The sequence below is a fragment of the Equus asinus genome, chromosome 2 (genome assembly GCF_041296235.1).
Source record: "Equus asinus isolate D_3611 breed Donkey chromosome 2, EquAss-T2T_v2, whole genome shotgun sequence".
NCBI classification, from domain to species: Eukaryota; Metazoa; Chordata; class Mammalia; order Perissodactyla; family Equidae; genus Equus; species Equus asinus.
The window spans coordinates 96,830,553-97,071,278 of record NC_091791.1 but is presented as its reverse complement, the minus strand read 5'-3'; the positions used below and the strand labels follow the sequence as shown (position 1 = coordinate 97,071,278).

Below are 240,726 nucleotides of genomic sequence, written 5' to 3'. Positions count from 1 at the left end.
CAGCGAACCCAGGTTCACAGAGACCTGACTTCTGATCCTGTTTGCTGCTTGCAGATTCCGTAACCATCTCTCCCTTTTTTTCCTCCCCAAATCCCTTTTGTCAGCCAGATTTCATAAGTGTTAATGGGAAACCATAATAAGATTGACAATAACAAAAGCTGAGGTGGCAAAGCCCTTTTCAGTTCCTTGTTTTAAAAGGGGGGTGGTTTATATCCATTTGAAGCAGCTCGTGTTTCTGACTCCTTTTCCAGAATCGGGGGGTGGGGGGCGGCTTTGGTCGACTCTGCCAGAGTTTGACCCAGGGACAGCCCTCCTCTGAGGATGGTGTGTGGTCACAGTGGGAACCCCAAGAGAGACCCCAATTCACAACAGTAGTGGATGCAAAACACACTTAGTAATGAACCTGAAAGGTCTAGGTCACTTCCGTTTTCTGCTCTAAGATGGACTTGGGATGTGGACCAACTCTCTCAGTGAAAAAAAAAGCAACACTACTGAATAAAATGGAAAAAATCTTCAACATGCATGAACTGGTAAGAAAATAAAGACCTTGGAGGTCAAATGCCAGGTCAAGGCGAGAGCCAAGAGGGAAGAGGAGCAGTGAAACCCGTTTCTCCTGGAAGGAACTGGCTGAGCTGGGTTGGTTTTGAAGACCTGAACGCTGGTCTTCCAGTCTGATGGGGCTCAGGGGACTGGGAACAAATCTGAGAACGCCCTCCGCGGTGGGGAGACTCACCGGAAGCTGCTCTCTTTGAGGGGAAAATCATATGATCATCTCAGTAGACACAGACAAAATGTGGTGAATTCAGTGTCCCATTCATGACCTGAAAACCAGGCAAAACTTGGTCAAACTAGGAATAGAGAGAAACATAACACAGAGAGATTATTCAAAACAGCAACCAAAAAGCATTGTACTGAGTGGTAAAACACTGGAAGAATTATTCCACTTTACCTTGGGAGTTAGCTGTAGTCCCCACTACCCTCACTTCTGCCCAGAATTACACGGAAGACCCCAGCAAGTGCAGCAGGGTCAAAAAAATGAAAAGGGTAGAAGACATGGGGGGAAAAAAGGGAATGGATATGTTCTAAAACCAGATTATTGTGGTTACACAACTCACTAAACTTACTGAAAATCCTTCAAATGTGCACTTGAGGGGGTAGATTTTATGATATGTACATTATACCTCAATGAAAATTTTAAAAAGAAATGGAAAAGAAATAGAACTGTAATTCTCAGATTACGATGGTGTGGACCACCACCTGAAAGTATCGACAAGTTATTAGATGTAACAAGAATTTAGGTTGCTGGACACACAATCAACGTTCAGAAATCCATCTTATGTCTATAAATCAGTAAAAATGTTTAAAATTCACTTAAAAAGATATCATTTACAATAGCATTGAAAAATATTAAGTACCTGGGAATAATGCAACACATCACGTACAAGGCACATTCTGGAACAAGTGATAAAGATGTTAAAGAAGACCTAAATTAATGAGATCTATACCATGTTTATGGATAAGAAGGCTCATTATTTTTTAAATATATCCTTCCAAAACAGATTATAGTCAGTATGATTCCAATAAAAATCCCAAAAGTGTTTTTTTGTGTGTGGAACGTGACAAGGTGATGCTGAAATCTGTGTGGGAGAACGGAGGGCCAAGAATGGCCAGGGCACCTGCAGGTGGAGAGGCGCTCGGCCGGCTATGAAGAAGTGCAGGTGAGGAGGGTCAAGAGTGAAAAGTCCCGGTCCTCCCAGATTCTGGAGTCGAGAAAGCCTTTCTTGACCCTGGACTCTGGGTTAAATGACCCTCCCAGAGGCTGCTCAGGATTCTGTCTTGCCTGGACAGCGCCGTTGTCGTTACTGCTTGCAACTAGAAAGGAATGTGTTACTAGATTTGATCTATGAAAAATATAAAACTCATAGTAAAAAAAAACAGCATAAGGCTGGTCTGGTGGCGCAGTGGTTAAGTTCACATGTTCTGCTTCGGCGGCCCGGGGTTTGCTGGTTCAGATCCCGGGTGCAGACATGGCACCGCTTGGCTGTGGTAGGCGTCCCACATATAAAGTAGAGGAAGATGGGCACGGATGTTAGCTCAGGATCAGTCTTCCTCAGCAAAAAGAGGATTGGCAGCAGATGTTAGCTCAGTGCTAATCTTTCTAAAAAAAAAAAAAAGCATAATCTAGTGACAAGCAGGGGAACATTATAAAGCATATGACAGATAATGTATAAAGATACTTAATAATCAACGGATGCAGTGTCAAAGAGCACAGGACGTGAAGAAACTATTCGTAAGAGATTATTGTCTGTAATAATCACATCTAGATTCAATCAGATAATCCAATGAATATATCAAATAAATATAGATTTAAATAATAAAATGCCATTTTAAATTATAAAGTTAGTATAAATATTTAAAGAGATTGTTCAATATTTATTTGGAGAGGTTCTTTGGAACGTTTATTTGAAGAGATTATTGCCCACAGTAATCACTTATAGATTTAAATAATCTAATGAATATAACAAATAAATAGATTTAAATAATAAAATGACATTTTAAATTATAAACTGGCATAAATATTTAAAGCATAATACCCGTTGGTGGTAAAGTTGGGGATAAATGTGCCCTTTAGAATTGTACTGCTAATTTTGCACACCAAATTGGTTCAAACGTTCTAAAGTATACTTTGAATCAAAAGCCTAATCTAGCAATTTGGCTTCTGGGAATTTATTCTTAGGAAATAATCAAGAAGATGAGATGGGCTTATGTCAGTGTTAGTAAGAATGAAAACTTGCAAACAAGCTAAGTTTCCAGCAACAGGGATTTAGTTATTATGTCCACACAATGTGTTACTCTGCAGTCGTCATAAATGATGCTATAGGATAACATTTAGCGACATGACAAGGTGTTTATGATACATTGTTTCTTGTTATGTGGTAAAACTGGTTACTAAATAGCTGCTCTGATATGATTCCCCTCTCCCACTGCCCCTCCCCACATTCCAACCTGGAACGAAGAGCCGAATGTGCACCCAGATGTTAACAGCTGTACGTCTCTGCAGTTAAGGTTTACTTGTTTTGTCAATAAGTCTTTATGTGGATGGAGGAGAGTCCAGACCCATCCTTCAGGATTCACGTGAGGTGGGTACCAAATGGCATCAGTAAGACTTTTTGTTACTGAAATTTGTTTTGGAACCCCATTAGATGGCACTCTCTTGCTCTCCCGTGAAAATGCTGCTTTTACTGGAGAAAACTCGTGATCCTGGGTGGATCTCACCCCCTTGTGTGTGAGGGTGTGTGAGGGTTACTAAGCCCCAGATGGAGCTCATGTAAACATCACATCCCACGTTATCAGCTCTGCCGCGCCACCTCCTCCCTGAGGCCTTGCCCACCAGGATTTCCGCAGAGAAGGCACAGCCCTTCCTGCCGGAGCTTGCCCAGCTGGGTGGGTTCCATGGCAGAGGGCCTGGAACACAGCCCTGGGACAAGGAGGCCTGGCCTGGTCCTGTCCTATTGCTTCCCAGCCAGGGGAAAATGCCCGTAACATGAAGTTTACCTTTTTAGCCAATTCTCGGTGTACATTTCAGTCGTATTAAGTACACGTACATTATTGTGCAACTGTCACCACCATCCATCTCCAGAATTTTTCACCATCCCAAACCTAGACTCTATCCATAGACACTAACTCCTCATTCCCCTCCCCCAGCCCCTGGTACCCACCATTCTTCTTTCTGTCTCTATGAATCTGACCACTGTGGGACCTCATATAAGTGGAGTCATACAGTGTTTGTCCTTTTGTGACTGCTTATTTCATTGAGCATAATGTCTTCAAGGTTCATCCATGTTGTAACATTTCACTCCCTTTTAAGGCTGAATAATTTCCTATTGTATGGATATGCTATATTTTGTTATCCATTCATCCATTGATGGACATTTGGGTCGTTTCCACCTCTTGACTCTTGTGAATAATGCAGCTGTGAATATGGGTGTGCCAATATCTGTTAGAGACCCTGCTTTCAGTTCTTTTGAGTACACACCCAGAAGTGGAATTGCTGGATCAAATGGAAATTCTATTTTTAATTTTTGGAGGAAGCACCCTACTTGCTCTGCAGTTCTGAACAGGAGTCTTGGGGTCTGTGACCCCTTTGAAATTGGACGCCACGCCAAGGTCCACGGTTTCAGCAGATTCTCAAAGGTGTCAGTGATTCTGAAAGATCAAAGACACTGAACTAGATGCTATCTACAGGTTCTTTTAAAACCGCTATTTTCGGATTCTGAGAACTGTGAGCGCAGCTTTTGAGAGGGCAAGGAGCTTGAATTTACCCAGCAAGCAAGCCCAGGCAGGGGCGTGGGTTTGTCAGAGCTCTCTGCATAGCGAGGGGACCTCTGGATGTGCAGGAGTCGAGGGCAGAAGCGTTTACAGGCCCAGAGGCGGGTGAGACGGTGCAAAGAATCCTGGGCATGGAGACAGCAGGCCTGGTGTGAGTGTTTGTGCCATGGTGGCTGTGTGACCTTGGGCGATTCTCTTGACTGCTCTGAGCCTGTTCTGTTCTACAGTGTTGCTGATACCAACCACGTGGTCACCGGAGGATCAGATGAAATTCTGCAGGCAGAAATGCTTTGCAAGAGGTGACCAGGCTCGGAACCACTCCTTAAATGGATGGGCGAGGTCTGGGTTTAGAACAAAACAAAACACTTTGAAAACGCTAGGTTAAGACAGTCTACCCGGTTGCTGCCCTGGCTACATTGTTACTTAATCATTACTCTGCCTCTAAATGATTTACCATTTGGCTGGTCCCAGCTGGTTCACACTGGCCCTGTCTGGCTCTGTGGGTATGGGCTGAGATGGGCCCAGGGGCCTCCAGACATACACAGAGCCTGTCTCCTGCCTGAATTCTCCCCAATCTCCCTTCTCTGGGCTTCCAGGTGCCCCTTAGATGGACCTGTGAGGCACGCGTAGCTCCTGAGCCCATCTAGAACTTTCTCTGGGATAAAAGAGACCCAGATGCGTAGAAAGGTGGGGCCTCTCCACTCTGATGTCTCAGGAACCCGGGAGAGAAACCAGCTCAGAAGAGAGAAGCAAAGGATGTCTGGGAGAGGTTAATGTGCACTTAAGAAGGGGGATCAGAAGAACACATACAAAAAATGCCCTTTTAAAATGTCTTTTAAATGTTAAAATGTTATCCAAAACAGTGGAGAAAACATATTTTCACAGTTTAAGGGGAAAACAATGAACACTCATATTGCCAGTATTGAGCCTAAGAACTAGAATATTACCAGGACTGTAGGAACTCACCTTCGCCCCATTCTCTTCCCATCACGGGCCCTTCCCTCCCCCACCCCGCAGGGTACCCACTGTCCTGAAGTTCCTGTTAGTCATCCCCGTGCCCCTTCTGTGTAGTCAGTAAGATCGTGTGTGTGTGATTCACTGTTGGCAGACATTTAGATTGTCTTCCAGATTTTTGCCATTAAAGCTATTTTTGTCCTTCTCATGAGACGAGACTCTTCTGGTTGCTGCTCCTTAAGCTTGGTTACATGTTGGAATTACCTGTGAAGCTTTTTAACATGCTGATGCCCGGGCCCTACCTTCAGAGATCACAACTTAACTGGTCTGGAGTGCACCTGGGCTTCTTAAGTCTCCCCAGGGGTTTCCAAAGGGCATCTAAAAGCAGATTTCGACTCAGCAGGTCCGTGGCGGGGGTGGGAGGGGGCAGGGGAGAGGGCGGCCTGGATTCTGCATTTCCAAGAAGCTCCCAGGTGATGCTGACCCGCAGCCCCAATTTGAGTATCACTGGGTGATAGGGGATCTGCCTGCTCAGCTTCACTAGGTGATGCCAAGTCATTTCCAAAGTAAGAGCACCCGTTTACCCTCCCGCCAGCAATGGACGGAAGTTGACATCCTGCACTTGACCTCCTGTGACCTTGTGAACTTTTGCCTCAACAGTGGATGGGAAAGGTTCCATCCCTGGTTACTCATGAGAATGAGCAACTTTTCAAAAACATGGGCCATTCCTAAGTTCTCCATGGTGAAATGTCTCTCCACGACTCTTGCCCACTTTTCTGATAGATTTCCAACTGTTTCCTTTTCACGGGGATTGTTTATACATTCTGGATACTAATCCTTTATTTCTCCCAGTTTGCCCCTTGACTTGGTGTTTTCTCCGTGGCATCTTACTCAGGTCAACATTAGTGGGTTTCTTGCTCCATGACTACTTGAACAAGTAGGCTCAAAATACATTAAAATCTTTTTCAAAGCCACAAGAAGAAATCGCTAAGTACCTCCATTTCAATAGCACCAAATATCTATTGGTCTAAGTATCATGCACTTTGTAAATAAATCATGCTTACTACATCCTTCGTCTGGTGAAGTTTACGTTCTAGTGGCAGTGGGACAAGAGGCGATAATTAAATAAATGTATAACACGCCAAGCGTTACCCGGTGCTGTGAAGGGAATCAGGTCTGTCATCCTCCCAGAAACACAGCTGCACCCCACCGCCATCTCTTCTAAGGCTTGTCAGACATACAGGCAGACATTTGTGTTCCTAGAAATGCTAAGAGCTTGTTTTGTTTTGTTTCGTTTAGCTGAGCAATTATCTTATACTCTTGGTATATGCTCAGAACAAGTCACGTGGCTGTGGAATAAAATAACAAGATACAGCCAGTGATGACCTTCCCAGTAGACAAACAGAATCCACTTCTATTTCCCTGTTTCACTGGGCCTTGTTTTTTTTTTTTTTTTAGGAAGATTAGCCCTGAGCTAACATCTGCTGCCAGTCCTCTTTTTGCTGAGGAAGACTGGCCCTGAGCTAACATCCATGCCCATCTTCCTCTGCTTTATACGTGGGACGCCTACCACAGCATGGCTTGCCTATCGGTGCCATGTCCACACCTGGGATCCAAACCGGCGAACCCTGGGCTGCCCAAGCGGAACGTGCACACTTAACTGCTGCCCCACTGGGCCGGCCCCAAGGGCCTTGTTTTTGTGGGAGGAAAATCCTGTAAGGAATTTATAATAAATGATTTTTAGACCAAGGGTCAGAAAATGTTTTCTATAAAGGGTCAGTTAATAAACAGCTGTGGTTTGTAGGCCGTGCGGTCTCCGTGCTCAGCTCTGCCGCTGGTGCAGTGTGTAAGGATGGATGGCCCGTGACGGAGGAACGTGGCAGTGTTGCCACGAGACCTGACTTCCAGAAACAGGCGGTGGGCCAGGCGGGGCCCACAGGCCAGAGGTTGCCATTCCTCATCTTATAAATTCTTCTTTTAATGTTGTTTTTTGCTTGTGTTTCATTCCAAAAATAACACATGCTCATGGAGGGAAAAACTAAAACAGTACAGGAGGATGGAAAGTGAAAATGTGAGGGTCACTCCCCTCCTCTCCCACTTCACTAACCGCGCTCCTCGATGACCTGCTTGACGGACCGTCCCTAACTAGCAAGGCACCTGGGGACTCCCACAGGGAGCCGGGCCAGTGCCCCCACGTTCTCAGAGTCACCTGAAGAAGGATGTCCCCAAGGCCAGGTTGTGGTAAGTGGGCCGCACTTCACTCCCTGTACTGCATGCTGGCTCCTTAAAGACGACCTCTGTTCCTGCCAGTGCAATGGTCCTTAAAAAACAGGACCATTCGGTGCATAATTAGTGGCCAATAGAAAAAGTAAAATATAATAGACATTCTTTTAATCACATCTCATTTATCATCTGATATATACAGAGTTCCTTCCTTCTATCCTTCCATCCTTCCTTCCACAAATGTTTATGACCCCGAACGCTCTGCTGTGTGCTGGGGAAGCAGCAGGGGATGGAGAAAGCCCCTGTCCTCTTGGAGCTTATATTCTAGGAGGGGAAGCAGACGATAAACAGGCAAACAAATAAAAAAAATTAGGTCACAATGAGTGTTATAAAGGAAACAGGAAACACGCTGAGAAAGTGCTGAAGGGAATCCGATGCAGGCCTTTGAGGGGACTGGGGTGCGATGGTTCAACAGGTGTCTGTGAGTCCACGTGCCTGAGCCTGAATTTCAGCTCCTCTGGCTACTACCTGTGTGTCCCAGGGACACTATTCAACCTCTCTGTGCCTCAGTTTCTTCACCTGTAAAATAAGGATGATTTAGTACTTACCTCAAAGTACTAATGTGAGGATTGTGTGAGCCCAGAATGTACTGAGCTCTCAGTAAACACCAGCTATTATTTCCTGTAGAAATAGAGTATTTCGTTCTTGACTGAGAGAATTTGCACACTAACGCATCAGGAAAAGCCTCTTGGGGATGTACAGGTTCACGGCACCCTTCATTCAGTGTGAGTCTTTATTCGTTCCAGGCTCAGTATCATGCATAACAATGGCTTTTGTGTATAATAATATTCCTTGGATTTTTTTTTTTAGTAATAGTTTTCTTTGTAAAACTTTTTTATCTTCAGAAACACAGTAAGTGTTTTCATTTCTCTTCCATGCCTTTACAGTGAGCGCCTCCACCCCAGGATGTAGCAGGACAAACTGACGAGTGTGTCCTGTCAGCAGAATGGTTTATCTTAGAAACAGAGTGATCTGACATCACCCAGTGCTTAAACTATGTATTTATTGATGTGGCTCATTCCTGGGGCAGAAGAGTTCATTTGCCAACTTGTCATCTGCTACAAACACAGTATCATAAATCTGGGAGCCTCCCTGGTTGATATCCAGTCTAGGATTCCCCAAGATGGGATGGGCCACACATTCTGAGGGGGAAGGTGGGGAAAGGGAGGGGACAGAATTACTGCAGCGGGTCCTGGAATTCTCTTCAACCCTCTGCTTTCGACTCCTTTGGGTAGGCACCCAGATGTGGGATTGCTGGATCATCTGGTAGTTCTATTTTAAATTTTTTGAAGAATGCCATATTGTTCTCCACAGTGCCGGCATCATTTCACCCTCTCACCAACAGTGTGCAACCTCTCCACATCCTCATCAACACTTGTTATTTTCTGTTTTTGTTTTTTTTTTTAATAGTGGCTATCCTAATGGGTGTGAAGTGATATTTTATCGTGGTTTTGATCTGCATTTCCCTAGTGATTAGTGATGTTGAGCATCTTGTCATTTGTTTCTTGGCCACTTGAATATCTTCTTCGGAGAAATGCATGATGCTTCTTTGACATGTCAGGACACTGTCTAACATCGAGGCAGTTTAGAGCGGCCCTGGCAGCATTTCTTTGGGAGCATCTACTAAGGTCACAAATACTTGATGTGCTCAGCCCGTGATCCATCCTCTTCCATGAGCAGACAATTTCCAAAGGAAGGACCACGAATGTTCACATCAAAGTGTTTAACTGGGCTGGTAACAAAAGCAATAAAAACTAAAACTACAGAAAAATGGGCACGAGACATGAACAGACATTTCTCCAAAGAAGATATATGGATGGCCAATAGGCACATGGAAAGATGTTCATCATCACTGATCATCAGGGAAATGCAAATCAAAACTACACTAAGATATCACCTTACACCCATTAGAATGGCAAAAATAACCAAAACAAAAAGTAACAAATGCTGGAGAGGGTGTGGAGAAAAAGGAACCCTCATACACTGCTGGTGGGAATGCAAACTGGTGCAGCCACTATGGAGAACAGTATGGAGATTTCTCGGAAAATTAAAAATAGAAATACCATATGACCCAGCCACCCCACTACTGGGTATCTATCCAAAGAACTTGAAGTCAGCAATCCCAAAAGTCCCATGCACCCCTATGTTCACTGCAGCATTATTCACAATAGCCAAGACGTGGAAGCAACCCAAGTGCCCAACAACTGATGAATGGATAAAGAAGATACGGTATGTTTATACAATGGAATACTACTCAGCCATAAAAAAGGATAAAATCGTCCCATTCACAACAACATGGATGGACCTTGAGGGAATTATGTTAAGTGAAAAAAGCCAGATAGAGAAAGACAATCTCTGTATGACTCCACTCATATGTGGAAGTTAAACATGTAGACAAAGAGAACAGAATAGTGGTTACCAGGGGAAAAGGGGGGTGGGGTGGGAGGTGGGCACAAAGGGTGAAGGGGTGCACCTACAACATGACTAACAAACAATAATGTACAGCTGAAATTTTACAAGCTTGTAAACTATCATAAACTCAATAAAATATAATAAAACCCTAAAACTACAATGAAACACAATATTTTTCCACCGAATTGGCAATGGGTTAAAAAAAGAAAACAGCAGGTGTTAGAGAAGATTCAGGTAAACAGGCCCTCTCCTGTGTGGAACGCTGGAGTGGAGCGTGGGCCAAATTTCCTAGAGGGTAACTTAGCTTTAAGTTGTTGCAAACTTGAATGTATCCCAAAGAAATAATGAGAGAGAAGTGCAAAGATGTTCAAAATCACAGCGTTATTTAGAATACTGAATGACCGTGATAGGGAATGGATCACATAAATTATGTCCATATTAGGAAATGGTATACATTAAAAATAATGTTGAAGGAGATTTGTTGAAGGAAAGGTTTATAGTATATTATTACATGAAAAAAGGCTTATACATTTTTGCCATTTAAAAATTTTCACTTTTTTCCTAGGTAGTACATTTATCTGGTTCAAAAATGAAAAGGTACCAAAAGGTATACAAGGAGAAGTCTCTTTCCTAGTCCTACCTTCCGTCTTCCTACTTCCCCACTGAAACCATCACCAGCAAAGGAAACCACATTATGAGTTTCTTGTGTATCATTCTGGGTTATTTCCTATGCATCTGTAAGTAGACCCAAATATACATCTTTTTCCTTTCCATTTTTGACAAATGGTACCTTGCTATATACATGGCTTTACACTTTAAGTTTTCATTTTAGTACAGAAAATTTATCCTTATTCTTTTTTTTTTTTTAAAAAATAGCTGCATAGTATGCCATTGTGTGGATGTAACATAATTTAATTAGCCCTATTACTAGGCATTTAGGCTGTTTCCAATTTTACACCATTACAAATAGGGCTGGAGCATATAACGTCATTGCACACATTGTTCAAATATATTTATAGGATAAGTTCCTGGAAGAGGAATTGCTGAGTCGAATGTTATGTACATTTTCATAAGTCTTGGCAAACTGCCCTCCGAGGTTGTACCAGTTTAAGCTTCCATCAGCAGCGTATGAGGCACGAATCTCTTCTCCACCCTCACCCCATCCCCCGACAGCCACCAGGTGGTACCCTCAAGCTTTCAGATTTCTGCCCATCTGACAGGTATTTCAGTGTAAGTTTAATTTGCATTTCTCTGTTGATGTGCAAAGTTGAGCCTCTTTTCAAATGTTTATGAACCATTTGCGTTTCTTTTTCCATGGACTGTGTGTAGAAGTATATTATTTTAATTAAAAATGCTCATCCATGTATCCATTCATCCATAACGTGAATGCCCACTACACGCTGACTCTCTCTGGACAGTGAGGGAGTCACTGCCGGTGAGCGAGGGAATTGAGAGGCTCCGCCCTGCTCTCCGAAATGTACAGTCCAGAGGAGGAGAAGGGTTCTGAGCTAAACTTTGAGGTCCTGATGGAATACTCACATACATGGACATATCTGTGCATCTATCTGTGTAACTTATACGTGGAAAATAACTGGCCATATACTGCAAGTTAACAGAGATGATCTTTGAGTGGAAGTGATATTTTTCCTTTGTGCTTTTCTCTATTTTTCAAGCTTTTTGCAGTTAGGCGATTTCTCCTTTGTTAATTTTCTGAATTTTCAAAGGGTGTTTTTTCCCCCCAAGGAACACATATGACTTTTGCATTTAGGAAAAAGAAATATGTGATATGAAAACATCACGTACACACGCACAAGGTTACATGTATTTTAGAAAACACAGGAAAGGATGTTCTTTCTCTGTGGTCAAGATGAGCTTGGAGGGGAAGGTGTAGAAATCCGTTTTCAGAACTCCTAAGCGGTTGGCCAGCGTTCTAGGACTTCTCGTCCTAAATTCCAAGGCAGACCTCCACTCACCAGAAAAACCGAGGGCTCGTCTCTTCTCGGTGGGGAGCCTCATCTGCACGGAGCAAAACAGGAAGAGCAGCTGTTAGTCCTGGAGATCTGCCCCCGGCCCGGGCTGGGAATGTCCCCCTTTTCTGAGGCCAGCTTCAGGCTCCGCGTCCAAGGGCGACCCCTGTTGGTGGAATTTAAATATGCCCGTTATTCCCGAGCCTCGCCTCCTAGGAGTGGGATGCGTGAAGTTTTATTTTTTTGTGGGATCTGCTGGAAGCCTTGAAGTCCGGCTTACCCCAGCTGCATCCCGCTCCCCCTCTCCCCAGGTTTGCCTGCTGTTTTCCCGGGAAGAGCAGGTCTGCGGGCTCGGAGGATGGAGCCCTGGGAGTGGCCTGCTACTGCACGAGGACGAGGTTGAGGGGTGCCTCTCACCTCAGGAAGGCCAGCTGGAGGCAGGTGCCCATCAGGCTCTCTGGGTGGGGTCATGCCAGTTAAAAGCATTGCCTCTCTGCTGAGGGATTCTGACAAGGACCAGAAAACCAACACAGCCTTTCTTGACCAACCCCTGTGTCTTCGTTTATACGGGCAAGACCCAGGATTGAGGGATGTGTGGGTAGTAATTCCAGCAGAGGAATGTTGCCAGCATTTGTCCAAAACAGAATCACCTGGCATGCCCCGTCCATGACCGAGTGTTGGGTGGAAGAGCTGAACCACCCTCCGGCTGAAGAATCTGGTTTCAGGCTTGGAGCCTGTCTGTAAGTCATCAGCCTTGCTCTCTCCCCAGGGCATCGGTCTGTGATAAGGCAAACTGGACACCAGAGGAATGTGCAGGGCATTTCTGCGCTTCGAGAGAACGTGACTAAGTGCTTCTCAGAGCCCATCATCAGACGAGTCTCCCTTCACTTTTCATCTCTCCGACCGACACCTGTGGAGCCGGCCTCTCCCGGGAGAGCTGCGCCCGCAGGCCTCGGATCTGCTCTCTCGTGATGGGAGAGGGGAAATCCCACGTGTGGTTCTTGTTGCTCTAAGCAAGGCTGATTCAAGGCCGACCTTTCTCCCTTTGGGCCAGATGTTCAGCATCCTCCAAGTGTTTGTGGGTCCTGGGGTCAGGGCTCCAACTTGGGGAGGAAAGGAAGCAGGAATTGTGGTATGAGGAGGGGGCACTTGGGTGGGTTCCATCTAAATTTGCTGGAGAGGAAACTTAAGGATGAAGGCCTGCCCCAGGACCCAGCTCGTTACCTCCTGAGAAGTCAAGGGCGGGCTGAGGACCCCGATGACTGCAGCCAGGGTGAAGCCCAGCTTTCCGGGAGAGGCCCGGAGAGGACATTCGGGGCTTCCCTAATTTATGCAGGTGATGAAGGCTTCTGTCCCAGCTCGGAAGACAGGACACAGACTCCATCGGCTTCTGTCTGACCATAGCTTGGCCCCAAAGCCCAGCGTAGATTCGTGGAGCTGGTGTGTGCTGCCTAGAATGGGGCCCCTCCCCGCAGGGCTAGTTCTCCTCTTCCAGGGTGCTGGCCGGAAGGAAGGAAGAACCCTAAATTCCAGGAGGGCTCCAGTTAACCGGATGGCCAGGCTGAGTTGTAAGTTCCAAAAAAGTGAAAAGGGTGGACTGGTTTCAAAGCCTTCATTTTACAAACAACAGAGACTCAGAGTGGGGAGGAGGTGGCCCTAGTCACACAGCCAGGTAGTGGCAGAGTTGAGAGGACACTGCAGGTGCCTTAGGGCCCTGTCACGGGCTCTTTCTAACACTAGTCCTATGTCCTCTGGCAGGGGGGTATCTAGAGCGGTCACACCTTCTTGCTTTGACCCTGGAGGACGACGGTCTGTCCAGTTAAAGAGGAACAGACTCTCCCCGATCCTGGAAGGAGTCCAACCTACTGAACACCTACTATGCGCTAGGTACCCATGCTACTGGGACCTCATTTAAGTCCTCCTGCCAGTCTGGCCAGGAAGCGTCATAGAACCCATTTTCCTGGTGAGGAAGCTGATGCCCAGAGAGGTGAAAATCCTGGTCCACAGCCACATAACTGGTGCGTCTGACTCTGGTTTCAAAGGACGGTCTCCTTGATGGAAGGCCCACGCATTTTCACCTTGGAGGGACTGCTAGGTTCCTATACCAGAATCTCTTTCTTTCTCTCTCCTTTTTTTTTTTTTTTAAAGATTGGCACCTGAGCTACCATCTATTGCCAATCTTCTCTCTCTTTTTTCTTCTTCTTCTCCCCAAAGCCCCCCAGTACATAGTCGTATATTTTAGTTGTGGGTCCTTCTAGTTGTGGCATGTGGGATGCCACCTCAGCGTGGCTTGATGAACGGTGCCCTGTCCGCGTCCAGGATCCGAATTGGCAAAACCCTGGACCTCCGAAGCGGAGAGCGCGAACTTAACCACTTGGCCACCGGGCCGGCCCCCAGAATATCTTTCTAAGGCCACCCTTTTCGTATAAGTAAAAAAAAAAAAAGATTCTGAGACTTCATAGCCCTGAATCCCGGCCGGCGGCGATGCTGCGGCAGCCGCGGGACCTTCCCTCTCCTCTATGGCCTCCCCTCCTTCCGGGCAGCCACCAGGCGCGAGTGGGGCTGTACGCGCGCGCACGGCGACCCTGTCCTCTCCGCGCCCCAGAACGCGCCCCGGGCGCCGCGCCGCAGTCCTGGGCTCCAGCGCCCTCCCCTGGCAGCTGCGGCCCGGGTTCTGCGCGCCTGGCTCCACGGGCTCGGGTCTGCGTCTCCCAGAGCGGCCGCCAGAGCCCGCCCGGGTCCGGCCGGGGCGCGGGGGGAGCATCGGCGGGGGGCGGGCCGGTGGCGCGGGCGTCAGGGGCCCCGGGGAGGAGCCAGCCCGGCGCTGCCCGCTGCGGCCGCCGCTGCTATAAAAGCCACCACTCGGGCAGGCCGGGAGGCGCGCGGGGAGAGCACAGCGCAGCGCGGGGCGAGCGGGCGCAAGCGGCGGGCGGCGTCGGCGGCTGTGCCTGGACCGGCGGGGCTGCGCTGAACCCCGCTTTCCCCAGCGAACTACCACTGCGCTTGCCCGCGTCCCGGGAGCTCCCGGGCCCGTCCGTGTGCTCCCAGACAGCTCCGGCCGCTGCGCTCCTGGCCCGCGAAGCGCGGCACTGTCTCGGCTGCCCACCGGGAGGTAAGAGGGCCGGCCCGGCGCGCCAGGGCTGCGCTGGCAGCCCGAGCCTCAGAGAGAAGAGGAAAACCGGGGTCCGACGCCTCCACGCGTCACAGGGAAAACGGTACCGTCATTGGCTTCTGTTTGTCTGTCCACTCTGTGCTGTGCAGTTCGTCTGTCTGTCTGTCCACAAGTCTGTTGATGGGCACACGCCCCTGTCACTGTCCCCTGTGAGATTTCTCTGAGAACGTGTGTCCCTTTGCAAGCGGCAGGTGCCGGGGGGCGCCGGTGTGCCCGGAGCGCATGCGGCGGGGGGCAGATCGCTGCTTTCCGTAGAGTCCTCCCGTCTGAATGGCTCAGGGGTCTTGCACCCAGGACGGTGTCTCTCCGAGGAGGGACTGCTCCGAGGGTCGGGTCCCGGAGTCCAGCCGACAGGGAGCCGGCTCACGCTGTGCACTAGTGGGCGTGCGCCTAGCAACAGGTCTGCGCCCAGCTGCTCGGTCCTCAGCGCGGTCCGCCTTCTGGTTTTCCCCTCCGCCTCCCGCTGTCACCTCGCTCGCGCGCTCCCGGACAGCGCTAGGCACCCAGCGTGGCGCTGGCACGGGACAGGGTGGAGGCAACAGAGTGTTAGATGACATGGGGGCCCCTGCTGATGTTCAGACTGAGATTCCAGACGTGGCATCGCTGGAAGAGGGTTTGGTGATCCCTGGCAAGGGCCGTCTGCTCCAAGAAGGGTCAAATTAGGTTGGGAGGAAAGGCAGGGACCTGGCGGAGCGCAGGCCAGGGCCCAGGCCAGGTCTCCAGCTCGCCAGAGACTTTCTGGAACGGCCCCGGCGGGACGCATGTGCTGCTGAGGAAGGAGATCAGGGAGTCCGAGGTCCTGGCCACAGACTCACCCTCGGCGCCCACCGCCGTTCCGCGAGGGTCCAACACGCCGGCCGTCCCGGGCGCGCCTCCAGCAACCTGGTTTGAGGTCCCGAGTCCTGCTCCGTGCAGCCAACGCTGCCCACAGGTGAGAACTCCCTTTTCAAAGTAACCTTTTGATGTGTGAGCCAGTGCCTGGCTGCAGCCCCGTCCCGGAGACGGTGAGCCCTGGAGCCAGTCTCTCCATTCCGGCGGTCTGGAGCGAGATGCCGGGCGCGCCCGGGGGCGGGGAGCCGCGGCTCTGGGTGCCCAGGCGCGGCGCCACCATGGACAGCTCCCAGCCGCTTCCTCCACGCCGGCTGTGTGGCCCCGGGTCTGGGGAAGTCGCCGCTTGGCTCCCAGACTCGGCGTCGGGGCGCAGGGGAGCAGGAGAGGGAAGCTGGGCTGCGGGAGCTCTCGGTGTCCTGCCCCGAGGGGCATGAGCCGCTCGGGAGGTTGAAGGGAGCCGGTGGTTTGTGGCCGGTCCTAGGTCAGCCTGCCGCTGGGCTCTGGACGGGACCTCCAGTCTGGTGCCGCGGGGGACTCCCCTGGCTTTTCAGTGGCACCGCGGGACCCCTCAAAGGTTTTATAAACGTGCCACGCTGAGCATCCGACTGAGGCGGTGAGAGAGCGCCGGACTTAATTAGGGACCCCTCGGGCTGCTCTCTGTGCCCAGCGCGTGGTCATGTTCTGTTTTCTTGAATTATCTAGTAAATACGATATGGGGAGCATCTATCTGTTCCACAGTTACAGTGACAGAGTGGAGAAGAATCTAACAGAACAGGTTCATGGAGAATGTGTTGGGAGGCAATTGCGAAAGCAAGAATGCTGTTTTCTGATCCTCATCTTTTTCTCCGAGGTGCATAACACTCGTAAGGAGGCTTCCAGTTCCTCCTCGTTAGCCCAGGAGATGAATTTTCAAGTTAGTTGCTTGGAAACCGTGTGGAGAGAACCCGCAGGGGTTCCTCCGTGAAAACAAACATCTGCCTCTTCTGCTCAGAAACGGCATTGGCTGGAGCTCTCCTTGTTTTCACCTCCACGTACACAGGAGTGTGTATCTTTCTTCACTTTAAAATTGCGAGAGATTCGGAGGGTCTTTTGTCTGTGATCGATGAAGTTCCATGGAGAGTAAAAACAATCATCTTTTTTTGGGGGGGGGGGAGACAGTGTGTGTGACTTGTCAAAAGTTGCCTGTAAAGTGGGGACCAAAAAAATCTACGTTGCAGACGCAGATGAGAATTAGGTAGCGCCAGGTAGAACGCTCAGCCCAGAGCTGAGCCCAGAGAAAGCTCTTAAAAGGGGAACGATTACAGGTGTATTTTCAAGACCGTTGTGTGTTTCTTTTGAGTTGTGCTCCCAGCCCTCTGCTCTCTCCCCTAACCCAGTATTTGTTTCGTAGGGACTCCATCTCCACTTTATTTTCATGTTCGAGAACTCATTGGTGGAACTGAGGAAGGTGCTGAAGCTGACCGCAATGCCAAAAAAAAAAAACAACAAAAAAAAAGAAAACCTTATCCAAAGATAAATGGAAGAATCTTTGTGTGAGATGAATCAGTCGTGTGTTTTTTCCCACCCCTGCCACTTGGAGGAAAGATGAAGTAAGTCATTTTCAAAATACTATCACAGCCCTCTGGTTCAGATCACCGATTCTTCCTGATCTTTCTCTAAAGAGAACGCAGGCGCTCAGAAGGGGCCCCCTTGTCTTGCTGGGGGTGAAGTCCTCTTGGGTGTTGATGGCGAGTGGCCTTGTGGCCCTGTTTCTGGATCACTGCAGGGGGCAGTGAGGGTTTACTGCACCGGGGAGCACCTTGTCACAGAGCCCCCTGAGTGGTCCCTACCACGCGGGGGGCACATTCCTTCATGTCTGAGCCTCGCTTAGCTGCGAGATCCTGACCAAGACACTCGCTCTTTCTGGAGCACCAGCCACTTGCTTGGTCTCGGCTGGATCTGAAGATTCCTTCCAGCTCCTCATTCGGGCTTCTGTCTGGTAGAAATCGCTAATGTGTGACAGAAAACAGAAGTCTGGATAATGGAGTTATAATGGGCCCAATCTTACAGTCAGATTTTCTTTTCCTAAAAAGTGTGTGTGTGTGTGTTTCCGCCAGTTTCACATTCTGGTGCTCTAAGATTTCCCATCTTTTATCCCCCCCCCTTAATAGATCAGAAGTAATCTTGGCCCCCTCCGTCTGAAAGGAGAGGAGCTCAAGGATGCCGTCTGCAGATGCTGGGAGTCTGTCTGCGACTTTCGTCTACCCGGTGATGTGAACGGAGCAGGGGGACCTGGCTGACCTTGACGTCTTGGCGTTCTGCTCGGGACTCCCGTGCAGGTTCTGGTTCCAGCACACACGGCTTTCTGGTAGGATATCTGTTGAACTACAGAACACTCTTGGGGTGCAGGGAGCGAGAGGAGGGGCTGGTGTGAGAGGTGGAGAGGGGCCCTCCACTGGGCCTGTGGCGGTCTGTCTGTCGCAGCCTTGTCTGTGTCACTGGGATGGACAGATACCGTGGCAAGTGTGGCATTCAGTGGGCAAGGCCGGCAGACGAGAGAGGAGAATTCAGTTCCCCTCATCCTCCTTTGAAGCCCCTGATTAAGTGGCCCCTTTCCGTCCTTCTGTGGTGTCAGCAGAGCAGCGTAATTTATAGGATGACTGCCTTTCGCCTTTGTAGTTGTAGCTCAAATGAGAAATGCAAGCATGGGGGTCAGGTTCTTAAAAAGAACAGTGATGCTTATGGGTGGCGTCCACAAGATCCCGTATGCGTGAGCCATCTAGGCTACACCCCTCTTCCCACGTGATGGCAATCACCCAGATGTTAGATCTCCTCAGAATAATGTGTCGGTTTCTCCTTCGGTTTGATTTTTACCATTATAAGGAGGTGACTCGGTTTCATTTCCACAGTGAACGGGGACAGATCACTTCCTTACTCTTCTGTGTCTGGTCGGGTTACTAGGAGGTCAGGGGTGGTGCTGGTATGGACCAAGACTGCTCACGGCTGAGTTCCTCTTGACTGTGTTGCCAGCTGTTCGGCTGGGCCCTGGGTCTCCTTTCTCAAGAGCCTGGCATGTGGAAACCGTGCTCCATTGGGTGGGACTTTGGGGACTCTCATGGTGACTCTCACTAATATCTGCAGCTCTTTGCCCCAGCCCACCCCTCCAGGGGCCATCCCAGCCTCTCTGCGGGGTTCCCCAATCCTGTCTTCTTCCTCTGTTCGCTCCGGTGCCAGGCTTTGTTCAAACTTGGCTTTTCAGAAGGGAGGCTGCCCGCAGAGAAATGTCATCAAATATACATTTGCTCTCTGCTTAGTCCCCTCGGTGCCAGGAAACACACTTCCCCACCCAGAGGGAGAGGAGCTGCCAATCTTCCCTGCCCCTGTTGTTTTCCAGGGCCCCTCTCTGAGCTCAGCTTGGCTCCAGGACCGCAACGCTGTCCTTCCCTTCCCACCCCTGCAGGTGCGCGAGCCCCGGGGCACAGGCTGGCCTTCCTCCCCCTGGCGCTGGCTCAGAGCTGGTTTCTTTCTCTGGCTCTGGACACTTCGGCTCCTTGCACTGGGAAATTGCTGCTGCCTTATCTTTGAATCTTCTGCAAGTGCAGCCACAGGATAGATTTAGATACAACTTGGGTTTAAAGTGCTCTGAGAAGGCAACTGCTGTTGAGAACCCCGTGGATTCTTTCTCTCAGCTGTCCGTGGAGGAGCTCAACCATAGGCATTTCCTCTTACGGGGAGGCACGTCTAGAAGCCGGTCCCCTTGGCATGTCAAGTATCCATGCCAGACAACTGCCACTCCTGTTTCTAGACATCACGGGGGGGGGAGGGCCTCAGCCTTCCCCAGGAGGCTGCCACACCGCTTGGCCTTCTCTGGGGTCAGGAGTTCATGCTGTTGTCCTGGTCTTTGGGGCCGTAAGGCACGTACTCAGCCTGTGGGACTGAGCTTCTTAGACTTGAATATGCAAATGAATCATGGGGGAGCTTGTTAAAATGCATGTTCTGATTGGGCAGAACTGGGGTGGGGCCTGAGCATCTGCATTTCCCATGAGCTCCCAGGTGATGCTGCCGGTCCGTGGGTCTCCCTTTGAGTCGCCAGGGCCTCCGTCGTTGCCCGCTTTCTGCAATTCAAGCTCAACTCTTTTTGGTGTAATTTAAGTCACTTTCTGATGTCCGAGTAGATGGGGCCCAGCTGGCCTGCATCCTCCTAATGACCTTATAACGACCCTTTAAATTCTTGGAGATAATTATTATCGCTCCTAAGCTGTCTTATCAGTAGACTAAATGTCTTGAACTCCTTTGAGTTTCCCCTTTTTCCTGTCATAATAAATTTTTCAAAGTTTCCTGGACCAAGTTACTTTTAAGTGCAAAGACCATCGTGCAAATGGCACTTTATCTCTGCCTGGCAGAGGCATTTGAGCGTAATTTCGGTGGTATTAAGAGATCACTCGGGGAATTTGATCTCACTCTGGTTCCAGACACCGAGAAGGCGTGTTTACATTTAAACAACTCTACTTGGCTCTAAAGATCACAACCTTTTTTTTTCCTTTTCTTTTTGAACCTGAAAATGAAATTTAAATCTCAATTGTCTTCCTTGACTGCCTCCCTGTGGTCTCCCTCTGGGCCTGAGCTGGTCATCACAGATGCGTTCTGGTCAGCCCAGTCACATTCTGTCACCCGTGGCCACACCCAGAAACAGAAGGAAGCGAGCACGGGGCTTTGGTTGTCTACATGCGGGGTCTGTGCTGGCCATGAGGGAGGCCGAGTCGTGTCCGTGGTCCCTGCCCTGCAGAGCTAAGAGTCTGGTGTGGGGCCCAAATATCTGAGTGAGAGATTGCTGTGCGGTGTCACGGGGCCAGGATGGACGGGTCAGGAGCAACGGCGGCAGGGGTCTGCTAGGGGAAGGAGAAGAGGAGGACATCCCAGGAAGCTTCCCTGAGAAGAGGGCAGAAAGTCCGCAAGGATTAGAGGAATTTACGGGAATTTTCTGGTGGGGCAAAGGCGGGATGTGGGGAGTGGAGTTCAGAAGGCGTTCCACTCACGGAGAAGCCCACGGGGAAAGATCCAGAAGCACAGACAGGCCTAAGCCTCTTGCTCCTGCAACCTCTTGGCTGCGTGAAGCTCCTCACCTGCCTCGGGTGCACAAGCTCCTTACCCTCCCAGAGCCTGCACTGCTCCTGGCAGAAGAGAGCGTCCTTTGGAGCAGCTATGGGTCTCTGACCTTTCGTCTCCTAGAGCAGGAGTTTAAAATTACTTTAACTATAAAAAAGTTTTTTTCCTCCAATGAATTCCATTTACAAACCAGATGAAAACTGGCTGTGCCTGGGAGTGGGGGCTTGGTTTTTGTCTTCAGGACCCCAGGGGGACTTCACACAGGACTCTAAGGGTCCCAAGGAGCACAGTCTGGAAACGTCTGTCCTGAGTAATTTCATTTTGCTTGTGGCAGCCATATGATGACATTATCTTGGTTTTATTGTGGTTCATCTCAGTAGGTCTTCTTAATATTCTGCATGTCTTGCTGGTTTTCATGTCAATGATTCTCAATGACATGAAACCAGAATATCCTGTGTGTGACAGTCTGACACATGTGGGTGCATGGGTACCAGTGGGGACGCATATGTGACAGGTGCTGGTTCAGAAACCTGAAGCTGTGGCTGACCCCTAGAGGAAGCAAATAGAGCCGTGGGCTTCTTGCAAAATGGGCTTTTTGTTTTCAGCCTGTCAATCAATCTTGTCTAATCTCCCAAGACTTTTCAAATTCTATAAAGAAGTGGCAAGAGAAAAAAAAAATAGCTTATTTCCAGGGTATAAGACTTGACAAATCCCATCCAGGATCTTGCACCCCTTTTCATTGGTGTAAAGGAGCCAAATCTGAATGCAGGATGTTTTTGAACATGGCATTTGAGAAGGGGTTGTGAGCCAGAAGTGTTTAAGAGTGGAAAAGTTCTGCTGGTCCAGGGTGAGGCAGAAGGTTTCAGTTCAAGTTGTGACCCCTCTGTGCTTCTTACAAAGCTGCTCCGAAAGGAGGAAATTGATGCTCTGAATTGGACAACGCCCAAAGAGAGCCCCCCCTCCCTGATGGGTGGTCCCAGTCCTTAGAAAGGAATCTGAAGAAATCCTCTGGGCACAGAGCCAGCTCTCCAAGCATGATCATATGACTGATATAAGGTGACGAAAGTAGGATGTGTTCAGTGTTGAGAATTTAGAGAGGATTTCATTTCTGGAAGGACTCCTCTGCATATGTGAGGAACCCCAACGAGGGGCCGGGGCACATGAGGTTCCCCCGGGACGGGCATCTGCAATTGCCTGGGGCTCGTTCTGCCTGCCAGAACAACAACCTGTTGACCTGGGCGGTGTCAGGGAAGGCTGGAGTGCTGGTGGGCCACCAGCAGCCTTGCTATCTGGGGACATCTGGCCTTACGTCCAGAAGTCTTGGCATCAGCCCCCATCGCCATGGAGACTGGAACACCCTTACCTGCGGACTTGACTCCCAGATGATGGGGATTCAGCTAGTCCCTGCTTCCTAGGGCTGGACAGAGGCTGGCTCCCAGGTTGCCCTGACCAGACACTGATTCCCTGGATCCCATGGGACTCTCTGGGGGGTGGTCAGTGGACTTAACTGTCCACTTGGATGCAGTGGCTGCTGCTGGCTCTCACCATGCTGTGTGCCCTCTTTGCCTCCACTCCCCTGAGAGGGCAGTGGTGTCTGCAGGTGGGCAGTGTGGACACGGATGCCCGAGGGTACAGAGCCAGTACAGGATGGCATCTCGGTCATCTGTCCAGCTCCTAGTCCAGTGCATCATGCACCTGCCTTCTTCCCAGGGCTCTCGTCCTTGCTGTGTGGTGGGGGCAGCTATTCCCAGCTTGGTCTCCTCAGGCGCCCACTGATTCCTGGGTCTCCAGAGCCCCTCAGGTGACAGGGAGTGCACAGAACTGTTCTCCTTCCTGTAAGGAGCAACGGGAATGGACCTCAAGAGGAGTGAGGAGGACGGCAGATTTGGGCAAACGGTAAAAAGGAAATTTTTTAAAAAACAAACCGGTGGTTTATGACAAGCCCTATTTCAAAGCTGACCGCGTTACAGGCACTGAGTAATTCGCTCGTGTGCTAGTTTTCCAAAGGTTTGGGTTCACGAAAACCTCAAACATTGTGGCTAAGTACTTTTCCTTTCCTTTAAAAATTGTGTTTATTTTCGGAGAAATTTAATCCATATGTTTCAGATCCATTTCCACGTTACTCAGCAAAAGGCTGTTTTTCACCAGCATTGCTGGGCTGTGAGTGTGCTGCGCTCCCCTGCCCTCGCCTTGCGCCGCCGTCCCCAGGCTGTGACCAACTGCTCTCCCGGCTGAGCGACTCTGCAGCCTTTTTTGGGACACAAGTAAATGTATGTGCTGGGGGCAAGAGGAAAAACCAGTAATACTGATCCTGTCTTTATTTAAAAATTTGACCTGTGGTTTGCTGTGGATTTTTTGCATGAATTTCGATTTTTAAGATGTCGCATTACAACATTGTTTATGTTGATGACTGAGTTTTTTGGTGCTCTCTTCAATTTTGTGCCCTCACCTCCCCCTCCTCCACACCCTGGGAAACACCCCTTCGAGGGCTCCCTGTGGTCGGAGTGAGCCGGTTCCCTTACTGTCAGTGCTGGTTCTGCTCTTGTCTCTTCCCAGGCAGAGATCCTGCCAGAGACAGGCAGCAAGCTTTCGGTGACGCCAAAGGTGCCTCCAGCTCTTAGTGTAGCTGTTGGTTTGAACTGGGGGCTCAGGACTGTTGGGGAAAGTGTGGAAGAGAAGAGCAAGTCCTCTTCACACTCCATGTGATCCGAAGCCCGTCTCTTCCCTTCTCCCTTGCTTCTCTGCCTTTTTAGAGAGGGAAGCAGTTGTGGTGTTCCATAGAAGGATGCTTTGCAACTTCTGCTGAGTTGATGGGTCACTGTGTGACTTCTTCTTCTCTTTTTTTTTGAGGAAGATTGGCCCTGAGCTAACATCTGCTACCAATCCTCTTCTTTCTTGCTGAGGAAGACTGGCCTTGAGCCAACATCCATGCCCATCTTCCTCTACTTTATATGTGAGACGCCTGCCACAGCATGGCTTGATGAGCGGTGCAATGTCTGTGCCCAGGATCTGAACCATTGAACCCTGGGCCACCGAAGCGGAATGTGCGAACTTAACCGCTGTGCCACCCAGCTGGCCCCCCACTTTTTATTTTTAAAGATTTAATTTTTTTCCTTTTTCTCCCCAAAGCCCCCCAGTACATACTTGTATATTCTTTGTTGTGGATCCTTCTAGTTGTGGCATGTGGGACGCTGCCTCAGCGTGGTTTGATGAGCAGTGCCGTGTCCACGCCCAGGATTCGAACCAATGAAACACTGGGCCGCCTGCAGCGGAGCGCGTGAACTTAACCACTCGGCCACGGGGCCAGCCCCCCCCCAGCCCGTTTTTTTTTAATTGAAGAGTTGTTGACATACGATGTCTGTGACTTCTGAAGAGGGCTCTGAGTTCATCAGATTTCTCAATTCAGTTCCTGGTAGTGAAAGAGAAAGCAATTGTAGAATTTTGGCTTTAGAACTTTCATATTCAAGGATTTCTTCTCATTTAAATTATTTTGCAAAAATCAGGGGACACAGTAATCTCCGTGGTGTCTGTTCGTTTCACAGCTTTGCAGAGGCTCAAAGATTCCTCCGACCACATAATTGTGGGTTGTGGATACACATGAGCTTTCCTGGTGGCTGAGAAAGAGCTTAAATCTGTTATAAGTTTTAAAATGGTTGGGTAATGTTGTTAACAAATGGTAACATATAAACATATCCTGGGATTTTCTGAGAATGACCACGTAGTGAATTTCATTTTTACTTGAAACGTCCCCATTTACAGTTACTTTAATGAGAAGCTGTTTTAACACATGAAAAAGATGCTTCCAAGGAATTTGCTTAATAAGCATGAACTTGAGCTTCTGTTCTTCTGAGGTCGTCTGAGGACGTCACCTCTCCGAGGTCAGGGGAACAGAGAGGGTATAGTCGCACTCTGAAGGGCGTGTGCCTGGTCCCCGTGGGGCCCTTCGGTGGCCGTCCTGGGAACCGTGGGGCAGGAGCCGAGCTTTCCCTAGGTGTGGAGCGCACGGCCGGCTCGTGTCTTAGCTGCCTCCCCGTAAGAGCCGGAGTCATTTCTTCGTTTAGGACAGGACCCCACCGGGCTCAGAGCCAGAGAGTCACGTTCTCTTTTATTCCCAGGGACTGGCGCGTGGTACGTACTCAAATATTTATTAGATATACAAATGCGTGAGTCCTGGGTCTGAGCCCCGGCCCCCCAAACAGATACATTTCGCGATGGATAAATTTGGTGCTGGCTCCTGCATATTCTGCTCTGGGAACTGAGTGAAATCAGAGCCTGCCAGGCACCTCCTCACGGGTCTGTACTCCAGTGGCCCTATGGTTATTCCCATTATTATTATTAATATCCAGGCTCACTGAGCAGTTACCGAGTTCAGGCACCACTCGAAGAACTTCATGTGCCTCGCCTCGTTTAGTCCTCCTGACAACTCAGAGCGAGGCGTCCGGTGGAGAAGACCAGTGAGGTCCACCCGAGGTCTTTGGGCTGGAGGTGATGGAGGTGGAACGGGACTCGGGTCTGTGTGAGTCCAAAAGTGTACGCTCTGAATGATGACTGATGTTGCTTGATCTTGAATTTTGAGAAAGCGTGTTTATAGGAATATTATAATTTATTATATTATATGATATTATGATGTGTGGGAATATTATAATTCACAGTGAAGCAGTTTGAGAGTAATGGCAACCCCAGTGTGCTCGTGGTTGACACTCCAATTCCTTCTGGCCACCTGGGATTCAGAAATGACTCGGTTTCACCCCCTTCCATGGAGAAGCTCATAGTCCAGTGGAGGAGACAGACAGACACTCAGCTTCCTACAGTCTGTGCTGTGAGAAAGGTGTGAACAATGTGAAAGCATTGCAGATCACTATCTGATTGGTGCTGAAGGAGAGTCCACTTTGCTGGCCAGAGAAGGGAGGGTCAGGAAGGCAGGAAGTTCAGAGTATCCAGAAAATGGATATTTGGGGCAGGGCCTAGGAGTTCCCTGTGGCTGGAAATGAGATCATCAAGGCGGGGGCAGGAGGTGAGGGTCCTTCAGAGCTGAGTCAGGGAGTTTGGCCTTTGACCGACATGTCTTTGACGAGGGAGCGGTGTCGTCAGTGGGTGGATGTTACGCCATTGTTCCTGGTGGCAGGCGGCTTGGGTTGGGCTTGTGTTCCTCAATCCTAAGGGTGGTGTTCTTGGCAGGAAGTTCATTCCAGAATGCCCGTTCTCACCTGAGAATGTGGCTGCCTGACCCAGCAAATGCAATAAGGAAAACTGCACCACCCAAAGTGCATTATGGTTGCCGGGGCAATAGGGCATGGGGGGCTGGAGGGGGACGTTATAGTGGAAGTGTTGGGGGACCCTGTAGCCCGAGTCCCTGCCAACACGGGGTCCGGTCCCTCTGCATGTAGAGCTCCAAGCCCTTTGAGGAAAATTTCCTGGGACTCATGATCTCGAACCCTTGGGATTCTGCCTCCAGACTGACCCGTCCCGGTTTTCCTATCCAGTCTCAGTGTGGGGTCCTGAATATCCGAGACTTCATCACAAACACTGATTTCTGAGCACCTTCAGAATTCTTCATCAGTTCTCTGGCAGATTCCTAACTGCCTGGTTGGGCTGACCTGCAGCCGAGATGGTGGGAGGAATGTGGGGTAAAGTGACAGAACTGTCATGGGAAACTCCCCCTTGGGAAGGCGATTTGGTCCCTTTGAAGGTTGCTGGTCCTGGTCAAGTTTTGGGAAAGCTTAGCTGGACAAAACAGGCACTCTGCATGCTGTCTGGTCTGCCGTGGTCCCGGGGCGGCCCTCCGCTGCCCCCGTCTCTTCCCCGCGCTGTGTTCCCGATTGGACGTTCAGGCAGCTTTGGTGAGCTAAATCCGTCCACTGACATTCTCTTGGTGCCTCCCGGGACCCACAAGTGTAGTCGGTCCTGACGTAAATCCAAGAGTTCCCTTGGGGAGAGCGGTCGCTGAGCCCTGGGGCTCTGCCTTTCAACAGAAATGCATGAGTTTAGGTTCAGACCTCCAACACTTCGAAGATGGTTCTACAGACGAGCAGAGAGAATCACGAAGGAAGGGTTTTGGGAAAGACACCGTAGATCTTGCTGACTCCAAGATAAAGTTTTCCCGTATTCCTTCCTCATCACTTTTCCAGGCTCTTTAGCTTATATTTTCCTTGGTTTATAGAATATAGCCTGGTGTAATGACCTGGCAAGGGGCATGACCTTGCAGCCCCACAGACTGAGCTGCAAATCTGCCTCCTCCATGAGCTTGCTGTGTGACTTTGGGCAAGTTGCTTCCACCTCTCCGTGCCTTCGTTTTTTATCCGTTCCCTAAAATGGGATGATTGTATGTTTTTCTGAGACTAAGTAAGATATGGCAAAATTCTTAGAGTTGTGGCCTAGTACATACTAGGTATACAAAGTGGCACGTCTCTTCCATTTGTCAACATCCTCCATTGAATTAGGAGGCATTTTAAATGGAGAAGGCAATCCTGTGATTTCTCGGACAGTTTTCAGACTTGTGAATTTTGGCAAACTTGGGCAGTGGCCCATCCTGCAGCCCCATCTGAACGACCCAGGCGTGTGCTCCCGAGGTCCCTCTCAGAGGAAGAGATTGTGTGCCCCTGTGGTGGAGTGTGTCAGCGTCAGCACTCCATGGGTGCTGGAACTGGGTCCCCTGGCTCACCATCGCCTCCAGAACTGACTCGATGCTTAACACACGTTGATGAATGAAGGCTATTTGGAGAGAAGAGCTACTCACTAAGGCTGCCGGCTCTCAAGTGTGGACCACTTGTCTTTGTAAGTGATCTGCTCACCACCCTCAGACAGGCCCACCGAGCCAGGGCTGCTTTTCTCTCGTCTCCCTTTTATGGACGAGGAAACTGAGGGATCGTGTGACTTCCTGAGATCACGCAGCTGGCGAGTGGCATAGCTGGGCTTCCAGAACACGCTGTCTCCGTCCGGAGCCTTGGACCACAGTGCCGCCCCTCTGGGCCGCTGGCAGGAAGTGGAATAGAGAAAGGAATTAGATGTTTTCTGACTTCTGATGAAAACGCAGTTTGAAAAGTTTAAAAAGCAGATTTCCTAGAGTCTCGTGCCCTGGCTCAGAGCATCACCCCGAGAGAGCGAGTGTATGGAGACACAGGTTTTGAGGGCCGCGTGGGTTGTGATGAATCCGTGTAACAACGATATTGAAGGGCACGAGCTTCCGGCCCAGTGTGGCTTTGTGAGCTCGTAAATCATTTTGCTTTCGTGGAGGGCTGCCTTTCCACTTTGGAGCCAGAGGGCGGCATATGAGTGGTCCGGGTGTGTAAGGCGACATCCTAAAGGCTCCTTGTTTGCTTGTCCTTGGGATGGCTGCACCCGTTGTCAACGGCCCGTGGGAGGCCTCAGCATGGGAGTTCGTCTCTTACTGGAGGAAAAGGGCAGCTGATGTGGCTAACGGGTGAAGTCTGGTCACCATAGCTGGGTTCCCTCAGGCAGGATGACCCACAAGATTAGAACAATTTGTTGCTGATTATGGTTTTGGGAACGAAGCTTAGGCGAGCATTTCCTGAAATGCATTTCTCAGGAGTGTTGCTTCCTTGGGCTATTAACAGGTGTTCTAAGGTCAAACATGTCGGGGACAAGCTGAGTTAAATGAAGTCCACCAGTGTTCATTCCTGACAGTCTTCTCAGTGCCCTCATAAACCAGCATGCCTCGTGCGTCTCCGGGGGCATTTGAACTTCCCCAGCATTTTGTCGCCAGCGTCCCCTCTCTGCTCTCACAGAGGACCAGCGAGGCTCACGTGCTGTGGAGCAGGTGCTGGGGAAATTCTGGGCTAAATATCGATTAGCGGACTCGAAAGAAAAACACACACTGAGGATGACTGAGGTCCTCTGACCAAAGTCCTGGGTGGGGGCTAATGACAGTTTTATTAGCACCTGTGTGACTTTGAGGTGGAGTAGCATGCTTTTTTGCCAAGTTATCTTTATTGTCTTTATCCTTTTATTTTTGGACCAAAATGTTGCTGAGTGTGTTCCTGGTCTGGAGGCTTGGAACAATAGTGTAACCTGGGATCAAAGACCCTGTGGCATTTTATCTTCGCTTTCCTGCGGTCCGTGACTTTTCTCTGGTTTAACCTCAGATGCCCTGTGAGTCCTGCTTCGCTTTGAGAGAAGGCCGTAGCTTTTTGTTCCAAACTGTCTCTAATCAGAAATTTCCCCTTCTTCCTACCTCACACAAAATAAGAGCGAGTTTATAAACTTCTAGGACCTCCGTCCATATGACTGGCTTTTCAACCAGAAGTCTTTGCTTTGCTTACTTGACCCATTCACTCGTTTATTCATTCATTTAGCAATTCACTGAAATCAGCTCGTAATGTTCCAGAGCTGTGCTCATCTCTGGGGGATGCTGCCGTGCACGAAACGGCTCTGCCTTCGTGGGGGTTCCCCTCTCGAGCAGCGCTGTGCGATAAATGCAGATGGAATGTGAGCCACACGTGGAATTCTAACTTTTCTAGCAGCCCCATCAAGACAAAGTGAAGAGAAACAAGTGTAATTACTTTTAATAACATACTTTATTTATCCCAATACTTCCTAAATATTGTCAGTTTCAATGGTAATAAATATGAAAAGTATTGGGATAGTTTACATTCTTTTTCTCTTTCCAAGTCTTTGAAATCCGTGGGTATTTTACACACACATCTCATCTCAGTTTGGACTGGCCATTTTCCAGGCGCGTCACAGCCGTCAGTGGCTGCTGTGTTGGACAGCACGGCCTTAGGAGACACGTGTAAAGAAATGCACATGCATATGTGATTTCAGACTGCGGTCAGTGATATGAGCCAAAGTGAAAAGGTACCAGGAGGGGCTGGCCCAGTGGCGTGGTGGTTCAGTTCATGTGCTCTGCTTCCGCTGCCCAGGGTTTGCGGGATCCGATCCCGGGCGTGGATCTAGCACTGCTTGTCAAGCCATGCTGTGGTGGCATCCCACATACAAAATAAAGGAAGATGGGCATAGATGTTAGCTCAGGGACAGTCTTCCTACCAAGAGAAAAAAAAGGTACCAGGAGAGGAAATAGGGCATCTGGTGGAGGTGGGTGCTGGAGGTGGAAATGGAAGGCATGGGGAGGGTGGCCTCTCTGGGGAAGCAACATTTAGACAGAGCCTAGGAGGTGCCAATAGGAGTCAGACAGACCAAGAGGGGCGCAGGCGCATCTCAGGCAGTGGGGACACCAGAGGCCCTGGGATGGCAGTGGGAGAAGGCCTGTCTGGCTGGGGCAGGGGAAGTGAGGAGAGGGGCGAGGCAGGACTGGAGTGGAAGGCAGGGTGTGGGGCAGGGGGAGATCGTGCAGCATCTTTCAAACCACGCTCAGGATAGAACTCATCCTAAAAGCAGTAGGCGTTGCCACACGGTTTTAAGTGGGGAGTTGCGACGGTTGTCTGATTTTTGTTTTTACAAAGGATGTCTCTGTCTCCTCCCAGGTGCCTTCATGTGGGTGGGGGTGATGGGTGATGGTTGGCAAAAGCAGAGGGGGCTCTGGTGCTTGGCTGGGGGGCTGGTGATGGTGAGTTGGAGTGGGGCCAATGGAGAAGGAGAGGCATGGATGATCCAATGGGTATGTAGGAGACGCAGCGGGCAGAACTGGGAGGTGGAGTGAGGGAGAGGAGGGTGTCCAGGGAAACGCCTGGGTTTGGGGACTGAGCATGTGGGTGGATGTTGGGAAGACTGGAGAAGGTTTGGCTAGAGACACACATTCAGGACACTGAGAGGCTTGACCAAGCCAGAAACCTTGCCTCTTTCAACCCGGGTTATTCATTGCTCTTTAAAAATCAATCACTTTTAAAGGCTGTGGAGTATTTAGCGCTTCTCTCTCTAAGTGAGGCTAAGGTACAAAATTGCTCTTGTTCCATTTTGCCATTTATTACTGCAATTATACACAGTTTACCCAGAAAATATTTCCATAAAGAGAGGCCTTTTTCTGCAACACTTTTTAAATAACATTTAAACAGAGCTTAGCAAAGATTTTAAACAGAGATTTGGACTTGCATCTCTCTGCTGATCACGCTCTGAACTGCAGAGTGCTTTGTAGATCGATGGGACCGTGGTGAAATCCAGTACCACTGATGCGCATCCTCCGTGCCTCCATTCTTCATCCTTGGGAGCTCTGATTGACATCTTGAAACCCAAGCTGTGCTCAAAAGGAGGCTGCCAGGAAATGAGTGAGCAGAGTAAAGGTGTTCTGGATGAAATACTCTCACGACAGGACTTTTGATGCACGCTCTGTGTCCCACTTATGTGAGTGATAAGCCACCAATGCATTTATCAGTCTGGTCTGTTTCCTGAAAAAGATAGAGGGGCTTGAAGCTTTGAGTCACTGCCAGGAGGATCAATAAAACCACAAGAACTGCATTTGCTTAGCCAGTTTATTCAGCAAATGCTTATTAGTCAACCACTCTACTTCAGACATGGGGCATATAAAACCCAATAATTCGTACTCCTACTTTAAAATCCAAGGTGGGGGGCGTTATACATAGGGTACAAGGTCTGCTTGAATATGCAGTCTGCCCTCTGTATCCACGGGTACCACATCTGCAGGTTCAACCAAGCTCGGATGGAAAGGCCCACAATGGTTGCGTCTGTACTGAGCACGTGCAGACTTTCTCTTGTCATTATTGCCTAAACGATACAATGTAACAACTATTTGCGTGCATTAGGTATTATAGGTAACCTAGAGATGATTTAAAGTAGACAGGAGGATGAATATCCACCTCTTTTGGCGCCCGAGGGGGTTCTGGCACCCCTCTGGATGACCGTAGTCTGAGATCATTATAATCCGTGTGGTCCAGACCAGCCTCCATCCCTATTCCAAGTGATGGGCACCTGCAATGTCCTGGGCACTTTGCCGGGCTGTGTGTGCATATGGCAGAGAGAGCATGGAGTGGACAAAGGTGTGCAAGGCCCAGCCTGCCCCTGATGGGGGCTCACTGTCTAATTGGATAGAGACACCTATGTGTACGAAAAACTAAGGAACAATCCGAGGTGGGCATCACTCCTGTTTGCCAACACCCAGGCCCTTTTCTTCTGGCAGAGGGAGGACTACACTTGCCACCCTCCTGAAGTTAGCTGTGGTCAAGCGTCTTGCTCTGGTCAGTGAAATATGCACAGAGGTGCCGTGCGTCACTTCCCGAAGGAGCATCTAAGAGCCAATGCGTGATTCTCCATCTCCTTTTTCCTCTGCTGTGGCAACTGGCGTCAGTCTGGATGGAGGGGTCAGCCGGACTCCTCACATGCAGGTGAAGCCCCGGGTCCTCTCCACACCCACGGTGGACGTGTGGACTGAGCGAGGAAGAACCCGCAGTTTGGGCTTGATTGTTACTGCAGCAGAACATAACTCTACGTTACTACTAGTAAGGCAGTAACCAGGAAGGGAACGCTGTTTGTTCATTCACCCCACAAATGTTTGGGGTTGCCCTATAGGGACTGTGCTAAACCAGCCCAGTTGTAGGGCTTTTAGAGGAAGGAGCAAGGACTAGGAGTACATGTGGCCATGGAGGCATTCTATTACCTTTTAAAAAAGATATGCATTTATGTGTATGCATATCATATATACTTCCATCATATAAGTTATGTAATTATGTAACTATAGTCCTTTATCACTTGGAAAGTAGAGAAAAGAAAAAAGTGCCACAATTCCACCACTGAAGACAGAACTTTGGTACATATTTTTCCAGTTTTTTTATTTATTACTGTGTGTTTTTTATATAGTGTTGATATAATTTTATCTTGCCCATAAGTAAGTAAAAAGTTTTTGCCTCAGTTTTCAAAATCGTCATTTTAATTCCTGTAGAAGGACATCAAGTTCATTTCTAAATTTTTACTATTAAAACAATTACTAGGGGGCTGGCCTGTTGGTGCAGTGGTTAAGTCTGAGTGTTCTGCTTCAGCAGCCCAGGATTCACAGGTTCGGATCCTGGGCATGGACCTACGCATTGCTCATCAAGCCATGCTGTGGCAGCATCCCACATACAAAATAGAGAAAGATGGGCACAGATGTTAGCTCAGGACGAATCTTCCTCATCAAAAAAAAAAATACCATTTTTGTGTATATGTTTTTTCCAATTTTTGAGTGATTGCCATAGGAAAGATTCCTGAAGCTGAAATTAAGTGGCTCAAGGTGTGTAACACTTGAGCGATTTTTATCCATGTGGCCTCTAAAGAGCTATTGAAATTAGCACTGCTGTGAACTGTGACAGCACTTTCACCAGCATTAGACAACTGTTAAAATTTTAAAAATCATTTTAATAGGTGAAAAATCACATCTGATGGTTGAAGTTTGTGTTTCTTTGGTTACTAGTGAATTCGAAGACTATCCCACGTGTTTGTTTAACTGGTTGTGTTTTTCTTTTAAGAATTGTCTGTTCATGTCATGTGCCCATTTGGCAGGTAGTTGTATCTTTCTTATCAATACACCTGCTCTCTTTACAGAGTTGTACAGTTTGCTCTCCATCTTCCTGTCTGGTTATTTTGTAACATGGAATGTTTTCATGTGGTCCAATCTGTCAATCGTTTACTACTTTTTTTTTTTTTAAGATTTTATTTTTTCCTTTTTCTCCCCAAAGCCCCCCGGTACATAGTTGTATATTCTTCATTGTGGGTCCTTCTAGTTGCGGCATGTGGGACGCTGCCTCAGCGTGGTCTGATGAGCAGTGCCGTGTCTGCACCCAGGATTCGAACCAACGAAACACTGGACCGCCTGCAGCGGAGCGCGCGAACTTAACCACTCGGCCACGGGGCCAGCCCCCAATCGTTTACTTCTTGATTTCTTCTGTCGCTATAACAATTCTAGGGTCTTCTGATGGTCCTGTGGACTGATTCTTAAGCTTCTTGACCTGTCTGGAATTTATTTCAGTTCACGGTGCAAAGAGAGACTCTAGCTCACTTTCCCCTTCAATTTACTAATGAGCACGACTTTCCTGAACAAGCTGTCCTTTATCCCTTGACTGGTGCTGTCCGTTAAGGCTTTGTTGATCCAGTTACCAGTGTGGAAGATGAGAGGAATGCGATAAGGCCAACAAAGCGGGAGTTCAGGCAGACACTTGATCTGACCATCTGGGCAGCCTTCGGAGATTCTGTCCTAGAAGCCAAGCCTGGCTGTGTCTGCAAGGCCCTGCAGAGACACCCTCAGCTCTGCCAGCCATTCTGCCCTAAGAATTTAGCTGAATGACGACCAGTCTGCAGGACACTGGGCCGCTGGCCACTGTGTGAGCTCTGGATCCCGGCATCCCCCACGCAGCCCTGGATGCAGAGAGAGCCGGAGAGTTCTTCCGGTGGTGGTGGGGTGGGAGACGGTGGTGTCGTTGACAGTCTCTCAGTGAGTCAAGGCCTGAGAGAGACCACCCACTGGGGTCCCACACATGGCCCAGATTGGGGAAGGTCTGGTCCAGAGGGATGTTGCAATTTTGAAATGGGAGTTTATGCAACGTTTTTTCACAAATGGCGTAAGGAACTTTGCTCACAGCCCCCGTCGAGGAGGTAGCTGAGATCACTGCCATCTTCGGGTTCTCAGAGCCCCTCTGTTACTGCAGACCCTGTAGGCTGTGTGGTGTGGCGGGGCTGTATGTCCATTCTCTCCCTCTGCCTGGGGCTGTCGAGAGAGCAGCTCATGTCCTATTTACTTCTAGAGCCTCAGGGCTTATTACAGGATCTGAGCCAAGGCCTGCCACCTTTATGGAAAGAAGGAACGAATGAATGGTCGATGATTGACTGTGGCTGGCTTTTCCATGTCTTCCCACAGCTGGGATATGTAACCCTGTTTGTGGCAACTCCTTTTAAATGGCTGGTATTTCTCTTTAACAAAATCCTGGGAAAACGTTGACTTTAATATCATCTTACTTTAGGAATTCTTCCTAATTCCAAGCTTTACTTTTCATCAAATACGTGTCATAGTCACGCTCTAGAGGAGTCTTTGCAAGCCATATTTTCAAAAACCTTACTTTATATCAAAGTTAGAGAAGAAATTCACATTCTAAAAAGATTTGCAAGGTAATTGATGTTTCCACGGCTTCTGGTCATTTCAGTCCTTGGTGTGGGGGCAAAGATATTGAGTTTATCCCTTCTTTTAACTTTCTCACTAATCTCTTATAAAGTGAAGCTGTTGGGCTAGAGGCTTGGGGACCAATGGAGAAACAACCCAGCCTGGCACACTGGGGCCACCATGGCTGGGCTGCACCTGCCTCTCCAGCTTCTCATCCAGTTGCTCAGCTTCTCCCTTTCATTTTAGACTCGAGCAACATTCCAGAGCTTGCTATGGTCCTGCTGACACAATGCTGCTTTTCACCATCTTGCTGTTGCAAATGCTGTTTTCTCTGCCTAAACATCCAGCAACTACTGTTCATCCTCCCAGACCTTGCCCGGGCGCCCTCTTCTCTGTGAAGAGTTCCGCACCCTCCTTCCCCAATGTCTCAGTAAGTAAAGGCTGTGTAACGAAACATCCTCCAAGCCAGTGGCTTAAAATAACAGTTCTGTGAGTCAACCAGCTGGTTCAGCTGGTCTGGATATACTTGGCTGATCTTGGCTCCCTCCCGTGTCTACATTCACTTGGCAGAACAGCTGGCGGCTGGCTGGTCTAGGATATGCTGACCCACGTGCTTGGCATTGGTGGTCTTTCTACCGGGGGGATGAGGATGACTGGACCACGTATCTCTCATCATCTGGCAGACTAGCCTGGGTGTGTTCTCAAGACGACAGATAATGGTTCTGTGAGAGAGAGAAAGAGCATGCTTGGATCTCAAAACTCAATGGCACACTGTTACTTATGCTTCATCCTTTTGGCCAAAGCAAGGCCAGGTCATGTTTCAAGGGGAGGAGTCTTTGATTCTACCTTTTAGTGGGAGAAGCTGCAAAGCAAAGGACCTGGATCTGGGGAGAGGAGGGAAGGGTGAGGGGAATGGGGCCATATTTGTGATCAATCCACCATGCCCACCTTTGATAGGATGCTTAGTCCGTGGTATTATTGCACTTGGGTGCACTTAGACGGGGGCACATTGCCTTGTTTATTGATCTGAGTCCTTGTTCTGCAGACATGTCTGGTACTAGCATTAATCTCAGCCGGCATCCATGTCATTAGTTAATTTCCTTGGGATGTGTTGGCTGTCCAGCATCCAGTGCAGTTACAGGGACAGGCTGGCACCTGGGAGTGGGAGTCCCCAGGAGGGGGGGGACCCTGATGTTGGAAGGGGACATGCCACACAGAGTCTTGGCTGCATGTCCTAAAGCCTGGCTTAAGCTGTCAACTACCACAGGGCAGGTCCTAGAGCCCAAAGGAAGCCCTGTGGCCCCTTTCACCCTTCCTAATGCCCCTGCCTTCAGGCGGGCGTGGGTGGGCAAGTCCCACCAGCCAGGGCTCCAACCCTTGCCCACAATGTCCGCAATGCAGCCCCAGGGGATCCACTCCAGGCCCTGCCTACACTCCCGGATGTTGACAGGGGCATGGCTCCAGCGCCAGCTCTAATGGATGGTCTCATCGCTTTTAAAATAATGACCATGGGGTGTGGGCTGGCGAGAGCAGTGACATCACTTTCCTGCAATTCTGGGTCAGTTCCTGTTGCTTTTCTCTGCATCTTTGGACAACTGAAATAAATCCACTGGTTGGGTACATGTCTTGGAAGGTCTCTAACATGTTCACATGACCATCTTGTGATATGGTCAGAAGAGCGATGACTTTGTAGTCAGTGCTCCTGGTTTCAAGACTCTGCCACTGGCTTTCTGTGTGAACTTGGACTGCCACCTTAACTTCTCCAGGCCTGAATTTCCTTGTTTGTGCAACAGTGGAACAACCCCTGATTTTGTAAAGGAATGATGAGGATGAACTCGAATCTTCCATCTGAGCCTCTGGAGTTTGTGAACTGCACAAAGCTGCCGGAACAAGGGGGAAATGAGAGCTGAAACTCCCGCTGACTTTGCTCGCCACGCTGTGCCCTGGCCAGGGGTCATGTCTGCTTTGAGGATGGGGCACCCTTCTCTTGGCGCAAAGGCACCACCAGCTTGCCAGGCTGTGCGCTCATGGGGCCGCATCAGCCCAGGGCAGGTGCCTTTCCTAGATACTCGCAAAGGCCGATGAGGCCACCCGGTCCTGCTTCTCTTTTCCCTCTGGATGTTTTCTCACAGTGGACCCAGGCTCACTGCTATCGGGTAAAGGTTTCTCCCCTGAGAATAATTTTGGCTTTGAGTTTGTCACTGTTTTAGCAGAGCTTCATATCCTAAATATATAAACAGGGAGAAAGAGTCGTCTCTGGATCATGAATTAGGATTATAGAGACTTGAGTGTTTCCTTCCTTCCTATCTTGGTTTTACCTTGAAGAGCTCCTTGTGGGTAAGGAGTTGCGTTTTCTCAGTTATGAAACTTTGTTAAGTTTCTCCATCCTTCCATGGAGAGCCAACATTCCAGTCGACTCTGAGTCCCACGTGGTCCTCGCAGGAAGGAGAAAACCACTTTGCAATGGCACTGGGTACAGACCTTCTCATGCAGAATGGCTTCTGAATACCGTTGTTCTCCACTGACGTTTCCTGGAGCCCTGAGTAGGGGGGTCATTCCTGAGCTCAGTCGTGGACGGCCCCTGGCCCGGGCGCCTGTTCTGCATTTCCTACCATAAGGAGGCCAGTAGTCACCACTTCATCTTCCTTGCTCAGTGCAGGGGTGGCTGAGTTGCAAAAGATGGTGGGTGTAAGCCAGGCTTCACACCTCTATGGGTGACCCCAGTGTGGACAGAACCTCCTTTGGGGCCATGAAGTGGCTGGATTCTGTCCACCCACATACCCGGAGGTCACTGGGCAGCATTTCTCCCTGGAATGCCTGTGCATTCTTCAGAAGGCCATGGAACACTTCACACAGCTGTCAAATGACCAGGCTGGAGCACTGTCCCCCAGTAGACGTGTGGAGAGTATTCAGGTCACTTTTGACTCAAGTTTTTAGGCATTGGATTAGGAAATGCCAAACCAAGAATGTTTAATTTTAGCATTAATGTGACAAAAAAAAAGCGAAAACAGAAAGAATCTTACAAGGTGCAAAATATTATACTAGAAAATTCCCTGGACTAGGAGGGGAGGCAATGAAGGTGAAGCCGGCTCTCTCAGCAGCTCTGAGGGGGTGATTCTGTCCTAGCCAGATTATCTAGATGAGATAAAAGAGGCCTAGAGAAGTTAAGCAACTGGCCCAAAGACACACAGCCAATCCAGGGGGTAGGGAGGTCTCTGTGTGAGCTCAGGGCTCTGCTTTGCCTCTGGCTCATTTTCTGCCATGGGTAAGTGACTATCTTTGGACCTCAAAGATCCCCTCTGGAAAATGAATCGGTTGGACCTCAAGGTCTCATTTTAGCTCTAAAGTACCCTGTTCTCTCTGATGTGTGTCTTGCTGAAGAAAACGATGCCTTTTTGGTGCCCTATTTATAACTGATGCTGCTGTTCAGCCAGAGAGTGAGGAAGAGAGCTGGAAAACTGCTTTTCTTGAAAACATAATTGTCGTTCGGTGGAAGCAGTTCTGGGGTTGGGACGGGAGCCTCACATTTTATTTTCAGCTTTAACCGCAAGTGGCTGTGTGACCTGAGACACGTGGACTCTTCTGAGCCTCAGTTTCCCCACTTGTGAAATGTGAAGTTGGCCTGGATTGTCTCTAGGCTCCTTCTGGCTCTGACACCCAGATAAGGGTGCTGCCCCCCCACCCCTTACGTGTTGCTCCAGACGTCCACAGGCAAATTCTCATGCAGGATTAGACTGGCTCGAAGCACGTGTGTCTTTCCTGATGGGCAACTGGGATTCCTTCACATCAGGTGAACATTCCAAAACTTCTGGGAAAGGCTCAGGACTCAGAGCAGATGTATCTTCCTTTTGTGATGAAACCAGAATCTTCCTTCCTGTTGATAGCAGCTGAGACAGAGTTCTGATCGTGGTACCTAAACCAGGTGACAAGCAAAAGGGCCAACTAGGAAAGGTTTTTGGTGCTGCTTTTGTGGTTGTTAGAAAGGTTTTAGCTCATCTCTGATGTGGGAGGTAGCCCAGGCCTGATTTCCCAGAAGAGCCACTACCAAGAATTGCACATTTTTCCCATCATGCGTTTAAGCTAGCACGAGGACCCCAATTTCTGTGTCAACACCCATCCTTCCCCCAGCTCCCACAACCACATGAAAGCAGGGGAACAACCACATGAAAGCAGGAGGGGCAGACCAGTTGCTAAACAGCCCAAAGAACAAGCTTGTCCACTGATAACATTAGGGCCGGCTCAGAGATCTTATCAGTTCAGGAGAAACTGGTCTGCTTCCTACGGACAAGGCTGCTGAGGCTGTTTGCCTTGTGTGAGTTAGGCCAGAGCAAAAGGAATATGCAGAAGAAGATGATTGTGGGTGTTTTTAAAACCTGCTCCTTCCTGCCCAGGCCGGGACAATATTTACAAAGCAGACATGCAAACAAGCAGACCTTCTCTTTGGGTTTAAAATCGTGAGCTGGGCTCTCCCCACGCTGGAATCCTCGCCCAGCACCCGCCGAGTTAGGTGTTTGAAGAATGCATGCCAGCCAGCCGAGCCTGCCTGGCCCGTGCTGGTCACGGTGCGGTTAGCAGGGCCAGAGCAGTGTGCTCTCACTGGAGTAAGATACAGACCCCTTTTAAGAGAAAACTTCTCAAGGATGTCCAGTGTTGACTTAAATCACCTTTATTATTATGTTATTTAAATATGTGCAAACTCAAAACCAGACATAAATTCCTCCAGCTTAGATTCTCATACACTGTAAATCTAAGACAAATCTACAAATGATATGCAAACACAGCCCTAACATGAATGAAATCCAAATTGTCAACATCAACTCAACACGCCACATCTAAATCTCTGATGTGGGGCTGAATAGGAAAAAGCTTTATCTCTGTGCTTCATATTTCACTTGTTAGGGTCTTGAGCTAGTTGGTTTTGTGTATAAAGGACCATTGTTCAAGTTATCATGTATCATTTTTTCCCCACTTTTTAACACTGAACTCATTTTGAGTCATGAAGCCATTATTTTCTTCTCAGTTGCTGTAAAAGGAATCTAACACTGAAAAAAATTTTGAATGCTAGTTAATGTAATATTCTTTCTTACGTGTTTACTTCCTGCTAATGAATAATTGAGTGTTGGTGTGGGCGAGGATGAGGTCTGTCTAATGCATTCTGCAACCAGAATATCCTACAAGACATTTTTTGGGGAGATTGGCACGCCCGTTCCGACTTGTGCCAGGTGACGACTCGGTTTTTCTACTGCTTGTTCTCCTGGCTGTGGGCACTTTTCAGAGGGCACCTAGACTTCCTCTCGTCTTGACTTGGTCCAAGGTATTCACTGATGTGAATGTGGACGCTGGAACTGTGCGTTGTAAGGTGCTCATCCAGGTGATCCAAAATATGCTTTTTTTACAGAGTCCTTGAGACTATGTCCATAGGGGTCTCTGGACCCCAATTTTGAAAAATATCCTTCTAGAGGGAAGCCCATGGTGGGTGCTCACAGAGAGGAAAGAGGTCTCCCCACTATGTGTGATGGCCAGGAGAACAATTTCCTCCAGGAACCAGGAAAGAGCAGTGGGACTGAATTGATCTATTTGATAATTTGTTCACTGCGTATTTATGGAATTCCATCCTTTTTGTGTATCTAGCATAGGGGATAGGAGAAAGGGCAGTGGTAAAATTCAGTATAACCGCTCCCTTAGATAGTAGTTTGGAAGAGTTTGAAAAGCTCTTTGGAACTGCTTTGTAAACTACATTATAAGCCCCAGAAGAGAATTCACATCTAAGCTTTAGAGTTACAGCACTAATTTTGCACAGTGTTGGACCATCTTTACTTTCCCCTTTTCTTTTCAAGTGACCTCTGGCCATTTCCAGGAATCAAATCCTAAGAAGGATAAAAATTTGCCACCTTTAAGAATAGTCTCTAGAATGGGCTGCAGGCTTGGAAGGCCACACCCCCTAGGGTGACATTAAAATAAGTCCCCACTTCCTTCAGAGGGTGTGTGGGATGAGATAATAACCATCTGGATGACTCAGTTCTTTTTTTTTTTTTTAATGCATATATATATTTTTGCTGAGGAAGATTTGCTATGAGCTAACATCCGTTGCCAGACTTCCTCTTTTTTTTTTTGCTTGAGGAAGATTAGCCCTTAGCCAACATCTTTGCCAATCTTCCTCTATTTTTTTGCCTGTGGGATACCACCACAGTGTGGCTGGTGAGTGGAGTAGGTCTGTGCCTGGGATCTGAACCCATGAACCCGGGCCATCACAGCAGAGTGCGTGGACCTTTAACCGCTCGGCCATGGGGCCGGGCCCTGGATGTCTAAGTTCTGATGTGTTTGTTTAAAATAGAAGAACCTCAGTTTATTGCACAAGAAATAGCACGTGGAAGTGAATTGTCAATCAATGCCAAGCGAGCATCACAAAGACAAAATACTATGAGCTTTGATCAGAGATTGTGGGCTGGACTTGCTCAGGACGGGTCTAAAGAAGCGATGGGACTTGATGTGGGAAGAGAGAAACATAGATTTCAGGGACTGAGAAGCCAGGCTTCAAGGTCATAGGAAGAGCAGGGACAAAAGTATGACGGGAGGATGTTTATAAGGAAAGAGAGGGACTGTACGTCTGAAAAGGTAGATTGGATTCAAATTTGGGGGACCTTGGATGGCAGGACAAGAGTGTGCCTTGTATTGTAATGAGTGGGGGCCATTGATCAACGGTTTGGGGACACTAAAACATTATTGCTAAAGACTGTCTAAAAGACATTGAACCTGTCCAAAGGCTACCAAGTTCTTACCCCCGACATGGTGGCCTTCCCTCAACACATTCTCTCTCCACGTTTCTGTCGGCGTTTTGCTGTTGCATGGACATTGTGGAGATCCATCTGTAGCAGAAACGGCTCACCTCTAGGATGATTGGCATGTTGCTGAGATCGTCTTTGTGTGGCAGGCCAGAGCCCTCTGGAGAGTGCTGGTGTAGGGGCAGGCCCTGGGCACGGAGCACCTGGCCTCCGGCGCCTGCTGTAATTATGTGGTCAGACGGCTGAGGATGAATTGGAGCAGCGTCCGCCTGGCCTTCCCTCTCTCTGCATGTCTCCTCTCCCTGCTCGTTGCAGCCCATTGGCAAGCTCTCCATCCTCCTGTAATCCTACCAGATGACACTTTACAGGACTTGTGGGCACTTTATAAAACTCTTTAACTCCCATCTCAAAGCACGCATTAACCCTTTGGAGTCGTTAGACCAGACTGGGCATTTTTATCTTTATTTTATAGATGAGGACACTGAGGCTCAGTGAGGAGAACTAAGTCATCTGAGATCACACTGTGGCCTGTGCTGTATGTGGCTTCTTAGGGGTGGCAGGTGGTGCTTAGAGGCAGACTGACCCCGGAGGCAAGCCCGGGAGTGGGGAACCCTTATCCACATCCTTCTACCACTGAGACCCTAACAGCAAGACCCTTCTCCCCAAGCTCCAAACTAGAAAAGATAATCCAGAGGAAGCCTCTGGTTTTGATCATCTGCTCATTCCAGATCAATCACTGTGACCAGAAAAATGGGGATTTTATCTCTCTATACCTGTGATTCCATCGTCAAAGGCCCCACTAGAATCACAGGGTGGGGCAGGGGCATTCCCCAGGCAACAGGTAAAAATATCAGATGCTTATTATACTAGGGGGGTGCCATCCTCATGCCATAAATGTCAAGACATTTCTACTCAAAATAGTATGTGTGGACTCGAACACAAAGACGTCACTTGAGGACATGGTTCATGATTCTCTTTCCTGCGGAAGGGACGTGGGCTTGCAGGAAGTCAGAATAGGAGACCCCATCAAAACCCGTAAATCCTCCCTAATATTAAAGGGGGAAACGTCTGGAAAAGGTGAACTGGGCTCAAGGTGCACGCAGCTGGAGTCCCCTGATCTCCAAGGAGAAATGGTGTTTGAAAGCATTAACAGTTCTTGGGTGGGAAAGTAGCCAGTCACAAAGACCCTTGGAGCCTGGAGTAGAGGTCAGGCCAACAGAAAACCAGATATGAAGAAGTCTCTAGGTTAGACATTTCAGGAGACAGAAGATACCAGTCAGAGTCCAGATGCCTCCCATTGCCCTCCCTTGGGCGGTTGCCTCAGGGAACTGCGAACATCCACCAGCCTCTCTCCCAACTTCAGGTCTGCAGGCTGGGGTCTCATATCACCTGTGGACCCAGTGTTGGGATTCAGAGCATCTACTTATACCACAGTTGTGAAAATGAACAAGCCAGGAGAGAGGGGTCTCATCAAAGAGGAGTAAATTGGAAAAAAACAAAGCAAAACAAATCCATGCCCAGGAAAATGTTATGCACCAGAAAAGAAGGAAATAGCCATAGCATTGAAGAGGCAGAGAGAGCAATGCAAAAAACCTGCTACAGGAAATAGAGTAAATTTTAGGTAGCATCTGCTTTGAACGCTGCAGTAAAAGAAACCCAATTCTATGAAATAAGAGGTAACAGGCTGACATGAAACAACATATGGGAAAGCTAAAAAAATACATGCAAAGACATCAACAATGGACTGAGATGATTTAAAGCAGAATTAGAAAAAAAATGAGAGAATAGAACTGACTCTGATGAAATTGTCAGCGATTTGATAGATCAGCAACATATGCTGTTGTCCCAAAATGCAGGAAAAAATAAAGAAATGCCAGGGATCATGGGCTAGATAATAGACAGGAATGCCAGAGAATGAAGATGCAAGAGTAAATTATTGATGTTTCTTAAATTACCCAGCCGCGGCCAGATACAGGGAGTGGAGCCATCTTAAGTAACGCGGGTGGAAGTATCAATTGTAGCAAAAGGTTTAAAAATGGGCACCGCCACACGAAAGCCAGCAATTTCACTTCTGTGACCTTCTCTTAAAGAATTTATCAGGGAAGAGCACAAGAATGCATTAACAAGGATTTTTATAACTGATATCTACAATAATGAAAAATTGGAAAGCTCCCAAATGCCCAGCAGTGGGGGAGAGGTTAGGTCAATTATTGTGTCTGCACATAATGCAATAGTATGTGGCTATTTAAAATCTCGTGAAAGAATATCTGTTTACATGGGGAAATGTTCATATTGTGAAGTCAGCATTTGGAGCAATCTGCAAAAGAATGTGGCTGTTAAATATTTCCTCGATCATTAAGAAGATAATTCAATTTATATCGAGAATGAATTTCCGTTGGGGACTTGTTCTGGGGAAAATTGATGTATTAGTTTAATATTACTGCACAACAAATTACCACAAATGTAGCAGCTTAAAACAACATGTATTTACTCCCTGGCAGTTCTGTGGGTCAGGGCCTGACATAGAGTGACTGGGTTCTACTCTACTGAGGGTCTCACAAGGCTGGAATCAAGGTGTTGGCCAGGCTGAGTTCTTGCGGACTCTGGGGAAAAATCCACTTCCATTTCTTGTGGTTGGCTGAATTCACTTCTTTAAGGTTGTAGGACTGAAGTCTCCATTTCCCTGTTCATTGTCAGCTGGGGGCCGCTCTCAACTCCTAGAGGCCACCCACAGTTCTTGCCATGTGGTCCTTCCATCTTCAAGCCAACAATGGCACCTCACATCTTGCCTGTGCCTTGAAAAATTTCCCTGTCTTGAGGTCAACTAATCTGGGACCTTAACTAATCTGCAAAATCCCTTCATGGCAGCATCTACATTAGTGTTTGGTTGAATAACTGGGAGCAGATGTGTGTATGCCAGGTGATGGGAATCTTGGTGGAATCCTGTCATGACTGATAAGTTGATTTTTATTTTAACAGTAATATGGATGTAGACAATTGTGACATTATTGAGACCTGTCTTAATATATAGCTTTAAACTATTTTTCCCTTTTGATTTGGGTAAGATTAGTTTTGGACTGTCCTGAAAAACAACTTTCCATTTTCTTTTTTGAATCTTCTGTGCTCTTTGAGCTTGTCTTTAAAATGGTTCAGTGACTTGGCTTCTTGAGAACTTGTCTGTTCCTTGTCCCTCCATTTATCTTCCTTGTCCATTTATCTACCTATCCATTAGTCTCTCCATCTACCAAATCACCTACCTGTCGGTCCACTCATCCATCCATCCATACATCCATCCACTCATCCTTCGACCCCTCAATCCATCCACTCATCCATCTATGCTTCCATCCATCCATCCAGCCAGCCAGCCATTCACCTTCACATCCACCCATCCGTCTAGGCTTCTATCCGTCTGGCCATCTGTTTAACAATATATTCAATTACACTTCCCCCATCCATCTGCCTACTCAAGCTTCCATCTGCTCATTCACCTATCTATCCATCAACCTACCTATCATCTGGACATCATCTTTCTTACTGCTTTAATAAACATGTTTGAACACTAACTACATGCGGGGTCCTGCAGTGGGATAAAATCTCCTAGGATAAAACCTTCTCCCCTAACCTGCTTATACTCCAGTGGGGAAAGGAGACAGAAAAGTAAACAATTATAATTCAACATGAAACATCCTGTAATGGGAGAGTGTCAGGTGGTTTAGAAGTCCAAAGCGGGGTAGGAGCTAATCCTGTCTGGAGACATCAGGAAAGGAGAAGACATCGGAAGTGGCCTTTGGAGGAGGACCTGTTGTCTGACGCTGAGGGAGAGCCTGCTGCATGCGTCCCTGCATCCCGGGGACAGCAAGTGCTCCAGTTCCCTCTGGATGTGATGCTTTGCACAGCGAATCCCAGAGGATTTGCAGGAATCCCAGAGCCCAGCCCTGTAGGACGAGATCAACGGCGTTGGTCGTACTCGCTCCTGGACGCTGTCAGTGCCATGATGACCTAGAAAATTGAGGCATGCCAGAGGCAACCTTGCCAAACTGACAGTGGTGAGCATCTCATCTTTTATCACACTCTCTGTGAGCCTGACTTAAACACGGCCCGCAAACATCTTCATTTCTCTGGCATAACCAACCAGCTGCTTGGAGTGCCAGAGAATTTCTGTCAGGGTGCCTGGGACCTCATAGTCAGCGTGCCTTTCGCTCTCATTCCATATCCTATGTTTGAGCACGGGTTGTTTGAGGCCACCTCTGGAAAACTCCTCCTGAGGCTGGTGTTGTTCAGCAGCGTTGTTGGGTGGCCAGTATCTGGGGACCACTTAGATGATTTTCTCCTCGTGTCCATCTGAGGCTAATTTCGATTCGAGGCATCCAGGTCATTTCTGTAGACTCCTTTTCCCCTCCTATCAGTATTCTGAGCTGGTGCAAGACAGCATGAATTTTGGAGACAGTTAGAGACTTGTATTCAAATCCTTACTCTGCCATTAGTAGTTGCAGGGCCTTTTGTGTGTGCCTATCCTCACCGAGCCTCAGTTTCCTTTTCTGTATCATGGACCTAAGAGTGCCTGGTGGTGGGCCTGCCACGAGGGTTATTTGGGACGAGGAAAGTGAAGCGCAGAGCAGAGAGCACAGTAAAACACTCCGAAAGTGGAAATTGCTTTTGTCCTCACTCTTTGCTTTTTATGATATTTTTTTAAACCATCACCAGACAAGCGTGCCCTTTTACCCCCTCTTGCCCTCTGTCCTCACTCTTATTGCAGTTATTTTCAGGGACATTTGATATTTCAAGTTGCATTGGGAGAATTCTCACATTTTCCCACGGGCGGACTTGGCTTGCCGATCAGAATAACCAGACTTAGGGTTAAACAGGCTCATGAAAAACATCTAGTTGGGTCTTGTTTAATGCAGCAGGATAGCAAAGCAGGAGGTCTAATTTATCTGGCTGGGACAACACTGGAATGACTTGTGCGGCAAACAGACACCTAGCTCAGGCCGGGGAGTCGTCCCTGCACTCTGTCTGGAGGGGTGAACCTGCCCCGTGGTGGAAGGCAATGGGGAGGATGCCAGTAAGCGCTTCATGCGCAATGGCATTGAGCCCAGAGAACCCGCCCTGAAGTCGGGCTGCAACCGAGGAGGGTGGGCTTCAGAAGACACCTGCCATTCCACGTCACTGCCGTGTGCTTCCCTTGACACTGCGCCACCAAGGGTGACTTTCCTAATGTGTTTGTCTCTTGGGAATAAAGGTAGAATATGAAGAATAAGAGTAAGAACTGATCATGACTCTGCCCACTTGACCTTGAGCAAGTTACTTAACCCCTCCGTGACCAGGAGCAGGTCGCCTCTGCGTTCCAGGGGGGTTAAGACACTGAGAGCCACCTGGCACCTCCTTTAGAAGGTCGTGCTGGCGGTTAAACGGGTTTGTGCAGGTGTTTCTGAGACAGTGGTTGGCCCAGGGGAAGTAAGGGTTCAGTAAGCGTTACCCGCCATCGCCAGCATCCTCATCATCCTGTGATGGGAGCAGTGGACTCTTTCAAGGGTAGGAACTTGAAGGACCAGAAAGGGGAAGTGACTCGTTCAAGGTCAGACAGCAAGCGGCACCGTCGCAAGATGAATTCAGGCAGGTGATTGCAGAGCCAGCTCTCTGAATTATGCTTTTCAGAATTACTTTGATGTTGTACAAGTATAAATTAAGATTTATATCAGTTACAAATATCTTTCTGCAAGGCAAATTTAATCATTTTTCTCTCACTTAAAACCCACCAGCCTCTCGGCTCCTCGGGGGTGGGCCGGCACGCCTTATTTGCAGGGGCGTCTCCAGCACCTGGCTTCATGTCTGGCAGCTGCAAAGATTTGTCCATCAAGGCTGAGACAGCACCTCCCACCCAGAGTGGCGTCAGGTCCACACCCTGCGGGGTGGCGCTCAGCAGCTCACGGCATGGCTGCTGTCTCAGTCCTGCCTGGTTTCCCACAGCTCTCTGTGCTCCAGGGCGGCACATGGGTCCTCAACTCTGTTCCTCGGGTCACAGATTCCTTTGCCTTGAAAGATCCTCCTCGAGCTCCGCATTCCCTGACAATGTCTTACTCGTCCTTCGAGACCTAGCTCCATGTCACTACCCCTTACTGTCCTTCCCGGACTCTTCTCTCCTCCCAAACCCCAAAGCAGAGCATGCGCCCTACTGAGGGCGTTTGATTGGACCTTGAAGGATGAGTTGGCTCTGGCCTTGTGAAGCTGGGAAGAGCACCTGAGCCAGAGGGAGCATCACGGCAGAGGCACGGACCTGGAAAAATGCATGGTTCTGAGAGAGCCACCCAGTAGGTCCTCCAAATCATTATGTGCTCCAGCGTTAATTCCATTATTTTCTCCTCCCGATGCAGATTTAAGGTCTGCAGTTGCATTTGTAGTTTCCTCACGACCTTGCTGCGTTCTTGTCACCCCTGTTTCTCAGCATCCCCCTCGTTTTTGCCGCTGCCTTATCACCACGTCTTCGGTATGTTTGTTTCACAGAGCCCACATGTTCTTAAAGTCGTGATTGCACCTTAGATATTTTGTCAGACTTATCCTTGTTTCTGGCCTCTGGTAGGACATCAGTCTTCTCGGAGGTTGGCAGAGTTTTTTCATCAGCTTTTTGATTCATTTTTAAACAGTGAGAGGTTTCTGGAGCCGTACTCACCTCGCACCTCTTGTTAGGGGGGATGTCCAATGAAAGGCAGGCTGCTGGGAGTGGGAGAGACCCGGGCAGCCTCCCCCAGTGAGCTTCTCCCTGCAGGGGGTCCAGGCTTCTGTGCCCTGCACTGCTCTGGCCTGCTCCTTAGGAGGTCCAGTCTCTGATGCCATCGCCTTCCCTTCGGTGCTCAGAGCCACGTGTCTGTTTTCTGTTTATTGCACGTTTTCAGCATCTTGGGCCCGTCGGTCCTGAGGATTCTCAGGGGCAGATGGAGTCCATGGCTCTGTCCCTTGGTGCATCTCAGCCCCGTTACCTCGACCCCTTTGTGCAAGTTGGCGACGTTTGCTGGAGTCGCCTCATCTTCCTCCCCGGTGATCTTCTTTCTCAGGAGCGAGAGTCCTAGTTGCCTTTTTGAGTCTTCATTCACTCTGGCCCCGGCTGTACCAGGCTGCGCAGAAGCTCCTCACATATCCGGCACGCTCCTGGTGTCCTACGCTCACCTGTCTTCACAGCCAGTGTTCAAGTTCCAGAGAATCTTACCGGGTAGGAGTTAGGTGGATGTTAGGGGCCTTTGCCAACAGCATGATCTTGCTCAGACATCATGTCTTTAAGAGAAGGACAGAATCATTTGCACGGGAACAGGAGGCAACCCCAGTGGCAGTTCTGGAATACGGGGCAGTGGAGGGGAGGGTGGGATAGGCAAAGTCAGCGGTGTCCACTTTCTGCTTCCTTCCCCGAGTGTGCTCGCTCATGGTCTGAACCGAGGGCCGCAGCCCCCACCTGCTAGCAAGCACTGGCTGTGTTTTCTCCCCACGCTTCCTCTGACAACTGGCAGGTAGTCCGTGTGAGTGGACAGCATCCAAGCTCCTCTCCCTGAGCCCTGAGAGGGTCTTTCCGATGAGATTACAGTAGCCATTCACTTGTTTGGGAAACTGGCCCGTCTGCCGCCCCACGTGAGGGAAAGGCCGCCGTCCACAGTCTACGGGTAGCACCGTCAAAAATATGCTGGGCGAATGTTGGGAGGACTGTGTTCTCCTCCGACCTCTACTGCTCACTCGCTTTGTGACCACAGGGGGACCCCTTCGTGTCTCTGCAGTTCAGCTTCTTCGTCTGTAGAATGGGTGTTACGTGGCTGCCTGGCCCTGCTCCCAGGGCTGCGGTGGAGCCCGGAGGAGCCAGGGGATGCCACAGAGCTGGGCACTTAGCTCTGCTGCAGGCCGTCAGCTCCTGGACTCCTCCGGTTGCTCACAGCCCTGAGCCGGGGGTGGGCGCGAAGGGAAAATGCAGAAGCCAACCAAGAACGCTGCTTACGGAGCCCAGCCTTAAACAATCGTGAATGTGCCGCACGTTAGCATTTAGACTACATGTTAAGGAGGTTCCTTAGAGTTCTTGCTCTGCTCGTATCTAGTTAGGTAACACTGGGGAAGCCATTTAATTACGGTACCTCAAGTTTTTTGATCATGAAAATAAGGCCACGTATCTTAAATGAGTAACATGTTTCCATACGCACAGCCCGGTGCCTGGAATGGAACAGGGACTCAAGAGCCTCCTCTCCTTCCTCCCTTCCTTCTCCTTTGTTTCTTAGTTGTAGAAATGAGGAGTTCGAATAGATATCCTCTAATTTAAGAGACTGAGTCTGCACCTTTTTAAAAAATAAAAGACCGTGTTTTATTAGTGGGTTATTACTTGGAGACCTCAAGAAGTCTGATTTTTTCCAAGTAGGAGGGAGAAGATCCAGATCTTTTCTGCTCTGGGAGTGAAAGGCAAAATGATAAACATGTCAGAATGACTTCTTTATTTCTATTTATAATCTTTGCCATACAGCTCCGTGGATGGTGAGGTGCTTTTTCCAGCTGAGAAACTTTCCTTGGCCCAGGAAAGGCAAGAATAAATACTTCTCCTGGGATGAGTCCATTACCGGTGCCCACTTTCCAATATTCTTCCAGATTGAAATTCATGCTTAAAAAGAGAGAGAAGAAGTGAGAGAGATGGAGTCTTTCTAAAGCAAACCCGTTGCAATGCTATTTTGCAGTGAAAAGGCACTGCTATTCTTTGTAGGAAGCCGTGACGGCTGCTGCATGTGGGTTTCAGTACAGACTGTGTATATGGTAATCCTGAAGAATGTATCTGATCTAGATAACGGGAGCGAGGGAATAAAGAATCCTCGCGTAGATGCACTCACACAATGAACTCAGCTGGAAAAACGTGCCCCGGGGGACAGACCCACTGTCCAAGAGTCGGGACCCGGTGGGTGGTGGCCTTGGCCCGCCTGCATATGGGAAGGTCAGACAGCGCAGAATAGGATCCTAGCCACCATGCTCTGGTTCACACACAGGACCCCGTTCCTTGGGTGTCTCGGGGATAGGTGTGTTCATTAACTTGGTGGTGGGAATCCTTTCACAATGTACGTGTGTATCTCAAATCATCATCTGTACACTTTAAATATATTACAATTTTGTTTGTCAAATATACCTCCGTAAAGCTGAGAAAAAGAAGATCTTTTCATCCTTTCCCATCTCACCGTTGACCCTAAACGCTTCCCTTCGCCACATCACCATTCATGGGGGGCTGGGGAGAACCGGCTAGAGCAGACACCACTGACCGTTCCCCAGGGAGCGGGAGCTCTGCAGCCACAGGAAGGGGTCTTGGGGGAGGCAGGATGGTTGTTTGGATATTTCCCCTGATCCCTCTCCGCCCCCGACTCCAGGGCCTCCTGCAGGCTGATGTCCATGCCCACCGTCAGGGTCTCACCGCCTCCCGGCTCCTGACTGTGTTTCTGTTTCCCCTGGGCCAGCCCTCCCATCGCCCCGCAGATAAGCCATGCCTCCCAGTCCAGTTCAAGCTGCCGCTGCTCTGGGAAGCCTTCCCCCTCACTCCAGATCTGAGCATCTCTTCTCCTGGAGCCTTCACGGCTTCCACCGGAACCTGCTCTGTACCAGAGTCCGGGACCTGCCGGTACACTGACCCCGCCCCGCCAGCTGGATCTGAAGTCTTCTTACTTCTCTTTGTGTGAGGAGGGGTGGGGGCGGGTCTCAGGCCAGTGCTTCACCAGACAGGCAGTATTTACACGCCCGCAGAGAGTAAGGGAAATCTACTATTATATTTTTATGTTTGTGATATGTACTCTGCCTACTTCCAGAGGAGAATGGAGCTGGCTGACAGTAAAGGGTTTACAATAAGCCTATTTATGTAGAAATGTAAATTGAAAGCCGTGTGGAAGGAGCTAAGATTACCATGCATTAGCTGATATAATCATGATGATTATATATAGCTTGCAACTGGGGATGTGGAAGGCCGTGTGGCAGGCTGCCCTGGAACAGGTAGTTTCTGTCACTTGAAGAGGTGGAGAGAAAGCGGTTTTACTAATTGGATGTGGCTTACAGGAGAACAGGATTGCCATGAATAATGTGTGAGCAGAGAGCATTATGGGAACATTCAGGGGTGGGGTGTGGCTGAAGATGAGGATTTGGCTGATTATTGCAAAGATGAGTGAGGTCCTTAATTTAGGAGGTGGTGGTGGTAAATTCTGGGTTTATTTTTAAATGGTTGTGTTCGGTCATCCTGGAAATAATTTTGGTGTTTCTGGGTCAATTTTCAGATAATATTTAATTTTTTGGTGCGATCTATGACTGGCCTACATGCCCCACCTCTTGTGAAAACGTTCTGATCAGAGCATAGAAACTTCAGCACGGAGTCACTGCCGTCAGTCCCGCAGGGCCCAGGCTGGAGGGAGCGCCATCTCAGCAGATGCTTCCACCATCCCCAGGGTGGAGAGGAGGGGACATGGGGAGCCACACTGGCTCTTAAGACTTCACCTGGGTGACATATGTCACTTCTACTCACATTTCATTGGCCCGGTCAAGTCACATGACCGTGCCTGACTTCAAAGGGGGCAAGAAAGAGCAAAGTCACCACCGGCCCCCAGAGCAGGCGAGGCAGGTGTTTGTGGTCGTTGTAATTTTTGCAAAGTGCTGTATACTTGAAAGTGCTATTTGCCCCCAAATAAGTGTGAATGTTTCCACTCCTCAGCCAGCTGTGTTTGTATCACAACAGAAGCTCTGAACTCTAAGCTGCCCGATGCCAGGATATCTCGTCCGGTCAGCCCCAGGATAGAGCAGATGTCCAAACTGAAGCCAGCGTGCCCCTCACCAGCTACTGCAGGGAGGGTGAGGAAGCATTACCTTCCACCGGTTCCTGGTGACTGTTGGTGGCTTTTGGAAGAGCTGTGCAGAAGGGTTGGGTGTGGGGCCCACAGAGAGGGAGAGCTGAGACTGATCAGTAATGTCTAACGCGGGAGCAGGGAGTGGGGAGTGGAAGCGGCTGCCAGGCCTTTGTCGTCCCTTGTCAGTGGTGTCCCTCAGAGGGCTCCACCACAGCTGAGGAAAGGCTGTGCCAGCAGAGATCCCAGAGGAGGGATCTACACTCCTCTCCTCCCGCGGCACCTTCCAGAGCTGGTCCAGCTCCTAAAGGGTCTGCATAGTCCCAGTGGGAAGTGCTTTGTCTGGTGGCTCAGCCCAGCCTGGGCACCTGCAATTCCCCTTTGCCTATCCCAGGTAACACATCTTTCCAGAGCCTCAGAGAGAAACCCCATTTTCTGAGTTTTTACAGGCTATCCAGAGAGACTATGAGACAACTCATCCAGCCAGTTCTTTCCAAAAATACCCACTCCTATTTTTAAAAATGGAGGATTATATAATTCTTACACTGGCCTCGCCCATTTCCCTTCTTGCATAGATGCCACGGCTGTCACTGTGTGGTTAGGATCTCGGGAAGCCGTGGAGAAGCACAGGATTTGAAATCTGCAGCCTCCTGAGCCAGGAAGTTGATTCCACTCATCGCAGGGTTGGGTCCTGCTGAGAGTGATGGTCGATTTTGGGATGGCCCCAGATGTCTTGCTGGACGCGGCTTGCTTATGTTTGCTTTCTTCTGGAGGCCAGTGGCTGCGGTTCAGAAATGGCTTTTCATCTGGGACCTTTGCCATACCCGTTTATGTCTTGATCATGACAGGATGTGACCTGGAGTGGGAGCCCTGGTGTAACTCCCCAAATTTATAGTCACTGAAGCCATCGAAAACACAGCCTGTACATTCCGTCCTCTCTCTCTCTGGCGTTCATGACGGGACGTCGTTTAGAATGATGGGCTAGATTTTTTTCAGCCTATTTTATTATTTTAAGGGGAGAGGAAAGCACCTTCTCTTCCACAGAGGGAGGGCAAGGCTGTGGAGGACCATTCACTGAGTGCTTACTATGCAGGAGGCTTGTGCGAGGCGCTTCTCGTGCATTGTTTCATCGATCCTCCCAACTGTCCTTGAGATAAAGGTCTCAGTAAGCCTGTTTTGTCGATAGGGAAACTGAGGCACAGTCAAGGTGAATGACTCGGTCACTCAGCCACATTCGGGCAGGGCCAGGATTACAGGCAAGTCTGACATCCAGGACTTCTGCAGGCAGCCTGAGAGTTACGTCCCGTACTGCCCGGCACAGCGAGCATGGGAGAGCAAAGCTTCATCTGGCCTTTCTCTTGCCCAACAAATCCTTCCATCTCATCTCAAGTCACAGCTTCTGCTCTGGACCTTTCCAGAATTCGGTGTTGCTGTGCAAAAACACGCCACCTTTTCTCTGTGTGTGTGTGTGTGTGTGTTTCTTTTCCCTGATTGATTTTCCTTTATTTAATCTGGAACCCTCTTGGGCAGTGACATTCCATGGCCGTGCTGCTACCCGGACTGGCCGGAGGAAAGTGGGCAGCCTGCTCTTTATAAATACTGTGAGTCACATGTCTTCCCAGCTGCCAAACATATTTCTGGAGAACCCCAGGCCTTCGTCCTCCGGCCTGCATGAATTTCCCGAGAGCTGGTGGAACAGTGCATCCTTTGTATGCACAGATTCTCGTGCCCTCCTGGGGTCTTCTTGTCTTAGGAACCCAGTGTTCGACAGGTCAAGGTTCTCTCCTCGGGCTGCTTGAACTACGGTTCTGGTCACCAGACGCGGGGAGCGGAGCTGGATCTCAGCAAGGGACGTGGAGTCGGGAGGGCTGGCAAGGCCGCTTACTAGCTGTGTGACCCTGAACAAGCCCATAAACTTTCTGAGCCTCAGTTTCCTCATCTGTGAAATGGATATATACAACCTTCAAGAAGGCAGCAGTTGGAAAGAAACTGTTGTCACCAGAGTTCCATTCCGCTGACGTTTACGGAACGCCCGCAGGCTCCACGCTGGATGCTCAGAGCTTAGAGATGGACTTTGCCCATCCCCTGGCCTCTTGGAGAACGTATGTCAGAGGGAAACTGCCTCTGACGGCAAATGTGAGGATGGAGACGGCTTAGAGTACTCAGGGAGCATGCAGCAGAGACGGCCACATTCTGCCCTGGCTTACTGTACTCAGGAAGTTAGATTTCCGCTTTATTCCCAGTGGTTTCATCTGCTAGTGCTGTGAGTGACCGCAAAGGTGAGCAGAGGCCGGGTTCTAAAGGGAGATGCTAAGAAGTTACGGTCCGCGAGCCACTGAGAGCTGTGGAAAGAGCGCAAGCAGGATGAGGGCAGGGGGACCTTTGCGCTTTAGAAATATGACTCTGGCAGACGCAGGGGTGGGGCGGAAGAGGGCAGGGAGACCTGCTCAGAGGCTTTTTCCATCAACCGGGTGAAAATGACGGGGACCCAAAATAGGGGGACAGATTCAAGAGGTCTAGAAGAGATGAAGTAGGCAGGTTTTATCCAAGAGGACAGGCTGCCTTCATCAAGGTGTGAGATGGGGAGGGGTGGGGGAGGGAGAATGAGGTCTTTGGGGGAGGAGCGGGGCGCTGACGTCCTTTGGGTCTCCTCCCTCTCTGGGGAGTTTCCTCTCATGGCTCCCTTGGACGTGCCCGTGGGTCATGGGACAGAGTTGGGCTGAGAGGAGATGGAGGGCTAACTCAGGGTCCAGCTCTGGGTGGCAGATTCCTCAAGGGGACTCTGAGGCCAGTCCCGAGGTGGCCTTTCTGCCTTCCCTTGGGGATGCGAGTCAGGAGCTCTTGAGGGCTCTCGAACTTTCTAGAGACCACCATGTTGGAAGACTACCATTTGCCATTGGGCACAAGAAGAGTGACACAGCCAGTGCCGTTTTCCTCCTGGTTGCTGCAGCTTGAGACTCTGGTCCAATGACTGGATTGTGTTTCATCCTCGAGTTGAGAATAAGTGAAAGTGTGCCACCTTGTCTGAACCACAGCTGTCTCTGATATTCAGTGGATCTGATGGTCCCTGAAGACACGTCCAGTTGGCTTTGGCCTGTGCTCTAAGACAGGGCTGAAACCTTGACTCTCCTTGGACACAGCCGCCTGGCTCCAAGGAGGTCCTCCATCAATGCGTTTTCCATCAGTCCCAAGGCTGGGCCCAGGGCTGGCTCCCCGCAGGCCCTCCAAACATGGCTACTGGCTGCCTGAATGCACCTTCCTGCTGCCTGCCCCTTGGGGCCAGCACCTCCGAGAGCTTGCAGGAAGTGAGGGTGACTGATGTTTGTAATGACCTCACGGTGTTTTGATGGTCTTCTCATGTGTGCAGTCACAGCTCTGTCCCCGTCCAAAGTAAGCCCAGCCTGTGCCAGGCATCAGGTCTTGAAACGGAGGCCAGCTTCCCCTTGGCCTGGGTATCACCAACCTGCCTTTGAGCTCCCACCGCCTGGTTCTCGCGGGGACTCTTGTTTGCACAAGGGCCCTGTCTCCCTCCTCGATTTTCCACAGGAAGGACAGAAGAGATTATGGACCGGCCCAGAGCAAAAAGCTCTGATCTGACATCAGCAGTGTCAACACCACGTTTACACAGCCGTTTGCCCAGGGATGATGGACATTATAAGGGGCTCAGTTTTTGTAGAAGCAGGCACAGCTGCTTGGCTGAGTCTGGTTTTATTTCCTCTTCTCTGGTTGTTTGTGGCATAAAATGAGGACATTTCCAGTTTGAGAATATCCTCCCCCCCACCCCGCCCCAACCACCGCCCCAGCTTGGTGCCATTTGGTATCTACGCCTTGATCCTCTTCCATCTGCCACCACACAGGGCACCTCGCTCTAAAGCTTTTCAAGCAGATGGTCAGGAATGAGAGCCAAGTTTGGGAAATCATCCAACCCCGGGAGAACATGGTGCTGGGAGTCAGGGAGCCATAATCCAGTCTTGGCTGAGCTATCGCCTGTGTGATACCAAGAAAATTGCTACCCCTCTCTGGGCCTCAGCTGCTTTGCCCATTAAAACAACAAGAGTAGCAACAGCAACAAACCGTGGGACTCTCTTGCATCCATTAGATGAGAGAGAACGGAATTCTGGGAAGCAAGTTGGGAAAGCAGTGGGTTTGAGCTTCTCATTGTATGCCTGCCTGTGTTTACTCCCCTGGGGAGCGTCGGGCTGTGTGGTTTTCCAGACGTTTGTATGTGTTAATTCCCGCTGAATTAAGCACAAGTCATTCCGTTGACGGCAGCCAGCTTCAGACACACTTGGACTCCCCAGAGGGTTGGCCAGTAGCAAAGCACCTACCTGTGTGGGGGCCTCTGGAAATGACAGCATCAGCCAGGAGAATCCAGGCTGGCCTTCCAGGGCCAGGATGGCTCAGGAGAGAGAAGGGGACTCAGGATCCCGCTGGCAACCACAGAGGCCTCCACATGTGGCCCCTGCAGGACTTCAGTCCCAGACTGACTCTCCAAGGGGCCCCTTGCTCCCCTGGGCCCTGGAGATCTCGTGCCCTCCCCTCTTCTGTAGCCCTCGCACACCTGCCCCGTCACCTGGGGTCTCCTGTGCTGCGACTGGACGTGGAGAGGCGCTCTTTTTCCCATCTCAGCTCTTACGACGTGCCCCTGCCAAGCCCGTCTGAGTAAATCTTAGCAGTCATCCTTTTTAAGAGAGAAAGGGAGACAAGAAGAATGTTCAGTGAGCTGTGTATTTGGACTGAGGTCAAGATGAGGGGCGTCCAGAGGGGGAAATGATGGATCCAAGACAAGACAACTGACCCTTCTTGGACGTTGACCACGTGTACAAGCAGCAGGCCAGGTGCGGGATTCCCACATCCGCCCCTGGGACACCCTGCTCTCGCAGATGGGGACCTTCACGGCCGATGAGTGGCAGTGTTGAAATTCAGTCCCATGTGCAGACTCCAAGTCTGGCGTGGTCCAACGCAAATGAGGGGCTGGCTCATGTGACCATGGACGTAGCGTGTCCAGTGCGCCAAACACCCCCTCCTGGTGGGTCTTTCCTCTAGACCTGGGATAGCAGCTGTGGTTTGTCTTGCTATCAGCTGGAGGGTGGAGGACTGTGAAGGCCCATTTGGGTTCCTGGGAAAGGGTGTGGTCTGATTAGTGGGATCTGCCAGGCGCTTGGGAAGGGAAGTGGGGGATGTTTGCTTTACCTTTGGCTGACTCTGCTCTCGGGTCCGGGCAGCCCGTTCATGACTCTGGCTCACCCCGCCCCTCCTGCTGGTGCTGCATCTGCTCCCGTCCACCTGCTCTTGGCCTCTGGAGACACACGGTCTTTTCTTGTCTGGACCTCAGAGTCTCATCTTTTAGGCTTCTGGCTGAAACTGCCGCCAGGCGAGTCAGCTCTGTCAGCGTCTCCACGGGCGTCCCCGTGGTCTGCCCTCAAGAATTCCACGTGGTGCTCTCTTCCTGAAACCCAAGTGCCAGCATCCTCTGCCCCAGACCAGCAGCCTCCCTCCCCACGGGCGCCTGGAGCCGTCTGTGTCCCCAGCTACTACACCGTGACCCGACGCATCTGGAATTTCTGGCTTCTATTTTCGGTGGGGGCGGAAGAGGTGTCTGCACCAGCCTCCCCTCCACCCTATCTGACATCAGCAGGCTGGCCCAGCTTTCCTGGACCGGGTGGAGGGTCCTCTTCTCCTGTCTCATTTCACTGATTTATACCCCATTAAGAGTTTGAAAGACCATTACCACATAGGAAGGACTCACTGTCCTTCATCTTAGATTCTCCCCACCTCTTTGAGCTCAGGGGCAGGGGGTGGGTGCTCATGTTTTCAGTTCCTGTGTGGTAAGGACCCCATTTGGGGTGGTTTCAATCAGCCTGGCTCAAAAAGTGATCTCCTTGGACCTGTGGAAGAAGCAGGTTGGTCCTCCTGGCAGGCCCAGCTTTCATCAAGTTGGGCTGGGTCAAGTGACGTTCTGGAACATTCTCCAGCTAGCTGTTCCCAGAAAGCCTGGGTAAGGTGGACACTCTGATGTCCCTTTGGGTTTGTGTGTGTTCTCCACTGGCCAGAAGGAAGGATGGAGGGGATTCCACACCCCAAACCACTCACACGGCTTATCTCACAGGCTGTCTTAACGAAGCTGTAATGCACGTTTGAGTGGTCCTGCCATCCCCATTTGTAGATGAAGACAGTTATTGAGTGTCTACTGTGTACCAGGCAGGCACCGGGTCGCTGTGCTGCGTGTGCGTGCGTGTCACCTCATCTAAGAACTCTCACAACAAACCTACGGTGGCATTGCCTTCCATTCACAATGGGGAAACTGAGGCTTGGGGAGGTTAAACCGTGTGTCTAAGGACACCCCCTGGGAAACACCTAAATGGGGGTTAAGAGGTAAAATTCCAGCTCTGAGGCTCAAGCCCTTTCCCCACCCTTGGTGAGGCGGGCATTATTCTCTCCTCTTGTTCTTGGAAATCTTCATAAGGATTTCCAGGATAGGGCTGGGCTGGGCAGGCCTGCGTCTGACCTGCTCTTTAAAAAGCTCCACATGCTGAGAGGCGGCCAAGCCACAGCCGGAGTGGCCCAGGATCAAACAAGAAGCAAGGCCATTATGCTTTCTCATTAGCCTCTGGGAAGAGAACGACAGTCAGAACCCCAGTCCCATCAGCCGTTTCACCATGGAACCACGCCCCCGGGCTCACGGCTGCCAGACCTCCCAGGTGTCACTCAGGTCAGAGGTCAGAGGTGGGGTGGCAGGACACATGGGTGACCCCTTAGGTTTTAAGAATGCTGCCCTCTCCCCGCCGTTCAGAGCCTGCAGACAGTCCTCCCGTGAAGCCGTGCGACTCCCCTTTTAGACTCTCCCGCCCTCAACTGCAAAGTCGTCCCCTGGGAGCTTCGCTGTCTGCACTCTTTCCAACCACTTTCATCCACCTGCAGTTAACTGAGCACCTTCTCTGAGCTCAGGCTGCCTGGTGCGTGGTGGGGAGTTAAAAAGATATGGGATCCTGCCTTCAAAGGCCTTGCATTTTACATAGTAGTGCATTTTCTCCAGGTGCTACCGATTTTGCTCTTGCTGTCGAGTTACCGGCTGGGCATGCTGTCGTCTCCTCGGGGCCGACTCTGCATGTGGCTCTCTGCTCCCGTTCCCCCTGTGCATCCTTCTCGGTCGTCGTTAGTGGCCTTGGATTCTGTGGTGCTTCCAGGCCTTGCCTTGGGATGACAGAGGGCTGCCTTAGTGTCGCTTAACACTTTATGGTGACAGTGAGGGTGGTCCCAGGTTGGCAGTGTGCAAACTGGGTTGTTGCTTCATGTCACAAATCCTTAGGGGCTCAGGTGAGACTGATGGAGAACTAAGGCCTGACCTTGGGCTGTGGTCTCCTGGCTTCTAAATCACACAGGCCTCAAATCACAGAGCGTCTACCTTTGGCTAATATTGTTAAGGGCATACCACGTGCCAGACTGGGAGGCAGAGGTCACAGTCACAGGCAAAATTTGGCTGACAGAAGCGATGCATTTGGCCTTTGTTATTATCATCTGAATATATTGTGTGGCATGCAGTCTCTGTGTGCTCTCCAGTTGGCCGCAGTCTCCACCACTCCTTTTTGTTGCTCACCCAGTTTTTCTTCTCATTTCCTACCTGCCTGTTGACAGATGGATTTGAGTTTCCACCTCCTGATTAACATAACATTTTCATCCAATCCTTTTAATGACTTGATGAAGAATATTTTGTAGATGAGGAAGCTGAGGCCCCCCCCAACCTGGAGCATGTGCAACTTGTCCAAAATCCCACAGTAAGAAGCAGGACTGAGGATGGGCTTAATCTTTCTAATGTCACAGTCCCTGCCCTTCCGCTCCACCGTGCTGCTTCCAATCTGTCCATTCACCCATGAGAAAATTTGTTACTATGCACTGTGGTGGGCCAGGTCTGACCTGGAGATGGGGGAATGGAAAGACAAGGCCCCAGAGAGGGGTTTGTTCCAGGACCTGACGCATGTGATTAACTCCATCCTCTGTAGCTGAGATGAGAGAGAGCAAAAAAGTCACAGAGACAGAGACAGATAGAGGGTGAGTATGGCCCTGGCCCTAAGGCCATCACCGTGGGAGTAGGGAACGTCACTTTGCTACTGAGAATGAGGGAGGACAAATCCACGTACCTGAGACTCAGAGAAATTTTGGCCAGATTTCATGGAGGGGAGACTAGAACGAGATCTTCCTCCATCCTCTCAAAGCTGGTGAGTCACGTTACTGTCGGCTTGCTGTTTGACATTTCTACAGCAAATCCAAATTGCCTCCAGCTCTTCTTCCCTGTCTGAAAGGTTTGAACAGACATCCACACTATCTCTGTCAGGGTCTTAGATGGAGAGGTCCAGTTGAGATGTTTTAATGTGGGGCATAAAGGAAAAAGGCATTTCCAAAAGCATTTAAAAAACAAAACAAAACAGAGGATTTCCTACAAAGAAAAGCATGTTGGTTTTCCCCAAGACTCCTTCAGAACACTGAGTACCAGAATCTGGAAGTAAAAGCTCTGGTCCAAATATCAAATTGTCGAAAATACGTAAGACTGTGAACGATTTGAATAATTCGATCCCTGAGCTTGATTTGAGCACACGTTGAAGCCTGGAACTTCCTCTTTCAAGGAACCCTGTGGATCATCATTCCTGACGTGACTTCCCTTTCTGCACAGGCAAACGTGCTTCTGGAGATGGAGGCATATTCTCCCTAGCATGCTCGTGGGGTTTTCTAAAAACAGGGCACGGCAGAATCGGGTCTGCTGAGAAAAAGGCCAGTAGCTTTGAGACGACAGTTACCACTCAGTCCTTGGAGAAGGTCATACCAACGGGCAGGACTCCGTCGGAGCAGTCTTTCGTAGACTTACAAACGCTCCCTGTTTCAGTGCCGGTCGAATCTATGAGAACCAGGCATTGGGTGGAAATCTGGAGCCTGGAATTTTAGTCTTGTTCTGCATTGCGCATTTTAATGGGGGGCTGTGACCCCTGCACCTCTCCCTCCACAGAGGGTGATTATGAAATTAAAGTGGAGAACAGCCCCCCAGGAGCCCATGCCGGGACCCCACAGGGGAGCCCCCCTTTTGTGACCGCAGACAGCTTCTCAAGCACGCCCCATGGCGGCCCCTGCTCTTCTCGCTGACCCAGGGCCCTCCCAGTGGACACCTGAGCCACCTGCCCGAGTGCCGACTACTCCACACCTTGAAACACCTGCCATTGGCCACATCCTAGTCCTGGTCTCAGAGGCCAAGGGGCTTGTCGGTCCCCCCGGGCCCTCCCACACCTCCTCTCGTTGCCTGGGGTCCTGACCTCTGAATGTCCTCATGTGACTCCTGAGCCTTCTGCAGCTGCTGCTGTTTCTCTGCTGATGCATTTGGGAGTGAGAGGCTGGCGTCTGCCACCCCCAATTGCCTGTCCTCCAGTCCCTCGTTAGCTCCTGCTGTCAGACATCTATGACCACTGCCCCCCTGAGGGTCTTCTTTCAAAGGTCACCGATGTTTTCCATCCTTCTGGACCACCCTGCACCCTTTAGATCCATTGTTCTCAAACCGTGCTCTGTGGAACCCTAGGAGTTACACACGTTTCCCAGGTGTGTTGGGGGAGGAGGCAGCAAGCTGGCCCTCCCCTCCTCCCCCCAGAGTGTCTCTGCTCTAACCTGTAAGCGCGGGACTTTGTAAGGAGGTCATTAAAGAAGGGCCTTGCTGCTCATGCTCGTAAATGACGTCTGAGAACCAGTGTGTCCACGTGAAGAGCTCCTCTCTCTAGTCCCCAGGTGGACGCACTGACAAGGCCCGCACTGGGAGAGAGACGGCACGGGCAGGGGTTTCTACAGATTACCCGAGTGCCCCCAAGGAGTCCTGGGATTTGGTGGGGAGAATGGGAAGCTGGCAGACCAGCACTGCCTCTGTGGGGTCTCCCCGAATCCTTTTGTGCAGGAATCCCCTCATACAGATCTCCAGGCCGCTCTCTCTTAGTAAGAGCCTCTTGTGAGTCAAGGCCTCCTGACGAGCGCAGCACAGGGGTGTATGTGCGTGTATGCGTTTCTGTGTCTGTGTGCACGCACCCCCTGCCCCCCTTGATGGGTCCCCAGGCTCAGAGCTTCTGGCCACTTTCGACCTGCTTTCAGCGTCTGGGGGGGTCTGGGGCTCTCTGCACAGAAGTCTCTTTGTGGTGAGTCCCACAGGGGCCGGGTTTCCCGGTCGGGCTGACAGCAGCTGGTCACTTTTACGTCTGCCCATGAACTTTCGTTGTTCAACCTTCCCACTTGTCACTTGCTCAACATTTTGCAATTTCGTTTCTGTCATCCTCATCTACTGCCGGCAAATCACAATGCGACTTTCCTCAGTAATTACTGTAATCAGTGTAAAGCCCCAGCCGACAACAGCGATGGTGACTGTCGTAACAGCCTGGACTCGTGGTTTTTGTCTCTTGTAGGGTTGGACTGGGCCCAGGAGGGAGCCAGGGCCAGGACTGGCGGGGCCCTGAGGTGTCCTTCTGCTTCTGGACTGTGTCTTCTCTGACCTCTCTGTTCTAACCATGCCTGGGGCCGGTCTTGGGGCCCTGGAACCTGCTAGAACCAACCACTGTCCCTTTCCTCCTGCCTAAAGGGCCGTGTGGGCATGGACGGGGCCCGGCAGAGTTGCCTTATGGATGGGTGTATTTCGTTTCCCTCAGGAGATCCCCTACACTTCATTTTTCCCATCTTAACGGGCTCTTTAGAAGTCTGTGTAAACTGGAAACAAAATTGTCTTTAGTTTTTAGCTTCGTTACCTAATCAGGACCTCGCGCCCAGAGTCATGTTACTACATAACAAGACGCGGTGGATTTAGATAACCGGCTCGAGTGGTGGTTCTGCCACCTACCAGCTGTGTGACCAGGCACGTCCGCTATCTTCTCTGAGCCCCAGTCTTCTCGTTTGTAGGATGCGAGCAATAAGATCTGCCTTATGTTTGTTAAGTCAGTCCACATTTATGAATGTTTTCTGCGTTGTTTTGTGTATACTGACCACGTGCTAGGCCCAGACCCAGGCTCTCATGGGGTTTGTCTCTCGGGGGGAGTCAATCAAGAAGCAGTTACCACGCAGGCGTGTTATGTGCTGTTAGGTTGGAGAATCCCTGGTCTGGAGGACAATGACCCCGCCTTCCAACCCTGAGGAATGGGACGTGTGGGGAATGGGTGGCCTGCGGAGGCTGATGGGGACTCTGTGCTTGGGGAAGAACTCCGTGGGCTTGGTCTAAGTAGGAGAGGGAGGAACCTTCTGTGAAGGTGGTGAGGTTTAGGCAAGGTTGTGAATTACAGAATGCAGCCCCAGAAGGCCCCATGGGGAGAGGCCCAGGAAAAACCCAGGGGCAGCCGGAGAGCGGGCGAGGACAGAAAGCCTGCGAGGATGCCTTTCCGGGAATGTCCAAGGTCGCCAACAAAGGAAGCATGGGGGGTTCGGCAGCCCACAGCATTTCCAAGACGATCGATCCCACTGGTCTCCTGGGGGGCACAGGAGTGTGGGTTAGGGCTAAGTTGGGGGGACAGGGTGTGTGGGGGTGTTGGCTCAGGGTTAAGAGGAGGCAGCTGTGGCCTGGGCTAGTCATGCCATTTCCAGAATCAAGGAGCTGACGGTGGGGAGGGCAAGACTGACCTCTGTGAACTGGGGTCCCATGTGGAGCTAATGCATGGGGGGCATCTGTAGGCACCCCATCCATTGGCAATTCCAAAGCCCACGCAGGTGTAGCTGGGCTCCCTGAGCTCCTAGTCCACCAACTCTTTAGAAACCTGCAGTTCTGGACCTCAAGAGGGTTTCATGCTGGGAAAGCATGGTGGGAGGGTCAGGCGTCCCCAGGCCGAGCACAAGTTACGGCTCGTTGTCCCGCTTCTCAGGGGGCCTCCAGATGCAGCTGCTGGACACAGGGATCTTTCGGGGGTGCAGTGCGATTCCTTCTTCTGGCCCTCCCCACACTGCTCTGTAGACAGACGGAGCTCCCGGGGAAAGGTGGATTTAGAAACTAGGGACAGTGTGGTCAAGACGGAGGTGGAAAGAACCAGCAGCACACAGTTCCTATCTATTGTCATGCAAATGGATCCTGTTTTAAGCGTCACCTGATCTGGCCCAAAGGGACAAGAATGTGTTTGCAGGGGGCCCTAGATGCCTGGCATACACTGTGAGGGAAGTTCTTCTCCAAGTCAGCCTGCTTTTGTGTTGCAAAATCAGGTTCAGAAACGGTGCCCTTTCCACATTTAGCAACATTTCAACTGGTTTGAACTTATATTATTACAGTCAAGGTCATGAGTCATTCACTCTGTGATCTGCGCTGCCCGCGAGTTACCATATCAGACGCCACTTCAGCTTTTTAGGTTTAAAATGAACCTTGCGTGTGTGTGGCTTCTCACAGTAAGGAAGCGTTGTTATTTTTCAAAATAGGGATCTATTTGCATTTAAGAAGATTCTAGTTCTTGGGCTAAAAAATATTCTGAATCCTCACCGTGGAGAGAGAGAGAGTGACCTGCAGTGGACTGTGCGGTGGGACCGTGTTGACAAACATTCACTCATTCATTCATTCTTGACTCATTCCTTCATTCATTCACCAATTGTATCCTGAGGTCCTTTCCTGTGCCCCTCGTGGTTTTGCCTCTCCCACTCTTTCTTCCTCTTTACTTCCCCATTGGCCACAGCTGGTCCAGGTAGACCAGAGCCTTGCTCCAACTGGAACCAGGGAGTTTTTTAAAAAAAACATGATAAAATTTAGGTGAAAATGGGAATATCTACATGTTTATTTCAAAGTGTCCTTTAAAACTGTGAAGTCCCTTTGTTGGTTGGGAACCATCAAAATGGGTCACCCGTACCTTGGTCTGCTCATCAAAAGAGGCTTATGCTCAATATATTTAGAGAGGAGAGAGAAGTGATTTTTCGGGTGAAGTTTTTCTCTATTTTTCTCTTCAAACCAAAAAGAGCTCGGAAAATGACTCTTCCCTGGCCGCTGCTGGTGTGTTTTCCTGGCCCCACGATGCTGGTCCAGCCTTCTGTTTCCCAAACTGAATACGCTGAGCTTTGTTCAAACTTGAGTTCTGTTTCACTCTTTAAGAGAGAAAAAGCATCTTTTCAGGGCTGGTGTTAGGAATGTCCTGAAGAGCAGAAAAAAGGCCTTTCTCTGGGAAATTAAGGCAATGACGAAAAATAAATTGTTTTTGCCGACATGTAGCCGTCCACAAGGTGGTCTCTGTTTTCTGTCTGCTTCACCAAAGGCAGCAGTGAGCACGGCAGAAACTGTACTGAAGTTTTCATGCAGAAGGAGGGCAGGTGATGCACACTTCACATGAAACAGCTTGAGAGCCGTTCTCGACCACGACTGCGTCCTCTAGTCCTGCTTCCCCAGGTCTACCTGCCACCCCCTCGCTCTTTCCTTTCCCCCCAGGATGTTCTGCCAGCCATCCCCCTGCTACCTCCCCCATCCGATACAAAGGCCCCTCTCCTACATTATGCACAGAAATGTTGTCTGGTGGCAACTTCCACACGCAGATTTCATTTTCCAGCCAACAGGGTTTTCAGCAAACAGCTGTTACCAGGACTGTGGCAGTAGGAAGCTCTGGGTAATATTTTTATAATAAGCCAGAATAGGGTAGTATTGTAAGAACGAAGCAGAGAAGTCCTGGAAGAATTTCTGAGCCCCCTGGCTGCATTGAGCCCAACTGTACAACGGTTCTTTCCGATTTCTCTCAGCCCCCAGCTCCCGCCCTCCAGAGCTGGCCCAGGAATCACCATCGTCTGGGGGACAGACCCAGCAGTCCCTTTGTATCTGCAACCCTCAGCCGATTGTGGTCTAAGGGACGTGTCTGGCCCTAGCTGGGCCCTGGAACCCAAGGAGCAGGTGGAGTTGCTCAAAGGTCAGAGTGGAGCCGGGCCCTCTGATGGCCTGGGTCCTTGGGGAACCTGTGCTGCCCAGCAGGACTTGCTTCATGGGAACAACGGGGCTTGGCCAGGCGCTGCGAGATGCTGCGGATTGTGGAAGAGTGTTGCTGTACCAGCTTCCACGCTGGACAGACCGACAGCCGGCTGAGCAAATGGAATAGACCGAGAGATGGGAGGGGTGTAGACAGCGAGTGGTGTGGTCTAGAATCAGATAAGCAGAGGGTTTCCTAGGCTCCTCTGGAAGAATGTTCAAAATGGCAAGACCTAAGAGAATACCAGCATTTCTCCATGCCAGCCTGGTTCAGAATGCTCCACAGGCACCACTTGGTTGGTCCACCAACATCCCTGAGAGGCTGCTGAAGTGGAGGAGACCAGGGGCTGCCCAGGGTCCTGCAGGCAGAACTGGGACAAAATGCCAGGCTCACAGCTGGAGCCCCTGCACCATGTTGCCTCCAAGGACTTGCTGCTGGAACTCTTGGGCCAAACACTACCTGCTCATGCTTTCCTTCCTCCCCATCTGCCTCCCGCCAGGAGGAAGAGCGTCTAAACCAAGCCTTCTTGCATTTATTTTGGGACGTTCTTAGTGCTCCTTTCATTCAAGATGCCAGCTGGCCAGAGCCAAGTTGCTCTAGCTCAGCTCATGGTGTCGACTCCACGTTGTTGCTAATGTAACCCCACCCACCTGGAGTTTCCCCTGGCCCCGGGCCACTGTCCCCGTGCAGATTGTGGTCTCTCGTTGCCCTTCTCTGTGCTCTCCATCTGGGCGTGCTGACCTCTCTTCACCCATCTTAGATGAGAAAACTCTTTCTCCCACTGAACTGACGGCCGTGTTTTCCATCCTGCTCCCCTCCTGCTGGTCCCAGCGTGTGCTCAGTGCTAGGGGCCCCCCCAAGGTTTCTACTCTGCTGTTTGCTGACCCGGACTCTGCTTGTCCAAACCCCGCCCTCGGTTCAAGGTCAGGAGAAATGCCGCTCCCTCACGCCCAGGTGCGTTCAGCTGGGTGGAACTCGCTGGGCGCGCCATCGGGACACCAAGACGCCCTCCTTCCTCTGTGTTTCTCTGTGGTTCTCACGCACCACTCTAGTCGGGAGGTCTTTTAGGACAGATTTCTCGGGTGACCTGTCCTTTTATTCCTAAGAGAGAAACCAAAGCTGTCTGTTCATTGGTGTCCAATACGGATACAGCTCTTCGAAATTCAGAGTGCTCCTGCATCCTCTCTTTGGACGGGAGGCAGGAATTCCCACTTTACAGAGGAAGACACTGAGGCTCAGAGAGGTTGGGCCACTTGCTTTAAATGACTCAGCCAGGAAGGGGCCAAGCGGATGTTTGACACAGGGCCCCCCTGACTCAACACAAGCTCCTGGCCCCCCACCCTGCGCTCTCTGGGCGCCCAGTGTGTTCCGGGTGTGTTTGGTGCCAAGTACTAGGGGCTCCAGTCGAGGTGCCTAGTGCTTGGGAGCTGCGATGCCCTGTGGTGTCTTGGTTTGTAGCTGAGCCCTCTGAGGGGAGGAAACGGAGGTGAGGCCGAGGCTTGGGCGGGGTTGTGAGACGGGAAGAGAGCAGCTCACCGGCACTGAGACCCCCGCACCCACCCAGGAGCCCAGAGCCCTGTCTCGAGGCCCGACCGCTGTTTCTGCTCTGGCAGCGGGAACCACGTTCTGGAGCACGGGAGCCCTCTGTTCAAAGGAGGCGCAGCCCGGAGCCGAGGCCACGTGTGTGTGTGCATGTGCGAGTGTGCATGTGTGTCTGGCAGAGCCCTGTGTGTGTGTGCGGCAGTTCACTCTCTGGGCGGCTGTCCCCTCAGGCCCTTATTTGCCCGACACTTGTGCAGCCCCAGTTCTGGCCCAGGCCGGTGCCTTTTCCTCCTTAACCCTCACGACGGCCCTGCCAGGGAAACGCCGTTCACCCCGGTTACAGCTGAGGAAACAGAACCGTACGAGGGGGTGATAGGCCCAGGGTCACGCAGCTGGTCAGGGCTGGGTCGGGACAACAAGCTGAGTCATTTGAATTCCCTCGAGGGTCTGCCAGGCCGGCAGGAAGAGGAGATGTAGACAGTCGATTCTGGGAGCAGGTGGAAGCTGCAAGGAGGAATTCGAGTCCCCAGGGGCTGCCGAGGGCTCAGAGGAGGCCGGCGTCCCCAGGGGCCTGGAGCTGTGATGGAGGAGGCAGTGCCCAGCAGAACAGGAGCTCATGACCCGCCCGCTCGGGTGCCCTCGGTGAGCAGGTCGGGGAGGCTGGTTCAAGGGGCTCCAGAGCCAGTTGGCAGGAAGCAAGCGGGGTCTCCTGATCCTCCAGGACCAGACCCGCGGGGGCCTGTGGTCCGTGCACTGCCCCGGTGCTGCCTCTCGGACTGCGGAACGCCGTCCTTGTCGAACATTTGTTTGGGTTTTCTGGAAGGTCTTGAGGTTGGGATGGCTCTGGTGGGGCTCCCCTGGAGCAGCCCCTCCTGCCTCGCTCCCTGAGGGACTGAACAGCCAGAGCCTGGGAGAGCGCAGGGCACCCGCCTGTGGCCCCACAGGTGCCCCGGACAGACTGGCCTGGGTGGGGGCCACGGCTCTGAGACTGTGCCCGACACGAAGGGGTGGCTGCAACTCCAATTGTCTCCATGTGGGAATTTGGGCCTGCACTCTCAGATCTTCAGATTTTCCACCAAAGCTGGAAATCCAGACATTTGTGTGAAATTTCTCAATTTTTGAAATTCTTAAAAATGCTATGCAGGCTGAATTACACATCTGCAGGCCAGACTTGGTCCCTAGGCTGCCAATTAGTGACCTCTGCCCTTGGCCTTCAGAATCCAAGGGCCACCTAAGCAAAGGGTCCCCATCCAGAGAGGGAAGAGAGTCGGAGGGGGAGAGAAGGTGCAAGGAGGGCCCGAGAGTCTACGGTGAGGAGGGCACCTTCCCCGCTCCCCAAGAGGGGAGGATCTGCTCCAGTTCTTGGTTCATTGACCATCCTGGCACAGATACAGGGCGGGAGGAGAGGGGTATGGTTTCCAGACCTTGGACCTTGTTTCTCTCTCGGGCACATCCAAGTGCACCTGGGCTGACGGCATCCTGCTGGTTTAGCTCGTAAATCCTTGTGGTTTAGCCCAGAAGGAGGCTGCTTCTCCCTCCCTCCTTCCTTTCTCTGTCCACAGCTTCCCTCCTCACAGGTCCTTGTGGCCGACAGAGCCCTCCCCTTAGAGGGTTTTGGCCAATGACGAGCCTGGGAGGCTGGTAGCCAACCGATGAGAGCAGTTGGCCATGTTGGTGGGAATGAATGACAATATAGCGCAGAGGGAGAAAGCACAAGCCTTAGGATGGGGCAGACCTGGGTTCCACTCACCGCTCTTTCCCCGAGTTATACGACCTTGAGACCGTTATGCAAGTTCCCTACAACCCTTTTCCTTCATCTGTAAAACGGGGATAGCAACTCCTTCCTGGAGGGGATTAACTACGAAGATGCGTGCCAAGTGCCTGGCACAGTCCCTGAGATGTGTTAAGAGTTAATCAATGGTTGTAATTGATCTCCCACTGTTCTTGATGTGAGTTTCTAACAGAAGATGCAATACGAGGTCTAAACAATCAACTTATAAACACACTCTTAGAACAGAAACCAGCTGGAGCCCATCCATCCGTGTTTTATGGACGTATTTCCGGTTCCTCGTTTACCTTAGTCTTGTTCAGACAGAACCATGGCGACTTAACAGGTAATGAATGATGCACGAGGCGACCTTTCAGTCTTCCTCTCCTCCTGCTTGGCCGCCCTCCGCCCACCAGGACCTTCACTCTGCTCTCCTGTGTTCGCTGATTCATCAGTCCAAAAACATTTATTGAACACAAAGGCTTGCTCCTTGCTCTCGAGGGGCCGACAGCCGGTGAGGGCGGCCGATTGGCAGGCAGGTGCTTGCAGGAAGGGTGGGCATACAGGGCAGCCCTGATGCTGGAGGGGCCTGAGGCAGGAGGATGTCTGGTGACGGCTGGAGAGAGGACAAGGGCCGTGGAGGCAGGAATGGAGGAGAAACGGAGCCACGAGACCTGTCAAGGGAGGGCTGGACGGACATAGGGGTAAGGAGAGGGTAGCAATGAGGCATTGGGAAGAGCCCAGAGGAACCCCCAGTTTCTGTTTCAGCGATGGGGTGGATGCCACCAACGAGAGTGAGGGCAGCAGAGACAAAGTTGTGCTAGTGAGAGGGGTCAAGTTAGACTGTGCGAGACGGCCTTTAAGATGGTGGTAGGACAGGCAGAGCCACCTTATGAGTGTCATGGTGGAGCTACTGTGTGCCAGACGCACAGTATGTCTGCAGCATGGTATCTGCTCGAATCCTCACAGTGGCCCTATGTGAGCAGGCGCGCAACCATCCTCACTTTTCAGGTGAATGTATCGAGGGTCAGAAATGTTAGGGAACGGACTGGTCCAAGGCTGCACAGCCGGCGAGTGGAGCTGGTCTGCATGGAAAGCCCGTCTTCCCACCCATTTGTTCCTACCACCATTTATCCAGCCTCCTGGAGGCTGCGCTGCTTGGGTGCATTGGATCAGTCAGGAGCCCCGCCGAGTGCACCCTGTTCCACCGCTCGGGCTGCCTCTGCTGGAAGATGCCCAGGGTGCCGGCAGCAGTTCTGGGCTGGAGGGGCCCATCGTGCTTCCAGCACACGGGTGTGGGGTGGGTGACATCGTGCTGGAGCTCTTGGTGGGCGCTCCCACCCGTCTGCCAGCAGCCTACCCTGGGGTCGGGAGAGAGGCTGGCCACTCACAGGGAGAAAAGCTAGGTGGTGTGGCACCTGGGAAAGTAGGAGAATTCGTCTTATTTTACAGATGGGGAAACTGAGGCAGGGAGGAATCAGATATTGCCCAGGGCCCCCAGTGGACTAGTGACAGAGCCGGGTGAGAATGTGGCCGGTGTCGGCCCAGCTTCCCCAGGCCTGGACCGCCGGCTCTCATGCGTCCTGCACTCGGGGGCCTCACACGCTCGCCTCCCAAGGAGCACAGGGCACCTGGGCTTCCACCAGCAGCCGCTTGGTAGGTCCACACAGCCTCCCTGGCACCCACACCCACACCCGGCCTCGGGAGCAGCTGGTCAGTGGGTGCGGACTTCCTGCTCGTGTGACCCCAACACTCCTGTCACCCTCTCCTTCCTGGGCATGAGCGGCAGCTGCCTGAGCTGCCTCAGTGGGCCCCGGGGGAGAGCTGGCAGGACTCTGGCCAGGAGCAGGATGCCGGGACTGACTGAGGGGCGGGAGGGGGTGGAGCAGCTGCAGGCCCCTCTTCCAGATTTAGCCAGGTGACTGCTTCACCCGCTCCTTCCTCCCCAGGCTGGTTGGGTGGCTGTCGCCTCCGTGCTGTGACTCTGATCCTGAAAACCGCCCCCAGGATGACTCAGGGGCTGTGGCAGCCCACAGAGGAATTTCTACTCCTTTCATTTGAAGCTCTTTTAAGCCAGTAGGACCTGCCCAGCTGCTCCACAGTGGGCTGGAGCCTGGGCCAAATGGGGCTGCCCCCGCTTCCTGTGTCCACCTTCCCTTCAGGGCCTCCATCCCCAGGGATGGGACCAGGGACAATGTGGCACAACCGAGGGGGCGCTGGAAGGGCAGTGAGGCAGGGCGAGGGCCAGCTGTGGGTGGGAGAGCAGGGCTTGCTGCTCCAGTGGACGAGGCCCGGGGCTCAGCACACGCCACGTCCAGTTCTCGTTCCTTCTTCAAGTGCCAAAAGGAGCTGCCAATTGTCTAGTCCCTAAATATGAATGATCCGTGAAATGATTTTAAACTGACATATGCATAAACTTAAAAAAAACTTTGTATTAATCAGTGATTTGACAGTTATTTATTGGGGGATAAAGCTAATATTTGAAGAGGAGTACGTTTGAGAAATGTTTTAGGGAAATATACGTGCAACAGCTAGTGTACAATCATGGCATTAAAACAGACCCGTCAGGGGTGCGTAGATGAGTGAACGTGGGCGAGGCTGGACTTCACCTCCCTCCTCCTTCTGGTTCTCTGGTCTCCTCCTCTCCCTCCTCCCCTGGTCTCCGTCCCTGGAAGACAGGTGTTGGAGGGTGGCATGTCTGTGAACTGACTGTCGTTTGGTGGGTCTAGCAGAGCGCACCTTCTAGCCTGTCACAGTTCCACGGTGACTTTGGCGGCAGTCCGGGATGGGGCGGGCAGGCCATAGCAAGGTAGACAGTCCTGCTGGTGAGCCAGGTGGAGTCCCCGGGCGGGGCTGGATTAGACCCAGGAGGGTGGGAGAAGGCTGAGATGCTCGAGTCTTGTGCAGGTGCGTTGGACAACCTGGGAACCCAGCAGGCGTTCTGGGGCCACCCCTCCTGCCTCCACAATCCTGACCTGGGTGAGCCCTCCCACCACACCCCATCCTCTCCCGCCCGGCTACACCTCAGTCTAAGCCCGTCCTCGGCGGGCGTGCCCTCTGCCACCCCCACCCCACCCCGAAACCACTCCTGAAGGGTGAGGGCCAGGAGCTGCCTTTCCCCATTCATCATCAGTCTAAACCCCCAAATGAACCACGTGCTTTGTGCCAGCCCAGGGGGAAGAGGGACGGACAGACAGTCACGGGACAGGTCTGCCTAACCCTTCTGCAGGATCGTCCCAGAGAGTTCCTGGTGTGGAGCCTCCCTCCAGCCTGTACACTCGTGCACCCTGGTTGGTGGGGACCTGCGCTCCCCTGCTCACTGAGTCCCTCGACCAGCCGGGAGCCCCCCTCCCCTTCTCCCCGGGGTGGGTCAGCTGCCTCTCACAGGGCTCTGACCGTCCTGAGGGGTCTCTGCCCACTCTCTTCCCAACTTGCGCTGCTTCTCCTGTTCCTCCCTCCCACAGCGCCCTGTATTCTCACTTCATGTGACTTAGGATAGCGTTTGTCACCATGCATTTGGTTTTGTGACTATTTGAGAACTGTTGGTCACCCCACTGGATTGTAGACCTCAAGAAGGTGGGGAGCAGGGCTATTCTGTTGAACATCGATTCCTCAGTGCCTTGCTCATGCTGGACTGTTGAATGAATGAATGAATGATAGACTGTGGATCGGAATCTTGACTCGGCTCCTTCCTGGGCGTGGGACCACGAGCAGCCTTCTGAGCATCGCCCCCTCCACCGCTGTAAACAGAAGCAGAATTATTCAGGCGAGCTGTGCTGTCGAGAGGAGTATGATAATGCCTGTCAACCACATAGAGCCGGTTCCATATTATTATTCTTGTGATAATAATAACTGATAACAATAATGATGGTCACTAGTGTTTACTGAGCGCTCATTTGTGTTACATGATTTCCAGGCGTCTCTAATTTAGGACATCCTCATTTCCATGTTACAGATGAGAATATTGAGGATCAGAGAGACTAAGTGACTTGTCCAAGGGCACATGGGCGCACGGGACAGGGACTGGGGTTTTTTCCTAACAGCTTTATTGAGAGGTAATTTACATACCATAAAATGCATTCTTTTAAAATGTACTGTGTGGTTGTATTTAATGTTGACAGAGTTGTGCCACCATTGTCACCACCACCTGTTTTAGAACACTTCCTTCAGTAGATGCCCTGTCCATGAGCAGTTGCTGTCCATTCTCCCTGCCCCCAGCCCCTGACAACCATGGATCTCCTTTCTGTCTCTGTGGACTTGCCTATTCTGGACATTTCCTGTGTTCATATACTTCACATATTGTCTGACATCACATAATAAGTGGCCTCTTGTGTCTGGCTCCTTTTCACTGAGCATAATGTCGTCAAGGTTTGTCCATACTGTAGCAGGTGTCAGAGCTGCATTCTTTTTCAGGGCTGAGTAATATTCCATTGTGTAGCTGTGAGTCATTTCGTTTATCCATTCCTCAGTGGATGGACGTTTGGATTGTTTCCGTTTGGGGGCTGTTGTGGATAACGTTGCCGTGAACATTCATGGGTGTGTTTTTGTATGTTTCTATTTCCCTCGGGTACATACCTAGGAGTAGAATTGCTGGATCATGTAGTAACTCTATATTGAACCACGAGAGGGACCATCAGCCTATCTATCAAAGCTGCTTCGTCATTTACATGCCCGCCGTCTGTGAATGAGGGCGCGCCAGATGGAAACCCAGCCTGTGCATCCACTGCAGGCGGGGGTCTCTGAGTGCGCCCTCCCTACACTGATGCTGGTTGTGGGTCTGAGGCCTCTGGAGCAGCTGTCCGTGTGCTTGGCCGACGGCGCCAATAGAACCGATGTTCTAACAGGACGTGCCCAAACTCATCTTCTCCTTGGAGTGGTGGCATTCACGGATCCCGAGACCAGCAGATTTGGCAAATGTGTAACAGCAACAACCAACACGCAGCTGGCATTTATCAGGCTGCTGCAGGCAGCGTGCTGGGTCCTGCGTGATGCGGTCCCGGCTGGACTGCAGCAGGCCACTGACGAGCGGCAGCTTCGACACCAGCTCATCTGTTTTCTCAGAGACTCAGATGGAAGTGAAAAAGCTTTGCCTGCCTGAGGTTCTGAGGGCCTGGCTGGGGCAGGATTTGGGTGGCAAGCTTAGAATCTGATCAAAGGCAGCTGAAATGAAAAGGAAACTTCCTAAGCCTTAGTGTGGAGCCCTATTTCCTGGTTCAGCCACAAACATTACAGCCTAAAGACCATTCTTTTTTTTTTCTTTTTTCTTGAGGAAGATTAGCCCTGAGCTAACATCTGCTGCCAATCCTCCTCTTTTCGCTAAGGAAGACTGGCCCTGAGCTAACATCCATGCCCATCTTCCTCTACTTTATATGTGGGACGCCTACCACAGCATGGCTTGGCAAGAAGTGTGTAAGTCTGCACCTGGGACCTGAACTGGCGAAACCTGGGCCGCCGAAGTGGAACGTGCACACTTAACTGCTGCGCCACCAGGCTGGCCCCAAGACCATTCTTGTTCTGGTGAAGAGACTTGTGGGCTGCAGGCAGTTTCCATCTGCTGGCTGCATATCAGAGGCCCCAAGGGCATTTTTAAAAAGATCGATTCCTGGGTCCCATCCTAGACGTACAGAATCAAGATCTCCAGGAAAGGGCTCAAAAACTTATATATTTAAAAAATGCCCCAGATGGTCCTTATGTAGCTTTTGGGAACTCGTGACTAGTAATGAGGTTCCATGGGAATAAAAATACTATCAATCGAGCAAACACGAGCCAACAGGAGGCTCCCAGGGGTGGCGTGGAGCCTGGGCTCCCCAGCACCTCCATCAGGAGCTCAGGACCACTTTGTGAGGAGGGAGAGCTGAGGAGCCACTGCAGGGCGGCAGTCAGGTCCTTCACACGGTGCTGCCTGGGAGCAGGACCCTCAGCATCAGGGATTTCCTCCCCATCCTCCCCTCCAGCAAGATGCCTTTGATCGTCAGCTGCAGTTTGTGGCTATGTGACGATCCTGGTCACCAAAGCCAGAGGCCAGTGATGCTACCAAGAAGACAGGTCCTCACCCCGTGTGCTCAGAAGACCCATTCCGAAGCCGTCTCCTCCCTCTGTGGCAAAGCCGTGGGCTCGTTCAGAATGTTCCAGAGAAACCGGATGTTGAGGCAGGATGATTACCGGCCAGGCAGCGGATACTAATTTGCCCACCTGCCCAGCCCAGAGGGACCAGGACGGCAGGTGTGAAGACGAGCTGGGGGGATGCGACTCTTCCCAGAATGCCCTCCGTGATTTTTGGTGAGATGGTGATGCCGCCATGCACAGCCATCCAGCCTGTGTGCCCGCTCCTCGAACACCCCCTGCACGGACGAAGGGGACTTTATCCCCACAAGGGTGCCACAGGGTCTGCACTCAAACGTGGTCCATTGGACGGGGATGAGCTTCAGACGTTTAGGAAGGAGGTGGCCCAGAGAACACAGAAGGTGGGTTATTGACTGGCAAGACTGGAGGAAAAGCGAGAGGGAGACATGCAGGACATGGTGCGGTCTGAGAGGGCCAGGGAGGCGATCTCTCATTCTGGTTTCCACGAGCCATGTGGGTTCCTCGTCACCCGGCCTCCGCCAGCCGTTTCCCATAGAGAAGCCGCTCGTGCTCCGTGGTTCTGGGAAAGGGGCCGATGAGGGACTCGGTGCCTGGGCAGCCGCCCCTCAGCTGTTCCTGCCCCGTGCTCGGACAGCTTGGCTGGGCTCGCGCAACCTGCTCAACACCTTGTAGCACATTTACAGGCCTGCTGGCTCAGGGACAGCTGGGTGGGAGGGCAGAGCCTCCACATGCCAGGGCCTCAGCCCACGGGCCCTTTCTCCTTGGCCCGGACTCATGCGGGGGCTGGTGTTTCTAGGGACAGAGCTGAAGTTCAGTTCACGTCACCCTATTTGTGGAGTCTCTCTTGGGGTTAATCTTCCCCAAGAAGCATCAGCAGGAAGGGGAGGAAACGGCCTCCTGATTTTCCTGGAGAGGGAGAAGCCTCCAAGAGTCCAACAGCCTGTGGGAGCGGAGGCCGTGCCGGCGGCAGCTGCTGGTGGCAGGGAGAGGTGGCGCACCTGGCGGAGCAGGTGGTGGGCCTGGCTGGCGGCCAGGGGCTGGCGGCTGGTCTGCCGTCCCCACATGCACCAGGTGGGAACTTCAAACGCTCTGACAGCTCTGCTGGCTCCAAGGGTGCACCTGCCCGCAGATGGGGAGGGGTGGCCGGCAGGGGAAGGAAGGGCTGCAGGAAGCTTTGCCCCAGAAGCAGGTTTCCACAGCCTCTGACTGCCGGGCCGGCCCTGGAGCATCCAGTGGATGCTGTCCTGTGCCCCCAGGGCCTGGCTTCAACTCTTACAGTTGGTGTGTCCCCTGGCGAGTTCCCTGCCCTCCCCCATGGCCTCAGGGACCTCTCTAAACTGCATTTGTAGCCCACACTTCTCTCCTGGTCCCTGGACCCACCCGCACAACTGCCTACTGCCCGAGGACACTTGGCCGCCAACAGCATCTCAGATTCAGCGGGCATGTCCCGTCAGCCGGGAGACCTGCTCTCCATTCTCTTGGCTGGGGCCCCACCCTCCACCCCAGCCTCCAAGCCCTGAGTCACCCCGGTCCCCTCCCTCTTGCTCACCCTTCACACAGCAGGAGGAGTTACTGGCTCTGCCAGTGGCCCAGGAGACCCCGGGCCAGTCCGGGCTCCTCTGTGCCCACACACTGGCTGAGTGTGGCGGAGGATCAGGAAGGACTTGTGGGATTTCTGTTAACTCGGAAGTCACGTTTGGTGAAGTGGAGCGAGCAGCAGAGAGAGGGAGAGAGAGGAGCAAGAGAGTTCATCAGGAAGTGAGGTGTCATTTAGGGTTATCAGGGAAGTTCTTAAAGTGAGGCCGGATGGAAATAAGTGGAACTAAGCAGACGTGTGAACAGGTGGGGGAGCTCCCGGGCAGGGGGCGCTGAGCCAGCAAAGACACTGAGGCAGAAACAGTCAAGGACCACCCGGCTGGGAGGCAGCGTGCGGCCCTGGATACTGCAGGTTAACTGGCACAAGTGTGATGAATCATTAAGGGCCACACTGTCCTGAGCCGTCAGAGGTTTGTAGGCCGTGCTGGTGGGGAAGGGGCCGCACCCAAGGCTTTTGAGCAGGACCACATGTGAGAAATGTGTGTTTGGGGAAGATTCCGCTGGCAGGAGGGGCAGGAGAGAGAAGGGCTGTTGCGGATGTCCGGGAGAGGCATGGGTGAGTGTGGATCGCGTGAAGGTCAGGGTCGGAGGGGGTGGACGGCACAGGGAGAGCTCAGATGGGAGGGGGCTGCGGCAGTGATCGACGGGGAGAGTGGGCGTCAGCTTCTGTATCGGCGTCTCCTATTTGCTCCTCCAAGGAGATGGGTCCGAAGGGTGGGGTGAGAGGAGCCGTCTTGTGGGGACTTTGCTGAGCACTGATGGGGCGGGAGCCTCGTCTCACAGCAGCTGCCCACGGTAGCTTGGCCAGGCCGCAGCGCCGTCACGGCCAGGCCCAATTTCCTTCCCGATCTGCTGCTCCCCTCCTGGCTCCTCAGGGACAGAAACCCAACTCAAGGTAACTTAAGCCCAAAGGAGACGGTGTGGGCTCGAGGAAGCCTGGGTAGGATGGAAAGGCCAGCTTGTAGAAGGGGCAGCAGGGGGCCAGACCTCAGGGAGTGCTGAAGACAGGGCCCCATGCTGACAAGTCTTCCTCTCTCTCTGACCTCCGCCCCCTCCCTCCTCTCTCCCCCTTGCCTTTAGGTCTCTCGGGGTGGACTGATAGGGAAAAGGGGGTCTGACAGGGCTGCTGCCTTGTCCGGGGCAGCTTCTCCCGTAGCAGCAAGACTGTCCCCAGACTCACTCTCTGCCCCGAGCCCAAAATCCCAAGGAACTGGCTCATTGGCCTGGCTGGAGTCAGGTGTTGGCCGTGGACCAGCCATCTGGGGGCAGCACCAGGGAGGTGCTGACTCACGCGGGAGTCCCTGCAGAGACTCTGTGGAGAGGGAGGGCTGGGTTCTAGAAGAGAGGAGCTGGGCAGACAACTGTAGGGTCCTCCACCCTCCTCAGCAGGACCAGGGAGAAACATGGAGGATAAAGGGAACCATGACACGGGCGTGATTGGCCGACTGACTGAATCTCTCTCTGGGTGAGGTTCTTTTTAGAGCTAAGACAGACCATTTGTTCATTGACCTGTTGGTGCGTTGATGCTGTTGTTCATCCCACAAGCATTTGCTGAGTCTCTGTTCTGTGCCAGGCCCTGGACCAGGGCCACAGAGGAGAAAAAAATCAGGTTTCTCCAGTAGCTTCCCTTCTAGCATGGGAGGCGCATGTAATAAAATTCTATGATAGTGGTAATAATAATGAGCGATGACAAGTGCTCAGTAGAGATGGGAAATAAGGAGGAAAGCAGTGACCAGCTCCGCTCTGGAATCCAACAAAGCCTCCAGGAAGAGGTGACTTGTAAGTCTCCCCTGATGGGAAGGTAAGGGACCACTTCATGAGGGGCCTCCTACGACCTCAAGGGGTTTGGAAGGATGCAAAGCACAAGATCTGGCTTTAAGAAAGACCACCCTGGTGGCAGAGCCAAGGATGGATCAGAAGAGGAAGAGAGTGGAGAGGGCAGGCTGGTCAGGAGCCCGCGGAGAATGTTGGGGAAGACGACACAGAGCCCATGACTGGAGAGGTGTTGGGAGGGGAGGTCGCTGTGGAACTCAAGGTGGGTGGACGAGCCCACGAGCAGGACAGGAGGAGGTGAAGCTTGCTGGGCAGGAAGGGGCGCTTGTCTGAGTTCATGGCTGTCCCCCAGAGTCGCTCTTAGTTTCTCAGAGGAGCCAAGCAGCCAGAGCAGGGAAGCGGCTGGAAAGTCCGGCCGCTTGGACCCTAGAAGAGACATGTCACTTGTAGATGATGTGAATTTGGACGAATCACTGAACCTCTGGGATGTGGTGAGGGGTGAACCAGATTGCCTGGCACGGAGGAGACGCTCAACGTGGGTCGTTTGGATCAGGATCTGAACCTTCTGGGGATCAACGGCTACTTTCCCTGTATTTTTTTGGAAATTGGAGAGGTGCGAATAGTAACTAATCGCGGCGATGGACCTGGTTGGGGACTGAGGACAGCAATTTGTTTTCGGGGTGCGAGAAACGTTCTGACCCAGCTTGCAGATGTTTCCTCTGGCCCTGTCTTCCTTTATCCCGAAGCTTGTTTTTAAAAAGTGTTTTGTCCCCATTCAAGGAAAGGTTTTACTCCTCTGCGTTCATGTCTCAACACACTCGGAGGGTTGTTCTCTCCCCTCCTCTTACCCTTTTACACCAGGGCCCTGGGGCACAGCCAGACGAGGTGGTGCTTATCTTGTTTCCAGCCCTAAAGAGGAGGCAGGCGAGGTGTGTGCAGCACTGGTGTCTGGAAGCTGCTTGTTTGGTTTCGGCTCGTCTTTGTTGCAACATGAATTGAATTGTAAGCACACAAGAGGGATCCTAGTATGCGCCTAAATAGCGGGGTGGCAGAATGCCCCGAATGGCCCACACCCATGAGTGCCATCTTCACACGTCCTGCTCTGCTCGCCCTGTCCCACCCTGGGACCCAGAGAGAGTCAAAGGCTTCATATCCTCGGTCCTTACAAAGTCCTGGCCACCAGAGATGGGATGATAGCCACATAGGACAATAGGGTAGAAATCCACGTGGAAAAACGTGTCGTGTCTGGAAGTCCCCACACCAATCTAAGACCTTGGCAGAGAAAGGCCAGTGGCTCCTTGATGGGGATGAAAAACTAAGACTCTTTGGGTTGCGAGTAACAGAAACCAAGTTGAGCTAAATTTAGCAAAATGAAAAAAAAAATCAGGGAGGTTGGATTTGCTGTAAGGACACAGGGCGTGTCTCCTAGAATCACAGGCAGGTATGAAGCCAAACCACAAGAAGGGACTGGAACCAGGAGGAAAAATGTCAGCCTAGTTTCCATCAGTCGTCCCCCTGGTTCCGTCGGTTTGGCCAAGGAGCCAGGAGTCCTGTTGAACAAACAAGGCTCAGGGAGCGACCTCTGAGGGCAGCATCGTCTCCGCATCGCTCAGCCCCCTACTCCCACCTCCCGGACTGAAGGACAGCAGTGTACACACAACAGGGGCTGCAAAAATATATAGGCTGAATTGTACGAAATGACCGTTTCTGTAGATCAAACTATTGAAGATCGACAATTTCATATGTTCGACCTAATACATGACACACATGTGTGCAACTGGATTGGGACCCTGAGTCTTCACCGTGAGACCCTGGGAAAGTCATGGACTCAATGGTGTTGAAGGCCCCTCTTTGCTCCAAGATTTAACAGGATTTGGATTTAATTGAATTTAAATCTTCCAGATTTAATCCTAGGAGCAAACTGGCGTCAGAGGCAGGAAACACCTGCATCAGAAAGCTCTGGGTTCAGATCCCACCCAGGCCCTCAGTGAGCCAGCCAGGCCTGCCCTGAGCAGACGGTGCCACCAGCTCTCTTAGCCAGCCCCCTTTCATTTTATGGTGAAAAGCAAGGAATAACTTTTTCCAGCTGTAGCCTCTGTGAGATCTTAGGCAGCCCAGCCAACTTGGGCTGAACCCGGGCCAGCGCCCTGGGCTGCAGCTCGGCTCAGCAAAGGAAGCCAGAGCCTGAGGCAGGGGCTGTGTGCGCTGCCTGGCGGCTCTTCCTGGCTGGGAGCCGAGCGTGGGCTGCAGCCCTGGGGAGATCGGGCGGAGGGCCCAGGGGATGCTTGGGCGCTCTGTAGTCATTCCGCTCGAGTTCTGTTTTCACTGAGCATCTGTCAGGCAGGAAGCCCAAGGCTGACCTGCATGCGCGGGGCCCTGACTTCTAGGGCGAGACTCAAGAGCGTTCCTTGAGCACCCACTGTTTTCAGCAAATATGAATTAGTTGCTGCTCTGCCCTTTCGGAGAGCATGGCTGTGATGGAAGGGAGCTTTTATAGAGCACTTACTGCATACCAACGGCATTCGTAAGGGCCTTCTCTCAAAATCTCCATTAGGTAGAGGATGCTATGACCCTACATGCTGGAGAGGAATCTCAGCCTACGACTAAGGGAGGGAGTTTAAAAGGTTGAATAGAAAGGGGGGAATATCAGGAAGAATAAATCTACACAATTGTATCATAAAACATTGTGAAGCCAGTTCTATTTTTAAAGGAACCTATGGAAATTTCCCAGAATCGCAGAGCCACTTAGCGGCACAATTGGGGCTCCAACTCTCGTCTTTTAAGCTCCAAGCTCCTTCTCTGCAACCTGTGGTTGCATTTGGAACACTTACTGTTTGTGCCAGGCTCCCTGCCAGTTGCTTAGCGCACCTCTCTCGCTTCCTCCTCACCACAGCCGTTTGAGGAGTGTCCCGTTATCTCCAGCATCTCGCAGATGAGGAAACTGGAGAGCAGAGAGCTCCCGGGACGTGTCCTATTCCACAGCTGCCAAGTGGCGGGGCTGGGATTCGACCCAGGGACGCCTCCCTCCAGAGTGTCTTGCTGGGTTTGAGGACTGTGGCCAACGCGACTTTGTCTGGCTGTTATGGTCGCCAAGTTCTCCCTCTGTTTTTTTCTCCCAAACCCCTTTTCACTTGGGGTTCCCTAGAGCAGTAACATTACAGCCATTATGTGGTACGGAGGGTGTGTTCGGGCAATTGGACACCGCTCGGCAGCTGCAAGAAATGGACTGTTCCAACACGGCGGGAATTTCTAGGGTGACCATCATCTTCTCTACCTGGAGGGGCCTTGAGTCACCCAGGTATGTGCACTTCTTGCGACTCAGAAGATGTATGCTGAGAGTTTGTGTTTCATTGCCTATTAATTTTACCTCAAAAGATTTAAAAAATTAGATAAGTATTGCACTCTAGTAAATAATAGGCGTGCTGAAGTGTTTAGGGGCAAGTGTTTAGATGCTTGCAATTTGCTCTGAAACGCACCCAGAAAATATGGCGACTTCTGGATGGAGAGAGGGACGGGGGACCGGCGCATTACATGATAAAGCAAATACTGCAAGACGTGACTGGTGGCATCGAGGTCGTGGGTGTGTTGCTGTTCACTGTGGGGTGCTTCCCACCTGGCTGTATGTCTGAACATTTTTGCAGTGAAATGTTGAGGGGAAGCCATTGTGTGGAGCCTGGGGGTCCCCTGGCAGTGAAGCAGGGGTTCCCGGAACTCAGGGCTGGAGCTCTGAGTGGGCACATCAGCTCCACTCTCTGCCACGGCCCCGTGGGACCCGGCTCCGAGAACGTGCTGAATGCCCGGTTCCCTGGGTCTCCCTTTAGAGAGAGAAAACAGGGGCTCAGGGGTACCCTGCCCAGGATCCCCCATGAGCAGAACCCGAGACTCCTGATTTCTAGTCCCTCCTCCCCGCTGGGTTCATCAGAGCACATTTTCTTGCAAAGATCGCGGGTTCTTGTCCCGTCGCCCGGGGCTGCGAGTGGCACCTGCGTCCAGGGTACCTGGTCCCAGGCGCAGCGTGCTGGTGCCACACAGGGCTGTAAAACCGGCCTCGGGTGGGACCCCGCCTGGCGTCACTTCCTGTAGGTGCATTTGAAGTAGTAGGAAACCAGACTGGTTTCTACAAATAAATAACCCGGGAGCAGACAGGCCCTCAGATCAAAGGAGGACTCTGGCCCGAACTTGAACTGAAATCAAGCGCGCACCTCACCTCCAATCTGGCCGGGCAGAGGCTGGGGGGCAGCGAGGGCTCCTGCTCCACAGACACTCCCTGTCTCTGCCCTTCCTGGGTTTGTGTGAGCCTGGGAACGGCGGCCAGAGTGAGGCTGCGCTCTCTGAACTGCTGCCAGGCCCTGCCTCGCGACGTTCCAGCCCAGCCTCCAGAAGCAGCAGGTGTCAGCAGAGCAGCCTCTTGCCGTGTCTGGCCCCAGGGGGCTCCCTCGTGGGCCACACAGCTGTCTCAGGGCTCTCATGTGAGCCCATGGGGCCCCCGACTCTTTGCGGACCTTGTCAGGGCCTTCCTCCTTTGTCCTGACTTTGGCAGCACTCCTGGTTCATATTAATGATGCTGGTGGAAGGGGGAGATGGAGATGCGCAGAAACCCGCGGGTCAGACCCCTCCCCCCGGAGAGATGAGGTCAGAAGCTATCATAGAGCAGAGGGAGGTCCCTCTGGAGGGGAGTTCTCAGACTTCAAAGCACTCGAGATTCACTGAGGATAGACAGTTAATGGCCTCAGTGGAGACCCCTCATTTCTAACAAGCTCTCGGGTGATGTTGCTTGTCCCTGGACCACACTCTGAGTAGCACGACCAGTGACCATAATCCCTCCCTTCACAAAGCTGTGGACAATAAACCAACTCACAAGAAAATATCTGATTTTAAACTGTGGCAAGAGAAGAAAGCAACCAGGACACTACGAAAGATGTTGACAGAGAGGACCCTCTTCAGATGGGGAGGGGGTGTCGGGAAAAGCTTCTCCGAGAACACGGCTTTAAACTGAGACCCGAGGACGGGTGGAGCGGGGGAAGCATTTCAGGCAGTAAGGACAGCATGTGAAAAGGTCCTGGAGCAGAAATGAGCTTGGTGTCTTCAAAGGAAATGATGAGAGGAAGCTAGAGAGGAGGCTGGTGTGAGAGGAAGCTGGAGAGGAGGCCAGGCCGCGCAGGGCCGGGTAAGACCTTCTGACTTCATTCTCTGTGCGATGGGAGCCACTGGAGGTTTAAACAAAAATGTGCCATGGTCCACACTCGCTGGTCTGTGGAAGATGTGTGGGGAGTAGGCCGCTGGATGGTTCTTACAGAATCCTGCAGGAAAGAATCTTGGGCGGTGGTGACAGCAATGACTCTCATTCTCTCTAACATGGGTCACTTTCCTCGGGACGTGCTTATTTTGGGGACACACTACGATTGGAGGCAGGAAGTCTCTTTTCCCCATAAAGTGAGATGAGGCCTCATTGATTAAGACGGACATCCCGTGGGAGCAGAAACTCTCCTAAGGAACTAACCTCCATCTTGCCGTCCCCTATGGCTCCTTATTAGTCATGATTGTTCCCCTTGTAAATGTCAAAACACAACTCAAATCAGCTTAAACCCGAAAGGGGCTTTATTTGGCTTGTGAGTTGTAGAGTGCAGGGGTAGTGCTAGCTTCAGGCAGAGTTTGATCTGGGCGCTCAGGTGTCATCTCCTCCCTCTCCAGGCTCTGCATGCCTCTGTGCAAGCTTCCTCCTCAGGCAGGCTTGCTCCATACAGAGGCAAGATGGCCCCAGAACTCCAGCTCCCAGCCTCGGTGGGATGAGAACCAGCTCTCCTGGTGGCTCCACATCCCCTTTCTTTGTCTTGGGTCATGTGACCATCTCTGAACCAGTCACTGCAGCAGGGGATGGAATATAGTCATTGGCTGGGCTGGGTCACCGTCTACCTCGGGAGCCACAGTCGGGGGTCAGCCCCACCAAACCCACCAGACTGAGTGAGGGACAGACGTTGTCTCGAGAGACGGAGGCGCCCAGGGCAGGGGCTTTTTCTGAGTCATTTCCTGCCAGCCCAGGCCCAGAGCCATCATGCAGTAGGCGCTTAATACATGTGTGTTGAATTAATTCATTGTGGGCAGAGGCCTCCGGGCTGTGCTCCCATTCCCGGCCCACCCCTCGCCCTGTGCCCGCCAGCAGCATCTTTAGAAAATACACATCGGCTTGTTCCCCCGGCTCCTCGTCTGCCAGCGGACCCCCGAGCTTTCAGGGTAAAGTCCAGACTCTGTAACTTTGAACCAAAGCTGCTTTGTGACAGTTCTCCTGCTCTGCTGGTCTCTGCTGTTCCTCGGCCCCCGCTCCCCACTGCAACCTCCCTCTTATTCGGCGCTGACTGTATGCTCTTCAAAATAAAGGTATTTGTGGGAAGAGCCACCCCCCCATCAGACAGGAACCCCTTGGTGTGGCAGAGGATGGACTGGCCATCGGGATATCCCAGGCAGGAGCAAGCAGGCCGCCCCCTGGGAGGAGGTGGGGAGCAGGGGCCGGGGGTCATTTTGCAGAAATCCTTCTGCGGCCTCAGAAACAAGTGGACACACGTGGGGCAACTTCAGGCCAGGAGAAATGCTGACGCTCGTATTTTCAGTCAGAAAACACAATGGGCGAAGTGTTCATCACCACGGTCACTTGCCCAGCCGGCAGAGCGCACACAAGCGCCGGGAAGGTGTGGGGTGGGGGTTTGAGCTGGGCAGCTCCAGGTCCCACTCGGAGTTCGGGGAGAGGCTTCCCTTCGAGGTCCCTGAACTCTGTGACCCGGCTGCTCTGGGCATCCTCGGATCTTTCAGCTGCCAGCCCTGGAGGCTCAGGGCTCTGACCCAGGCCTCCCCCTGTTTTCCCAGGGCCGGGTGCTGGGGCTAGAAGCCCCACAGCCAGGCAGCCCCCCAGGCTTTCCCTGCCCACCGAGCTGCTGTGTCTTCTGCAGATGGTGCCCGGCAAAGCTAGGGTGGGGGCCCTGGACAACTTGTCCTTGAAGTCAGGTGACAGCTCCTGTCCCAAAGCACCTGCTTGCATCCCTGATGGACAAGGAGGCTGTGGAGCTGGGGTGGGCTGGCGGGACGTCCATGCTCTTTCCAGATGAGGCTTATGTGTAGACCCCACTCATGGACTGGGAAGACCAGACAGGGCCCCCATGCAGGGAAGGGCCATGAGGCTCCTGGATGGAAGAAGCCATCGTGTGCCCTGCAAACTCAATGCCGGGGTCCAAGGGACAGGATGGAGGGGACCAGCTGCTCCCGCAGGGTGTGTTGCCGGCCCTGTGTGCACCAACAGAACCTTTCTATTAACCTCTCTGGCACCCTGGGAGCCGGGTCAGCGGGCTGTGGGACAAGTGGTGAGCAGGCCCTCCCTCTCTGTGCGGATAAGGTGGGCAGCTCCCTCAGTGAGGACCCCCCCGTGCGCCGGGCAGCTGGCTGGCAGTGCAGGCTCTCCTCGCATCAGACGAGGGGCTGCAGCTCAGCCGCAGGGGCGGAGATGGAGCCCGGCTGAGCCCCGAGCAGCAGACTTGGGACCCCGGGGGCTGTGGCTGTGGCATCGGGGGCGTCGGCAGCTTAAGCAGCCACAGGGCCGGCTCGTGGCTGTGTGCGGGCGCCATGAGGAGTCTGGGATATACGTGGAGGGAGAGGAACTGTGCAAGGGGCCGATTTCCACGTGAATTAGCGAACTCAGAGTGTCCGAGATCTAATCCCTGGGGACTAAGGGCAGGGGACCCGGGGACACTTGGGGACCTTGCAGAGCATGCACTGCCCTCTCAGAGTGTGGTGTTGGCGGGACCCTTCCTGGCTGCAGCCTCTGGTCACCTCATCCCGCAGCTGAGGCCTTGGACTGGGTGAGTCTGGGGAGAGGGCACCTGTATCTGTAATACAACGTCCCCGCTTCCTTTGTGATGGAGGCGAGAAAACCAACGTAAATAGGGAAGACACGCTTTTTTCCTCATTGAGGGTAAGCCTTAAAAGAATTTTTTAAGAAAGAGTTATTTCAAAAATCAACAGCGTGTTTAAACATCTCTAATTTCTGCTTCAACGCTCCACCCGTTCTTTTGGGGGTGCACCGGACAGAAAGCCCCATGTTGCAGAGCAGGTGGTACCTGGGGCGTCTTTTCATCCAGCGGTCACTTGGCAAACACGCTCACTCATGGTCCAGGGTGACCGGGCAGCCGTTGTGCGCCAGGCTGCTGCGGAAAAAGAAAAACCGGTCTACGGAGGCCCTGCCCTCGGGGAGCCTGCGGCCTGAGTTTCCAGGGGAAATCACTCAGTAAGTTCCAGGGAATGAGACACTTTAGAGAAAGTTTCGATTGACAGGCTGTGGGGGTAGAGGAGGAAGAAGTTGGTGCAGACTTTAGGGCCAGGGAGATCTCCTCGGGGAGGGAGAAATGGAATCTCAGAACAAGCTACAGATTTCCGAAGGGGGAGTGTGGGCACGGGGAGGACACGAAACAACACGAAGTCAGGGAAGCCAGGGACCGCTGGGAAGTTAGTCTCACGGTCTGGGGCTGAGAACGGACCTGCCCCCTGGGCTGTGTCTCTGTCCGTCCCCTTGACTATCTTCCTAACAGACCCCCTCGCCAGCAGGTGTGGTGTCTCCATCCACGGAACCTTCCAGAAGGGTGGGATGTGTGAATGGTCATCTCCCTCCTCTCCTCTCCTGGAGGAGGGGCAGGCAAAGCCCCTCCAAGAGCAAAACGCTGAACCAAACTGCGGGACGGACGGGCCTCCTCCCGCAGCCCCCAGGCCTCTGAGGCCGCAGGAACTCCCCACTGGCCCGTGTCCTCTTTCCAAGAAGGAGGCTTCCTGTGTCGGGGTCCTGGGGCCCATTATCCAGGAAGAACCAGCCCAGAGCCCAGCATGGGGCTCCCATGTGGTCGCATTTGTGTCCCCCCTACCCCGTTCCAGAAATGCACTGCCCTGTGGGGGTGGGTTTCCCCCGTAAAGCCTCTACGTCCAGCTTTGAGGACCCACACCTTGTTTAGAGATGCCTCTTCAGTACCGACTGATGAGTGAAAGAGGCTCCTAAAAATCTGCTTTGGGAAGTCAGGCTGACGGTCACCTGATCAGACAGCAAACGGGAGCCAGACACGGATGACAGTGACGAGTGCACATTTATGGGGTGTAACTCTGGGCCACTTCCCGTGCCACACAGGTCACGTGCATCGTCTCGTCCCACCCTGTAGCCCCATAGGCAGCTCAATTACTCCCCACTTCACAGCTGGGGAAACTGAGGCTTGGGTTGTTAAATGAATGACAGAGTTCGTACGTGGTTCTTAAGGGCAGGTCTGAGGCTCAAATTTGGGTCTAGCTTGTGGAACAGCCTGAATGCCTGGCGCTTGGCCGACGCCCCGTCAGATACTCACGAGGCTGACGCTTTTACAGACAGTCCACAAGAGTCTCTTTGAGCTGAGTCAACACTGAGTCAGTGTTTTTCAAACTGGAGCAGGCGTCCAAGTCGCCTGGGGGGCTTGCTGAGACGCGGACCCTGCGTGCTGGGAGCCCGACGCTCAGTGGCAGGCCACTTCATCTTTAGGAGCTGGAAGCACAGTTCCTGGAGAAAGGACTGGGCTTTGGGTCGTCCCTGGGCTTTTTGGAGTGTTTTGGTCTTCGCAGCGATGAGAGACTCTGGGCGGGTGGTAGCTTGAGCCCGAGGAGGCTGTTTCCAGGAGCTCCCTGGGGATGCTCTGATTTGCAGAGCGAAGGGTCTTCTAAGTGCTTCTCTCTGGGAGGCAGGTGGGTCCCCAACCGCAGCCCTGCACATCCCACCCAAGGAGACGGCTGACGGTGGCTCCCCTGAGGGAGGGCGCAGGACTGTGCAGATTTCCAAGTCGGGGCTCCCCCTATGGGCCCCTGTGGTCCAGAGGCGGGGGCTGCCCTGTCTGCCGCCTCCTTCTCCCTGGGGATGCTCCATCAGGACCAGGTGACCAGAGCGGTGCCTTCCTCTGCCTGGGGAGGGCAGGTCTGGCTGGGACGAGAGGCGGCCCACTGCCTGATTCAGGGGAGGAGGGCGGGGCCCTGCTGCGGAATTTCGGGAAAGGGTTTCTGTGCGTGGACTTGTCAGAGGAGCCTCTGTCCTGAGGGACCCAGATCTCTGGCCTCTGCCTTCCTGGTTCCACGGTTTCTGGTGGCTCCCTCGACGTGGGTACTGACCACGGGTCTCGCACGGAGCTGTATGCTCCTCATATGGAGCATCTCATTTGTCCTTCACGACGACCTTGGACTTAGGGTGCATCATTCCAGTTTTACAGACAAAGAAGCGAGGCCTCGGGGGTGAGACGGTTTCCCCCATGGAAGCTGTGTGGCTGGGATGGAAGGTTCTGGAGCCAGGCTCCTGGTCCCCACGCTGGGCTGCTCGTCGCTGAGCTGAGCCCTGTCTAGGTTGCCCTGAAATGACAGTTGTCTCAGCGCGGGTTTGATGGGGAGCGCGATGGCCGTCCTGGGCCGTCTTAGTCCCTGAAATAAGCTTCTAGATGGCCCCGCAGGCCTCGGCTCACCCCCGCCTCAGTGCGTGGACTGACTTTCTCCCTACCTCCCTGTCCCCTTGCTCCCGATGGCCCCCGAGGAGATCCTGGGTTCCATGGCCTCTGCGGCTGTGGGAATTCTCCTCCGGGGCCCCAGGCTGGGCCGTGTCTGTGTGGCTGCTCGGGGCAGGTCTGGCCGGATCCTTTGGAGACCCCAGTAACCCTCTGCCCTCTCGCCCTGCAGGTGACAAGCCCAGGACCCCAGTCGGCTGTGGCCGGGACGGCCTGAGGGAGGATCCAAGACCATGGGCTGGTGTGCGATGGTGGGCAGCCTCGCTCCTTCCTGCTTCTGCTCCAGCCTCCCCTTGTCCCCGCGAGGCCTGGCAGACTCAAGGACGAGCAGCCGCTGGCCCCGGGGATGCTGAGCTTCTGGACCACTTGCTTGTTATCGCAAAGACGCGTGGAACATCCCAAAGTGCAGGCCTTAGAAAAAGCATGCCACGCTCTCCTCCCACACGGGTCTGCTGAGGGCTCCCCGCACCCTTGAAGGAGCAGCCCACTCGGGCCGTCAGCACCCAGCATGGCCAGTGGTCAGCATCCCTGCCAACAGCCTCCCCGGAGACTTGCAGCACCGCCAGCCAGTGCACCCTCCCAGGCCCTCGACAGCAGGGAGCCAACTCGAGTCAGGATCTTGTCAGCAGGCAGGCCGAGTCCCATCTCCCATCTCCACAAGGCTCTTCATGGCCGACTGGGGAAGCTGCCCTCCCTTGGCGAGAAGTCCCCAGTGAAGTTTGAGACCCTTTTGGGATTCCCCTCAACAGAAGGTTTCCAGGGTTTCTGTGCTTGGGCACTGGAAGCTGCCCACGGGCGAGACCGCACGGGGGAACAGCCCCAGTGATGCGGCACTCGCTTCTACGGCCGGAGGGCTCTCTGCTGCCCATGGCTCGGACATGGCATGCTCTGAGACAGCACGAGACCTCTTTAACGTTAGGAACGAGAGGTTTCGAGCGCTGTTCCTTCCAGTGGAATTGTTTTTACGTCTGTCCAGAAGGTACTTTTTTTCTGTCTTTGGAATGACCAGTGATGTACTCAGAAGCATTCAGAGCTGCAGTGTCCCCACGTGCCAGCCTCCCACGGCACACACTGGGAGTCGAGGCCCACGAAGGAGATGCCTTGACGGGGGTCACCGGACCCAGACTGTCCTCCGCACCCTGTCACCTCCAGCCTCAGCATCTGTCACATGACTTTACCAGGCAAAGATGCTGGCTTGTGGCCCAAAAGTCCAGCTTCCCTTACGAGGAGCCCCACGGCCGTTCGGGGCTTCTCGGCAGCAGGCAGCAAACTGTGTTTGGCTTTTCTAAACAGATTGAGACTTGAGAGCAGGGCCCTGGCCTTCCCCTGAGGACCACGGGACACTCCTGTCCCTGGCGTGCCCTCGTTTCCACTGCAAAGAGCGTGAAAGCTGACACTTCTCTCTCTGGGCCGTGGGAAAGGCGCCGTTCCAGGCGCTGTGATGCTCGACTGCAGCAATCGGCCAAAGCCGCTAGAATGGGCCCCGTTGTTCTCTGCGGTCAGGCCGGGCCAGGCTGGGTGCCCCATGAGAGGACCCCGCTGGCCTCGATTCTAAGAGTATCGTTTCCTCCCCTGGCCGGCCCGGCACACCTGGGCGTGGGGACCAGGTGGAAGCCCGGTTGCTCCCGTGCAGCCCCCTCGCCTGCCCGGCTCCTTGGGCTCCTACAAAGCCCTTCACCCGAGCTGGAAGGTCAGGGATGGTCAGATCTGTTCTGAGCTGGTTCACAGGGTGGTTCTGCATTGTGAGACGGATTCGGGCCCCTTTCTCAGTGTGGGAGCGTGTCTGCTTGTCTCTGGGGACATGGGTGTGGAAGCTGTGTGTGCCTCCTAGGACCTGAGGACAAAAATGTTTCCCCAAGTGGCGTTCTATCTTGAAAGGGGAATCTGGCATCTTTCTCTCACAGTTCCTGTCTTGAGGTTTATCTAGACAGATTCCCATATTCACCTTCTGTATGAGTTGAAGGAAAAAAATAAGTGACTTTAATGAAAATAGGGGTTTAGTTCCCTCTCACATAAAAATAAACCCATAGCCTGGGGCCGTTTCAGTTCTCCAAGGGGCTGGAGCCCAGGTTCTTTCTCTCTGTCTGCTTTGCTGTCCTTGGTGCCTGGCTCCCACTACATGGCCAAAGAGAGCTGCTGAAGATCCAGCCATCATATCCACATTCTAGCCAGCAGGAAGGAGGAAGAGGGGAGAGAGTCTTCCTGCCCTCCCTTAGGGGCATTTCCTGCAATTCACAGACTGTCCTTCTGCTGTAACAGCCAGAACTTAATCCTTCCCCTTAGTTAGGTGGTGTGAAGAGGGTTCATGATACATAGGCATCTGTATTGGTGTTTCAACGTTGTTACCAAGGCTTGTTTCAGAAGCTAGACTGATAAAGGTGGGGTCAGGGTTAGAAGTCAGCCAGTCTACATTCATGTTCCAGATTAGGGCACTGAGGCCCAGAGAGGTTAATCTCATCAGCTGAGATCACACAGCAAGCTGGTGGCCTCTAATTTCCAGCTCGTATTCCGTAGGAGTAGTTTCCATTTTTCTGTGTCTTAAAAGAAAGCTTCATTCTGGAAGAGAGGGCATGTGAGTGCCAAGGATGAAATTCCATCCCTCGCTGGGGTTCGGAGCTGCAGGACACAGGATGTGACGGGGCTTGCACGCCCTGATCTGCCCAGCCCTGCGTCGTGTTGGCTGAGGACTCCGAGCCGGCCGGCTGGAGGGTGCCGTGCAGGCACTGCCCCGTGTGCGCGTGTGGCCCTGGCTGCGTCGGTGTCTGCCCCGCATGCTGACTCTAGCCTGCAGAGGCCGCAGGTCTGACTTATGCTTCCCTTGCAGGGAGCGCTGCCAGGATGGGAGCTGCCCGCGGCTGGCAGGACTTCTGCTTCAAGGCGATGCTGACCCTCAGCGGGCTCCTCCTGGCCCACTTCCCTGGGGCCGTCTCCACAGGTGAGCCGCCGCAAAGCGGTTGGACCCGCATCTCAAGGGGGAAGGCACAGCCCCTGGTCAAAGCGAGGCTGCTTGCAGGCCGGGAGAAGGAGCCACGGGGCTGGGTCGGGCGGGGTCTGACCTACCCCTGCTAATTCCTGGATCCTAGGCAAGTCTCGTCCTGGGCTTCGGTTTTGTAATCCACACAAGGAAGGGTTTGGATTAGACTCAGGGGTTACAAACTCCGTGTCTACAGGAGCCGGGCATGTGACACAAACCAGTGAAGCTGGCCAGGTAGGGCCACGGTCACCTGCGAGTTCAGGCATCTCTAAATGGACACCTGCCTCACAGTTCTGGCTGATGGCTGCCAAGTGTGACGGTGGGGCCCCTGTTGCAGGATCTTGCATTTTTTTTTTTTTTTGGAGAAGATTAGCCCTGCTAACTACTGCCAATCCTCCTCTTTTTGCTGAGGAAGGCTGGCCCTGAGCTAACATGCGTGCCCATCTTCCTCTACTTTATATGTGGGACGCCTACCACAGCATGGCTTGCCAAGCGGTGCCATGTCCGCACCCGGGATCCGAACCCGCGAACCCCAGGCCGCCGAAGCACAACGTGCGCACTGAACCGCTGCGCCACCAGGCCAGCCCAGGATCTTGCAAATTTTTAAGAGAAGGCAGAAATCCAGATTTTTATGTGAAAGCTCCCTGCCTGTTAAATGTTGGCAACCAATTCAAATTTTACAAACCACTTTGCCATCCTAAGATCCGGCCGCACGAAAGCCCCTTGTCAGCCGTGATGTTCGAGACGAGATTTCGATCTATTTTTCTCTACATCGTCTGCTTTTTCTCAGAGTGATTGCAAGTTAACATCCACAGCCACAAGGGGCGTTTGTGTGGGCTGCAGAAAACAGCAAATAACCAAAACCTGAGGAAGAAGAAGGTGAGAGACGGTGGCAGTTTCTACATGTTGTTAGAGGGTTAGTAATGTGGCCATCCCCATCCATTGCTCCTTCTTTTAGTGCTATTATTATGAATTGAGCTGGATGCTTTTCTACCCTAAGAAGAAAGGACCTCACATCGTGTGATGTTCTGTTTTCCTCCCTCATGGGAGGAAGTCATCTCTAATCGTAATTGGTGAAATTCCTTCAAAGTGATTCCTTGTAGAATCTTTCCTTTCCTGAGGGGACGTAGCAAGAAGTCCATATTTTGACTCTCGATGCAACAATTGGCAGTGTCCCTGAATTCGCTCCTTTATCCTTCCGTCGTTTCTTCAATTAATAAACACCGAGAAGGCACAGACTCTGCTAGGAGCTGGGTTTGCCTTTCCCTTTTAGCGTGATCCACCTCGGGGTGTCGGGCGGGTGTGATTGGCAGCTTCCGTGGATATTTCCCCCATGTCCTCGACCTCTCTCTTCTGTGTGGGTGGCGCCGTCTGGATAGGGGGCCGTGCCTCTGGCTGCCGCTGGTCTATGCATCCCTCTGACGTCAGAGGAAGCTGGCCCCTGGCATTCATGCCCCGAGTAGGTGGGGCTTGTCTTCCCTCTCCGTCTGGCCTCCTGTGTCCCCTCCCGGGAAGGGTGGCTGAGGCACTGACGGTTTCCAGCTACTCACTGATGCACCAAGTGCAAATCCCCTGAAACTGACCTTTACCAAGAGCAAAATGTCCGGCCCCAAGGAAGGAGCCCCTCTCGTCACTGCTGTGCTTGTGCTGGGGGCCAGAGCAGCCGGGTCTCTGGGAACTGTGCTCCTAATGGCAGGAGAGCCTCAAGGCTGGGCCAACCGCCTCCAGACGCAGGTGCAAAGGCTGGTGCAGGCGCGAGTGTGGCACTCAGAGAGGAGAGGGGCAGTCGGCCCGGCCTTGAGTCCTGGGGGTGTGGGCAGTGACTCCCCAGCGCTTTGTCCCTGGGGGTCTGGAACTACTCCTTCTCAGACGCTCGTGGCTCCGTGCCACACGTCTGGGGAGTCACTTCCTTGGACGAGGTGGAGGGCAGCCCAGGGTCTCGGGCTGGCCTCTGCGGGAAGCCAGCCAAGCGCATGCCCCATCTGAAGACCAACCGGGGATGGGCTGTGGCCCTCAGAAACCCCTCAGTGGCTGGAGCCCTCATGACCGTCCTCGGCTGCCGAGTGCTGAGGCAGAGAGCCTGCCCCAGCCCCTCCTGGCAGCTCGCTGGCAACCCTGCGCTCCCACCAAGATGGAAAGTCCGCTGACGTGCGAGCCCCACATTTTCTCTTGGCTCCTTCCGTCCCCGAGTCCCCTGGGGTTTACAGCTGGCAGAGCTGCTCCAGTCAAACTCCCAAGAATGGGAAATCCTCTTCTCGATGAAAGCGATGCAGAGACTGAGTTAGGACTGACAGAGGGGCAGACGGAGCCTGAAGGAGGGGTGTTATGGGGCCGGGGAGGGTGGGATGGGGAGCGAGACTCGGCAAATGCACGCCGAGCCCCCACACTGTGCTCCACAGAGCAGGGGAGGGCCCAGCCCTCGGGGAGCCCGCAGCATGCCATCGCCACTGGGGACAAAGATAAACCATGTGTGGTTCCTCCCAGTTTAGACGCCGGCTGCCAGTCAGGGGTCACTTCTGTCCTGAGCATGTTGCTTGGTGACGTAGTTTACATAACACCATCTTTCTAAGGTTTCCAGGGGAACAGAGCTAGAAAATGAACTAAAAGTCAGATTCTCATGCAGAAGGGGAAAAGGCCTTGTTAACTCCTCAAATGCTGCCCCCCAAAGGAAAGGGTCTTGGAGTGCAAGTAACCTGGGTGAACACTTGCCTCACGTTAGGTCTTGGAATGTCTTGAGGAGTCATCTGGTCTACCCTTCATTTTGTAAATGGAAAATCTGAGCCCAGAAAAGGGAAGTGGCTTATTCACAGATGCATAATGAACTAAGGAAAGACACGGACTGCACCCCGGACTCCTGGCTCCTCTCCCAGGGGGTCTCCTTGCTCTCTGAGGCCCTGCTTTCAGCTCCAGGAGAGAGCAGGCAGGAGCGACAAGATGCACGAGAGCTGCCCTTGCGGTCAGTGGGGATCCTTGCTTGGTGGGGTTGGTGGATGGGAGTGATGACATCTCTCTGTCCTTGGCAGCGGCATCTGAGTGTCCTGACCGGGACCCCAAGCTGCAGCCCTGGAGCCCCGGCCACAACCAGGACCACCGTGTGCACATTGGCCGGGGCAGAACACTGCTGCTCACCTCTTCTGCCACGGTCCACTCCATCCACATCACAGACGGAGGTAAGCTGGTCTCTCCCCCACTCTCTGCCCCTCCGCGGCCTCACATCCTAGAGAAGGAGATGCAGGCTGGCGTAGCTTCAGGTGGACAGAAACAATGTCATGTGCTCCAGGTTCGTGTCAGAGCTTCAGGTGGTTTGCAATGACCGTCAGCAATGACAAGCACTTAGGAAGGGCTTGTCAGAGGTCCAATGTCAGCGACAGCAGCATTTATGGAGGAACCTCCTTACTGCTGCTCGCTCATTGAATGCAGAGCCTGCAGTGATGGCGGTGACCAGGCAGGCATTATTGATCTACACATTGCAAGGCAGAGCGAAAAGCAAAGTGACCGCTTACAAGTGCAGCCAGCACAGAAGTGTTTGAAAGATGGTCTCCTTGCCTGCATGAGAAGGGGGGCCCGGGAGGTCTGCCCTCGGCTCTGCTAGCACCTCACCACCAACCCTCACGTTCTGAAACCCTGCCCCATCCCTGCCTTCTCAGGAAAGCTGGTCATTAAAGACCACGACGAGACAATTGTTTTGCGCACCCGGCACATCTTGATTGACAACGGAGGAGAGCTGCATGCTGGGAGTGCCCTCTGCCCTTTCCAGGGCAATTTTAGCATCGTTTTGTACGGAAGGTGGGTAGACAGCTTCTCCAGGATCAAATGTTACTCTTGGATCTGACGGGAAGGAGGGTTTTCAAGGGAGAGAGGGAGGCAAGACGGCGAGGTTTTAGGGCAAGACAGGCATTATTACTATGTGCTGCCAGCTTGGAATCACCAGCGAGACAGATGTTGGAGGTCTGAGTGAGCTGGAGCAGTACAGGAGGCATTTATATGGTGGCCGGGGTCTGGACTTCAGTTACAGAGGTCCCTGCCAGGCTTTCAGCCGCCTTCCTGTCATGTCACGGCTCAGGGAGCCTCTGCGAATGTTGACCTAACATTACGACGGACAAGATAAAGAAACGGCCCACGTGGGGTTGGCCTCTGGCTGTGCCCTCTCTTCCAGCAGTTGAGAGTCCTAAGAAGTGGCCGCCAAGAATACGCAGGGGTCTGCAGGCCATGTCCAGGGGGTTCCACACCTGATAGGGACCAAAATATAAAATACTTAGAAAGGAAAAGAAGCGCCAGCACGGGGATCAAGGAGAAGCGTTTCTACTTGGCTGCGTGGCCTCGTTTTGGTCTGGCTCAGGGGGATCTGGTTGCTAATGCGGTTTCTCCCAACCTTGTGTGATCCCCAAGGTGACCGGCTCTGTGGTGGCCACGGGGAGGGTGGGATCCCCCTGGGCTCAGCATCCACAAGGAGAGGCATCGGCCAGCTTTGAAGAGCTGTTTTCTCTCGCAGGGCTGACGAAGGTCTCCCACCGGACCCTTACTACAGCCTGAAGTACATCGGGGTCGGCAGAGGAGGCACCCTCGAGCTGCACGGACAGAAGAAGCTCTCCTGGACATTTCTGAACAAGACGCTGCACCCGGGCGGAATGGAGGAGGGCGGCTACTTTTTTGAAAGGAGCTGGGGTCACCGTGGCGTCATCGTTCATGTCATTGACCCCAAATCAGGGGCCGTCATACATTCTGACCGGTAAGTTCTGCTTTCACTTACACACACACTCATTCGTTCATTCAACATCCACTTCCCGAGCATGTGCCCTGGCCAGATGCTGCTCCCATGAAACAGACGGGCCCCCCTGACTTCAAGGACTTCCGTCCTTCCTTCCCCAGGCACCTGCCTCGTGAAGCCCAATTCAACAGGAGCAAGCACGTGCGCTCGCACACACACACACAGCACAGTCCCCGATTGTGATAATCGGTAGTTAGGGGAAAAAAGACCTCGTGAAATGGTGGAGAGTGACTAGGGAGACCACTTTGCATCAAGGGAAGGGCGAGGAAGCATGTCTGAGCTGAGAACTGCAGGGCGAGGGTGAGGTAGAGAAAGTGTTCAGGACACAGAGCAGCAGGTGCAAAGGGCCCGGGGCCAGAACTGCATGATGTCCTGCCAGCCAGGAGGGCCAGCAGGGAGGTGCAGCGCAGACAGCAAGGGGAACATGACACGATGATGTCGGAATTTCAGGCAGGGGCAGGAGCTTGAAGGCCACGGGCAGGAGGCGGGTTTTGTTCTAAGTGGGACTGGAAGCCACCGAAGGTTGTTAGGATGGGTATGATCTGACTTGAAAGGAGCTTCTGGCTGCTGTGTAGAGAAAGGGTGGATGGTGCAGGCCACAGTAAAGACGGCGGGGGTGGCACGGAGGCTTCTGCGTGGTCTAGGTGAGAGATGTCGCTGGCGAGGACTCAGGTAGGAGCAGCGGCCCCAGAGGTGGATGACCTTGGATGACCTTGAGACATTCAGGAGGCAGCGAGGGCAAGTCTCCCGCTCCCTCATCTCTCCCCTCCCTGGTCTGGTATAAGCTGGCAGATTCTGCAGAGGCTGGGCCTGCCCTGCACGCTCCCGGCGGCTCTTGTCCTGGCCCTGCAGAGGTTCCAAGGGAAGGACCCCAGGAAGGACGTGGCGGGGGGAGGCAAGCAGGGTCGAGCTGTCCTGGGGCTGCTGGAGGAGGAAGTCCTGGAACCCTCAGGAGCAGGGCAGGAGGCGTGAGGGTCCGCAGGAAGGCGGCAGGAACACTGTGACACAGGCGCAGGCTGCACAGCCACCTCGAGCTCCGGTCAATATTAGAAATGATAACGCAATCACTCGGCTTTGTGCAACACGCTGCGTTAACCACTTTATCCGCCATGTACAACCGAGTCTTCATAACCCCCTGGGAGGCAGGTGCTGTGACTCTCCACATGACACGGGTGAGAGCACTGAGGCTCAGCAGGGCTGAATTTGCTGAGCGTCATAACGCTGGTAAACGCTGGAGCCAGGATGCAAACCCAGATCTGCCCAGACCCTTGGCCACTATTTCGCCTCCACGGTGCTCTGGTGGCAGCCATCTGCCGTGGCCCAGGGCTGAGCAATCCTCAGCCCACAGGTGACAGTGAAGCCAGGATGAGCATGACTGACACTAAGAATGTCAGAGAGCCCCCTGCTTCTCACGAGAGAACAGAGTCCTCTGTCGTGTGCTGCTTCTGAAGTCCGCGCAGCCTGGCTGTGGCAGCAAGCCCACCTTACGGTGACTTCATCGTTGAACTGGATGGTGAGAAGTTGTCCCGACGGCGGATGTGGAGGTTCCAGAGGCAGAATGCCGTCTCCTCCCCAGTCTCCTTTGCTCAAAGTGTGTGTCAGTGGCCTCGGGAATCTGACAGCTGAATGTGTGTGAGTGGAGATGTTCATAAACACTGAACACACACACATGCACATAAATAAGAACTTGGGTCGGCTCTTGAAAGGTATCAAGCGTTAGATCAGGTGGGAAAAAGCTGAGATGAGTAAGTAAAGACAGGAGTGGGCACGCAGTGTGGCTGCAGGGCACTGAGGGGTGTTCAGCTTGCAGCGACGATTCCTGGGGAGGGGCGGGGGAGAACAAGGGGCCCAGGTGGGGTCGTACCAGGTTATGCAAACAGTCGAAACAAGTTTGAGGACTCGGGGACGCCTATCCAGCCACCGCCCTACCTCCATTGCCTTCCTTTTCCAAAATCCTTGCTATTCGTGCTGGTTTATTTTTCTAGATTCGTTTGAGAACTATTTTTGCTTGTTAAGCCCCAAGACAAATTCTTTTGGAATTTCCATTGTAATTGCACAAAATCTTTATACTTAATGTGCGGGAGAGTGGGGATCATGACAAAATTCTATCTTTCCTTTGTAAATTCTTGTATAGATTTGTCAAGATCTGTATTTCATGGATATTTTGTCTGTATGAGGATGGGTTATGTGTGTCAAGTCTGAGATCACCCGTTTTTGCTGTAACAAAAGCTTCTTTCTTTAAAAATCACGGCCCTCGGGTTCTCTGGGTGGCATGGCGCTATAGACATGTGCTTTGATCTCTCTTTTTGGGCTGCTTTCCTGACTATTGAAATCCCCTCTCTCGGCCCTTTGCAGGTTCGACACCTACAGCTCCAAGAAGGAGAGCGAGCGCCTGGTCCAGTCCTTGAATGCCGTGCCTGACGGCAGGATCCTGTCCATTGCCGTGAACGATGAGGGATCTCGAAACCTGGATGACGTGGCCCGGAAGGCGATGACCAGACTGGGCAGCAAGCACTTCCTACACCTTGGGTTCAGGTATTGCCCATCCCTTCCGCCGCCCAGGCTCCAGGACACGGAAGCACAACACCATCCCAGGCAGAATGGCCTCCTCCCTCCTCGTGTCCCGGGGCCACTCCACCCTCGGTGGTGACTTGGGCAGATGCAGGCGTGTTATCCATGTGCATGGGACACATGCGGGCTTGTTCTTAGAGGGAGTCTGGTTTTCCTTACGAGCACATTCTGCTCTTAAAACACAAAAAATCTCGTTAATATGAACACCTTCGGTCAACCACTTACAAAGTATTCGCTCAGCATCTGCTGTGTGTGAGAGCCACGCCTCAGAGGTGCAGCAAATGCTGGTGGCCCAGGGGTCGGGATGTGCCCTGGGGGGTGGCAGACATTTGTTTGGAGATCAGACAAAGTGTCTCTGCCCAGCCGAGCGCCCGGGGAGACGGGCCCTTTGATGTGCTCTGCTGTGTGTTTGCCTGGGATCGCAGCGTCCGCCTGACTTTGGCATGCACACGCATTGGCACCGAGAAAATGCCATGCACCCCGTTTACCCCACGGTCACCACACCTTTTTATCATGTTGAATCAGATCTCGCCTCAGTGGAAAGTTGAGGTCATCGGTCCCGTGTATGTTTGGAGATAATGGTGGGCAAGATCGGGGCCAGGATGGAGCCTTTTCGGGGCAATTTTACTGGCTGGGCAGAGGTTCCCCGGGGGCAGGGAGAGGCGCTCCGGTCAATTCTCTGAGAGCCCCGGGGCTGCTCCTTCTGGAAGGATCTGGGCAGGAAACTTCAGCAGCCAAGGACGGACGACAGCCACGCCTTGGCATCACAAAGCTGCTTGGTTAGCAAAGACTGAGGGCACTTCCATTTCATGGTTGCATAAACCAAAAGGCCCGTTTATTAACTTACAATGAGAGGGAGAACCATGCAGGGGCTGGTTACTTAGAAGCTCAGCAGAAGAAGGTCAGAGGTCTGGTGTCTGATTTGGCCTGCATTTGCGTCCGGGCTGCGCCTCCTGTGAGGGCTCACCCTCGCTCTGCACGGCTCCCGCGCCTGTAACGTGGGGTCTCTCAGGAGGCGTCTCAAAGGGCCTTCGGGAAGATAAATGTGATAAGGGGAGCAAAATATTTGCCGTCGGGTCTTCCACAGAGTAAGGACTCAGTGAAGGTCAGCAACATTCTCTCCTTACAAACAAGAGCCCCGGGGAGGCTGGGTGCCAGGTTTTGTCTCGCCCACTCCCATGGATAAAGGAGATAGGCAAGCAGGAATTACCCCTCATTTGTAGAGACACACTTTGAATGATAAACTCACAGTGTCTAAAATCAGCAGAAGAACCGAGACTTGGACCTGCCATTTGTTCCTTCATAGAAGAAGTGGTTGTTGAGCGGATATTGGCGTGAGGCACCAGGCTGGACTAGGGGTCCTGAGCTCTCGTGGGAGAGAGATGTTAAATGGCAACGATGACGGGGCGTGAGAGAGCAAGAGGGGGCAAAAGGCAGAAGGGGGCTTTGGCTCAGACCTCCAGGCGAGGATGAGGGCAAGTAGATGCCCCCGAGAGACTCAGGGTGCAGGCCCAGGGCTGAGTGTGTGGCTCCGCCAAAGCCGTGGGGGACGTGGGGAGGGTGTGCAAGAGTGGGAGGGGCAGGCGATGAGGCTGGGGAGGAGGGCACAGGATGTCTTTTGCTCTGTGCCGAGGGGTTTGGTTTTCATCCAAAGGGCAATAGGGAGCCATGGAAGGATTTTATGCAAGAGAGCGACAGGGTGAAATCTCCAACCTCAGTAAAGACTCACTTCCCAAGATAAGAGATCAAAACAGAAATAACAAAAGCCACTGAGGACTAAAACCAATTGATACGTCATAGTAAGAGAGAGGCTATATGAGGCCTCAGTGGGGAAGACAAGAACGGGTGAGCAAACCTTCCAGTCCGATGGAGGAAAGAGGGGGACACACTTTTCAAAACCTTACATCTTCTTTCCTCCTTTGCTCCATGAAGAAGATGGGGTATCTCTTTCCTTCCTTCCCAGGGCCCAGGGCAGACTGCTGGGTAATCAGTCACCTAGCTGCTGGGGTTTTCCCCGAGCTTAGCTCTAGGGCAGCTGGGCCTCAGAGAACTGACCCGTCTCTCTTGGACCCTGTTCCTTGTTTTCCTAAGGGAGTCAGAGCACTTGCTTCAGGACCCTGTCGGGCCCGGCAGGTGGTGCAAAGGTCTGTGGGTTTGTCTGTTCATGATTCATACCCCGTCTCCTGCCAGAATGGAGCTGGGGGGCTCACGGTCCGCCATCATCAGGTGGCCGGGGGGTTGGGGAGCCCATGCTGCAAATAAAGGCTTGTGCGTGGGGCCAGCCCACAAACTGATGTGGCCGCTCCTGCGTGCGACGTTGTGTCGGCTCTGCCTCCAGGACGGGCTCAGACAGCAAGGGCCCTGACTTTCTGTTGTTGTTCCTTTCAGACACCCGTGGAGTTTTATAACTGTGAAAGGAAGCCCCTCTTCTTCCGTCGAAGACCACATTGAATATCAGGGTAACGCATAGCGGGCGGGAGGCTGGATTCCCTCGGATGTCTCTCTGACTAAGAGGCTCAGGGTCTCTCTGGACCACCCACATCCCTCGGGACACAGCTCTGCATCTCCCAACACCAGTCGAGGGACGGGCCGCTTGACTGGCCGTGTTGAGTGGAAGCGTCAAAAGTCAACACTGACTTACCTATCATTAACTCAATTAAAAAAAAAAAAGTCAACACTGACTTAAGGTCAACCAGTCAGATAACATTTACGATTTCAAAGAACTCGTCATTGACTTAATTCAAAACAAGCGACACAGGAAAGACGAGAACTGGGACAACCAGTGTGGGCAATGCTTTGAGCTAAAAGGACCCTTTGGAGGGGCCCTCACCACGTGGTGGTGGTTCCTATGCCCGGAGAAGGTTGAGGCAGGCCCTGCCTACACTGGTCTGATCTAATCTGACCGAAGAAGGGACAGGAGTCTGCTTCCCAAGTGGGAAGAGTGACCTGACACTTTCTTTTTAAATAAATGGCTCAGGATCCATCTGTGTAGACAGAGGGCTTTCTCTGCCTTGGAACTGCATCCTCCTGGAGCTGGGGGTCTGTCGTGTCGCTAACGCCTCGTCTCTCTGACAGGACACCGCGGCTCCGCGGCGGCCCGGGTGTTCAAATTGTTCCGGTCGGAGCACGGCGAGCATTTCAACGTCTCTTCCTCCAGCGAGTGGGTTCAAGGTGAGGCGTTTGGGATGACCTGGTACAACCTACCTACCAGTGAGATAAAGGCTGGGTTTTGCTATCTTTGCAGAACAAGGATTTTTCTCTTGGGCCAGTAAGACCCCTTCACTGTTGCAGAGTCAACTGAGTTTGCAACAGAAAGCTGTCTTCAATTCCTCAGGCCACAGCGGCCAACAGCCCAGAGGGATGCGTCCCCCGTGGGATTCCTTTTCTGCGCCGGGCAAAGGCACGGACCAGGACCCGCCTTCCAGTAGCCCCACACAGGGGTTGGTGTGCAGAAGGCAGCAATGCTTGCTTGATGGGCTTATGGCTGGATTTTGTCTTGCTCCTTTTTGCAATAATGAAGAGTATCTATTGCTTTTGTAAAATTAAGAGTCAATAGAGGTCCTTTTAATTACAAGGTGGGAGAGTTGGCTGATTGTTTACGAGCCTCTGGTACCCGTGCAAGCCTGGGCAGACGGTGTTTGAATCCCTTTGCACTGAGGGTCCCTGGGACTACGTTGGGCATCACTGGCCCTCGCAGCCCCTCCGGTCTGACCCTGCTCTTTGCTTTCTGCCTAGATGTGGAGTGGACGGAGTGGTTCGAACATGACAAAGTGTCGCAGACTAAAGGTGGGGAAAAAATTTCAGACCTGCGGGCAGCTCACCCAGGAAAGATCTGCAATCGTCCCATTGATATACAGGTACCAACCCCAGACAATCAGTGGTTCTAAAGGCTGTAGGTTGAAGACTCTGCAGATCGCAAGCTTTCTTGCCAGTTGAGTGGTGTGGTTCTCAGGGCTCTACGACAGAGGTAAGGCAGAGAATAACATTCCCATTTTAGAGACAGAACAAGGCTTGTTTCTGCTCCAGGCCTCCCGGGTCGGGGGTTCCAAAGCGAGGACTCAAATTCTCTCCCGGACCCAGAGTCCGAGTTCCCTGCCTTCTCTTTAACCTGCTTCTGCAGCCGGGGCTGACAGTGCCCAGAGCAGGGATGGGTCTGACTTCAGTCTTGCTTCTCGGTGGATTTCCTTCCGGACCCTGAGTGCACAGATCCAGCTGGGTTTGGGGTACAGGTTGAGCCCAGCCTGGGTGGAGACACACCCAGCGCCTTGTTCTCCTCGGAGCTAAATGATCATCGGATGACGGTGTTTGCTCAAGATCTGCACTTGCAGTCGCCCTATCCAGAGGGACCTCAGCCTTCTCATCGTGGAAGAGTTGCATAAATACGCAGCCCTCGCAATTCGCGAGCTCAGCTGGTGAGCTGCTGGGCTCTGTGGACAACAGGAAAGGCACAGGCAAAGAAAATGGAGTTTCTTTCCTTATGCCTGGTCTTGTTCCAGAACAAGAGTTGAGGTCACCTAAATGCTCAATACAGAATTAGAAGTCCTTCATGAAAGCCCGTTCTTGCTCATTTTATCCTTTTGCAGCCAATAAAAATGGTGGTCAACATTTGTGCAGACCTCCTCTCAGATCACCTAACCTCAGGCCCTGGGTGCTCTGACGGGGCTCCACCCACGGCACCCTGCTGGGCAGGACTTCTGCCTCCCCTGTTGAGGGCTGTGGGACAAGGACCGCTTTTCCAAAGGAGGACACTCGGTTCTGCAGTTAGCGAAGGCCGGGGAGACCTGTCTTAATATTTGGCTAAGGCCTTCCCTTCACGGGGCTCCGATGTTAATTGAAAAGGATTTACGGAGATTAAAAGCTGCAAGTCGTAGACTCTTCTTGGGTCCAACAGAATGAAAAGCACTGAGTCCCCCAGAGCACGTACTTCCTAGATCGAATTAACTTTCTCTTGCTACCTGAACGTTCCAGCTTTAATTCTGAAGTAGCCACCATCTTGTTCCTCCAGTCAAGGCTTTATTAGCCCTCCCTTCCCAAGTGTTCTTGGAAATCCTTGAGGAGTGCCTGCATGTCCTACCAATTCCTCCTGGTGTTGGCTCTGCCGGCTGGCCGGCTCCAGACCACTATTGTTTAGACGACCACTTCTCGGTGCCCAGAAAACAGCTTTCCTGGGCGTTTCCCCTCTTCCAGCAGCTCTGCTCCCAGCACAGACACAGGCTCCTTCCTAGAGTGTGTCACGGTGCAGCTGATCCCAGGACAAAGCATTAAATAAAACTCCACCGATGGCGCGGAGACAGCAGAGGAGACCGTGAGAACATATACGTGTGTTTGCCCCGAGCGCGTGCTCTGGAACCCGCGGTCTGCGGCCACGTCGCAGGGTCCGGTTTCCTTCCAACCAGAGGAGAATCCTTGACAGCGAATTCCCTGAGTTTAAGTTCTCAGCTAGTCAAGGTCCGGAGAAGAATAAAAGACCCAACACCAGTTTTCCCCCCTCACCCTGAGGCTCGGGCCAGCCTTCCCGCAAAAGCGCGTTCTTTGACAATATTTTGCTGAGCAGGGTGGCCTCTTATGAGTTCAAAACTCTCAATTCCAGAATAGGATCTTGACTTTTCCTTGGCAAAGCAAAGGCCCGTGGAAGCAGCCATCTAAAGATAGGCCACGTGCCTCCAAAAGTGAGCCAGACCCCTGTCTCTGGAGACCGGGAGAAAGTGCTGCCGTCCTGGAGATGTCAAGTTCGCCCCTGCTTCTCACCAGCATCCTTTATCAGCAGTGGCTGCCAGACTGAGCTAGAGCATCTCTTTGTGCTCATAAAAGGCAACAGTGTGATGCGGGATACGCTCCTGGGTTTTGCAAAGTCAGAATAGCAGAGCCAGCTGGTTCTACGTCGGCAACAGCGAGGGAAGCAGGATTTCATCCTTTGTATGAGCGTCAGACACATCAGCCAGGAGCTCACACCCTAGCTCCTGTGATTAACCCACAAGAGAGAATGGAGTGGGACTGACCTTCCCACGTGTCCGTTTTTGCCGTTATGGTAATCACAATTTACTGAGTCACTTGGCGCGTGTGACAGCCCCACGGGCCCCAAGCTCCCAAATGCTCCTTTTCAGGGCTGCGGCCGCCCCCTGTGCCTGTGTCTCACACACAGAGAGTCCCCGAGATGCCTGCTCTGCCCTGACACAGTCATACCCTCTGGAGGGGAAGGTGTGTCAAGGACGCCTGGGACCTAGGCACGGTGGGAGAGAAAGTGGAAGCAGCGAGAGTGGCACAGCTGACCTCGATGCAAGGAAAGCTTCATCAAGATCGGATAGTTTCTGATTCTGCAAAATCAAAGCCCAAACCGCACCCCGCTGTTTCCATGTCTTTGTCCTCCTTGCAGTTCCCCTTGGCTGACGTCCCCTTTCCTCCCACTTTCTCACTTAAAACGCACCCACACTTGGAGGCCGGTGGGACCTACCTTACTTGCATTTCCTTGGGGAGGAGACCACACTGGGTGGTCCTGACGCCCCCTGCTCTGGCATAGCAGCTGGAGGTTAGCCTGGTGGTTAGGAAAATGTGCTCTGAAACCGGAGAGATCTGAGTTTGCCACCAGCTCTGCCTGTGTGAGCCGAGGGGCATCGGCAGCACCGGGCCTGGGGCCAGGAGAGCGGGCAGCCCAGGGCGGGCGCACGTTTGAGGTGGCCCTCCCTCTCAGGGGCCGACTCTGCGCTCGCACGACCCTGGGGGGGTCTGCCCTACGTGTTGCGTCCCTCACAGTCCCAGCCAAGTTACTTAACTCGTGTCTCAATTTCCTCTTGTGCAAAAACGGGGATAATGTTGCTCCCTCATGGGATTATTTTCTGATTTCAAAGCACCAAATGTGAAGTGCTGACCTATGGCGAGTGCCTATAAGTTTTTATTATTTTATGATTATAATGATACTGTTAATTATTTTATGATTATTAGTTACTATCATGAACAACAGTAAAATTGTGCCCAAAGTGAAGATTGGTGTCACTAAACAGTGACAGAGCCCCTTTCACTCTTCTTAGCCAAAACTGAGGTCATTCTACAGGTTAGAGAAAGGGAAAAAGAGAAGCAGTGGGGGCCAGCCCAGTGGTGCAGCAGTTAAGTCCACGTGCTCTGCTTTGGTGGCCCAGGGTTCATGGGTTTGGATCCCAGGTATGGACCTATGCACTGCTCATCAAGCCATACTGTGGAGGCGTTCCACATATAAAGTAGAGGAAGATGGGCACAGATGTTAGCTCAGGGCCAGTCTTCCTCAGCAAAAAAAGAAAGAAAGAAAGAAAGAAAGAAAGAAAGAAAGAAAGAAAGAAAGAAAGAAAGAAAGAAAGAAAGAAAAGAAAAGCAGCAATGAGCAGATGTCTCCTTGAAGTTGTTGTGGGACATTGCACCTTGAAAAATGCCTGCTCCACTCAACGATGCTCTCAGGCTCAGTTCTCAATTTTAGGGGTCTACAAAGCACATACTGGCCTCGGGGAGGGAAACATCAGGGGTCAGAGGAGCTGGGCTTGCTGGCCCACAACTTGCACTAGCTTCTGCACCTGTCCAAGCCCTGGCATTGTCCTCTAGGTGCCGGTCCGTGAGGCCTGCCTGTCCGCTGCTGTGAGACAGTGTGCGTCAGTGGCTGTAGGGGGCTTCCGGGAGGGCTGAAGGTTGACTATGCTGGGCTCGCATCTCACAGCTCTCTGGCCAACCCAGACAGCTGTATCTGCCAGGTTCAAACGGCATTTCCTAAAAGTACCCCCTTTCTCTAGGTCGCTGTACTTGGCCTGCCTGTGGGCCCGGCGCTGGTCCCTTTGGTTTCTGTGCCAAAGAGGATGATAGCTGCAGCCTGGCTCCAAATCGTGCGTCCCTGATGACAGCCAGTCTCCAGGCAGACACGCCCGGCTCTAGGATGCGGCCCAGCTGGCTGGGGTCACACGTGCCTCTGAGCTGCTCCCTAAATTCCCTACCTGGCCTTGAGGCTGCTTGCCTTCTCGGCAGCCCCCATCGGCTGAGACCCCTCTCTGTGCCCGCCCGGGGCTGCGGGCTGGGCTCTGGGAGACGGGCAGAAACCTGGTGCTTCCCCTCCCCAGAGCCCACGATCAGTGGGACGAGGCCAGCACCGAATAGAGGACGTGAGGCAGTGAGCCCCGCGGGCAGCGGGGGAGGGCCCAGACGCACCAGCTCTGCTGTTGGATGAGTCTTGATTCACATTTTGGCTCTGCCACTTTCTGGCTTTGTGACTCTGGGCAAGTTGCTCAACCTCTCAGAGCATCAGTTTCTCTGTAACACAAGTAATGACCTTGTTGCCCTGAAGATGGAATGAGATAATATGTGTAAACATTTCTCTCGCAACTATAAGAAGGGCTCTCAAACTTTCCCGCCCTTCAGAATCACCTGGCTGGCTTTTATTTATTTACTTTAAGTTTTTAAGATTAATTCAAATAATATATTTTATTTAACCCAATATATTTGAAAAATATTACCTTTTTTTTTGATTTTTTTTTTTGTTTGAGGAAGATTAGCCCTGAACTAACTACTGTCAATCCTCCTCTTTTTGCTGAGGAAGACTGGCCCTGAGCTAACACCCATGCCCATCTTCCTCTACTTTATATGTGGGACGCCTACCACAGCATGGCTTGATGAGCGGTGCCATGTCCGCACCCGGGATCCGAACCGGCAAACCCCAGGCCACTAAAGCAGAACGTGTGCACTTAATCACTGCACCACTGGGCCAGCCTCCAAAATATTACCATTTTAACATGGAATTGATCAAATAAATTACTCATGAGATATTTTACATTCTTTTCTTGGTACTATTCTTTGAAGCTGGCGTATATTTTGCACTTACGGCACATCTCAATTTGCACTAATTACGTTTCAAGGCTTCATTAGTTGCATGTGGCTACCATGTTGGCCACTGCAGTTTAAAAGTCCTGATGCTCAGGCTACACCCCAGACACGATCAGATCAGAGACTCTGAGGGTGGGGCCTGGGCGTGAGTCGTTGTAAAGACTCCTTGTGTGACATGGAACTGTGTTTGGGTCCCAGGGGCTTGAGCATAGCGAGTCCTCAGTAGGTGTCGGCCACTGTTCATGGAGCTGGTGGTGGTGCTGGTACGAGTCATGAGAAGCCAGCCCAGCTCCTACGAGAGTGCCTGCTCGTTGTAGATGGCCCATAAGAATGACCCCAGTGATGTGCACTACATCGCGGGTCGGGATGCTGAGAATTGGAAGACCCCGGGCAAGGCATTTGTCCGTCCTGCAACTTCACACTGTTTTCCTTATGACAAAACTGATGGGGGCCATCGCTGGGGTCATGATCTTGGACCACTGTAAACGGTTTTTGCAACGGGGACGATTTTAGACTTGCGAGTATATGTTTATAACACTAACCATCACCTTCCTTCTTTACCAAAAGAAAATGACCTTGCTCTATAATTTCCGTGCCATTTCCAGGCCACGACGGCGGACGGAGTGAACCTCACCGCCGAGGTTGTCTACAAAAGAGGCCAGGATTATAGGTTTGCGTGCTACGACCGGGGCCGACCCTGCCAGGGCTACCGGGTGCGCTTCCTCTGCGGGAAGCCTGGTAAGCAGCCGCTTGCCGCGGACCGTGGCTCTGTTCTTGGCGCTGGCGGCCACGTGGCGCGGGCTTGGCTGGCTGGCTCGGCCGCTCCAAGTATCACAGTGACAGGCCGCTCCTGCCGAGCTTGTGATGGAGAGCACTTCTGTGACACGGAGGCTCCTCAGAGTTGGCAGGGCCAGCAGCCCTGCCTGCCCATATGCCTTTCAGGAAGGGCAGGGCCTGGTCCAGGAGCCCCGGCGGGCAGTGGATGGGCTGACCTTCCTGCATCTCCCCCCCAACCCCCAGGGACACGCAGCCAGTGGCCTCTTAGATGCTGTTATTTTAAACCCAGTTCCCAATGTGCTCGTTAGAGGGGCTGGAAATGGTGGGTTGGTTCGAGGGGGCGCTTGGCCATCTCCCGCAGGCAGTCATTACGGAGAGGCGTTCTCTGGGGGAGACACTACTAGCTACTGTAAATAATAGTTGAGAGGAACTATATTTGTTTTACATCTGGAGCAGAGTGGGTGTGGTGGGGCCGCCGCATTTGACTCCAGCTGGGGACTGAGTGGAAAATTCCCCTGCCCGGAGCGGATGAATGGCCCTTTTCTGGTAGGGTTTTTATTGACTTCAAAAACCTGCCCCGAGACCGGGGTGGGGTGGGCCTGGCGATTTGGGTTTTGGATAGGCAAACCTGGCATTTACTCATTCGGGGAGGGGAGGGGCGGAGGTGGGCCGTCGAGAGTCTGCCAAGTGCAAAGGGCAGCATCTCAGTCCCTTCTGTCTTGGGTTCCAGTGAGGCCCAAGCTCACCGTCACCGTCGACACCAACGTCAACAGCACCATCCTGAACCTGGAAGACGACGTGCGGTCGTGGAAGCCTGGAGACACCCTGGTCGTCGCCAGTACCGATTACTCCATGTACCAGGCAGAAGAGTTCCAGGTGCTCCCCTGCAAGGCCTGCGCCCCCAACCAGGTCAGAGTAGCAGGTAGGACGTTCATAACCAGCGCCCGGGCTACACGATTCTGAGAACGTTAGGCTTAACGTTGACTGAAATCACAACAAATCCGTATCAGTCAGCTATCACTGTAAGAATGCTGCATAACAAAATACCCTTAGCATCTCGTGGCCAGATTTATTTCTGACTCACGCACCTGCAGCCTGTCTAGGAATCGGCATCTCTAGACTGAGCTCAGCTCCAGGCCGACAGTTGGGTTCAGATCAGCTCCACGTGACTCTTGTTCTTCCCAGGTCAGCTTCTTCTCGTAGGGGAGGCGGACAGCTCCTGGAGGGCGGAATGGACACACAGGAGGATGCTCGAGGACTGGGCTCAGGGTAGCTCACTCTCACCCCCACATTCTGTCAGCCAAAGGAAATCACACAGTCAAGCTCGAAGGGGTGGGGAGGCCAATTTCTCCCACCCTGACTGAGGGGAGGGAGGGCATGTTTGTTAGGCAATGATGGAATCTACCACAGAATTGTACATCTCCTTTTTCTAGAGTTTAAATCTCTTCTTTCTATAGTTTTTGGGTTTCCCTTTCTCTTCTCCTAAATCTTGACTTGGGTGCCCCGTCGTTTATGGTAGGTGAGGTTACGGGAGTCATAGATTGTTATACGTACAAAGCGACCTCCAGGACCATCCAGGCCAATTATTCTCAGTGGAGAGAGTTATGCATCAATTAGCATCTTTGGTTGTAAGTGACAGAATCCAGCTTGACTATCTTAACCTAGAAAGCAAATCATTGGGAGGCTATTCAACTTAGAAACTAAAGTCCAACCTCAGCAGCCAGCCTGCAAAAGGACCAGGACCAGGGCAGCATCCTCAGGGCAGCACTGTCCACAGGAACCGTGTCCATCCCTGCTGTAGCACTCAGGTCACCTCCCAGGGATGGAGCACGGATGGGCTGGTGGCTCGGAGGAGGCAGGGCACCCTCCTTGATGGTCGCTCTAAGACTGTGTTGGATGGAGAAAGGGTCACTCCCAAGAGGAAAATTGGGATGTATTGCCAGAACAAAGGAGCATCAATACTGGGCATTAAAAATATCAGCTGCTACAGGAGCACTGTGCCTGGAGAAGTGTTAGAATCGGGGTAGGAGGAAGACTGTGGAGCGAAATAGCGTATTCAATATATCCCAAATACCTATCATTTTGGAAATAAGACTTCAGAAAGTAAAATGCAGCACAATCTTTTTGGCTGGTGGGGATGTGCTCGAGAAAGAATTTGGGGGAGCAAAGGTGAAAAAAGCTGAAAAACGGTGATGGAGTCCAAAGCCCTGATTTTGCTCGTGGGGGAAGGAGACCGTGGAGGGCATGTGGCTGAGGTGGCCCAGAAACACCACAGCTGTGGTCCCAGGGCGGCGACCCCAGGACTCAGATCCTGCAAAAGGAAGGTTGGCAATATTTCTGGGAGATGCTGGCCTGGTGGCTGTGGCTGGAGAGAGGAAGGAGGCAGCCACCGAGGGTAGAAGCTGAGACGACCAGATGTTGGTTCCTCGACGAGGTAACAGTCTGCCTGTTTAAACAGCAATTGGTTGGAATCCCCACCTTCTTTGAAAAAGGTTGGAGGGTATCTTATAACAAACTCAAATCCAAGAAAGTCTTCATCCAGGAAAAAAAAAACACACAAAGAGTGAAAGACTGATGGAAAGAGAATCAATTCAGCAGAAATCAGGGAAACTGAAGTTGGCACAAGCTACTGAAATAGACTATGAAATGTATCTCTGAGCTTCCTGGCAGCCAGAGCAAAGAAAGAAACTTCACAAATTATTTAACTGTTATTGTCCAACAAAAGGGAGGAGACCAGAGGCCAGGAGGCGCCACTTTCCCTTAGCTCTGAGCTGTGGAGGAGTATGTTGTGGGCGTCTTCATGTGAAGGATGCTACATAGCAGCAACAGCAATGCTGGGAGCATTTGATGCAAAGACGTTCGGTGTGCCTCTGTTTGTAGTTTGACTCATGATATCAGATGCCCAAAGTGCCGTTGGTCACGTTCTCTGAAGACATTTTGAGAAAGGCTTTTTTTTCTTTTTTGGTAGAGGCAAAATTTTTAGAAGAGGCTCAAAGACCATAGGAGTTGAATTCCAGGAACACCAGTTATTAGCTGTGTCACCTCAGACAGTGACTTGACTTCCCCCTGCCTCAGTTTCCTCATCTGTCCAATGGAGATAATGGTCACACATACTTTGTGGGGAGTTTGCATGTGGAGGTGCTTACAACAGTGCTGGCACACAGTCAGCACTCAGTCGATGTCAGCTGCTATTAGTAGTCGTATTAGGGGCAATAAATCAACAACTGAGCGTAAAGTTGGAAGGAAGGAGGAGGTGTGGCCCAGAGGCCACTGGTTGAAACGTGGATTTTACAGCTTGTCTGTTCTGCCCCTCTGGGACACCCAGGTGAAGGGGGCTGTGGAGGGAGAAGCAGGCTGTGTCTATCGTTATCAGTAAGCAGCACACGGGGTCTGCCGTAGGCCTGCGGAGGCCCCGAGGTGCCGAGGCCATTTCTGTGAGGGTGCATGTCCCACCCTTCTTCCACCCCCGGGCTGTCCGGGCGTCCTCGCTCCTCCCTTCGCAAGGACACGCATGGGGAGGCAGAAGGAGCATTTCATCATTTATTCATTCAGCCAACAGTTCGCGAGTACCATGTGGCTGTGCACCCAGCCTTGGGGGCGCTGGGTGAGCCAGACAGACCCGCTCTCCACACCCAGGGAGCCCGCAGTCCCGCGGTAGAAAGGGACACCCAGCAAAGAGCCATCCCGATGGAAAGAAAATCCCAAATGGGAGAATGCTATGGAGGAGGAATATGGGGACTGTGACGGGGGCATAGAAAAGGGGGATTTGTCCAATCAGAACAGGCGTGGGAGCCTTCCGAGAAGAGTGTGTGATGGGGCGGAGAGCTGGAGCTGGAGGAGAAGCTAACGAGGCCCGAGGAGCACAGAGAGGGACGGCCAGGTGCCCAGACCTGTGCTGGGCCCAGCATGCGGTGCTCTGGCCACAGGAGAGGAGCTGAGCTGGAGGGGCGAACAGGAGAGCTGCAGGGGATGGGAGACAGCAGGAGCCGCTGCCATGGTGACTTGGGTCTTCATGTGAGTTCTGGGGCCACAGGGTCCCCAGTGACAAAACACTCCCCAGCTCCCCGTCTGCAGGAGAGCAGTGATGGTGAACCCTCGGGTCTTCCCCAGATGACTCTGTGTCCCCCGGGGACAGTACACGTGGACAGTCCTTCCGGGATGTCAGGTGTACACCTGGACTCTTGGTGGGAGTGGCATCAGACGGTCCGAGCTGATGTCACTGGTCACCGTGAGGTGACGTGGTTCTGCATGGCATTTGTGGCTCCGAGGAGGGGGAGAGCCTGCCGTGAGCCCTGAGTGTGGTGGAAGGAGCAGCTCCCCCAGGAGAGACCCCTGGGCCTCATCTACACCTGGCATTGGGCACCCTGGAGACTGGAGGGGGCTCCCTTTGAGCAGGTCCCGCTGGGGCAGCTGTGATGTCAGGAGCTGCCTGCCTCCCCCTGCGCAGGTTGGCATGTGAGCTGAGAGCTGCTCCTCTTGACAGTGTTTGACTGACAGGTGCACCTGCCTCTGGAGGCCTCTTACGGCAGGAGAGAGAGGGAGGTGGCTGCTCTGGCCCCGAGCACCAGGGAGGAAAGGAGGCTGGACCCCTCAGGACCCTCCCATGCCTTGGTGAAGCTCTGCCTGTGTCTGAGTCTCCACCAGCCCCACTCCCAGCCCACCACCTCCCTCCCTTAAAGATGTTAGGCTGGGAGTGCACCATCCACGTCACTCTGCTCTTTGGGGCTTAGGTGAAAACAGCGCCTCCTGGTGGATAGCACCGGAAATGCCCCAGGTGGGGGGTGTGTGTGTGTGTGTGTGTGTGTGTGTGTGTGTCCAGGGGAGGCCCACATTTCTCCTATTCGGCCCCAAGCCCATTCTTTGCCTTGCCACCCACCACTGACGTGGAGTGAGGATGCACCTGCTTCGGTCTCGTCCATAACTGAGCCCCCTGGGCCCCCACCCCAGCCATCACTTGGGGTCCCCTCCCCCGGCTGGGCGTGGACAGGGACATGGCCTTCCTGGATCCTGCTTTCTCCATGCCCCATTCCAGTAAACAGGCCATTTTGCATTTTAAGAGTTTTCTGATGGGAAACAGATGAGGATAGCAAAGTGATGAAAAAGTGTGAATCATCTAAAAAAATATTTCAGAGTTTTGCCAACCACAGCATGATTCCTGACACCTCCTGCTGTGGCAATTGGAAATCTCCATTTTCTGCCCCATTTTCACTCTCACCTTCACTTTGCTTCTAACATCCCCCCAACACACACACACACACGCTTTTATACACACTCGGCCACACGGAGACGCCAGGGCGGCGTGGAGGCTGGCTGGGCAGACCTCGCTGAGAAGGGGCCGGCGGAGCTGTGTCTGGAAGGACAAAGCAATTTGCTTCCTGGGCAAGGTGGGGAAGGCTGTCCCAGCTGGAGGGAGCCGCTCAGAGAAGAGCTGTGAGATGGGAAGTAGCAAAGGCTTGTTCAGGAAAGTGTGGGCGGTCCGGTCCAGCTGGAGCAGAAGGGGACATACGGGAGTGACGGCCGATGAGCCTCACGGTGTCCGGGGTTTACTCTGTGCATCCTGAGGGCTGGCAGGACTTCATCCTTCTGTACCTCAAGACCCGTCCAAGGACCTGCTGGGTTGAGGAAGCCTTTGGAGGTTTCTCTGGGTGTTGCGGGTAACGCTGTCCGTGGGGGTGTCCAGCAGTGAAGAAGAGGGTCTGGATCTCGCATGCCTGGAGGCACGAGGCCTGGAAGAAATCCTAAGGGACAGATGCCCCAGGGAGGGATGGCAGACGGTTTGGAGATGGTTTGGGAGAATAGGAAAGGCAGGGAGGCAGAGGGTGCTGAAAATTCTTTGGTCTCCTTATTGATCCCCAAGATCTTCCATTGGCGAGGGAAAAACGAAGCAGGAAGGTGTGTCCAGACAGAGTTAGATGTGCAAGAGCTTCACTGTGGGGAAGGAGAGGGGGGCGTGGGAGGAGCCGGGAGAGCATCAGACCGGGATGCAGGTCTGATGCCTGTGAAGGGAAGAGGGAGGGAAGGACCATCAGGCTGCAGGAGCTCAGACCGCAGTGCAGCTCTGAGGAAGTCTCGGCAGGGATGGGGGCTCCAGAGCAAAGGCTGCCTCTTGGGGAGGCCTGTGCGGGGCGGGGACGGCCCAGCTCCAGACCGTCTGCCACGCTCCACCTTTGGGAGGAGCCCAAGCAGCACAGGCCTTGGCACGAGCACAGAGCACAGCTGATTGCAGGTGTGGCAGCTGGGGGCCGTCTGCTGGTCTGCTGGCTCCACTCTGTGCGGCAGACCCCCCCGGGGAGAGACCAGAGGTGCATACTCCTGGGCCGTCAAGAGAGAACCTGGACCTGCAGACGAGGTGACGTGCTCAGCCTCAGAGTCAGAGTCGAGGGTTTGTGGAGACTAAACAGTTCTGGAAAGACAGCCCTCGCATTCTCCTGGGGCACAGTCGCCGAGTCCCAGAATGGATGAGGAGGTGCTCACGGCGAAGGTCCCGGCTCACAGCGCTCGCTCGCTCACAGAGCCAGAACCTGGTGGTGAGAGACATGGCCCCCCAGCCTCAGTCACGGCTGCCCCGGAGGGCGCGCTCTCCTGGGAGTCGTGTGCCCCGTGTCCTGGGCCTGGCGCTCTCCCTGGTCACCGGGCAAGCCCTCAGCACCATCTGACCTTGCGTTTCCCTGAGTGAGAAGCTGGGGAGCTGGAGAAGTGACTGCAGAAGGCCCCTCTGGTCTGATCCCCCATCAGGGTGACAGTCACTTCCCAGCGCATCAGCTGCCGGACGTGGGTGTTTAAAGGTGGCCTTCATGTGGGCCTCTTCCCTCATCAGCCACAGACGCTGCTCCGGGGCAGCTGCTGTCTGGCTCCTTCCGCAGGGGCCGCTCAGAACCCCCCACTCCGCTGTAAGGCCCCATAACTGGTGTGCTTGTGAAGGCCCCAGAGCCGACGGGCGGAGACTGGCCAGGGGTGGGAGAAGAGGCTCCCATGTGGCTGGCCAGAGGGGACCCTGCTGCTGGACCTTAAAGCTGTAGACTCGTGGCCTGTGACCCAGACCGGAAGCCACAGTGGGATGCACTGGAGGAAAAGGCCCCAGGACTTGGCAAAGCTAACTTGTTTCAAGGTCTCTCCCCTAGGTTGATGTCAGAACCCTATTTTGTACCAGAACCCTGGTAGCCCCCGCATGGCGTCTACTCCTGACCTCTTCAGAGGGGGCACAGACCTTTGGCATCAGATGTCTTTGGGGATATGAGCATATTACAGTAAATAGACTCTTTGTAAAGTTAATTTTTTTAATACTTGAGACCTTTTTTTTGCTGAGGAAGACTGGCCCTGAGCTAACATCCATGCCCATCTTCCTCTACTTTATATGTGGGATGCCTGCTACAGCATGGCTTCATGAGCAGTGCATAGGTCCGTGCCTGGGATCCGAACTGGCAAACCCCAGGCCACCAAAGTGGAATGTGAGAACTTAATCGCTGCACCACTGGGCTGGCCCCATACTTGAGACTTTTTTTGAGAAGGCCTCTATGGTAGGCTGAATAATGGCCCCAAAGATGCCCACGTGCTAATCCTCCAGACCTGTGAATGTTGCCTTACTTGGCAGAAGGGACATTGCAGCTGTGATTAAGTTGAGGCTGGTGAGATGGGAGATTATCCTGTGTTATCTGGGTGGGCCCAGTAGAGTTACGAGGCTCCTCATAAGAGGGACCCAGGAGAGTCAGACAGAGAAGAAAGTGATGTGATGACAGAAGCAGAGGGTGAGTGATGCCACTGGAGATGCAGGAAGGGACCACAGGCCACGGAGTGCGGGCGGCACTAGAATCTGAAAAAGCCCAGGAACAGACTCTCCCGGCCCTGCCGAGACCTTACCTCCTGCCAGGGTGAAGCTGGCTTTGGACGTCTGACCTCCAAGACTGTAAGAAGATGAACTTCTATTGTTTTAAGCCATGACGTTCGTGGTGATCTGTTACAGCGGCCACAGGAAGCTGATGCCAGTTCCAAAATGGATGTTTTCTCAGCTTTGCTGTGCACCAGTTTCTCATCTTGAACTAAGATGCTTCAAACAAACCACCATCTCCCTGAGTCTGCAGAATCCCAAAGCAACAAGCCTCCTGAGGACACTGCAGACCCACCCACAGGATGCGCCCGGGAAGGGTGGGCGGGGAGCGGCTCTGCCCGTGGGAGAGAGAGCAGCGCGCGGTCACTGTCAGTGGGTGCTGCTCAGGGCTCACCATGACCACGGCCTTTGCGTGTGGGCACCGGTGGTGTCTTGGGGCTGAGCTGTGCTCTGTGGCTCCAGTCAAGGTCACGGTACAAGCCGGGCAGTGTCTGTGGTGTGGTTCAGGCTGCGAACCCACAGCAGAGGTTGTTGCCTTCTGTAATTGCATCCTCGACTGGGAGAGAGTGCCTGCCAGCCAGGTCAGCAGTGTCACCGACAGGCCAAATCTGGAGGCAGGCTAAGATCTGCTCATTCCAGGAAACAACTTGGGATCATGGTGGAGGCAGAGTTGGGGGCTGTAAGTCAAGGACAATTTCGAATTTCCAAACTCGTGTCACCCCGCACCTTTCTTAAGGTGCATTCGCTGCAGGTGGAGGAGGAGGAGCCTGGAAGGGAGCAGTTAAGTGGATTGGATGAGGCCGAGTGGAGCGGTGGGAGGGAGACAGCAGAGGGAAAACGGAGGCGGGTGCTACGGACCGCAAGTGCAGGGACTCTGGCCGAGGCAGGAGAAAGGCTGACAATAGCCCAAGGGGTGGTGAGATGGGCAGAAAGGTCTTTTCTTTGTAAGAATTGGAAGGCCTAGGTGAGCTTGAAAACAGAGCATAAGGAACCCAAATGAAGAGACAGAGACAGAGAGCATCCTCTCCTCCAGGCCAGGGGGAGGCAGGGAGGTCGTGATGAGGTCAATACGGAGTGGGGTGCAAGCTCTTTTCCACAGTTCTACGTAGTTCCGTACAGGCACCCCAAACCTGGCCACAGGGCTGGACACAGAAGCGCCCACCTGGCTTTCTAGAAAATGCAGTGTAGACGCACACTGTGCATGAGGTTGAGAGAAGCAGAACAGTGGTTTGCCTGCCTAACGGAGTACGGATTTGCCCTGTCCTATAGCAGGTGGCTTTAAAGAGAGATGAGATGTGTGTTACATCCACAGGAATCCCAGCTGTAGGCGGTCCGGGGCATCAGCTCTGTGGGGTCATCCAGAGCCAGGCGTCTTCTCTCTCGTTGCTCCGCCATCTCTGGGGCATGGTTCTCGCCTGCCTGGGGGAGGCTGGCCCACCAATGCACATCCACACTGCAGCCCCCAGGGAAAGGGCACGGGCAGGGTCACCTGAAGTTCCCACGTGTCGCTTCTGCCCATCTTATGACCACACGGGACTGCACGGTGGCTGGGGAACGTGGTTCTCCTGAGAGCCATGTGCCAGCCACGTGCCACATGCAGGAGATCCTAGTACCAAAAGCAGAAGAGGGACAGGCATTGGGGGACAAACAGCCATTTCTGCCGTGGGCTTCTGACCTCAGCATGCATGGCTGTGAATCCTGGCTCGATGAGTAACTTCACCTCCCTGGGCTTCATTCTTCCATAAAATGGGACTGGGGGGCATGGGGACCACCATGCACGTGGGTCATGGTGATGCACAGGCAGCAGGGTAGAAGCACCTGGCAGGGGCCTGGGACACAGTGGGCACACGCGGCACCCCTGACCTCCCACCTTCCCCCATTTCTGCCCTAGGGAAGCCAGTGTACCTGCACATCGGGGGGGAGGTGGACGGCGTGGACATGCGGGCCGAGGTCGGGCTCCTGAGCCGCAACATCGTGATCATGGGGGAGATGGAAGATGAGTGCTACCCCTACACCAACCACATCTGCAACTTCTTCAACTTTGATACCTTTGGGGGCCACATCAAGGTACGGGTCTGCTGGGCTGGGCTACGACCCAACCAGGAGACTTCCCACAATGCCAGTCTGTGGGCGGGGGTTCTTGGTCGGGGAGCGGATGGAGGAGCGGGAGCAGGACCAAGGGAAGAGTACCTTCTGGAAACTGGAGAAGTCTTACGTATTATCCATCAGCATCTTGTTTGGCCTGACAATACTTGGCAATGAGAGAGATGATGGAGCCAAGCTGGGATCGTCTCTCTACTCCCCAGTCACCTTGGATGAGTCACACTGTGCTCCCCGCCTTCCTGATTTTCAACCCCAACCACTGCTTTCTTCCCTTTCTTCATTATTGAACCCTGATCACTTCCTAAAAGAACTGGCATTTAATGCACAGAAAGTCACGTTTACAATAGAGCCATTAAAATACAGATAAGTGATTAGCAGGGGAGAGGAACGAGAAATTCTAGCATTAAGTTTACCCATTTTCCTGGTGGAGAGTTGAGGTGATGACAGAAACAAGAAAAACTTTCTGCTCATCTGAGAAGAACAGTGGAGTGAAACTTACAGCATTCACGATGGGTGCCCCACTGGCATTTTAGGTGAGACAATTTTTTGTCTTGCAGGCCTATGTTACAGGATTTCTAGCATCCTGGTCCCTGCACAGTAAATGCCAGTGGTGCTCCCCAGTCATTGCAACCACCGAAAACAGCTCCACATACTTCCAGTCGGTGTCTGGGGAGGGGTGGGGGCGGGCTGGCGGTTCTGTCCTCATTTGAGAGTCTCGTGAGAGAGACTAAAGCAAAGATAGCAGGTTTGCATTACACAGGATGCTGCAACCCCATTCCCGGTCCAGAGAGGAAGCCCTGAGTGAGCAGACTCTCCCTGCCCAAACCAGGCCTCAGAATCATTCTCAACACAGCTCTCCAGAGCAGTCATGGCTGGGGCTGGCACTCGGGTTGACACCTACTTTTGGAAGGAATCGTTAGCATGTCCTTAAGATCACCCATCTCTAGTAGAAGTTGGCTGAGCCCAAGTTTCGACAAGAACCATTTTGGAGTGTGCTGCACAGAGAGCTCCTGGAGTGTAGACACTCAGTGTGGTCAGGTGGCTACCTGAGCAAGCTGCAAATGGCTCCACGTGTGCTATAAACCCAGCGAGTGGAGCACCCACAACTCACACACATGCCCCAGAGTCATAGGCTCACGGAGACTCTCAGCTTGGCGTCCCCTCCCCCCCGGGGGGGGCCTCAGATGGTGGACATGGCACAGGCTCTTATGCCCTGTGGTCCACCCCGTCCTGGATTCCCCAGCCCTCCCGGGGTGTGATTTTTGTCAGCCTCCCCCCAGGTTATCTCAGCGTTATGCCTTCCTTACAACCCTCACTGGCTCAGGGGGCAGGAACAGAGGGGGAAGCAAGCCCCAGCAACCGCACGGTCCCTCTGCACTGCTTGGTTGCAAGCAGCTCGTTGCCCTGCTACATGTCTAGGTGTGAGCATTGCCTCGTCTCCCTCAGGGTAAGAAGGCCAGGCATCATAGCTCGTGTGCAGAGAACAACTTTGATTTACTGAGCATCCAAGGCGGGCATTAATGACGCACTTTGAGGACAATGCATGCGCATCATTGGAATGTGGGCATCAGCTCGGGGGCAGGGAGCGCCTCCCGGACTCCCCCTGACTCTCGGCTCTCCTCTCCCAGTTCGCGCTGGGGTTCAAGGCGGCCCACCTGGAGGGCGTCGAGCTGAAGCACATGGGCCAGCAGCTGATGGGCCAGTACCCGATCCACTTCCACCTGGCAGGCGACGTGGACGAGAGGGGAGGCTACAACCCGCCCACGTACGTCAGGGACCTGTCCATCCACCACACGTTCTCTCGCTGTGTCACTGTCCATGGCTCCAACGGCTTGTTGGTAAGCGCCTCCTTCTCGGGGAAGCAAAGATCTAGAACCCCTCACCCCCTCCCCTGATACCTGACAGCTCACTGCTGGGCCCAGGGACCACTGGCCTGGAACGACGTTTGGGTCTCGTCCCTGCGTCCAGGGCCGCTGGGGTTGAACCACCCTCAGCTCAGATTTTAGGATGATATCAGATGAGGGCAGGTCACCAACAAAAGAAGGAGGAGATAATAGGGGTGTGTCCTGGCGAAAGGGCACCAACTACAGAGGTGGTGAGTAGTTAGTGTCCTGTGGTCACCGGGAGTCTAGTTCCTGCTGCGCCTCGTTAGGATGATGAGAAGTCCGAGGGTCATCCCGTGACTGGGGCATGACGGATCAGCTGACCGCAGACCAGGAGACGATGCCAAGACCCTGTGCTGTGGCGCTGGCACCACAGACTTGGGCGCTGGTAGCGAGCAGTGGGCTCTTTTCTTCTCTGGAACCAAGTGTCCTTCAGAGCAAGTGCACTGGGAGAAGGGCTCTCCTTAGCAAACTGGAGTGTGTGTCAGAGGCTTGTCTTCGTCTGAACAGCTAATTTTTACACTAAGTTGATCCTTCTTTAAGTGAACTAAACTTACATCCTCTATAAACTTTTAAAACTGGACATTACAAAATGGCGCCCTGCGAGCTGAGTCCAGCTCGTGTCTTACTCGGCTAACGCAGCTTTGGAGAAACTCTGATAATCTTTTACACTAAACTGATGATTTGACACTAAATTGGACTTTCTTTAGATGTACTAAACTTATGTCCTCTGTGAGCTTTTAAAACCACACATCACGAAACGACACCCTGAGAGCTGAACCCTGTGACCAGGTGTGTATCATTTGCTTAAACAGCGTTTAAAGAGACATTTGAATTAGTTTCCATTATTTAAAAATTAAGAGATTTCACATAAAAATCTGGATTCCTGGCTCCTCTGGGAAAGTAGACTGAGCTGACGGCACCAGACCCACGTTCCTGCCCAGCCTCGGTGGATCGGGGCAGAGACACAGCTGCCCCGCTAGGCCCGGCCTGCGTTGTCCGGTGTGCCCCGTGCCTACCACTTCCTAGCGCATTACAGTAAGTCCCCAGGCCGGAGCCACTCATCGTGTTGCCTGCTGGCCCCTATGGGCATCTGAGCTGGGGACCCCTGCTTTACACAGACGCAGTGGAGCCCCCCACCAGGCGTGTGGTGCAGGCAGCTGAGGCGGCCGGTCAGCGAGGGGCTGGTGAAGCCACTGTCAGTTCCTTGTGTTCTAAGAGTGCCTGCTGGCTCTGTTTAAAACTCCACTGAGAACAGGGGGAGAGCCTGCGCTTCGGGGCCCCGCCTGGATGGCCTGGGTTCAAGGGCTTGGTCCACAGGTTACGAGCTGTGGGACCTCAGGCAGCTTACTTGACCTTCCAAACCTCGGTTCCCTCCTCGGTCCAGTGGGGAAACAACCCCAAACACACAGGGCCGTGAGGGAGGCAGACCCGGTGCCCTGGCTTGGCTGGCGTGCAGGTGCTGGCCGGGACCTGGGCCAAGGCTCCCAGCAGGTGGTTGGAGGGTTGTGGGTGGAGCAGTTGCTGGAAACATGGAGTCTTTTTATGGCTCAAGGAAGAAGCAAAGAGAATGTTTTCTGGCTGAAGCAGAAAGACAACAGGATTTACACTAAGTTCAGATCGTCGGGGATGCAATAGAAGGCGCAGGACGAGCTTGGGCTCTGGAGCCGTCTGGCTTCTGCTGCTGAACAGCCGTGGTGCCTGGGGCCAGTCGTTTCCCCCTGATGCCTCTGTTTCCTCCTCTGTGAAATGGGGAGGACAGGACGTCCCATCCTACATGGTTGAGGAGTAAAGGGCGAGGGGGCTGCTGGGCCCAGGGCCTGGCGCACTGCGCCTGGAGCAGGCGTCTGGTCTGTTCTGTTCGCCCGTGCAGTTTGCTGACTGAATGCGTGAAGGGAGTCATCGATGTTCTCACTCAGGCTGGAGATTAAGCCCAGAATATGTGGTGGAAGGAACGGGGTGGAAGTGAAGAAAGGGAACAGGCCTGAGTCTGAGGAGCCTTACCCGCCTGACGCATTGGTTCTAAACCTTCGTCCTCAAATTTAGCTTAGATTCACCTACGTTTAACATTAGTCACGCGAAAGAGACAAGAATACTGGGAGCCTGTAATTGCAGGTCGGTTTGAGTGGAAGCTGCTCTGAATCTCAAGGTGGTCACATGCACACACACGCATGCACACACATGCACACGCACACGTAGGGAGGCTATGCTGTCCCACCCACTTGCCGTGTGACCGTGGGGAGGCTGTGTGATCTCCTACGTCCTCACTTTCCTTGGATGTGCTATGAGAACACGATGACTACCCCTCATGGCTGTTCTGTTATGAACTGAATATGTTTCTGAAATGTGTTCAGAAAACACGTTTGAATGCTTTCGGCCAACTTCGTAACAGCAGAGCCTCCTCAGAGCCCAGGTCTCAGCCGCGGGCGGGGGGGGGGCGGGGGAGGGGGGCTTGTGTGGGGGAAGCAGGGCAGGTGGCACTGGGAGGGGGGCCAGCGTCGGCCAGCGCTGAGGGGCACTTGTCAGGGCAGTCGGCAGAGCAAGCTTCTCAGCCGGGATGCAGGCTGGGAGAGCAGCACCACCCAGGGTCCAAGTTAGCATGGACGAGCAGGGGATGGGGAGATGCGCGGAGCAGGAGGAAGGCAGCAGGCGAGGAGCTGCCCATGGGGCTGGCTCATTTTGAGCAGCCGGAGAGGTCAGTTGCCCCCACAGTAGAGTAGGATTTTCAGAGCCAGAGCCTTGCTGTCCTGCAGACCAAGGCTGTCTCCTGTCTGGCCCCGAGGATTCCGACCACCAGGCTGGGAGGGAACACTGTCAGCTCCCCGGATGACAGCCGGACGCCAAGCTGCAAGGCGCTTGCACAAGCCTGGTTGTGGGGTGGCTGCAGCCTCATCCTGCTGGCTATGGGGGCTCCGACCATGCTCAGCTCAGGGCTGCGCTTGATGGCCAAGCTGGTGGGTCAGGATTTGGGGCCTGCCAGCCCGTGTGGCCTTCCCAAGGTGAAACCAAAGTGCTGTGGCTTAGAATCCAGATGAAGTGCAGGCCTCTAACTCTGTGGGCCAGAGGCAGCGGCATAAAGGGGCGCATTCCGTGCGGTTCCCCAGGAGCCGCATCTCTGGGCGGGAGCTGGGGTTTTGTGGGTTGGCACCTCACCCTGTAAACGCTCCACCACCGGGGCGGAGACGCTGCCTCGGGAGCTGGACTCTGTCCATGAGAATTTTACATTAGCTCCCTTCATTTTGGCTTGAAGGATTTACCAATGGCTGAGTTTGTTTAGAAAGATGTTTTTAGCTGCTGGGATGAAAAGAGGCCAAATACAGACAAAGACTTCATTCTGATTCAGAATGCAGAGGCCGCTCAGTAGCATCGTGGGTACCTTTCCCCTAAAGCCATCCCCCGTCTGCAGATGCCCTAGACCCCAGAGGGGCAGTCACTGGCCCATTGGAAAGGGGGATTCTTGGTCGGGCAGAGCTGAAGTGCCTTGAAGCTGATCCCAGTGTCCCGGGCAGCCCACCCCATGGGCTCCTCCCTGCCGCGTCCTTAGACACATTCTGGTACCCTCCATCCTCAGCCAACAGCTCCCCATCACCCCCTCCCCCTGGGGCAGCCCTTCTCTGCTCTTTCTCTTTCTTCACCACCTGCTTTCGGAAGGAGTAGTCTGAACTTGACATTTCCACCAAGGCCTCTTCTCTTTCCCCTCCTACCTGACAAACGTGTGGGCTTCTTAGCTTGTGCTCCCTGGAGCCTTGGTGACAGCTCTCAGCAACGTCACTCCCTGCGTCACCACCAAGCTCCTCCTCGGCAAGCCCACCGCCCCCTCCGCCCCCTCGTCCAACTCCTGACACTTTCTCCTCGTAGCCGTTGTTGCAGGCTCAGCAGAACAGCAGGTTACGGAGGATGGAGTCATGGTGACCTATTCTCATCCTGCCAGTGTCGACTTGGGGACTGAGCAACACTTTCTGAGCCTCAGTTTCCTCCGGTGTGAAGTGAGGATGATGATAGAACCATCTCAAAGGCTTTTCGGGAAGATTAATGTTTGTGACATATTAGCAAAGCTATTAAGTAGAATTGCCACCGTGCCACTCTCTCTAACTGTGACCTGGGCAAACCTCCCTGGCTCCCCGAGACATGTAGGTCTCCCCTTGTGAGCATCGTCAAAGGTTGCAGTAAAAACACATTTGATTTAACGTTGATTGTCCTAGAGATGCCCAAACTCGTCAAGCCGCAAAGCCCTTTTTTCACGCAACTTCCGCATCTCGCAGAGTTAGTGTCTGCAGAAATGAGTTTGGGAAATGCCTCTCGGGATGTTGACAGCATCAGTGGTGTCCTCCTTGGAAGTGACAAAGCTCCAGGATGCTGGCAGACATGGGGCGGAGGCGGCCTGCACATCCTCTGCGGGAGAGAAGGCAGGTGTCAGATGGGCTCACGCAGAACATGTGCTTCTGGGCTCCGGGGCAGGACACACAGATCGCCTTCTTGTTCGCTCCTGGAAGACGGTGAATCCATCCCAGTACTTTCGAGGAAGGGAGAAAGGACTCCAATATGGATTCTCCAGTTTTGTTTTCTCCTCCTTTCCTTTTTTTTGAGCAAAGTGTGGGTGGAAGAAGAAAACACGTCCTTTCCTTCTTTCCCACCTCTTGCACTGCTCAAGCTGTGTTACCTTTGATATAAATGCCTCCAAGAGCAAAACATGCTTAAAACCAGGATGTCCCTAACAGGCTGCCCCGTGTGGTTGTGCAGGTTGTATCCTGTGCAATCCCAGGGGGCACCACACATGGACTAAAATCAGTCCCCAAGCCCTCCAGCCCCAGGGAGACACCCTTCCTTTGATGCTGTCCTAAAGATGGCTGGAGCGCCCTGCGTATATGGTGGGACCCCACTGCCCTCTCTCCCAGGCTCAACGCTCTGGGAATTGTGGGAGAGGCTTCTGTTCATCCCCTTTTCCAGTTTCTTGAATTCAGTCTCACCCACTTCTTGATTCCTGTAGTTACACTCTTCTCTCCTTCCCACATGGGCCCAAATGAGGAACCTAGACTCTTGTCCTTAGAAACACATTCTTTTCCTCATTATGCAGAGTGATTTGGTTCTGTTTCCTTTCCTGGCTTCTATTTGCATATCCAAACTCTCATTAACACACTCTGCAAAACATCTTACCTCCCCCTCCAGGGCTGTTTTCTTTAGTGGCTCAAAAAAAATTAAGAATAAAGGGCAGAAGCTTGGAAATCGCAGTCTTCCTTTGAATATGATCATATTTGCTGTCACGTCTCTCGCTGATGTGAGTTATGTCGTACCCACTCGAGAGGGCAGAAACACGTACAGTTCATTTGTGTCTGCGTTTGTTTGTTTTAAACAGCAATTTCTTTCTCCTGCTGGATCCAGGGTGATGTTGGAAGCCGTTCCAGTTGGGGTGAACTTGTTTGCACAGGGCAGTTCCATTTACACCTGTTGTCCCAGCTTAGTTACTAACAGCACCCCTTTCACTCCCAAAAATGTCCTGGTTCAGACGATAGACTAACGGTCACCCTCTCTGGAGAAGTCCCTGAGGGCTGAGACTTTTCTCCTCCACGATCTCACGCCTTGACTCCACCAATAACAGCTGAAGACTTAAAACAGCTCTCGGGAATCGCTTCCAGGACTGCCGAGCATCAACAGGGAAGGAGGCGTCCAGAGAAGAAAGGGGAAAATACACTTTGTGCTGGAGAATGGCAGGCAGCTCATACGTTAGCGCTGGTTAGCGTGCACAGCGGCTCGGTGGTCCCCCAGAGTCTGTATGTACATGTCTGTTTATCCGGCTAGAGTCTATGGATCTATCGATCGATCTATCTCAAGTGATGTCATAGTTTAAATATTTAATTCCGGGAGCTGTTCTGGGGGAGAACGATTGTAAAATGCTGGAGCTAAAAAGAGCTTTAGAGGTCACCCTGTCACACGTCATTGCAAGCTCGTCGCTGAGCCAAGACTTGAACCCGTGTCCTCTCCTCCCAGCTCAGGGCTTTCTTCTATCTCATTGTGCTTCTCTCTCGACTCTATATGCCGCCTCACCCCGCTGCTAACGAGGAGAAAGAAATGCAACACAAGCTGAGCGGGGTTTTTTTCTTCTTCTCTCTCTGGTGCTGTGGGGAATCAACTGGGACACAAGTTGTGGAGTCAGACAGATGGAGAATCAAGTCTCACTTCTGTCCATGCGAGGGAGATGCCTCTGGGCAGCAGTGTCATCTGTAGAAAGGTGACAGTAGTTGTGATAAAGATTAAATGAGATAACGTGTGTAAAACATTTGACACCCAGTAAACAGTATGAGTTTTCTTTCTTTCAATGAGGCGTTCCTCCCCGTAGCCTCAAGGGTCTGTTAGCGTAAGAATGTACCTAATTCATTACTCACATTCAGGGAGGGCTGCCCAATGTGGGATCCAGACAGCGGGCAAGTGGGTACAGGGGGCAGGAGGCGGGGGGCCTGGGTCTGAACACGGCTCCACCACAAGGTCGGTGGGCGTCCCTTCTCTGGGCGTCAGTGTCCTCCTCTGAAGTGAAGGCATTGAACTTGCTCTCAGGTGTCCCGGCCACCTTGAGCCTTGTCCGCCCCTGCTCGCCTTTCCAGGCTATTTATAACAGACTTTCATGGAGAAACGGGAGCTCGCCCATTGGATGGCCTTGGTGTTGACTGAACAGAGTTCACGATCACGCCCATGCCTCTCACCAAAGGTTAGGGGAGAGCAGCTTGTCCGAGAGAACAGAGAGCCTCTCTGGAGTGGGGTGGCATCTCATCTCTGGGGTGTTCAAGAGGAAACAGGATGCCGGGTGGTTGGGGACGATTGTGAACAGAGTGTGGCGTTGGACAGGAGTAGGGCTCAGGCTGGAGGCCCTCCGAGGCCCCCAGTTAGTTCTGAGATTGATGAGTTCATAGCATTCTACAGAAGGGGCCTCAGAGCTTGTGGAGTTCGAGCCTTCACTTGTGGGAGGAAAAGTGAGTAGAGACTGGTCTAAGGTCCCTGTGCTGGTTGGATGCACGGCTAAGATGGTGCCTAAGTCTCTCGATGTCTTGAATGGTCCTGCCTCCCCCACTGACTGTGATTCCAAGAAGGATGTTGAAGAGCTGGAGTTTGCAGCCCCTCCTGGTTCTGGGCCCAGGGGTCGCAAATGTGACTTGATGGGCAGGATGGGCTACCAGGCTGACTTGGACGCGTGGGTGAGGGCACAGTGAGGACACCAACACCATTCCTACTGGAAGATGCCCGCCCGGCCCAGCTCAGAGGCTGCCTCCCAGGGGAAGCCCTCCCCACCACCCTTCCTAGTGGAACCCTCTCTGTGCAATCGCTCCACAGAGTCCTTGTCAGCTGTGTCCTCGCTGCGTCCTCACCAGAGGGGCTCATGTGACCTAGTCTATGGCGTCCTCTGGGACCCACTTCTAACATTTTGTCCCCTTTCTCACCCCACAGAACCTCAGCCCCAGCACCTCCAGCTGGAAGGGACTTTAAAGCCAGTGCTCTGTCCCCTGCCCCACCCTCCCCAGGCCCAACACCCATGTCAGGTCCAGCTCCACCCCCGGTGCTCCTGGTGGGGTCTGGTGTACGGCCGATGCTGTGTAATGTTTGTTGAGTGAATGAGCACATGGATAATTGGGCGCTGGGTGAAATGTCGCCTGTCTTGACCCCTGCAGGTCAAGGACGTTGTGGGATATAACTCTTTGGGCCACTGCTTCTTCACGGAAGATGGGCCGGAGGAACGCAACACCTTTGACCACTGCCTTGGCCTCCTTGTCAAGGCTGGAACCCTCCTCCCCTCAGACCGCGACAGCAAGATGTGCAAGACGATCACAGAAGACTCCTACCCGGGGTACATCCCCAAGCCCAGGCAGGACTGCAAGTAAGCGCCCCTCTCTGCGCCGTGCGCCACTCCAGGCCTATGCCAGGGCGGCCCAGGCAGCGCGTGCCCAGTGACCGCTGAGCCTCGGACGCTGCGCTCCCAGGCTTCTGGGTGGCTCAGGCCTCACAGTCGTGACCCCCGCCGGCTCCCAGCTTCTCAGGAGAGGCAGGAGCATGTTTTCTATGTCTCCCTGCTCAGTTTGCCTCGTGTGCATGTTCTTGTCCAGAGAGAACTACTGTTCTCATCCTCAGGCTCTTCCTTCGCCACCGTGCTCCTCCGGAAGAGGGCGCGGCTGCCACGGCGGCTCCCACAGCAGGGACAGGTAGACCCCAGCCGCACTGATCCGTTCTAGACATCAGAGACAGACAGAGTCAGAGAGGTGCTTCCCCCGCGGTCAGCCTCTCCCTTAGAAACGGCCGCTTTCCTGGCTGCTTCCACTTACATTGATTTCAGAGCCAATCTCGGGCTTCACCCACAAACGCTTCCACCTTAATGAGCCAGGCCCCTTCAAGTTCTGACAGTTTTAAGTGCTTAAAGGCATCACACTTTAACGAGAGAACCGGGTTTCAGATCAACAAATCAAGGGTTTCTCAAATCACTGATAATCGGCTCTTCGAAACGATGTTAGCGTGCCTGACGTGGGCCCATGGGTGCAGCGGGACGGGAGCTGGCGGCCTCCTGTGTGACGCTGTCAATCTCTGCCCCTCCCACAGCGCTGTGTCCACCTTCTGGATGGCCAACCCCAACAACAACCTCATAAACTGTGCTGCTGCAGGGTCCGAGGTGAGCAGAAACGCCCATGCTTTGGCAGAAAGTAGGGATAGGGCTGGGGGTAGGAGACGGCTCGGCTGATCCTGAAATATGTGTGCTGTGAGCCCCGAGTCTCGATATCTGCGTAGTCAGGCTGGGAATGAAGAAGAAAAATGCCCGACTGGGAGTCAGATGGACCGATTTTAAGTGATGGCTCTGTCTCTTCATCACCCTGGTGATCACGGCTAATGAGTACTAAGCACTGAGTACTAAGTATATGTCGCAACTCACTATCAGATTGAAATTACTGTAGCTTAGAACGGTGTCTGGCACATCAGTGTTCTAGGCTAAAATAATTCAATTCATGAATCTGCCCTATGAGGCAGGTAAAGTACTGCCACCTGCCACCTGACGGGAGGACAGTAAGGCGGGGACAGGTCATGTGCCCTGGGGCACGCACGGCATGCAGACGTGGCAGTCTGTCCACACGGCCCTGCTCGTGCCCACCCCTCCCCACTGCCCCCCAGGGGACCTGAGCAGCCCAGGTGCTGGCTCTGGGCCTAGGCATCCGTGTCTGTGGAATGAGAGGGGAAGTCCTTCTGTGCATCAGGAGGAGGCGGTGGCCCCACAGTGGCGGCAGCAGAGAAGGGAGGGCCCTGTGAAGGCCTTAACAGTCAGGGTGGACCCACAAAATATGTTTGCCTCCAACTTTTCCCTCTTTTCCTTCAAGAACTGGGCCACAGGGGGCAGTCTTCGGGGATGGGTGGGGGTGGTACTAGACCCCTACCCGGGCCATCCTGTCTTCCTGGTGAGGCCTGGCTGGTGCTGATGCTGTGGCTCCCCCGTGCCCCCCCAATAGGAAACCGGGTTTTGGTTCATCTTTCACCACGTCCCGACGGGCCCCTCGGAGGGGATGTACTCGCCCGGCTACTCAGAGCACATTCCACTGGGAAGATTCCACAACAACCGGGCGCATTCCAACTACCGGGTAAGCCTGTGCAGACTGCGTGCCCCGCGGTCGCCTTCCAGCCCGGCATCGCGATGGTCAGAGCCAGTGGCTGCTTGGCCACGGTGGGGATGATACATTCCTGGCGTCGGTCTTGAAGAAAGTGAAGCCACCTTCCGAGGCCACCCAGGCCACTGGCCGTGGAGGCAGGACTCTCCTCTGGCTGGTCCTGCCTTGGTGCTGACTTCGCGTCTGGCCAGAATAAAAAGAGGAGCGAGACGGCCTCGCCTGGGCCCGTGGCAGGAGCTCCTCCTCCTCCTGAGCTGGGCAAGTTGGTTTGCAGTTCACTGGAGGGGATGGTGCACTGTGGGCTGTGAAAAGTGAGGCCTGAGCCCTAAGCTGGAGAAAGACAGGATGCGGTCCGAAGGCGGGTGGACCAGTGTTCGCATCCTCCCCTCTGTCCCCTTGTGTTTGGTTCCTGGGAGATGGGTTGCTGCGTCCAGGCAGAGCTGAGGAGGCAGGCGGGAAGCAGCGATGCCCTGGCCATCCTCGTCACCCGTCAATAGTCCTGTGGTCCAGCACCAAGCCAGGTGCCCGGGAAAGGGACTGGGTCTCGGGTGTGTCGAGGACCCCCAGCCAGGGCAGTGTCAAGATCAGAGTCCCGGGAGGAGGGAGTGGAGCTCGGGAACGAGGCTGGGACCAGAGACACGGCTCTGGGGGCGAGGTGGTCTCCCTGATGCCAGGACAGTGCATTGACGCAGCCCTGAATGTTGAGCCTGGCCTTCTGGTCCAGTCCCTGATGGTACAGATGAGGAAACTGAGGCCTCCAGCGGGAATGAACACATTCAGGATCAAAAAAAAGGGCCTGACCAGGAAGAAGACCATTAGGAAGAGAAATGATCTCAGAATGGACCTGTGCTTATACCTCGGGGGGGCGGTGGGGAGCAGGCTGTGAGGAGCGCTGGGCAGTCTGGGCGGAGAGGGGGACCAGCCCCAGGCAGAGCTGTGTCCCAGAAGGCGAGAAAGAAGAGTCTCACAGAGACGGGGAGGCGAGGAGGGAGACAGGCAGAGGAGAGAGAAGGAGGGCGAGCCTCGCGTGGGCGCTTCTGAGGGCCGTGGGCCTCGGAGAGCTGTGGTCACGCAGGACAGGTGCAGAGGCCGCGTCGCTGTGGGGCAGCGAGGGCAGCGGAGAGAGTGCTGCTGCTCTTGGAGACCCCGCCCTCCAGACGCCCTCCCGTGAGCAGGGGTGGGCCCCGAGGTGCACGGTGTTCCGGGAGGGTGAGAAGGGGAAGAATATGTGAGGGAGGGGGTCTCCAACACAGAACCAGGCGAGGACTGAGGACTGACGGCACAGGGCACAGGTCGGGGGACGGCCTGGGGGAGGGTGGCAGGGCAGGAAGCAGCCGGGAGGAGCCCCGAGCTCACTGGTCTCATTGTAAGCATAGGAGGAAGCCCGCGCTTGATGTCCACACCCAGGAGCCCCAAGTCCACACCCACCGTGTGAGGGTCCTGCTCCAGGACCCTGCGCCTGGGCTAGCTTACACAGTCCTCACAGCCATCCTGGGAAATCGGTGTTGTGAGCCCGACTTACAGAGGCTGCGACTGGGCTTGAGAGGGGAAGGGACTGCCCCAAAGCCAGAGCCCAGAGAAGAGCTGGGAGTCCAGCCCCGCGTCTTCTGACCCGTGTCACCACGCTTCATTATGAGTCAGCTGTGGAAGGCAATGGTCAGTGCCGTCCGATTGTCTAAAGAGGAGAAACCCAAGTTTGAGCCTCCCCAGGAGGCCGAGGGGGTCAGGGATGAGGGAAGACCGACCGTGGCCTCCCGGCAGCGTCGCTCAGCTGCCTCGCCCCGTCTTGCCCGGGGCTGACAAAGGGGGAGCCTTTGGAGCAAGATGAGACAGTGAGGTTGTCTTGGAGTCAGGCAGGAACCAAGACCAGACCCTGGGACGACCACAGATCCCTGTCCCAGGGAAAGATGAGACTTAAGTCAAGCGTTTTATTTAAATCACTGCAGACACATTTCCCACGCATGCGTACCTGTCGTCCTTGACTTGGGGCCCGGGCTCGTAACTGCCCAAAGCAGTGTGGGTTCTGGGCGTGGACTTAGCTGTGTGGCCTTGGACAAGATCCTTAGGCCCCTACACTGCAGTTTCCTCATCTGCACCTCGGAGAGGACACTTATTCCAAATTTGAGCTGAACAATGCAGAACAATGCAAGCTCTTCACCTCCCTCCCTGCAGACCCCCTGCTTCCATTAACACATCCTGAGAGCAAAGTGGGTGTAACTGGGGCGTTCAAGAGTGTGCAGCGAGGCTGGGTGAGGAGGTGCCTGACATGTAGCAGAGGCCAATGTGTCCCTGAATGTCCTCCGTCCCCAGGCTGGCATGATCATAGACAACGGGGTGAAAACCACAGAGGCCTCTGCGAAGGACAAGCGGCCCTTCCTCTCCATCATCTCTGCCAGGTAATCACCCTCGGACACGCACACTCCAGGGCGACCTCTCAGCTCGGCCCCGTTCCCTTCATTCATTCATTCATTCATTCATTCGTCAGGTCTCTGTCGAGTACTTTCTATGTCCTGCGTGTTGAACTAGATGCTGGGGTACTGTGGTGAAAACATGAGCGGGGCAAAATCTGAATTAGGGTCTAGGCCCCAGCAGCCGGAGGGAAACAGAAATTCCGAGAGGGTTCTGGATCCTTTGGCAAAAGCCAGTAGCCAGAAAGTCAGCAGGCACGGCCAGGCCACGGCAGGTCAGCCGGGATCAAAGGTGAAGAGGGAAGAATTTCACCATCAATTTAATAGGAAGGAACATGCAGGTCGTACCTACAAATAAACCTGGAGCTCAGCCGAAGGCCAGGGGCCGCTTTTAAAAGGTGCTGTCCAATCCTCAAGGCTGTCAGGAAAACCAGGACCGTTTAAAGGGGCGAAGGTGCTTGCTCTCCGTCCAAGTGGGTAACACAGTGACATGACAGTGTCCACAGAAGACTTTTGCTGGACTGGACATCAGCAAGAGTCCAGACTCAGTGCTCCATTTTGTAGCTAAGAGACAGAAGCCCAGAGAGGGCCCATGGCACGGTTACCCCATCAGTGGGCTGTGTTGCACGCTGGGTTTGGGACTGGCTGTCTGAACTTTCCTCTGTGCTTTGACACCGCCTGGGGAGGACTGCTCAGTGGTGCTCACGAACAAGGGCGGTGACGTGTCCACAGCCTGCACAGGGCTGGACCTCAGGAAAAGACCTCCTGCTTCTGTGTCCAGCTCAGAATGTTCATCCAGACCCAGGGGTGCGAGTTGGCTCCTGTGTAGTCAGAGTCTTCCCGGGCACCGTGAGCAGACAAGCTCACAGCCCAGGGGGGAGTCAGTTCAGGAGCTCTCCCCGTGGTGTGTTCCAGATACAGCCCTCACCAGGATGCCGACCCGCTGAAGCCTCGGGAGCCCGCCATCATCAAGCACTTCACTGCCTACAAGAACCAGGACCACGGGGCCTGGCTGCGCGGCGGGGACGTGTGGCTGGACAGCTGCCGGTGAGTAGAGAGCCGTGTGGCCTTGACAAAAAGTGCGGACGATGCTCATCCTCCAGCGGCGGGGGGAGGAGAGCAAGGCAGATAGGGGACACAAAGCACGCCAACCTTTGGCTTCTGGTACCCCAACCAGGCAGGGGCATAGAACGACAGCAGGCAGTGACCCCAAAAAACATCTAAAAACAGCATATGGCTTCAGCTACGAGGCCAGGAGCTATGGGTCATGACCTGCCCCCAAATAGCCACTGGGCTTGGCTCTCTCAGACCACACAGCCAGTCAGTGAACAGAAGGGTGAAGAAGGAAACCAGCATGTCCTAGGCACCGACTACGTGCTGAATCCTTGGTTACACTTATTTCTTAGCATGTTTCTCGAAGACATAAATTATCATGTCCATTTTAGAGATGGTAAACTGAGACTCAGTTTAGTGAATTTCCCAAAAGTAAGTGGTTGGACCGAGACTTGAAGTTTCAGCTCATTGGTCTCCAAGGCCCAAACGAAGAAGACAAGGAACCTGAGTCCTGATATAAGGTCCCCACGGAGAGCCACCGGCCCGCACGGACAAGGACCAGAAGGGACAGGCAGCTGAGCCTGGATTTGCTTTAAACAAGTGTCATGAAATGTTCTCCTTGTCTACCTTCATGTTAGAAATGGGAGATCAGAAGCTCTGTGTAGGAAATAAGTGTATTTCTCCATTTTATTGTGTCTGATTAAAGGAGAAATAAAGGTGAAAGGGAGCAAGAGGATGTGAAAGTGTGTGAGGAGGAAACAGACACAGAATTCACACACGCGCACAGAGAGAGAGGCAGAGAGAGGGAAAGGCTGCTCAGAAAAGCAGAAGCCAGGGAGGGACAGACACTGACGGAGCCCCAGGCAGCCCCAGGGAGAGCTGGACATGGATGCAAGGGAAGTGTCGCCCGCAGAGAAATGGGAGGGCCTTCGTCTCCCGTGGGTCAGAGAAGTCATGACTTTTGAGAAGAGGAGAAAGGGGACAGGAGAGCCAATTCTGGGTTTCTGAAGGGCATCTAGGGGACACTGAGGCAGGCCTGTGCTGGTTGGCTCTGGAGGGCAGCAGTTATGGGCACCGGGCACATTTCAGCTCAGTGGAAGGAGGAACGTTCCTGCAATACAAGACGTTAGTGAGTAATGTGAGCTGCTCGTCCCCAGAGTAGAGACCCAAGGACACTTGAGAGAGAGAATCTGCAAGAGGTGAGTGAAGGAGAAAACAGGTGGCACCAACGCTGAATTCTCTGCAGTGTTCTGAGTCCAGTGAATATTCGGTCTGGTTTGCTGGGAGTTCAGGTACCCGCAAGACAGTGGGTGCCAGACTTGGGGGGCAAGACAGACTTGAGGCCCCTGCCAACGGGAGTGGATCTTCAACCCTCTGCCAGACTCCTTCCAAGTTTCCCAGAATCTGGCTGCTGCCGGGGCTGCAGGCCCACGAGGGTGCAGGGTTGGCGCAGTCAGGGGCTGACGGAAGATGGGGTCCCTTCAAGGGCTCTGAAAATTTGGCTGTTGTGTCTATCCCAGAAAGGTCACTCCAGCAACCACCGGATGCAGGCAGGGGTGGGAGGGGGCCCTCCCGGAGGTGGGAAAGATCACTGAGGTGCCACTGCCACGGTCCTTGAGAGAGGATCACAGATGATGGGGGCGTAGCTGAGACTCAGGCTTCGGGATGGTGAACAGGCTCAGAGGGGAAGATAATGGTGTTTTACACACGTTGACCTTGAGATGCTTTTGAGATATTCAGTGGAAATAGCCCAAATCTTGGAAGAGCAGACAGGAAGAGCAGTTGACTTTAGTGTCAGCAGTGGACTGGTGGCAATGGGAGCTCTGAGTCTCTGTGACGTCCCCAGGGACGCAGTGGAGCCTGAGCGGACCTCGGGCAGAGCACTGGGGGACAGCGACGGGAAGGAGAAGCCATGAAGGGACGGGGAGAGCTGGAGAGCACCCTGCCCTGGGAGACGGCCTGCAGTGACTGATGTGAACTGGGGTGGGGGGGGGGCCTTCAGGCCAAGGGAGAAGGACAGGTGTCCTGGAGGAGGGGAGCAGAGTGAGCGGAAGCAGGCAGGAATGGGAGACCATTAGGTCACCAGGACCAGCCCAGGGAAAGTGGACTCATCACAGCCTAGAGCCCAGGGCAAGGATGTGGGCCAAGGGTTATGGATGATATGAAGCCACTGGAGTTTAGGAAGCAGGAGTGTTGGTAAGATGGCACTTTGAGGAGATGGGCCTGGCAGGTGTGCTGGACAGGTGGAAGGGAACCGGTTACATCCACCCCTGGGACACAGGGAGCAAGGCAGCCGCCATATTTGGTTCCAGGGTCTGTGGTTGGGCAGACCCGAGGCTCTGCTCAGCTTGTATGTGCTCCCTCGTCACTCACAGCCAGATTCCTTGCAGAAGCATGCTCCTCCTGACCCTCAAAGGGCACCGCGGCGAAAGGGAGCTGATGAGACGGCCACAGCACAATTGAAAAATGACGTCCTGCCCTTCTCAGGCAGCGTCCGCTTGGCTTCTGGGAAACTCGGAACTCAGCTAACTGTGTGTCCTGCTTGCTGTGGCTGAATCAGCAGTAGATGGCTAAGGGGAAATGGGACTGCAGCCACATACCCCAGCCTACCCAGCACTGGCCCTGAGAGTGGGCCACGTTCAGCCTCCCAGAGCCCGGTCTGCATGCTGCTGATGCACTGTGGCATCAGGCGCTGAGAGGCATCAGACGTGGAGTGGGAGGGGACCTGGGACGTCCCCTTACTATACAGAATGGGAGAGACCACAGCTCCCTGAGCAAACCCTCTGCTCACGTAGACTCCTGTCCCACACAGGACCCACGTGTGACTCCCGGGCAGGGCAGGGTAGGGTCCTTCCCTCCACAGCATCACTGCACGTGGAGCGAGAGCATGCTCTGACTGTCTGCTCTTGTTTGCAGGTTTGCTGACAATGGCATCGGCCTGACCCTGGCCAGGTAAGAGCAACTGTCTGTGTGCTTGGCCCTCTGTAGGAGGCTGTCTCTGGACATCTCTTCTCAGACATCTTCTCTCTGCAGTGGTGGAACCTTCCCGTACGACGACGGCTCCAAGCAGGAGATAAAGAACAGCCTGTTTGTTGGTGAGAGTGGCAACGTGGGGACAGAGATGATGGACAACAGGATCTGGGGCCCAGGCGGCTTGGACCACAGTGGAAGGACCCTTCCCATAGGCCAGTAGGTTTGCAACCATGGCAGCTTCCTTGTTCTGAGTGGCTCAACCTAAGCATCAGCAATGAAAGGAGAGATGCTAGGATGTGACTTCCACCTGTTGACTATGAATTCCTGTCCTCTGCTGGTCAGAGCAGTCACTAAAACAACTGGGGTTAACCAGCAGTGGGGGAAATCCAGCGGGAGAGAGAAATCGAAAACCTGTGTTGCATATGAGTCAGGGGACATAGCTATCAAAATGCTATGGTTTGGGGCCGCGTTAACGGGAATTTAGTGCCCAGGATCGGCGACAGTGGGATCCCTTCTCCTCTGACGGCACACCCACTTGGAGCGTTTCATCCACTTCCGATGATGGCTGAGTGATAGTCAGGCCAAAGCACCCTCGAAGGAGACTAACCAGGAGGGGGACGGAACCCAAAGCCACATCACGTGCAGGTTGGGAACTTCAACCAGAAGATGGGATCCTACTTGGGGGAACAGCATGGGAGGTGCTGTCACACACTGTCAGGGCTGCCACGCGCATGTAAGGCAAAACTCGCTCTGCGTGGACGCGAAGGTTAGAATTGGTTTGGCGCAGGAAGCATTTTCTAACGGTCAGGTTTGTTTGACAACAGGACATAGGGCTGCCCTGCAGAGCGAGGGGCTCTCCCTTGCTGGAGGGGTTCGAACAGAGGCTGGAGGCTGACCAGGTGGCTGGAGAGGGAGGGGGTGACTTGGAGAGTGACACAGCAGACGGATCCGGTCAGCTTGTCAAGGGGCCGCAGCCTGGGTCAGTGGGGAGGGAGTCTCTCCTCCTTCTGCTGGTGTTTCTACTCAGCTGTGAATTCAGGCCAGAGAGCAAGGTCTGAGCCGGCCAGCAGCATGGCAGGCCCTGTTCTCCGAGGGTTCAGGTCAGCCCTTCCTGCCCCCGAGCTTTCTCCTCTTTCTCTGGGAAGATCTAATTCCTACCTCTAAGGCAGGACACAGCCTGGAACTCCCAGCCTGAGCAGGTGTGTATCTGCGAGAAGACTTTGCAGGCAGAGCGAGCTGGGGAGAAGCCCTCGCTTCTATGTAAACTAAGCACGGCGGCAGTCCCTTCAGATTGTTTTTATGAGCAGCTCTGGGTCTGCTTATTTGGGGTTGCTCTGCTGAGGGTTATCAGCCTCCCGGGCCGGAATGTTCCGACGGCTTCCAGAGGTGGGTTTGTTTATGGAGGCCTGACAGCTCTGTCAGACTCAGGCGGGTTCCTCGAGCTGCACTTGTGAGCGGGAACCTGGGACCGAGCCGTCCGGATCATGGGTGATTCATCCCGTATGGGCCCGGGCTGGGGTCTGAAGGAACAGTCAGCACACAGTTTAAATATAGAGCTAGTGAGAACGGGCTGTGCCTAAAATACCTTAAATGGAAAACGCACAGAGCCGCTGCATGAGAATCAGGATTCGAGGTGAGGACGTTAATCAATTACAAATACAACAATATGGAAACGCAACAAGTCCTTGGTGTCCGCTGGAGGCACATGGCCGAGACTGCGGGACTAGGGGCTCCCCCGGGGATCCGAGTCTGAATGGAGGGGACCCCAGGCGGAAGACTGGGGATGGCGGGAATGTGGTCTTTCCCCAGGGACAGACCCCTTTTCTGCTTTTCTCCCCCCTCTTTCTGCCCTTTCTTCTTTATGTTGCTGTGGAAGGAGAGGGCCTGGCCCAGAGGGAGAGATACCAGTAGAAGCATACAACTTGGGCGTGCAGGATGAGAAGCCAGATCCAGGGCCAGGCCCAAGAGGGGCCCCAGCAAGCCCAACCACCCCTCCAGGCCCTCGCTTCCACACCTGCTCAGGAGGCCGAGGCAGATGAGGATGCGCCCCTGAGCACCCTGCCCCTGCGGGGTCCGAGGAGCAGTCACCATCTACCTCAGTCCCTGCGCCCTCCGTCCCCATCTGCCGCCTCCTCCCACATCCTTCCCTGCCTCCTGGTACAGGACCTCCTGGGGTCTCTGGGAGCCCATAGTCACGCACTCCCTGGGGGACCTGCCCTCTCTGCTAGGGATGTTTGACAAGTTACATCGCAGTTGCTCCACCACACTGTTATCACCTTCCATTCTGTGTCCTTCCTCTGCCCTCTGTTCCCAAACCCCGCATCCTCCCAATCAGAGGGCTCACTCACAGAGAGGAAGCTCCTCTGGGTCTCCTCTGATTAAACTGTTACAGCAACCAAGACTAGGCAATAATGACTAATGACTCTGCTCTCCCAGGGGACCTGGGATTGGCCCTCTGCAGCAGCACTGACGTATTTACCCAGTGACTCTTCACAGGATGGAAGAACTGGGGAAAATGTTTGAATATACCGTAACCACCAAGCCAGCAACTAGACAGATATTCATTTATTCACCCATCCATCCATCCATCCATCCATCCATCCATCCATCCATCCAACAGTTCACTCAGCAATTGTTTCTTGTCATCGACTGTGGCCATCAACGCCTTCTCAGTGAATTCATTAATGAATCAATAACGTTCTTCAGTGGAGGGAGTTGTTGGGGGGGATCAGGAATGGTTTACCCACGGGGTCTCGTCACCATCCACCGTGGAGGGGGCAACAGTATGGTGGCACGACATGGCAGTTAGCCTGACCTCTGACCTCCTGGACCCCCCAGGAATTTTCCAATCCGAGGAATCCAGTTCTACGACGGTCCCGTCAACATCCAGAACTGCACGTTCCGCAAGTTCGCGGCCCTGGAGGGCCGGCACACCAGCGCCCTGGCCTTCCGCCTGAACAACGCCTGGCAGAGCTGCCCCCACAACAACGTGACCGGCATTGCCTTTGAGGACGTCCCGGTGAGTGAGGCGGCAGGGCAGGCTCCCGGCAAAGCAGACTCGGGGCGGTGATTCACGAGTCCCCCAGGGCCTGGAGTCTGGGCCATCGCCACCACCACAGGGGTTGAGCAGCCTCCTCCGAGCGGGCTGGCCACGTCCCAGTTCTGTCTGCGTCCACACTGGAAAAGTACAAGCCTAGGTTGCCCCACAGGTCAAGTCTGGCCAATGCCCGCTCGCCCAACCTGGCTCAAAACCCGCCCAGGCCTCCTGAGGAAGCTTGCGCTGGACCCAGCGTCCCCAGCTCTTCCTCCGAAGGTCTTGGTTTTGACCTACTGAGTCTTGTGACCAGGCCACCTGGGTTGGCACAATTAATCTAAAAACCCAGCAGTCTGCCAGGGAATTTTAGCTGAAGACGCTCTGTTTAATTTCTCCCTGAGAGTGGAACACACACAGGGGCCCCCACCCGAGACAGCCGACAGACCAGGGCCAGGGCCAGCAGGTCCGGGCAGCCCAGGCCTCCTGGCGCATCTTCTTCAGATCGCGGATTTCCTAGGCCCTCCTCCCTCCCCGGGCTCCTGCCCTTCGCCCCGCTGCCGGTTCCTGGCAGGCTGCGCGGGGAAAGCTGTGAAACTTAAGTTACTTAATTTCTTTACTCAGGCCGCTGCAGGTCTGAAAGAGGTCAGTCATGGAAATCTCCAAGGGCTCGTGTTGAAAGACTGTCTTCCTGAAACACCCACACGCTCACACATCCCCGTGTGTGCGTGTTTGTGTACTTTCTCATACAAACGTTCCCCACCGCCTCAGTCTCATTCTCTCTCACACACACACGCACACACATGCACACATATACATGTGTGCACACACGCACACACACTCCACGTCCCCCTCCCTCTCTCTGTGTTCTGACTGGGCAGTGGAGCACCCTTCTGGGTCACCCGCAGCAGCCAGCCTTCCCATGAGCAGAGGCCAAATAACGTGGGGGGTCCAAGAGCAGAGCCCCGGGGAGCGTGTGGCTGTTTCTCCAGCTCCGTCTGAGAGGTCAGCTGTGCGTTTCCTACGGTGCCCGAGAGCATCTCTGGTTTGGCTGGCCTGTAATGTCAGCGGAAACCGGAAACTTCACCGTGGCCGGATGCCGGCTGCAGCTTCCCTCACCCTCCGGCCCAGCCTGACTTCCTGGGCTCTGTTTAGATTACTTCCAGAGTGTTCTTCGGGGAGCCTGGGCCCTGGTTCAACCAGCTGGACATGGACGGGGACAAGACGTCGGTGTTCCATGATGTCGACGGCTCCGTGTCTGAGTACCCGGGCTCCTACCTCACCAAGGATGACAACTGGCTGGTCCGGCACCCAGACTGCATCGACGTCCCGGACTGGAGAGGGGCCATCTGCAGTGGGCGCTACGCACAGGTGGGCACAAGGGTCGTGCCCCCCCGGGTGTCACCATTGCTCACTCCGTGAAGGGCCAGAAAGAGATTACAGCTTCTTTTTTCTTCTTTTTATTTTTCCTCCTCACCCAGTAGGGTTTCAAAAGATCAAAGTGGAAACACTTTGTTAGCAGAACGCTTACAGAAAGCATACTGAGGTCAGACGCTGGCCTTCCAGCTGGGCCCGGCGCTGACTGACTGTGTGACCTTGGGCAAGTTAACCTCTTGGTGCCTCAGTTTCCTCATCTGTAAAATCAGGAGAGTGGCTGAACCTCTTAATGAGAATGGGGGGGTGGGTTCATATAATGAGTATGAAGTGCTTCACCAGGCCTGTCCCTGGAAATATAACACATGTGTGGTCTTAAATTGTCTAGTAGCCACGAGAAAAAGGAAAAAGAGACAGGTGGAATCAATTTTAAGAATACATTTTATTTAACTCAACAGACTCAAAATAGGATCATCTCAACATGTAATCAATATAGAAAATCATTAACGAGACACTTTATATATTTTTCTTGTTCTGTCTTTAAAATCCACTGCATATTTTATACTTAGAGCTCTCTTAATGTGGATGCAAAATTTCAACAAAACCGTAAAGTTGCGTTTAATGGAAAATATTTTACACTGCTTTTTGGTTTGAAATTTAAATTAATTAGAATAAAATTTAAAATTTAGGTCCTCAGCCACACTGGCCACGGTCCCAGGGCTCAGTGGCCACAGGAATGGCTGTTGCAGGGGACGGCACAGGCTGAGGGGGGGCCTGCAATGTGCTGGAGCTGAAAGTATTAGTTTGCTATTATCATGTGTTGGTTACGCTATTATTTGGATGAATGGCTGGTGAATAAGAGTAAGAGGAGAGAGGCCCAAGGGACAGGAAACGTGTGAATAAAGAGGCTGTCCTCACAGCCACCCTGTTATCACCCTGTGGCCGCCAGGGTTAGAAAAGGGCTACAGGGGAGAGTGGGGTTTGGGTAGAGATGGAGGAGGAGCTAGTGCGAGGCTGGGGGCACAGGGCCAGGGCAGGGTGGGCACAGGGGCACAGGTACCAGCGGAGGGGGGAGGAGCAGCGTCCAGCAGGAGGAGGCCCAGAGGAGGCAGGGCCGTTGGGGCAGGGCGTCCCGGGCGCCCCTCTCTGCAGCAGAGGTGAGGTCATGAGCTGAGGAGGCAGAGGGGCCTGAGGTGATGAGGTTTGGAGGAGCTGGTGGAGTGGAAAGTGCTGATGAGGGGTGTGTGGAAGGAGCGCGGGCTGGGAAGCTGAGTCAGAAGGCAGTCAATGATGGGAGTCATGCCCTGAATGACTGAAGGGTGACCAGACCCTACGCCTCAAATCCATACTTTGGGCATTACATGGCATCTCTGATTCAAGGGCAAGATGGCCCACGTGGAATCTTGATCTTGGTCTTCCCTCCCACTCTTCCTTTCTGATACATCGCTTGTCTTCCCTTAGAACTTGCCAAGTTATCATGACTGGCTACTGGTTAATTATTATTAATAACCTCCCCCCTTCACTTTACAGCTTATGAAATGAAGTTGAATGTACCTTTAAACTTTTATACTCATGGCAACTCCATATACGGGCAGGCTTGAGGTATCTCTTTCCATGTGGCGTGTGGCACAACTGAGGGGGAAGATAGCCCCTTCCTTCCAAAGGTGCAACATTATTGCACATCCATGTGGTGGTCTCCCTCGGCCACAGCTACAGGGATGGCACCTTGTGAACATGGGACGTGTCATAAAACAGGACACAGTGTTTTATCCCGAGGCTGGCCCAGGCTCCAGGGCTCGCTGGTCCCCGGGGCTCAGTGGCCGACAGTTTTGCCTTTAGTTTTCCTCTGTATTGAGATGCCATGCGTTCCTCCGTGCGTGCTGACACCCGTGTGTACTGGCCACACGGTGGACACTGAGATGGAGGGAAGCAGGGCAGCGCCAGGCTCTCTCTCTGATGCGGGCGGGACAGCAGCCCATGAAAGGGAGCTGCATTTGCAGCAGAACTGCAAAAGCTCGCTCTATCTTCCTCCTTCTTGCAGAGCCCCCGCTTCTCCCAGAGTTTGCCGTCTGACCTCTAAGCAGACTCCTCCCATGTTTCCTGTGTGTCTCCCCCACACAGCACTTTTCTGAAGATGCACAGAAGGCATTAGCTAGATCACACCGTACAGCTTGGGCCGCCTCCAGCAGCAGGAGGAGGCCCCTTGTCTGGCCTTTCTCTCGCTCAAGCCTTCTCCAGGGCTCTGCTGAGAGAAGTGCCTCTGAAAGTGTGGCTGCGGTCAGACGTCAGCCAGGCGCTCTTGCAATAACCCCTTGTAATCGCCCGGCTGTGTTTCCTTTTTGGGTTTAAAAGATGTACATTCAGGCCTACAAGACCAGCAACCTACGAATGAAGATTATCAAGAACGACTTCCCCAGCCACCCTCTCTACCTGGAGGGCGCCCTGACCAGGAGCACCCACTACCAGCAGTACCAGCCGGTCGTCACTCTGCAGAAGGGCTACACCATCCACTGGGACCAGACAGCCCCCGCCGAGCTCACCATCTGGCTCATCAACTTCAACAAGTAAGTGGAGGCCCCCCAGGAGCAGCCTGACCCGGCACAGCTGCTCTCACAGAGCCCAAGGAAAAGTCTTGCAATGCCTCGTTGCAAAGTCCCGGGCTTGCCGCCCACAGCAGCTCAGGCTGCCCACGTCGTGCCTGCAGGAGGACGCGTCTAGAGGGTTGACGTCACCCCGCAGTTGAGAAACACAGCCCTGGGCTGAGCCCTGTTCTATGTGTGGGTGACCTCGGGCCAGGCATCTCACCCCCTGGAGCCTCAGCCCCTCCATCTAGGAGATGGGGTGGTATCACTTTGCGAGATGCAACGGGGTCAGTGAGAGAACATGTGACAGGCAGGACCCGGCCTGACGAAGTGCTCAACATACGGCAGAAAACACCTGCAGCAACGTCACTGTTTTAGAGAGGGGAACGGGTCTGTGAGGTGAAAGGTGGAGCCAAGGGCATCTCGACTCACATATGTACGGTCACGTATCTTCTGTCCACGTTACTTGCCTGTCACAGTATTTCTGTGACACAGACATTTATCAGATGTGGAAAATGAGACCCAGAGATGAAATGGGCCCCAGGGTCAGGCTGGACCGGCAGAAGCTGAAGGCAGGTCCCACAGGTCCCAGGCCCTTTCCCCACAGCCAGAGCTCCGGACGGAGCCCAATGCAGGCCCCGGGGGTGCCCAGCTGACCGCTCCAGGGACCCCGGGTTCACCGCATTTGCCGTCTCCCCACTCTCCTTGAACACTCTGACCCAGTCGTTCCAATAGCAAGTGTTCTTTCGGAGCTCCCCACTAAAGAGTGAGGTGCCCTTCGGTGGGGAAGTCTTTGGTCTCTCTCCACGCACTCCTGGGAGGCCCTGTGGCCTGGACATCCTTGCTTGTAACCTGACTCCCCTTCCTGTCTTAGGGGCGACTGGATCCGGGTGGGGCTCTGCTACCCCCGGGGCACCACCTTCTCCATCCTCTCGGATGTTCACAATCGCCTGCTGAAGCAGACGACGAAGACGGGCACCTTCTCGAGGACTTTGCAGATGGACAAAGTGGAGCAGAGCCATCCCGGCAAGAGCTACTACTACTGGGACGAGGACTCAGGGTGAGGACTGCCCGTCTGGCTGCAGGAAAGCAGCCCATCCTCGTTCGTCCCCTGGCCCTCCCAGTCACCCTAAGGACCACCGTGCAGGGAGCGTGGTCAGCACAGGCTGCCCTCCTAGGTGCTTCCATTCTGAGGCTGACTGCACCGTCCACCACTACATTCTCAAAGCTGCTCAGCTTTGGGAGTAAAACGAACACTTCACATGCACGAGGATTGCAGGGAATATGCCTAATTCAGAAAAGTGAAATCAGTGAATCTTAGAATCAAGGAAACACGGTACATAACCTCAAATCCTCACGACAACCAAGCTGGAGCAGGCGATGCCTCTCTAAATTAGAGATGCGCAGAGAAGGCACAGAGAAGAGGGGTGACTTGCTCAGAGGCTGCAGCACAGACTTAGCAAGGCTGGGTCTGTAGCCAAGCCTTTCTGGACCCAGAGCCCTCAGCCTTCGACAAACTGCACTGGGTTCTATTCAACAGATACCATGGGGTGGCCCTGCTCATGGAGACGGGAGCTATTTGGTCCCCTGCCCCAGAAAGAGTTAGTCTAACACTGTAAGAACGTCAACACAGCCGCAAAGCAATGAAGCTGCAGACAGCAGCCCTCTGGGGTCAGGTGAAGTCACTTTACAGCCATTTTTCCATCCTCGTACTGAAACCAAGGGCAAGGATAGACAGCAGGTGCTCTCTGCTTTCTTTCTTTCTTTCTCTCTCTCTCTTTCTTTCTTTCGTCTCTATTGATGTGATTAAAAGGAAACTAGAATTTGAAAATCGGAAGCATAAGTAAAATGCCGGGGTTGGGGACAGTAAACAGCACCCCTGCCCCACACGTGGGGCAGACGAGACAGCAGGCGAAGAGGGACCTCTTAGTCCTACTGATGAGGAGTCGTCGGAGAACAGAGCTTCCCAATACTGTCCCCGATTATACCTACCCAGCCCCGGGCAGCACTGGGCAATCTCGGGCTCCCCACATAGAGCCCAACCCCCAAAACCGGGGTACGGAGGGGTAGACCAGGGCTCCCACTCTCTCTGGGCTGACCTACATACCCACGCCCGCCAGTCACATGAGTCACTCCCCCTCCTCCGGGAAGGAGTGAATGAGGGATGGGCCTGGGTCCGGAGCGGTTTGTGAAGCCCTTCCACAGGAGACCAGAGCGGGATTACACATCCCTCATGCCCCAGTGGAGAGTGTTATGATCAAAACCCAAATGTCGGCAAGGTAAACCCTCGTGGTGCCATCTGTGCATACCCCCTTCTTCTGAGCTCACGGGAAATGGGATATTCCAAAGATGGGGATTTTCAAATGGAAACTGCCCCTAAATAAGTTCAAACTTTTTGATCAAAACATTTAAAAATCTGTGGGTTTTCCCCTTGTTACCGTTAAGCAGATTTTGCTGGTAGCTCAGTTGATCACTGTGCCTGTTGATTACTGCGCTGTGCTTTCATTCAATGGTGCCCTGAGGGACTGGAGCTGGGTGATGGGATGGATGTTTGTTTCCTATGCAGAAGCTCAAACTCTTGGCTTTGTGAACTTTAGGGCTGTTTTTTTTTTTTTTTTTTTTATTAATGTTATGATAGATTACAACCTTGTGAGATTTCATTTGTACATTTTTGTTAGTCATGTTGTGGGTACACCACTTCCCCCTCTGTGCCCTCCCCCCACCCCCCCTTTTCCCTGGTAACCAACGATCAGATCTCCTTATCAATATGCTAATTTCCACCTATGAGTGGAATCATATAGAGTTCGTCTTTCTCTGACTGGCTTATTTCGCTTAACATAATACCCTCGAGGTCCATCCACGTTGTTGTGAATGGGCCGATTTTGTCTTTTTTTATGGCTGAGTAGTATTCCATTGTGTATATATACCACATCTTCTTTATCCAATCATCAGTTTCTGGGCATGTAGGCTGGTTCCACGTCTTGGCTATTGTAAATAATGCTGCGATGAACATAGGGGTGCAACGGACTCTTGAGATTTCTGATATCAGGTTCTTAGGATAGATACCCAGTAATGGGATGGCTGGGTCATAGGGTATTTCTATTTTTAACTTTTTGAGAAATCTCCATACTGTTTTTTTTAGGGCTGTTTTTCATGGTCTCTCTGCCTTATCAATGTGTTGTCTCTTACTCGGATTCAGAGCACCTGCCTTCAATGGCTGCCGTCTGTTCCACTGTGGGCTAGAACCAGCTCGCTACCACTGGGGGTAAAATACAAATAAGAGGTTAAAAGTGAGGGCGTTCTGCAGTGTGAAATATATGAGCTCTGAATCATCTCTTTTAATTTTTTAAGGTTAGAAAAAATTCACTCGAGTGATTTTAGCTGAGTTCTGGATAGCCGAGTCTGCCAGATGCCACCCCATAAGGTGCTGCTAGTCCATAAGCGAGCGTAGCATCTGGTGCAGCCATCAGCGGCGCTGCAGAGAAAAGCTCCCTGGTCACAGCAGGACTTGCGCCCTGGGCCTCCCTGATGCCAGGGCCTCCAGGCCAGGTGATGGACATGTCCGTGCTGCAGGTGGGGATTAGAGAGGGCAGCGGCTGTCTGTAAGATAAGGGGACAGGGCCAGATGGTCTTTTAGCTCCTCCAGTCTCGATAATCTGACAGATCCTGACAGCGAGGAGACCTGAGCACTGTGCAGAAGCCAGAGGACCAGCCCCACCTCTGCACCTCGGCCTCCCCTCGGGACTTTGCTACTGGTGCTGGTCTCCTGGTGTCTGACCATGTGTGGACACCACACCAGTGAGGTGTTTCCGTGGGTGACACTGACCTGCCTCTCTCCTAAGCTGCGCGGAGGGGCGCCCGCTCTGCCCCCCAGCTCCCCATCCAGAGCGAGCCAGGCAGTGACGGGGCGGGCCCTGTTCTCATCCTATTTTATTTGGGGATCACCTGATAAAGCCACTCAGTGAGCTCAAATGAAGGGGAAGAACCCAAAGCATCTTCAGGAAGCAGCCCAGTGGCTGTGGCTACCAAGCCCCCGGGGCCGAGGCGCCCGCCCAGCTTCAGCTTCCCTCTTCTCCTCACGTTCACATTTCCTGGCTCGCTTGGCCTCCTGTGTTAGCTTCTTGCTGGTCTGCCTTCTTCTCCCATTCCTCAGCAGCACACGGCACAGAACGGCTGCTCCAGCCCCAACTCGCTGTGTCCTTTCAGTTTAAGCACCAACCAGCAGTTGACAAGAGCCACTGGGTCTCTTAGTCTGAATTCGTGAGAGGGAGAATCTTCCTGGTCCTTGGGCAGCCGATGGTGTCCCCCTCCAGGCCTGGTGGGTGTGTCCCTGGCCTGGTCAGCTGTGCGTGAGGAGTGAGGGCAACACGATGCGGACCCAGCTCACCGGGCAGATGGCCGGCCCAGTGGGGGTCCTACGCAGAGAGGGTCTGCAGTGGAGTCACACCTGCTCTGTCAGACGTGGGAAGCAGCCTGAAAGCACTTTTCTGAGCTGAAAGAACAATGATCAAGAGACCCAAGTTCATTCCTTGTTTCCTCATCTCTGTCTTCCTCTGCCACCGGCTCAGCGTCAGTCCATCACAATAAGTGGAAGCAAAGTATGGTTTGGAGCAAAGTAGAGTTAGGAAACCTGACAGCGTTTTCCTCACCAGGCACAGTGATGGGATGGAAAGTCCCAGCTCTGTCCTTTCCTGGCTGTGTGGTCCTGGGCAAGTCACTTCACTTCTCTGAGCCACGGTTTCCCCATCTGAGAAATCAGGATGATAACAATACCTGCTGGACAGGACTGTTGGAAGAGTAAATGAGATAATATGTCAGTTTATGGCATGTGCCTAGCATGGCATAATAGTGCGTGTCAGAAAATGATGACTGTCAGTACTATTAGCTTTTTATTCAATGCATTTGTTTCTTTGTTTCTCCAACCACATATGATCCTCTGGGGAGACACAGCTCCATTTTGTAAGGCCTCCTGGGCCTAACCCCAGTGGCCAGCACACGCTGCTTGGCGGACGTCCTTGGGGGAGGAGGAGGGAGGAGAAGATGGAGAGGAGGAGGAAGGGGCTAAGGAAGAGGAGGGGGAGGAGGGGAGGGGGAGGAGGAGCTTCCGAATGCCAAAGCAAAGCACCACCTCTGCTCCGTGTGCAGGCTGCTGTTCCTGAAGCTGAAGGCTCAGAATGAGAGAGAGAAGTTCGCCTTCTGCTCTGTGAAAGGCTGTGAGAGAATAAAGATAAAAGCTGCGATCCCCAAGAACGCGGGCGTCAGCGACTGCACGGCCACCGCCTACCCCAGGTTCGCCGAGAGGGCCGTGGTGGACGTGCCGATGCCCAAGAAGCTCTTTGGGGCTCAGCTGGTGAGTGGCCGCCGGCAAGCCTGGGCCCCCTTTGCCTTCGGCCGGGCCCAGACCAGTTAGGGTCCTCTCCGACATCTCGGCGGAGCCTGGGGGTGCGGGCAGATGAGGGAGATGACACCCACAACTCATCACTTGAGTCCCCAGCCCGAACACCCACACCGGGTTTTCTGTGTCTCCAGAAGACGAAGGACCACTTCCTGGAGGTGAAGATGGAGAGCTCCGAGCAGCCCTTCTTCCACCTGCTGAGCAACTTCGCCTACATTGAAGTGCGTCCCGGCCGCAGGGCGCTGGTCTGCACGGGAGGGTCCCATGCTTGCGGAGGGCTGGTGCTGGCTGCATGAGGCTGCTGTCACAAATGGTCACCAACCAGGTGGCTTAAAACAACAGGAATTTACTCTCTCCCAGTTCTAGAAGCCAGAAGTCCGAAGCCAGGGTGTCAGCAGGGTTGGTTCCCACTGGAGGCACTGAGGGAGTCTGCTCCGGGCCCCCTCCAGCTTCTGGCGGCTGCTGGCAGTCCTTGGTGGCCCCTGGCTTACAGACGCTCCCTGCAGCCTCTGCCTCCGTCTTCACGGGGTCTCTGCCTCTGTGCCAGAGTCTTGCATCTCTTCCACCTTCTCTTTTAGGGCACCCACCGTTGGATTTAGGGCCCATTCTTAGTCCAGGGGGATCTCATCTCGAGATCCTTAAGTCGATTACACCTGCAAAGGCTGTTTCCAAATAAGGTCACTTGCACAGGTTCCCGCAAGACGTGTCTTTCGGGGGCCCATCATTTAGCTCACTGCACAGGCCTGGGAGGAATTGATTTAAGTGGGTTTTAGGCTTAGAGCAGCTGCAGAGGCAGCCTCTGTCTTCAGAGTCTGCGTGGGAGCCCCTGCAGGAGTGGGCTGCTGCTTTCAAGACCCCACCTCACGCTCTTGTCTGCAGGTGGATGGGAAGCGGTACCCCAGCTCAGAAGATGGCATCCAGGTGGTGGTGATTGACGGGAGCCAAGGGCGTGTGGTGAGCCATGCCAGCTTCAGGAACGCCATTCTCCAGGGTATCCCCTGGCAGGTCTTCAATTATGTGGCAGCCATCCCTGACAAGTAAGTCCGTGCCTCCACTTTTAGAACTGGCTGATGGCACAGCAGACCCCAGGCCTCAGCCCTCTCCCTGTCCCCGGGACCTTCATCACAGTCCAGTCTGGGAAGGTCAGGGAGCACCTACCGTCTTCGCACAAGCAGTGGGCGCTGGGAACCCTCCCTGCCCCGTGGCCCTCTCTTCGAAGCCAGGGCTGCCGTGAGTGTAGGTGAGGCTGAGGCAGACCGTCTACCCCGTTACAAATGGAAGCCTGCCCTGGCCCTCTTCCCCACTCTCGACATGCTCTCCACACCTTCAGTACAATCCAAATGCTGGTGGTTGTTGAGTAAGTCCAGCCCCAATCTCGCCAGTTCCCATCCAGCTGCCGCTCGGACAATGCCACCTGGACATCTCCTCTGAGACTGAATTCTCATCATTTTTTTAATCCCCCAGACCAGCTGCTCCTCCTGTTTTGATTAAATCAGCATCACCTGTCCAGATAGCTGGACCAGAGTCTGGGCATGATGCTTGGCTCTTCTCTCTCTTCCGTTTGGCCACAATCTGTAACCAGATCCCGTCAACTCTGCCTGCGTTGTTGCTCTCCTGCCGGTCCCTTCCCCCGTGTCCTCTCCATCGCGACTCTGTCCGGGCCTTTCCCATGTGGCACTAGCACTCTTGTCACAGTCTCCTAGCCGCCACCCTCCTCCAGTCTCCCCATTTGAACCCATCCCCCATACTGGCTGGGTTGAACTTCTTCAGTGCAGTTCTCTGCTGGGCCCTTTCCTAGAGATCCTTGGTAATTTCCCTCCACCTTCCTGACCTAACACAGATCACCTCTTTGGTGGGGTCTCTCCCTCCAAACAAGAAGTCCTCCCCCACTAACACGCTGCTCCAGCAGGACTGGGGACATGTCCACTCCCCACCTAGGGCATGCTCTTCTGGACGCTGGGACCATGTCTAACTCCTATGTGCATTTCTAGTTGAATGGGTGAGAATTCACTCGAGAGCCAGCACCTGGCACAGCAGAAGGTCTAGGCAGTGCCTCACGTGGTTTCTGCCACTTAGCAGGGTTGGTAAATGCTCACTGATGAAACAGATGGACTTCCCAGACGCAGACTGCGTGGTGGGCATGACATGAACTGGACACTGTGTGAGATTCCGGGGAATGAGGTTTCTCTTAAACACTTAGTCTCCGCTCCATTCCCCCAGCACAAGCTTCTTCCGCTTGACATTTTCCACGTGCAGACTCATACTGAAAGATCAGATGTACCGATTTGGGGAAAATATTTTATCATCTACAGACCAGTTGTTTTCATGCCTTTTTTGGCCAGAGAACTTTTTCTTGAAATGCAGCAGGCTGCAGAAGCCTGGAATTAAGAAATAAAATGCAGAGTGGGTCTGTTTAGAATGTGAGCGGCAGGGCTGGCCTGGCCCAGAGCTCCTTCCAGCCTGTGCTGCAGCCCGGAGGCACCTCGCTGGGGGAGCCCGCACTGAGCACCTGGTGGGAGCTGACCCTGGTTGACGCTGGGTACCCTGGCAGGAACTGGGTACCACCAGACCCCTCTCTGACCTCCCACAAAGGAACAAGGAATGGGGCAAGGCAGGCTCCGCCCACTGTCACTGCAGGCCCAGTGGGGGCCTGTCCACCCTTCCCACCCCATCCACAGGCCAGCCCCGGCCCAAGTGCCCTGGAAATGAGCCAGCTGCTCACACCAAAAACGTCCAGGGTGGCCTCTAGGAACCACATCTGCCCTGGCCCCATGGGAAACGCCCTGCTGACAGGTGCAGGCGCATGAAGGTCGTGAGGACCTCAGACCAGCAGAGAGGGACACCCAGAGAGGGCAGGCAGGCTTCTGGGTGCCCTCAGGAGACTGGGACATGCGAGAAGCCCTGCCTCTGTGTCCCTCTCCTGGGAGCTAACCCACAGCCCTGTCTGGAGGGCATGACCTTTATTTAATTCCACTCCAGCAGGCGGGAAGGCTCAGCTGAGCCAAAGGGACTTGAGATTTTCATCTGAATTGGAGCAATGGGAAAGAGCCTCCTGGGCACAGAGCCCAAGCCCAAAGTTGAGGATGTGTTTGCGATGATGCTCCGGCTGCTTGACGGCCGCCCGCCCCGGGGCTTTCCTCCCCGGCTTCCCGAGAGCAAGCGCAGCCCCCAGCCCCCTTCCCATCTGTACTGACTGCACATGAGCCTTGGCATTTTGAGAGCGTTCCTCCTGCTCCCAGTGGGACACAAGTGGGGGTAACAACGAGTTCCAGACCCTGTACAGTTTTTCCACGTCTGGACTGCGGTCTGTGGTCATGGGATGCCTTTGAGATGCGAACTAGAAGCCCCATTGGGCCTCTGCCCTGTTCTATTCCTGGGGGAGGTGATCACTTCCTGCCGTCTGGCCCGGCATGCTGAGTCCGCCACCACGAGGGCTGTTGTCCCAGCGCTTTGGCCTGAACACAGCTGAGGCGGGGTGGAGACTCCTGGCGCCCAAGCTGGGCTTTGTGAGCTGGACCTTCAGGCTGGGCACCCCTGTTGCTCCAGGCTCCCCCCCGACCCAAGCAGGTCCTCTCACATACTTAGTAACTATTTGCCTCCATCTCCCCATTTGCCAGTCGGGGCAGTAATGCTGTCTGGCCTGACCAGAGAGGTGGCATGAACACGAGCGGTTAGCCCCCGCCGGGGACGTGGTAACTGCTGGCTTCCTCCATCACTAGGTTTCCATCAAAACAGGGTTGAGAACATGCCAAGTAAGAAGCGCACATGGAAGTCCTCCTGTGTGCCTGGCCCTGGCACAGGTGCTAGCCACCGTCCGCCCCTCCTCCAGCTGGTGGTGTGCCCTGCACACCTACTCTGTCCTCCTTGGGGACGGGCGTGTAAAGCCAGCGAGCGGAGTGCAGGCTCGGAGCAGGCCGCAGGCGCCAGCTGCGGCCGGACGTGTGGGAGGGTGTTCAGGATGTTGGTCACCACACGGAAAGAGCCGGTCAGCTCAGCTCGCAGGAGATGCTGCCCTTCCCGAGCCCCTGGCCGGCCTCTGGACTGCTCACTCAGGTCCCACCACACACACCGCAGCATCCCTCCCAAGCCCTTGCTCCAACAGGCTGTCCTTCTCATCCTCTAACGGCTCCCTTCTCCTCAGCTCCATAGTTCTCATGGCGTCCAAGGGAAGATACATCTCGAGGGGCCCGTGGACCAGAGTGCTGGAGAAGCTCGGGGCAGACGAGGGCCTCAGGCTGAGAGGTAAGGGCAGGGCCTGGGCTTACATGGACTGAGTCCAGATGCCTGGCGTGCGGGCTGCTGAGACCAGAAGCCTGTCTCACCAAACCTGGGCACAGCCTAGAATCCTCAGCACAATGAGGGGTCAGCTGGGATCCACGGGCAAGAGGCTGCCTAGTTAGCATCCCGCACAGGGGCAGCTTCAGTCCAGCTTGCGCCCAGACACGGGAAGGACAGCGCTAGAGCTGTCACCCGTCTGCTCCGCAAGGGCCCTTCTTTCCACAGACATCCGGCAGAAGAGGGGCTAGGTCTGACCCTCCCATCCCAGTTCCTGCTACGCAGGCCGGCCAGAGGCCCGGCCCCGTCCTCAGCAGGCCAGCTGATGCCAACATGTGCACAGCTCTTTACAGTTTTCAGAGGCCCGGCCCTTCCTCAGCAGGCCAGCTGATGCCAACATGTGCACAGCTCTTTACAGTTTTCAGAGGCCCGGCCCCGTCCTCAGCAGGCCAGCGGATGCCACCATGCACACAGCCCTTTACAGTTTTCAGAGGCCCGGCCCTTCCTCAGCAGGCTAGCTGATGCCTAACACGCACACAGCCCTTTACAGTTTTCAGAGCTCTTATTTGATCCTCAGAGGGAGGTAGGGAAGGAGAAGATGGTAGCCCGGAGAATGCATGTGGCTTGTTCAAGGTCATGCGGCTCTTCTGTGAAAAGCCGAGCACAGACCCCACAGGGAAGAAGCTGGCTAGGACAGAAATGTCGGCGTGACACCATTCCCTTTGTAGCAGACTGTGTTCAGAGAGGGTCCTGAGAGGCTGGGTGGGAGGCGAAGCAGCCCCACAGACAACAGTGAGCACGTCCGTTGCGGTTGCCATGCAACGTCCAGCCTTGCACCTTGCTGAACATTTGATAGTCACCTCACTTACTCATTAATAACCTGTGCAACAGGTACTACCATGTCCATTTATGATGAGGAAACTGAGAATTAGGCAGTTGAGAAACTCGCTTAAGATGAGCATTTGGGTCCTACTTTTCCTAATCCAAAGCCGGGGGCGTAGCTGCCGTGCAATCTTGACTGCAAGCCCATCGGAACAAGAGCCGGTCACACGGGACGTGCGTCCCCTGCAGCTCCCAGAGGAAAAGCGAGAGCAGTGGGGCCCTTTGACAGAGCCCAAGGGAGCACCATGCCCAGCCTGGCCTGAAATCATTTTGGAGCCTCTGTCTTTTAAATGAGGACCTGGTTGCCAAGAGCTGATGTACACGGGTGACCCAAGCCAAATGGTGCTTTCCCAGTGGTGACAGATGAGTGCTGCCCGGCTAGGCCGTCCCCAAGTGTCAACCTAGGTCCCCACGACCCTCGGGCGGTCGGACTCCGAGTGCCAGCCAGGAGTATGCGTGGGCTCCGGGCTGCACCTTTTACTCTGCCCTTGGACAACTCCTTGTAAAGCCACAGAACGTTAGAGCTAGAGAAGAAATCTTGTAGCCAAAGGCCACTGTTGGCCGATGGGGACAGTGAGCTTAAGAGGGGGCAGGATTCGCCAGTGATGGGCCAGCTCATGAGTGGCTGGGTTCCTGGGAGGTCTCCCGTGTAAAGCAGAGCCACTGTCCTCTGCAGGTGACCGTGGGGGCTCAGGGGAGACCCTGAGGGCCCCCTAAAAACAAACGCCAGGTATGGTCAGTAGCTGGGCACAGAGATCCTCACAGGGGGACAGTCCAGTGTGACTGGGGGGAGGTAGCTGGGAGGGGCTGCAGAACAGCAATGGGGAGCCTCGGAAGGTGGCGGGGTATAGATCGTCTCTCTTGGGGTTTCTGCTCATGTGACTCCTTGCTGCTTTTCAGAGAAAATGGCATTCATCGGCTTCAAAGGCAGCTTCCGGCCCACCTGGGTGACTCTGGACACTGAGGACCACAAGGCCAAAATCTTCCAAGTTGTGCCCATCCCCGTGGTGAGAAAGAAGAAGCTGTAAGCGGCTGCCTCCTTGGTGCCCCCATGGGGGACCGTGACGGTGGACTCTGGCAGCAGACTAGGGAGGGCAATGGCTGGTTCCCCCTGCCCCATCCAGCAGCTGCTGGAAGGGCCACGTGTCAGCCCTGATGGGCCCTGCCGGAGACCCTACTGCTGCCACCTGCCCTGCTCAAGCGTCTACCTGCAGCCCCGGGACAGTGTTGGCCAATGCCGGAACCTCTTTCCTGCAGCCTCTTGGGTGCTGCTCTCCTCTCTGTGCCTCTTCAGTGGGTGTGTGGGGACCACGAGGAGACCTGGGCTGGCAGCAAGGTCCACTTTGGCAGGAGTCCTGCCCTGGTTGGGAGGCAGCCCGGGGGCCAGGTCATTCACAGACCCCCTGCTCTCCAACACGCACCTTATGGCGGTAGATGTAGGACAAAGAGCCCCAGCCGCAAGGAGTCTTTGTTCCTGTCTGTAAGCAAGAGCCCACTGCCACAGGACCAGGGGCTGCTGTGCAGGCAGAGCCGCCAGGCTGGAACCGTCTGCCCCTGGGGACGGTGAGCCCTGCCCTGGTGGGGTCAGCCTCTCAGGAGATGTCATGTAGGCAGAGCCGTCGGCCCCTGGGGACAGCAAGCCCTGCCCTGGCGGGGTCAGCCTCTCAAGGAACATCAGGTCCCAGGTGGGAGTTGGACCAGCCAACTTTTAAAGGCCTCTCAGTTCTGAGATTCCTGGAGGCTGTGGCTTTTCCCATCAAACCTGGAACCCAGCAGTGGGTGAGGACATCCTTCTCAGCCAACATCCGTGATGCTGGCACCCCGGGGGGGCCTACAGGATGGAGGGTGAGAAGTAATGCCTAGGGTGAGGAGCTGGCAATCTGAGAGGACAGCAGGCAGGTGTACGTGCCGTCTGATGCTGAGCAGAGAGCATGAAGAGAGGCCAGATGGGCACCAATGACAGTTGAGGAGGGGAAGGTTTTCCCGTGCATGGGTGGGCCAGGAGGGCGACGGGGCTGGCAGGAAAAGTGGGCAGAGACGGCGCAGCCACTGGAGCGGTTCGGGGTTGAGCCCTTCCTCCCAGCTGCTGAGGCCGAGTGGCTGCAAGGTCACCCTCTGCCCTTGATTTGCTGACTCTCAGAAGGGAGCAGCAGAGACAGTGCATCAGGAGACCCACTCCCAGACCACTGGGGAATCTGGTCCCCAGCCAACCCCAGCTGACTCCAAGGGAGGGCGGAGCCAAGTTGAGGGAAGCGAGCTACTACTTTGGGGCCTCATTTGGCTGTTCCTCAGGGACCAGGGAGCACTCTGGGGGACCCAAGAACATGCTCATACTTTGGTGAGCCTAGGGTTTCAGAGCTGAAAAGGACCTTAGGAACTATCTAGTGCAAAGCCTTCCTTTCACAGAGGGGGCACATGAGACCCTGAGATGGGGAAGAACCACACGGCCACGGCAGGGCCAGGACGGGAGCCCCACTCCCAGCACTTGCTGCCACACCACACTGCCTCAACCGCCCGCCCAGGGCGTCCGGGTGCTCCTGAGGGAGCTTCCCGAAACGGGAGCAAGTCTCCTGGCAGGGAAAAGTGATCAGAATAGAAAGAGAATTGGCCGATGACTGTTTCCCGCCCGGGCCTCTGCACACAGGGCTCTCTCCCCTGGGCTGTGGCCACCCTGCAGCCTCTGCCTTGTCCACACTACCTGCCACCCCGTGGCGCACAGCGGCTGCAATCACTGGTGCTATCCGTATGAGGTCTGCAGGTGCGGCCCCGGGCAGCATCAGCATGCTGGAGCGTTTCCAGTGAGCCAACCAGGCCACTCTTGGGCTGCCCCAGGCCCTCGCAGCTCCTGCCAACGACCCTGCTCTCCCTGCCCCCTGGGACAGAGCGGAGGGGCTCCCAGGAGGAGGAGACTCGCCCTGCAGTTGATCCCGCCTCGTGAGGTGCCAGTGTCGCCCTGGGTCTCGTGAGGAACAACATGTCCCCTTTCCTGTCCCCACCACAGACTCCTCCCTTCTGGGGGCTTCCTTCGCTCCCTCTGTCCAGCTGCACCCATGAGACGCGGCCAGCGAGTCCGCTCCAGGCTGGACCAACTGCAGAGAGGAATCCCCACCAAACAGGCCTGTCAGCTGCTTGGACGTGAGGGGCTCTGCCTCTTGAGATACGGCTGCTTCGAGGCCCTGAGCCCAGGAAGGACTCTTCCAGGCAGATCAGGGAGGAGGCGATGGGGAGGAGAGTTAAAATGACCTCATGTTCTTGTCTAAGTTCTGTTGAGTTTTCCAAACTCTTCCAACACGAGGGTCTCACACTGTGAACCACTGAGGATGTGATCACTTCAAGTGGCTGGGAATGTCGACTGTCTTTGGTTCCTTCATTTCAAAAAGTATCTATTTGAAAATCCTCAGAGTTGTGCGTATGTCTGACAGTGCAGGATCTGTGCATAAAACTTTCTTTTCTATGCGATTCGCCAAGAGCCCGTGTCCAGGCACGCTCTTGGTAGCACACATTTTTTTCCTTGCTTAGAAAATTGTTCTCGTCATTCTTTCTGTCTGTGAGCACTAAAATGAGTTAGGCCTTCAAGGAAGACAGCACTCCCCTGAAATGCCTGTCTTTTTCCTGTTGCCGAAATAGCTGGTCCTTTTTCGGGAATTAGATGTATGGTGTGTTGTATGTAAACATTTCATGTAGGTGTCACCATGGACAAAGATGTATTTTCTATTTATTTATTATATATGCACTTGGAGAAGTCATCGTCAGAGAAATGGAGCATTGTCTCAATGTCATGTCTGGGGATGTCCTTTGGGTCACGTGAAGGCATCTGCCCTGAGGCTGCTGCCTGCGGCGGGGATAACTGGCTCTGATCTGGAAAATCTTGCCGTATCATAGTAAACATACAAAGAATGTCCTCATCCTGTCTGCTTGTTTTGTTTTCCATTGATGTGGGCCTCACTTTAAGCCAGATATCGAAGGAAAATAAGATGATGAAATGGCCAAATGGGTCTGCCTCTCCCACATGCATGGCCTTGTTCCCAAGAATTATCCAGATATCAAAGTTCTGCCTTGCCCTGCCTGAAGGGGGTGCCCATCAGAGTGGGTGGAGAAGGTCCCATGAGAGGGAAGATGTCATTCAGGTGACTGGCCATGCCCAGGACAAGCCATGTCCTCTATGCTCCGAAACCACCCAGGACCTGTCAGGGCTGCACCTCCCCCGAGGGAAGCCAGGAGGGGCCAACAGGGTCTGGATCAGAAGCAGATACAAAACATTCTCGGCATCACAGAAAGCTCTCTTGCTAATTTCCAGGGAGCTCCTGGGGCCCATACACTGGACTTTTAACATCCATGCCCCTAGTGTGTGTGTGTGTGTGTGTGTGTGCACGTGCGTGCACACGCGTGTGTATTTAGTCCACTTAAAGGAGTTGGCACCAAACCAGTGGTATCAGACTGTCAATCAACAAACACACCTGGCAGACCAGCATGGGCAGCCTCTGTCAGCATGTGGTGGAGGATACATGGCCCCCGCCCCCAAGGCACTGCACGTGGAGGGGATCGCACTTGCACACTCATTCAACAGATATCTGTGAGCAGCGGCTCTGAGCCAGGCATTGCCCAAATAGGAAGACAAAAGACCCCCAGGGAGACCCCCAGCCAGGCCCAGCAAGTGGGGAGCCCCAGGGAGGACACGCAGCCAGGCCCAGCGAGTGGGGGCCCCCAGGGAGGACACGCAGCCAGGCCCAGCGAGTGGGGGCCCCCAGGGAGGACATGCAGCCAGGCCCAGTGAGTGGGGACCCCAGGGAGGACACGCAGCCAGGCCCAGCGAGTGGGGGCCCCCAGGGAGGACATGCAGCCAGGCCCAGTGAGTGGGGACCCCAGGGAGGACACGCAGCCAGGCCCAATGAGTGGGGACCCCCAGGGAGGACACGCAGCCAGGCCCAATGAGTGGGGACCCCCAGGGAGGACACGCAGCCAGGCCCAGCGAGTGGGGGTCCCCAGGGAGGACACGCAGCCAGGCCCAATGAGTGGGGACCCCAGGGAGGACACGCAGCCGGGCCCAGCGAGTGGGGACCCCCAGGGAGGACACGCAGCCAGGCCCAGCAAGTGGGGTGGCAGAGGTCTGGAGCTGGGAGAACTGTCGCCTGGAGCAGCCGGCCAGTGAGTGGAGGCCGGACTTCAGCCAGCCTGGGAGCCAGGGATGGACGGGGGCCAGGCCTTTCCACGAGGTGCAGCCTGGGCAGAGGGAAAGCGCCTAGCGGCGTGGGCTTGGGGATGGCGGCACAAACCAGGGGGCAGGGCTGAGAGGGACGGGGCCAGTCTCAGGGACCCCTGGATCTGAGGGGTGGGGGGTCCCTGGTGACTTAGCAGCAGCTTCCCTGGCGGAGGAGGGCACAGCCCACGGGCTGGTTCAGTTGGTGGAAAGGGCATCTCGGGCAGGGTGGGGACAAGCTCAAATGAAGAGTCGACTGGGCAACAGGAGATGCGCCAGCTGGACGCAGAGCAAACGGAGAAGCAGATAAACCGAGTGGAGGGAGAGGCAGAACTGGGTCCGAGGCCCCAGATGCTCACAGGGCGGCCACCGCACAGTCTGTTAGTTACAAGGTGAGCACACTTGGCCCCTGTGCGCACGGACACAGATGAGGAACCAGCTCCGCGTGACCACCGGGAGGGGTCAAGATCAGAGAAGAGTTGGGTTTGTAGAGCGAAGGGGGTGGAAGAGCACTTCCGACGGGACTGGACAGGACGGGGCTGCACAGCCTGGAGGCAGAGCAGGAGAGGCTGCAGGTGGGGGTGTCTTCCCCATAGACCGAGGGAGGAGACAGGCATCCGCTCAGAGGCGGCCTGGGGGGGCCTTGAGAGGTCCGTGAAGTCGGGGTGAAGACCATCTGCTTAAATGCACGAAGTCAGACGCAGGAGTTTGGGGAATTTTGTCCCCACACCCACGGGACAGCCCAGGCAGGACACACATGTAGTCCCCGAGCTGCTCTCTGCCTGCGTCTCCGGCCGCCTCACCCACCACTGCCTCCCCGCCCCCAGCTGGGCCCAGGCACATATACACCTCTGCACTTCTCACCCGCCAAGTGCTTCGTGTCCACAGCTGCGCCCGTGCCTGTCCCCTCCAGCGCCACCCCTGCCCTCGGTCCTCTCCGCCTGGCTTGTCCCTGCTCACTCTCTCAGGCGTAGTTCCACACACAGCCATCACGGACCCGCTCTGGCCCGCGGCACCTCCTCCTTCCTGCCCAGGCCCGGGGCCCAGAGCTGTGACAGCGCTCGTCATGCCCGGGCTGTCACTCACCCCTTCCACCAGGGGCTCCTGCGGGGCAGAGACATGCTCGGCAGACGTGTCCCCAGTGTGTGAACAAAGGCAAAGGCCAGCCCAGCCTCTGCTCCGTCACTGAAGCCAGGACCAGCCACCTTCGGCCGCCACCCTGAGCTCCCTCACCCCAGGGCTGGGGAGGGGGGCCTTGTCCTCAGTGGCAGGGGAGGAGGACGTGGAGGGGAGGAGGACTCCCCCCTTCAGGGAGGAGCAGCCCACGGGCACTGGCAGGGGAGTGGGCAGGGGTGGAGGAGGGCAGAGGAGCTCTTGTTCCAGGCCGGGGAGCCCCTTGTCCCGTCACAGCCCCCTGCCTCCCTCGCAGGACACAGCCCCGAGCACCGAGCGCCATGAGTCATGTCATGCCCGTGCTTCACCGGCTCTGAAGCTGCCGCTCTGTGCGGCCCGTGGACAGCAGCGCTGGGTCCTCCCAGACCCGCCGACTTGACTCTGCCTCCAAGTGGCAGGCGTCTGCTGCACAACGACGTCTGAGCAGTGTGGCTCTGAGGGTCCGGTGAGAGGCGCCAAGAGCTCGGGCTGAGACTCAGGAGGCATGGAAATGCGCCCGCCACAGCAGGGGCCTCCGCCTGCGCTCTGAGGGCCCTGCTCCCCAGCTGCGGCCACAGGGCACGCCCGCAGAAAAGCTGAAGCCAAGGCATACTCCAGGGTGACACGTGTGCCTAGAAAGACTGTCCCCTGAGTGCCCTGCCTGAAAAAATTCCCCCAAGGTGTTCTTCAAATCAGACAGAAGCAGCAAAATCAAGAACTCAAGAACGGGGAAGAGGGCACAGAAGCCCCGGTCAGTTAAACACACAAAAACATGGAAAAAGGCTTCTAACATAAACCTGGAATGGGTGCAGAGCCAAGGGCCACTGGAGAGAGCTGACGGGTTCCTCACAAATGGCATCGGGCTGCACAACCCAGCTGGCCCGTGAGGCCAGAGAGGAGCAGCAGGGCCTCGAGCAGAACCCCCGCTTCTCCTGCGGGAGGACATCTCAGGTCATCCCAGACCTTGAGAGTTTTACAATTATAGGTTTCAGAATGAAAACGAAGTGATCAGTGGTACTTAAAACAACTTCTCCCTGCCAGACCCCGCAGGAGACAGACGCAGAGTGTCCCGTCTGCTCACGTGAGACCAGAAGGGCTGCGAGGAGAAACAGGAGAACGACTGGCAGCGAGCGGGTCAGAGGGGTCTAGCATTCCCGCCACAGGTGCGCACACATGACCTGAGCTTCCTGGCTGGTGTTGCAGACCCTCAGCTCTGTTAAGAAAACAAAACCAGACAACTTGCTGACCATGCGCTCATCACAGCAATGTTGCTCGTCTGGTGTCCTCAGTGCTCAGGGACCACCTTTCTCTGAAGGGTCCAACCAGCTGCTTAAGCTCCTGAGGCTGGAAGCAGCTCAGTAACTCCACCCACTGCCCATGTGCACACAGGCTCATACGCCCACCCACATGCACACAGATTCACGTGCGCACACACATGCACACACAGAGCACTCACATGCATGCACACAAGCACACACTCACATGCGCATGCACACACACACATGCCCACACGCGTGCACACGCCCGCCCATAAGTCCCCGAGCCTACGTTCTCCCACACACCGCTTGCTTCCACTTCCTGGCCTCCTTGCCTCACCCGATGGAGCTTTTCCCTTTCTCCACCCCACAATGACCTCAGGGTGAAACCGGCCTCTTCCTCCCTGCTTTCCCCCAGCTACGGGAACACAGAAGTGACCTGCGGCAGAACCTTGCTAAGGTTGGTCATCATCACGGAGACCTCCCCGCCTCTCCTCCCCCACCACACCTTGGGTAAGCTCCCCATCAGGCCGCTTCTGGAACATCAGAATCTCCCCGCCTCATGGCACACAGCACTGTTGCCCTCCCCACACCCATAAACAACTCCATCCCAGGCATCGCCCAGGCGTTCCCTAACAAAGAGCCATTCCCTCCGGCCCGGCCTCCCGCAGTACAGAGGGTCTGCAGAGCCCGGCAGCGACAGCCTCCTCAATGTGATCGAGTTGTAAGCAAGGCTATCTTCTCCAAGGGCCTCAATGGTCAGTATATGGACGGGGACTCGTTGAGGACAACAGGAGACAATCACCCCACATCCCGAGGAGGAGCTGCCAGACTCGTCGCTGAAGGACTTGGAAAGAGATGGCCCCACTGGGCTCCATCGCCCACCTCTGGACAAGCACTGGGCTCCATCGCCCACCTCTGGACGAGGGAAGAGATAGCTAGAGGCCCACCGAGGGGCAGCTCCAATCCCCCTCTGCACCCCAGCCCTGTAGGAGCCAGCGGGATGGGGAGGGACGGGAGTCGTGGAGAGGGAGCACGGTGGAACAATAGCGAGTTCAGGCCCACTCCCCATGGGCTCAGAGAGCAGGCCAGCCATGCAGAGCAGCCGGCAGAGGATAACCGGCTTGGGACAGGAGGGCAGCCTGATCTGTTGCATCTGATGCCCGTAATGCAAACAGTCCCACCGAGGCCAGTTCCAAGCGGCAGAGGTTTAGCGGCAGAGCCCACGACTCCTGTCCGTTCAGCCCTCGGTTCCGCACTGTTGTTGTAAGCAGCATCAGTTCTCAAGCGGGACCAGTCGATCCAGCTCTCGCGCCCCAGGCTGAGTCCACAGAGGGTCTAGGGCAGCCCTAAGGAAGATACAGTCCTCTGCCAGCTGGCACCCGCTGAGAGCAGCCCCTTCAACAACTGGTCTCACAGAGCGAGGGAGCAACGGGACCACAACCCAGGAGGCGCTGTGGTCTCTGCTAGAAGCAGCAGCTGCCAAAGTGGGGCTTTGCTAGTCAGTCTTTTAAACACATCTTTCCTCCCCACTCTGGAGAGAGAACGCCGTATCTGGTCGAGTAATGACGCAGCTGGGGGCGTGCTCTCCTCAGTAGGCCCCACCAGTGAGGTCGTCACGGACAGCTGCCACAATGCCACGACATCATTACAGTTTAAGGTCCTAAAAATACTGCAGACAGACTGAGGAAATGAGTTTAAAAGGCGTATCTCAGATAAGAAAGTTAGTGTTTTGGAAACGTGCTGGGCATTGCCTGTGTGCCCCTGGATTACTCGCTGACACCGTCCCCCTGCTTGCTGTCCGGGGCCGGCAGGAGCCCTCAGTTCTCTGGTCCTTTGCTCCTGTTGGTCTGGCCAATCGGAGGCCCCTGCAGGGGACGGAAGAGAGTGGAAGTGCCAGACTGGGGAATTAGCGTCACACTCCCCTCCTTGCATGGTCTCGAATTGGCTTCTGCCTTCCCCCTCTGAGGAGGACAGGGCTGCGGTCAGGGCCTCTCCGTACCCCACCTGCTGGGACTGCCCTGTCCTGGCGTCCCGGGGCCGAGGGGTGGGAACGGCTCCCACTGCTGCGAGCCCAGGGTTCTGCACTGCTCCGGTCAGGTCCCTAAACTTCATTGACAGAATCTGCAAATGGCCCCTTCCGTAAAGGACCCTTACTATGCCATCCGCTCCTGCTTGGACGCTACCGATGCGCAACCTATGAGAAGCTCTTCCAAAGCAGTAAAGGAAGGAAAACACCGAAACAAAGACAAGAAGGGGTTAATTCACATGAGAAAAAATAGAAATGGGAAATAAATATATTTAAAAATTCAGCCTCATTGGTAATTATGAGATGTGAACTGAAACAGTGAGATCTATTCTTCACTCATCAAACTGAAGATATTAAAAGGAACCCTAAAAGACAAGAGGAAATGGACACTCTTAGACAATGACAGAAGAATAATTTGATACAACTTTTCTACAAAACAATTATGTAAAAGTCATTTGAAACTCCGTGCAGACTTTGGCTCCAAAATTCTATCCAAGAATTTATGCTAAAGAAAGAGCTCCAGGGGTGCCCAAGGATTTGTGACAAGGATTCTCACTGCAGCACTTTGTGCAATAATGAAAGCTTTGAGAGAACCTACAGAGTTATCTATCAGAGATTGGTTAAATCGAGATATATTCCTTTTCCCAAAATAAAGATTAAAAATGATTCTTGAAATGCTGATAATTACTAAAGCTGGGAGTTAGGAATGGGGATTCATTATACCATTCATTCTATTTTTTCCGTGTACATTTAACATATTTCCATGATAAAAAGTTTTCGAAAATTTGAAATAACTGTTTTGGGAAGTATTTGGCATTTGAATCAAGAGCCTGAAAAATAGTCATTTTCTCAGACCTATTAATTGCTCACCTGGGAATTTAGTCCAAGGAAACCTGGCTCAGGTGTGGAGATGTTCATCACGACATATTCAAAATCATTCGACAAGTTCAAGGAAACTAAATGTTCAACCACCCAGGAATGACTAAATAAACTATGGCTGCATTTGATGAACTATTACACCTCATCGAAATAATATTTACAAAGAGTTTGTAATAACAAACTCATGTGCAGAGTCAGTTGCAGAATCCCCTGCAGGTTGTGGACATCACAGAATATCACAGGCTGAAAGACCTTACAGTTCAACTGGCTGAGTGTTTCCCACATTAGAGATGCTCTCACATGCATTCTCTTACACACTCACACACACACACTCTCTCTCTCTCTCTGATACACACACCCCCATCCAGCTCTGCTGCCCTTGGTGTCCACTCACCCACCCCAGGCCTTCACCTCTTCCTCCTGAGCCTCTTCCCTCCCTCCTGGTCCTGCATCTCCCTCCTCCCTCCCTCCTGGTCCTGCATCTCCCTCCTCCCTCCCTCCTGGTCCTGCATCTGCCTCTTCCCTCCCTCCTGGTCCTGCATCTGCCTCTTCCCTCCCTCCTGGTCCTGCATCTCCCTCCTCCCTCCCTCCTGGTCCTGCATCTCCCTCCTCCCTCCCTCCTGCTCCTTCATCTCCCTCTTCCCTCCTCTGTGGTCCTTCATCTTCTTCCCTCCCTCCTGGTCCTGCATCTCCCTCTTCCTTCCCTCCTGGTCCTGCATCTCCTGAGCCCGCAGCTGAATTCCTTTGGCGAGTGCGGATCTGATCCAGCTGAGGTCCAGAGAGGTGGTACATTCTGGCCTGGGCATACATGGATTTAAAGTTAGAGTTAGGAGCCCAGAGGCAGGAAACACCAACCTTACCCTCAAGGGTTTTTAAGGCGGAGCAAAGATCTCAGGGAACTTGCAAGGAAAGCTCTATCTTAAGGGCTCAGGGACCTCCTTTGCGCTGGAAAAAGGCCCTCCCATCCTGTTCCTTCCAGACCCTGGCATGTAAATTCCAGGCCTGGCAGAACTTGTCGCTTTTGTTTATAGAAGAGGTGAGGCCCAGGGACATCAAGTATGGCACTCAAGGCCGTCCCACTTGTGGCTGAGGCGGGAGGCCAGGATCAAAAGGGCCTCAGTGCTTCCAGGCCCATGGCTGGAGCCTCACTCCCCACACAGAAGAATACAGCCTGCCGGCAGGAAAAGCAGATGCGAAGCAGACCAGATGCCCCTGAGGATTCCTGACATTCCAGGATGACAGCCATCCTTGCCCTGGCCCAGAGCTGCCCAGCTCTGGAGTCATGGCTCGGGAACGTCGGCAGACTCCTCCGGAGGAAAGTTGCTGCGGGTTTGCCACGGCACCGCACGCTGGGATGCAAACGTCCTGCAGGTGGCCTGCTCAGATCCAGTGTGGACAGGCCTGAGTGGCAGGCTCTGCCGGCAGGAGTCAACACCACAGGATCATTAAGTGCTCGCCAGGCGGCCGGCCTCCAGCTCAGGGGTCCCCGGATGCTGGACCAAGGGGGAGACCCCAGGTGTCTGGCCTGACAGTTGAGGGGGCCTCCTGAAATGTGCCCCAGGAAACGCCCATCCTGGCACACAGCTGGTCAGCCCCTCTGCCGCCCTCCCGGCCCAGCAGCTGCACCCGGTCTCAACCTCACCGGAGAGTGAGGCCCTCGCCATAGAAGCCAGCGGCGGGAAAACAGTCCTGAGCAGCGGGCCGGCAGTCACCATGTGAGGGGAAGCAGAGCACGTGGCTCTCGCACAGCAGGACAGAGGCTCTGCTCCTTCCAGAACGGTGCCCGTGGTCCCTGCAGACTGCCGCCTGGCCCCACTGGGGCCCTGTGCCACAGGGAGGGGAGCACTGCCCACCAGCAGGGTCCAGCGTCCAGAGGCCTCTACCTCCCTGTCAGTGACCCTGGGCCAGAGCTGAGCCTGGAACCTCTGTCTACTCACGTGCAAACAAACAAGACAGCGTGTGGTTAACGCTGAGGGCCGCTGCGCAAGGGCTCCAGCGGGCTCGCTCCTCCAGCACGACCAAGAGCCAGAGCTGCACCTGTCCCCATGGGCTCCGGGAGGTGCTTAAGCGATGCGCCCCAGACCACACAACTCCTTGGAGGCTGGCCGGCCGGCGCTGGGCTCCTGGGGCCTCACGGATCACGGAGAGAGAGGGAACGCCGTGTGGAGAACCTCACAGCAGTGCCCGGGGGATGGCAGAGAACACCGAGAGTCTCTGAATGAGTCGGTAAACACCTTTACCCACGTCGCCGGGACGGCTCCAGGAACTGGCTGGTGTTCAGTACTACCAGCTGAGCACACGTGCCAACAGGCACGTGGATGTGCAATGAGCCCAGAGGACAGGAGCAGCCCTCCTCCCAGGCAGAGCCCCACCTCCTGAGTTCACATCCTCACTTTGTCAGTTCCCAGTGGTGTGACTCTGGGAAAAACACTTAACTTCCCTGTGCCTCAGTTTCCCTGTGTCAAGTGGGGATGGTAACATGGTATCTCCTGTGCAGGGCTGCTGTGAGGATGAGGTAAATTAATGTAGGCAGAACAGTACACGCGGGTCAGAAAACCCTTCAGGTGTCACAGTTAGAGAGGTGCATGCAGATTTCCACGAATCCCTGGCAAGCATGGAGTGGTCTTTAACTGAAACAGCAGCTGAGGCACTCTGGCTGAGGCTGGTGGCAGTCAAGCAGCCTGCGTGTGGAAGCCCAGGCCGGACTGGCTGGTCTCTGCTGCCACCTGGAGGGCTCATCCCTCAGCCTCAGTTTTTGCCAGGACTTTCCCACGTGGACAATCATGAGGGATTTAGAGGGATGGCTTAGGGAGTGCTGGCCAGATCACCTTCCCCAGCTGGGCCTCGGTCCTCTGGACAGTGAGTGAAGAGAACAGTTCCACCCCTTGAGGGGGTCTCAGGAAGGAGGCAGAGCGCACACTGGTCCTGTGCCGAGGGCTCACTCACCTCTAAGCCAGAGCTGCTCGCGCCTCCACAGCCCTGGAGGGGACAACGGGTAGCATGGGCAAGAGCTAATGTCCAGACCTGTTTGTCATCGTCACTGCATCAGCACCTTCCTCTCTGCTCCTCTGCCCCAGCCGGGCTTCTGGGACCCGCCCAGCCAATTCTGTTCTTCAGGGCTTTCCTCCCAGACTTCCATCCTCACGGACAGCCAGGTTAAGAGCCCCATCTTTGCCCCCCTAAAGGCCTCTCAGCTCCAGGCTGCGGCCCCACCCAACCTCCTCTGAGCCCTCGTCTCAACCAGGCCTCGACTTGCCTGCTGAGCTCAGTTTTAGCAAAGAATCCTGCAAAACCCCCCACCCTTGACAGCTCATCGAGTCCCTCATCCCTCGCCCCTCACATCTAGCTCCTGGCTCTGTCTTCAGCAAGAATCCCCCCACCCTTGATATCTGATCAAGTTCCTCTTAGTAATACTCATTTCTGATTTTATTTATTTGGGTCTTCTTTTTTCTCGATGAGTCTGGCTAAATAAATGTTTATCGATTTTATCTATCTTTTCAAAGAACCAGCTTTTAGTTTCACCGATCTTTTCTATTTCTTTTAGTTTCTCTATTTCCTTTATTTCCACTGATCTTTATTATTTCCTTCCTTCTACTAACTTTGGGCTGTGTTTCTTCTTCTTTTTCTAGTCCCTTTAGGTGTAAAGTTAGACTGAGTTTTTCTTGTTTGTTGAGGTAAGCCTGCATCACTATAACCTTCCTTCTTAGAAGTGCTTTTGCTGCATCTCATAGATTTTGGAAAGTTGTTTCCATTTTCATTTGTCTCAAGGTATTTTTTAATTTCCTCTTAGTTTGTGGACTCATTGGTTGTTTAGCCTACACATGTTTTTTCCAGTTTTCTTCTTATGATTGATTTCTGGTTTCATATTGTGGTTGAAAAAGATGCTTGATATGATTTCAATCTTAAATGTATTGAGACTTGTTTTTTGTCCTAATATGTGGTCAGTCCTGGAAGATGTTCCATGTGCATTTGAAAAGAATGTATATTCTGTGGTTTTTGGATGGCATGTTCTATATATACCTACTAAGTCCATCTGGTCTAATGTGTCATTTAAGGCTGTTTCCTTATTGACCTTCTCTTTGGATGAGCTATCCATTGGTGTAAGTGGAGTGCTAAAGTCCCCTACTACTATTATGCTATTTCTCCTTTCATGTCTGTTATATTTGCTTTATATATTAAGGTGCTCCTGTGTTGGGTGCATAAATATTGGATTGTTCCCTTTATCATGTAGCGCCCTTCTTTGTCTCCTGTCACAGCCATTATTTTAAAGTCTACTTTGTCTGCTATTAGTATTGCTACTCCAGCTTTTCATTCCCATTTGCATGAAGTATGTTTTTCCACCCCTTCACTTTCAGTCTGTGTGTGTCTTTAGATCTGAACTGAGTTTCTTGCAGGCAGCAGAGAGATGAGCCTTGTTTTTTCATCCATTCAGCCACCAAGTGTCTTTTGATTGGAGCATTTAGTCCATTTACACTCAAACTAATTATTGATAGGTATGTACTTACTGCCATTTTGTTAGTTGTTTTCTGGTTGTTTCTGTAGTTCTTCTCTGTTCCTTTCTTCTTCTCTTGCTTGCCTCCCTTTAGCTTTTAGTTTTCTTTAGTGTTATACTTGGGTTCTCTTTTCTTTATTTTTTGGGTATCTACTGTAGGTTATTTGGTTTGTGATTACCATGAGGTTCATGGATTCCAACCCACAACCATGCACCACATAGCAATGTTTTGGTCAACGATGGACTGCATATATGACAGTGGTCCCATAAACTAGTACCATACAGCCTAGGTTTGTGGTGGGCTACATCCTCTGGGTTTGTGTAAGTGCACTCCGTGACATTTGCACAATGATGAAATTGCCTAATGATGCATTTCTCAGAACACATCCCTGTTGTTAAGCGATGTGACTGTACGAGGACCCAGGACTCTTAGGTTCCAGGGACAACTGAATAATCACGACCCAGGAAGTCAGAAACAGAGGGCAGGTCTAAAAACTCCAACAGAAGTTCTGGGACCTTCACTGTGGTTGCTCCACTATTGATGACTCAGCTGCCAAGTCTTCAGGCTCTGGCCCAGAGAGGATCTGATATGCTACCCTCATGTGTGGTGCCCTGGGTGAGGTACCCACCTCTGGTCCAGACAGCCGTGACCATTCGAGGGGTGGGAGGGGGAGAGTCATGCACACAAACGGCAGGCAGCCCCGGGTTGAGGCAGCCGAACCTGGAAGGGGGTGTCAGGGGCAGGCTAGAGCTCAGCCTTGTGCCCTGTGAGTGATGGCCATGGTCTGGCCCAACTTTCTCCACTATGTCAGTCTGTTGGGTAAAACTACGGTACAGTGAAGGGATGGGAATATTTCACAGGCACTAAACATCGGACCTGAGGCCCATGCAGTAATGGGGAAACTTCACCAAATAGGACGCTAAGTGGGAAAAGCTGGGAACAGATTTCCATGTCTGCTATGACAACTCTGAACATTAAGTTCAGAGACGATGGTTTCAAAGGAAGCTGGGGCAAAGGAAAACGGCTTGAATAGCTGGCATGGTGTTGGTGGATGAATACCTTTTTGTTATAGAGATCTTTTAACATCACTGTCATATTATTTTAACAAAAATAAGGATTTCAGTTCTTACTCTGAAACCAAGAACCCAGGAAGTCAGATGATAGGAACTTTAAAACATGAGGAAATGCTAACTAAAGACTGCTGATCTCAGACGGTGGACCTGACCCCACACCTGCAGAGCTGGGCTCGCTGCTCACCTGAACCCCTCCCCGCCTGGTCCTGTCTTTAACATTTCATCTTTTGTTCGGTAGTTTTTTTAACATTAACTTGATTTTTTGGATTCAGTTGGCCCTCCATATCCACGGATGTGGGACCCATGGACACGGAGGGCTAACAGACTTGAGCACTGGGGAGTTTCAGTATCTGCGGGGGTCTGGAACCAATCCCCCATGAACACCAAGACGGCTGTCCAGCATGAACGTATTATTCCTCCTGATGGTCTCGTGGCCCCTGCACGTGCGCCTGTAGGAGGGCCTCACTCTCCGGGCCCTGGACAAGCCCAGGTCGAAGCTGTGGGTTGCATGACCTTTCCCTCCTCTGCAGGGACAGAAGGAAAACGGGTGTGGAGAGAGTAGTCAAGTGAGGAACAAGCCAGCCCAGCCTCCCTTGGAAACCAGCGGCCCAAGGTCACCGCTGACTGGAGGAACCTCCTAGAACACTGGGGTGGGGGTGGGGAGCCTGTCCAGGACACTGGGTGAAAACCACAGCAGGACAGAGCCCAGCCGTCAGGACAGACCACGCAGCCTTGCTGAGCCCCTCCCATCCTGCCCAGGTACAGGGAGGCTGAGGGACAGCAAGAGCAGCTCAGGGAAGCAGCAGCCTCGGGGGGGGGGGGGGGGGGGTGGTCGTTGGGGAGAGCACCCAAAACAGAGGCTGCGGCCACACCTGGGGCTGCGTTGGCTGAGACGCAGAGATGGGTAGCGACAAAGAGGTGTGTCCAGCCAAACCGTCTGCACTTACAGAACAGCAGCAGCAGCAGAACACAGGACCAGGTACAGGCAGACACTCTGTTCTGGGAAAACATAACCCAAGGTGGAGGTTCTCCACCTGGACTTGTTGAGTTCACAGAATTTAATAAAAACTTGAATTTTAATGAAAACAGCTCAGTGAGCTTAAAAACAGAATGAGATTAAAAAAAAAAAACTTATGTCAGAGCTAAGAAAAAAACTGATGCCAAAAACACCAAGATAAAAAAATATGTTAACAACAGAAGACAAATGTTTCCAAAATATTGGGGGGGAAATAAGAGCTGAATCTGTAATTGGAAATGACCCCCATGTTCTAGGAGCACTAAAAAAAAAGGTTCCAAAAAACCAACACTCAGGCTTCCCCTGGCAAAGTCACCAAGTGCTGGCAACGAGGTGGCCCAGCAAGCGAGGGTGAGGGGGCGGCCCCAGAGCTCCAGGAGAGCCACAGGTGCACCGTATGCCCCGTCAGTGTGCAGACAGCCCTGTGAACGAGAACCCGGAGATGAGGAAGCTCCTGAACACCCTGACTAGGGGCGGGCACAAACTCTAAGTTGGTTTCCCTAAAACAGAAAACGAGGTTTCACACTGTGAAGGAAACCAGCAAAGGAATAAAAACTATAGCACAGCCACCAAAGCTGGAGGACAAGGATGAAGGCAGAGGAAGGACGTTGTCTGAGTTAGTCCTCATGCTCACAGCCCATGGTCAGAAGACAGCAGGCAAACGTGTGAGATCAAGAGACAATAAGACAAACACAGAAAAGTAAAAGTAAGTTTATGATGCACATGTATATCCCCACCCCCTTACACACGGCATTTCTCTTGCTCGGGGCTTTCCAGACAGCTCCTGTTACCAGGCTGCCCGGGTGCTGCTTCTCCGCCAGGCTTCTGGCGGTCTCCTCACCACCGGGTCGTCAGGGCAGCCAATGCACACCTGGGGTTTGCATCTGTTAAACTGACAAGTGCAACGCCCAGGCCGGGCAGGGCTCCGAGGTCTATCACTAGCAGAGCTAAGCTGGAACTGCTTGGGAGAGCAATTTGACTATAAATACCAAAATGTTAAGTTCTGTCTGTTCTAGCGATTCCACTGTCAGGAATTTTCCCTTCAGATATAAACAGGTTTACCAAAATGCTTCGGGATGTAATTATTCTGTATTAATGTACATAAAATGCCCACTGCAGCACTGTGTATGCCAGCAAACCCTGAAACCTCGAGTGTCCCCAGCAGGGACTGAGCAGGTCCACCCCCACCACCCTGCTCAGCTGCACCTCTTTCAAGGCCTAACCGCTCACCCCCACTCCCCTCTCATGGCCACTGGTGTGCTTCTACCCAGGTCTCCAGCACAGCTGGTGCAGACTGGGTTGTCTCTGGCGCCCAGCCCACCACAGCTCTAAGTCCTTCGGGGCATTCCAAATGCAGAAGGCCCCGTGTGCCTCTTACCTTGCCAGCTGGCTCCTGAGTTGTCCCTCCTCTGCCACTTCTAAGCACAGGGCCTCTGCACAGACTGTTTCCTCTGCCTAGACGGCCCTATTCCCCTGGCCTCCCCCCTGCCTCGAGAGGGTGGGCTCCTTCCCGATTTCTAACAGTTGCCATTTCACTTTGCACGTGATGCACATCTGTCTTCCCAGAAAACCATTAAGTTCTGCAACGGCAGGGGCCGGGTCTGCACTGTCCCTGCGCCCGGCAGTACCCAGCACGCAGCGCTCGGTAAGCACTGTGGAGGGGCTGCACATGATAAGTGAGGACGGCCACACTCTGACGAGGAAACACAGGCTCAGGGCAGGTGCGGGCACGCTCCCGCTTCAGCACAGCAATTTCCAGGCAGGAAAGAGGCTCTGCGCCAGACCAGCGCGGCTAGACTCAGACCCGACCGCGGCGGGGCTTGCCCCACCCCTGCCCTGCCCGCTGGCTCCATCCTGACGCCCAGACCCTGCGGCCACACTGCAGAACAGGCACCTTCTTCTGAGGCGCTCAGGCACACCCGCTCTGGAGGGCTCTGCCCGGGCCTCGCCCGTACCCCTGGGCTGGGGGCCTGCAGGGCAGCATCCCACCCAAAGCACAGAGTGGGTACTAGGGGGCTCATGGGGAAAGCTGAGTGTTTACCAAAATAAGAGGAAACAGACGCTGCGAGGCCAAAACACACACACACCACGACGAGCTGGAGAATGTATGCTTTTTTCCTTAAACAAGTGATGAGCAGCTCCCATGGGAACAAGGTGGTGGCACGAGGCAGCTGCAGACTACTCACTTTGTGCCATTCTTCAACAACGACACTTCCTAACCACATACGTGTGCTAGTTTTAATTCGTTAAAAATCCCAATGGAAGTTTTTTACAAATAATTTTAGTTCCTAAAAGTGACACCTGTATAGAAATGCTGTAACACTTACTCGGAGTGGACTCTGGGTCACGAACAGCAAAATCAGACAGTAACAGGTAGCGCATCACATTAGTACCTTACAAAACACTGCAAATTTAGGCACTTTATCAAAGAAAGACATTTAGAAATGAATGAGGTTACTGAGTGTTCTGCCACCCTTCTGCAAACCACTCTGATTCCCGACTGACACCCTTACAACTGTGACATTAAGTGATCATGCGACCCAGCAGTAGCACTCCTTTCCCGGATGAGGACCCAGCACACAGCCCCCGAACTCTGCACGCCGCACAAACCTGACAGACACCAAGAGCTCTCTGCACTGAGGGGCTCAGGCCGCTCAGGATCGCCGCGCCCCACAAGCTCTGCCTCCGCATCTCAGCACAGGCTCAGGCTGCACATGCCTGGCCCCGGGAGTATTTGGATACCAGAGCCCTGTGCGCCCCCATGGCCGGTTTGAATCCCACAGTGACGAGAACGAGGTTGGTGGCACCAGGAGCCTGAGTCGGTTAGGTCGAGAGCCTTAAGCCTGTCTGAGCAGAGCCTGGTACCCTCTCAGTTAACAGAATAAAAAGCACGGGCGTGCAGGGCCGATAAGGGGTGGTGCCACGGCGGCGTCGACGACTCCTCAGATTTAAGTGGGAAAAAGCAGGAGTCAGGTTTCCATCTGAAGGGATTTTACAGCCACCACGAATGTGTCGGTGTTCAACGTTAATTCCGAAACCCCTGCCTTCTTACGTGGAGCCTTTTAACAGTAATTCTTAGCCTGACACAAATGGGTCCTGTGGCAGACGTGTTCTGGGAGAAAGTGGGATTTCATTGGTGTGCGGTTCCCACGCCCGCCCCAGCCCCGCGAGCCCTGGCCATGCTCTCTGGCCCGGTGCTGCCCACAGAGCCAGCACGGCCCATCACAGGTCTTCTCTTTTATTCCCAGCCCGATTGTCTTCCTTCGAAGCCCGAGGTTTCGGGTCTCCCTCTTTCTTCTTTTTGCCCTTCTCTTGCTTGGTCTTGTTTTTCTCTTTGCCGCCTCCTCCTTTGCCAGGGTACACCTGTCCCTCCAGCGTGACATCAGCACACCTGTCCTGACTGACCAAAAAGTCCTTGATCTCCCAGGCGTAGCTCCCATCCCGGAGCATGAAGATGGCGCGGTCGGACCCCACGATGAACCTGGACAGAAGGCGACCACACGGTCAGCACGCATGAGTAAGCGCTCAGCACTCAGGGCTCAGGGCAATTACCCGGTAGCTGACCAAGAAAAACAACCCCTCTCCAATTCTACACGGATATGGAACAAAAAATCCTGTACCCCAAGGCCTGGTGCCCACTGACATTCACCGTCTGGAAATGCCAGCCGGCTGGACTATTTAAGACCTCAGCTGAGGCAAAGGCAGAGACAGACCCCGGGGTTCACTGCGGGTCAGCAGCCGGCTCCAGGAGGGCTCTCAGTGCCGCAGGTGAGGCTCAGGGCTGCGGCGGACGCAGGGAGGCTGCGTGTGCGTCTGTCTCACACACTGCTGTGCCCAGATGAGGTTTCATTTGACAAGGCTGCAGCTGAGAAAGGCTGAACACCACAGGCTTAGACCAGGCCAGGGTACATGGCCCAGGAAGGGCTCAGGGACCTCGGTGCTGGACAGAAACCTAACCCTGGAGCGAACAGCAAGCAGCACAAGTGTCCACACTCAAGGGGCCCCAGGACCAAAGAGGAAGAGAACGGAGTCTGGGTGGCCCTCCAGCATGGCCAGTGGGTCATGGTCCCTCCATTCCTGAGGGGCCACGCCACCCCTGCACTTTCCCGCTATCCTGGCTGCCCCCAGAGACCAGGGCCCACCCCACCCCTGCACCTTCCCGCTATCCTGGCCACCCCCCAGAGACCAGGGGCAGCTCGGGCCCAGTCTCTCCCAAACATAGACTCGGTCCCTCAAGTGTCTGCTAAGGCTAATGAAGGCAGTCTGTCACCTCCTAGGGTCCTCCATTTGTTTTTATTACTTTCCTGTTTCCTAAACTAAGACATCTGAAGACCCCAAATTTCACAACTGTTATTGAGGAAGAAAAAGGAAATCCCTTGAACTTGCACCTCAGATGACACTGAGCTGAGAAAAGCCAACCTCTTCCCCTAATCAGTCATCGCCCCTCTGAACATGGTGCCACAGGTGCCCTCCAGCGAGCGGCGGACGGCCGTCAAACCCTAACGAACCCGCCCCCGAGGCTACACCACACAACCTCTCACTCAGATGGAATAAAGGGTAAAGATACAAAGACAAATAAACTTTGGGATGGAAATGAGATATTTAAAAATAAACAAACTTACTTTGACCAATCATGAATGTTCTTCTTCAAAGAAAAGAAATCAGATGAATGAATGAACGTACAAGAAGAAACTCTGGGCAGAGAGGGCCGCCCACCCCAGCTCACCTCTGCACGTCGTAGTTGGCGTTGAAGAGGCTGCCCTGCCACAGGCTGGTGAGCTCCTCCGTCTCCTTCTCCGTGGGGCTCCCCGACACGGTGACGAACATCATGAGGGTCTTCCCCTTCTTGGTCATCTTCAGGATGCTCTCGGGCTTGCCCGGGTCGATCTGCGAGAAGTCAATGGGCGCCGAGGGCCTTTTGTGCTCTGGGAGGTCCCCTTCCTCTATGTCGTCATCCTTCTGTCGGATGGGAAAGCAAAACCTGTCATCAGCAACGCACCTTCCAACTGGCAGGGCAAAACACCCGCATGTGATGTCAGCTGCAGGTTGGGACCCCGTCACAGGAGAAAAGGGGAACCCGCAGTGCCCCTCCACTTGACTGTCAGCAAAGCCTGAGTCCCAGGTGGCGCCCCCACCCATCACCCCAGTCACTGGCCAGGAGGCGCCCCCACCTGTCACCCATCATTCCAGTCACTGGCCAGGAGGCGCCCCCACCTGTCACCCATCATGGGACAGACGGCACCGCCCCCACCCGTCACCCTGGTCAGTGGTCAGGCGGCGCCCCCAACCCGTGACCCCAGCCACCGACCAGAGAGTCCCCGCATGAGGAATTTCTGTAGCTTTTTCACTCCCAAAGAATCTACCCAAGATGATAGATTCCAACAATGGCCACATTCCAGTTTGGCCACACAATGAAAATACTGCGCAGCAACGAAGAACAAATACTGACACCCGCAACAAATCTCAGAAAGATTAACTGAGACAAGCCAAGCACAAAGTCAGGCACACGGTTCCGCTCACTGAAGCTCAAGACGAGGCAGAACCAACGCAGAGCGACAGCAATGAGGACAGGGCTGCCTCAGGGGGGTGTGAGGCAGGGCTCACTGAGGAGCGACACGAGCGACCCTTCTGGGATGGTGGAAATGTTCTCATTTTGACAGTGTGGACAACACAGATGCCTCCATCTGCCACAACTCATGGGACTGTGTCCTCAAGATCTGCATTTCAGGTCTATCAATTTGACCTAAAAACAAGAGATATAAACAAAGACTCCACTCAAGTTGCAGTCTGGTCTCTGCAGTTATGAGCCCACAGTACTGAACCACCTCTGAGCTAGAGGCTCCAGGGAAGGAGTGAGTTGTGCGGATGAGGAGCTGTGCTCTGCAGTTTGGGAAGGAAGCTAGAAACACGGAAGGGGAGCATGTGCCCCGTGGTATCAGGCTGGAAGTGGAGACATCAGAAGGAACTCACGACCTTTAAGAGAGAGATAAAAATATTGAAAAGGATTAGGGTACCTTGGAGAAAAGGTTAATTCCAGCAAGGAAAACAGAAGACAGCCTGGACTACGTTCTTGTATCGAGTGAGAGAAAGTGCTCACAGAACGAGGGGATGTGTCCAGAGGACACGGAAGCCAATGTGACGAGGGCTCAGGGCCGCATCGGGAATACTCTGAAAACCAAAATAAATAAATGACAGAATGACCTGTAGCCCACAAATAAAATAGGAACCACTGAATCCATGTGGACTAACATAACCAAATGAATAAATTACTAACAGTGGAATGCCAGCTAATAAATGGAAGATTGACAGATGGATAAAAACACTTAAAAGAACCAGTGCTCCCTGGAGGAAAGGCTACTTCCAGTCACACAAAGCAGTGGCGCGAGGACAGACGCCCCCACACAGACGGTCCTGGGACACTGTGCTGAGCGAGAGCAGCCAGACACAAGGACCACGCGGTGTGAGTCCATCAGCACAGTGTCCAGAGGGGCCACGTCTCCGGGCGGGAAGCAGGCCCGTGGCCGCCTGGGCAGCTGGAGAGCCGGAAGAACGGAGCGGGCCACGGAGACCACACGGTTCCTTTTGGGGTGATGAAGAGGTTCCAACGCTGACTGTGTGGTGGCTGCACAGCTCTCTGAATATACCCAGAGCCACTGGAACGTGCACTTACACAGGTGAGTCGTGCAGCACACGAACGAATCTCAGCCAAGCTGTGACTAGAATGGAACGAACACCCCTGTATCACTCCTCCTTGGTCCTCTGGATGAACTGCTGAGGGCCGAGGCTGAAGGCGCAACAGTGCTGAGCTGTGCTAAAGCTCCTCCATGGAGGATGGCAGCAGGAGTCCTGGGAGCCGCTGCAGGTGGCCCCACCCGCCAGCCCCGTGACCCCGGAAGACTCCTCCCTCCTCCAGGCCAGCTCCTCACCAGGATGACCGACCGGCACAGAGGTGACTCCACACACCACACCAGCCTTCTCCCAACCCGCCACCCTCTCAGCTGACACGCTCCCTCCTCACTTTGCTTTAAGAACAGAGGGGGCGCTGCAAACAGCGGTCGCAGAGCAAGCTCTGGGTTCACTCCAGGCTCCAGCCCAAGGCCCGAGGCCCTGGGCAGGGTGGGAAGTCACTGTGCACCCCCAGAGGGAGGGGCAGCAGGACCTCCCTCCTCCCTCCTCGGGCAAGAGGTGAGCACTCCCGATAGGTGGCTCTTCCCGCAGCCCCTGCCATCTGGCTACAACCAGCCTTGGAGATCACACCTCAACAGCACACTGGAGCTCCTGGCTGCCAGACGCACAGGCTGCTTCTGTCTTCACGCTGTCCTGCTTGTCCACAGCATCCACTGGGTCTCTTTAAATCACTTCAAGCCTCCTAGTTGGTTCAACAGCCTCAAATATGGGCATTTCTCAAAGTGATTTCACTAACAGCCACAGAAATTAGCTCAGCAGGTCTGAAGCAGCATTCCTTTTTTAATGAAAACATAATCAAATAATCAGAAGTCTAGTAACTATACAGCCAGGGGAAGGATCCTTTCAAAAAACTTAGTTTCCATTTTAAATGCCTTTGTGTTACAGCTACAGGAAAAAAAATGGAAAAACAGTACCCTAGCCGCAGGGAAACGTGCAGCTCCCCCCTCAGGCCCAGCACCTCCCTGCTGTCTCCTAGCTTGGTCACCCTCTCCACCCGGCGCCCCCAGGCAGGGCTCAGGCACTGCCCAGACCCCAGGCCCAGCCCTGCCTCCAGGCCAGTCTCGCATTTTCAAGGGGCTTCACACTTCTCGAGACCCCCTCGCTGTTTGTCAAATTCGGCGAACTCCCCTCCTCTGCCTCCCCTTTTCTTCCTCCCATGGTCCCTGACAAAAACACCAGCCATGGCCTCCCGAGTAGCCACTATGTTCCAGGGACGTCACACTTTACATCCCCAACCTGCAGGACACCCTACAGGGCTCCACTGAACACCTGAGGACGAGGCTCAGATAAGAGAGTGCACTCAAGGTCACATGCTGGAGGACTGGCAATGAAAGGCAAACCCACGCAGCCGGCTGCGAATGCCCCCGCCCCCTTCCTGCTATCCTGCCGTAAAATGTAAAAACCTCCTGTGGCTTTTCTACACCAGCTGGGATTCAGCATCGGTTCTAACAGCAGAATGAGCCCTCCCCTTCGCTCCCCGCCCCACAAGCCTGAGGCTGGCCTCTCACAGAGCCCAGGGCCTGTGCTAGTGGGAAGGAACGGGGGTGGATTCAGGATCCCCACGGGGGAGGGGGGGGCGGGGGAGGGGTGCATCCTGTAAGAAGCACCCACAGAAAAGGATGTGCACTCCCACAGAAACATCATTGCTCCTGGGGAAGGAGGCTTGCACCCCAGGGTCTGCAAACAGCGCATCTGTCGGCACGGCATCCTGCAAAGCGGCTGTTCCCTGGCTCTACGGACAAGGAAAACCAGGACCACACCGTTACCAAGGCGTAGGGCTGGGTTCAAACTTCTGTCCTCTACCACATTATTCTGTCTTCTTCCCAGTCACACAATCAAGCGACTGCCGAGTCCTGTTAGCGTGTAAAATCTCTCCCATTTCTCCGTTCCACTCCACTCCTGCAGCTTCTGACTTAATCTAGGTCCACTTCACTTACTTTCATTTGCACTTCTGTTCACCAACGCATATGGCACTGTAGTAAAATGGTTAAAAGAACGGGCTTTAAAATCAAGTGACTGAATTTGAAATTCAGCTAAGTTGCTGTGCAACCTTGGGCAAGTTGATTAGCCTCTCTGTGCCTCAATATCATCATTTAGATAATAGGGAGAAGACCCTCCCTCATCAATGTGGTAAGAGGATTAAACGCGATAACATGCTTGGAGTAGTCCTATTACCTAATTGAACTCAATAAATGCTAAGTTGTCTGCCTTCAGTGTCTCCCTGCCTGAATGTTCATCCTAATCTTTGAGAAGAAATTAATGTTTCTGAAGTTTAGCCCGGATCATGATATTCCACTATTCAAAAACCTTCAATCACTAAAACATCCGCTGAAGGGCACACTGTGAAGCCTTCTAAAAGCACGATGAAGACCCTGTAGTAACTTGGGAAGACGCTTAACATCTCAAATGAAAACCGGGCAGAAAACTCCACGGATGCTGTTCCAGCTGTAAAGACCGTCTGCGAATGGAAGGGCACGCAGAAGAGCCAGCACGCGTTTCCGGTCGAAATCTCGGACGACTAAACACAGACATGGGTAACACAACTTCTCACTCACCACGGCTTCGTATTTCCTTCTAAACAGAGTCCAAACCCCCCAGTACTCGCGGCCTAGCCCAGCGCGCTCCCCTCCGCGAGCCCCGGGGCCGGGCTCAGGATCGGAGCCGCACCTGCCAGATTCTCCCCATGCTCCTCGGTGAGCCCTGGGGCTGCCCGGGGGTGCTCCTGCCGCTTGCTCTGCAGACGGGAGACCGCGGCCCAGAGAGCGCGCTCAGCACCCGCAGCACAGCCTGCAGAGGCCGGACCTGCGCCCTCCAGCCAGCTCCGCGTCCCCCCAGACCAGCCGCTCCGGCAGCGGCACCCGCCCCGCACTCTCCCAGCCTAGATTCCCTCCCCGACCCTGAGCTCCCAGGGCACCCGCCAGTCAGGGCGCTCAGCGGTCCCCACGTAGGGGCTGCTGCTGTCACCGCGGTCCCCGACGGCCGGGCGCCGCTCACCTCGGCAGCACGCTGGCTGTGGGGCCGAGCACCCAGGGGGCGGCTCCCCCGGGAGGTGCTCCCACCCGAGTGGATCTGCTCAGTCCACAATCAGCCGGGAGGCCGCAAGGGAGACGGGAACCGGGAAGCCGCTGCTGCAGAAGATCCGCCTCCCGCGTCCGCGGCCTCCAGCCCGCGCCTCCCTCCCCAGCTGCGGAGCCCCGCGAACACGCGCGTCCGCCCCCCCGAGTCACAGCCACGAGCCGGCGCGCAGACACGGCCACCAACGGCCAAGCACGCGCGTCGGAACGAGCCGCCCAGCCGCCCGGAGAGGTAACAGGACCGGCGGGCGGCCGCGCTCCCAGGGGGGACTCTCCCCACGCGGCCCAGGCGCCCGAGCCGCAAACCGGGAAGCCCCCCGGAGGCCCCGTCACCGCTCCTCAGACAGCCGCGCGACCCCGGGCGAGCCCGCCGCAGCCCCGGCGCCCCGAGGACAGGCCCGACCCAGCGCCCCCGTCGCCCCAAGACGGGGCGGAAGGTCCCCTCGCATCTCAGGGCTGCCGGCAGGGCGCGGGGACCGCGCTGGGCCCGGCGGAGGGGACACCCGGGAGGCCCGCGTCAGAGGAGACGCGAAGGGCACGAGGAGAGACGGGGTCAGGGGTCAGGGTGAGGGGTCGGCGAGAGGGGCGCGCGAACCTCCCATTGCTCCAGGAGCCGCGCCATGTCCGCGTCGTTGTAGTCGCGGATGTCCTTCTTCTTCTTCCGGGGCGGCGGGGGCGCCTCTCCGGGGGTCCCGGCCGGGCTCTCGGCCGCGCAGGCCCGCGGCGGCGGCAGCAGCAGCAGGTCTGAGGCGCAGAGGAGGACCAGGGCCGCGCGGACCCAGCCGCACGCCGCCATCTTTCCGCGCCCCCCGCGCATGCGCGCGCCGACCCGCCCCCGACGCCGACCGTCTTCGGCGGGACCCCGCCCCCGCGGGCGCACCGCCCCCGTGGCTCCGCCCCCGGCCCATACTAACCTACCAGGCCCCGCCCCGTCTCCCTCTCTCCGGCCCCGCCCCCGTGATTCCGCTCCCGACCCGCGCTGGCCCACCAGGCCCCGCCCCCGTGGCTCCGCCCCCGGCCCGCGCTAGCCCACCAGGCCCCGCTCCCGTGGCTCCGCCCCCGGCCTGCGCTAGCCTACCAGGCTCCGCCCCGTCCGTGTCCCTGCGGCCCCGCCATGCTGGCCCCGCCCACCCGCCATGTTGGCCCCGCCCCGTGGCCGTGGCCCCGCCCCTCCGTCGTGCTGGCACCGCCCCGCGGCCGCGGAGGCCCCGCCCGGCTGGTGGGCCTGGGCTCGGGGCGTCTTCCTGCCGTAGCGCGCGGGCCGGGCAGCAGGCTCTCTCGGGCCCGGGGGCCCCAGTCCTCCGAGGCCGCGGCGTTCTCCGTGGGTGCATGGCAGCTGGAAGTGCCGCGGCCCCGCGTCCGCAGGTCGGCGGGAGGAGGGGCCGGGCCGCGTCCCCGGGGCCGCATGGCCCCCAGCCGCTCCTGCCCGGCGCAGAGGCTCCGGCGGCCGGCCTTCCCGCTCCTGGCTTCTCCAGCTCGGAAAGCTGTTTGAGAAATCGTTTTTCCTCTTAAAAGGGCTTCCGTATTTCTTCTGGTTTTAACCTAATATTGTGGGCTCTGACTAATCCTTTTCAAGGCTGAATCATTCCATCTTTTGTTTCTTACTTAAAAAGATTCTGGCCAGAGATGCTGTAAAACTCCGCAAGTGTTAACTAGATGATCTGCTCATTTCTTTTAAATTTTTAATCACATAAGAAAGACGTGACTCACTCATTGCAGCTGTAAAATGCTTGAACATTATACAAAGTTCCAACCATTGACTCTACCCCACGATTTTACTCCACACCAACCACAGTTAGCAGTTTGTTGCTACTGTATACGTTTTTCTATGCATTTACAAACATCAAACGTCTCTAGCAATGGTTGTGTTGCATTTATATGTGTGTTTACGCCAGCATACTGTACAAATAGTTTGTTTCCTTATTACCCTAAGGATGGGCATGTGTTACCAATTTTTCTGCTATTACAAAAAAAAATAGAGCCATAATTTATCTCTTTATTCATGCCTCATGTTGTGGGCTGAATTGTGTCCCCCCCAAATTTCACGTGTTGTGAAGTCCTCATCCCCAGGACCTCAGAAATGTGACTGTGTTTGGAGGTAGGGTCTTTACAGAGGTAATCAAGTTAAAATGAGGTCATTAGGGTGGGCCCTGATCCAACAGGACTGATGTCCTTATTAGAAGAGGAAATTTGCACATAGTCATGTACGGGAGGGGACCATGTGAAGACACAGGGAAAGACAGCTGTCTGCAAGCCAAGGAGAGAGATCTCAGAAGACACCAACCCTGCTGACAGCTTGATCCTGGACTTGAGCCACCAGAACTGAGACAATCAATTTCTGTTGTTTAAGGCACCCAGTCCATGGTCCTTTTTTATGGCAGCCCTAGCACACCAGTACACCTTTTTGGGTAAGATTCATAGGATGCATATAACAGAAAATGGAATTTTTTTTAAAAACTGGCTTAAACTAGATAGAAGTCTTTGCTGTTATTGTCTGATTCTTTTACAGAAGCAGTTGGAAACTAAGCCTCGGGGCTGATTTTGTGGCTCCTCCGTCATCTGGCATCTAGCCTCTTTCTCATTCTGCTCCATCGCCCTGGCCTGTGGCTTCAGTCCTCAAGCTCACTGCAAGTTCCGAGATGGCTACTGGAGCTCCAGCCATCAAGATGACTTTCATCCAGGGGAAGAAGGAAGGGAGGACGGCCAAAGGGAGCAGACCTTGCAATGGAGTCAGGCTTCCCTTAGCAGTCTTCTGGGACATTCCACACAGACTATTGTTGACATTCCATGGGCTGGAGCCGAGCCCTCCCAGGGAAGCTGGGAGACTGCCTTCTGGCTGCATACCTTGTCACCCCGAATAAAATGGGGTTCTGTTAACAAGGGAAAGGAGGAAGTGCATGTAGAGTAGGCAACCAGCTACCAATGTCTGCCTCCCCTCCGCTCTTAGGACCACTGCGGTGTCAATTCCATCTCACTGCGGGGGGGCTGGTGTTCCACACGTGCACGCGTGCGTCTGTGTGTAGACAGGCCGTGACAGTTTCTGTTGACATTGAGCAGGAACAACGCATAAGAAAAGGAGAGTTTTTTCTTTTCTTTTCTTTTCTGAAATCATAGGGGAAATGTCATAAGCTTTCTCCCCAGGGCGCATTGCTCCACCCAGCGGCTTGGAGCCCTGTCCTGGTGCAGTCATGCTAGAAAACATGCACAGCTGTGGTCGATCATGTGCTCTGCTGGGAGGGGCCCCCGTGGTAATTCATTTTGCCAGCTGCCAAGTTAAGGTGCAGAAGTGCTGGGGTTTCTGGTCCACAGTATCTAGTTATACAGAATAAAAGTCAGTCAGTGTTTTACAGAAACAGTTGGGATTCTGTAAAAAAAATTCCAGGGCTACCGACTTTCAGCTAAGGGGGAAATCAATTCAGTGTATAATCCACTGATGTGAAAACATCTGGATTGATTGCATTTTCAAGTTTGGAACTTGATCCAGTTCACCTCTGCAGGAATTTATTTACTAAGGGCCTTCTGTCAACCAACAACCAAGTGAGGCACTGATGGAAATATTAATACAACAAGGTCCCAGTTCTAAAGAGCTTGCAGACCAGCTGAGAAGACAAACAATACACAGTAGGTATAGCGCCTATTACAGGAGGTCAGAACCTGATAGGATGATAATAATATCCCTATTTTAAGTAAAAGGAAACCCTGGTTTTGGAATTCCAGCATTTGTCTGAGACCACACAGCTAGTGAAGTGGCAAGAAGCAGAGCCCAGATATCTTGGATGACGAGGTGTGTCTTTTCTTCCACCGTGGCACTATCTGGGTTAATCACCGAGGCACCCAGGATAGTCAGACTGGGAGCCATATGAGAGTTCCACCGAGAAGGAGTCTGGAGACAGGAATGCTCAGACAGGGTGAGACAAGAGTCTGAACCAGGTCTTAGGCAGTGTAGTGGGGCAGGAGAGGAGGGGACGAAGCTGTAAGAGATTATGTGGCCATGGCCTAGATGAAGCCACTAGCCTCTTATGGCTCTGCAATTTAATACTGACCACACCTCTGGTGGTTCAGTGACGGCAGATGGTGAGATGGAACCTCAGATCTAACTGGTGTCCTACCCTGGGCTCATCCTGGCCTGTGTCATCCCACACAGAGGAAGGATGCCCCATCTGGAGGGGGCAGCAAGTGTTCTGGCAATGTCTGGAGCCAGGCAGGCATGATACTCAAAACAGTGAAAAACTGGGATGGCACAGTTACCACTTGATCAGAACTGACGGGAGGCAAAGACTACCATTCTTTACTTTTCCTCCTTTTCAATCCAGTGCAAGAAGAGGCAGGCACATCTTGTGGCCTTTCCCTGCCACTAAATTTACACACAAGCGTGGCAACCAACTGATTATCTTCTACTATAATTCCTGATTTCCAGGAGGGGACGTGATTGGCCCAGGCTGGGGCGTCTGTTCATTCCTGGTCACCATCATTACTTGTGAACAGGAGAGCAGGACCCATATAATTAAATATAACAATTAAAACTTGTGTTTGCCAAACACCACGAAAAAAAGCTAAAAGGCAAACAGTAGAGTGGCAGGAAAACTCCAACATGGCATCTACAAAAAGAAGATACAATTTTTTATCTGTCAGTTGGGCCAGGATAAAAACAAGGGTAGTGTACATTGCTGGCAAGGCTGAGGAAACAAGCATTCTCTTCCACTTCTGGGGGTGGAGTTTTCCTGTGTGAAAATTAGGTGAAATGTATCAAAACCCTCAAAGATATACATAATCTCTGATTAGTAATTCCACTTTCAAGAACTGACTCCAAGAATAAGCGTTGAAAATAATAGTCATGATCATGGAGCGCTCATTATGTGTTGGGCACTCTTCTGAATGTGTTACGTGTATTTCTTCATTGACTCCTTGTAACAATCCTACTAACACTGTCCTAGGAGGGGAAAACCGGAACCAGTCGAAATGTTCAACAATAGTAGATGGTAAAACCGACGTTTACAGATTGCAAATTATAGTGCACTCATACAGTAGAAACAATGCAACCATTAAATATGATGAGATATCATAGATGCCTATTTATTGGTATTAAAGATGTTCATTTTATATTATTAAATGGTATAAAACAGTATTAAAATTATATAGATATGCCTAGGAAAATAGCTGCAAACATGTATATAATGGCTATCTCTAAGGAGTGGGATTTCACATCAGTTGTATTTTGAAAGGGGGCGGAATGCACGTAAACACACTGATGCCCCCGAAATATTGACTGATACTGTTCTGTGCACTAAGATTTGAGAACAAAAGTCCAATTTCAACAGAAGTTCTCAGAATAATACACTTAATCCAAATTATCCATAATACTGCAATTGACTTGAAAATTTTGGGATGAGATCTGAATCTCCTGAGAGCAAAAGGCAGGACTTTCACCTGTGTTGTCTGAAACATCGCCTGTACTTTGCAACACACGCATATGCGCATATGCAATTTTGTCTGGAGTGCTCAATCTCTGTTTCCATAGACACATCTCCCTGGATTCTCTGTAAGAGACATGGGGCAACAGACTTACTAGGCCAACAGGTCCCAGCCTCCCCTTGCATCTCAGAGCCGCGAGCTGTAGACTACACAGACCTGTAGACTGCAATGACCACACACGGCTGAGCCTGCTGTGGCTTCGTGCATGTCCACGACTTTCTGTCCCTTCCTGAGTAAAAGCTGTGGGCAACTGGATTTTGGTTCAGTGAAAGGACATCCTTCTTAGAGAGAATTGCAATTGAATTAACTCATTAATTTATTATTTCCACAGTTACGGATGACCCTGAAACGCATGAGGTGTGGAGGAGAGAAGACCAAAGAATCACGCCGATGGTTACAAATACACTATGCTAATGGCCACACTGAAGCTGTGCACACAACACAGCAGGAGCAAAGGGGCAGAAATGCTGAGTCTGGGGGCCAAGGAGGCTCCATGTGAAGGAGCAATAAATCTAGTCAATCTACAGTTATCAACTAACTGTGTGCTAGGCACCACGAGAAATATCCAAACATGTGGTGTCAGGAGTCTGAGGAGCCTGGATCTCGTACTTACCTTTTCTCCCCTACAGGATTCTGGAAAATGGAAAATATATCCAAAGGTCATTAGCCAGTAGGGAAATGGGTAGAGAACTTATCTGTGAAAGCGACCTTCACCTCCTCCTAGGGTTCTCTGATGAACTAGATTGGAGGCAATCCCAGATCCCCCAGGTCGTGGGACCTGAATGCCCAGGTGCGCCTGCCCTGGTGTGCCTGGTGCTGCACATAGGCCTCCCCCAGGCACTCGGCTGCAGGTGAACAGAGACAGCACGGAGGGAGGGAGGGTGCAAGGTGGGGATGGGGAGGATGTGACAGCGACGGGCAAGCCCCTGCCCAGGTGTTCTTACTGTAAGGGGATAAAATAAATCAGGGAGCAAGAGGATGTGCTGGGTGAGGAGAGGACCTGTCATATGGTGGTCCTGCTCCCCAGTGAATGTCAGACTCTCAACCGTCACCTGGCAGGATGAGTGGATCAGGGCAAAGGAGTGGGTAGGGAGACATTTTCCAGACATAAACCTCTTTTCTTGAGAAGGGATACTGAAAGGAAGATAAGAAAGGGTGATGTTTGGCTATTTGTAAGAAAGACTGCCTGAGACTGGACTGGCCCATCTCTGAGCACAAAAACAGAACAGAGGGACGGAGCGTGGAAGGAAAGATGCTCTAGGGCAGAAGACGCCCTTTGTGACCACCAGGCGGCACTGTAGACCAGACACAGCTTGGTGGTTGGTCTATAAAGCCTGGAGCACAGGGTGAAAGTTGGGTATCAAACTTTAGAGATTAGGACTTTACGGAATTACTGACTGGCTTTTCATTGCCTCGCCTACATACAATGGGATGTATGTCAGCTTTAAAAGGGAAGGAAATTCTGACACCTGCCACAGTAACAATAAACTTTGAACACATTATTCTAAGTGAAACAAGCCAGACACAAAAGGACAACTATTGTATGATTCCACTTCTGTGAGGTCCCAAGAGGAGTCAAATTTATAGGCACAAAGTAGAATGGTGGTTACTAAGGGCTGGGGGAGGGGGAACGAGGAGTTGTTATTTAATGGGTACAGAGTTTCAGTTTGGGAAGATGAAAGATTTCTGGAGATGGATGGTGGTGATGGTTGCACAACAATGTGAACATACTTAGTACCATGGAACTAAGTTCCATGTGGCTAAGTTCACAAAAATGGCTAAGACGGTAAATTTTATGTTATGAATATTTTACCCCAATAAGAAAAAAACAAAACAAAACTAGAGCGCTCATCCTGTTGTCTTATACCTGTCCAGGTAGTGGAAGCACCTTCCAGAACAGGCAAGGAAGGAGGAAAGGGATGTTTCTCCCATCCTGCCTGCCCCTACCTGTCAGTTTCACCTTTCCTCCCCAAATCCTGGGTCAGCTGTCTATCTGCATCTTGCTCTTTCATTTATTTACTAAATGCCTACTAAGTGTTGGCCTTGAGCCAGGCACTGAGGCCACTTTCTCCAGCGCCCACGCCATCTTCTGCACTGTCCCAGCCTCCTCGTCTGCTCCCTTCACCTTCCCCCAGCCAATCCCTGAGCCTACCTGTTTTCAGCTTTCTTCTCTCACACAATTTCCATTTTAATGAAAAGTACTTCGCCCAGTACCTTTGTTCATACCGTACTTTATTTTTAAAAGAGGATTAGAAGGTGTAGCAGGTGGAGTCTTCCAAGGAAAAAGCCCTTACTCCGCGGACTCCAGGGGCGACACAAACAGCCTTTGTCTGTTGATCAAGTTAGACTAAAATGTGCTACGGCAGCAAAGCAGCCTCAGACCTCAGAGGCTCAGCACTGAGTTCCCTTCTGGCTCATGTTACCTGTCCAACAAAGGTCAGGAGAGGGTCTGCTCCACCATCCTCAGGCTCGCGGCGACTCCACCATCTTTTAGCCGTACCAACTAGACACAATCTCCTCCGAGGGACCAGACTGGAGAGTTACAGACTGGCCCTGACGGCCTGAGCCCAGCGCATCACTCCCACGGACATTTCATTGGTCAGAACTGATCACATGACCCTGCCTGCCTGCAGGTGGATAATTCAGTGAGCAGTATTATTTGTGCCGTGGTTCCTTTACTCTGTGCCCTCACTATACACCCAGTGAAATTGTATCACTTGTGTGACTGTGCTGCCCTCTCTGGACTCAGCCCTTCAGAAGGCCTAGGGCCCTCATATTACTTGTGCACCTGGCACCAGGACAGGCACATAAGTGCCCAGTGTTTGTGGAGTGAATGAATGATGACAGAAAGTACAAATGACCTCAAGGAAGGAGGAGGTAACCCTAGAAGGGTCAGTTTGGGAGAAGCCGTCAATGCTGGAAAATGAAGCAAGGAGGGCCCAGAAAACAATCCTACCCATTTTTAAAGCTAAACCAAACCTGATGGAGTAGAGTGGGACAGTCTATGTGTAGCTCGTTGTCGGGGTACCAGGTTTCCAGCAACAGTGACAAAACCGAGCGCATACGTGGAAGAAAAGGAAGTAGGACCCCAGGGGCGCCAAGTGGCTTCGGAAAAAATCCCCTGATCCCAGAGCAGTTCCGTGAATCAATCAGGCACAGAAGGAAGGGTTCACTTCTTCCTCATAATAAGTTTTTGGAGCTAAGTAGGACTAGGGTGCCATTCCCGGGTTACCATAAAAAGAACGTGACTTACCCAAGTGTTTTTTCTCCTCATAGAAAAATAACAGATCAACCCTACAGAATTGCTGCCTTGTTTAGAAAACTTGTCAGTTTTATTGGCTGCGGTGTACAAAATAAGCGGGTTCGTCTATATTCTAGAAGGACCCTTTTGATTCTAAGTGGGGAGACCGTCCATATGGCGTGTATCGCTTGTTCCTGGTTAATGTGTTTACAGCATATCTCAGAACTGTGTCCGCTATTAGGACAACACATTGCAAGGTCATCCTAGTTATAAGTGACATTTATGACTGGCTGGAAGAAGGTGACCCTGAATCCTAGGAATGGACAGAGAAACAGTTCCGTTGGCTGCACATCCCCAGCTTGTGCTGGGCTGGGCACCTACAAGGCCTGTCTCAGGACCAAAGGGTGGGGCACTGCAGGGGGAGGAAGCCCCGCAGCTCCAACCACTTCCTGCAGAGGAAGGTCCCGGGTAAAATGGAGAGGCAGGCGGTGGGCTCCTCCCCAGCCGTTCGCTGTCTTCCTGACCCCAGGAAGGCATTGGAGCCATCTCAGCATCAGTTCCCTTATCTGTGCGACAGGGGTGATAATGTCCTCTTCTAAAGGCTGTGTCTTTTATTTAACAGTGGCCACTGCTATTCCATTACAGAGCTGAAGACGCAGAAGTTATGCGAGCCCAAACCCTGCCGATCAAGGCTCATAAATTCTAACAGCTACTGTAGGAGCCAAGTACTCAGTCGGCGCGCAGGATCTGATTTCCAGATGAGAAAATGGATACTTAGAGAGAGAACTTGCATAAGGTCACACAACTCATAAACGGCTGGGGAGAGACGGACCCCAGGAAGCCTGGCTCAAAGCCGGCGCTCTAACTACCTAAGCGATATTTAGTTAAAGGGAGCAGGCGCGAGCCTCTGGCCCCGCTCTTGGGACTCCGTATCCAGTGCTCCTTCGCCACCCTACACAGCCGCCTCAGAATCCCGCCGTGGAAGAGGATCAAAAGCAACAAAGGCCAAGGGAAGAGCTTGGAAAACTGCTCGATGTCCCGCAAAACGCGATGCCTGGAGCCCAGCGGATCACCAGGGGATGGCAGGGAGCCTCCTCCGCCCTTCGGTCCGGGGAACAGGCCACCTCTGAGACTCGCTTCCTTGGCGGGAAGGACGCGTGGAGCCCCCTGGTCCGGCTTGGAGCTTACGTAAGGCCAACCGGCTGCTGCGCCCGGGTCTCCCGAGGGCGTGCGCTGAGCCCCCGGCCCCGGGCAGGCCTTCCCCCCGCCCGCTCCCCCGCCTCTCGGCCGGGTACCCCGGCCCGGCGCCCGCTGCGTCCGCGTTGGGCGGCGGCGTCCTCCGCAGCCACCCAGCTTCCCGGGGGAGGAGCAGCGCATCGCGCAAGCATCCGGGAGCGGCGGAGGGGGCGGGAGGAAGGGCGAGAGGAGGAAGCGGGATTTAAACGAAAGGCGGTGACGCCACACAAAAGATTTCTATAGGCTCCAGGGAGCTCGCGGCCGCGGCGGCGAGCCCGGGGGCGAGGCGCGCACGGAAGAGGAGAAGCGTCCGGGGCCCCGGCGGGCGGGCGGCGCGCACCCACGGCCGCGCTCCGGGGCGCTGCGCGCGGAGAGGAGGTGGCTGTTTTCCCCGCTGCCGTTCGGCCCCCGCCCTTCCTTTCAGTTTCTCCCGGCTCGCTCGGAAGTTGGAGGTCGACGAAGATGGCAGGAGCCGGGGCCCGGGCGGGGTGCCGCAGCGCCGCGGGGACCTTCTGAGTTGGCTTGGCCGCGGGGAGACGCGTGCGGGGCGTCCGATGCGCAGGGCCCGGGGCCCCGGGAGAGCTCAGCCGCCGCGGGCCCGAGGCGAGGAGGCGACCGGCATGGACTCCCGCCGACAGCCGGCGGCGGGCCGCGGGGCGCGCGGGGCGGGAGGGCGTGCCGCCCGGGCGCCGGGCCGCGCGCTGTGAGCGGCGAGGCGGGAAGGGCCGCCGCGGCACGCCCGGGCGTGGCGGGCGGGCGAGAGCGAGAGCGCGAGCGGGGCGGCCGCCGCGCGCAATCCGGGCAGCCTCCCGCCCGACTCTGACTCGGCGCGCCGCGCCAGACCGGCCACACCCTCGGCCCTGCCGCCGCCGCGGGCGCCGCTTCCCGAGAGCCGCGAGCAGGAGATGCGCCCGGGGCGGCCGCCCGGCGGGGTCGCGGCGCCTGGAGCCCACGTGCGCCGCCGAGCCCGAGGTGGCTGACAGCAGAGCGCGCCGCAGCCGCCGCCCGCGCTCCTCCCCGAGGAAGGGATTTTGGTTTCAAAGAAAGGAAGGAAGGAAGGACAACTCCCAGCTCCCTCTCCCGCCCTCCCCGCCCGGCGGTCGGGCCGGGCCATGCCCAGGAAGGCGGCGGCGGCGGCCCAACCGAAGGGACTTTCCTGGCGGCCCGGCGACGAGGAGCGCGGTCCGTGAGTTCGCCCCGCCTCGGTTCATGGTTCCGGCAGGCCCGCGGGGAGGCCGAACGCCGCAGCCCCTCCCCGCGCCCCGAAGAGCCTCCTGCGTCCCCTGGCCCTCGGGCCCGCCCCGCGCCGCCCGGGCCCCGGCCGCCGCAGCCCAGTGCCCTCCGCCCGCGGCGGTGGATGGCATGATGGTGCGGAGAAGGCACCGCGGCCTGGACCAGCTGAGTCGCGACGGCCGCGGGGGCGGCGGCAGTGGCAGCGGCGGTGGTAGCGGGCTCCCCAGCGGCATGCCAGTGCCCCCCGGGCGCGATGGCTAGCGGCAGCGCTGGGAAGCCCACCGGCGAGGCGGCTTCTCCGGCTCCTGCGAGCGCCGTCGGCGGGGCCTCCTCGCAGCCGCGGAAGAGGCTGGTGTCCGTCTGCGACCACTGCAAGGGCAAGATGCAGCTGGTGGCCGATCTGCTGCTGCTGTCGAGCGAGGCGCGGCCCGTGCTCTTCGAGGGTCCCGCCTCCTCCTGTGCCGGCGCCGAGTCCTTTGAGCAGTGCCGGGACACCATCATCGCGCGCACTAAGGGGCTCTCCATCCTCACCCACGACGTGCAGAGCCAGCTCAACATGGGCCGCTTCGGGGAGGCAGGGGACAGCCTGGTGGAGCTGGGCGACCTGGTGGTGTCGCTGACCGAGTGCTCTGCGCACGCGGCCTATCTGGCGGCCGTGGCCACGCCGGGCGCGCAGCCCGCGCAGCCGGGCCTGGTGGACCGCTACCGCGTGACGCGCTGCCGCCACGAGGTGGAACAGGGCTGCGCCGTGCTGCGCGCCACCCCGCTGGCCGACATGACGCCGCAGCTGCTGCTGGAGGTGTCGCAGGGCCTGTCGCGCAACCTCAAGTTCCTGACGGACGCGTGCGCCCTGGCCAGCGACAAGTCCCGGGACCGCTTTTCGCGTGAGCAGTTCAAGCTGGGCGTCAAGTGCATGAGCACGAGCGCGTCGGCGCTGCTGGCCTGCGTGCGCGAGGTGAAGGTGGCCCCGAGCGAGCTGGCGCGCAGCCGCTGCGCGCTCTTCAGCGGGCCCCTGGTGCAGGCCGTGAGCGCCCTGGTGGGCTTCGCCACCGAGCCGCAGTTCCTGGGTCGCGCGGCGGCCGTGAGCGCCGAGGGCAAGGCGGTGCAGACCGCCATCCTGGGCGGCGCCATGAGCGTGGTGTCGGCCTGCGTACTCCTGACCCAGTGCCTCAGGGATCTGGCGCAGCACCCCGACGGGGGCGCCAAGATGTCGGACCACAGGGAGAGGCTGAGGAACTCGGCCTGCGCCGTGTCTGAAGGCTGCACCCTGCTATCTCAGGCTTTACGGGAGAGGTCTTCGCCCAGGACTTTACCGCCAGTGAATTCCAATTCTGTGAATTAGCATCCCGCGCCCCCGTCCCCCCATCTCCCACCCCGAGACTAAAGGAAGACACTTATTCTCTGCCCCTCTCCATTTATACCAAAGAAATCATAGGTGAGGTTCCCCCCACCCCCCCACGCTGAATGCTCAAGAGGAATCTTCCAGAAGGCAGGGCCATGCATACGATTAACGCGCGTGCGCTCCAGGGCCCTGGCGCCACCAGCCCATCCTCAGTAGGGACCGGGAGATGGGAAATGAGGGATCCGCTGGTGGCGGTCTAACTCCCACGCCCCACCCTGGCTCCTCTTCCGGAATTCCTCAACTAAATTTTATTATTAATTGGGCAGGAAGGAGGTCATGGGTTCATTTCTTTTTTTGGTCTTTTTTTTTTCCTAATTAAAAGAAAGGTTACCTCAGTTGTCACTCCTTAGACATGGATGTAGCTACTTTTTTGTATGTTATTTTTTTAAGCAGTTGTGTTGGGTTAGGCGTATACTTGGTGTGGAAGGAATATGACATTGCCATGTGATTTGCCAGTGGGGGGAAAGCTACTGTGAGTGTGTGTTTTGTTTTTTAATTTACACTATAGAGTGATTTTTTTCCCCCAATGTCAAGTTTTTACCTTGCATGTACTGGAGTATTTATTTCATCTATTAAAATGTTATGTTTCTCAGATGGCTTTTTGCAATTATTGTTGATTTTCAATAATTGTCATGTTGCATGCTGCATGTCGTCTATGGAAAGGCACCTTGGAAAGTCCACTCACAGTGGCAGTGAGGTGGGTCCCCAGTCCTCAGCACTTTCTGCTTTCTCCTTGATTGCTTTTTTGAGCAGCCAAGAACTCCAGCCGGGAGAACTGTGTGTCATTCTCTCCTTGTCAAGGCAGGGACACGAATGTGACTGGATTATGGACAGCGCCGGAGCTGGGCTGTTAGTGGGGATTTTTGTCTGGTCTCTAGTTTCTCCTGGACAGTAATTTAGCACCTTTGTCTCTGCTTGTCTTTCCGTCCTGATGAACACTGACTCAGGCGGGCTGAAGTCGGATTGTATTCTGCTGTCTTATCCAGATTAAGGGTCTTCCCAGTCCTGTGTGGTATGCCAGCCTTCCCGGGTATCAGGGGGCCTGTGTCTGGAACTGCAGAAGTGCTGCGTATCAAATGAGAGGAGGCGGCCTCTTTTAGCTGGACAGGTCTATTCAGACAAGATCCAATTACTCATGATTTTAGGAAAAAAGCACAGAGGATTCTAGACTGTCTCATGGAGGGTATTCTGGAAAGTGTTAAGAACGTTCAAGAGCCACATTATAATTACATTGCAGAGGGCTTATTTCTGTGACCTTGATCTAAGATACCCTGCTTGATTGTATGTTGGAAGAATGCTTTGTTAATTGAAGTTTGGGGTTGCATTAAGGAAGTGTGTCCTTTCTGCAGGCATTTTAAGAAGCACTTTCTGAGAGGAGCGGGGTGTCTAATTCTACGCACCTAGTTACGTTTGGAGCATTTTGCCCCTGAGAGCATAACAGATTTGTTTCCAGTGCTTGCCCTGCAAGAGCCGCATGGATGACAACTCATACATGCTTTAAATTTGCTCAGTTTTATGTTTTTCTTGGTATTTGTTGTGCCTAAACCTCCACAGATCTGAAAAGAAAGAATTTTCCCCTGTGATATGTTCGAGAGAGAAAGTCATGCTGACTGTTTTGCTTGAATGGCCGTATTTATTACAAGAACATCCTATTCCACGAGTAAAACATCCTTCAACCTGTGCTGGCTGGGAGTGGAGCTGTTCAGCTTCTTTGGAGTTGAAGTTTGAAAAAGTCTCAGGGTGGTGGGGTGTGTCCGTTTAAAAAAAGCGGTCAAGGAGGCCCTTGTTTTTCTCTCTTAGGTCCTGGTAGATTTAAATTTTTAAAATCTTTAAAGGATGCAAATGACCTTGAGAATGTTTATCCCTCTCCCCCTGCCCTGTAAGTCTGGGTCAGTCAAATTCAGGAAGTATTTTGGGAGGAAGAAACCTGATCCATGAGCTGATGACAGTCCTGCATGCATATAGGAATTTTTACTTATTGGGTTTATGTAAGTAATGCTAGAGTTTATGATTATAAGGTTCATTTAGCCTATGCAGGTCACAAAGAGTAAATTGAAAGGAAAAAAACGTAAAATAAAATTAGGACCAGAAATCTGTAAATTTGGTGTTTGGTTAAGAAAAAAAGCGTTACCGATGGTTTCTTGGACTCATTCCTTGCAGAAGCAATTTTCAGGACAAAGGCGCCAAAAGAAATTGCTTTCCTATCTCCCTGGATGAAGTTAACAACTAGTCACCAAATTAATTTTGGAACTTCTTTTTCTCTTAGCCAAGTGATTGTCGCTCTTAATGATTCTGTATATTAAAGGTTTTGACTTCCGATATTCAAGATCTCTGTCCTCTGATCCTGTTAAAAGTTTCAGTGGTGTTTTAACCTCTTTTTTTTTCCCCTGTCTGTCTCTAAGATAAAGTTTGGGGTTTTTCTTCCAGCAGGTGGCTTGACGTGAATTCTGCATGTGCAGGTTTCAGGAAACCAGAGTGAGGGAGGCACAGTGTTTCCGTGTGTCTGTGTTGCCTGGCCAGGCAAAGGATTCAAGCACAGGTGTCTGACAGTTTAACTTTCTTCCAGTGCACCAGATTGCTAAACAGGTTTTCTAAATAGCCCTGGTTTTTAAAAAGTAGCGTCTCAGACCTATTTCGTTGCTTTTAATAAGGTCAGCAGAGATACTGGTTCCAGGAATAAAATCAGAGTGGCCTGATTTTTTTTTTTTTTTAATTAAACCACACTAGAGTTATTTTCAGACATCAATCCTTGGGCTCTCCTGACTACCAAGGGCAAGTTTTCTTACACGGGCTTAACAGGCACCATCCTGACCAGGGACGTTGAAAACCTTTTTCCTCTGAATGGTCGTGAGAGAAGGAAATCATTATGGCCAAGTTCTCGGAACAAAAGCCTTTATTTGTGACAGCCCAAGTAAATGGAACAAAGGCTTTCAAACACAAGACTTGACTTAACTAGAAGAAAGCCCAGCTCTGTCTTTCCTTGGCTGTTTCAATCTTGGTCTTTTTCTATTACTCATTCTGATCTGATGTTAGGAAATGCAAAAATTACGTGTGTGTATGTGTGTGTGTGTATTTTTTTCTCCCCCAATCCTCATCTCCACCTCAGTGTTTTTCTAATTTAGAGTCATATTTCTTAGAAAATATCTGAAGAGTTTATAATTCTGGAAGCATTGGTTACATCGGATTGGTTATTTTATGAACGCTTTTTTTTTTTAAAAAAAAGCTGGCATAGGGATCTAAAATATTTGACAGTTTGAAACAGCTAATTTTAACAGAAACACCTGTTTTTCAGAATGAATGTGACCATGGTAACATGCAGATCAGGCAGAGGATTTGAGAAATGCCTGCCAGAGCCCCTTCTGAGCCTTGCTCGGGGAACAGTGAAGGAGTTAGAGGAAATCCATACGGCCTTAGCAGCATCCACCTGTGGGGCCGCCCCGGCCCCTCGGTACTCCGGCTTCCAGCAACTGGAAGAGCCTGGAGGAGATGGTTTCCAACGTGGACACAGATATGTTTTCCCTACAGGCAAATTCTCGTCTTGATTAAAATTTTTTTTTTTGCATGAGTGTGTGTGAAATGAATTGGCCTATTTACCTAAGTCGGGCTTTTCTTCAGGGTCATTTGGCTGAGTGACTGGTCTGCGTCCACTTCACTGGCAGAAGGCTCAGAGATGGAACTGTCCAGACAGCATGTATAGGGAAAAGTGTGGTTCTGGTGTCTGTGACAGGTTGATTTAATTGAGATGGAAAGCCCCTTCCGGTTGGGCGGTAGCACCTGGCACTCGTGTAGTTGTGTTTTGAAATGAATGCGTGTACACGATGCTTGCAGCAAGTAGACGTAAGCAAGCAGTAAAATTGTTTCTGGAGGTTGTAATGGGCATTCATTCTGTAAATATTTAGCGGGGGCCAAATGTGTGTGCCAGGCACTGCTGGGCACGGGGTCCAGCTGTGAGTGACAGGTGGGTGCTCCTGGTGTGAAGACTCAGTGCTGCTCCAGGCGTGGTGGGTGGACATGCAGCAGCAGCATCCTGGCCCCACCTTGGGCCTGCTCAGTCAGTAACTTTGGGGGTGGAGCCGTCTGAGTTTTACAGTCCCTCCCAGGTGACTCTGATGCATGCCCAGTCTGGAGAGCCACTGGTTTGGGGGCCCGCTTGCTTCTCTTTATCCCCCACCGACTATGAGTCAGGAGTCATGACGACTGCCGTGTCAGGAGGCAGGAGCATTTCTGCGGGTTTCTTGTTTGCTCAGGTGTTTTTCCCTCCTGGATATGTTGAGCCCTTTTCTTCAGATAAGATAATTTAGTCTCTCCTGCCCGTTTGGAACTGCCAGGTTTTTCTTTTGGGGTGTGTGTGTGTTTTGTGTGTTTACAAGTACAGAGTTCTCCCCCACCTGCCGCCCCTCTTTTGAGATGAACTGAGGGGGTCATAGTAAGCTGGCAAATTAGTTTTCTGTGTTTTTGCATGTGTTGTTGCCTCTTGTCCTGGAAAACTGGAACTAGCAGACAACCTAATTGAAAATCAACCCTTTGGCTCTTTGGCTGCCCAAGAAGGAGCACTTTGCCATTGAGTTTGTAAAGTGTCCAGAACCAAATGAAGCGTGCAGACTTATTCCAACACTCAGAGAGAACCAGAGTCTGCAACACACTCAGGAAATGTGCCTCTTCTGGCCAACCATGCACCAAGGATTAGGATGATTTTTGAGCCTCCCCACTCACAAGGGTGGTCCCGGGAGCTGGCGTTGGCATCCTCCGGGAACCTGGTGGACGGCAGAATCTTGGCCCCACCCCGGACCTGCCCGATGAGAGTCTGCTCTTCGGCGAGATCTCCAGGTGGTGTCTGTGCACATTAACTTTGAGAAGCAGCGTTTTAGGAGATAAACATCGTGGCCGCGAGTGAATCATGGCTTTGTTCTCTCCTGTGGGCGCCTAGGCATTATGATGTTTACTTAGATCTCTTCGGTTTCCGAAGCATGTTCGTGTGTATCATGTAGCCGGGCCCCTGTACTCATCTTGTGAAGCAGGCAGGTATTACTCACTGTGATGTCATCTAAACATCTGTGCCCCTGTTTTCCTGTTGTAGGAGTTGAATCACACATTTAGGATGGATTTCCACAAAGCTCAGGCCCTCGAGATGAGCCCCCCAGACTCATTCTAGCTGCCTCACCAGGTCATCGAAAGTATTATCCAAAACACTGGATGTTAAAGTCAGTTTCCCCTAATCATCTTGCCTTTCTCCTTCCAGTAATTTGACACAGCAAGTATATTGTGGCACGCTCCAGGATGGCCCAAATAAAGAGCGTAGCCCTGTCTTCTAAGTCTTCCTCCATTACTCAGCTCTCTGAAACATCGATGCCTTAAGTTCTTCAAACCATAGCGTCAGTCAGACTTTTCAGGCTTCAGCGAAGAGTCTGCATACTGACTTAGATTTGTTAGTGTCCTTTACGAATGAATCCATTTACTGATTTTAAACTTCATTCTAAATATTCACGAACAACACACGTGTATCCAGATTAGGACACAGAGAAGGAACTTTCTTTAATCCCGTGTTTCAGGAAAGGAAATAGGTGTGCTGTGCCTTCGGGGTTAATGAGCGTACTGCCCTGAAAACCGGGGGAAAGTGCAGAGCATCTCCTAAGCATTAATAGCTTACGACTTCGTTTGAACTTGCCTGAATTTTAGATGGTCTTCAACATACCGATCAAGTGAAAAATCACTAATTAGTTGCCTTGGTTCTGTTATTGGTCACCGTTTTAGGAGACCTAAACTGACGTCAAACCTCCAGAAATTAGAGATAAGTTGTGGGAAACCTGGGTCAATTTAGTGCTTTCTGATTCCCGCTCAGTTAGAACTTTTCTTGTTTTGATGACTGTTAGCTTCCTGTCCTAAGATTAATTGGCAAGTCATTCAGCACTTTCCTTCAGGTAGAATTTTGGTATAAAGATTTTCCTAAAAGTTCCCTTGGCAGCCAGGTTTTACCTAAATATTCCTTCTCCTGTAAGTTGCACGATAAAGATGTTTCTAAAAACATAAATATGATTCCAGCTTTATTGTCACCTGGAATTTAAGTTTTCAGGAGTGTAGGCAGGTTGTGTTGGTAATGCTTTGGAAAGTTATGTGTGGAACTGACAGAAATAGGTCATCTGATGTTTCAGCTGTCTTGATAAGGGGCTCATACTATCTCACAGCAATTTCCATGATATTGTTTCTCTAAGTGGAGTCTGTGCTACGGGCATTAGACAGATGTGGCTTGTGACCGGAGAGTCCCATGAAGGTGGCTTTCACTACTCCGTTTTGGCTCAGCCCCAATCACTCTGATGACTCAGGACAAAACGGGAGTTTTTCCACCTAGATTACCCATTTAACTAAAGCAGAACTATCGACTGAATAGGTAGGAAATAATTTTAAACGTGCATCCTTATATGTCGCTCAAGTGTTCCAGTTCCTTCATCCCTCTTTCTGGAGCTCAACCCAGAGCTTCTTGCCCAACGAGGTTTCCAAAAACGCTGGAAATTCTTGACTTCGCTGGGACTTATTGCTTCCTCCTGGGCATCCACAGGACACCTGTTAGAGCCACACTAATAATAGACGAGGGTGTGAGACCGTTGTCACATAGGGTCAAGTTGCCGACAGTGATGCTTACTATATCATTAGTTGGGACTAGAATAGTGTTGGGTTTAGCAAGTCTGATGGTCAGCGTTTCTGATTTACTGAACATTTACTAGGTGTCTGGGACGGTATGGGGCACGTTCTCTGTTACCTTATTTAAGAGGAATGACTCAAAGCCACACAGCTACCAACTGTTGGAAACAATCCCAGATGCCCCACCCTTTGTCTTCCTCAGTAGAATCAATTTGAGATACTGTTTCTCTCCCAACAGAGATGTCTTCCAGGTACATCCTCCTTTTGTGTCACATCTATGTGATTCTGGAAAAAACAGAGGCCCTGGGGAAGCATGGCTTTCAGAGCCTCACTACTGAGATGATGGAGGAGTCATAAGGTGTTGCCATGATCGCCAGGACGTCTTCCCTTTAGATTCGATAAATGGTTTTGGTATCATTGAGGTTGATTCCTTTGTAGACATATGAGGATTATTCACTTTAAGTAGGGCAAGGAGTAGGTTTTAAATATGTCTTAAACATTTGAGCCTAGCTGATCTTTCCCCACGTAAACATGTCCATGCAATTCCCTGTGGTGTGGACTTCTACGGACGGTCAAATCTCAGGGCTGGGAGACCTCAGAGCCTTCTGCCATCTTAACAGTTTGGGACATGAATTCCGCAGTGCCCACTGGGAGTCCAGTTAGATTTCTTGAAGGACTTCCTAATTGCCTAACCTAAATAATTCCTCCGACATTGTTTTGGCCCATTTTTTTCTGGCTGGGAAGAGAACGTGGCTCACAAACCACGCAGAGTACAGGACGTTCGTTGGTGCCTCCTGGGGATTTCAAGATGTTGGGAGCCTCCCCCTGGCTTTCTCAGCTGTCACCAGCACAGATTTCTTAAGACCGATTCTGCACGGGGCGTTGGGAATACAGGGATGAGCTTAGAACGTAGGGCAGTGGTGGAGACGAGACCACGGTAAGCACTGTGATTAATGCTGAGAAGGGTGCAGGTCTCGGTCTTTGGCTGTCTGGGAACTCTGCAGTCCCTAGCTTTGACCGAATTGGATATATTATCCTGGCCCCAAGAGGAAGGATGTGGGCATCAGAACTGGGCTTCCCTCCTCTTAGGATCAGATGACTGCGTATAATTTAAGTGGGAGTCTCATTGAATTTATTCTCTGTGCAGCTGGAGGGTAGTTTTCAGTCAGAGCTGGCAGGTGCCCTGAAGCACTGGCTTTATTCCAAGACCCAGGGATCACCTCTTTTCTGCTCATCATTTTCGAGTCATGTTGATGCAGAGTGGAAGGCTGTGCTTGGATGGCGTCTGCTCTGCAGGAAGAGCATCTTTTCCTCCGTTCGAGCTGTTGGCCTGGCCTTGGATCAGGAGACCAGGGTGGGGCTGGTGGGACCAGCCCACCTGCAGAGGGATCCCAGGCCTGGCTGTACTGCCATCTTTGCAGATCCGAGAGCTGAGCTGGGGCCCCTGGACCTGCTTACGGCCAGGCGTGGGGGCTGGCTGATAGACTGGGAGCCTTCTCATCTCTGCCATCCCTAGCAGGTGGCCAGCGTGCTCCATAAATGCCTGTTTGATGAAGAAAGGCACTAGCTGGCCTTTCTGAGCTCCTACTTTGTGTGTTAGGAACTTTACACCGTGTCTCTCAGTCCCTGAAGCAAGCCTTTGAGGTTTGAAGAGTTGCTCTCATTTTACAGGTGGGTCGTTTGGAGCTTTCAGAGAGGAAGAGCCCCAGGAGTGAAATATTTCATTAACCTTTTCCTTTGTCTAGGATCCCTTTAGTCAGGTACCACATTCTTTCAAATTCTCCTTTCCAGTGCCCTCAGCATCTGTTCCTTACCCCCAGCTGCCCATGGGCACAAAGCTAGGAAGTACCAGTGGGATAAAGAGTAGAGTCAAGGGCTGTCTGACAGCCCAGCCGTCTTAGCCACTTGGCTACAGAGAATGAATGAATTTCTCTGATGGAGTCCCTCTGCCCTTTGAGCTTGAAACACTCCTCAACTCCGTTATTTGTTAACCTTACCAGCGACGACTTTGGTGGGTTTCCTCCTGAGCCTCACGTAAGCCTGTGGTCTGAGCCCCTCCTGGACCATTTGCAGAGGGCCCCGGGTGCCCACAGCTCCCTCCTACAGCCTCAGGCAGAGCCGGTTACAAGGACAGATGGCTTTCCACCTGCTGTGTGATCCTGGGATCCTGACGATGCTCCAGGAAGATCGACCTCTGCTTGTCGACTGACCTCCACTGGATTTCCAAAACACAAGCATCTTTTTGTTATTTGCCCACTTGCCACCCTCCATGTTTTCCCCATTGACTTGAGAATAAAAGCCAGACTCCGGATTGAGCGTTTCTGGCTCACAGCTCCTTGCAAACTGCTTCCACCCGTACTAATACTAGTCGAGTTCCTTTCATTGTCACGCTCTCTCTTTGGCTCTGAGCTTTTGCACAAGCTGTCTCTTCTTGCACCACTCATCCTGCACCCTGGTGTGCCCCACCCTGCCCCCTGCCTGCTCAGCCTGGGGGACAGCCTCTCCTGTGGGTCCCTGTAGTCCCCAGAACTTCCCCTGCATTAGTACTTATCAGGTTATTATAATTCTCTGTTTACTTTTCCGTGTCCCTGGGCTGTAGCATCATTGTCAAATCTATGGTCATCTTACCTCCAGTGACTAACACAGTTGCCTGACACGTGGTAGACCCCAATACATGTTTCGGCATGAACACATGCAGTGTTCCTGGTCATATTAAGTTTTTAGAGAGGAGCCCCAGGAGTGAAATCTTTCATTAGCCTTTCCCTTTGCCTAGGATCCTTCTAGTCAGTTACCAAGTTCTTTCAAATTCTCCTTTCCGGTTCCCTTAGCATGTCTTCCTTACCCCCAGCTGCATGGCCAGGACCCTCGTCCAAGTCCTCATTGACCTCCATCTTGACAATGCTACGTATTGAGTCTCCCTGGCTGCAGCCTGGACCATGCGGCCGAATCAAGCCTGTTCTCATCATCTTCTCCCTGCCCAGCACTCATGTCTTTGCTGCAGTGAGTTTAGACCTTTAACCTCAACTTCAAGTCGTCAGTATTTCAATATGTTTATTGAATGCCGAGAGCGTGCTGCTGGACTGGCCCCACAGTGGATAGGAGCGGGCCCTACTCTGGCTGTGGCCATCATCTCCCACCACTCCGGCCTAAGCCGCAGTTCCAGCATGAAGGATTTCAGGCCATCCCACGTGCTCTTGTTCTCAGCGTTCCTTGTCGGCCTCTCCATGCATGTCTTTCCCATCCCTCTGAACGGTTGCTGACCCCTTGAGCCCAGACTGCTCCCAGGGTCCTAGAGCAGGACTCTCGGTGCTGCAGGACACAGCTGCCCTGGTACGGCTGGTCCTTCGAGGGCCCTTCAGAAATCCGGGTGGATTCTAAGGGGAGACTTGAGGGGCCCTGAGGGACCAAGCTCTCCTCCCTCAGCTGGTCCAGGTGCCTCAAGGCCATCCTGCAGGACCGGATGCTGAGCTGGTGTGGTTTCTCATCCTCCACCTCAGGGTGGTTCCGGTCCCGGTGGGGACACGGAAACCGTGCCCCTCCTCTGCAAAGCAGGTCTTTTTCCCACAAATGGACTTAGAACCGTATTCCCCCGGGAGCCCTTGGAGCCAGCGTGAGAACCAACTCGGGAGTGAGTCCAGGCTTTCAATCCCATAATTGTTTTAATAGAAAATTTACTCACGACTGTCTGTAATCAGGTTTGGGTTATAACAGCATGCTCAAGCAGATCTCAGGGGTGAGCGGTGCCCGGGGCATCCTCTGTCTGCAGCTCCTGTGAATGGAGGAACGAAGCTGAACCCTTAGGGAAGAAGAAGGGGGTGCCAAGCCAAAGCTACCCGGAATGGGGGCACCGAGAGCCTGGGGGCCTCAGTGTCAGTGGTGAGCTGGCATTTGGGCCTGGGGCAGAATTTCCATTTTTATACCTACAGTCGGAATAGTTTCATTCAATTTTTTTTTTTGCATTTGATGGTTGACACTACCTTAAAATATAAGATTATGGTTATATTGTTGAAATTAAAGGACTTATTTAAAACAAAAGCATTATATGTACTTAATTATTTACCTTTCTCTTTCTGGCGCTGAAGTTCCCGTGTCAACAGAGTGATGAGCAGGCCGAGTGAATGGTCACAACGATTTCCATAAAAACTGACTGAGTTGCTCATGTCCCCTTTCTGAGGATCGTAGGTGCTCTGGATGTGGCTGGAGGCCTTGCTTCTGTCGCTGGCAGAACGGCCATGCTGTAGGGCTGTGGTGTGTGGGTCACCAAGTGACCCGGCCTCTTATGGACGGTGGTTTGCAACTTTGAAGGAAATGCCACGTGAAAAGAATCATGATTTTAGTGGCCCCGCTTTAGGCACGTGTGGGAAGTTGCTGTCGGGCTCGAAGGCACAATCTAGGGTCCTGCTCCCCCTGTACCAGGAGGAGACATGACTCATAGAGTGGAAGGGCCATTGGGAGAGGCCAGGTCTGTGCTTTCTGTCCTTACGCCTCCTGCCTCCTCCCCTAACGCTCCCCGGATATGTCCTACCCTGGGACGCCTGCATCCTAGTCCTTAGATTGGCTGAGCAGCTGGAGGCAGGCTCACCGAACTTCTCAGAATATACCCTTAGGTTCTCCGAGGGGAGTGCTTTCTCAGCTCACTGCCTGACTTCCTAATATACAGTGAACTTCCCACCAACAGGTCCTTCTCAACAGGCCAAGAGCCAGCCCACTGCCACCCTGGGTCTGCTTGAGCCATGTGGCTGGCCACTCCTGGAAACCCACTCTGGGGTCAGGCGTCAATGACACAAGAGGAAGACCCACTCCCGACGCTTAGAGAAGAATTAATGCTCGTAGAACGTAACTTGCATTTCAGTATCACTGAAAGCCCAAATCCTGCAAGGCTCAGAGGAATAAATCTGAGGTGGTGTTTTCTGGGCAAAACATACAGAAATGTGGACTCAGTGCCCTTTGAATTGCTCAACTGGCATCTCTCTGCCCTTTGTACTCATAACCTCATCTATGAGCATCAATTTCAGGCCCCCCTCCCTCCACTCAGAAGGGAGGATGTAATGCTTGGTTCCCAGACAATCTGCCAACTCATAACTGGATGTGACAAAAAATTATCGAGCTCTTACTGGTGATTTGTCCCCTAGGAGAAAAGTACTCTGTCCCTTTAGAGTGGTGGTGGGGTCATCCTGGGGGAAGGGAGATCAGACAGGGCATGACTTCTCCCTTCATAAATGGGCCTTACTTATGGACATTCTTAACAACACGCTCTGGCCTGGTCGTTGTTTTCAATATGGAAGGTTGTGGGAATATAGGAATGATACTGCAGGCAAGAAAGAGCTAAGCCTCGGGGCCTATGTGGAACTGGGGCCCTGGGAGAAGCAGAAGAATTTGTCAGTTGTAGCAATTTGGTGCTGAAGGTTACAGCAGGTGCTTAGACGTTTCAGCTCCTGGTCCAATTTGGATGGCTTTGGATGTTACACCATGTCCTGGGGAGCAGAGAGTTGGCCTCCATTGTCCCCCAGATCACTGGTTCCAAGATGCTGGCCTAGGACCAGAGACTGTCGGTGACAAAGATTTCAGCAATCTGAGCAAAACGGAAAAAGAAAAAGTGAAATGTAAGGTTCCTACTGGGACGTTCATGGACTTTCTTTATTCTGAGATTGTATCCTTCTTCTGTCTTTATCGTTAGGATGTCATCTTATAAAGGGAACAATGGTAGCTGGCGGTAGTTGTAATTCAAAAAAATAGATATTCTTGCCTTGCAAAATTAGACATGAACCTTCTTTTGGTGTTCCCAACGTTAAAAAAAAAATTATTGTGTACTCAAAAATATCAAAGTCTGAGAACCACTCATCTTGGCTGCCCATGGAATATTTTGAGTCCTAGGGTTTTTCTTTTGTAACGTGTTCTAGTTTTTGAAAAAGTATATGTAAAAACGCTTTCAAAGGTGGATCCAAGAAAAGAAGCATTTCTGGACAACTGCAACATGCCTCGTTGTAACAAGACCACTCCTTAATTTTATTAATAAATTTATCTTCGATTAACCGACGAGGAACTATGATTATATTACTCAAGGCCAAGGGAATCAGGCCGGTGTTTCTCAAACTTGGGCATGCTTGGAATCACCTGGAGGCCTTGTTAAGCAGAAATTGTGGGACCCCACACCCCGAGCTTCTGACTCAGCCGGTCTGGGATGGGGCCTGAAAATATGCATTTCTGACAAGTTCCAAGGTGATGCTGCTGCTGCTGATTCTGTCCACACACTGGAAAGCACTGGAGTAGGCCCCTGCTTCTCAGCCTTGGCTGCAGGTTGAATTCACTTGGGGAGCTCAAAAAAAAAAAATGATGCCTGGGTCCACCCCAGATATTCTCATTTAGTTGTCCGACGTACCTTGGGCACTGGGATTATTAAAAAGACCCCAAGTAGTTGGCAAAGTTTGAGGAACACAGGACAAGGAAACAGATTTAACTCTGAAAATCTTCGTGATCTTAGTGACTTAACCACGAAAGTTTATTTCTCATCATGCTGTGTGTCCAAGTGGGGCGCGGAGGAGAGGGGAGCACCCCGGTCTGCAGTCACTCGAGTACCCAGGCTGGTGCCGTCCACACCGTCCTGAATGCGTGATCTCTGCTCCCGCAGCAGAGAAGGACCCAGCCTGCTGGTTCTTCAATAATTCAGCCCAGAAGTGGCACAAAGTGCTGTGTGTCACAGGTGACTGGGCAGAAGCAGTCACATGCTCTCGTTGGAAGGGAGCTGGGAACACAGAAGAGCACGTGGCATTGGGGACACAATAAATTTCTTTGCTGCCATGATGAGTCCCTGGTACAATGAGATCACATCCAGATGCTCTGCTAAAAAGCGGCTTCTCAACTGTTACTTTATTTTTTTTAAACGTGTTTTTTTGTAAGGAAGATTGGCCCTGAGCTAACATCCATTGCCAATCTTCCTCTTTCTTTTTCCTCCCCAAAACCCCAGTCCATAGTTGTATATCTTAATTGTAGGTCATTTGAATTCTTCTGTGTGGGATGCCACCACAGCATGGCTTCATGAGCTGTGTGTAGGTCTGTGTCCAGGATCGGAACCTGTGAATCCCTGGCCACTGAAGTGGAGTGCACGAACTTAACCACTGGGCCAGAGGCCTGGCCCCAATTCTTACTTTTACAGTGACTTTTTTTCTTTCATAAAATGTTTACCCACTGTAGACAGCTTAGAAAATACCAAGAAGTCTAAGGGGAAGAAATACACCACAACCACCTAGGGATAACCACTCAATTTCTGGCGTGTATCCTTCCAAGAATTTTTTTCTATGCATATCTTTTGTCATGGCTAATTGTCTTTAAAAAATTATTTTGTAACCTGCTTTGTTAACTTAACGTTTTTGCATTTTGCTAAAATTAACTAAAATGTTATTAAACTACACTTTCCATACTATCGCATGGGTATACTACAATATAATTGTCATTCCCTCATAGTTAGGCATTTCGGTTCTTTTTTGTCCATAGGTCACTATTACAAGTAGTGCTTGCACAGACATCTTTATGAATGACTTTTTTTTCACTCCATATTCTGATCACTTCCTTGGGTAGATTTTTAGAAATAAATGAAGAGCTTTATTTTATTTGTTCTTATACAGAACCGTCTCTACACTTAGCCACATGTATACGGTGAGTCCAAGGCATTGGTGGAGAAATTATTGAACTTGGTTCCTGCCTTCAATAGCTCAGAGTCTAGGCGGGGAAGAAGATAGAGACACAAATAGCTCTAATCTCAAAGAGAGAGAGAACTATTGTCATCTCTACCAGTGGCTTCTGAAGAGCCTTCCTCGTTGCCGTGCATGAGCACCAAGGAGAATTACTGAATTCCAGGAATGCTCTCTGGGAGTCACAGATGAGGGCTCCCATCAGGGCTTGCCCTCGAGTGGCTACACGACCTTGGGAAAGTTGTCCCCTTGAGGGCTTGATTTTCTCATCTTTAAATGAGGTCATCGTATTAGGTCTCTTCCATGGGTGCCATTCCATGCCCCTTACGTAGTTGAAGGGTGTGGGTAAGTATGAGTGTCTACTTTCCTTTTTTAGTGTCTAATGATGTCTGGCAATCTGAGACAGTTTCTATGGGACCTACTGGAAGGCGTTGAGCTAGCCCAGGGTCCATTTGTGCCCTGGGACTCTCGGATGATACCTTCATACAAACCAAACTACTGGTGAAGGCTCAGGGTCCAGGCTTATAGCAAAGAGGAGGTGAGAAGTGAAGAGCTCCGAAAAGGAAGAGCCTTTTAAGGAGGAGCAATTTATTTGTCATTGGAAATGAATATTAATGGCAACAAGGTGGCTCTCAGCAGCTGTCTGGGAGGTATCCCCACGCTCCTTACACACATTGTTTTGTTGAAACCTTCTAAAGCTCTGGGAGATGAGTGTTCCATCCCTATTTCACGGATGAGGAACTTGAAACTCAAAGAGGAGACACAAACCGCTTCAGGGTGTTGCCCCAGGGACAGTGAGGTCATGGGCAAAATGCAAAGAAGCGCTAAATAAGCTAATTCTTGTCTTTTGAATCTGAAGGCTGAGGTCAAGGTCTAATAAGGGCATTTTGTGAGATTTCTTTAGAAAGATAATTGTGATAATAAGAGCTTTAATCATAGATGCTGTGTTTATAAAGGAACAGCCTCCCCAAAATACCCTTCTTAACTCCGGGGCATTTTTCCTTCTGTCACAAACTTGCATTTCCCCCTCCTGCAGTTTTCTGTTTTCACCGGGATGCCTCAGCGTGAGCCAGATAAGACCTTGACCCACAAAACTGTTGGTAAAAGCTGGTCATTTGGAGCCTGAAGTTCGTTTTGCCTACGGAAAATGTAATAAATCTGCTGCTTAGGACCCTTGGGCAACCCCCACATTCTTGTTCCCTAAAATTGTGGCTGAGCTGTAGTGGAGGAGCCTTATGTTGGCAGCAAAGAACTGTGGAAATGGAAACGTCCAGCCTGTCGGGGGGAACAGTGACTTTGGCCAGGCCCCAGGTTTGGAAATGGGAGAAATTTGTCTTTGGCACCATCTTCCTTGTAATTCAGTATCCTTTGCCCGAGATTCCCTAGTTTCTTGGTAACAACCAATACATATATGATTCTACTATGTTCCAGGCTCAGCTCTAAGCACTTATACATAATAATTCATTTCATCTTTATGATCGACAGCCCTGTGATCATCGTCCCCACTTTATACACGAGGGTCCAGCTGGTAAGTGATGCCAATCCGATTTGAACCTGGGCGTCCTGGTTCCAGAATCCATGCTCTTAAGGATCCTCTACCCAAAACCGATCGGGGGAAGCCCCAGCTGGCCCAGGCTTATACCTCTGAACAGTCTGTGCCCCTGAATTATCTACACCCTGCAAATCTCAATAAAAAAACCTGAGTCCCTTATGGTGGCAGATTGCTAATCTACCACTAGTTTGTGAATAACAAATACAGAGACTTCATCTTCATAGAAGGGTTTGAAGAAAGGATGCTAGCCACCCAGGAGATGGGCAGAATTTCAGACAATGAGACAGCGTAAAGGGAGAGCCCCGGGCCCTATTCTCCACTTAACTGTTCCCGCTTCCAATGACATTTTCAGTTTTACCTCCCAGTCTTCACAGGGGCCTCATTGTTTGCAAGGAGGCAGGGCAAGGTAAGCAAAAAATGTGAGTGAGGTTCTGCACGAGGAGGACCAATAAACTAAAGAGGCAGATGCTCCCGTGAGCCCATAATGCGTAATAGCTATTCATCGAGCTCTGCCATGTCCCAGGCACTTTGCAGACATTCTCCTTTTATACGACACCTCTATGAAATATGCACACTGTTATCACCATCTTACAGACAAGGAAGCAGAGTCTCAGAGACTTTAGGCAATCTGTCCAAGGTCACACAGCGAATGAATAGTAGAGCCAGAATTCGGACCCAGAATAGTCTTGACTCCAGCGTTTGTGTTCTTCAGGACCATCTCACTGGCCTTCTTCTGGCTTGTCCACGATTGCTGTCACTTCTTTCTGAGGAGAAGCATCTGTGCATGGTCAGAAGTTCCGTTTTGACTCCTATTGTTTGCATGCAAATTACTGCTTGCTTCTGCTGATCTGCTTCCTTCCAAGCTCAGCACTGCTCTTCATAGGCTTCCTCAGCAGCTGCCCTGCCAGCATTGCCTCATTCTATCTCAGACCCTCCTGCTGCCTGACCCCGGGGGGGAGGGCCGAGAAGTGCCCAGCCCAGGCTGGCAGGCCGGGAACCGCCTGGGCTGTGACTCCAGCCCTGATTCTCTGAACAAGCGGGGTTTTTCGGAGAAGCTTTACCCAAGAGGAAGGGAAAACACGGCGCTCGAGTTCCAGCTGACCTTAAAACCCCTGTGATCTTTGTCCCCGTCATTCAGTGAATTCCCAGTATTAGTCAGCTTCTCCATTGTGTAGCCGGAGGAAACGCTCGTGCTGTGTCATCTTTAGTAGTCAGTGGGCAGTTTTCTCCCTGCGGAGTTTACTTTTTGTGTATTTTGAAGTTTTGGGACCAGATTGGGCGTCTGGGGTGAAAAAAAGTTCAGAAACTCTTTTTCTCTCCAGCTCCTTTCAAGGGCTACACCCTGAATGGTTGGGGCAAGTAAGTGCTGACGGCTGAGGCTCAGGGCAGAGAGGGACCGGGTGAGGCTGAGGCCAAGTCCTCGCCAGGAAGGCTGAAAAAAAGCCGAGTTGGCCCTTCTGGGAAGAATGAACAAGGGACCCGTGTGTCCTTGCCTGCTTGGGACGCAGGCAGTGAACGGGAGGGGCCGTGACAATGAGGAAACCGTTTGGCTGGAGGATTGGTTTGTTAGGGAACAAAGAGCAGATAAGGTTGGAAGGGACCTGGTGGCCTGATTTTTTTAAGTAGGGGGGGACTTGAGTGCCATGCAGAGGATGTGCATCCTATCCTGGGCCCCACGGTGCTGGTGCTGTGGGCACCGCAGCTTAGAAAAGGAAGGTCACAGTGAAAGCAGAGATGTGGAACAATTGCTCTGGAAGTTGCTGGACGGGAGACAGGAAGCCGGGAGCCCAGCGAGGCAGCGATTTCATTCACAACAGGGCTGAGAGGCTGAGGCCCGGGCCGGGGAAGTGGCTGTGAAGCAGGAAGGGAGGAGACGGACGCCAGGCACAGAGAAGATTCCAGAAAGCCAGACTGGGCGAGGCGGGGCAGTGGTGGGTGAGGGGACGGGGGAGAGAAGGACTCGGACACCTTTGAGGTGGTGCTACGAAATCGTTAAAAGAAAAGAGGTTTTGAAATTGGAAGGGAATGTTTAAGCTTTTCCTTTTTTAAAATAAACTTTGTAATTCAAGTATAGCGCGTATCCGTGAAGCGTGCAGCCCTGGTGAGAACACACCTTGACGGTGAGCACACTGCTGTGACCAGCACCCAGAGCAGGAAACTGAGCACCCCAGCACCCCAGACACACTTCCCTCTGTGTCCCCTTCCTTTCTCTCCCCTTCTGACAAGGATGTTACCACCTAGCTTCCAAAACCTTAGATTACCTTTGTCTTTCATTCAGTAGGTTGTGAAACCCATCCACGTTGTTGCATATAGTCTTTTTTATTTTTTTAAGGAAGATTAGCCCTGAGCTAACATCTGCTGCCAATCCTCCTCTTTTTGCTGAGGAAGACTGGCCCTGAGCTAACATCCGTGCCCATCTTCCTCTACTTTATATACGGGATGCTTACTACAGCATGGCTTGCCAAGCGGTGCCATGTCCGCACTGGGATCCGAACCGGCGAACCCCAGGCTGCCGAAGCAGAACATGTGCACTTAACCGCTGCACCACTGGGCCGGCCCCATGTTGCATATAGTCTTGTTCATTTGTGCCCAGTATTGCTCTCTGTAAATGTAGCGCGGTTCATTTGCCTGGTCTACAGGTGGCAGATATTTGAGTGTTCCCAGTCCGGGGCTGTCAGGAGCAGGGCTCCCCTGAGCAGCCTCGTCTATGTCTTTGCTGCACACGTGGACACACGTCTCTCGGATGTTTATTGATTAGCCTTGCGGGGTCACAGGGCCTGTGCACGTTCAGCTTGCATAGACGCTGCCAAACACGGACTTGGGTTTGGATGGGCTGGATTTTAAGTAGCAGCATGAAGCGGGCCGTTACAGCTGCAGCCCTGATAGATTAGAGAGGAGCTGACATTTCGTATGGTGACGGAAAGCTGCAACCACATCTTACTTCCTTTCGAGATGCAGCTCAAAGCCACTCACATCCTTGAGCCCTGTCTTGGAGCTGTCGTGAGAGGGGACCACACCCGGTCCCTGCAGAGAGCTGCCAGCAGTCATTTCGAGTTTCCTCGACTCTCCGCTACCAGTATCCCCAAGCCAAGTTTCTTTACCCTCCCTCCCTCCTCCTTTTCTGGAATATGTGCAAAAAAATTTTTTTTTTCCTGAAAAGTTGGACTTTCCGCTTGCTTTATGACGTGCTCCATTGTACTAATCCATTTCTCACAGTTCCATCTCTCACAGCAATTCGCATAATTGCTGTTATTTTAGCATTTTGGAAAGCTTTCGATGGGGGAGGGATGCGAGGGGACGAGGCCGGTCCCGCTACAACTAGCCGGTGGCTGACCCATCAGGGTGCCTGCAGCCGGCCCGGGCAACACGAAGAACTGGGTGGCACAGAGCAAGCTCTGGAAGGAACCGGGTCCAGCAGGAGGTGTCTCCTTTTTCCAGAGAAGCTTTCGCTTGCAGACCAAAAAAGGAATTTCCAAACTCCTTTGCATCTTAGCAAAAAAAAAAAAAAAAAAGAGTTGTGTTCTGTACAACTAAATACTTCTGTAGCCCAGATGTTAGCTGGGGGCCGCCCTACTCCACAAGAGCAACGTAAAATTACCACAGACCTGTACCCAGGCCACGGTCCGTGGAAGCCAAAATCCCTCCTCAAGCTTCCTCCTAATTCTCGAGGAACTGAGGTTCTCAGGGCCGTACCGTCCTCTAACATTTTGTTACCCAAAGTGGGTCCGGAGACTGGTGGTGTTGACATCACCTGAGAGCTTGTTAGAAATGTGGACTCAGTTCCAACGCTAGAGTCTAGACTGACGGCCTCAGAAACTGCGTTTCCACAAAGTCCGCAGGTGGTTTGCGTGCCTGGCACAGCTTCAGAAGCACGGCCATGGGAGGAGACAAGGGCCTTTAGAATCCAGCAGATCTGGGTTCAAATCCTACCTCTACCGTTTCCTATCTGACAACCTCAAGCCTGTCTCTGACCCTCAGCTTCCTCCTCTGTAAGATGATGATTGTTCTCCCAGTGCTGTGGCGTTTATGAGGCGACAGATGGCCCGTTGAGATAATACACAAAGTCTGGCCGGGGAGGATTCTCCAGAAAACCTTCTCTCTCTTTCTCAGACTCTCCCAGCCCCAGAAGCGATGGAGGACATTCATCCTCCCACCACCAGGCTTCCGGTGGAGATGTTTTGGACTATGCTCCCAGAGATGCCCTCTTCCTGACTTCAGCGGGGCAGGCACTTGAGTTGTTCTGGAATGGTGACAGCCAGGCAGAGCTGCGGGCCCCCTCCCGCTCCCCCGGTTAGCTTGTCTGAGGATATCAGATTGGAGAAGGGACACTGCTTTCCCTCCCTTCGTCTATGGATGGGTGAATTCCGGTACTAGCATCATAGCATGGCTGCAACAAGTCCCACCTCTATTTCCACCGTGTTTAAGATGTTCCAGTGTACCAGCCTGTCACGTTAGGCTGAGGGCCTATCCAGAGGGGAAGCCTTGGAGAATGGCTTTGGTCTCTTGGTTCCAAGCAACCGAAACCCGGCTAGCACTAGCTTGTACAAAAGGGGGTTCGCTCATGGTTTCTAAGGAACGGCTGAGTCAAGACACAGACAGGTGGCTCAGCCTCTGGGGTCATCAAATCTTGGAGCCTTGAATGCTTGGGGAACTTGCTCTCCATTCTCCCGCATCGTTTGGTGTGTTGGCTTCGTTCTCACTGAGCGATGGCTCTTTCCCTATGATGAGCGACACAACCGCTTATAGTCGACGTGGTGTAACACAGATAGTCTATATCCACGTGTGAATAAACGAGTATATACGTGTCTGTGGTCTGTGTTTATGTCTAGATCTATGACAATACGAAGTCGTTCTTCAGGCTGAAGGGTGAGACAAGCTGGCAGATCAGAAGTGCAGGGGACGAGCCCTTCCTCTGAGTGAGGTCAGTCTGCCTGTGAAATGAGTCTTTTCATGTGGGATTTGTTCCTGATTACCCACAGCTTGGACGCCTCTCTAGATGCCCTTAGAAAATACCCAACGCCCAGGGAAATGGGGAAGAACAGTCTGTGCGTTTGGGGGTTGTGACCTCTTAAAGTGAAGAAGGGCGGTGGTTGGGAGACGAGGGCCACCTGTGTGGTCCAGAGGAAGGGGATTCGGAGAGTCGGCAATAAGGAAGCTGGGAATTTGGAAGTCACAAACCAAAGGCTGCCATCTCTTCGTCCTCTATCAGGGGTGGCAAGAAGCATGGTTGGACCCTGACCCCTGCAGTGGGAATTTATACTGACAGAAAAAGAGCGCATATGGGCTGAGGACGCAAGCGGACCTTGGAAAGCCAGTCTACTATCGCACTTTTACTAAAATGAGATGCTAGGTCAGGAGGACAGCAGTGACACTCAGCCCACCTCGCACCAGTCGTGGTAAGTCCTAGATAATTAGTTCTCATTTATTATCCCTTACTCGGTAAAACCTTTCTAGAATCTTTTTCCTCCTCGGTTGGAAGAAGATGCTTGTAAACTCCTTGTGCTTTGCGGCTGAAACTATGCCTATGACACCACCAGCACCGTCACAGTCTCCACCCTGGATGTGACTGTGTAAAACCTGTGCCTTTAAGATACGGGCTTGCTGAATTCCCTCTGCCACTTCTCACGGGTTCCAAAGATCTTTTCCGGCCGGGTCTTCCCTCCCGACAGGTGTGTGCTGACGTGCTCTGACGCAGGGCTTCTCAAACTGCTGTGCGCATGGCACCCTGGGGATCAGGTTAAAGTGCAGATTCTGACTCGGCAGGTCTGGGGTGGGGCTGAGCCAGGCGATGCAGGGGCAGCTGGTGAGGGACCCCCTCTGAGCATCGAGGCAGTGCCCCAGGGCCACGCTTTCTTTTCCTTAGTCTGTTTTTTTGTCTCCATTCCTTCAGCTCCCTGCCTCGTGCTTCACTTCTCTTTCTAGCCCCAAATTCTCGTCTTCTCGTTGTCCCCAACGGGGCCTTCTCGCTCGAATCAAATTCCCCTCAGGTTGCTCAGAAGAGCATTCAGGAATAAGGTCAGAACAACTGGAGTTTCTCACCGAGGATCTCCGGTGAGGGTAAGGAGTGGAGAAGGGAAAGCCCGAGACTCCTTGGATGTAGAACACAGATTTTAGAGCAGAAGAGTCAGCAAGAAATAGGTGTGATCCTAGGGCCAGAGGATCTCGAAGGATCCGTGCTGCCTCGGGACTTGGAGGGTCTGAAACACGAGATTCGAATCGTGTGATCGTGACTCAGCCTGTGAACTTCTGGTGCTCACTCAGATCTGCCCTCTCCTTTCTGGTCCTCCCTTCTCGATGGAGCCACGTGGCGAGTTCTGGCCCTCGGTCTGGCGTGGAAGTGAGGGGCCTCGTGCCCCTGCTCCAGCATTTACCTGCTGGCCTGAGACCCTCGAGGGCTCCCCTCCCACCACGTTGGAGGAGCAGGGCCCATGTCCCAGGGGGGCCGTCGAGGGTGACGCGCCTCTGCCAGCCTGTTTTGCTGAGTCATCGTTGGCTGAGTGACCCCAAATCAAACTACCATTCGGTGTTGCTTTAAGACACAGGTGGCGTTTGCTCCCGCAGCAAAAACTGGCTTATCCTGACCAAGGCTCTTCACAGCAAGACAGGAAAGGGAGAGAGGTACATGAGGAAACCCGTGGGGCTGCTCAGGAGCTCTCCCCGGGCACAGCCTCGGATCATCGACACAAGATGAAGCAGGGCCCCATGCAGAAGCAGAATCTGGGAGGAGCGGAGGCTTGGGGGAAACTCTGACCTCCTCAGAAGGGGCCTTTGAGGCTCTGGTTAGATGGAGAAGAAGCACAAGACAAGGAAAGGCCCTCTTCTTGGAGGAAATGACAAAATGACCAGGGGACAAAGGGGAAGCAGAACTGCTCAGCTCCTGCTTTGAGTCCATTTTCCACAGCAAGAGGAATCCTCTTTAATCTAAAAAGGCTGAGACAAAGGTCACGCAAAGGGAACTGAGGTTTAAGACGTTCGACTACCGGCTTGGTCTTGCCAGCATCAAACTGACACTGCCCTGGCATAGTGTTCTTGCTCAAGAATGTTTGTTGAATGAATGAATAAAGGTACTGACGGGGAAGGAAGAGAGTGTCTAGCTGCTTTAATTGGAGTCAAGCCTTTGGGCTCAGATGAATTAAATTCCAATGGCCTGAGAGGAACTGCAGCTGTGGAGGCAGAGGCTGCTTTAGGGATCTCCCAGAAATTGAGGGCAATGGGAGGGGGAAGGGGAGGGGTCAGGTTAGAAACGAGAAACGGTCAACGTTGCTCTGAGTTCTTTTAATAAAGGGAGCAGAAAAGGGGGGGGGGATCCAGAAACTCTCTAACAGGGAATGAATTAACTTCTGGCACATTTCTCCATGAGTCTACGAAGGTGATGGCTAATGAACAGCCGGGAAATAAAATTGATATTATTGGGAGTCTACACGCACTTAGAAATTGAAATGGCTTATTCTTCTTGAGGACGGACCAAGTGCCAATCAGCGTGCTGTGTGGATTGTTTTCGTCAATGCTCATCACAGTCTGACGAGGAGGGAACCCTGGTAACCCATTTTTATAGTTGAGGACATCGGTCTTAGGATCAGGGTCCACACCCGCTCTCTCTAACTCCAAAGACAGCACTGTTCACCATGATGCACACACTCTTCACATGTCCAAACGCACTTCATTTCCTGGGGCTCTTCAGCCGGTGGAGGGAGGGGAGAAGATGGGCAGAGGGTGGGAGTAAGCCAGTCTCTCCACCTGTGGCCACGGGGACCCCCCTGGTCCCACAGAAGGGCCCAGGACTCAGCCTCTGTGTCAAGCAGCCCTCTTGACCGGCGTGCACAGCGACATTTCAGAACCGCTGGACTAGGAGGATGAGAAAGGCTGTCCTTTTGGACGCAAAAGGGGAGAAAGGGAAAATACGTTAGCTTAAAATGTGCCATTTCTCTCTTGTTGATTATTGGCTGTTTCTCCTTCCTTGGAGCCTTTTTAACCATTGAGGCAAAACCATGAGGCTTGTTTGCCCATAGGAAGGCGAGGACAGATACAGAACAGTTCACGGGGCGGGGAAAAGAGAGTGGGAAATGACCGTCAGGGAGAAACAGTGTAAAAAGCCCTTTGGTGCTCAAAGGAGAGAAAGATGGGCAAAATGGTGAAATTTGAGCGTTAAACCGGGGCCTCCATCCCCCTCTCGACCCCAAACACAACCAGGGTCTAATCCTTAAATGGGGTTGGTAGAGAGGAGGCAGACGCAGGTGTGAGAGGATCCGGAGCAGGGCCAGGCGTGACCTGGGAACATCCCAGCCCTTTAAGAACCAGGTCCAGGCCCGCAAAGCCCACGACATATTACTGTTGGTCGCACTTGAGACATGCGGCCTAGTGATCCAGAAGGCTTCGTGCAGTTCTAAACTTCTGTAACTCCAGGAGTATAAATTAAACTCACAAAAGAGGTCCTTTTAAAATGTGATTGTTTAAATTTCATTTACTCTTATTGAATTTGCGAATTTTCAACAATACATTTTTTAATTAGAAATTTAAAAAAATGATTGTTCTCACCTGTAAGCATTGACTGAAAAAAAAAATTTTAAATGTTATTGTTCCCAATTCACAAAATTAAAAAGGTCTAAAAGAAACTTGAATAACTGAAAATTCAAGTGATTTTCTTGGGTAGGTTTGCACTCTTTATTTATGCTTCGGATATGATTAAGGCTTAAAGGCACACCAGACCTCAGGAGCCCTGTGTCAGGTGGCGGTTTCTGGTCGTCCATCCTGAGCTCATGTCGTGGGCTGGTGTGGAGGCAGGCGCAGTGCTGGGTGCTTATCAGGACCCATCAGGACTCTGAACTTTAAGGTTCTATGATTACCGCCAAGACCTTCTGCATATTTGGGCTTTTTGTTTCTTCGGCTTTTGTTTCTTTTGCATTACGAATTTTGTTTTGTCTTGTAACTTCTCGTAGGAACTCTGACTGCCGGGCGAGCCTATTCCCACAGTGGGGCAAAGGACCTGTCGGTTTTGTTTCTTTACTTTATAGAGGAAGCTTTTAAAAATGCAAGACGTTGTGTGATGAACCCCTATCGCCGAACTTCGACGACTGTTAACATTTTTCCTTTCTTGTTTTGTTTTGTTTTGTTTTTGCTAAGGTGTTTCAAAGCGCATCCTAAATGTGAGATAAGTGAAGTTTTGTGGGGCTTAAGAAGACAGCTTTGGCGGAGGAAATAGAATCAAATAGCATTAGGGTAATTGGCAGAGAGAGAGAGAGAGGAAGAGCACAGGAGGGTGAGCGGGAGAGGCTGAAATAGAAGATCACCCAGAAGACATGACTATATTTAGCCCGGTGCGCCTCTCCTGCCCCATTTCCAGTTTTCCCCGCTTCCCACCTACTCTGTTCTTACTGTGAAATATCAGCAACCCGGGTGAGCAGAGGCATCTGTAATAACCAGAGGCTTTTGTATCTGAGGGAAGCGAAAGAGCATCTGCCCGCTTTCCACCTCCTCAGCCTCCCTCCTGTCTGTCTCCCCTGTGCGTTCACGGTCTCGATGCCAGCCCTTCAAGGCACTGGGCGGCTTCCTTCTCCTTTCCTTGCACAGAAGGAACTGGACTCTTAATCCTGGAATGCAGCCATTCTCCCTTTGCCAGCAAGGCTCGGGAATATGGCCCGGAAAGGAAGAGCTAGAGTAGAGGGATCTGTGACTCCCTGGGGACGCCTCACCCTGGCACAACATTTCTCCAAACTATGGTTCTATAAATGTCTAAAATTCTGAGTAACGGAACTAGGATTTCCGCAAATGAAGGTCCTCGAATTAGTTTTGGGCACAATATCTACAATAAATAGTAGCTTATTAAAAACTCTGTGATGATTTACGGGAATAATAACCCGATTTAACTTTGCCTTACTCCATTTAAGAGTGGAACTTTTTTTTTTTTTTTTTTTTAGGCTACCTGTTCATATCTCATGGGACTCTAGTATTTTATAAAACACAGTTTGGGGAATGTTTTCTTGAAATGATCGCTTCCAATCTGAAATCACAGGATGGGGTCATTGGACGATGGCTCATTCTGTTTGGGAGGTCGGGGGCAATGGAAGATCAGAAATGAGACAGTGAGAGCAACCAAAGGTATGTGGGGTCGAGCTAGTGGGAGAACACTGATGGCCAAGGGCCAGCGTGGCTCCTGGTTTGTGCAGGTGGTGTTATCGGACAAGGCAGAAAGAAGGGGCACCTGGGTCTTGGGGCAGCTCTGGAGCTTGTGGAGAGTCCTTTAGAGCCCCGAGAAGGGGCCAAGGGGACCATCACTCCGGCGGCTTAGGGCACAGGCTTCTGGGCCCTGATGACCTCGGGCCTGCTGCTAGAGGCGGATGGCCAAAGAGAACATTCATTCTCAACAAAGGGACACAGAGACCACCAGCCCGCGGGAGTGCACATTGGCCCAGGAGTCAGAAGAGCAAAAGGAAAGGTAATCCAGCGTTTATTTATTTACGTATGTATGTAATAATTACTTTTACAACATCCATCTTGTCTCTAAAGACTTATATTTTTACATTAAGAAAACGTTTTAAATCAAAAGCCATCTCAAAAGACAATTCCATTATTGCAACGATCGCCTTGCTTACTGTTAGTTCTTTAGAGCTGTCTCCTCCATTCTCGAGATCCTAATTTTTTTTTTCTTGAGGAAGACTAGCCCTGAGTTAACTACTGCCAATCCTCCTCTTTTTGCTGAGGAAGCCTGGCCCTGAACTAATATCCATGCCCATCTTCCTCTACTTTATATGTGGGATGCCTACCACAGCATGCTGTGCCAAGTGGTGCCATGTCCACACCCGGGATCCGAACCAGCGAACCCCGGGCCACTGAGAAGCAGAACGTGTGAACTTAACCCCTGCGCCACTGGGCCGGCCCTCAAGATCCTAGTTTTGATTTGCCCCCAGCGCGTCGTAAACGCCGCTCTCTTGTCCGCTTGGCGTTGAGCTTTGACTTCTGTTTCTCCCTACGTTGTTTCCTGTTAAAAGCCTAGATTCTTATGGAAAACTTTTAAAACTTTGAAAACCTGTTCTGAAATAATTACAGACTCGCAGGAAGCTGCTAAAATAGTCCATAAAGAGCTGTGTACCCCTCACCCAGCTTCCCCCCGTGGTGGCATCTTACGTGACTGCAGTGCGAGGTCAAAACCGGGACGCTGGCTGACAGTGGTACTGCCGTTGACTAGACTGCAGACCGTGTTCAGTTTCCACCAGGTTTGTATGCATTCCCCTGTGCGTGTATAGGTGTTCGCAGTTTTAGATTAGATTCCAACATTGATTTTACAAATCCTTTCCTTCCTTTGGGCCCTGTGACCATTGCCTTAGTTCAGGTCTGTAAGATTCCGATAATCTCCCAGCAGCCTCCATGCTTTCCTCTATTCTTTCTTTTATCCATTATATACCATCCTGGCAGAGTTATCTTTTCAAACGCCTCTTTATCTTCCTGCTTTAAAGCTTTCAAGGATTCCTCTATTGCTCCAAAGAAAAAAATCTAAACTGATTTCTGATCGTGCCTCTGTCTCTCTCTCGCCGGCTCCATCTCTCTCGCTCTTAATCTGCACGCCAATTTCTGCTCGTTCTCTTGCTGTGTTCTTACTACGTCTGTGCCTTTGCACATGCTGTTCCCCCTGCATGGAGTGTCCTTCTTACCTTTGTGCGTCTGAAAAAGTCCTGTTGTTCCGTCAAGATTGGCTCCTTCTGGGGGCATTCCTCTTCTTTGCTCCTCTAGCTTGTTTTTCTTGCCTCTTAATACAGCACGTCTTGCATAGCTGTTGTTGCTCCTGTAGGTATATGTTAGGAGTGTATTCAAATGACAGAGTCCTGACTACAAACAGTGGCCTAGACAAGTGGGGATTATTTTTCTCATAAAAAAATATGCAAAAGCAGGCAGTTCGCAGCTGGGAAATGCACTCAACCATGTCATCAGGAACACTGAGACCTTCTATATTATTCTTCCATCTATAGTGTCTGGCTTGTCACCGCTTTGTCACAAGGTGGCTGCTGCGTCGTGTCTGCATTCCAGACAGGAGGCAAAAAAGTTATATCTGTGTCTGTCCTTCTTTTCAGGGAATAGCAAAAGTTTTTCCAGAACACCTTTCAACAGACTTTTGTCTACATTTCACTGACTTGAACTGTGTTACACAGCCATTTCTAGCTAGAGGCGTGGGTAGATGAACACGGATTTACCTCCCTAATCTCTACGACAGAGGAAGGTGAAGGGAGGGGAGTGGGGTGGGTCAACCTATGAGGTCAACTGCCAGCAGTGCCCCGGTTAGACTGAGAACCACCTGCTGGCAGATGGGAACATTCTATTAATTCTCGTCCGGGACCCTTAGGGCCCGGAGCAACGTTTGGCCTTCGGTAAACACTTATTTGAAATCTCATAAATATTCAAATGAACACAGGCATGCAATGCACTAAGGGTTAAGAAATAACACTGAAGAGTGGTCATTATTTTGATTAGACAGAGATGGTTGTTTCCCAGCCAGCAGTCCAATGCGATGCGCAGGTGCACAAGCACAGAGAGGCAGGGATCTGTGCTCTAAGGAAGAGCAGCATAGCACTGGGGGCCTCAGGCCTCGGCTCCATCCTCTGCCCTTGTCTGTAGGTGCCGAGACTCGCTAGTGAGAGGGGAAGGGGGAACAGATTGCCGGGCAAAGCCAGCAATCCTGGTGGGTAGCACATGAGGATTGGAAGCGTGGAGGAGAAGTGAGAAGAGCAAACCCAGAGGGAAGCAAGCCTGGGAACGGGGTGAGCCCACAACCCAGCACCCCTCATAGTTCTTCCCTTCCTGGGAGAGGAGATTTTCTTTAGGATGGTGGGGACATTTCTATGCTGTGAGCCATTGGACATTTCCTCCTCTACATTTTAATTCCCTTAGTTACCCAGACACTTCAGTGAAATGAGCCTCACTGTTGCAGTCTTGTGGGCTGGTGTTGCGGGGGCCCCTGGAATGGGTCTCCAGGTGAAGGTCTGACTTCCCCACATCACCCTCCAAGAGCCCAGCACGGCAGGAACAACATTCATGGACGTGGAGAATCCCGGACTGGCCGGGCCTGGACCAGCTGTGAAGATGGCGACGCTAGCAGCTGTGCGGACAGAGGCAGGATGGTGCATGCTGCCAAGAGGGGGACTCAGGACCAGGCTTGGGGCTCGTGGCAAACCCTGTCCCCCCAAATACACTGCAGAAGGGAGTCTGTGGAATGGGGGTAGGGTTGTCAAGAGGGATGCTGGCGTCCAGCTCTGCCACTTGGGAGCCGTGACCTTTAGGAAGCTTCCGTCCTCTCCACCGCTCGCAGGATCTCGATCACAGGCTTATTGCAACGATTAGAGGAGAGAGAATGCGTGGAGAACACTTGGAACATATTTTGTGCTCAATGGTCACGACGACTACCTTGGAAGCTTGGTCCAAGGTGCAGCGGTACAGAGCACATATACACAGTACTCCAGGATGGCTCCATATGGGCCCTCATCATCTTATTTTTGCATCAGTTTCCACCCCTAAGACCACCCTTTGGAGGCAGGGCACTGCCCCAGCTGGCTGGCATACCCGAGGCCCGCACAGTGCCCAGCACACAGAGCTGTTCCACCAACGTGTGTGGAAGCCAAGAGTCCACGGCCCGTCTCTTCCCGCCGCCTCCCCGCCGAGCCCGGCCTCCACCCAGCCTCCCGCCTTCCCTCTGGCCGCTCGGCGTGTCCTGGACGCCCTCCGGCCGGCGTTCTTATTAAACAAGAGCTTCCAAGGAATCACCACGCCTTCCCTTCCGGTCCCTCCTCGGGCCAGCCAGAGAGCCTGGGTCCACAACAGGAAACCGACAGCGTTGCGCTATCAGAAGACATTTCCTTCGCAGCACAAAACGTCTGAGGAATAATTTGGAGCTGGGCTGCACCCATTTCCTGAGAAAGGGGGAGAGCTCGCCCTTCCTTGGGCCGCAGAGCCCCTGCTTTCCAGGCCCCAGAGATGCAATCCCGCGCCTCCGCGCCTGGAAGATGGGCTTCTCGTCTCCCTCGGCCACGGCAGACCTGGCATCCCGGGTAGCAGACCCAGTGGGGACGGCTTCTCAACGTTTGTGCAGAACCAGAGACACTGTAGCTAATTTGTAGCCTTGTCTGGATATGTTTCATGAGCAGCTTTGAGAGTCAAAACTCCCAGGGTGAAGAGAGACGTGGCTTTCTCTCAAAGTCAAGACCGAGCTTGGCAACGAGGAACTGACAGACACTGGGGGCCGTGACGAGTCTGAGGGGCTGAGACCCAGCCAGCTCCCCGATTACATGAAATTGTGGGGTAGAAACGACCTCTGCCCGACCCTACGGTCCATTCCACCATCCATTCCAGGACCGAGTTCGGAGCCCCCGGGACGCCTGACATTGTATAGACGCAGGCTCCTGAAAGAGAAGAATCTAGTCCTCCTTAGAAGTCACTTTAGATCTTTTCATACTGAGTCTGGGAGAGTCCAGAGTCATTCCTGCTCAATTGCCCCCGTTTTACAAAAGGGAGCACTGAGGCCTCAAAAGGCAAATGACTCCTTAAGAGCTGCAGAGCAGACCAGCGGCAGAGCCAGGCTGGAATTCAGATTTCTTCATTTTTGGGACCCCGGCGCCCCAAAAGATGAACGTTTTGAGTCCCTTTCTTCTAGAGCTGTCTTGGAAACTGCTTACGTGAAATTTGGTTCTCACCTACAGGGGGGCAGAACTCTGTTTCTAAAAGAAATAGCCAGCAGGAACTCCCAGCTTCCAGACAGAATTTAGCCCGGCCTCTTTCCTCCCGCGCCGTGTTAGGCAGGGAGCAGAGGAGCAGTGGAATGGCCCCGGGCTTCTTTCGAGGAACCTCAGCCAGAGATGCCTCATCCCCTGGCATCCCCCGCCAGGAGAAGGCAGCTAGGGTGCCCTCCTGGCCCTAAGGCAGCGGTCACACCTCGTCGATGGGGCTCAAGTTGGAGACATGGAACAGAAACATCAAGCAGCCCCTTCATTTGTGGCGAAGCTGGCATTCGAGTCACTAAGTTCATATTTCAAGGATGCAGAACCTGTGAAAATCGATTGACTTAACCAGGCACATGGAGCAGAGCAGAGGCCAAGACTGGGAGTCCTTGATAAGTGTCCCGAGGCGAGAAGGGATGTCCCAGATCTCGGGGGGCAGGGATGGTGCGGGACACACAGGCGACCACATGGGCTAGACCAGAATCCCTCCCCATCCCACATGGGGTACAGGCTTTTGCCTGCGCCTTCGGGGGAGAAGCTCGTGCGGATGGTCGGACGTAGTTGTGCATATTATTTTCCATAGTTTTCAGTTCACAGCGGTCTTCGCCATTTTCCACACACGCCTTTGCCCTTTACATAGAGTCCAGAGACAAGAACCCCTCCAGGTGTTTTTGTAGGTAAAGACTTTCTTAAGCAGAGTCCCAACAGGAAGTGAACGGCACGCTTAAATTTGGAGGATTGGAGGAGGGTTTCATAAAGGGTGATGGTAAAGGCATGGGGGTTGGCGGAGCAGAGCTGTGACCTGGGGCGTGTGCAGCTCAGGGGGACGAGGGCGGGGACCAGTTCCGGGAATTTGGAGGGAGAGAGTCTTGTAGAGAAGATGCTTTGAGAGGAGCAAGGACTTTTGGTCAAGAGACACGGTTCCTGGAAGGCAGGGTCACAGGGAGAAACCTGGAGGACCAGCGCGCAGACCTTACCCTGCCCCCTCTTGCTGGGGCCTCCACTGGCCAAACCCAACAGGAAGCCAGAGGGCCGGGGAGCACAGTGATGCGGCACGTACCGGGCAGCCTCCTGGCCACAGAGGGGGCTGGGGAGGTGGGCAAGGGTGGAGGGGAGATCCGGAAGGGCCAGCGGGAGGCGTCTGGCACGGTTAGCTGGACTGGACAGTCTCTAGCTGACACTGGCTGTTAGCGATGCCGTCTACGGTGCCTACAAGTCTTTTAGGAGATTTGTGCAAAGAGAACAAAGCCAGGCACATCCCCTTTATTTTCAGCGAGGACCCTGAACGCAAATCCCTCTGTGGACCCGCTGGCCCAGGGGAGATGCTCAAGCCCACATGTGAGCCAGGGAACTCTCCTGGCTCCTCGGGTCTAAGCCGGAACTAAATAAAGGCCGAGCCGCCTTGTTGGCTCCTTTCCCCAAGGAGCACACCCTGATCTGGGCCCCTCATGGCCAGTGTGAGAAGCAGCAATGAGGACAAGGAGGAGAGTCTCCTTAAGGGGGAGAGAGGGTTTCCTTTCTTCCCTGAGCTGCCCACCGCCATCCTTTCCTGGGGTGGGGCCCCTCCCAGGTGGGAGGCCACCCCCGACCCGTCATCTCCAGATGCAGCAGAGTCCAGTTCACTGCGAGGAAAGCCCGAGAAAAAGATCATGAGTCACAGAGAGGTAAGAAAGGAGTCGAGCTGCTTTTGTCAACGGAAAGCTGTACACGCTCACGGTGAAAATTTCAGAATTACAAATACAGACCGGTGTAAAGCAAAAAATGAAATGGTCCCGCCAGCCCATCCCCGCGTTCCCCGGGAGCCACCCAGCTTTAATTACCTCGTTATTAAAGTTAAAAACCACACCGGCTGCTTGTATTTCCTTCCGTGATTTTATACACAACCTAAAACACTTAAACGCAGGTGGGATCGCGTGGTGCCACTGTCCCGCATCTCATTTTGTTTTATTTTAGGGCATCTTTCCAACATCCGGGCTGCGAGGCTGTGGTATTAAGGCCGCTTTCTGAAGGTGGTCCAGGCTCAGCGAGGTCTGGCCTGGTTGGCACTGCTGAGGTCCCCACCTGCTGATGGCCCCGCCATCAGCCCCGTCCTCTGAGGGCTCACCTTGGGTCTTTATTCTTTGGAACCAAAAAAGGCCCCATCAACATACGTTTTTACGAATCTGCCGTCATCAGGTACAACCCATCTGTGTAACTCAGTCCACAGCATTCATCGAATGTGTGCTGTGGTTCAAACACTCTGCTAGGCGAGGGGCCTATGGGGTAAATAAAATGTAGTCCCTGCCCCCGGCTTCACCTGAGGAGGGGAACAGACATGCAGGTGACTGTAAGCCAGGGTGGCAAGTGCACAGATAGATGGGTGGACAGGGTAATGTGAGAACCCAGATGTCGGGCGCCTTATGTAGCTTGGATTGGGGAGGAAATCAAGGAGGGCTTCCTGGGAGGGGGGGGGTGATTCTCTGAGTCTTATCTTTAAAAAGTCAATAAGAATCGGCTGCAGGAGTGGAAGGGGCAGCCGGGGTAAGGGGACGGCAGAAGCACAGGCCTGGAAGCAAGAAGCAAACCTACTGATGTTGGAACATGATGCGTGAAACGGAAAATAGCAAAGACGTGTTAGAGGCGTAGATGGGGGCCAGGCTGCAGTGGGCGTTGCAGGTCATGGTGAAGAGTTCGCACCCTGACTAGTGGGTGATGAGGGAGCTATTTAAGGATTTTCTGCAAGAAAATGCCTGGTCTGCACGTTCATCACGCTGGCCAGGTTATGCGGTGGTGACGAGTCAACCCTGACTCACATCCCAGGGACCCGCACAGCAAAGGTCTTCTGCTCACACCGCTTGTCCAGCAGAGGCCGTCAGGGGCTGTGCTCCTCACAGTCGCTCAGGGATCCAGGGGGAGCGAGGCTCTGAGCCGGGTGCTGGCGCCGTCCGGAACACAGTGGCCACACGGATGGGGAAGCACGACTGGGCTCTTCAAAGCCTGGAGGGGCGCGGGCTCCTTGCACTCACCTTTTAAGGGTCAGAAGTGGTCTTGGGGGACCCACCTCCCAAGAAAGCTGAGAAATCGGGAGGAGCAGGTGGAACAAGGAGGAGAGTAGCCTGCTCGGCCCTGGCAGAATCTGGGATTCCAGACAGTGTTCAGAGCGCACGAAAGATGGATTTCAACGGTTCAAACCCGGCTGGGAGGACTTTGTGGCCGTAACCCAGGAAAAAACGGCACAGTCCTGATGGAGGGAGGCGGTGGTCGGCATGGAGGGGACGGGAAGGAATAAGGAAACATTTGGGATGTCTGGTGGGAGGGAGGTTTCTACTAAAATCGGATATGTAGCTGCAGAGCTCAGATCTGGGGGGGCGACAGATAGATGTTGAAATCCTGAGTGTGAGAACTCGTAGACGTGACAGTGGGTGACAAATATCCAGTCGAAATATGTGCACATTGAGGATTTCCTAAGTTTCTGTTGCCGATCTACGTGCTTCATATGTATTATCTTATTTAAACGGAAACAATCCTAAAAGGTATGCATGACTATTATCCTCCTTTGAGAGTTGAGGAAAGTGAGACAGAGAGGGTAAGTAGCTTTCCCCAAATCACACAGAGCAGTAGGATTCACACGTGGGGCATGTCGAACCCCCGAGCTTGGAGCCTAGGCTTCCTGAAGGAAATGAGATTGCTCTTGGTTCTAGTTGACAAATAGAGGACAAAGAAGGGCTTTCCAGGTTGGGGCAACCGCATCAGTAAAGGCCAGGAGCTGGGAATGAGCGTGGCCATCGTGGTGAGCCGCGAGGGTCCCACTGGGGCTGCGGTGGAAGCTGGCCTCTGACTGAGCAGGGGCCTCCCCACCTGCAGCCACGAGCTTCTGTCACCATGTCTGTAAGCCGCAGTCCAACACCTGTGACCTGAGCGCACGCACCAGGCAGTGTGTCAAGTGCTGGAAATGCGAAGAACTCACCGAGATGCCTGGCAGGTCCCTGCCTTGTATGTGAATCTGGATGCAGAAGCTGGTGCTCCTGGCCTCTCCGTGGGCTGATCTGGGCCTGCATCCCGGATGCTGCTTTCACTCTGATGCTGTCACCCGCCGGGCTGGCCCGTCCCCTTGAGTGGGCCGTCGGCAGACGCGGCGGCTGGCAGTGGGCCTCTGCAGGATGCATCAGATGGAGGGCTGGCTTTGGAACCAGAAGTCTCCGCTCCTCAATAATCGTGTTGTTCGGAACAAGCGGGCTAATTTCTTCTCTGCCTCCTTGTCTCTTGATCGGGAGCAGCAGCTCTTCCCTAGACGCACGGCTGTGAGCGATGGAGAGGACGACGTGACGACCACAGCAGGACGCAACGGCGACGGCAGGACTGGTTCTCGCTGCTGCTCTGCTCTCACATCCACACGCAGGCCTCTCCGTGGCTGCTTCAGACCTTCTCTTCCTTCCTTGGGGTCTCAAATCAACCCCCCACCAACCCCAGCTCACGGTCGTCCTCCCGTCTCACGCACAGGCGTGGATTATGTTTATGAAGTTCCCGGAGCACCGTTGGAAACCATAGCTGGAGATGGTCCTGATGGCACGCCGTGGTTTGTCCAGAATCACGTGCCCAGGATGTGGTCAGCTCAGGGCTCAGGCCACATCTGTCTAATGTCCAGTCTTATCCTCTCTAAGCCTCATCTGCCTCAGCTCCTAAGGCCCCAATTTCTTCCTCCTCAGTCTTGCCCGCCCGTTGCCTGTTTTCTCCTCCCCGCACTGCAGCCTGGCTTTGCCCTCGCCTCCCCCGACAGGCCCCTCTTGCAGCTCACGGGTTGCCCGCCCAGGCAGTCTCTCTAGATCACGGGGACCCATTGACCATTGCAGCTTTTTCAAAGCTTCCCCCTCACGTGGCTTCAGGGACACTCTCGCAAATGGAATTTTTTTTTTTTTTAAATCAAGCACAAGCTGCAAAGAAAGCTCGCAGTGTCACACTTGCACTCCTGCTGTCCAGCCCGTCCTTCTGCACGTCTCGAGTTCCATTCCTGACATGAGTCTCAGGGTCCGAGGGGGTCTGCCAGTGTCTTGACAGGAAGGGGATGTTATCTGTCTCTGTCAACTCGGTGATTTGACTGTCGTGCACGAGACTGGCCATGGAGCGGGTGTTGGCCTTAGTCTTCCGGAGACCACCACCCTGAGGAGGCCCTGGGCCTCTTGGGGGTGAATCTTCAGGGATGAGCTGATCCCAGCCCCGTGCTACGTTCAGTCATGGGCATCGCTGCTGGAACAGCCGGGCCCCACTGGGTGAAATGACTCCCCACTTGGACTGGCATCACTGGGTGTCAAAGGGCCTTCATGTAGCTTAGGCATGGGTGGCGACAGAGCATCCCCTGGGGACCAGAACATTCAGGAAAGGGACAAGCTGCCCTCATTGGGCATGATGGCCTCCAGTCAGATCTGAACACGGCGGGGGACGCTGGGCTCTGCTCAGGCTGCCGCTGGAGATGCTGGGGCTCCTGGAAACATCTTAATTCCTCTTTCCCATTATTCCCAAAGCCAACTGACACCAAGCTCTATAACCAACTTTCCCCCAGAACGCCCGCGTCTGCCCCCTTAGTCAGATAGTCAAGACTTTCAAAGTTACTCTCAACCGCCCTCTCTACCATCACCCCCTACTGCTTCCAGTTACTCTTCTCCTTCAGGCTCCACTCTCTTCGTATCTGGGGGTGGCGGCCAAGACCCAGCTTCCAAGATGGCCCGCGGTGCTGGGAGGGCACGTTCCCTGACGGCGCCCTTCAGGGAAGAGCCGCGTGGATGGGCTCCCACGTCACCTGCCGACAACCTGCGGCGGTGGCTGTTTTCATCTGATAATGGAGACACGTACTCCAGGTGGCCTTGCGGACGTGCTCGTGTGGGACGGTCCATGTCTCTCGGGCAGCTCGGCCGGAGAACAGGGTTGGTGTCAGCTCTGGACGGAGGTTCAGGAGGGCCCCTTGGACTCCTTGACAGAGCAGCAGGATAGCAGAGCCCTGGGGCCCCTCAGGCTCCTGGTCCAGCCTCCCTGTTCCACAGTCGGCAGAGAGAAACCCAGAGAAGCGCAAGTCTGTTATTTTTCACAAATTATTTTTGGAAGTCGGTTTGTTTTTGCAATTGTGCACTTGGTCCTACTTGGAAACGACCTCCTGCCCCGTGTCTGTTTTGCTGTTTTGTGCAGTAAACACCTCGAGACGTCGCGGCTCTTTTGCTGACCTCGGGGTTCAGAGGCGGCTGGCCTTTGTCCACACATGGCTGCCTCGTCTGTGCGGGAAGCTGGACTCGGTTTCCCTATCCTGAGGCTTGTGGTCTGGCTCAGGCTCGCGCCTGTTGCCCTCACGAGGGTCATCGGCTGTCTGGCCGGGTGAATCCTTGTGGACGAGCACCTCCCAACCAGCTCCCAGAGGAATCCTTCGTGGGATCAGTCATGCTAATGAAGCTTTTAACCCCTAGCCCAGAGTCTGCTTCCCCGGCTGTTTCTCCACGAGGAATTTGTAAAGGACGCCAATACGACAAACACCCCACAGCAACATCTCTTCCTCGCATGCACCTCTTTATTCTGGTGCAAAGGTGGCCACAGCCGCAGGCTGTGGGCAGTTGACGTGAGCAGTCCCTCCCCATGGGCTGCCATCTTCCCTGAAGGGGCCCCGGCCAGAAATGCCAGGACACCCGGCGGAGACCAAGACAGACCCTGTTAGACAAAGAGCTCATTGAGAGCTTGACTTTAAAGTAAATTTATCGACTTCGAGGAGGGGAGAAATTTAAGGTATTTTTTAAAGGGCCCCAAAAATCCCATCCTTCTGTCCTCCCCTACGAATCAGTTCCAGGAGAGTGGTCTTCCAGTCGCACTATTTCCCATTTCAACGTGGTACCCAAATTCGATGACTGGTTATAGGTTTCCTTTAAATATATGATTTTAAGAATACTGGCCAAGCTATTAAACAGGATTTTTGTGACATCTAGTACCCTTTCTCTCTCTCTTTTTTTTTTTTTCTGGTGGTAGACTATCGAGAAGAAACCATAGTACAATTTACAGAAATTTGCTTTGCAGGTAAAGTAGCCAGGAAGATGATGCATGTCTTGGAGTTTGATCAGAGAGTCTGAAGAAAGGCTCCATCAGATTACACGACGGGGTTTATCTCTGCCCCTCAGCTGCTAACACGTGTGACATTGGCCAAATCTGAGCTTCTTTCCTAGAAAAATGAAAATGGAGAGAAAGACTTTTATCAAACTGACACCTTCACTATTGGTGGTCAGTAAATAAGGGCAGAAGGAGAGTTAGCTGTCTGGACAATAAATAATTCAAGATCATGTCAGAATGTGATTGCTTTGGGGAAAAGGCAAACAGACAATAGGAATAATGCTATTGCTTTAAGATTGTTTATAACATCTCTTAGTTATTTTTTTTCTTAGTTACAGGAAAGCATAAAGTGAAAAATATGATTTTAGATGTAAACACACACAAACACATGGAAGAATAAAAAAATAAAAACCTTCAAGCAGATGGAACAGCATGTGCAAAGGTCCGGGGGTGGAGGTAGCATTGTGAGAATGAGTAAGTGAAACTGAGGCTGGAGTTCGGTCTAAGATAAGGCTGGAGGGGCAGGTAGACTAGACCACGGCAGCTCCCACAGGCCGTGGTAAGAAGTTTCGGATTTGTCTTGGAGGAGCGGGAAAGCTTTGAAGGAATATCAAGCAGGATGTGTATGTGTAAAATAATCAGATTCGCGTTTTGAAAAGATGTCTCTGGTTGCAGACTGAGGCACGGACTTCGGCAAAGTGGGAGGACAAGAGAGGATGCACGAAGAACCACTCAGAGGCCATCGGAAAACTCCAGCCACGGTGATGCTAGTCTGGATCAGGGCGGTGGGTGGAGAACGTAGTGTGACATATTGAGTCTGTTCCTTGTTGCTGGATTCATGGGTAGTTCCCGTTTATTTCGTCCTGCTTTTGCCTTTTTTTTGCTCTCACCGACAGCACTGCCACGAGCGTTCTCACACGTGTGTCGTGCTGATCTGTGGTCTGTGTGATGGCAGGGCAGATTCTGAGCCGTGCGACAGGCGTGGTTTCAGGAGAAACGTGTCAACACGTTTACGTGCTCATGGCAGTGTGTGCGGCCGAGGGGTTCAACCTCTGTGAGCAGTGGCGTTTTTGCAAATCTGGTGGAAAATGGCGTCCCGTTTTTTAAAATTTCTTTTAAAAAAAATTGCAAATGAGGTGGACCACTTTCACGTGCTAATTTGGTCACTCGTATCTATTTTTCTGTGAAGTGTCTGTTCACACGCTTTGCCCATTTTTCAATCAGATTGACAGGCCTTTCCTTGCTGATTCTCGTACATTCTTCAAAAATGAAAAAAATGATCCCTATTTCAGACATGAAATATTTTCCCAAGTTTGTCATATATTTTGGTTTTATTTTTAAATTTTTTTATTATATGAAAGTTGAACACTTTAATGTAATGATATTAACCAACTATTTTTTCTTTATGTCTCTGGACTTAGTGTTCATGGCTCCAAGAATGTCAGTCAATTCTCTTATTTTAAGTCTCATGGTTTATTTTTGTTTAAAACTCTGATCCATCAGTTGTTTATTTTGTTATAAGGAGAAAGGTTGGCATTCAGCTCAGTTTTGTCCAGAGACTCCAGTTATCATGACATCATTGATTAATTTCTATTTTTCTCACTAATTTGAAAAACCAACTTTATTATAAATTAAATTCTGTGTCATTAAGCCTGTTTATGAGCCCTTTCTTCTACTGATCTGTTTCTTCTTTAGTAAAACTAGTGTTTTTAGTATTATAGCTTGATAATATATTTTAGAGACAGTTCTTTCCACTCTCTACCCCTCTGTTACGCTGCTTCTTCAGAAATTACTGGCTATTCTCCATGAGCGTTTTCCCAGATAAATTTTACTCCTGGTTAAGTTTCAAAATAATTGTTTTTATATTGTATTTGGAAGCTTGTGACTATAGATGTTACTCTAAGAAAAAATAAAAATTTTCAGTCAAAGAGCAAGGTATGTCTTTCCACTCACTTGTATTTTAGAAGGTTTCTTTGTACAGTTTCTACGTAATTCCTGCCTAGTTTTTTTACTAGATGTTTTATCTTTTTAGGTGCCATGGTACGTGGGAGATTATCATCCATTATGGTTTATTCTTGGCTATTATTTTCATAGAAAAGCTATTAATTTTTATGCATCAATTGGGTAACTAGTCACCTTATCAAATTCTATTCTTTAAAATTAATTCTTATGAAGATATTGTTTACATTCCACAAAATTCACCCTTTGAAAGTGTAAATTAATTCAGTATGCTTTATTATTCATGAAGTTGTGCAGCCATTACCACTCATTCCAGAATATTTCCATCATTCCAAAATGAAACTCTGGATCCGTTAGCGTCACTCTACAACCCCCACATTCCCCGCCCGCCCCCCCAGCCCTCAGCCCCAAGCAACTGTGAATCTGCTTTCCGCCTATTGTGGACACAGCAGAATCATATAGTATGTGACCTCATGTGTCTGCTTCTTTCGCTGAGCAGACTGTTCTCAAGGTTCACACATGTTGTGGCATAAGTCAGTGCTTCACTCCTTTTCATGGCTGAGTAATATTCCACGGTATGGACAGACCACTCTGTTTGTCCATCCACCAGTTGAAGGATGCGTGGACTGTTCTCACTTTCTGGCTATAACGGATGCTGCTGCTGTGAACACTCGTGCACAGCTGTTTGTGTGGACACGTGTTTTCATTTCTCTTGGGCACACACCCAGGAGTGGAATCGCTGGGTCACATGGTAACTCTAAGTTTAACTTTTTGAGGAACTGCCAAATTATTTTCCAAAGTGGCTGCACCATCTAATGTTCCCACCAGCGGCATATGAGGGTTCAAATTCTCCACATTTTTGCCAGCACGTTTTATCATCTGTCTTTTTTATTTTAGTGGATGCGAAGTAGCGTCTCACTGTGGCTTTGATTCTCATTTTCCCAACGACTAACGATGTTAAATCTCTTTTCACGTGCTTATTTGCTATTTGTGTGTCTTCTTTGGGGAAATGTCTATTCAGATCCTTTGCCCGGTTTTTAATTGTTTTTTTGTGTGTGTGTTCCATTTTATTATTGAGTTTGAGCTCTTTATGTGTTCTAGATACAAATCTCTTATCAGATGTCTGATTTCCAGGTATATGCATGTGGCCCAAGCTGAGCCAATCAGAATCCATCTTGGAACTTTCCTGCTGGATCCGTGGGGAGAGGCATTCTTTCTTTTTCCTGCTACTTGCGAACTTTAAGTGTGAGTCAAACCAGAGCTTCTTGCCGCCATCTTTCTTCGCTACAAGGAGAAAGCCATCTGCAGTTGCAGAGAATGAGGCCAACGTGAGAGGAGAAGCAGAGGGAAGTGGTGGCAGGCTGGTCAGGGCTGAGCTGTCAGACTCCGGTTCCCGCCGGGCCCGAAGCAAAGCTGCCCCTGGACTTGTCAGCCCCGTGAGTCAACAAAGCATCCCTTTATGTTTTCCCTTAAGAGAGTTTGAGTCTTATCTCTTACAATCAAAAGTCCTGAGCAGTCTAGGAAATCTAAGCACTTCTGTTCTACTGAGGGTTATTTTTGTTTTAAAAATCAAGAATACATATTGGAGTTTGCAAAGTTCCTATTGGGATGTTCTTGTGCTTTCTCTCCTTTGATTTGTTAAAATAATGCATTAATAGATTTCCTAATATTTAACTACCTTTTTTTTTTTAAAGATTGGCACCTGAGCTAACATCTATTACCAATCTTCTTTTTTCTCTTTTTTTTCCTCTCCAAAGCCCCCCAGTACATAGTTGTGTATTTTAATTGTGGGTCCTTCTAGTTGTGGCATGTGGGACGCTGCCTCAGCGTGGCCTGATGTCCACACCCAGGATCCGAACCTGCGAAACCCTGGGCCGCCAAAGCGGAGTGTGCAAACTTAACCACTCGGCCACGGGGCTGGCCCCTAACTACATTTCTATTCCAAGGATGGATCCCACTTGGTCATAAAAAAAACCTTATTTGTTGTCTTTTAAATTAAATTTTACATCAATATTTATAAGTATAATTTGTCACTGGGGGGGGATCAGAAAATTGGTGGATTATGATCCGTATCCAGGTGGTTGACAAATTTTCTTTGGCCTATCAATATTTCAAAACTGGGAGCGTAAATGTGAAAATCCAGCTTTTCTTGAAAAACGAGGGTGGCTCAGTGGAGCTGCCTTTCTGTGTGGAAAGACCGTCTGGGGGGGAGGCTGGTGGTCACCTTTAGACTGGACATGCTCTCCCGTCCCCCGGGAGCCCAGCACTCACCCATGTGCACTCGAGTATTTTCAGTTGGTCATTGTCACACATTTTGCTCACCTGTGTGGTCTGCGAGGTCACTTGAATTTTGCCCCCTCTAAGTTTTCTGTCTTGTGCTGTTCTTTGCAGGTCCGCGCGGCCCTGGAAAGGAATGACGCATTCTTTGAAAGGTTGGAAGAACTCACCTGTGAAAATATTGGCCTTGGTGCTTATTCTTTATAAGTCTTTTATTTTCTCCTCAATGTTTCGCCCTTCCCAACTTGTCTGAGCCTGTTGTCCTTCCCATCGGAGCTGCAGTCTGGGAAGAGCTCACGGTGTCCCCACCTTCCTGCGGCCCGACAGCACAGTGTGGGGAGGAGAGACGTCCGAGTTCCTGGGCCGCCTTACAGGAAGGCAGGCTCCTCTTTGATCTGGAAAGATGTCTGCTGGACGGGAGCAGGAGGGGTGTCTGTTTCCTGGGAGGTGAGAGACCTATCTTTGGCCTTTGCGTCCTTCCCCCAGCTCTGCTCTGAGCCCTGGAGACGGTTCTGGCAGCCCTCAGACATCGTCCCCATTCCACTGGGGAAAGCTGGTGAGGCGGTAAGTCAGGGCTCCTGCTGGTGAAGGACTTTGCACGTTTTCCCAGGCTGTGCAATCGTCTGCTCAGATCAACTTCCCTCCAAATTGGAGGACATAGGGAGAATCCTTAGGCTTCTCCCCATCCCTCTGGGCTTCCTCTCTTTCCTATCAGCTTGAAGGGAGAGGAGCAGATGGGGCATCTATGCCACACTGCTCCAGCCTCGTCCATCTCTTCCCTTGGTCATCATTTTTGGAAGTTTGTGGTTTCCAAGGCTAAGGAAACCTGACTTTGTGGAAGTCAGTAAAGGGCAACATGTTATCATCATAGATGCTTTCACGGTGGAGGTGCTCCCTGCGCTGGTCTGGAATCAGTCAAGGGAAGTTGCCTTGTAGCGTGACCCACAGCGATGACTTTTAGTTATCCCGTAATAACCTGAAACAATCGTTTAGATAAACATTCAACCTTCTAGACAAGAATTTTCTAAAAAATGCCTCAATTGCATAGACTAACGCCTGCTTCAGAAAGGAATCATGCGTCTCTGAGGGTGGAACAGAGATGCAGGAAGCTCGGACTTTCATGAGACTGGATCAGACCTTACGCTTCTGTGGCCGCTACAGCCAGAGACCAGTTTTGAGACCAAGTTTTCAGGGACCACGGACTGTGCAAACATGAGCTGTGACTGGGGGAAGCACAGTGGACATCGATTGCTTTTGTCTGCTCAGCCCTTTTCTTTGTCATACGGTGACAGATGTTGACCTCCTGGCCAAAAGGATTGGACATATGATCCAAGGCGAGGAAATCAAAGTCCTCTTAGGGGATTTTTGCAAATGAGATCTGGAAGAGAGAGGCCTGCTTTTCTCAGCAGCCGAGCGCTGTGGTCCGTGTGAAAAGTGAGTCTGAGGGGGAACAAAACCAACATAAGGAGCCGTGAGAGGAAGAGCGAGCTCAGGGTTCCGCTAATTTCTGAAGCTGGCTCCGTTCCTGCCTTCCCCATGCTTTGGCTATTGATTTGATAAATTCCATCTTTGCCACGCTCATTGGGGTCGGCTTTGGGGAATCTGCAGAGTCGCAACTAGCGGGCTGTTCCTCAGCGGCAGACGTGAGAGGTTGCATGCAGGCATGACTGTTGCACGGGCTCCACACCTCTGATCCCTAGAGAATTTAAGTCGTTGCTTTGTCATGGAAGACTTGAGATGCAGACTCCCTAAATTAGAATTTCGACACCACTCCTATCGCTTTAGTGAGCATGGTTTTTATTTTTGATGTTTGAATTTTTGAGAAATCGTTATTAGCGTATATGCTTGAGAGAACAAGGCATCTGATGAAGGGAGATTCATTGAGAGTTCCCTTCTGGAGAAGGGTCCCCAAAGGGTATGAGGTGGCAGTGGTGTCAGGGTGCTGGGAGGCAGAAGAGCTGCGAAGGAGCTAGTCTGCTCCTCCTCAAAGCCATTGGGAGCCATCCATGGGGACCCAACCCATTCCTGATCACCATCCTTGGCTGAGGGACCCCTCAAGCTCGCTGAGGCTTGATCGCCTTGCCTTTCTCTCCGTGGCATGTGTATCTTTATTTGGTGTCCCCCTAGGTCTTACGCCGTGTGGACAGGAAGAGATCACTTGTAGAGATCATCACCAACAGCATCGAAAGTCCTGTGACTGGGCTGGGAAGGGTGGATGGGGCATCACCTGACACCATCCTCTCCCTAAAGGGGGTCTGGGGAGAGATTTCTTCCAGCGCCTGAGTCCCCTGGCCTAGGAGTGACGTGTGGCCCTGGGCTATTGGTGGGGAAGTAGTCCTGGGCCGGTAGGATCCTCCAACCAATCGGGGGAAGTTACAGCGTCGTGCAGTCTCTCTTATTATCCACATTTATGGCTACCTCAACTCATTCTAAAATTATGCTGTAACTATCGAGCAGCCACCGCTTTTGAACACCTGCTGCGTGCTAGCACTTCTTATATGCAGTGCTGTTCCTCGCTGTAATCTCGGAGAGTTGGTTTTGTTACTCCTGATTTGCAGTTGAGGATACCGAGGCTTCAAGGTGTAGACAGCTCACCCAAAGTCTCCTTCTAGGAAGGGACAGAGGGGAGATTTGAAACCGGGTGGTCTGACTGAACCAGTGCTCTTTGCACCCTTCCAGTGGCTTCTCCTCTGGCGAGCTTTCCAATGATGCCAGTGCTGGGACCCCACCCCAGACCAGGGAAACAGAGTCTCTGGGAATTGGGGACCAGGTGCTGGTAGGTTTTTCAAGCTCCCCAGATGATGCCAATGTGCAACCAGGGATGGGAGCCTTTGCATTGGGCCATGCTACCCCTCCTCAGTGCCACGTCCAGTTTCTCGGCCATCCTCATCTCCCCTCTTTGCTTCATGCCCTACAGCCAACCTCTTAGCACATCCTGTTGGCCTCACCTTCAAAACCTGCCTAGAATTGCACGCTGCCCACAGCCCCCGCTGCTCCCATCCCGAGTGCATCTCCTGGCTGGACCATTCTGTTGTCTCCTTTTGATCTTCCTGTCTCTTTCTTTGCCCTGCTGCCGTCCATTGTCAGCACAGCAGCCAGAATGATTCTTGTCATAAATGTCAGATCAGGTCAGTCCTCGCTCGGAACCTCAGAGCAAAACCCAGTCTTTCCCAAGTCTAGACATCCTCTCTGCTCTAGCTCTCATCTCTCTCTGACCTCAGGTCCTGCCAAGTCGCCCCCTTGCGTCCTTCCCTGAATGTGAACTGGAGTCTCAGCTGGTGCTGGAGCACGCCCACAGTCTTCTGCTCAGGGCCTTTGCACTTCCTGTTCCTTCTGCCTAGATCCGTCTTCCCCCAAAATAGCCTGGAAGCTCACTCGTGCAGCTCCTTCCTCCTCTGCTCAAATGTGCCCTCGGCTGAGGGGCCTCCCCAGACCACTCATCCGTGACGGCAGACTCTCAGCCCATGTTCACTCTGCAGCCGTCCTTGTGCCTCCTAACACACCCAGTGCTGTCATCGTTTTCCTTTGGTCTGTCTTTCCTCCCTAGAATGTCAGCTCCGTAAGAGCAAGGACTTGCTTTTCTTCATTGTTCCATCCCAAGCACCTGAAATGGGCCCTGTTTGGTGAGTATTTGTAGAATGAGTGAAAAAATAGACCACAACTTTTTTTTTCTTTTTCCTTTTTCTTTAGCTGAGGAAGACTGGCCCTGAGCTAACATTCGTGCCCATCTTCCTCTACTTTACATGTGGGACGCCTACCACAGCATGGCTTGACAAGCGGTGCCATGTCCGTACCCAGCATCCAAACCGGTGAACCCTGGGCGGCCGAATCGGAACGTGTGCCCTTAACCACTGCGCCACCAGGCTGGCCCCAAACACAACTTTTTTTAATGTGAGAAATTAAATGGGAAAATAAGATGAAGAAAAATAAAACAAAGCCATGGGTAACATTAATGCCCACAATACGTTCCGTGTATCTTGTATGTTTTGTATGTTTTTCTCGAGGGTTGAATGCAAATTTGGCTTTTGGCCTTAAGTAACCAACAGAAAAAGGGAAACGGCACTAAATGTCCTTAAGAAAGATAGAAGTCTGCTGCACAGGGAAACCCCGGCTATTCCTGAGGCTGAGATGGACGTCAGAGGACCAACTCAATCCTCCTCAGATGTCACAGCACGGGAAAGCGGACAACAGCCCCAGGTTCACATTAACTCTTTATCCGGCTACCGGATTAAACCGCTTTTTCAGG

The 240,726-nt window shown here is 52.9% G+C and overlaps 3 protein-coding genes across 12 annotated transcripts; 2 read left to right on the top strand and 1 right to left on the bottom strand.

Annotated features, from left to right (window-relative positions):
• Positions 1–14,775: 14,775 nt before the first annotated feature.
• Positions 14,776–159,078, top strand: CEMIP (cell migration inducing hyaluronidase 1). Of its 10 annotated transcripts, none has more exons than XM_070494204.1 (32): positions 14,776–16,048; positions 17,339–17,537; positions 18,099–18,295; positions 90,018–90,824; positions 92,670–92,780; positions 95,843–95,989; positions 96,467–96,605; positions 97,312–97,548; positions 99,943–100,122; positions 102,547–102,617; positions 103,234–103,329; positions 103,894–104,015; positions 109,596–109,728; positions 110,498–110,689; positions 119,484–119,659; positions 121,324–121,533; positions 129,234–129,439; positions 130,153–130,222; positions 131,049–131,177; positions 133,515–133,600; positions 134,528–134,659; positions 137,582–137,617; positions 137,699–137,854; positions 140,477–140,657; positions 141,825–142,040; positions 144,396–144,607; positions 145,500–145,685; positions 149,771–149,975; positions 150,155–150,241; positions 150,900–151,057; positions 154,162–154,262; positions 156,078–159,078. In XM_070494204.1, the coding sequence occupies exons 4-32, from the start codon at positions 90,671–90,673 to the stop codon at positions 156,203–156,205; spliced, it is 4,257 nt and encodes a 1,418-aa protein (XP_070350305.1). In that variant the 5' UTR covers positions 14,776–16,048; positions 17,339–17,537; positions 18,099–18,295; positions 90,018–90,670; the 3' UTR covers positions 156,206–159,078. The 10 variants fall into 10 exon arrangements, with proteins under 10 accessions (XP_070350305.1, XP_070350301.1, XP_044616335.1 ...); XM_070494209.1 differs by having other exon boundaries at positions 14,823–16,989; positions 90,018–90,096; XM_070494203.1 differs by having other exon boundaries at positions 14,823–16,989.
• A 15,290-nt stretch (positions 159,079–174,368) lies between these two features.
• Positions 174,369–182,933, bottom strand: MESD (mesoderm development LRP chaperone). Its single transcript, XM_044760401.2, has 3 exons — positions 182,628–182,933; positions 176,998–177,230; positions 174,369–175,752 (listed from the first exon to the last, which is right to left on the bottom strand). The coding sequence occupies exons 1-3, from the start codon at positions 182,847–182,849 to the stop codon at positions 175,494–175,496; spliced, it is 714 nt and encodes a 237-aa protein (XP_044616336.1). The 5' UTR covers positions 182,850–182,933; the 3' UTR covers positions 174,369–175,493.
• Positions 182,934–193,466: 10,533 nt separating this feature from the next.
• On the top strand, positions 193,467–195,210 carry TLNRD1 (talin rod domain containing 1). The gene has a single exon (XM_014842665.3). The coding sequence runs from the start codon at positions 193,468–193,470 to the stop codon at positions 194,554–194,556; it is 1,089 nt and encodes a 362-aa protein (XP_014698151.1). The 5' UTR covers position 193,467; the 3' UTR covers positions 194,557–195,210.
• Positions 195,211–240,726: the final 45,516 nt, after the last annotated feature.

Coding starts and splice junctions, on each gene's coding strand:
- CEMIP (XM_044760385.2), top strand. CDS start 91,322: ATGGGCCCCGTTGTTCTCTGCGGTCAGGCCGGGCCAGGCTGGGTGCCC. Junction 121,534..129,233: donor ATGGCTCCAACGGCTTGTTG/GTAAGCGCCTCC, acceptor TGACCCCTGCAG/GTCAAGGACGTTGTGGGATA. Junction 137,618..137,698: donor ATCGGCCTGACCCTGGCCAG/GTAAGAGCAACT, acceptor TTCTCTCTGCAG/TGGTGGAACCTTCCCGTACG.
- MESD (XM_044760401.2), bottom strand. CDS start 182,849: ATGCGCGGGGGGCGCGGAAAGATGGCGGCGTGCGGCTGGGTCCGCGCG. Junction 177,231..182,627: donor GGCTCCTGGAGCAATGGGAG/GTTCGCGCGCCC, acceptor CCCATCCGACAG/AAGGATGACGACATAGAGGA. Junction 175,753..176,997: donor GCCAACTACGACGTGCAGAG/GTGAGCTGGGGT, acceptor CCTTCTGTCCAG/GTTCATCGTGGGGTCCGACC.
- TLNRD1 (XM_014842665.3), top strand. CDS start 193,468: ATGGCTAGCGGCAGCGCTGGGAAGCCCACCGGCGAGGCGGCTTCTCCG.